Consider the following 254,778-nt stretch of genomic DNA (forward strand, 5'->3'; position numbering starts at 1 on the left):
GGCCAGGGATGAGGGGTTTGGGGTGCAGGAAGGGGCTCCAGGTTTGAGGGGATCAGGGCTGGGGCGTGGGGTTGAGGCACAGGCTTACCTTGGGCAGCTCCTGGTCAGTGGCGCAGCGGGGGTGCTAAGGCAGGCTTCCTGCCTGTCCTGGCACCACGGACCAAGCTGTGCCCTGGAAGTGGCCAGCAGCAGGTCTGGCTCCTACGCGGAGGTGCACAAGCGGCTCTGCCAGTTCGTGACCAATGGGAGTGCGGAGCTGGTGCTCGGGGCGGGGGCAGCATGCAGAGCCCCATGGCCCCCCCGCCTAGGAGCCGGACCTGCCTGCTGGCTGCTTCTGGGACACAGCACGATGTCCGAACAGGTAAGGACTAGTCTGCCTTAGCCAGGCAGCACTACCAATGGAGCTTTTAATGGCCTGGTCAGCGGTGCTGACCAAAGCCGCTGCGACCCAGTACCTTACATTCTGAGACACAGTACTGGGTCGCGACCTGCAGTTTGAAAACCACTGGACTAAGGAATTAAGCAACTTGAGCAAGGATATCAGAATCTGTCCCTGTGTTGAAAACTCATTCAGAAAAGCTAGGAAGTCTTCATTTCAACTGGACTTCACTGGGAACAGCAGTCTGCCTGAATACTGTAAATTGCAGGATTAGAGCCATAACGTTTATGGTGGTACTTTTTTTACTTACTTAAGACTTAAATCTCTTTAACAGAGCCAGCTGGAAATTTCAGTTCACAGCAATACTTCTCCAAATTCTAGTCATCTCTCCTTTTTCCCTTGTCTGACTGGGCCTTAATTGACTGCAGGTGCTCCAATTGACCTGTAGTAACCTTTCCCTAGTCTACAGGGAACCAAGCCTTGATCAACATCGGGCTTATACTAAGCCATTTGGAAAATTTCTCCCTGTGGAACATTTCAGCTCTGTTTTGAAAGCTTAAAAACTAAAATTATTTTGATTTTTAGCCACCAAAAATTGGAAAGAAAATTGGCCAAAACCTAAATATTTTGGGGCGTTGGCTAAACATTTTTGATTTTCTGGTTTTGTGACGACAAATTTTCAAGTACACTTTTCATGTAAATTTTAAGTTAGTGAACAACCCAATTTTCCATTACATTTTTTTTCAATGGAAAATTTTTAACTAGCAGTAGCCCATAAGTACAGAATTCACTTTGTTCTATTTCCCTTTTGTTCTTCATATGGGTGAAATTCACCCATGTGCAGAGGGCCAGCCGCAACTCTCTGCACCACTTCAACCCTCTTCTGAGAGTTCAAGTCAAACATAAATTGTGCCTAGGCCTTATGCTAGTCTTCTGCACAAAGGTAAATTTCACCTCGTGTAGAGGTCAATCATGATCCCTTTAGGTATTGAGAAAATTTGTGTAGGGAGGTGTATTTTTAATTGAGATATTAATTAATTGATTTACTAATCCCATGTTGATTTGAAGAACTGGCACTTATTAAATCTATTTATTAATCCATGTAGTCAGCATTTTTTAAGAAAAAGAAAATGTGTAACTCAATTTTTTTTCTATACACTTGCCTTGATTAAAGCTGTTCCTTGTGCTGTTGCTGTGGTTTCTGTTTTTCCGGTTTGTGGGGACTTCCCAGTAGAAGACACTCCCTTGGGTTATATGGGGCCAAGGGAGAAGCCTCCCAAGAAGGCCTACTAGCAGGGGCAACTAGACCAGTTTGTTCGACCTCAATGGGGGGAATTGGAGAGAAAGTCAATGTAGGTTCCCCCTCTAAGATCTTATCCTCTCCCTCACCTGCTAGATGTAGTTTAATGAGTTCTGTAGGAGAAGTAATTACAGATTAAGGGCTATATCTTGCAAGGATTTAGGCACATGCTTAACTTTATGCATGTGATTAGTTCTATTGATTTCAATAGGACTATTCATACGTGTAAAATTAAGCAAGTGGTTAAATCTTTGTAGGATTGGGCTCTAAAACCACAAACCATGAAAGCACTAAAGCATATGCATAACTTCAAACACATGAGTCAATTAAAGTTACGTACATCTTGGCAGGATACAAATAAACTGCATAACTTGATCAAAGCAATGGATCAAAAAGTCGATGACATTTTACCTTAGATTTAGAAATTACAAGAATTTGTAAAGCAAACAGAGAAGGATTGCTAACTGTCTTTAAAGAGCAATATAAAAATGAAAACTAATGTGCAGATTTATAGGACCCTCTCCAGAACTATAATCCAAAATAACATTGCTATACATTGGAAGGTCTGGTCTAGAAAATAAATCTGGGGCCTCCATCTTTCATATACAAGGTTTAAATGAGGAGCCTGATGGACCTAATCCTCTGTGTACCTTATTAGAAGAGATTTCGATGTGAAATTTGAACCTTCTTTAACAATGGAAAATACTTTTCACTTTCCCTTATTTAAACAAAATGGTTTGTCTGACCTTTTAAAACAAAAATTTGACCTATAAGTAATTGGGATAGAGTTCTGAGAAGGATTAAAACCAAAAATACCTTTTACCATGATCACAAAATTTTAATATTTTCTAGTATAGCCAAAGAAACACAAGCCAGGAAGTCAAGAAAGACTGCAAAAATGTATGCCAGTACAGCAATTTTTTCCCTTGCCCCATTGTAAGTAATGTTAGATGATAAATTATATGGGCCAGAACTTCAACTGGTGTAAAACAGCAGAGCTTCACTGGCTTCAATGAAGCTATTTACACCAGCTCAGAATCTGGTCCTATTTTTTTTATTGATTACAATGAGGCTGGACATTTTTTAGGCTCCGTCTACACTCGAGACTTTACAGTGGAACAGCTGTACTGGTGCAGCTGTGTCCCTGTAAGGTCTCCTGTGTAGCCGCACTATGACAACAGGAGAGAGCTCCTGGGTTTGCTAATTTAAAGTTCGAATAACAAACTGATTTGGTATTAAGTAATCATGCCCAGATCATTCCCTATTCTTCATATAGAGGAGGGTATGTGTATATCCCTCCTCTTGCATAGAGAGAAGGGATTTGACACCTTGTTCCAAAGTCCTCAGCCCCTTCTGGACCTGGAAAAGGGTGCAACAGGATCTATTCTACACAGTGGAAGCAGGTGGAGACTGGAAAGCTGGGAACAGGCCAGGAAGATTAAATGCATATCATCCCCCACCCGCCTAGAGGCAGGCATTGTATTGCCTTTACTGTGGAGCCCTGAGGGCAGCTACAACCAATGGGATTTCTGGTAGCAAAGCTTCAGTGGAGCTACATGGCCAGGAAACTGGCATAGTGGAGCCTGCTGAGGGCCAGAGCAGGGATAGAGACACAGGGCCTCTGTGTGAGTGGCCTCAGCCACTCAAAGGTCCCTGAAGAGCCACTAGGTTTGTGGGCATTCCACAGGGGGCAAACCACCACCCCATGACAGAACAATTTCCACAGTCAGGCCCCCTTTCCACTGGGGCTTCTAAGAGCTATCGTCATACAAAAAAAAGTTAATAATATATTTAACGTATGCTAGAGGCAGCATTTGGAAAGATTGCGGGGAAGAACACTTTTTATACACTACCTGTATGAATTAAGTTTTACAGCCAAGCAAAGGCTACGGTGGCTTCAGAAACCTAAACAATGAATCTATTGTTGGAAGTATGTTTTTAAAATAAAGAGGAAATAGAAGACTAGAGGTTTATGGTGTCTCTATTTCTAATTGACATTCAAATTTTGAATCAATATATCAGGCTCATAAGTCATTTGAGATACTAAGATTTGAATAGCATGTTCTCATTTTCAGACTCATTAGTGGAATCCACTCTTCCCATCTGATGCAAAAACCGTAACTGACACATTCAGTTCCTTTGTACACAAAATACACGAGGTGGTTGACATGTACTGCCAGGTTCAGCCATAGCAGAGATTTGTTGGGGAGGCTGATGGTAGCCAGATCTCCTCAGCCAGAAGTGGGGACAACAAGATCCCAACTCTAAAAAGAACAATACTTGTTTCTCCACAAAGACAGCTAGTTCTGCACATATCCCCTCAATTTACTCTGAGGAGAACTCCATCAACCTTAGGAGACAAAGGGTACGTCTACAAAGAAACCCTGTGGTATCGAGTCTCAAAGCCAGGATCAACTGACTCAGGCTTGCAGGGCTCGTGCTACAGGGTTAAACATAGCAGTGTAGATGTTCCTGCTCAGGCTGGAGCCCAGGTTCTGAAACCCTGCCAGGGGGGTAGGTCTCAGAGCCCAACCAGAGTGGAAACATCTACACTGCTATTTTTAACCATGTAGCGCAAGCCCCCCAAGCCTGAGTCAGTTGATCCAGGCTCTGAGACTTGCTGACATGGATTTTTTTTGCAGTGTATAACCAGTGTGATAGTTTTACCATCAGAAACCAAGGGGAGAGAGAATTTGGCACAGAGTGAGGCACTGTGATCCAGTAGACAGGATCTAGAGCTGGAAGTCAGGATAATTGAATGCTGTGCCCAGCTCTTCCTTGGGCAGTTAATTTTCTCTCTATATAACTCAATTACCTCATCTGTAAAATGGGAATAATGTTATTTACCCACCTTTGTAAACCACATTGAGATATAGTAATAAAAAGCACTAGGCAAGTGCTAAGCATTATTATTAATTGTTATTAGCAAACCTGAGGAGAGCTTTAAGGGCCTAATTTTCAAAAAATAGGCATCTAAGTTGTTTATACAATGGGTACGTGTCTGGGTGCAAACAGATAATTTCACACGCAAAATATGCCGCTTCAATTGCCACTCAGGACATTGTGCAGGCAATTCCCATCTTGTGCATGCAAGTACCTGTTTTCCATGTGCAACTATATATTTTGCACACCTAGTCACCTCTCAGTATTCACACAAGCATATTTTTCAAGTGCAACTTGAGCACTTATATTTGAAATAATGGCCTTAAATATTTACCTCCATAGAACAAGAGACTTTAGAAAACCTAAGGCTGTTCTAGTATCATTTTCTCAGTGATGCAAAAGAAAGAAGTCATCCTTCGAATTTACAATTTTCCCACCAGTCCTGTATTTTAGAAGTTTTTGTTTTCAAAGGGTCTTAGACTTGCAAAGATTGAAAGCACATTCAGTTATCTGATGTGCACTCCAGGCAAGTTCTATGTGAAGGCACATGTAAAATGGAGATATAGATATATTATAGGATAACAACAATTACCATATTCACATGAGCATTTATACCTAATACAATGACAGTTATAGAAGCACAGAAATGCTGGCTCTTTGTCAATAATCTGTTCATCCCAAAGCATCTTTACAGATATAGAGAGCACTACAGCATCGCCTTTCATTCCTGTCCATAGCTTGTTCCTCTATTAAGCCCAGCTTGGTCATGTCCTTGTGTGCAATGTCCTGCCACCTAGCCGGTGGCAACCTGAATGCAGACTTAGACACAAGTGCAGGCCATGATATTTTGGGCAATAATGCATCACCTATCTGTCAACAAGCACTTCTAGCTGATAAGAACACAGCAAGAACTTGGGGCATCGGTGCTGGAACTAGAGGTGCTGGGGGTTCTGCCGCACCCCCCCCCCCAATTTGAAGTGGTTTCCATCATATACAGGGTTTACAGTTTGATTCAATGGCTCTCAGCACCCCCACTATACAAATTGTTCCAGCACCCACGGGGCCAGATTCTGACGTCAGTTACACCAGTCTAATCTCATTAACTTAAACATTGTTTTTTCTGAATTTACTCTGCTATAACTGAGGTCAGAATCTGCTTGTAGTATTTTGGATTAATGCTATATAAACACATACAAACATGGCAAATTTCTTCTCCATATTTTGGAGCCCATTCTTATTTTAAAAATCTGATACAATTGAAAAGATTTGTCACTATGTCTCTGTTGCAAGAAAGGGGTAAACTATAGAACTTTTTTAGTCTCACATTACAGAGCAAAACTGTAAGTGTAACTACTTCGTAAAGTTGAGCAGATGAACAGGAAACTAGTTGCTTAATCAGCTTTAGTCCCACATCACACCCTGAGTTATGATTCACAATTTTACAAACATTTCTTGCAGTTCATTTTCCTTTGAAAATACATGTCAGATCAGAATCATTTGTAAAATGAAACTCTAGGTTTAAAACACCAACACTGAACTTTTACTGTACTGTATTTTTCTAGGAAAAAATGTCAGATATCCTGAAGGTTTAGGGCCTAGTTTTGCAAAATTGCCCTTGTATTTGGCACCCACAGGTACTTTTGTCCGCGAATCAGTTGTACTCACAGTTCAGAGTCGTGTGTAGTATTACTAATTGACAGTCATTCTATTTATGTGAGCTTTATATTGAACTTGTTAAAGATGGTGCTTGGCTCATCTGTGTGAATACTATTTTACAGCACTGCATGGCATGCAATTGAGGTCATTTTGGAAAACATGCCAAAATAGATGGGGCTGCTTTTGAAAAGTTAGTTACCTAGATCCTGATGAGAAGAGGAACTTTCCCCAAAATCAGGAGCTCTGGACTGTACAGAGCAAGAATTTTGATTTAGCTCTTTCTATATCTTAGAAGCTTCTTCCTAATTTATACATTGGGCCAGATCATCAGCTGGGGTAAATTGGCATAACTGCATTGAAAGCAATGTAACTATGATGATGTATACCAGCTGAGGATCTGGCCCATTGTTGGGGAAAGGTAGTTGGGCACAATTGTTAGATATGAATGTACTCTGAAATAAGAAAAATCAAGAATGTATTAGAAGCCTGTATTAACTGTGGTTTATTGATTCTATAACAGCCTTCCAAAATTCTACTAGCAAAATCCTAGAAGGTCACCCTCTCAGGGAAGATTGATGGATGAGTAAAATGTGTTACCATGACTGCAGATACCAGGGCCTAGATCCACAAATGTATTTAGGCTCCTAACTTCCATTGAAATCAGTGGAAGTTAGGAGCCTAAATATCTTTGTGGATCTGGGCCCAGGCATGATTATATTTCACCTCACAAATGATTTAGGAGCATGTCAGCAGGTTGATTTGATAATCAAAGTTAAGAGGGATTCAGGGCAGATCCAGGATTTTTTTTCTGGGTTACTATGACAATTATTTGGTCTGAAATGTGGCAGAGAAGGGTATGGCATGGAGCCACAAAGCCTTCATGATAAGGCCAGGAGGCACATAAATTGGGAGATGTATAAATTCATGTGTGATCCAAAGGAACTCGTAATTACTCATCTGCACATATCTTTTTGGGCACCAGTTATTCAGGATGGATGGGGATAAACCCATCTGACTGGGGAGCAGATGTATTTTTGTCTGATAGTAGGGAAGGAATCTGTAAATATTGGTGAATCTGGTGGACAGTGGGGGAGACAGCCAAGCTAATTGTTGGCACATTGCTGTGACAGGTGTCGAGTACAGGTACAAGTTACGGAAGGTTATCAGACAAAATAGATTGGATGAGGATTTAGAGAAAAGCCTCCCTTAAGGAAGCTGGGGAAAGAGGGTTCAGTTCTCCTAACATCTGGTACAACAGGGAGCCAACCCCCCCTCCTTTTCCAGACCCCTTAAACCTCATACAAGGGGATGGCAGCAAGGTCCCAGCAACGGGCTGGCTGGGACCAGGTTGGGAAGGGGGAGGGCTGAGAGCAGCCATCCCAAATTGGGGGAACCAATTAAGGAAATTATGACCAGCGCTGTATAATTTATTATCAGGTATTTTAAGTGAATAAGGTTGTGGGCTAATTAAACCACATCCATTGCCTCCTGTCTTTCTTCCAGTATGGCTGGGACACTATTCACTTCTCTCTCCACTCCAACACCCCACCCCAATCATCATGGCAAAAGGAAGGTAAGCAAATTTTGTATTTGGGCTGTAACATTTTCATGACAATTTTACAGGCTGTTCCACAGTCACACAGAATCAATTTTATTTGCTTATAATTTTGCATATTTTAAGCAATAGTTTAAACACTTTATTCCAGAATAAATTGCTACTATTTTGGAAAAAACATTATGCAGCACATAGTCATTCTATCTACTGACCTACACAAAATTATAAACTATGATGGCACTGTGCTGCACCTTTGCTCAAAAACAAAACAAAAACCCCTAGTTGAAGCACTTCCCCAAATTCAGCTATTTAATGGAACCTTTCTGCCAGCCTATTGCTGTAATAATTCAGTCCTTCATTATTTATAAAACTGGTTCTTTGTGTTGTACGTGAAGTTTCTATCCTAGGTAAGTGTTCAGATTATTTTTCTCTCTCTTTCTCTGTTTTCAGCTCTGCAAATGGTACAGTCTTTCAGTGGTTACCAATATTTTACCTTGTTAGGCTATGTAAGCCATCAATTACTGTAGCTGTGTAATCAACTTTACCACTTACTAGTCTGGAGTTTTGGTGGGATAAAACAGCTACATTTTAAGAAATGTATGTTAATTGAAATGCCAGGAATGCTGGTTTTAAATATGAACTCCGATGGATTTCAGCAATGCAGAATCAAGCCTTTAAATGAAATTCTAAAGCTCAGAATGCAACAAATACCTGGGCCAAAACCTGTCTTCAGTTACCTCTGAAATCAAAATCAATAGCTTTATACCAAAGAGCAACTTGGTCAGTCCTGTGTCTGTTACATTGAGGAGAAATCCTGATCTCACTGAAGTCAATGGCAAAACAACCATTGACGTTGTTGGGCTGGGATTTCACTCTTTTTGTTTAGACTTTCAGAACCACATATATGGTAACAAACAATTTAGTCAGGAAGGGTTTAAAAGACATTTATAAAATTAGATAGTACCTTGATATATATTTTAAAATATACTGCTACTTGTTTACAGGAGTGTATTTAACATGTCAAATCTTTATGGTCAGTTAGGAACAAAGTATTTGTTTCTTGTTTATATTTAAATACCTCATCCAGATTCTCTTATCGAGCTTAATTCTACTTCCATTGAAGTCAGTGCCAAAACTTCCACTGTTTTCAATGGTGCAGGATCAAACCTTTAATGAGGTAAAATATAGCTTGATTGAATTTTTAAGATAATTTTAATATTACACTTAAAACTGAAAAAAATTACAGGGCATATTTCAGAGAGGTAGCAAAAACTAATTATATAAAACTGCATATATATATATATATATATATATATATATATATATATATATGCCAAAAGAAATGCTAAGGAACCATCTGTACATAATACTGCACATCACATATATTCTGTGTTCGGCTGATTAAAAATTAATCTATCACCACTGTTTATAAAACAACCTAATTTGCTTGAGGGACTGACAATTACTCTGGAGGGCTATGTATATGCATACATATTTATATGATAAATTATGGAGGGGGGGGAACTATTCTTGTTTTCAGTGACGTCTGAAAACCAGAAAGACTTAAATACCTGCAGTTGAGTCAGGGCATAATCTTTGGGAAATTAAGCGGTTAAGGTAATCAAGATTTAATGCCAATAGCAATATATATTCACTTTAAAATTTCTCTAAAATGTTCATATATAGAGGTTCGATATGTGAGGTAATAATGTCAGAACTAATAGTTTTAATGAAAGTAACGTGGTGCTTCCATGAAATCTTAATATTGAGAAATTGTGTGGAATTTTTAATACAAAATCCAAGACAAATCTCTAAAATCAATGTTGTAACTAATTTAATATTAATTATATTAAAAATTTCAATCAAAGTGCACTTTCTAAATATAGATAGGTTTTTATCAATAATGATGTAAATTACATAAATATTTAACCACATTCTGTTCTGAGTTGCACTGTTAATAATCTGGAGTAATTCTACTGAAGTAATTTTAGTGATGTTGAAATACCTGAAAATAATATTGTTTCCTTTTAAACAGGATTGCAACTTTGGTATCGAAATAATGGTAAGTCAGCAGTCCCTTTATTCTTATTTTTCATTTAAGAACAGCTTCCAATTTACAAATAGAAAACACTTAGGAGTTTGCATAGTTTGCAAAATTATTGTTATCCCTACTTTGAATAAAATACCGAACTGCCATACAATGGCAAAAAGTGGTTTTGTAAAATTCCACAGTGTGGTTTCCTATATGCTTCTTTACAATATTGTAGCCTGCAGTTCCTAACTTGTGTGTCACATGTTAAGCCACATCTATGTTATTGTTTCATAACTTTAGTTTTAATAAGTCATATTATATTACATATATAAATCTTCCTATTAAAGACTATAAAACAATCCAACAATTTTGTAAACTTTTGCTGCAAATTAAAGACACTGGAAACATTTGCACTCATGAGTAATTTTATACTCACATTAATAGTCCTATTGATCTCAAAGAAACTTCTCAAAGGACCAGAAACTAGTCATATGTATAAGGGTTACAGGATCAGGCTGTCAGTATCTGCAAAATGTATATTCTTCCAGGATGGTTTATTCTATGCAAAATCTATTATGTTGTTCTATTTATTTGGGATTTTCCAAGTAACTGGAATTTGAAGGATCAAAGCTGTTCTTTGTTGATTTCAAGCAGAAAAGACCTATTGTTCTTACAGAATTATTCTGACCAAGACATATTGGGTCAAGCCTTTGAAGATGCCTTGGAGGTGTTACAGCAACATTCTGATGGTGAGATTCAGTATTCACCAGGTAAAAAGATTTATTTTCCTTTATATTTAATCATTTTTAATTTTTTACACACAAAAAATCTTAAACTGCTTTGTTTGGACAATAGTGTTTAGCTACGGGCTCCAACTTTCCAATTGGCCAGGGGGTGCTCACTGCCCAACCCCTGGCTCTGCCACAGGCCCGCCCCCACTCCACTCCACCCCTTCCCGCCCCCTCCTCTGAGCCTGCCAAGCCCTCGCTCCTCCCCCCTCCATCCCAGAGCCTCCTGCACACCATGAAACAGCTGATAGGGAGGTGTGGGGAAGGAGGGGGAGGCGCTGATCGACAGGGCTGCCGGTGGGCAGGAGGCACTGGAAGCAGGGCAGGGGGAGCTAATGGGGGGCTGCTGACATATTACAGTGGTTATCTGGCAATGACATTGGTAAATTCTGGCTCCTTCTCAGGCTCAGGTTGGCCACCCCGCCTTATGCTATCTTTAAACATCCTGAGAAATTTAGTTATTTCAGTGTAAATTCTTTTTGGCATTGCAGGTGCTCACACCACAGGAATATTTTCCCTGTATTTCATTTAGATTCGTAACATTCTGTAGGTCCCTCATTATGAAGATTTTCAGATCAACAGGATGGAACTGCCTAAAATCATGCTTACAGAATTCTATTTATTATTTCATTCCACTTGCTTGTACTGATGGACATCTGCATAGAAAGTGTACAAAGTATACTTTTCCTTTCTAACAATTCTAATATTTGTTTTAGTTTTCTATGATGTTCCCTGCTTTCATCATTATATTTGGTGAGCATGGGCCTTTTCTATATTATCCAAACTATTTTATATTGATCAATGAGCCTCTTTTCATGAATTCTGTTTTCCATCAAACTAAATAACCCAACAACCTAGTGACATTATTATTAATTATTATTATTAATGTTAGTATATGAGTACTATATGCTTGGTGCTGGATAAGCCACCCATATGAAGAGAGTCCCTGCTCTGGAGAATTTATAACCTAGAAGGCAGACAAAGAAGGACAAGGTAAAATGGTAGACCCGGAAGGAAGATTTAGGTGATTTTAAAAAAAATTATTTCCTTTTCTTCCCTTTTATCACTCATTCTTTTTTCCAAATTTTCAAGTAGATTATAAAAATTGCCTGGCCCTAATCAACCACCATCCTCATCTCCGAGCAAGTCCAAACTACTCTGCAGCACCACCTACAGAGGAACCAGTATACAATTGGAGAAATGTAATAGTAAGTAAATCACATAGTGTAGCAAGCAGCCATAAGAATGAAAGCTGGCTGTTCATATTTCACATTCTGCCAAAAATCCAGCCTCAGAGGCGCCGATTCCATGGGTGCTCCAGCCCTGGAGCACCCACAGGAAAAAAATGGTGGGTGCTTAGCACCCATCGGCATCCCTCCTATTAATGCCTCTCCCTCCCCCGAGCTCCTCCAGTCTGTCGGAGGGCCCCACCAATCAGCACCTCCCCTTCCCTTCCAGCACCTACTGCCTGCCACGGATCAGATGTTTCGCGGTGTCAGGAGGCTCTGGGAGGGCGGGGGGAGGAGTGAGGGCGCAGCACGCTTGGGGGAGGGGATGGAACTGGGCGGGAAGAGGCAAGGCAGGGGCGTGAAGAGGCAGGGAAGAGGCGAGGAGGGGGCGGAGTAGGGGTGGGAAGAAGCAGGGTGAGGATGGGGCATTGGGGAAGGGGTGGAGTGAGGATGGGCCCTGGGCAGAGCTGGGGGAAACCCCCCTGGCAGATTAGAAACTCTGCGCCTGCCTGGTCAGGAGTAATTCAGATTAAGCTGCATGGGAAAATCTTTGCACAGTGTGTTTCACTTTAGCACCAAGATTAACTATTTGACACCATTGGCTAGAGGAGATCAAAGGGTACTGATGGAGATGTAATTCTTAGTCTTTTGCACAGTGGTTCATCGATTAATGTGAATCACTGGAGCTCTGCAAACTAACAGACAAAACTACCAGTAAGGTGGGGACAGGTCACCTTTATAGTATTTGGACAGCAGGCTGAGAAGAACAAACTCCAGTGTCCAGTCTCTCCCCATTTTAGGATGTTTTTAAATGATTCTTGTGACTGACTTATTCTCTTGACTTGACTTGAAAGAAGGAAAGCAAGATTGCCAAGCACTGTGCATGTGGTTGCCTAACCACCAGCCTAATTTTAGAGTGGGGGAAGGTGGCAGAGGGCAGGGTGGGGGCTCTTGGTACAACTCTACCCATTCTCCATTTTTTTAATGAGTGGTCTTCCAAGTACTGATAGAAAACATCTCCCTTACTCCATGGTCTGCTTCTTAGTATGCTGCTAGGCCCTAGGCTGCATTGCCTTCCCCACAAAGTCCCCTCCACAGTGGGAAGCCCTGGTGAGAGTCACGTGTAGCTCATCCTCAAAGGGAACCTGTCCAACACTTTCAAACGATGAGCCTGGGAGCTTAAATTCATAACTTTGCTAGACACTAAGGGCATGGCTACACAAGAGAGTTTACAGCAGCGCAGCTGCATCAATGCAGTAAGAGGTAATTAAATCTCTCTAATGTAGCCACTCTAAGCTCTCCTGTTGGCTTAACTACTCCAGCCCCCGGGACTTAGCGCTGCCCACACCAGTTCCTATGTTGGTGTAATTTATGAGGTGCGGTGGGGAGTGGGAGTGATTTATTCATCCCCCTGAGTGACGTAAGTTACACCGATATAACCTGTAGTGTAGACATAGCCTAAAAATCATGGACTGAACAGAGACACTGGATTTATGGCTTATTACAACAATCTGTAACCCACTAACTACCCTTTTTGTCCTATGACTGCAGAGGGTGTTAACAGATCACTCTAGCTTCAATGTCCCTTAGAATATGTGCTAACTACTTTTGCTATAAAAATATGTTATTTAGACATGACGCTAGGAATATCTTTCCTGGACTTGAAAAATAGCTCTGTGTGGTTTGAAAGCTTGTCTCTCTCACCAACAGAAGTTGGTCCAATAAAATATATTACCTCACTTACCTTGTTTCCCCATGGGATGGTAATCAACCCCTAGTTTGACAGTTCTCTTTATTAACACTATGTACTACACACAGTAGTGGTGGGCGGAAATCTCCTGTGTGTCATGTGATGAATGGTAGGATTCCTTAGGCTATCCAGTGAGCCAGTTCTTTTCAAGTTTTCTTTTTCTCACATGGTGTTTTCTGGTAGTAACGCTTTGTTGTCTTAATTTCTTGAAGAATAGTGCAACAGATTTATATTCTGAAGGAACTGTTTACCACACTCTGTCGAATATTCCAGAAAACCAAGTGATGCATACTACTGCTAGCCAGCAAAAAGGAGGGAAAGGTGTGTAGAAAGAACTCTGCTATCTGTGAACATTGTGTTATCTCCAAATCCTTCTTTTAGAAGTGGTGAATCATGCTTCTTTTATTATTTCCTCAGTTCTTTCCTATACTATTATCAGGAGAAATGTAATTAATCTTTTGATGTAATATTTACTGGAATACAACTCCCAGAGGGCTTAATTCTGATCTGAGGTCTGCAGACAGATAGCAAAAAGACTGGAATAATCTAGCCATCTGAGTGATTTATAGAATGCTCTACATCAAAATGTTACTCCACCAGAATATTGTCATTTTCCAAGAATAGATACATCTTTTGATGTCTCAGTCTCTGATAATATCCCCTCCTTACCTGAAAAAAGGTAAATCATCTGTGGTGAAGACCAGTGCAAAGAAATCATTTAGCTCTCTGCAAATGTCCACTTATCTGCTTTCTTTGCTTCTTTTATTCCCTGTGGTCCAGCAGACTCATCAATTCCCTGGTAAGCTTTTGATATACCTAAATAAAATTTTAATTTATTTTGTGTCTTTGTCTCTTTGCTCTTCAAATTCCCTTTTAGCTTTCCTAAATTCCATTGTGAATTTTACCTACCATAGTTTATGCTCCATTCTATTGACTTTACTAGAGTTGGATTTCCATTTTCTGAAGGATATCTGGTTTGGCTCGAATTACCTCATGCATCTTGCAACTTAACCACTCTGTTTTACTTGCCTTTCTGCTTGTTTTTGTTTCGGGGTAAGCATGCCTTCTGTGACTCTGTTATGGTAGACTTAAGCAGCCTTCATGCTGAGATGAAATGCTCATTTTTTGACTTGAGGGTCTTCTTGAGTAGTTTCCCTTTTCTGTTGTGTTTGAAATCTCCCTTTCTAATATTTAGTCTCAGAGTGCTAGCTTTTGTTATGCTCCCTTGCTGACTGATGTTAAACTTGATTATACGTTGGTCACTATGACCTAGGGGTTCAACTATAGTTACTTCTTGAATAAACTCTTTGGGACTAAGTCAATAATAGCCTCTCCCCTCCTGCGTGCACTAGAGCTCACTATTCCAAGAAGCAAACATTAAAAATATGAAAATATTGCCTCTCTGAAACTTATCCTAATGCAATACTTGACCATTTTACATGTTGTTAGTTGAAGATACATTTAGTTATTATTCTTTTATTAGACTTAGTTGCCTGTTTGATCTCTTTCAACCCTGTGCACTCAATGGCCTGCTGCTGCTCAAGAGTCCAGAACTATACACCCTACTAGTATAGTTGTATTCTTCTGACTTGGGATTTGTAGCCATACAGATTTTCCACTCCAAACTTTTAACTTTATTATATGGAATCTGTTAATTATAGTGCTACTGCTACAACTTCCTGTATCATTTCTAGCCGCGGCCCCTTGACTTTTGTCATTCTACCAAGTTTCAGAAATGCCTATTATGTCCCGGGCCCTCTTCCATTGCCAGGCATTCTAGTTCACTTATTTTTGCTTTTAAACTTTTCATCATAGTAGCAGAGTATTTATTTCTCACTGTGGCCTGGTTTTAGGGAGGTTAATAATATTGTTTAGATAATATGGGTCCTATAGGCTACATAGCTGTATGCCTATTTTTATTTAACTCCTTAGTCTGACATCCTGTTACTTTTCTGGAAAGTACCTCTGAGCTCAAGTGGTTCCTCCTCCAGTTCAGCTGTCCTATTCTTTTTTACCAGATGCAGGGTTACCGTCATCCCTAGCAGATGTCTTGGTCTGGAATAAGTGCTTCTGGGCAATTGTCAGCTTCCCCCCCTCCTAGTTTAAAACAATCCCCCCAAATCATATTAGCTTTAGGTGCCAGCAGTCTGCTTCCACTTTGGTTAAAGTGGAACTTCTGCAAGGACTCTCCCTTCCCCAGATTGTTCCCCTGTGTTCAATAAAATTAAGGCCAGATCTACATTACCACTTTAGTCGATATGTCGCTCAGGGGTGTGAAAAAGACACCCCCCCCCCGAGCGACTCAAGTGACAGCAACCTAAGTGCTGTCCACGCTGGTGCTACATTGGCTGTAGACATTCTCCCAACAACATAGCTCCTGCCTCTCAAGGAGAGCACTCCCCCGTCGGCAGAGAGCATCTTCACCAGACGCGCTACAGCTGAACCAACGTAGCGCTTTTATTGTAGACCTGCCCGAAGTCCCACTTCTTTACACTGGCTTCTCATCCCCTGTCTAGCTGACTCTGAGCATGGAACTAGAAACACTTCAGAGAAAAGCAACTTTAAAGCCCTGGATTTATGCCTGTTTCCTAGTAATCTACCTTAAGTCTCCAGAACTAGAGGTGGCTGGAGGATGACAATTCTGTTTCATGACAACTTTTGAGGCATTAAAATTTGTTTTAGTTCCACCTTGGAATGAAAACAAAAGCTTTCAAACATTTTTGTGAAATGGAATTGTGTCAAATGCCCATTTTGTGATCAAAAAGGTCAGGGTTTTGAATCAGATCTTTCTCTCGAATTGACCAGCAAGTCCACCCTGGACCTCAGAAACTTTCCGAGTTGGTCAGAATCGATTTGTTGAATCCAAATTGTTTTGGCTTTGACAAAACACCATATTTCAGCAACAACAACAACCCCTTTTGCCTAAATATTCTGACCGGTTCCATTCAGAACCTCTTTCCTGCATTGCTCCATGGCATTGGTTCCAATATTACCTTGACTATGGGCTCCCCCAAGCATTCATTAGAAGACTGTCTAAATATCTTGTTAGATTTGCCACTTTTGAGGCCAGCTACCAAAGTGCCAAATGTTTCTTATAGTCACCATATACCCCACTATCAATCTAGTAATGATCAAATCCCTATTGCCACAGTCTGTCTATATCTCACAACCATAGCCCCATTAAATCTGTTGCTGGTCTTCTACTGCTCCAGTTATACTGGCCTTTTAATCTGTGACTGGGTACTACCTTGACCTAGACTTTACCTTTAAGTAACCTTCCAGGGAAAGGGCAGCTGCCCACCTTTCAAAATGGATCTGAGTTATGCTCTGACCATTTGCATTTTATTTTTTGATAGGGAGAAAAAAGCTTCGCCTGTTTGAATATCTTCATGAGTCTCTGTGTGACCCAGATATGGCAAACTGCATCCAGTGGGTGGATAAACCCCATGGTGTCTTCCAGTTTGTTTCCAAAAATAAGGAGAAACTTGCAGAGCTGTGGGGGGAAAGAAAGGGAAACCGCAAGGTCATGACATACCAGAAAATGGCCAGAGCATTGAGGAACTATGGAAGAACAGGGGAAATCATTAAAATCCGAAGGAAGCTGACATATCAGTTCAGTGCAGCTGTTTTACAAAGACTCTCCCCATGTTACTTCCTGGGAAAAGAAACAGTTTATTGTCAGTATCTTCAGTACAATCAAGAATACCAGTGTTCCGATGACTGGATCACTTATAATAATTACATGTATAACAATGACCCTGAGCTGCAGCATGCTAACGGCTAGACATGTATCACATTAATTTGTCTTTTTAATAGTTAGAAATATCTTAAAGCTCACAACTCTTCTCTCAATATATATTTTTCTTTTAAAATGTAATACACACACACATACACACACACACACACACACACCAGGGGTGTGATTATCAGAAAAGCGAGGTTCAGTGCTGGCCTAATTTTGTGCCCATTGTGGTGAATGAGAAACTTTCATTGACCGTACAAGCAGCAGTTGTTAGGTCAGATTCTGATCTCCATTATATCAATTACAGGAGTTACTTCAGATTCACACCTCTGTAACCAAGATCAGAATCTGGCCTGTTGCTTGTTTGACATCACAGGCCATATCCTGGCATTGATCCTCATGTGACTCTCATTGACTTCACTGGCATGTCTGTGCATGGAAAAATGGAAGGGTTTGGCTCTGAGTTTTCAAATCACAGAGTTCATATGTACCTATACTCCACTACTCAGACTTGCTTTCAGATGGATGTACATGAAACACAAGTTGGAGGGTGTTCAACCGCCTGCCGCTAGTGCTAGCTTTATTAACCAATACTTCTCATTAGTGATATTTTATAAGTAAATATCATACTGGATTTGTACGCCCACATGACATGGAAGCTGGGACCTGTGAATGCTAGTGAAGGTACTAATCCTTAAGCATTTAAATTAACTCCTTGATATACAGAGTCAGGATTTTCAGGTACCCATTTCATTGCTGGCAGTGACACTCACTGGGAGAGCTACCATACCAGGAAGGGGTTCATCAGGGATTAAACTTTTTAAAATTTATTTACAGTTCTTTTCCTCATAATTCTAGAAGCTGCATTTTTAAAGGGGCAGCAATTTCATATTCAGTTGTAAATAACAAATGTATTTTTTACGTTCTCTTAAGTAGTTATAATTTACATGTTTAAAATACCACTCTCTGTCTCCACTCAGCAGCCTCACGCTTTATTAGTGCAGAGGAAATTAAATTTAGATACAGAATACGTGCACTCAGTACAAAGTTAATGCAAGTCGCATTGCTTTATCATTTACACCTGTTCACTGACCAACTTACACCATCATTTATGTCACTGCAGGTTTTGTCCCAGACAGATCCATGGGATCTGTACCCAGTCCCACAAGGCCTTGATTTGCCCCTGGTAACTATAAACACAAATATGTATGGAGAAAAAACTGGTTTGTAAAGGGCATTAACAATGTTGACCTGACCTGTCTGACATTAACATGAAATCATGAGGAAGTAGCTCCAGGGTAGAATAATCTAGATGGCTATGAAAGGAACAGGCTTGATTCTGATCTCACACTGATTTTTACCCCAGAGTAAATCAATTGACTTTGATAGTTAATCCTGATTTACACCAATGTAGGTAAGATCAAAATCAGGCCCTATATATTGTTTAGTAATATTGGGGGTGGTAAGGCAATCACTTTTGATAGTGGCTCCAATACTACATTCCCTAGCAAGCAAAACTCTAACTGAAGTTAATTTTTAATGATAGAAAGGTTGTATTACAAGAAACTTGAGTGAAGCCATAACATTATACCAATAATGGGTCCAATTATTGAAGTCAGTGGGAGTTTGCCTGGCTAAGGAGTGCAGGATTCGGTTTATCAGTGTTTTGTTTTTGTTGACATTTCTTGTAACATACAGACTTTAATATAATAGAAAAGACAGCAGACTGTCTCTGGTACTACACATTTGGGTCCAATCCTACCATACCGGGAACATTACCCGAGGTTAGAGTGTGAGATGAAGCTCTTTAATTTGTCATTCCTTCTCTGTGTAAATAAACATGCAAGTACAAAATGTAACTAACTTGAACTTTCTGAATGTGTGCAAACTATTTAGGAAGCTGAGTGAGTTTAGTTATTATGTCTATGTCTCCCCTTCCACGCTTTTTTTTTTTATTCGCTTGAATCTTACAACAGCATGTATCATATTAAATGTCTACTTTGTCTAACATGATTAGTTCAGTCATTGTATGTTCAGATTTGCCTCTTTTGACCTCAGCTGTTTGCCAAGAAAATAAATACTTATTGAGATTGATACAATTATTTTTTTAAAATTTTGATATAAACATTAGGCTTTGGCATGTTGGTTTGATAATCTTCTGAACAAAGCATGGAGAGTTAACAGCAGTGGTGAACATAAGAACAGCCATACTGGGCCAGACCCATGGGCCATCTAGCCCAGTATCCTGTCTTCCAACAGTGACCAGTGCCCCCATGCTTCAGAGGGAAAGAACAGAACAGGGTAATTGATGAGTAACCAATCCCCTGTCATTCAGTCCCAGCTTCTGGCAAACAGAGATTTGGGGACACCCAGAGCATGGGGTTGTGTCCCTGACCATGTGGGCTAATAGCCATTGATGGACCTATCGTCAATGAACTTATGAAATTCTTCTGTGAACCCACTTATACTTTTGACCTTCACAACATCCTGTGGCAATGAGTTGACTGTGCGTTGTATGCAGGAGTACTTCCTTATGTTTGTTATAAACCTGCTGCCTATTAATTTCATTGGGTGACCTCTGGTTCTTGTGTTATGTGAAGGGAGTAAATAACACTTCCTTATGCACTTTTTCCACGCCATTCATGATTTTATAGACCTCAGTCATATTCCGCCCTTCCCTCCCTAGTCACCTCTTTTCTAAAATGAACAGTCCCCATCTTTTTAATCTTGCCTCATATGGAAACTGTTCCATATCCCTAATCATTTTTGTTGCCCTTCTCTGTATCTTTTTTGAGATGGGGCACCCAGAAGTGCACACACTATTCAAAGCGTGGGCATCCAATAGATTTGTAGAGAGGTACTATGGTATTTTCTATCCCTTTCCTAATGGTTCCTAACATTCTGTTGGCTTTTTTGACTGCTGCTGCACACTGAGCAGATGTTATCAGAGAACTATCCATGATGATTACAGGATCTCTTTCTTGAATGGTAACAGCTAAATTAGACCCCATCATTTTGTATGCATAGTTGGGATTATGTTTTCTAACGTGCATTACTTTGCATTTATCAACACTGAATTTCATCTGCCATTTTCTTACCCAGTAACCCAGTTTAGTGAGATCCCTTTGTAACTCTTTGCAGCCAGCTTTGGACTTAACTATCTTGTGTCATTTTGTACCATCTGAAAACTTTGCCACTTCACTGTTTACCCTTTTTTGAGAACATTTATGACTATGTTGAAAGCACTGATCCCAGTACAGATCCTTGAGCAACCCTTTCTCCACTGTGAAAACTGACTATTTATTCATACCCTTTGTTTCCTATCTTTTAATCAGTTACTGATCCATGAGAGGACCTTCCCTCTTACCCCATGACTGCTTACTTTGCTTAAGACCCTTTGGTGATGGACCTTGTCATAGGCTTTCTTAAAGTCCAAGTATACTATAGCCATTGGATTTCCCTTGCCCACAAGCTTGTTGACACCCTCAAAGAATTATAATAGATTGGTGAGGCATGATTTCCCTTTACAAAAGCCATGTTGGCTCTTCCCCAACATATCATATTCACCCATGTGTCTGATAATTCTATTCTTTACTATAGTTTCAACCAATTTGCCTGTTATAATCATATCCTCATTTAATACCAAGCACTCAAGTTCCCCCACCTTATTATTTAGACTTCTAGCATTTGTATATAAACACCTATAAAATCTGTCAATATTTAGTTGTCTGCCTTCATGTGATGTAATTGACAGGGACTCTTTTTCATTTGATTGTTTCTCTTCAGTTCCTACCTGTACTTTATCAACTTGTATTCTCCTCTTTACTAAGATATAGAGTATCCTCTTTAATAAATCCTTCCGAAAGGGGTGTCTCTGTCCAAACCATGTGCTCCTCTGCACCTGTCAGCTTTCCCACAGCCCTTAGTTTAAAAACTCCTCCTCCTTTCTAATTTAATATGCCAGCAGCCTGGTTCTGTTTTGGTTTAGGTGGAGCCTATCCTTCCTGTATAGGCTCCTACTTTTCCAAAAGGTTCCCCAGTTCCTAATAAACCTAAATCCTTCCTCCAAATACCATCATCTCATCCATGCATTGTGACCCTGCAGTTCTGCCTGTCTAACTGGCCCTAGTCTAACTGGTGAGAGTATATATCTGTAGATGGAGAGAAATGGGGATGAAGGAGAATTGTAGGGAACTGCTAGAAAAGCACTTTATGAGGGGTAGAAGAATTGGAGGGAATTCAGACCGAGAAGAAATGAGGGTATAAAGAGAATTTGTAGAGGCAAAGGGGGAAGAGCACATGCTCTTAAGAAGAATTAGTGGGGACTGGGGAGGGAGATCAGGAGAACTAGAAAGAAGGGCAAACAATTAGAAAGTTAAGATCTCATTTTTTTCAGTGGGAGAATATGGGTGGGTGGGGAACGGGGGATATTCATGACTGGAGCAGGCAATGGAGTGAGGCCAGGGTATATTGTGTGTGAATTTAAAAGGATGACTGGATTACAACTACAAATGTACTTACATGGATCAATTAACATTGATAAAGAGGAATAAGAGGTCACTTTAAAAGCTGTTAACACTTCCAAAACAACTAGAGGGAGCTGGATAGATTTTAGGAACAGATACTTTTACTATATTTATGTAGCTACATATTTAGTGTCCCTGAATATGTATGATGACCCTAGGTTGTACATGTATGCTGAAAAGGTTTCTGACTATAGATGTCTTTTACTTTAGCAGAAAAGAAGCATAAAAAGATCCAATGGCTGGAAGATGAAGCTAGACAAATTCAAACTAGAAATAAGGTGCAAATTTTTAAGAATGAGGATCAATTTACCAAAGGATGGTAGATTCTCGAACACTTGAAGTCTTTAAGTTAAAACTGAATAACTCTCTATAATATATGTTGTAGCTCAACCAAAAGTTGTGGCTTGATGCAGAAATTGCTGTGTGTAATTCTACAGCTTGTGTTATACAGAACAAATTAGACTATTGTAATAGTCCCTTCTGGTCTTAACATTTATTAATCTATATGATTGTATCATGGAAGTACATGAGAAGAGCTGCAGGGCTGCGACAAAAGATTTGCACAGAATTTAGTCATATGTAACCAATACAATGCTATGTGTAGCTTCAGTTACTCTCTGATTATATAATATGACCCTCACAACCAGTAGAATCATAGAATCATAGAATATCAGGGTTGGAAGGAACCTCAGGAAGTCATCTAGTCCAACCCCCTGCTCAAAGCAGGACCAATCCCCAATTAAATCATCCCAGCCAGGGCTTTGTCAAGCCTGACCTTAAAAACTTCTAAGGAAGGAGATTCTACCACCTCCCTAGGTAACGCATTCCAGTGTTTCACCACCCTCCTAGTGAAAAGGTTTTTCCTAATATCCAACCTAAACCTCCCCCACTGCAACTTGAGACCATTACTCCTTGTCCTGTCCTCTTCTACCACTGAGAATAGTCTAGAACCATCCTCTCTGGAACCACCTCTCAGGTAGTTGAAAGCAGCTATCAAATCCCCCCTCATTCTTCTCTTCTGCAGACTAAACAATCCCAGTTCCCTCAGCCTCTCCTCATAAGTCATGTGTTCCAGACCCCTAATCATTTTTGTTGCCCTTCGCTGGACTCTCTCCAATTTATCCACATCCTTCTTGTAGTGTGGGGCCCAAAACTGGACACAGTACTCCAGATGAGGCCTCACCAACGTCAAATAGAGGGGGACGATCACGTCCCTCGATCTGCTTGCTATGCCCCTACTTATACATCCCAAAATGCCATTGGCCTTCTTGGCAACAAGGGCACACTGCTGACTCATATCCAGCTTCTCGTCCACTGTCACCCCTAGGTCCTTTTCCGCAGAACTGCTGCCTAGCCATTCGGTCCCTAGTCTGTAGCTGTGCATTGGGTTCTTCCGTCCTAAGTGCAGGACCCTGCACTTATCCTTATTGAACCTCATCAGATTTCTTTTGGCCCAATCCTCCAATTTGTCTAGGTCCCTCTGTATCTTATCCCTGCCCTCCAGCGTATCTACCACTCCTCCCAGTTTAGTATCATCCGCAAATTTGCTGAGAGTGCAAACCACACCATCCTCCAGATCATTTATGAAGATATTGAACAAAACCGGCCCCAGGACCGACCCCTGGGGCACTCCACTTGACACCGGCTGCCAACTAGACATGGAGCCATTGATCACGACCCGTTGAGCCCGACAATCGAGACAGCTTTCTACCCATCTTGTAGTGCATCCATCCAGCCCATACTTCTTTAACTTGCTGACAAGAATACTGTGGGAGACCATGTCAAAAGCTTTGCTAAAGTCAAGAAACAATACATCCACTGCTTTCCCTTCATCCACAGAACCAGTAATCTCATCATAGAAGGCGATTAGATTAGTCAGGCATGACCTTCCCTTGGTGGATCCATGCTGACTGTTCCTGATCACTTTCCTCTCATGTAAGTGCTTCAGGACTGATTCTTTGAGGACCTGCTCCATGATTTTTCCAGGGACTGAGGTGAGGTGACTGGCCTGTAGTTCCCAGGATCCTCCTTCTTCCCTTTTTTAAAGATTGGCACTACATTAGCCTTTTTCCAGTCATCCGGGACTTCCCCCGTTCGCCACGAGTTTTCAAAGATAATGGCCAACGGCTCTGCAATCACAGCCGCCAATTCCTTTAGCACTCTCGGATGCAACTCCTCCGGCCCCATGGACTTGTGCACGTCCAGCTTTTCTAAATAGCGCCTAACCTCCTCTTTCTCCACAGAGGGCTGGCCATCTATTCCCCATGTTGTGATGCCCAGCGCAGCAGTCTGGGAGCTGACCTTGTTCATGAAGACAGAGGCAAAAAAAGTATTGAGTACATTAGCTTTTTCCACATCCTCTGTCACTAAGTTGCCTCCCTCATTCAGTAAGGGGCCCACACTTTCCTTGGCTTTCTTCTTGTTGCCAACATACCTGAAGAAGCCCTTCTTGTTACTCTTGACATCTCTCGCTAGCTGCAGCTCCAGGTGTGATTTGGCCCTCCTGATTTCATTCCTACATGCCCGAGCAATATTTTTATACTCTTCCCTGGTCATATGTCCAACCTTCCACTTCTTGTAAGCTTCTTTTTTATGTTTAAGATCTGCTAGGATTTCACCGTTAAGCCAAGCTGGTCGCCTGCCATATTTACTATTCTTTCGACACATCGGGATGGTTTGTCCCTGTAACCTCAACAGGGATTCCTTGAAATACAGCCAGCTCTCCTGGACTCCTTTCCCCTTCATGTTAGTCCCCCAGGGGATCCTACCCATCCGTTCCCTGAGGGAGTCGAAGTCTGCTTTCCTGAAGTCCAGGGTCCGTATCCTGCTGCTTACCTTTCTTCCCTGTGTCAGGATCCTGAACTCAACCAACTCATGGTCACTGCCTCCCAGATTCCCATCCACTTTTGCTTCCCCTACTAATTCTTCCCGGTTTGTGAGCAGCAGGTCAAGAAAAGCTCTCCCCCTAGTTGGCTCCTCTAGCACTTGCACCAGGAAATTGTCCCTTACGCTTTCCAAAAACTTCCTGGATTGTCTATGCACCGCTGTATTGCTCTCCCAGCAGATATCAGGAAAATTAAAGTATTAGCAATCTAGTAGGAACTACAGAAACCCTGCTGGGTAAGTGTAACAGAGAATGGTCGCAATGTTACTGTCTATACCTCACATTCTCTTTAAAACATATTTTTTATTCAGAATACTGGAGACAAATCTAAGTGTCCCTAGGTGTGTTTTAAATATTTGCTTTTGTCCCAGCTCCCTTCTCTCCTTGTCCCCCCACACCCAATTTATGTGCTCTACAGTATGTTGAAGGGCCTAAAAGCATCAGAAGAGTAAGGAAATGTACCCCAAATAGTGTACTGTGTGTGGAATAAGTTTAAATATCTGAAAAAAGAGGGTAAAATATTCTGATTAATAATGCTGCTGCATCAGAGTTCTTGTGTAGTGAGGCTTGCTTATCGTATGTTACAAGGTCATGTCACTGTGCCCTAGCCAGTGTCTCCACTAGTTAATAAACTGAGCAGTAGCAAGAGGATGATAGCAATAGTGAAAAACATTCTCATCTGAGCCTGTTTCCGCCAAAAATATTATGTCTGTAAATTTAAGGGTGTAATATATTACAGAGAGAATAAACTGGTAGTGATCTGCAAGTGATCTGCAAGTGGTATTTTCCACTGAATGCATCCGATGAAGTGAGCTGTAGCTCACGAAAGCTTATGCTCAAATAAATTGGTTAGTCTCTGAGGTGCCACAAGTCCTCCTTCTTCTTTGAGTTGTGCTATCTCCAGGAACCACTAGATGGCAATCTAACCGTGTATTTCAGTTTGATTGAGCATGGATCTGAATTGTTTTGGAGCGTTGCTTTTTGCACCTCTTCGTTTTTCACTTAATTTCTCCTTCACTCTTAAGACTGCAGCCGCGACTGAACCCACAGCATCTTCTCTTGAAGTTGCTATCAGGGCAGCTTCAACTATGGAACATCCTAAAACTGTTGTAACTTCTGGCTTTGGCATCACTGCTGTGAATTAGAGCAGCTGAGGAATGTCTCCACCCCAGTATAATTATACACAAAAAACCCCTACATTTAGCTGCATAGTGTAGGTTTCACACACTCTCCCTTGCCACCCATAAAATTTGGATCATTTCCTATATATGTCCTGGGTATCAACTGTTTGGGGGTTAATCAGCACTTCATCTGCAGTCTTGGCAACATCTGGACAACCATAGCTAAATAACCAATTGTCACAGGAACACAGAGCCGCGTATCAGTTCAGCACTCTGCCTCAGTGGTACATTCAGTCCTGTATTTATTGGGATCTTCACAGAACTGAAGGCAGCTTGTTTCAAGACAAGGTTTGGTCAGTGCTTGGAATTTCCTCGTATACAAACTTGCTTTTGAAGGGGACAAAAAAGTTCTTGACTCCAATCCTGCAACAGAATCTGCAAGACCCTTCCATCCATACAGAGCCCCACTGAAGGCTCTTGCAGAGTGCAGTGGTCTGCATGCATGGATCCAGTTGCAGGATTGAGGCTTGAGTGGGTAAGTGATACAATGAGTTAATATATTAGCCTTTCATCACTGGAGACTGGAGTTCAAATCTGCCTTAAATTTAGGGTGACCAGATACTCCGTTTTGAAAGGGACAGTCCCATATTTAAGCCCTCCTGCAGGTTTCCCAACTTTTTCTTAAAAATGGGCAAATTGTCCCATATTTTCTGTCTCCTCCCCATCGGTACTAGCGAGTCCTGTTGCTGGCTGGATCCCTGCTTGCCAGGTGGTGAGTGGTGGGGTCCAGTGGCTGACGATGCAGGTGGGTGTGAAAGGCTGGTGGCGGGGCAAAGCTGCAGCACACAGGGACGGCCGCTCCTCCTGCTGGTCCGTCAGCGCAGCCCCCACTGCATCCTGGCTCTTGGCCAGCAGGGCCCCGCCCCCTGTCCGGTTTCCGGGTGGCACTGGCTGTGAGCTGTGGCAGACAGTGAGTGCGGGCAGGTGCCAGGCAGCAGCCAGTTACATGTCACCTCTGCTACCCACCCATCGGCCCTTTACATGTACCCCCTCTCGCTGTTCTCTCCCTGCTTTGCCCCTTCAGCCCCCGAGCCCCACTGCTCCTCCATATCCCCACGGTGGGGTGCGTCCTTCTCCCAGTGCTGTGCGGAGAACCAGCCCCTGGTCGAAGCACTCAGCTCACCTACAGCCTGGCTGTCAGGCTCCTTCCTTTCCCCACCGCCCCTGGCTGGGCCGGCACCCCGGGAAAGCCCAAGACCCTCCAGCCCCGGGGCATTGGCAGGAGGAGCTGAGTCCCGCATGTGCCAAAGCCCCACACACCATGGGCACAGAGAAGCCTCTTGCCCCTCAGCTAAGCTCTTGGGGCGGCAGAGGGAGGGCATTCCAGCCTGGAGTGATTTCCAGCCTGTTCACACCCCAAATCTGGAGGCTCCACAGCAGCCCCTGGGGCAGGAGCTTAGAACCCTCTTCATCCCGGCACCCTTCCCCGCCCTGCAGGGCTGCTCCATCCCCTAGTTATCCTCCCCTGCTGAGCTACCTCTCTGGCTGGGTTCCCTGAAGCCCCTGCAGTCAGGTTCCCTGGGCCTTGGTGCACAATGCATCCTTTCGTCTTAACTCCTTCCTGCCTGTGCTGTAGCCAGGGGGTGGAGGAAGGGACAGGAGGTGGCTGGGTTATGGCCAGCAGCAGCCTGGAGGTGTTAGCTGCCTTTCGACACTGTGTGGGCAGGAAGGAACAAGCTGCTTCCATCCATGGTGGGGGCGCAGGGGGGAAGAAGACGAGATGAGCTCTGCAAAGGCATGGACCAGGTCATCCCTTCCCCCTCTCCTCCTCCCCTGCGGCTGGAAGCAGCTCCTGTCCCTTTCCTTCTGCACAGTGCCAAAAGGCTGCTGCTGGCCACATTCTGGTGTGAACCCTGGCAGAAATCTGGGACGGAGGGAACGTGACCCTGAGCGTTCCCCGCACACGTTGCCTCAGGAAGACATGGTGCCGGGTACCAGGAGAGGCAGGTCTGTCCCGGGGGCCCAGCCAGGCATGGAGGGTGGCGAGCACTGGTCAGGGAGAGTCAGGTCGGTCAGTCACCCCTACTGTGTGAGAGGTGTGTACGGGAGTGTGTGTGTGTCTCACCTCTCCCTGTGGGTGGGTGGGGGTAGGGGTGTGTGTGTCACCCCTCCCTGTGTGAACCCTGAAGCCTTAAAGATAAGAAGGTAAATAAAAAGAATCCAACTACACGGTATTTCTTTTTAACAGGAGCTCAGTCAACTTGATGTTAATTTGAACATTTGTACTGCATAGTTCTGACTGATTGCCATTGAACTCACTTGAGTACGAGTAATTTTACCAGGTGTCCCATATTCGGCATAGGGAAATATGGTCACCCTACTTAAATTAAATGTACAGGAGCTCAGTCTTATCCACAGTTGGACAGTTGTCCATATAGTAAAGACAGCCATATGATTTAGGCCTATTCAACATAGCTCAAATCAAGAAATCCTTATTGAGGAGTTCTCTATCAAACAGAATTGTCTGTATATATGTAAATAACTGGGTAATGCATAAATTGCCAGTAGATGGTGCTCAAGAATATGCAGCATTATTCCTGAGTTTTGTAGGACCAATAAAACTTGTGCACTACAAATAGCTTCTTGTGTCAAACTCTTTACATGCAGCTCATAACAATCTTTCCTCTGGCAAAATTCCCCATTGGCACGTAGCTGAATAAGGACTGGTGAAGATAGTCACTCCCCAGGGCAGAAGGCCTGTGCACCTACAGCCTTAGAGCTGCTTAGGCTTGTGCTGGCTCTCTGTGCAGGGGTGAATTTCATGCTACATGATTCAAGCCCAGGATTGGTAGGTTTATTCAGGACAGGTCGATACCTGTAATAATGGAGTATAGGAGGTCACTAATGAGATGATTTGGCAGAGGTATATAATAATCTTATAAGTCTTATCACTTTTCAGTCGGTAGAGCTTGGAGTGCTTTATAAAGGAGATGTCATTCTCCCCACTATATACCAGGGGAAAACTAGGGCAAAGGGAAGTAAGGTGAGTTGCCCAACATTACCCAGCAAGCCAGCGGTCAACCTGGGAATAGTATAGAGGCTTCCTGAATTCCAGTCCAGTGCTCTATCTGCCAGGCCATACTGCCTTGCATAAGAAACATGCTTGGTCTCTGTTTCTGCTTTAGTGTCTCTGTAGCGAAGCGACGACTCACCGGTGCGGTGTCTCCTGCTGGTTGTCTTGGGAATTAGCTCTTCCCTCCTGGACCCCCGGTAGCTCTCTACATCAGGGTTCTGCCCCCAGCAGTAACCCACAATCTGCATCTCCCCACCCAGGGGAACCCCCAACCCTCTATCCCCAGTGGCTTTTGCCTCAGTAGCTACTGCCAGGCAGCATCTAGCCCCCGCTCACTGGGGCAGACTACAGTCTGTAAACCATTCATCATCAGCAAGAGGGTTGGACCAGCTGCCTCTGCCTATTCCCAGGCTACACCTCTGTAGCCCCAGTACCTTTCCTGGCCTTTAGCAAGGCCTGCAGCCTGGGGATTTTCCAGGGTGGAGCTCCTCTAGCCCTTCCCCAGCCCTGTTCCACTCCAGGTACCCTTCTCTCTCAGGCAGCCAGATCCTTCTCTCTCCACTACCAGAGAGAGACTCCTCCAGCTTCTCGCCCTCAGCCCTCTTATAGGGCCAGCTGTGGCCTGATTGGGGCGTGGCCCCAGCTGTGGCTGCATCCCCCAATCAGCCTAGCTTTTTTTCCCAGCTGCAGCCCTCTCCAGGACTGCTTTAACCCCTTCAGGGCCGGAGCAGGGTAACCACTCCGCTACAGTCTCCCTTCCATGTGCATCACTTTCACAAAATAAATAAACATTCTAGTGCGTTTGTTGAAGGTGCTCAGGAGAATGCAATCCTCCTGTACAAGCAGAGACAATACAAACTTTTTCACTCTGCCTGGCAACATGCCTCAGTGCTGCATTTCGGGAACATATGGGCAGGCTAGAGGGCAGTAGGCACCGTTTCTGAATATTTTTTCCCTCTCTCAAGGTCGAGAAGATATTGCAAAATACCTTGTTGAAACTGTAAGGAGCTCTGAGTCCAGAGAGCTTGGCCCCTAGGGCAGCATTTTAGAAGAGTGTGCTTTCAGGACAGTACACTACATAAAGTATCAGCCATCTTACTACGAGCTTGGACATTGGACAGTCTATGTTGATAAAATGGATTATAAGGTGAATTACTGTGCAACCAGACTATATGAGCAGAATGCCATCCAAGTGCACACAGAGTATAAGCTGACGGATGGAAAAATAAATCCTTTACTTGACATTCCAGAGTCACATAACCTGAGCCACAGGCTCAAGAATAATGATGGAATAAGAGAAAAGACAACTGGCAGCTTGTCATAATGCCTCTTTCCAGTATTACAGGAACCAATTTAATTACAGTAATATTAATGAGCGCTTAACAGCTGAATATAACTAATAAATACTTGTACTGTAATATCTCCAGTCGGAAATCTAACCATGCCAACATTTTTCCCTGCATGTGAAATGAAAACACAACAAACCCTATTGGAATACTAGTAATCTGCACTATACCAGTTAACACCCAATAAGGATTTGGCCAGCAATTCTCCCCTGCGGGATCAGGATTTAATCCCAATTAGCTGACATGAATGTGGCCTAGCAGTACTGCCAGCCCCAAGGATTCAAACATCATGGTGTGACTTGCAGTAAAATCGGGCATATTGGCAACACTAACCATAGTCAACAATGAGTTGCGGTCAGCATCTTGTCAGCTAAATCTGATTCTTCACAGTCATGTTCAAATGGCAACATTTTGTCACTTAGACAAACCTATAAGGGGTACCTGCAAGATGCTAGGTATCCTCAGCCTGACCAGTGAAGCCATCATCTGAAGAAACAAAAGTCCTGACCCTCGGCTAGTGGACTAAATGGAGTTTTTTATTTACACCAGCTGAGGATCAGGCTCAAGAGTCTTAAAAATAATAGCAAGACCTGTTTTAAAAGCCCGGCAGAAAGACTGGAGTGCTGACCAGTCAGCTGCCTGATGCCATCCAATCTTAGGTAAAGAGCTTGCTAGGAACAGAAAATGTGCTGGTTAAAAAGAGTTCAGAGGCAGAATTTATGACTTGCAGTTCTAAAGAATAAATGAAACAATCATTCAGGGCAAGCTGCAGAAAAAAAAAGTTGTCTGACCTTATACTGTATTACTTGAGAAAAAGCATTCGGAGACAGCGGGAAAAACTGGCATGGCCCTTGCATGGCTCCAGGGTGATGGGGCCATCCAAGAAGCCTCCCTAACTTGAATGGCAAAACAAAGACCTCCTACAGTACTAGTAGTAGAGTGCAGAGACCACTTGCTCTCTCCCCCCTCAGACAGTAATTTCCCCAAACATGGAGAGGGAAGATGTTGGACCATAGTGCAAACTCCACTCCCGCACCGCAATGGTAGAAGGATCAAAGCAGGACACTGTATGGGAGCAACCTGCACCAGCCAAATGGTGGTGTAAGGGACCAGGGCACAGCAGTCTTCCCTAGCAGTCATGGCTGGGGCTTGTGCCCATAAGTCAAGGAGAGCCAGGAAGTAGTACTCAGTGAGCAGGGACTGGAGTAATCACTAGAACCAGAATTGATAAGCAAGAGTCAGGATCCAATTTAGGCCAGGGTCAGAGATCAGAGAGAGCTACGAGGCTGGGGTTGGAGACTGAAGATCAGAAATCAAGATGTGTTCGAGTGTCACAGGAGGCCGGAAGTCTATATGGTTGCCCAGACAACTTCCTGGGGCAACCTTCCAGGGTTAAATAGTGTGCATGGCCAATCAGAGGGCTGCAGATTTTGTCACTCTGGACATTTTGGCCAGTACTTCCTGTGGCCTGTACTCTCCACAATCAGAGGTGGATTACAGTTTTGTGGGCCCCTGGGCCACAGCATGTGGGGCCCCTTCCTACCCCTTCCGCCTGCAGTCCCCTCCTCCATGGCCCACCCAGCACTTCTGCCGGGGGGGAGTGGGGTCCGGGTGCAGGAGCGGCTGGCAGAGTGGGACAAGCCCCCATGCCCCAACTCCACTCCCTGGCAGGAGCGCCGGGTGGGTGGAGTGAAACAAGCCCCAGCACCCCAACCCTGCTCCCCAGCAGCAGCGCTGGGCAGGCAAAGCGGGGCAAGCCCCAGCGCTCCGACTCCACTCTCCCAGCAGGAGCGCCGGGCGGGCTGAGTGGGTCGAGGCGCGGGGGCACCCATTTTTCTGGGGCCACCGGGCATGGGCCCCATTGGCCCAAAGCCTAATCCTCCACTGTCCACAGTACTAATAGGCTATAGCTTAGCCTGCCCTCCTGGTGGCAATGTGGGATGTCAGCTGTCTAAGGCTCTGCAGGCTTGGGTTCTGGTCCCCTACAGCCTTATAGATTATCACAAAGCGTAGCTCCCCACCCCTGTGCACACTGACTAAGTCTGCTAGAGACTGTTCCTCCTGCCAGAGGAACAATCTGTCTGGTGTTCTTCTTATGATGAACTCCACACCACTCCTTGCATAAATGTCACAATATAGCCCTGAATCATAATGCATATACATGAGACAGAAGAGTTAAGGTGGCATGTTCAACTATAACTTGGACACGTCTCATCTTACCGCTGTTGCTTTGCATTTAATAGGCATATAACTCCCACTGTGGTTCATGGGCAAATACTGCAGCTCTTACTGAAGCTTTGTCTACCTGGGAAAGTTTATTTCACTATAACATGAGGTGTGAGTTTAAACCAATATAGTTACACCAGTATAACTCCCCATGTGGACACACACTTATTCCAGAATAGAAACACCTTTTTTCAGTTTACCTTATGGCACTTGGGAAGGGGTTTAAACTAAACTTACAGGAATACGAATGGCCGTACATGGGGTTATAACAGTATAACTATAACCTGTACAACTGGTAAAACTTTCCCATTTAGACAAGCTTGAAGGCATATGAGAGTTTTGTATGTGTAAGTGCTTCAGGGTGTGCACTTCTGCGGAAGCAAACATGCACTGAACTACTACAAGTTTTGCAAAACATAGAAACATCAATGGCAGACTTCCTACTGTTAATCTTGGTCATTGAAGGCCTGATCCTGTTTCCATTGAAGTCAATAGCAGAGTTCATATTGACTTCTGCGGGAGCGGGATAGGACACCAAACCATTAATAGCGTTAGCAGATGTTTCTGATTCATAGGAAACCACATCAATCTCCCATTTAGCTGAGATTAAGATTTTGCCACCTAGGGCAGTGCTAGAAATCAAACACCAATGTAACCTGACTCAGAGCATTAAATCTCCAGGTGAAGAAAGAACAATTCAGAGAGTTCACTCTGACTACAAACAACCTCACACATTGCTGGATCCTTTCCAGTTGAGAGAGACAGAGACAATCTGTTTTAAGTATATATGTCTTTGAAAAATAAGGAATGGAGGTATTTCTTGTCACTTTACTAACCAGATCATTCCAATTTGTACATTGATATGTAGCACCTTAGAGTATGCTGGCAGATTGCTCATTCCTGTCTTCTGGCTAGTCCCTATAAATAACGTTGAGCATATGGGATAAATTTTCAGCACAAAGTATGCAGGATTAATTACTATAATTCACAAGGCAACCTGACTAAAACTCAAGAGACAGTATTACATTATACAATTGCTCAGATTTCTACCTGGTGGAAGTTACTCTGTTTCAGGCACTTGACTGTGAAGTATCCTATTCTGCAAGGCAAAATTCACCTCATAAAGAAGCTTACAGAAAGCCAATGCACCACTTCAGCCCTCAAAACAGGGATTAAGGCTATGTCTACACTACGCAGCTTTCAGCAACATGACTGTTCCGCTATCACCGTGGTGCTAAAAGGCGTGCAGTGTAGCCACTGTCTGTCAGCAGGAGAGAGCTCTCCTGCCAACGACAAAATCTTCCACCCCTCCAGGAGTGGCGGTAGTTTTGTTGGCAGCACTGTTCACACCAGTGCTTTTCCTCAACAAAACTTTTATCTTTCGAGGGGTGGAGGTGTGTGTGCTTTTTTAACACCTCTGAATGACAAAAGTTTTGTCGTTCACTTGCCAGTGTAGACAAAGCCTAAGTGGGCCTTAAGTGAAACATAGGTGCACAAGGATCAATTTCACCATCACTGAGAACTACAGTAGTATGGTGTTCCAAATGATGTTCACTTGGAGCTTTGGCTGCAATATTTATATTCAAATACACATCTCTACAATATTGAACCTCCATCCCTGATTCTGCAGATATTCTTAATGGAATATCCATGAATATCAATGGCTCATTGGGATAATAAATAATAATAATAATAATAATGTGTATTGTAGATACAGTCATGGATCAGGACCTCATTGTGCTAGGTGCCATATGAACCCAGGATAAAAAGACAGTCTCTGCCCCAAGATATATGTTGTATATTCATCAGCAGTAATGAATATGCAACATACTAGTTATATCTGTTTAACCCCTTATGTACATGTTCAGTTGTAGGGGTGGATTTTTTTTCTGTTTAGCTTAACCATCTTCCCAAGAAGAGTAAGGTAAACTGAAGAGAAAAAAAAGGCACTCATACGAGAATAAGAGTGTTCACATGGGGAATTATATCAGTATAACTATATCTGTTTTAATTCACACTTTAGCTTACACCAATATAACTTTCCTGTGTAGACAAGCCCTTAGTCTACAATTTATTGAGTGGGTAGACAATAATGATGGTTTTGTATTCAATATTGTATTTATTTTGGGAGTGGAGGAGCAACCCTTCTATTAAAACAAAGTTTGGGTGGAGTGGGGTCTGGTTGCATAGCTTGCACTATGTCCTGTGGCATAGCCCTAGTACAGGCTAAAGGGCAGCACTGGCATTGCAGCTGAGATTAGAGGGACTATAGCTAGAAATCTGCATTTGTCCCCAAGATGGCTGATACGTTACTCTCCACCCACCAAAGCTTCTTATTGCCATTGCAGGTTCAAATATTTTATCATTTTCTTAAACAAAAGGACGCTGAAAATGAAAATTTGTGGAAGTGAAGAGACATCCTTGAAAAAGAATTGTGGAAATGCTTCTGCAGGTAGCCGTGTCCTGCCATCAACAGGGAAAAATATACAGGATGATACATCAATGGTCAACACCTGCATACCTTAGGAAGCCCTGTATGCCCTGATATCAGGAGCAAAAGGTTGTAGCAAGCAGAGTTTGTTACCTGTTCACACTGGGACTAATGATAGCACCTTCCCAGTTGTAGATGTTTCATTGTGCAAGCTAAACTGAATTAATATCCTTTTACTAATGGTCAATGTTACAACTACAGTTGGTTTTCAATGTACCCGTTCACTGAATACTCAGCTGTAATGGATTCTGGTTTTTTGTTTTCCATGCTGTCACTTAGCTACTCAAAGCACAGTTAAACCAGGAAAATAGTTTGGCAACAGACCATTCACTGAGTGTGGCTTTAAGAAATGGAAAGGTTTTCAGTGTGTGTTAAAACAGCATGCAGTTAGTTCCAGGCATCAGTGGCAAGAGCATGAGAAAATTGAAACTAATAATTCAGTATGTGTTGCAGACATGTTCATGGCCAGTTGTCATGTTACCAAAACTGAAAATTTACAGAATGTTGAAATGCTGTATAGTTGTAGCCAGGATATTAGATAGACAAGGTGGGTGAGGTAATATTTAAAGATATCCATCCTCTGTACAAGACAGGCTACTGCTTTTTGGGGACAGGAAACACATAGAAATTACTTTCTTCTGTAAGGATCTAAATGAACTGAATGAATTCTCCCCTGACATCTAGCTAGGAGAGGGAGAGACTTCCGGAGCAAACTGATTTACATGAACACACCAACTCTTCTTAGATATCCAGCAGATAGAGCAGGACTGCTCAAAATAATCAACTTTGGCTGGTGTTGGATTACAAGTCACTTTGGTGCTGAGTGCAGGGGTGGTGGGGTGCTGTTGCCGATGTTGTGGGCTTTGTTGTATGGGTACAGGGAGGCAGGGCTGTGCTTCACCTGTCCCAAATGGGGGGATCACCCTCAGCTGAAAGGACCTTGTTAAGCCAGGGGCTCGAATGCCAGAAGCCTGTGAAAGTAACAGGGGTGGGGACAGGTATCCTAGCCAGTAGGTGTGGCCTCTCCGCCAAGGGTCCTGGACTGGTTTAACCTGTCCCCCCCCCCCCCCCCCCGGTTCAAAGAAAGAGCTAGATGGGCTTCATCAGAAGTCTCTTTGTTATTTTAAATGCTCAATCAGAGCTGAAATCAGTTACGGTAGGACTATATTTCTGCCCTGCCTGCTAAGAGCTAAAAATCGGTAAAAGCTGAAATCACTTGAGATGGGGCAGTGTTTCTGCCCAGCCTGCAAAGAGCTGAAAATTAGCCTACACTGGCAATGTGCTGCCATGGCAGTGCTTTAACATGGCTTATGTAGTCACGGCAGAGTGCTGGGAGACAGCTCTCCCAGCGCTCTAAAAAAGCAACTCCACAAGGGGTGCAGCTCCCAGTGCTGGTGACTGTCTACACTGGCACTTTACAGCGCTGAAACTTGCTGTGCTCAGGGGAGTGTTTTTTCACACCCCTGAGAGAGAAAGTTGCAGCGCTGTAAAATGCCAGTGTATACAAGCCCTATGAGACTGATATGAAGAGGTCAGAGCAGAGAGGTAGGTGGCAGCAGAAGGTGACGGACAGTCAGCTGGCAAATGAGTGGTTGGAGAGGCGCAGTGAGTGGCCAGCAGGGTAGCTGGTGGAGAGGTGCGGCAAGCAGCCAGAAGGGCGGCTGGCGGAAAGGGCCAGAGCAGAGACCTGCAGAGAGTGGTTGCAAGCAAGTGCCAGAGCAGCAGAGTGAGTAAAGTGCCTCTTTACCCCCGCTCCACCCAGGATGGGAGGTGAACTCTGCAGATGCACCGCTGAACTCTGGGTTCAACCCTCCCTTTACAATTGACTAGCAAGCTTATGTGGATGTTATACATCTCACCAGTACCAGAATGAATAAATATATATAATATATATAATATATTATATATATGTAATATAGTATATATTTTGCTGCATAACTCCTAGGAGAAAGCACTGTTGAAGAGTTGAAGAAGACAAGCCAAGTATTTTTCTGTTGTTGATGAAACTAAACATGTATCAAAAAAAGAACAGCTGTGTCTCCTAGTGAACTATCATTGAAAAGTAATCATTCAGGAAAGAGCTCTAGGGTAATTCCACATGGAAAACCTAAATGCTGAATTGTTTTCTAACCTGATCTATTCAAGAGCTATAGCTCTGAAGCTTGATATCAATTACTGTCATTCTCACAGGGTTAATTTTGTTATTGCAGACATGTTTTAGCATCATCCAGTGCCAGGAAGCTCTACATGTTCCTCAACAGTAGTTACAATCACCATAAGCTGTTTCTTAAAGTTCAACAAGTGCTAGGCCTGAAAGTCCTTGAGCTTGGTGGGTAATGTGAAACTCGGTCTTGGCAATATGATTCTATCTAAGAACTTCATGCAAGATATGGCACTGTAGTGGAAACACTGGAAGCTATTTCAGTTCAGCCAGCTGATGGAATATTAGCTAGCACTGAAACGGGCCTGTTGGAGAGACTGAAGAGCTATTTCTTTATGCTGAGGATCTTAGTTTTGGAAAAAAATATTCAAGAATTTGAACAATTCTTCAGAAGAACTGCAAAATGAAAACCTAAATTTATGTAGTGCCCTAGAATTAGCAGCAAGCAATATTGCTGCTCTTCAGCAAATGAGATCATCTGAAAGCAAAATGGAAGGAGCTCTGTGATGAAGCTGAAAATATGACCAAGGAACTTGAGATTGCCATTCCCAGTCAGCCAGTAGTTGACCTCAATAATGCAAAAACAACAAGATCACGAACAGCAAACAAAATTTCCTCCAAGCTGCCACAGTTCTTTGTTTCTGGCACTCTGGGTCAGCCATCCATACATGATGTTCCCAAGACAGGTCAAGAATATATAAAAACCGATTTCTACCATCCTGTGCTGTATAGAATTATTGCTGAGCTTGACAGATGAATCACCTCTAACTCACTTTCTGCACTAAATGCTTATAATCCAAAGAGTGACAATTTTCTTAATTATGTACCACTGACCGACCCCAGGCAGTGGCCAGGACCAAACTTGGGACCTCTGGAACTAAATACATGAACTGCAAGATACATGTTTTTTTACCCAAGGCTTGTGGCAGGCTCAGCTAGCTGGTCTAGCTGCCCCTACAGAGGGACAGAGTGCCACACTAAACAGGCATGGGTTACCATTATAACTAGCTAAAGATAATAGCAGCTCATTAGGTATCAAAAGGCACCCATTTTCACAGTCTTGTAAAGAAATTGAAGCTGCCAAGGTGCACATTGCATCACAAAAATTGCTGCTTTAGCCTCTGAGTGCAAAGCTGCAAAACACCTGCATGCCAACAAGGCCACTGATTATTTTGCTAAGATGAAAGACCAAGATGTTATCCACTCTAATAGCTGATATCTAATGATAGCTGATATCTAATAGCTTTTGCTTCCATGAGCTCCCTCACTTCAAAAAATGTTTCAACTTAGTTGTTTCCTGTGTCAAAATGTTCCAGCCCCAACATCTAAAATAAATACCTCAGCTTCTCAGCTTGTCCATCTTAATCTTATGCCTGTGATAAATGAATTGTTTCAGTCTCCCCCTCCTCAATTTGTAACATGAGTAACTAGCTGTTAAAACTTCCATTTATAAACAATTTAGTGGGACCATATCAGTAGTTCATGTTTTACATTAGAATGAGGAAAACCAGAAAACCAGCTGGAATTATTTTTTTGTATTTGAAACACTAGGGACCACAACAGATGCAGTAAATGTCCTTCAGGCATGATAACGGGGGGCTACATATATGGGTATCAATAGATTTTTTTAAAAGTAAATTATTTGATTTTTCTCTACTAAAAATAGTAGCAATGTATCATACTGTATGACTGCACTGCTACCCTATGTAAAGGATAAAAGACTGATACATCAAAGCTGGGAGATCAATAATATTTTACTGTATTTGTCTCCCATGGGTTCTGAGCTCTGTTTTTTATAAGCTTGAAAATTAGGTGTTATTTGATCCTGGCTCTGCATGTCACAGGTGCAGGTTGCTTAACTTTAGAAGTTGCCTATTTGTCTTGTGTTGGTAATTTTGTTGTAGTAAATGTATATGAATTAATATTAAAAATATAGAAAATAATCACAACAAATGCTCCTGGAATAGATTGACATTTGGAGTTTTTGAAGGATAAGATGTAAGAGAGTCCAGGGGCCACTTAGGACCCTGGGCCCACACTATAAATTACACACACACACACCCTTCCCACAATCTGAAACAGCACTCCTGAGATGCAATTTGGTATCACATTTGGGCTGGGAGTCGGCAGTGGCAGTAGCTCCATTGTCCCCTGGGGACCTCTGCAGAGTCTGGCTGCAAGAAACCAGATGGTATGTCTGTGCATACTCCCTCTCTGCCCCCCTGCTGGCTGAAGGCCAGCGTAGGCCCAGCAAGGAAGGGAAGGAGGCAGCAGCAGCAGCTGGTAGGAAGGTAAAAGGATCAGTGGCATGGGAGGATGGGTCAGAAGGAGGATGCAAGAGGAAGAGTGCTCCCCAAGACTACAGGTCCCAGACTCCTGGAAACCCCCTACCCAAGTTCTTCCCACTGCCTCACACCAACAATCCCTCTTCTAGACACTCCCACACCAACACCTCCCCAACAACCATAGGGGATCGTGGGGGGCCATGCAGGGTCAAGTGCCCCCCAGATTTCTTCTTGGCCTGCTGGGGGAAGAGGGAGAGGGGCTTTGTCCTTCTCCCGCTGCACTTACCTGCAGCACGCCTGTCCCCTGTTCCTGGCAGGCAGGCCCGGGTGGGAAGCGGAGAGGGTGGGCCACTGCCACCACCTCCCCAGCCAGGTTCTCTCAGGAAGTTACCCTGCTGCACAGAGCAGCAACCCTGAGCAGCCACCTTCAGTCACGTGAGAAGTGGGTCTGTCCCACTCCACACCTGGGCCCAGCTGCCAGGGACAGGGGCTGAACGTGCTGGGGGGAGGTGGAGCAGAAGGACAGAGGCTCCCCACACAGGTAAAACTCTGGTGGGGTGGGGAGAACGCAGCAGTCCCAGGCTGGGTGCAGGGTGGGGGTTGCTGTGGAATGCGCCAGGAGCCTGGGCCCAGAGGCATCTGCTCCCCACTCCTGTGGCCCCAGCCCCCCCAGGAGCCAGCAGGACTGGCTGCCCTGGCCCAGGGAGGTGGGGCTGGAAGTGTCTCCCAGTAGAGACATGTGGGGCAATCACGGGTTCTCCATTTTACATTGTGCCCCTCTCCCCACAGTATCAGGAGGCATGAGTCATCTATGCTAACAACCACTGATTTCCCAGCTGCCCCTGGTTCCCTCCTAGTCCTCTCAGATCAGGGAATAGGTCCCCACCTTCCCTACACCAGCTCCTGCAGATTGGGGGATCCTGAGGGGAAATCAGTGACTTTTTCCCTCCATTGACAAATATTGCACATGGAGTTACATAAAGATGATCCGCTCCAGGCGTCACTATGAGGACAGAAGTTGGCTGAGGAATCTCCAGGGGTCACAATGGGGACAGAAGTTGACTGAGGCAGCTCCAGAGGTCGGCATGGGGTCAGAAGTTGGCTGAGGAGGTATGCTGTGACAAACACAAGTGCAGCTTGGCACTTAGTTGGTAGATTTGAGAAGGGTGTGACATTACCTAGGGCACAATCTGGACTGCTAAATAGTTCTCCAACCTGTGATGCTTCTTACACTGCTTTGCTGTAAGAACATCCACTCCTGACCTGATCTTTTACAGAGGAACTAGACACTGTGGTGTCTATATATTAAGCTAGATGACTGAAGACAGCAGAGAGGGATCCACTTTACCACTAAGCTTTGACCCTTGGAACAAGTATGCTAGTACTAGGGTGACCAGATTTCCTGATAAAATCGGGATTGTCCTGATATTTAACACTTTGTCCCATATCCTGACCGACGTACAATCGGGACGCCATTTGTGCCGATATTGTAGGGTTGTCAGGCATCTGGCTGGTGCAGGGCTGGCAGGCTCCCTACCTCATTCAGCGCAACTCCCTGGAAGCAGCGACATCTCCCTCTGGCTCCTAGGCACAGGGACGGCCAGGGGTACTCTGTATGCTGCCTCTGCCACGAGCGCCGGCTCCGCAGCTCCCATTGGCTGGGAACTACTACCGTTTACTAGTATACATGTACTGTCAACTGTCTTGCATGATGTCAGGAATCTTAAAAAACATAATTAGTTATGTTTGTAGCTTCCTTTTATAAGTGCTATATGTATACATGCTGAAACATGAAAACTAGAATACTCGGGAGCTGTGCCATAAATAGGGGAACTCAGTGGCATTACAGTATGTTTTAGTGTACATTATTTATTAATGCCACATAGCCCAGAGTTATTAATACTGGTATGCATTCATTTTTTCCTATGCAGCCTTGCAACAAGCACTTATGATGGAGGTCATAGAAACATAGGAATTGCAACACTGGATTAGACCAGTGGTCCATCTAATCCAGTCTCTTGATTCCAACAGTGACCAAAACCAGCTGCTTCAGAGAAAGGTGTAAGAAATCCTGCAATGGTCAATTATGGGGATAACCTGCCTATAGTGAGAGTTTCTTCCTGGCCCTCATTAGTGAGAGGCTGGGGCCATTCAGTGGATACATTCAGGCCCTTTATGCAGTGCTTTGATCATGTCAAATGCCATATATTTAAGAGCAAAATATCCTTAATTAGTCCCATTGCTGTTACCAGTTTAAGGCATGGGACACAAAATCCAGATCCCCATTTCAAATGTTGAAAGGTTGCTCAAATCTGGTGGTAGAGAAAGGAGCACACTGTGTAATTTGAATCAAACACCATGCTTGAATTCTCAGCTCCCTCCTCCCCAAAGTTTTGGGAGTATTCAGATCTGGAATTTTGTTTTGGGCCTATTTCTGAAAATTCATTTTTCCTGACTTTTGTTGCTGTTTGGTCTTTTTCTCCCTTGCCCTGTACTGCCACATGCTGTAATGATACCAGTACCTCACAAATATATTCACTAGGTAAGAGAGAAACAATGCAGACTCTTGCCAATGTCAGTCATGAGATCAAAGAGCACAGCACTGTATGTATCAGTTCTCAGTGTTGAATGTATACACATTCGTCTCTAGCAATTGCTTATTATGGGTATATAAGAGAATTTCCACATGCCAAAAGTATAAAGTCTGAGTCACAGGGTCTTCGCCAGAAATGTATAAAGCTAAATTCTTCAGCCTGATTGTGGAGACTTTTACTTTTTCCTGAGCCAGGTATTAGCACTAATGTCACCTTCACCACTCTACATACAGATGACTTTAGTTGTTCTTGACCCACAGCCAACACTGATGTGTTACTTTTATGATCCAAACTTCTGCATGCTGAGGATGGGAACAAAAAATGTATGACCTCAGATTACATTTTGGCGAGTTCGCTACGATTAGGTCTCCACACTAAACCCCTTTCAATCCTTTTTGCTGAAGCTTCATTTTTGAAAGGTTAACAAACATCTGAGGATTGGAGCAAGTTGAAATCAATAGCTTTTCTCTGATATATTTTATGTGCAACCTTTAGCAACCATTTTAAAGGATTGTCTTACTAAACCAGATACCAGATTTGTTCTGCTTTTCTGTTTAGGAAAAGAGTTGTAGACACCACCGCCCCCCCCAATCTACACTACAATTACAACTGATTCAGAGGACTCAATTACAATACAGTTTCCCTGTGACCTGAGGAAAAACATGCTTCCAGTTTTTAGGCAGAAAGGACACTAACAGTGCTCTCAAGCCTGGTGAAAGCCTTAGTTTAGAGATTCTAAACCATGCATATGGTAAAGGTCTTGTCATCACTGTAAATTGGTGCTGTGTTGTAACCGGGTCAGAGGACAACTGTGTTATAACTGGGTCTCCTGACTGACTCAGTTATACTTGTACTGTAGATGGAACCACAGACTTCCCGCCCCGCCCCTGTCTTCAGTGTATCAGTAATGTTACACTTGACAGCTCTCCCTCTCTCTGAAACACTCTGATCATCTCCAGTGGTCTGTCCTTTTCCAGTGCTTTCATAGCTCCTTTTCTCCAATGCTTGCCCAACCCCTCTCTAGTATTTCTCCCAGATGGTCTCAGTCTGACTGACTCCCAGTCTTCCATGGTCATAGATTATGCTAGACACTGGACTAGACAAAGATGAGTCATACCACTTGCCCAGGACAAATAATGGTCAGTATAGTAACATTGTCCAGCATAGCAGTGCAGTTCTGTGTTTTGTAGTATAGCATTTTGCTCCTTTTTCCAGTAATTTTACCACATGTTTACATCATCTGTTTCCTTTTGCTAAAGATGAATTTTTTACAGCTTTGTGTTGCAATTTTTAGTAATAAAAATAGAAGCACTGAAGTCAGTGCCTGATAAGTAACTCATATCAAATCACATCCCAATGGTGACTTGCCACAGTTCTTCCATTCTAAAGTATTATGTGAAATGGATGCCCAAAATAACATTTGCTGTTATTAGGCATGCCAAGGTCTCCCTTGTAATAACAATCCCTGCTGAAAATTCCATATGAATAAAACAAATCATGGCTCATACTTAAGAACTATGGAGGTTCTTTTTGCTTTCCTTATGTGTCATGTCTCATTAAGGTTTTTCCAAACTCATCATTACCTATCTGCAATGCCATTATTAACTTTAAAGAAACTAAACCTTTATGAAACCTTTGAGCTAGTTTCTCCCATGAACAAAAACAAAAAAACTGCTTGTTTAAAAAAAGGCATCCCATAAAAAGATTGAGAAAAAGTAAAATCACGTTGAATGTTATTTTTCCTCATATTTCCCCGCATGTTTTCCTTGGCGTTATCATGTTTGCTATTGAAAAGTCAGTAACTACCATCACTGAGATCCTCTAGTGTTTCCTATTCTGAGTACTGTATCAAGAATCAAAAGGGTACCCCAGCTGCCAACAGGGTGGTAGCTGTAGGTAAATGCTGGCTTTTGTAGGGAGGGGAGCAATAGTGGCAAAACAGCCCAAGGGAAGTGAAATGAAAGATCTGAGGATAACATTAGGGGCCAAGTTCTGCTCTCACTGACCTCTGAACAATCTCATTGATATATATAGTTATTTGGGTTGGATATAAGGTCTGGTATATTGTGTGAGTATATAAATAGGACTTTCGGGAGGTTGAATGGGTACAACTGAAGGAACAATTTGGCCCTTGGATCATAGGTTTGTGTGACAAATGTACAGATATTATTGGTGCTGCCTTTAGAGGACACCAAAACCCTGCTTCCCTCACCTGGGTGGGGCCTCTAAGATGAGGCTCTGCTAAATCAGACAAGGGCCTGGTTTTGAGGGGAGGGATTGATTCCCCAGCCAGGATTCAGTGGCATTTTAAGGAGGCACTGTCAGCTGGGAGCTAATTAAGTACTTGTGTGGAGTATTGCTGACCAGAAACCATGACAAAGATCTCAGCAGGGGGAACGACACATACCTGTGTGGTTTGCATTTTTTTAGTCTACTGCTTATAAGAGTGCCTGGAAGGAAAGAAGCCAGAGTCTTTTGCCAGATTGGTGTCAATTTGAATTTACTGCAAACCCCCTGCAATAAAGCCCCTGCCTGGAGAGGATGATTGTGTGTTAACACCAGAGCCTCTAGCGAGAACTTTCCCTCTCATATCATTTCACCCTAGCCCAGTGACAGCCTGTCACACCTGTTGTTCTGCATTAAAGAGCATCATCCCACAAACAATTACGTCAATTACTCCGGCCATCACGCTTATTCCACGCAGAGTCAACTGATGTTAATGAGATTCTGCACAAGGAATAAGTATCCATGCAGAAGGAACTGGAACACAGGGCGCTAAATGTAAAACATTCCCAGATAATTCATTCTGAAACTCAGCCTAAAACTTAATGCAGAAGTGTCAGAAGATATTGGACTTAATCTTGCCGTCCTTAAGGTGCCAAAACTCACACTGCCATCACTGGGAGTTTTGTCCAAGGGCAGCAGGTTTGGACCCATATCTTTTTCCTTTGAAAAATTTATTCTTAATATTTTTTTAACAAAGAGGATTATAATATTGGGCAGTGGAAGAGACTGAAAGGGTTGGCCAATATTTATAAAATTACCTAATTATAAACAAACAAAATCATCAGCAGCAGTTGGATTTTCTTCTAGGATTTTCTAACAGTTCCAGTAACCTTTCCATAGCAGTTATAAGGAAACACAGTTAATGCTGAATATAAGGAATATCTCTTTTATATGCTAGATTTTAGGTGGAGTTCCTGGAACCTTAATAATTCTTCTTAACCTTCAACACCCTACACCACTCCACCCATCTACTTCTCTGACCTAACTTCAACCTACCCTCTAGAACTGGTTGGATGTTTTCCAACAGAAGGTTTTTCAATCGAAAATGTTGATTCCACAAAATCAAAATGTTCCATGGGAATGTGTCAATTTTGATTAAATTGGTTTCCAGTTGACCACTAGCAGGCAAGGGTTGGAGCAGCTGGAAACCTGACTGGTTTCCTGCCTGCTCACCTGCCTGATTCTTTGGCATCTTGGGCTTCCAGGCTCCCAAGTGCTTGGTAGCACAGGCTCCCAGGTTCCAGGGCAGTCCTGCCAGGCAGATTTCCCTGGAGCTGGGGCTCCCAGGACTTTCAGGCTCCCATCTCCTCAGCTGCTTGGAAGCCCTGGGAGCCCCAGACCCCAAGCAATCCAAGCTGCTTAGGTCTCCTCTTGGCAGGCTCTGGGCAGCCTGGAGAGCCTTCGAAATGTTTCATAAACATTTAAATTAAAATGCTGTTTCAACTTTTTCCCCCAAAAAAGTTAAAGTTTCCATTTTGTGGGAAATTTCAAATTTTCCATTTCTTTTCAGAATGAGATTTTTTTTTTAATTTTGGAATTTCCCACAGAATGGTCATTTCAATTTCCTGCTCTGCGACCTTCCCTGCACCTGGCTCCAAATCCTCACCCCAGCCTGGGCCCATAAGTTGCATCCAACTATCACTCTATCCTTCTATCTACCCTAACATTGCCTGAATTCACCGGACAGTCTAATGAACGAATGCTTCTTACCTCACCACTCCTATTATCCTTCCCTCACTTGTCTGTGCTTTCTCCTGCCTGGAATTACCTCCTATACTTTATACAAATCAAATCCTACCTTAAAAACAGCTTGTTTTCATCTCCTCTGCCAGTGAGAACTCATCTAGAATTAGAAGTATTTTTAAAAACGTCATAGCTATATAAACTTCTGCTGATCTCTCTGCATCTGCATTGTTTTGTGCACCAGTTGTTAAGTCATTCCTTAGCAAATAATAATTAAGGCTACACTTGATGAGCGGGAAAGGAATTTTCAGTCCAATGGATGAACTATGATGGCAGCTGGCGATAGAGCCTTCCTGTTTAGATTTAGTTTTCCTGGCATAGTGCACCTTATAACAGTCTCCTCAGAGAATCTGAAGAAAAATCAAAATGGTTTAATATCTTCCAAGGAAAAAGAAGATGGAGAGCTACCATGCCATTCTACTGGATTATAAAGCTTACAGAATCAAACACACGTATCCTCTGATCTAACACAAGAAGGATCATGTCTGGTTCTCATCTTGAATTATAAGCCTATACATAAGGAAAAGGAAACCAAGAACTGTGTCCATGTAAACACTCCCTTCCCACTCACAAAAAAGTTCTAATGCTCAGTTCTGACAAAGAGTCATGTCAAATTTCCCAGCAAATTCCATCCTGTACAGAGTGTAATGACTATGGTCTTATTCTGTCTTGGCTTTGGGTCATTTCTATGAATCTAATTACCTTTTTGGCTTTGCCTCATCAGAAATTTTGATCAATTTATAATTTACATTCTCCCCCAGGTGGTTATCATGCTCCACTGAAGCCAAGGGGAGCCTTACTATTGACTTCAATGAGAGTAGGCTCAAGCCTATAATGAATAATATTTTACTCTAACTCTATCCCTCTGGGAGACCACTTAACATATGCACACACCATTCTTAACTATGGTACAACCTCAACAGTCCAAAATGATTTCACATCCTCTGTTAATCAAAAGTTTGTATGCAGAGAGTTGGCTGGCCACTTTAGCTTCAGGAATGTCTGGGTAAAAATTCAATAATTCCATGTGGCAAAGATCTTATTTAAAATCTAGATGATTTATATCTATTGCACTTCCCTTATCCACCCCTCAGATACAATATTAAAAAAAGTTCTCAGATTACTTTGGCACTGTCTAGGTTTCACAAATCTCTCTTGGCTTTAAGTCAATAGGTTCCTCTGCTCTATGTGTCTAAAAATAGATTCTCTTATTAGGTTTTCTAATATTTTACTTGGAATTGAAGTTAGGCTCCCAGGGCTAGAATTTTCCAGGTTATGCCTTCTGGTTCTTTGTAAAGATCACAACTTCATTATTCTTTCCTTCAGTTCTGGGGTGCCTCATCTATTTTCCGAGAATTAATGTTCACAGAACTCCAAGGTGCATTGGGTCTAGGCCTGTAGATTTAGATGTGTCAAGTGTGCTTAAATAATTATTTATTACAACCTGTTTAATTGGTAGTAGTTTTTTATTTCCCTAATTGTTTATTGACTTAGGTACCATTTTTGCCTTTATTATCCTTATTGTATACCTAGGAGGATTAGTTGTTAAGAAATTCCTAACTCTCTATTATTGTTTCCTTTTTAGCAGCTGTCCTATCTTGTTTTTGCTGTATTGCCCTGGATATAGGCATAAAACTTTTCCTATTTCCCAGCCCTACTTTAAGTTAACATGATTTAATCACTTCTCCTCCCATTTTTCTACTCCAACTGAGATAGACTGTGATTTTGGGGTAGAGCCCTGAGGAAGGAATGGTGCATAAACTGTATTAATTCTGGAGTAATCTTGGAGGGCATTGTGACTCAGAGTCAGAGAGACACCTCTGAGCCACAGTTCCTGCTTGCATCAGTCTTGCTCCCAGAGGATAGTAATTTGTTGTTGGCCCATACCCACAGTAAGTTACTATTTTCCTCCCTCATGCTAGCTCAGCTACTCTGGCCAGCAAATAGTGGCTGGGGAAGGAGGGAGAGCCTCCTTTCCACTCCCTGCCACCTTGCTCTGAGACGGCCCCACTTACTCCTATCTGTCTGGATCCACGGTTCAGACAGCCCACATAGGGATGTAAGGGGTTTCGTACTCTCCCTTGCATGGACATTAGTCTGAGTCAGTCTAGCCAGTGCAAGTAATGATGAATGAATCTCAAAGTGTCCAGTTCAAATAAGTACCCAATGTTTTAAAACTTATTCAAATCTTATCAGAGCCTCTTGAGGCTGCAAAACTGGACTGGAAATCTTGTGAGATCTCTCACAAGATTGCTGATCTATCTTGCTGCTAGCTGGACTGAAAAATAGCAAAGGCCACCCCTTCCCACAATATTCCAACAGTGGTCAGAACTGGGGGGCACAGAGATGTGTGAACAAGAAATACAGTTAAAAAACCCCAAACGTTTACATGAACTTACTAAAACCCTAGAGATATTGTTTGTTTTAGGCAACAGTACAAGTCATTTTATCTGAACTGGCCCATCCACCCTTTACCCTTAAGCATGAACACGATGGTTACTATTTTCGGTGCTGTCCTTACGCAGGATTGTTAGACAGTGAGTAGTCTCCTGTCTTGTGATCCTGGAGCTGGTCTGAGGAATTTCATCATGCAATCACCTTTAGATCAGCAGGAAGAACAAATGCTCATTTTTCTTCATGATGTACTACTTTGACACAACGTAAATGTCAGCTGGCTGGCTGCACATATCCCACAGAAATAAAACAATATTGGTGGAAGGAAACACTTTCAGGTTAAAATTCATATATTAAAAAAATTAAATTTATTTACTGGTGTCACTAATACCACCTTTGGGTATTAGAACTGAAAGAACTGTTAAAATCTAATTTACTTTTAATTATTTATGCTATTTGTTTACCATTGGCATTTCACTGCTAGGACAATGAAAGTAGTCTAGTCAGTCTCCTTTTCTGTTTCCAGTCAGTTTCACTTCCAGGTCTTCATGCATAACACAGTGTTGTAAAATTTGGGTTGTAAACACTGTATGGAACATTTAAGTCTTTGAAAAATAAAAAACCTGTTTCCATTTACAAAATACAAAAAGATAAAAATGATAATTAAATAATTGTAAAATCAATACAAATTCTTGAATTCTGAGACTACATCTAATGAAATTTCAGATGAAAAGTCAAAGCTATAATATAATGTTTACTTAGTAGCAGATATTATACAGGCACAATCCTGCTGTCTTTGGAAAGAATGCCAAAATTCAAATGGCAAGAATTCTAGCTGATTTCAGTTTTAGGTAAGTCATTAAGGTAGGAATAAGGTCATAAGATAGGGTAGGATAAGTTTGTAAGTGGAGCTTGTCAAATATTTTCCATCCAAAATATTTTGACAGAAAATGGAGTTTTTGAAAAAACTGAAATTTTCACTGAAGTGCCTGCTTTCCTTGAAATTTTCAACCAATGCATTTCTTACCTGAAAACTTTTGGTTCTGGTATTTTGACAAAGTCAAAATTTTCCTTTGAAAATTTCAATAAATCGCTTTTTTATTTTTGTCAACATTTTATAGGGAGTGACTTTTCCAACCAGTTCTGTTGTAAGCCATTTTCTATTTTAACCCCCATCTTCACATGCCAATAAATTTCTTAAAACTTCACTTTGGGAATGAAAATTTCCATGCTAGTTCTCTTTCCAGAGGTGGATTGGGAGGTTGTGGGGGTGGAGTTTGACGAAAATAAATCCAGATTTGAGTTATGAAAGAATGATGAAAAAATTCCTATTTTCAAAAAACCAGACCACGATTTTGACTGGGTTATGTAAAAGTGCCTGAAATTAAATTTGAGACTTTGTATATGCTGGTTACTATTCCTCAATGAGGAATAGTGAATTTGATTGTTTTGATTGTTTGGGGAAAAATCTGAGTTGGCTTTGGGAAAAAGCGGGCGTGATCCAGGAATTTATTTTAGTTTGAAAACTGCATGAGCAAGCATAGCAGATAATCTTATTAGTCTGAAGGAGTGCGCTTTGGAAGAGACACAGTGCATGCATGTGCAGCTCTGGGAGTGTCCACTTTTCCAAATGGATTTTCAAGCGGACAAAGCCTTTCTCTGAATGAAGACCCTTCCCTTTGTTTTTTATTCCTGGGTGTGGAGTCAGAAACAAATCCTAGCACCCTTTTGCCAAGTCTTTTCAGAGGCAGTTGTTTAAACCTTGGCCCAGCAAACACATATGTAAGTTGTTCCATTTAAGGCAATGGAACTGTTCATATGAGCAGAATTACTCACATGTGTATGTGTTTGCAGAATGGGACACTTTGTTTTCGTTTCAGAGTAGCAGCCGTGTTAGTCTGTATTCGCAAAAAGAAAAGGAGGACTTGTGGCACCTTAGAGACTGACCAGTTTATTTGAGCATAAGCTTTCGTGAGCTACAGCTCACTTCATCACAGTGATCCATGGATGCTGGAGCTAGGGATGCTGGGGGTACTGCCACACCCCCTGGCTTGAAGCAGTAATAACAACCCAAATACAGGGTTTCTGCCCTCAGCACTCCCACTATAAAAATTGTTCCAGCACCACAGCAGTGATCCCACTATTAAGTGAATGCTAATTAAAGGTGCAGTGAATGGATTATGCACTTCTTCGAGGCACAGGTATGGGGCAAAAGTGACTTAGGAGCCTAATTTTCATTGAAAGACAATTGAACATCGGCACATTTGAACATGTTGCCCATGGTACTTACAAGAAACATACAAGTGCCTCCTAGTGTGCACAGGGGATGATTTTTTTTTGTTTGCGTATTCTCTTTAAAAGAAAGAAATAAGTAAAGGCAAAAATACTATACTCATACAACATTCAGGTCACATAGTTAAAATAATATTAAATCAGGAAATAGCGAAAGCTAAGGTTGTAAACTGGGCTACATTGCACATTTGTACAGTAGTAATTTCTATATCTGTCTTCCTTGTTTAGGCCCTGATCCTGCTAACACAAATGTATTTAACCTTTACCACTGTGAGTAATGCATTGACTACTATGGGACTACTCAGAATAGTAAAGGTTAAGTATGTGCATACCCTTTGCAGGATCAAGGCCTTAATATATCATTAGATAAATTAATTTTGTAGGTATTTTGGTAGGATATAGGATGCACTTTAATTAAAGTAATAGGAATATCTTTATCATAACATTTCAGAGTAGCTCACAAATATACAACAGCTGCAGCTGTTGCAGGCCTTGTAATGAAACGAGGCAATGACTCAGACTCATTTTGTGCCAGAGGATGCTGATAGCACATTATAACCTCTGTGATACCTCCACTGAGGAAGTCAAATGTGAGTGAAGAGGAAGTACCCATAAAGGTTGAGCCCAAATCTGCCCCAGAGCCAGCTTGCAAGAAGGGAGCTAGAGCTCTAGAGAGAAGTTACTAGAGTTAAACCTTTTTATCTGTGGCTATAACCAGCAGGATCTCAGTAGTCTTTCACTGAACAACTCCTATTAATAGGCACAGTGCATATGTTAGGCCCTAACACTATCACCTGTTTCTCGTCAATGATTATTATGGAAACATATATGTTAAGAAAGGTACCTGAATCCCATCCTGGAAAAGTGCCCTGACTCTACACCTTTGTTGTCAGTATCAGCCAAGATTTACATGTGCAGGAAGCCTGGAGCACTTTCTCAACCTCTAGAGGTGTCTTCCAGCATTTTCATCCCAGTATCTATTAGGGCATTACCTTTTTTAAAAAACAATTGTGAATGAACTAAAAAGAGAAACAAATGAAGGTTGTTGAAGTAGTAGGTCAAATACAAGGCTGCATTATGATTAAAATGTGAAGAAACGTTTTAAATGAAGAAAAAAGAGAGGGAAGGAGATGAAGAAAGGAGAAATTATGGGTTCAAACTATAATAAAACTGCATGTAAGGAGCAAAAACTAGAAGTTAAAACATTAGCTAGCTAGAGCTTATTAGAAAATGGTTAGCTTCTGAAAAGTCATTGGCTAGCTATCAACAGTGTAAGCTTTTAGTAACTCATAAATAGCTCTTAACAGCCTACTACATAGATGTGGTAATCTGAGATTATTTATATAACTGTTCCAGAAGCACACATTGTAATATTACCAGAGAGAGAGCCATGAAAATTTGGAAACTAAACTCAAAGAGTAGCACTTCCACCATGCACAATCTGGGTATGGCTACACCGCAGTTAAAACCCTGTGGCTGGCCTGTGCCAGCAGACTCGGGCTCGCGGGGCTCATGCTAAAGGGCTGTTTAACTGCAGTGTAGATGACTGAGCTCAGCCTGCAGCCCAGCCTCTAGGACCCTGAGAGTGGGAAGGTCCCAGACCTCAGACTGCAGCCGGAGCCTGAACATCTCTGCACCACAATTAAACAGCCCCAGAGCCCAAGCCCTTGAGCCTGAGTCAGTTGGCACGGGCCAGCAGTGGGTATCAAAATGTAGTGGACTGTAGACAAACTCTCTGCTTCCCCTCAATTGCTGAGCTACAAGAATTGCAGAACACCGTTAGAGGGCTGACTTTTAGTAGCACTGTTTAATAAAGAGCAACAAAATCACCGAGTATTATTTACAACTGACATTTATAGGTCAGCAAACATACTAGGTGATCCACCAGTCAGCTTTTCCATGCAAAACATAAGCATGAAGAGGAGATACATACTAACATCTGGGGAAGGAATAGAAACACTTTTTAAAGGAACATAGAAACTGCCATAGCAGATCAGCCCAATGGTCTATTTAGTTTGGTACCCTGCTAGTCTGAGATGCTTCAGATGAAGGTGTATAACCCTCATAATGGACAGTTGGAGACAATTTCTTCCTGACCCTAGGAAATAAAAAAAATGTGTACAAACTGCTAAACTGTCTGCATGTTATCTTGCAACAATAAATTCTGTGTTGTATAATTTTTTTAATCAAATGTCAAATTTGTTGCCATTTGATTTCCTGGCCCCTTTCTTTTTGTATTGCAAGGGAGTGCATAGAATTGGCTAACTGATCTACTCTAGCTCATTCATTTTTATAGACATCTATTTTCTCAACTTTTAGATCTTGTCAACACAATAGGCATTTCTCATGCTAGCCTCTTTTTCGTTCCCCTAGCGTACCTGTAGCACAGGTCCACACAAAAAAGGCTCCTAGTGGTGCAGCACGGCACCATTTGGATTCAACTTGCTTCAAGAAAAGCTAATAACCACCACACCAGTCTCACTACTATCGTGTCAATGTGGCTTGAGACTGCTACTGTTATTGCCCCAGTGTTACTAATAGTTTTCTCACTGCTATCCCACAATACACTGATAACTACTTAAGTGATCCTTCCCCTCTGTTTTCTGTCCTCCACTATGCAGATTTTAAGTTTGCCTGAAGCCACTGCACATGCTGTGGAGCGGAGTTCCATGCTATTTGACCCAGGGATCAACTTCCTTATTGACGTCGTTCTATTTCAGCGGCTAGGGTGCCACAGGAAGCGGCTTTCTTTAGGCATAAAGAGACTGCTCAGGCACTAGTGTACATCTCGTAAAGTGGGGAGATCTAGGGCCAGCTGAATTTGTTCCAACACAAACCTTTCTTACTGAGCAAGATTAAGAGCTGGGCATTCATCCTAGTCGCCATTTTGAGAGAATTAGGAAATGGCAATGGTATCTGGGGGCTTAAGGGAGTTTCCCCAGGGAATTATGGGATTTTGTCTTTTCCTCGCACAGTTCCCAATCTCCCACAAGTCCCTTCAAAATTTTCCACAAGCCATTACTTCGGGGAGCTGTGCTGAGAACTATGGGATAGATACCCAAAGGGCAGAGCTACTGTGCAAATAGAGTTGTGAAATCTATGAAAACTACATGAAACAGCATAGCTAATGCAAAGACATTGCATTGCATCAGTGTTACTCAGACCAGAGTTATTCCACTGGGTCAATTATTTATCTCCTCTCCAAACTAAGTATTTTGGTTGCCTGATCCCCACCTCAGTCTGATAGAGCCACCCAAATTCAGTGGCTAACATTATCTTTGACGGTCACTCCTCTCTTTGACCATGTCAATTCATTTCTAATTCCTCCACTGGTTTCTCCTAGCCTACTATATATCAAAGTATACTTCTTATTCATGCCTTCACAGCCATACACAGCTCTGCCCTAATCTACTTATCATATCTTGCTTCTCATGTGTTTTCCATCACTCTGCCAATGATACCACCCACCATTTACTTTTCTGACTCCCAGTTTTGTATCTTCTCCCATTAACTCCCTTCGCCCCAATGCTTAAAATTACCTCCTAATCCCACTGCATCAGACTTTCACCTTCTCATTGAAATTCTTCCTCTAGGTTTCTTGGCCACATGAACTGTGGTAAAAAATGGTAATATTCTACCTCCATACCACACCCCATTGCATGTGGTCTTATACATGTCTCTCTTCAGAGTGCAAGGCCACAAGGACAGAGACTGTCTCTATCTGTGATTTATACAGCTTCAAACACACACAATCTGCACTGAAACAATATTGTTAATCTCTCCACAAATCCTTCTAATCAGGTTTGTTGCCCTTTTAACTGAATAAAGCCATATTGCTCTTCCTGTGTTAATACTTAGTACCTATGCACACTACTTTACAACTTCAAAGTGTTCCTCAAATATTTCAGATAAAACACTCCTCACCTCCTACACAGTCTCTTAATTGGGTGGCGTGTAGGACGTGCTGTAGATGATTGTGGTGGGGTGAAATCCACCCAGCTTCAAGCGGGCTGTGTTTCTGCCATTAAGTGAGCTGTAGCTCACGAAAGCTTATGCTCAAATAAATTGGTTAGTCTCTAAGGTGCCACAAGTACTCCCTCTCTTTTTAAGAACAAAAGAATGGCCATACTGGGTCAGACCAATGGTCCATCTAGCCCAATATCCTGTCTCTTCCAGTGGGCAGTGCCAGAGGGCTTCAGAGGGAATGAACAGACGAGGTCAGGTTTGAGTGATCCATTGCCTGTGATCCAGTCCCAGCTTCTGGCAGTTGGAGATTTAGGAACACCAGGAGCAAAGGGTTGTGTCTCTGATCATCTTAGATAATAGCCAATGATGGACCTATCCTCGATGAATTTATCTAATATTTTTTTGAACGCAGTTATACTTTTGCCCTTCACAACATCCTATGGCAACAAGTTCCACATATTGACTTTGTGTTTTGTGCAGAACTACTTCCCTGTGTTTGTTTTAAACATGCTGCCTATTAATTTAATGGGGTGACTCCTAGTTCTTTTGTTATGTGAAGGGGTAAATTACACTTCAGTATTCCACATATGGGCTGCCATGGAGACCACAGCTACCCACACCCTTCATTCCTTTTGTAAGGAGCAGGATGTGGGTGGTCAGGCCTAAGGGTTGGAGTCAGGAGCCTGGAACTGGAGCTGGGGTCAGAGTCAGGTGCCAAGCCAATGTTTAGAGCTGAAGACAGAGCCAGGTGCCATGCCATGTGTCAGGGCTGAAGCCAGAGTCAGGAGACAAAGCTGGAATCAGGGGCAGGGGCAGGGCAGAGGAGCAGGGACTCAGAGCAAGGCAGGAAAGCAGGAACCAGGAGCAGACAGGAAGGCATGGCTCAGGAGCTAAGTTCCCTATAGGCTGAGTGGCCGCGCAGCTGCCTATTAAGCTCCGTGCAGGGGCTGAGGGCTGCAGCAGGGAGAGGTGCCTCTCCCCGCCGGCCCCAACCCAGCTCCTGCATGGACCTGCCATGGCCCAGGAAGAGGTGCCTCTCCCCCCCTCAGCCCAGGTACTGCTGCAGGAAGAGAGAGCTGGGGGGAGTCCTCTCTCCCTGCCATAGCCGCCAGGCAGCCTGCACCCCAAACCCCTCATTCCCGGCCCCACCCCAGAGCCCGCTCCCCCAGCTGGAGCCCTCAGCCTCCCACACCTCAACCCTCTGCCCCAGCCCTGAGTCTCTCAGCCCCAGTACCCCCCACCCCAGAACCCTCCCCCGCACTCCAATCCTCTGCCCCAGCCCTGAGCCCCGCTCCCACACTCTGAACCCCTCAGTCCCACCCCCACCACATGAATTTTGTTATGGGCACCTGTCACACATCACCTCCATATTGGTGCCCATAACAAAATTCATTCTGCACATGCGTGGGAAAAATTAGAGGGAACATTGCTCAGGAGTCAGGCAAGTAGGCAGAGTCCATAGTAAAGACAGCCAGAAATTCTCCTATTTCAGAGGTTTTCAAACCTTTTAGGCTGCATACCAGCATCTGAGATAGGCAGAGGCAACACATGGGATGGGGTGGGGGGCACATGACCCCATGTGCCCCCCCCGGAATTCTGCCTTCCATTTAGCAACAGTTTTCAAACTCTGGGGTGCACCCCGCCTAGGGGGACACAGAGCAACGTTTGGGGGGGCAAGCGGTGGTGCCAGGCAGCTCAAGCCAGTTACGCACAGCGGGTCTTGGGGAGGGAGCACTATCTCCACCTCCTGACTCACCTAGGGGATCTGATGAAGTAAATCAAGCGTCACCACTCAGCTCCGCAAATATTCCTGGGGGGCGCACCCCACAGTTTGAAAACCTCTGATCTAGTTGCTCAGACAACTTCCTTTGTCTTTGTTTAAGGTGCAGCAGCCTCATCATACAAGGCTATGACCTTGTTGTTTATTCAATTTCCCTGATAGTCTCACTAGTCTCTTTAGGCAAAACCTTTAATTCCAAGATAACTCAATTTTTCATAAAGAAACCTTCATTCCATAGAATATTGCCCACAATTCCACAGAACATGATTAACAATTTCTTTGGTTTTGCACACGTCTTTATTTCTTTTTAATAAGTTTAACATCAGTTAAGGCACAATGACCTGTTAACACTCTAAAAATGACTACTTCACATTTTCCATCATGACTGCAGATTATAGTATTATCTTATATTTTTGAGCATACATCATAAAACCTTCATCGTTTTGTTTCCTTAGTCCATATTTCTTGCTATTCCTTCGCAAGTTCCTATGTGACCACACTTTTGAATTCTTGTCTACTTAAGGGTCTCTTAATATCCACCTCATTTCTTAGAGCATGTTTTGCTGCATTGTCAGCCTTCTCACTTCCAAGTATACTGATATGCACCAGAATCTATGCTATTGTTATACAAATACATGCTATTGTCATACAGATACATGCTTGCATTATTTCTGAATATTATTTCACTCATGTCATTTTTGCTTTCCAAAGTCCCTGTTCTGATTGTCATTATTCCTGACAAGGAGTCAGAAAAAATTACAGCTGCAGCCAGTCCCACACCTCCTATCCAGGTTAGTGCCGACATTATTCCCATTAGTCCAGCCATCACAACAGTCATATAATTCAATAGCCTTTTAGTTATCTGGATTCCAAGAGTAGGAACACAGAAGGCTGTTCCCACTCTACCTGTGCTGTCACCTTTTGAGCTATCTGTATAGCCTTGGCAAAGCTGGCCCTGTTTTTCATAAATAAATTCAGAAATTTCATTGGTTACAAGTTTTTTTTTCTTTCCTTCTTTTTTTTTCATGCAATTCCAAAATCCACAAATGGGGGAAAAACTGTTGAGCTGTGATTTGACTTCCCATGACTAAAAATTGTTAGTTCTCTATATTTTTCTTTTTTACATTTCTTCTTTTACCCATTTTTTAACCCTGATAGTATGTGGAAGTCTGAGGCAATCCATATCATTTTGGTTACTAAGCTCCCAGCAATGCTCATAAATCTGTTGTGTATTTCTATTTTCATGATTCCCTTTTACCTTTACTCAAAAGGTTAGATCTAATAGTTTTATCCTTAGATTTATAGATGCTTCTCAAGTGGCTATTTGCAGCATGCACACTGGTGTTGTTATCATTGTACCACATGCCAATCACACAGCTTGGGAGACAACTTGGTGTTTTTCTTTCTGGCTTAAGTCGTGCGTCCCAGCCAATCGGTGGGGCTGCATGTCTCCCACAGTCAGGAGCTTTGTGGATCGGAGCTTCACTAGCCCTCTTCTCCACAGGTTCCAGTGAAGTGCCAGATGGTGGCTGCAGTCTTCAGAGCAACACCTAGGAACCTGCATAATATAATATTCCCATTTGATAGGTAGGAAGGCTGAAACACAGTGGCTTGCTTAAGCCCCATGTGCTAGTGGAAGCAGTGGGATTGGAATTTGTGACTCTCCGTCTCCTGCTCCCACTGCCTGCCTAAATGTTGGCGCTGAAGTTGTCTTATTTTAAATAAAAGAGCTAAAGTTCTACATTTAGGCAACAATTATGCCTGTTTTCAAAAGTTCTATGCAATCAAGTGTCAGTGGGAGCTATTAGGTGCACTTTTGAAAATGAGGCAGGTGCCTAACTATGGTTTTAGGAGCCTTATTTTAGGTTCCTATTTTTAAAATCTTGGCCAATCTTGTGACATTTGCAAAAATTATTCTTCATACTTTGTAATATTTAAATGTCAAGTTAGTAACGAGGAAAAGTGATAGTGACACACAGAACTTACTGCGTGTTCCTTTGGATATTTTGTGTGTGTGTGTCATTCTATTTCTGTAGTTCTTTGAACTAGTCTTGGCAAAAGCACACACCACACAATAACCTTAGCCTAGGACATTGTCATGGAATGGCTGCTTACTGAGCACCCCTTTGTGGCCAGGGGTTGCTTTGCAGGCACCCTCCCCTCATTAACCCCCTCTTGCGAGCCCCTCAAGAACGCCACACACTCAGTCTTGTGGCTAACAGCACCGGCATCCAGGGCTGGTTTGAAAACAGAAAAGATTCAAACAATTCGCAGAGTCCTTCATAACAAAAAAGGTTCAAACATCCTCAGAGAATCCCCACAATAAAACCTATCCCCCACCCCAGGCTTCAGAATCTGAGCTCCAGCCTGAACCACAACTGCAAAGCGTTGTTTACACAGCTATTTTTAGAGTGCTAGCAAGAGCCTGGCTAGCCAAGTCTGTCAACTGGGAGGCTCGCTGCCCTGGGCTGTGTAGACATACCTGAAGACACTGAAAATTAAGCATGTTTTTTTAAAAATGTAAACTGAAGTAGGCCCTAAATGGTAACCACAGAAATGAGCCTGTTTAGCAATGAAGGGCTATGTCTCGGCTGTTAAGTCAGAGCACATATGGATGTGTGTGGAGGGGCTTGGTAGCAGGGAGAATCCCTGAAGGCGTGGAGGGCTCAATAGTGGCGGGTGTTGCTGGCTGCGGTCTGACTGACTCAGCCAAAATGCTTCCAGGAGTGCTCCACTGACTGGTGTGAAAGGAGGAAACTTTATGACTGGGATTGTGGCTGGTCCCTGCAGGGGAGTGCAAGATGGGAGAAGGCCCCTTGTCTCTTCTCCCCACCTTGTCTACCCACACAGGGCCAGCCACCGTCTGCCCTAACTGTTTTCTGTGAAAGGGTATTTTAGATCACATGAATGATTCTTTCAATCCCAGGAATGCTTGTTTTGTGGGAACAAGCCAGGAAATATTTTTAAAGAACATTTAGTGGATAAATTTCAAAAAAGTCCTACATACTTGTTTAGTTGCCAGCAGATGGCACACAGTCTCTCTGTCCAGCTAATACTCAAAATAATCCTACAGACACAATCCCAAGTGGGCTGTTAAACTTTGTAATAAGAAAGCAGTGACCACATCATGCACAAATGCTGCTCAGCCTCATTTGGGCTTATCATATATTTGTATTGTTATGGTTCCAGACTGCTAATACCTTAAGCCCCAGGCTCTAACTTGAGCAGGAAGGGTTTATTTTTGGAAGAAGAATCTTTCCCATAGTGCTCGTGATTCCAACAAAAGCCTATTTTTTTCTTATTTAAAAACAGATATACTGTTCACTAAAGCTCAGACTAAACTAACAAGACTCAGCATAGCACAGCGCTGTCCTGTTGAGAAAGAAAGCTTTCTGGAATCAAGCCCTTGAAGCCCATGTATTAAGACCTATATACTGGAAATGGTATATCTGGGAGGTGTGGTGATACAAGATTGAAAGACTTCCAGTCAAATATGTTTACAAGCGCATAAAGATAAATCTCTCCGACAAACATAATAGTTCAGAATACATGGATAGGATGGTCTATTTTGTGTTTTGCATCTGAAAGCCAAGGGAAAAAAATCATACTGGGATGGGATTTCTCATCCAGAGTTCATGGAGTCACAGAGAAGTTGAAGTATGGTCTGGTAGTCAAAGAGCAGCACTAGGAGCCAGGTCTCCTGAGTTCTCTTCTTATAGCTGATCTATTATGTGGAACCGGGCAAATCATTTGATCTATCTGTAAAATTATCATAATTGTCTACCTTCACAGAGTTGTTTGTGTGGCTTAGTTAATATCAGTAGGTCATTTTGTATTATAGATTCATAGATTTTAAGATCAGAAAGGACCACAGTGATCGTTTAGTCCAGGGGTCACAAACTCAATTTACCTTAGGGCCAGTGCCAGTCCTCAAATCCTCGCAGCGGGCCAATAATGTCACTGAAGATGGCGTTCAGAAAAGAAAATGCTTATATTGTAATTTTTATTTCTAATTTCTTAGAAATAATAAAACTGTCCTACAACTTTGTACAATTCTTCGCTTGCCAGAGAGTTTTTAGTATTTGCCAGACACCTGACAACGCTTCAGTTCTGCCAGTTTGTTGATGTTTGGCCTCAGTGACTGAGCAGTTGAAACCTTCAGGATTGCAGCAAGGTGGGCATCAGACAGTTGTGTTCGGTATTTTGACTTGTTTATATTCACTGTGGAAAAAAGTGATGTTGCCTCCATGGCTGCCTCTGCCTGGCGACTAGTGATGGTATCTCTGTCCCTCTCCCCCAGCCAATGGGAGCTGTGGGGGGGGCGGTCCCTGCTGCAGACATTGCTGGCAGCGTGGCTGCATGTGTCTCTCCTCCACAAGCTGCCATGGGGAGGTTCTTGGGCCACAGATGGCCCGTGGGCCGGGACTTTGAGACCCCTGGTTTAGTCTGACCTCCTGCATCACACAAGCCATAACTTTTGGTTGAGTAGAGTATATCTTTCAGAAAGCCATCCAATCTTGATTTAAAGGAGTGGTCCCCAAACTTTTCAGGGTTGTGCTCCCCTTACTCCTGTCCACACCTCCCCGCTTCCCTGGAGCTGGGGCCAGGAGCAGGACCGTGGCTTGGGGTGGGGGAGAATGCGGACAGGAATAAGGGGGTCAAAGCTGGGACCACAGCTGGGGGCGGGTCTGGGGGCAGGAGTGGGGCTGGGAGCAGGGCCGTGGCCAGGGGCCAAGGCTGGGGCTGGGGTTGGGGCCAGATGCAGAGCCTCAGCTGGGTCACGGTCAGGGGCTGGAAGCTGGGGGAGAGGAGGCAGGAGCTGGGAACGGAGTGGGGCTGGATGGTGCTCCCTCCCCACTCTCCCCTGGTGCAGGCTGGCCCAGGCCCCACCATGCCCCCCTGTAATCATAAGTAACAACATATTAAATATGTACTTTCCCACATATTTAATATGTTGGTGTGATGTTCCCCTGGTGTTATCCGGACTGGTGATCTTTTAGGTCACTCCAATCCTTGAGTCTGGGAGCCAGCCTTACCCTGCTCTGCTGTGAGAACCCCCACTCCTGGACTGTTCACGCACAGTCTCTAGCATGTAAGCTGCTCCTTGGATTGTGCAACCGAATGACACTAGCCAATATCTCCGGTCCCAGACACAACGCTAGGAACCTCCATCTTGCAGTGTCCAGTTATGCCCGCTGGACTCTGCAAGCTTATATGAGTTCATCAGTTTAACAAGGAAATTGATATGTACCAGGCTTGTTATCCCAAGGGGAGTCTCTGACACACTTCAAACCAAACACACTGCTTCAGGTAGAATAAACAAACAGATTTATTAACTACAAAGATATAAGATTATAAGTGAAAGCACAACAGGAGTTAGTTACCAAAAGAAATAAAATATAAGTACGCAGTCTAAACTCTCAACCCTATTAGACTAGGCAGCAACTAGATTAAGCAGTTTTTCTCACCCCACTAGATACTGCAGTCCTTAATATACAGGCTTGTTCCTTAAACCTGGGCCAATCTCCTCTGTTGGAGCCTTGTCTTCTTGTCAGTGTCTTAGTTGCTCGCAGCGAAGATGGGGACAGGAGAAGGGCCCAGTATGTGTCCATTCTGTCTGTTTTATACCCTCAGTACATGTACTTGGGGAGCACAAGTCCAGGCATGTCTGGAGGGCATTGCTGAGTCTAGCCAAGCAAAGTTGAGCAATTCCCCTGGTGTGGCCTCATGCAGGTGAGTCATTGCATTATAGTTCCCTTGCTGGACAAGGGCTGTTGATGGTTGTTTGACACCCCGCCCGGACGTTGGTTACTTTCCTTGCTGTTGCCTCTGGGGAGTTAATATCTGGCTGATTTCCCAACTTATAGCATGTTTTAGTGACCACAATACAACACAATTCTCATAACTTCATATGCATTAATGATACACATATGTGGATAGAGAAATGACTTTCAACAGATCATAATCTTTCCCCTGATACCTTACAAGGCATGCTTTATATGTTAGATCACGATTATATGAAAATGAGGACTATGGGGATTACTGTACGTTCCCCCAAGGTATAGAATGTCACAGTTGGTACTTATGATTACATAACAAAATAATATAAATATTTTAAAAAATTTTGGAGGGTGTTTGTTTTTAAGTCCATTTGGCCAGTTTTGAATTCACAGTTTACTATAAAAATCAGAAATTTATCTTATTTTTCACAAAGACAATGAAATTTGGAAAGTGACTAATGCAGAAAATTGACTAAAGTGAATGTTTTTAATGTATTCGAGTGATACTAGGAGACATGATTGTTTATGAGAAAACTATGTTGTGATGACAAGATAAAACAGTTGTCTGCAACTTTTCCCATTCAGACAGAGGGCTGATCTTTTAATTCCACCTTATATTATCACAGCCTCTGAAACTCACTCACCGTTTAAGTGTATTGAGTGGGAAGAGTAGCAATTTTACTTAAAGTTCCTTTTTCTCTTAATGCAATGAGATGGTCACATGATGTTTATCTAAAGGATAATGGGAGCGGAGATACTCCATTTAAAAAGCAATAATCTAATGACCATGTGATAAATCTCATGCTCATGTAAAGTGATCGCCTATTAGGATAAGAAAGGAATTTCTTCTGATGTATCATAGTGTTGCACATTTGGCTTAGTGCGTTAAGGGTGGTAGGAGTGTTTTCCTCATCTAAAGCATCTTTGGCCATGCTGGAGTCAGTATACCAGGCTACATGGACCCATAGCATGATCTGATGCAGCAAAGCTGTAAAACTAAATAGCAAATGCTTTATGAGCAAATCAAATTATGGCCAAAGAAACACTTCTTATTTATTGTTATATTTATGTTGCACATTTGAAATTCAACCTTTTATAATGTAATGAAACATGAACTCAATTCTGATTTCTTTTACACTGGTATAACTCAGTTGATTCCAATGGAGTTGCTCCTAATGGACACCGGTGTACCTGACAGCAAAAATCAAACCTGTTATTTTTCTTTCTTCCTCTCCCAGTTGACTATTCCCCTTTCTCTTTTCAACTTTCGTTTAGCTAACTTACATAATAAAAATAAAGAGTGAAATACTGGCTCCACTGAAGTCAATGGCAAAACTTCCATTGACTTCAGTGGGGCCAGGATTTCACTCCAACTCTTCCCTCGGCCTTTCCCTTCTCAGGATCTCTGTTCTCATCTTTTATGGCTAATTTAACAAAACAGTCAAAAAGAAGAGAACTGCACTGTTTATTTCTCCTATTATTTTTTGCCTGGTGCTCTTTGTAGCACGCCTGTCTGTTAACCACTGCTGAACGCTTCACAGCGCAGGAATTTACTGTTGGAAATGCAACACTGTGACTGCTATAACACTCCAGGACATGTGTTGCTTATACAGTAACGTCATTCTATGTGTCACTGTCAGGCAGAAGGTGAAGCTGCTGAGTGGTGTTTATCTATCAGCCAGATGCCTTGAAGTGCCTCCAAGCTTATTTATCTTGGGGGAATAAACAAAACAAAAATCAACCTGGCTTCCGAAGTTTAACCTGGTCTCATCTTGAAGAAAACCCTCTTATCCAATGTCACATCTCATGTACATTACGAACTTCCCCACGTACCCAAATCCAGAATTTCTTTCACACCCTCATACCACTCACATAACCAATGTTACACTGCGTTCTATCCAAATTGGTTGTGATAAAATAAGAATGGACCTGAACCTTTGCCTGGTTTTCAAACCAAGGATCATATCTCCAGCTGGTACAAATGTGACTTAAATGAGGTATGGTGAGTTACGCAAGTTGCTAATCTGGTCCCAGTACTTTTTTGAGGCTTGGAAAAATTCAAGTAACTGTTTTTTCTCATCCGTTATTTTTCATTTTCTTGCACTTCGGTCCTTGCTGGTCTGGCCGGGGCTGGAAGCAAAATGTATGAGAAATACAGTGAGAGATCCTGATTCAGTGGTATTGCAGCACAGTTTTAGACACCGAAAGGATCCAGTTTTGGCTGTTCCTCACAACCGAAACTACACATCTTGGAAAATTTATGCATCACTAATCATTAATATATTTGTGCTTAATACAAACTGCTGAATATATTTAAAATGAAAATGTCCTGGACGCTGCACCATAAGTACTGTTATTACCTATTATTCATTAAGGCCCTGATCCAGCAAAGCACCTAAGTGCGTTGCTGCATCAGGGCCTGTGTTCAATAATGTGCTCAGTATTGTACAAGACAGATGTAACATGTAAAGACAACCTTTGCTCTGAGGAGTTTACAGTTTAAGGTTCTGATCCTGCAATCTGATCTGTGCAGGTAGACTCATGCACCCCACTGACTTCAATAAAACTCAGCACAGGTGTAAGGCATAAAGGTCTGTCTATATCACTGGTGCCCAAACTTTTCCTGCTGCACCCCCCTTGCCAGTGATGGAATCTGTCTAGGCCTCCCCTCCATTACTGCACAGTTGGCTCAGCAGGGGAGCTTGGGCTGAAGGTGGAGCTGAGGGCAGAACTGAGAATGGGGGAGAACCTGGAGATAGAGGCGGAGATGGGCTTGGTGCCAGAGAGGGAATAAGGGTAGAGCTGGGCTGGGGGCAGAGTGGAGCTGCAGCTGGGGCCAGAGCTGGGCTAGGTGGCACTACCTTCCCACCCCCCATGGGGGCTGGACTGGGCCCTGGCGCATGCCCCCCCAAACATTCCTCTGTGCCCCCCTAGGGGGGCATGTCCCACAGTTTAGGGACCACTGGTCTATACAGATCAGATTGCAGGATCAAGACCTAAAGATAGACAAGATCTTGTGATATAGCATTTTCCCATGGTCAGGTGTCGTGATTGCTTTCTTGGAAAAAATAAGAAATATGTGGATTTTCAGTAATGCACTTTAGTCTGTCATTGGCCAATGAGGAGAACTGGGAAATACTTGTATTATTTTTTATAAATAACATATGTTCCTCAGTGCATCTGCATGTTCCTCACCTGAATGCACGGTTAGATCAAAAGGGGTTGTTCAAGGAACCAAGCAGAAAAGGAAAAACTATGGCCTAGTCAGATAAGGCCATCTCCTCAAACAATAGCCACATTTATAGCCATGAAGAGGGATTCCTCAGTCCCAACTCTGGCAACAGAGCTGTTAGCCAAGGCTGAAAATCTGGAGGTCAAAAAACACCGATCTGTTAAAGGTGTCCCTGGCAGAAAGGGACGAGGGAAGTGTCAGCATAGCATGAGACTGACACAGAGAGACAAAGAGAAAGCATGCTGCAGGCTCACTCAGACACTGAGAACCAGGATCTGCAGCAAGCAGGCAGCAACTTGGTCCCCAAGAGAATGGGTGACACCAAGGCTAAGTCACATCTACCTGGGGGCTTCAGGGAATACCAAGTGTAGGTAAAACAATGTGCTTGTAAGACTCTTTGTTACTTTAAATCAGCTTCTCTAAATGCTCTGTACCTTTGGGACACAATATATCATACTGTGTTGTGGAAAAGCTGTTTTTGTGTCACTGCGTACTAGCACTGTCCACAAGCTCTCAAAGGAGAACTCTTGCAGCTGCCAAGTCTATAGGGCACGTTAGGCATCACCTACCAGGAAGGTAAAATCTGGAGACCCAGGCAGGGGGTGGTTGGGCCTCAGGGCCCCATCCCAAAGAGAAGTAAAGGCATAAGTCTGTCACTTGAAAGGGGTACAGTCAGGGAATTCAAAAAGGGGAATCGGAAGGGGCAGCCTATTCAGGGACTACGACAACCAGTATCCTAGACAAGAGATTTATTCTTGTTATTGGTAAGTCTGAAAAAATGCTCATTTCAGAAATTCAACCTTTAGAAGTGTTGATGGTCTTTTTTTTTTTTTTTTTACACAGGGACATTAAGGTGTGTCCACACTTTGAGCTGGGAGTGTAATTTCCTGCTCAAGGAGACATCTCTGTGCTAGCTCTGATTGAGCTAAGGCACTAAAATTAGTAGTTGTGAGTGGTGGGAGGAGCTAGCCGCCCCAAGTACAATCCTGTCTGAGACATGAGACACATAGTCAGGGCAGCTAGCCCCTCCCTCTGCTCGCGTCACTGTGGCTACATTCTATTTTTAGCATGCTAGATCGATCATGGCTCATGCAGAAATGTCTCCTCAAACTGGAAATTATACCTCCAGCTCGAAGTGTAGATGTACACCAAATGGCAAAGGCAGTACTCTCACATGAAGACAGTGATGCTACTGTGGTTCTGCTGCATGGTAGAAGAGGACAGGATTTCATGTCTCTGTGCAGGGCAGTAAGAGAAATGTGCCTTGTTGTGGGTGCGGGGTGGAGACTAGTGCACCAGAGAGTCTAGCTCCGCAGTCTCCCTACCCAGGCATGTTCATTGGTTCTTTCTGGCAGGAGAAGGTGGAAGCAGTGCATCCACCACGTTTTATACTCACCATCTTTTGATTTCCCAAGGGTAGATGTGAGCGAAGGCTACTCAAGGGATGAGGATTCCTTTGTAGGCAACCCCAGAGCTGAGCCTAGTCTCTCTGGCTGGATGATAAGATAAGGATTTCTCTCCAGTAACAAATTTAGACACCAGCTTAATAGAATGGAGCATGAGGTAAACCAGTGAGTGCTGTCCTAGGAACAGCAGTGAATATGACGGACGTGGATTCAGGCATAGCAGCTGCAAGAGCAAATATATATGCATGGGAATTAATTAAAAAGCAAATGAAATCATTATTTAACTATCTAAAGCCCTGGTTAGTCCCCATTTGGAAACATTGTGCTTTATTGCCAAAGGCACCATATACAGTTATAAAAGGATACCCCATGTTTTGGAAAGAGGCCAGAAGAGGGCAATGAGATTAATTGGGTTGGGGATAGATGAGGAAAGACTTAGGGATCTTAACATGTTTAGTCAATGAGGTGGCTAGGAATGGATTTTATGATGGTATAGAGGAACCTAAAGGGGATAGGGGAGAATGTGGGTATGAACCTGTTATAGAAAGGTAAAATACAAGGTCACAAGCTAAATTAGGGAAGGAGGATCAATTTAGATATCAGAAGGGACGGGATGCTGCCAGGCAGGGGTGCACGGTCCTGGCTGTAGCCCCCGGAGAAAGCCGCAGGTTTGGGGCTGCAGGGTCCCAGTTCCAGCGAGTCCCAGTTGCAGGGCAGGGGCACACAGTCCTCCTCCTCTCCTGAAGTCCTAGAAGTCATGGAGATCCAGTAAAGTCACAGAATCCATGACTGCCTTGACCTCTGTGACTAAATCATAGCCTTAATTATCCTCATTCCACCAAGTTTCTGTGACGGCTGTTATATCAATATCCTCATTTAATGCAAGGCACTCTAGTTCATCAATCTTATTATTTAGACTTTTAGCATTTGTATATAAGCCCTTAAAAATTGTCACTTTTTACCTGTCTGCCATTACATGATGTAATTGAATGGGACTCTTTTTTATTTGACTGTTTCTCATCAGATCTTACTTGTATTTTATCATCTTCCATCCTCACCTCCTTACTAGGACATAGAGAATCTCCATTAATAGATCCTCCCCTAAGGGTTGTCTCTGTCCAACCCACGTGCTCCTCCACACGTGTCGGCTTCCCCCAGCCCTTAGTTTAAAAACTGCTCTCTGACCTTTTTAATTTTAAGTGCCAGCAATCCGGTTCCATTTTGGTTTAGGTGGAGCCCATCCTTCCTGTATAGGCTCCCTCTTTCCAAAAAGTTTCCCCAGTTCCTCATAAATCTAAACTCCTCCTCCCTACACCATCATCTCATCCACGGATTGATACCCTGCAGTTCTGCCTGTCTAACTGACCCTGTGCATGGAACTGGAAGAATTTCAGAGAATGCTTCCATAGAGGTCCTGGACTACAATCTCTCACCTCGCAGCCTAAATTTGGTCTCCAGGACCTCTCTCCTATCCTTGCCTATGCCATTGGTACCTACATGTACCACGACCACCAGCTCTTCCCCAGCATTACACATAAGTCTATCTAGTTGTCTCAAGAGATCTGCAACCTTCGCACCAGGCAGGCAAGTCACCATGTAGTTCTCCTGGTCATTGCAAACCCAGCTATCTATGTTTCTAATGATTGAATCCCCCATAACTGGTATGACTGGGGCACACCAGGCTGTTAGCTCAGAAATTTCTCAATTATATCAGTCTGCTCCTTTCTCTTTAACTCAGTTTTTACTTTATGAAGTAATAGGAATCCAGTGAGGTGTATGTACACTATATGGTTCTGCATTGTCTCTTACGGTTATTTGTATGGAATCTACTTTCAAAAGTCCAATATCACCAAATATTCCATTGAGTTCAAATACTGCTTCCAGTCTGTCCATTGTGAAGTTTTGTCAAAGCTGAAGTTCTCTGGGGCACTGAAGAGTGGCATGTTGATGAGTTCCTGCAACCTCTGTTACTGTTTCTTCTATTTGCAATCTTTGTTGCTTTATTCCTTCTGTTTCTGTTCTTTGTTTAATCCTGATACCATGTCATGTTCTTCTGTGTCAGATATGGACTGGTCACAGAGCTTGCTTATACACACCAGCTGTGTTCATCATAAAATTCTTTAATGCTCTGCTAGGTATGGTTGAGGTTCATTTAAATAAGGTATTTTACACACAGTGCCACCTCATGGCTGAACAGTAGAATACAGTTTAGCATTCCATCACACGTTCCACTTTCACAACTCCCCACTGAGCGCTGCCAAGACCACAGCTCCATCACACTTCCCACCTCTCTACCAGCGTTGCTGGTGTCACCTCCCTGCAGGTCCCAGTGTTGGTTCTGCACCAGTTTTTCCTTGTATCTGGACTGTGTGATGGATATGATCCACCTTCCCTTCCAGTACCTAGACCAAGAAAATTATCAGGACCTGGTAGCAAGGGGAAAGATGTCATATTGTGAGGATAGAAAGAATGCATGGTTATGGCAAAGCCAGTTGAGAATAACTCCAGGCAAGAGTTCCTACCTGGCTCCACTTCCCAGCGGCCAGAAATCCTCCCTCCTACTTGGCACAGCATCGCCAGGTGGAAGTCCACGTCATTAGGAAATTTGCAAGTTCCCAGCTGGCAGCCATTGATTAGCTAGATGCCTAAGGGTTAAATATATAAAACCCTTACAGGCCTATAGTTATTCTGCTAATTACTGCAAATTTGTCTTTAAATCTCAGAAAGCCAAGTAGCAAATAAAACAGTGAAGCTAATATAACAGGAGGTACATTTCTGTTATGTTATACTGTATAAGAAAATGGTCCTATTTTATGTAGAAGTTATACAAAAGGGGCAGCCCAGTGGCTTAGTTTAGCGGTAGAACTAAGAATTGTCATTACAAATGATATGCATTGGCTTTCCATTCTTGCTGTCTTGCTTCCTGGGCTGGAAGAAGCTAGGAGTGCTGCAGAAGCCGCACATTCACCTCTGGGAGCAAGGGAAAGCACCACATCTCTCAGCAATGACCTCTCTGATTGACAAAGGAGCAGTGCTGAAAGGAACCCTAAACTGTACACCTATGCTAAAATGATTATGGCTGCAATGAAAGGATCCACACAGGTGTAGCAGATACCAAAAAAGGGAGAGGGGGAATGAAGTTTCATAGCTCCAACAGGAACACAGAAAAATCCTCTTCCCTTAGATAAAAGGAACACAAAGTATTCAACTCACAGTTCTTTTGTCTTGACTTTGAGCAAATTTCCTTACAAAGGAGGAGTTAAAAAAGTTAAAGTTAAAAAGTTAAAGATTACCGTGTGCATATAGTCATGTATCTATTTGTGATCCTCTTATGCCATGGAAAAAAGGTAATTGTATACAAACAGTTCATATCAGTTCTGCATGCTGGAGAGCCCTTTGATAGCCTGGCAATGCCTTTTTATTCCTCTGTGTGTGGGACTGTGTGTGTCAGAGAGAGAGTGTGTGTGTGTGTGTGGTGGTGCTGAATATAGAAAGTTATAGATGTTCTCATCAGCCACATGAAATGCAACAGAGATTCCTTCCAAAAGCCAAGAGAGCAGAGGCTGCAGACAACAGATGTAAGAGGGGCTCCCATAACAGCCAATTTTCAAAGTGTTTGCATTGAAAAGAGAGGAGGTGCTATTTTGATTGATATTTCAATGCAGTATATAAAGCAGAGGAATTCTTCTCCCCCTCTGCTTGTCATACTGATCTGCATATTCTCAACTGGACTTGGGGCTACTAGTTGTTGAATCTGAAGGACTGAAACTCATTGGGAATAAACAGTGTAACAATGCCGGAACCCACCCAGAAAGCTGGTAAGCATAACCCCAGAGCCTTTTTAAAAAAAATAATGTATCTTAACAAATCACAAAAAGATACCCTTTAAACCATCTTGCATTGGAATAATTAATGACATCTGAGAGCAGCCCTAACCAATATACCAGCATTACATTATTGCATAGTTATATCAACTTAAGCAATAGGACTACATTAAAGTAGGACTCCAGTACAAAACTGAATTGACCTACAACTATTTTAAAAAAACAGTTTATCAGAGAGCATTAAGGAGCTACTCAATGGAGCAAGTATTGCATTCTCCTTTAAAAGTATGTAAGATTTTTGAAGTGTAATTTCTGATTTATTTATTTCTGGCAATAAAATTATCTTGAACCTGAAAAACAGGACATGAGGATTCATTTGTGTTTTCAAAATTCAGTATATAGCTATGATTTTTAAGAGTTCATTTCTTGAAAATAAAGCTCAGGTCTATATTAGACTGTTAAAGGATATGATCATAAATCAGTTTAAATAATTTGATACACATGTATTCTGAATGTGTGATGCTTAAGAAAATACATTCTATAAAAATTGAACTAGGATATTATATTTTCCGGGACTGGAGACATTATTATGGTTGGTTTCAGGAGGACAGTTTAGGACAGAAAAACGATGCCATTTTTCCTGCAGTCCCTTCAGAGGCAAAACTCACATTGAAGTCCCTAGTTACATAGCTTGTTAACCAGATACATATTTGTATGTGAGAGAGGTTTTGGAATGGATTAAGAAGTTTAATAACTATTGTCTTATGATTTTGTTAAAAATGCATCTATTACTGTTTTTGGAACTCTTTCAATGAGTAAAACCAAAACTAGTGTATTACATATATCAGATGTACATTGCTTATATAGTGTTTGCTGAATCCTTGCACTTCAACAGTGATGTGAGACTCCATCATCGTCACTTATCTTTCATAATTAAAAAAAAATTATGGATAGAAGAATGGGGGGTTCTTAGGTAACAGTTTTCATTCTTATTCTTATTATTTGCTTAGCATTGACAGTGTACTTAGTGTTGTATGAGACAAAAATAAAGATAGATTGTAAACTCTTTGGGCAGTGATTAAGAAAGATTCTGAAGACAAATTACTACTAATATGTAAGCCACAGAAAGTTTTCAGATTAACTGAATGAAACACAAAACTTTTCTTGCGAAGCCTTACTCATATGAGTCCTTACTCGCATGAGTAAGGGTTTGCAGGATCAGACCCTGAGTTTATCTCACCCAATGTGGGGTGAATAGTTTTTCAATCACTAATAATTTCAGAAGCTGTAATATTCATAATGGAGCCTACCTAATCAAGGGAAGTCTTTATACATGTAGAGTTAGATTCTGATTTCAGTTATATCAGTGTAAACCAAGAGTACCCAGATGAAGTCCTTATTTTACACTGGTTTAACTGAGATCAGAATTTTGTCCCCAATGTACTTCCTTTTCCTAAGGGCCAGAGCCTTCAATTCTCAATGACTTCCAATGAGTTATGGGCACTCAGTGCTTTGTAGGAAGTGCTCAGCACCTTGCAGGACTGGAACTTCATTTTATTTTTCACTTGCTTATAACACCCATCCATATGAACAAAACTGAATTTAGCATCAATCTTTAATAATCTCAGAAAAACCCCATTTATACGTTTGTTTTAACACTGACATATCAGTACAAATTACATTATTTTGATAGCCTTTCTGAATTTTTTTTTCTGGTGTCATTAAGAGCAAGGAGCTGAACAACTTTCTGTGGGATTTAAGGGTTTCAGCACCTCACAGGTGAAGCTATGCACTCTGCAGGATTGACCTCTAAACAAGTAGTGTTGACAGGCTGTGATGATCAGTTTACTTGCTGGCTTTCCTTAGAGCCCATGGACAATAATGGCTGAAGTATCCCACTGAAAATAGCTACACCAAATGCATGCACTGATACGAGAGCCTAATCCTTTATAAGAGCCAAGCCCCTTCTAAAGTATCTTACATGTAATGTGAATGATTTATGTGTGTATTAAGTGTCCTTTTTGACTAGATATAACACAGCTTAATCAAAATGCATTCTGAGACTACTGACAGAAACAGAACTGGAAACATTTATGTAATGTTTAGGCAAAAACATGTGAGTGGAGTATGGTGTCTTTTTTTTTTGTGGAGAGGGTGTTCTTTTTTTAAGACTAAATCAGGTTAAATGAAAAAGCTAGAGCACAGACAATTTAACAGAATTCTGTGGTTATACTGCAAAATAATTTCAGTAGACTTTGAACAAAAAATGTAATGGAGATGGAACAAACAAGGCATTTTGGATGAGCCTATGTTCCGGGATATAAGACAGCAATAATATAGAACTTTTGGATCTTGAAAGAAAGTGGAACTCTAGTTCAGAGTTTATTTAATTCTGGAAAAAATATGCATACATCGTGTACATCATCAGCTCACCCAACTCATCTACCTCAAGGAGCTCATAGTCCTTAAGAGACTTTGGTTGATTCTTCATGCTTCTTGGTAGGTCAAGAGCTTCAGCTGTACTTCTAGATCTCCATGTGTTCAGCAAATGTCTGTTCTCAAAGGAATTTTCAGAGTATGAACGACTGAAATTAATTCGTTAATTATGATTGCCCTTGTTCTAGCAAGACTCACTACACACTGTCAGGCACCTCTGAAAGGACACATTCAGGAAAGGAAACACTCTGCTTTCGGGAACTAATGGGCTGAATACAGTGAAAAAGGAAGAACAAAGAGGCTTCAGGCACAGGACTTTGCATTGCGTTTGGCCAATAGGAGAGCAATCACAGTAGCATCTCAACAATAGGTTTCCCCTGATATTTCCAAAAGAATCAGTCTAGGATGATGCTGATCGTGCACCTCCTTATTCACATGAGTAGTCCCAGTGAAGCCAATGAGAGTACTCACATGTATAAGGATTTGTGGAATCAGAAACTAATTTAACATTTTAATCTATATCTTATTACAAAGATCTGAGCAGTGAATTTTTGATACCATTGATATAAGCAGCTCAAAGGCATCATTTGTAAGTATAGTTAGGTTGTTTTTTTTAAGGCAGTTCTGCAGTGGTTCCCAGATCGTATGTAGAGAAAACTCCCACTAAAATACACCATATTGAGGTCACTAGTTCCCTAAAGTGGGAAGTTTCCTGACTAGATCTTTCTTAGGGCCCAATCCTGCAGTACATACTTCCATAAATAGTCCCACTGATTTATATGACTACTTGATAGAGTAAAGGTTGTAGGAGCATACCCATTTAGTGGAATCTGTCACAGTACAGACAGGCTTCTGGCACAGAGGAGTCATAGTTAACTAATTAATTAAGGCCTTTATCCAGCTCTGATGAAATCAAGAAAAAGAATCTCATAGACTTCAGTGGGAGTTGGATCAGACCCTACAACAACTATAGTTTCACCTGAGTAAGGTCTGCAGGATCAGACCTATTGCTGTTATTTTAATTTAGTTGTTTTGGCCTGTTTAAAATTTCACACCCATTAGATTAACAAGAGAAGAACATCAGTGGGTATCCTGCCAATTTATGTCAAGAGGTGATCTTATTAGGACTGGTAATCCCAAAGAACTTTTTAGTGATACAGTTGATTTTAGGGTCCTTTACACTTTTCCTGGTGTCTAACGGCAAGTCTACACTACAGTGCTGCATCTTCACCAGACGCACTACAGTGGTGCAGCTGCATTGGTGCAGCAACGCCACTGTACCTCATCGGGTGAAGATGCGCTGTGCTGATGCGAGAGCGCTCTCCCACCGGCATAATTACGTCAGCGAGACGTGTGAGCTATGTCGGTGGAAAAGCATCTTACCCCTGAGCGACATAAGTTAGGTCGACTTAACAGGTAGTGTAGACCTGCCCTAACAAAAATAAGTCTAACTCATGTAATAAATCTGAAGAAAATATAACAATCATTCACTCTGCCCCACCTTTGCCTTTCCATCATGACTTCCTTTTACCAGTGTTAGACACGTCTGGCCATTAATTAGCTACCCTCTTAAAAACTGTCATGGACAAATACTTGGCCATGCTTTTGTAAAACTGCCAGCTCTCAGACTATTTCAAACTATCTATGGACACCATTCTATGGGACAGGTGCAACAAGTATGTGGCAAAGAGCTCCATAAACTTGTGTTTGTTTATTCTTCCTAATCTAAGAAATAAGCCATGGTCACGGCATAGATCAGTGTTTCTCAATGACCGGTCCATGGACCAGCACTTGTCCCTGGGATCACCCTGGCACAGGTTAGGAAAGCAGCAAGCAGGTCCCTGGTATCAAAAAGGTTGGGAAACGCTGGTGTAGATGATCATTCGCAGTCCCAATCAAAAGCATTTGTCAGTTGTCTGTCAGCTTTATTTTCTAAGATTCTCCAAAGACCATCAGAGGTCTGGCCATGTAGAATATTTCCATTTCTCCTCCATACTGGCAAGGAATGGAAATACTCTACAGAAGCAGAATGTTTTGCCTTATGTGGCTTTTTACTGACCCCATTTAGCTACTGTAAGCAGCACAGGAATGTACATGTTTGGAGAAAGCAGTATGCAAACCACGGCTGCCAGAAGAGAGAAGGGAAAAAGGAGCTGCACTGCAGGCTTCTTTGGAGAAGTGAAGATCTGGTTCTCAGCCCAGTCCGAACGGAGTGTTCCTCTGTTGTTGGTGTTTCCCCACCTGTGATTTTACTTCTTCACTTGATCATTTTATAGTTAAAAGTAAAATCAAATGAGCTATTTCAAAAGTCTTGACACTAGTTAGAATGGTCAAATTATTTAGTAACACAGATTTAGTTACATCCAGTCTGAGAATTGTTCTGATAACAGATACAGTCAAATAAACCATTTAAAAACTTTCTTTGCAACATTTTAGCCAGATTTAAGAATCCCTTTTGTAAGATTTCTTATTGCACTTTTCAGTAGTATCTTCAACCTTAGTTTCGATATTGGAGATGGTTGAAAGAACACTAAAAATTATGAATATTCTTCAATTCCTAATTTTTCAAACATCAAAACAAAAATAAATGAACATTTTACTCAAATGTTCAGGGTTGCTTGGTTGAAATTCAAGTTTTTGACAAAAATTTATTAGAAAAATCGTAATTTGAAAAATGTTGACCATCTCTACCCAATATAGAGTCCAAGTATCATTTACTACCACTGCTACTTTTCATTTCACTCAGATCTAGTCCTTCGGGAAACTACTGCAGAGTCTTGCCTCTGAAGAATGATGCTTCGCTGTTTCGTCAGTTATACTTTTACTAATCAGCAGACCTCAGTTTCAGTCCCTCTTCAAACCCTAAGGCTGAGCCTGGGCACTCATCCTAATATAGCCCCCAAATGGGAGGTGCAGCTGCTGCTGTTCTTTCTGTGTAGACACATGCTCCAGTAAAGTATGGGGCAAACATGCAAATATTTTGCTGCTGCCATCACCATTTTGCTTCTGCAGTACTTGGCATTAACACTTGTCTCTCCCTCTGCCCCGCACACCTTTTAGTTCTATTTGTTTGAGTACCAGTCCCGATGGCAAGATTCATGTAAAATCTAGTCGCATACAGGTCATTCACAAATACTCAAATAACACTGTAGATACATGAACTTTGCTAGCACATTTTCACTGGCATTAGCATTTTCTGCATCTTTACAGTATGGATGTGGGGAATGAAGGGGGGAACCCTATTTTACTTTCCCTGTCAATTCTTCATAAGTTCTTTTTTCATCACTTCTAAGTACAATTTTGTAAAGGGAAGGCTTCCAAGCAAGGCCTCGAACATGTAACTGGAGCCTCATGGGTGGGCCCCTGCGCCCTTGCTGAGCTCTGTTGAGCAGGGGTCCGCCCGCATAGATTCAGTTGCAGGCTGGGGCGTGAATTACTCTTGAGCTGTCTTTGCCACCTCATAATTTATTTCCAAGTGTTGCTCCCACACTTCCTCGCAAGATACAGTCTGTCTCTTGAATTTATATTTTGACCTTCAGCCTCCATCTCTTTGATGTTTGCTTTTATAATCTTAATCTCCTTAACCTGTTTGAAAAGCAGTTTTCATTGGCAAGAAAACAAAAACACATCAAACTTGATTATGGTGAAAACTGGAGAAGTTGCACAAGCTGTTGCCTCTCCACTGAAAAGCTGAAATTTGTCAATTTTTAATTTTCAGTCAATACTTTTTTTTAAACTCGATTGATACAACAATAAATTGACACAGCAAAATCAGCCTTGGCTGACACTGTTCTTATTTCAGTCCAAAAGTCAACCTGCCTTACTCATAAAACAATGTACAAGACACGTTTACCAGGTGTACACTAAATAAACAAACAAACAAACCCTAAAACTGAAAGGAACATATGAAAGGGAATTCTCTTTTTGGTGCACTAGAGGGTGCTTTGTACTTGGCAGAATTGTCATTTGCAAAATGCTGCCTTTATGCCTCTCCATGCTGCACCTGTTGTGAAGATAAATAAAGGACAGTCCAATTCCTTCCCCTCATAAGTCCTAAATATATCACATAAAGAAAGCTTTTTAAAAACATGCTACACTATCCTTCTCCCTTTCCCTAGCAAACTGGATGAAGTAACTGCCTTTATTTTCAAGCCTCCAGCCTAACAAGAAGGGCAGGGGCTTAGGTCAAACAGCAACAAGATGGCACAGCTATCTGGTAAGTCACTGGTAGCAGTCACCCTGCATAAACTAGTGGTCCACAGAGAACTGTGTATGGTACAATGCAAAGGATTCCGTTGTATGAGAGGCATCCAGAGTACTGTTTGAACTGAAAGAACAAAATAGAGCTTGGAACAGAGAGCTATTCTGAGCATGGAGAAAGTACCCTCAGAATAGGCCAAATCTTGAGGTCCTCACTCAGGCAAAACTTCCACAGATTTCACCAGCCTAGTAGTGATCCCAATGTAAAATGAATGAACAATTTAGTGATGGCAGAAGAGTGTTTCTCAACCATGCTGCGAACAGTAATAGACCTGCCTCTTCACCTGTCGTCAGCGATGCTATGACATTTATGTAGCATTCTTAAGAGGCATTATTTATTATACACCACTAAGCATTTACATTGCACCTATGAACGTTCGATGGAGCGGAGGAGCAAGGGGGAAAGATTATCCACTTTTGCTGTGATCTGAAAGTTTTCCCAGTTTCGGCAGCACCAACTCCTATTATATAACTTCTCCACTTCCTCAGTCTCTTGAAGGTATTGAGTTGAGCTCCTGAGAAACGTGCAGCATTTTCATTGTTCTCCTCCCACCCCAACCCTTACTCCAAGGCACCACTGAAGTATCAACATCTAGAGGTCCGGAAAAGGGGCTTTCTTGGGCAGAGGGGTGGTTACTGCTGTTAGGCAACCACAGATGGTAACAGTCAAGGCTAATTTTCTGTTATTAATAATTATTTCTGCATCATAATAGGAACATGTTGCACTTTAATGTTAAATCCAAGAAGTTCTTATTGGTTTTGCAATAGCTCTCATTTTTTAAGCAACTCTTTCAATTGAAGCGTAGGGGAAGAAAGGATGGGAATTCCCATGTTTGTTCACTATTAATTCTGTCAGGTTAGCAACCACAGGAATATTACAGTGACTGCACTATTAGTTTCTGAGCAAACTGTGGCGGTGTAGTAACTCTGCGAAAGAAGATCATTCATCTTGCAGTCCATGTACCATAACCCTGTCCATCCTGTGTAGCAGCATTATTCTCGGTTTTACTTCCCTACGAGGCACCTCCAGTTTTTTTAATATTGCATAGTTTCAGCTCCATAGTGTGACTGCCTCCTCCCTTCCTCCTCAGCATCTTTTCTGCTGGTTCCCTTCTTTGCTTGAATTTGTGCTCTCTTATTTTTGATCTTCTTAACCAAGCTTTGGGATATCCCTACTTTCCTTCCCATGCCCTTCCATTATGTCCCATCTTACTCGCTTCTTTTCTAATCAATATAAAATCCATTTTCCCCACCCAACTTTTCCATATCAACATTGTTACCCACTTTCTGTACCAGTTCTTTAACAATTAGTCTCTAGTAATGTGGTCTCCAAAATGATGAGTGGTCTTATCAGGCTCAATTCATGCCTGGAGTAATTCTAACTGAGCTGACCAAATAACGTGATTTTCAATGTGGGGGGACCACACCATTAAACAAAAATCTTCAAACTAAAATGAAATATTTTAAAAGATTTTTAATTTTTCATCAAATAAAAAAATTGCCATTTTAAATCAACCGAAACATTTCAAATTAACGCAAAACATGGGGGTTTTTTTCCCCCAGATTTTCAATTTGTTTTGTGTCAAACCAAAACATTTTTAATTGCCTGGAAAAGAATTTTTTTTTTACATTTTTCATTTCTATTTGGTCATTTTGGGTATTTTCACTTTTTTTGTGTTTTGTTTCGTTTTTAATTGACCAAAGTTGAAATTGAAAGGCCCTTTTGAATTGAAAAGTTGAAATAAGGCATTTCTAAACAAAAAAGTTGAAACAAAATGTTTTTACACTTTTGGAAAAAATTCAAAGCAAAACTATTCATCATATTCAACCTGAATTCAGTGAATAGTTTGGGGCCTTTAAAATGCATTTTTCAATTAAAAACCAATTAATCAAAAAATTTTGCTCAGTTCTAAATTTCTGTAAAGTCAGTGGAATTCCACCAGTGATGAATTTGGCCCATTTAACTTTTGGAAGAGTACCATTATGATGCTGTTTGATTAGTTCTATAATGATGTATTCTATTTGCTTACCAGACACTGAGCTGGTGGTTTTAGTTTTCATTCAGTGTCAATCTGCAAATGATCACCCTCTTGCAGCCTGTGAACATTTAACACATATTGGTCCAAATTCATCCCTAGTGTAGCTTCACTTCCTTTCGCCATTTTAAAATCCTTTCCTCATCTCTGGGCACCTGACTGAATAAACTACATCTCTGCCCAGGCCTCCACTGTACCCCAGATTTCTTTTGATCCGTGCTCTCTTCTCTGAGGTTTTCTCTAGCAGAAACCCACATTTAGCAGCATAGCGCCCAAGGAAGCCATTCGAGCAAGCAGTTCTCTCAGGGGCTGCAATGAAACAGACCCCCCCCACACACCTGTCCACTCCCCATGTTGCGGACATGGAAGAGGTGTTACTGTTAATTCCAGTTATAGTAACTTCCAGATGGATTTCTGCTCAGAGGCCTGCCTGGACCCGAGGAGCCCAGCATGCTGCATAGAGTGGCTGCTTCCTGGCTCCTCTCCCTGTCTGCCTCAACTCTGCCTTCTCAGAATTATGGAGCACCTGCAACACCGAGGATCTCCTGCAGTGTCTCGGGGAGTCTGTAAAAGAACCACTGCTCTCTCCTCACTGTGCGTTTGGAGATGTGTCCTGTGCAGTTTGCTACCTTCTGTCTGCACTGTGTAGTAGAGGATAGTCTGTGGTCAATTGAAGCTGCTGTCCCCCTCATGTGTGACACATAATAGTAAAAGTTATGATCACGTGATTGCTACAAAAAGCTGTATTTGTTCTAATGTAATTCATGGAGGTGGAAAGTATCCCTTTAGGAGGTCTGGCCATTCAATAATGTTATGATGCATTCGGAAGAGGTGCTGTTGTAAAAAACACAACCCCTTCAGGACACTGGCAGAATCCAGAAAATGTTCCCCATTTAAACCAGGAGTGACGAGGATTAGATTGTAGCTCAAGCTGTGCACTCTTGCAGGGGCGTAAGGGGAAGAAAGATTCTCCTCTCTCTTCCTCCACACTTATGCCCTTCTGTCAGCTACCTGGAACATGGGTCTGTGGTCACAGACATAAAGGATATTGCACAGGCGCTTACTTACTCTACCTCCTGCTCCTTGACCAGATAGGTGGGGCACAGACAAAGCCTTAGTTTGTGCTGGTGGAAGGGAGTGTTAGTCATTTACTGTTGGCCTACGCCAAAAGAAAGTTCTAAATTATTATGCCCTTGGGCAAGGGGCAGGCTGGGAGAGGCTACAATTCCTTCCCTGGAATACTCTCAGGGCAGCCCCACAGAGCCCCACATTATGAGCTCTGACCTTACAGTCATCTACACCTGTATCAGTATTTAACATTTCCAGGTTAGTTCTCATCATCTCCTTTTCCCAGGAGATTTTTCTATCCCAGAAAGAATGACTATATTACAGCTCCCACTAACAATTCCAACTGTTCCGCACAAGTTTTATCAGTGCTCCCATACCAACATTAGCCATTACAAGCAATTTCTGAGGTGGCTGTGCCAAAGTGGTGAAACTTTTAACCTTTTTCTCACCTGGAACGAATCAGTCCAGATCTTCGCATTTACTGAATAGATACAGCACCATACTTCTGTTTTTCGTTCACGAGTTCCAGTAATGTTTCCACTAGAACCGAAGATTCACTGTTTCTAGTGGAAACTCCAGAATCCAGTTTTGCTCTGCAGATGTGGGAAATGCCTAGAATCAGGAAGATCTAGGGATAGTCACATAAGGAGTGGTCTGTAAATAGAAGGTGTCTGTTGATTGATTGCTTCTGTGTAATTTATATATACACACATACTCACTGTAGCACACCTGGCTTACGGCGTCTTTCCCCTATTTTTCTAAGAACCTAGCATGCAGGGGGAAAAAATGTACAAGACTAGACTCAAATAAGAATCTGAACACTAATGGGGGCTGTGGCGGCTGTTCCTGGACAGGTGCAGACTCCAGGGATGCCTGATGACATTTTTTCCATGGCATTCCCTCCAGTCTTACTAAGCTTCTGTCTAAGCTTTCCTTTGCCCTATTTTAAAAGAGGAAATCTGACCTCTGTCCTTTCTCCTTTGCCCTTGTTTTCCATTTCCATATCTTGCAAAGAGAATTTCACTCATCTGACAAATTAGTTTCAGCTGAACAGCAGGTAAATTTAGCTAATATTGTGATTTGCAAAAGCTTTTCAAATACCTTTCCCTGGCAAGCCTATGTGAGTATCCAGAATATACATTTCTAATGCACATATCACTTTACTCACTCAGTTTTGCCTGCTCTTACAATTTTATCGCAAGTCTCATGATGGGCTTTAAAGAAAAACACAAGTGATTCTTTTAAATTAACTTTACGTTTTTTAAAAGGCTGAGATTCTCATAATTAGCAAGTTTCTAACCCTCCTGACTGCAGAGAAAAAGCTTGAATATGTGACATGAGGAACCCAGAGGACGGAGAACCCAAAATGTATTTTTTTTAAAAAAAAAGTCTCATGATATAAGGCAGTCTCCTGATTTTTGAATATTTGGGGCTGAAGCAAGAATGTCAGTGAGCTGTGCATCAGTTACAACAGTTAGTAGAAGCAACATGGCTGTCCATCTAGGACAATAATCTCTGCAGTTTTCCCAGTAGTAAGTCATGTCTCTGAAATGAATTATAGAACAATTCCTCCTCCTCCAAATTACCTTTGTTCTGAATTTGTTGGAGTGCTGCTACTCGCAAGAGGCCAGATTTTAAGTTTCACAGCTCACCGACATTCTTGCTTCAATCTATAAAGGAGTCGTCTATTGCTGACTGAAACCTGCCTTTTGGTCTTGGGAAGAGACAGAAAAATGAGCTACATTGGAATAGTGGAGAGCATTTGCCCAAATGAACTTTATAAGCTTGATGAAAATCCACAATTAGGACTGGCTGCAATCATCTGGCCACTTTCAGCCATAACAATGAGTAATATTCACCAACTTTGCAGGGTATCAGTTTTATTTAATGGTGCGTAGCGTACTATGGCTGAGCAGATGGGTGCTGTCCTCATCTGGCGCATAGCTGGCTGGCTTTCTACTAGGCCCAGCTTTCAGCTTGTGCTGAGCTGCAGAGCTCAGGCTACTAGAGTGAATTTGTGACGTTCCATATCACACTGCCAGAGCTCCTCTTGTCTGAAAAGACATATGCATACAGTGCAGGTTCAGGGTAGCTGCAAAATCTGCAGCTGCAGGAGGCCCCAAAATCAAAGGGCCCCATGCCACAGGAAGCTGCTGCAGAGCAGGTGCTCTCTCTGCACTCCTTTCCCTGCAGAGGGTGTAGCCTGGTCACTGCAGAGGCAGGAGGCCTGGGGAACTCCCTCTGGTCTCCTCAGAGAAGTTGCCAAGTGTGGGTGGTAGTCAGGTTCAGTGGACAAAACTTAGCTTTTGGCACAGGCGGGTGGTGCAAATACTTCTTTTGGGGAGCAAGGGAGCCTGACCCCCCCTGCAACAGTGGCTCCCTGCTCCAGCTGGTTCGCTCTCCCTGCTCCCAGATTCAGATGAGCCAACTTGAGGAACATGTCCACGTGCAGGTGAGGCTCTCCCCTGCAACACCCCACCTTGTCTTCTTCCAGGCCCTGGTACCACGAGACATAGGGCCTCAGGATTCCCCCCCTCCCCTTTCCCTGGACAATCCTTCCCCCCCAATCCTTTCTGGAGTCCCCTGGTCCTCTCACCCTGTCCCAGCGAGCCTCATCCAGATCCCCAGTGCAGGCTCTCTACTCTCTAGTCCATGCCATCCGCATCTCCTCCTCCTCTTAGGAACCCCCCCCCCCCAAATCCATACTTGGATACACCTCTGCCGCTCACCTGCTGGGTGCCACAGCTCCTCTTCCCCAGTTGTGGTTCTCAAGCCTTCCTGCCTGGCAGAGCCTCTTACAACCAGCCTTTTTCTAACTTCAGCCTTCACAGAAGGTGCTGCTCAGAGCCAGGTGCCAGCACCCCATGCTGAAACTGAGGAATCTAGCTCCCTCTGCCAGGAAACCCACACACAAGCTTGGCCCTCCCCACATGATGCCCCACTCCCTTCCTGGCATGGCTGCTGAGCTATACTATTTGAAGTACTGGTACAGACAGGTCTAGGCCTGCCCAAAACTAAAGGCCCTTCCCCTCAGCTAAGGGGGAGAGCCTGCAGGGACCCTGTGACATTTTCCCTCTTGAGCCTGCACCCTGTGTTTAGGCTGGTATAGTAAAGACTCTCCCACACCTTCTTTTGCTGGATCACCCAAGTGTCTTTATTTACAGTGTTCATGTAGTTCCCAGATCTCCCAACAGCTAGTGCCCCACAGACCCTCCCCAGGGTCTCCCAGCTTTCAAGGCTTCCTTCTTTGGTAAAGAGACAGCAATACCACCTTCCTGTCTCCTCCCAGGCTAGCCTCCCAACTGAGGTTTGCCCAGGCCTTTTATCGCCCTCTCATGCCTCTGCCCAGCTGTCAGCACTTAGCTCAGCATGTTCCTCTGAGCCAACCCTCATTAGGACTTGCAGCTGGGCTCCCTGCTGAATACCTGTGTCTCTATCCTTTGCCAGAGAGCAGGCTGCAGCCAGCATTTTGGCAGGGCCTTAAAGGGGTTTACCCCTGCCCTGCCACAGGGAGGAACCACTAAGTCCAGGCTTCAGTTGATTTCTTGAGGCAACAAATGAAAAAAACAGAAGCGGGGATGAGGTCAGAGGTGAAGAATCAGGGATCCATTGGGAGACACCAAGCAGAGAACCCCTAGCAGTGGCAAGAAGCAGATAGAGCACAGCTGAACTGCATTCAGATTTGACTTTAACTTGTCTTTTAAGTTGGAAGTTCCTGCTAGTTCATATCCAGATCATTGTTGAACTTCCAACTTAAAAGACAAGTTAAAGTCAAATCTGAATGCAGTTCAGCTGTGCTCTATCTGCTTCTTGCCATTATAGTAACACAAAAGATAGCATAATAATGGTTGCTTCACAGTGTTCTTCTTTGATGCATTGTCTAAAAATCAGATATTTTAATAGGATGCTATAAGTGAACATTTTAGGCATTTATTTTACTATAGAGTCCAGAAATACTTATGTTAAGCGTAAAATAAATGTGCAGGAAAAGGAGACATTTGCATGTAGCACTTCAAACATCAGTTTTTAAAGAAGGTGATGCATGGATCAGTAAAGTCTGGGAACCACTACACTAGGGCATACCCATGTAGCATTGATATACCAGTGTGATAGTTTGGATAAGTCCTTTCACTGGTTAGAGTTTTCTGAAATAAATAACTGTTCAACTTTTATTGCAATTCTTTTATCTTATAATCAGTACTAAAGATGTTTTAAGGGAAAATATATGGTTAAATATGAGAAAGGGGAAGAAATTTCTGTAGCTCCCGAACATCAGTACTTTACTTGCTAATGATTTCTTTCCAACAGCTTTTGGACAAGTTTACTTATTTTGTATTTCATAAGGAAGTTATATAGCAATATACATGACAAGTACAACATGCTGTCTTCTGCTATCACTCAGCTCCAATGAATTTCTCAATAAATAGCTATTAATTCTGAAAAGAAACTATTTACTTGGAGAGAAATTATTTCTCTAACAGACTAGCTAATAGTATGGAAAGGTAGCAAACTGAGATCAAAATACATTACATGCCGACCATTTGACAGTGGGTCACATTTTTGTCATGGGTACCTCCATTAATATCAGTAGATGAACACCAGAGACGAATTAGGTCCATTTTATTTTAAAATAGTATTTGATTGGGCTAGACTAGAAACCAGCTAACAGTGGTCCTGGCATCCTGCTTCCTTGGCTAGAATAGCTGAAGAAAAAACACATTTGTCCAGAACTTAAAAAACTTGACTTCCTTTTGGTATCTGCAGATTGAGGGTGAAAGTTACTGTTTGAGCAGGATTTTACCTGAAATTATTTGTAGGTGCAATTCATGTTACAATAAGATTCTTATGCATCCAAGTTATATTAAGTTTGTACCTGCTCAGAAAAGGGAATCAGGTTGAGGTAGGTTTAATTTGTGTGAAGGAGCAGGGTAGGACCAATGCTGTGTGAATTTCAGCAGTTTTGCTTCCTGGGGTTCATGCAAACCTTTAAATGTGGTTCACAATCCCTTTGGATTGCAGGTTTGAACTCAAACTCAAAAGTATAAGTCGGCCAAACCATTGATATTTTATATAGTTCTACTTGAAAACATAAATTGAACCAGGTTCACTCAAAACATGCTCTGGATCTCATCCTTTTAGCAAAAAAAAATTCTGTCTGAGGTTTGTACCTAAACATGTTGAACAGATTGTAAATTTCATTAAGAAAGTATAGCAGAGCTTTAAGTGGGAATTCTCCCTGTAGCTGGTTAAAAGCAATTGACTAGCTCTGAAGAAAGTAGTCATCATAAAGCATAGACATGATTGACTTCATTAATTTCACTACTTTAGTGCACAGGAGAAAAAAAAGACTAGAATGGAGTAGGGAAAAGAATTGATACAGTCCTGTGATAATCCTTAAAAAATAAACCTGCATATGGGTAACTCCCTACAGAAAGTTCGTGGATTTTGTTTTGATAGCTTTGCCCCGTGAAAACAGCAAGAGAGATCCATGTGTATCTGACACAGGACCACAGAACCTACATGAAGGTTCTGTCTTTAGACTTTTGCACTTGGAAGATCATGTACAGTATCATCTATTTTACAGCTCCAGGGAGTGCATCAGCTAGAATTCCATCCATTTCACTTACATGCCATGCAGCTGTGTCACTGATCGCATACCTGTGCTGTTATATAGCAGGTGATTTTTATGGAGCAACCACCACAAATAGATTAGGCATCTTGAGGATTCTTTTTTCATACAGTGTCAGACAAAGTCTATATTAGGAATTATGTCCTTTAAGAAGGAAAATAAAGTGTGGTTTGTGGTGCGTTGGTAAGGGTTTAGAAATTCAGATTAAAATTAAGGGACACCTTCTATTTTTACAATATAGAAACAGAGCACCTAGTTGAACATGTACACTCTTATGGCCTGGAAGATGAGCAAAAGGCTAGATCATTGGATTTACCTAACCATGACCCATCTCTTCTCCCAATCACATGTTTTGTTTTAACAGTAGCCAAAAGCTCTTAGCGTTTCGTTAGAACCACTCAGAGCACAGGGAGATGGGAATGGGTAGGTGGGGAACACAAGAATTTACACTGTAGTTTATAGTTACAATTAAATGCGAGAACAGGTCATAAGTATATGGACAGTGAAGAGGGACTCATAATACAGAAATGTTTGAAAGCCTCAGTCTTAGAGCAATATTCCCTGTACTACTGTTCCCAGTCAGCTGAAGCTAGAGCAGGTGGAAAACCCATATTTTTCCCTACAGAACATTTTGTAGGAAAAATACCCTTTTGAACTTTTTCCATTGAAATCTCAAATTTTGCACAGGAAATTTTAAACAGTTGTTTTGTAATGATGTTTGAAAACGGAAGTTTTTTGTTTCAAAGTCTCAAAACAATTTTTTAATTTTTACTTTGTGTTTGGTTTTGGAAACCAAAAAATATTCATTTTCCCACTCGGGGTTTTCCACCCCTCTCTCTCCTATTTTTGTCCCAGCTGGAGCCAGTTTGGAAGGAGAAAGTATAAAAGACCCCCCAGTGGGAAGATTTCAGTGGAAAAATTTCAACCAGCTGTAGACTTCAGATAGAACTCTACTTCCACTCTAATCTGCTAGGTTCAAAAGTGAACATAACTTTTTCTCCTGGTAGTACTGATGCCCACAAGCTGATCTCTCTTTATGGACTAATTTAAAAAAAGAAAAAAAGTGGGTGGGGGAAGGGAAGGAAAGAGGAATTTAGTTAACTCATTCTGGTACTTTGTGGGCTGAGTAGGTTATCTTTGATGATCAAAGTAAATATGTTGATTATTAACTCCCAGAAGGAAGCCCAATACTTATGAGAAAAGAGGAAACTGCTGGGGACCCCATGGAAACCTGCAGTTAATTGATACATTGCTCACAGCTGAGACAACAGGTTGCTGGAAGTAAGACTAATGAACAGGAGGCACTGTGGGAATCCTCTATGGAATAGAGTAATTGAGACTGGAGAAGAAAACAAGCGAGTGTCCCAGGATAATGAAGTAAACTTAGTGGAAATGGAAATGTATGTCTGGTTTCTTTGGTCCATACTGCACAGAAGTCACTAATTGTGGAGTTTTGGCCAAGATCATTTGCAGTATTGGTTTAATATCTGATGCTTCTGAAGTCAGGGGACCATATATATGTGGTATACCTGGTGATTTGATCTCATATTTTTTAATCTCTAATTCCTATGCACCTACATAAAAAAATAAATTGGGGTAATTATGTGGCTGGTTGTTGGAGCAAGAGTGTATTGCTGACATTACATACAAGAGCTGTACTTTCATTTAAAAAAAAAAAAAAAACTTCTCTCCACAGCTGTGAGATGAGAATCATCAGGAAGGAAACCCTGAATGCTTTGGCAGTTTACTCAAGTTAAATCTGAGACATGGAAGCAGAATTCCGCAAAACACTTAAACACGTTTAACTTGTATATTAAGTCCCATTGAAGGTAATGATTGTGTTTCTATTGACTGCAAAGGACTCTGGATCAAGCCCTGTCTCTGAGTTCATTTAATTTAAAACCAGTTGTGACTTCTGTCCAGTATACTCTGGTAACCTTTATGGTTCTGTTAAGCAAACTATGGTTGATGGCTTGCGAAGGGCTGGACTGCATTGTCTGTTATGGCCCTGCACTGTCCCAAGGGAAACACTGGAGGCATTTAGAATGCTTCCTGGGTGCTTGGGAGCAAGGGGAAGTATGCAACACCTCTTTAAAGAGGTCACGCAGCATACTCCTTTCCTCTGAAGCTGGCCAGTGGAAGGGGCTTGTGGAGCCCTGGCTCCTCCTTTTTTCCTTCTCCGTTGAGCTACTCCCAAGAGTAGGCCTTGCACATCCTTGAGGGAAGAGGCTGCAATTCTGACCTCTTGTATGAGCAATGTATTCTTTCTGGGGGTGGGTGGAGGATTCTTACACAGCACAGCCACATAAGGGTTGAGGAGCCACAGTCTCTCCCTGAATTAATTATTTATTTTCATCTCACTAATGGAGCTAACATTTTAGGAATGCCTATGTGATAGTTATATTTGTCTGACCTATAGAGGCTATAAACACAAGCTTAATTCATTCTTTCAAGGTTGAGGCAGCTTGGCAGGACTGAATAATGGAAGCGTATAGGGTCATTATCCTCTCCCTTCTTCTTTAACATGTGTAATTAATTCACTTTAATATGTTGCTACATCCCAAACATCCCTTACCTGATTCCGTGCTGATGCAGCCACTGCCTTGGTTTCCCTTTTGGATAAAGGTGGCTTAATGCTCTCAACAAATTGAGTTCATCTCCTTTTGGAGTAACAAGTCCAAAACATGGCTCAATTCTTGACCAGCTGGTCCAGCAAACTCCCACCTAATGGCAGTGAGAAATGAGTGTAAGGGATTTTCCTCCTCCTCCTTCTACTCAATATTGCAACTCTAGATCCCTGAAAGCATGAAAATGCCTTTGTGTAAGTTCTGTTTCAATGTACAAGGTCACTTCCTTCATCAATGGGGGGGGGACACTTTGTAAACAAAACCATACTTTTAAAGACACCTGTAGTCTCCTTTTAGGGGGTTTTGGCCAGGAGAGACCTACCCTGAAGTACTAATCTCTCTATGGAATCAGCAAGAGAAAAATTAATCATGGCAAGTCCTCTTTCCCCTCATGCCTTGTGGTGGCCAACAACTCCCAAGCATCCATTTAAACTGCAAGTCTCAGGATGCTTTGCTGCCAAGATCAGGGTAGTTCAGGACCAGAGGCCTGTTTTAAAAGGGCTAGTACATCTCATTACATTTACTGTACACTCCTGTGGAGTCTGGTAAGGGATATGAAATATAGGATAAAGTATATGAGACTGTTGTGGGGGCCTTCTATACCTGCCTCTGGTGTTGATATCAGTGGAAGCTGTATGTATGTATGTCAGACCTTTTGAAAATCAGGCCACTTATGTAGTACTTTTGTATGTACTTAGGAGCCAAATTGTAGGCATCCGTTGTTTAAAATCCTGGTCACCATATTTAAGCCTCTGGCCACAACAGTGCTTAAAGTGGTTGTAAATAATGCACTTCTGATCCCAGTGCAGACAGGACCTAAGGTGAAATTGAAATTTTAAATTATGAAGGCCTGGATTTAGCAAGGTTATTAAGCACATCCCTAACTTTAGCATGAGCAGTATCATAGGATTTATTTCAACTTATCACATGCAGAGCAAGGGATTTAAAATCCCACTTTAACTGAAAAATTATGGCTAGCTGATTGAAAAATCATTGGTGATTAATCAAATGGCAATGCCTGCTGTTTTTACAAGGCTGGGGGTGTGTGTATAATTATAAATCAGAAAATCAAAATGTCTTGGCTCTCAGTACTTAGCCTTTGTACCAAACTGGATCCGTAATCCTCCTCATGACATGACTGAGACATGAAAAGCATTTGCGGAGATGATATCTAAGGGTACGTCTACAGTACGAAATTATTTCAAAATTATTCTATTCGAATTTTCGGAAGCGATTTTTTACATTCGGTCTTCTGTGTCCCCACTAATGCGCGTGAATTCAGCAGAGTGCGTCCACAGTACCGAGGTTAGCATTGAATGTAGAGTGGTGCACTGTGGGTAGCTATCCCACAGTTCCCGCAGTCCCCGCCACCCATTGGAATTCTGGGTTAAGCTCCCAGTGCATGATGGGGCAAAAACATTCTCACAGGTGTTTCTGGGCGTGTGTCGTCAATTGCTCCTCCCTTCGTGAAAGCTACGGCAGACAATACTGCTTTCAGCAGACGGTGCACCGCTGCTCTCCTGCTACTATGAATCCACCTCGCATTTCCTCTCGTCTTCCTATGTAATCTCTAGTATCTATTGTTTCTCGTCCTCATCGAATGCTTCCACTGCCAACTCTGCTCGGCCATCGTGAACCGAGCAGCACAGCTTCCACAGCCAACTCTGCTCTCCCGCTCTTGCCACGCTACCGAGCTTCTCCATGTTGTCTGTCCTGGGCTCCCACCCCTGTGAAAGCTACAGAAGACAACCATTTCCCACCTTTTTTCAGCTATCGTGAACCAAAGAGCACCTCTTCTGCTGCCACTCTGCTCTCCTACGTTTCGCGCCCTTTTTCCAGGACTACCCGTGCAGGCGCCATAGCCATGGAGCCCGCTCAGATCTCCGCTGCAGTTTTGACCATTGTAAATACCTCGCGCATTATCCAGCAGTATGTGCAGTACCTGCAAAACCAGCCGAGGAAGTGATGACAGCACGATTAGTATACTGATGAGGACATGGACACAGACGTTCCTAGAAGCACAGCATGTGGCGATTGGGAGATCATGGTGGTGTTGGGCCAGGTTCATGCTGTGGAACGCCGATTCTGGGCCTGGGAAACAAGCACAGACTGGTGGGACCGCATAGTGTTGCAGGTCTGGGATGATTCCCAGTGGCTGCGAAACTTTCGTATGCGTAGGTCCACTTTAATGGAACTTTGTGACTTGCTGTCCCCTGCCCTGAAGTGCAAAGACACCAAAATGAGAGCAGCCCTCACAGTTGAGAAGTGAGTGGCCATAGCCCTGTGGAAGCTTGCAATGCCCGACAGCTACCGGTCAGTCGGGAATCAATTTGGAGTGGGCAAACCTACTGTGGGGGCTGCTGTGCTGCAAGTAGCCAACGCAATCGTTGACCAGCTGCTATCAAGGGTAATGACTTTGGGAAATGTGCAGACCATTGTGGATGTCTTTAATGCACTGGGGTTCCCTAACTGCGGCGGGGTGATAGACAGAACACATATCCCTATCTTGGCCCTGGAACACCGGGGCGGCCAGTACATAAACTGCAAGGGATACTTTTCCATGGTGCTGCAAGCACTGGTGGATCACAAGGAACATTTCACTGACATCACGTGGGATGGCCAGGAAAGGTGCATGATACTCGCACCTTCAGGAACTCTGATCTGTTTGAATAGCTGCAGGAAGGGACTTATTTCCCAGACCAGAAAATTACTGTTGGGGATGTTGAAATGCATTTAGTTATCCTCGGGGACCCAGCCTACCCCTTAATGGCATGGCTCATGAAGCTGTACACAGGCACCCTGGACAGAAGTAAGGAGCAGTTCAACTACAGGCTGAGCAAATGCAGAATGGTGGTAGAATGTACTTTTGGACGTTTGAAAGCATGCTGGTGCAGTTTACTGACTTGATTAGATCTCAGAACAAGCAATATTCCAATTGTAATTGCTGCTTGTTGTGTGCTCCACAATATCTGTGAGAGTAAGTGTGAAGACGTTTATGGCAGGGTGGGAGGTTGAGGCAACTCGCCTTGCAGCCAGTTTCATATAGCCAGACAACAGGGCGATTAGAAGAGCACAGCAGGGGGCGCTACACATCAGAGAATCTTTGAAAGCCAGTTTCATGACTGGCCAGGGTACAGTGTGATGGTTGTGTTTGTTTCTCTTAAAGTTACCCACCCCCTAGAGATATATATAGATATAGATATAGATTAGATATATATATGAAAGGAAATAAAGTCACAATTGTTTAAAAACTGTTCTTTATTATTTGTTGCACAAAACAATGAGAGAAATCAGAAGCTAGATGGGGGGGAGGGGGGTGGGTATTGAGTTAGAGGGGTGGAGGAGGAGGGAAGGACAAGTCCAGAAACCAAATCAAAATTTCAGATATGCCAGCTTTCTGCAGCTTGTACAATCCTCTGGGGTTGACTGTGTGGGTCCCCATAGCCTCTCCCCCCATGTTCTTGAGCGTCTGGGTGAGGAGGCTATGGAACTTGGGGAGGAGGGAGGGCGGTTATACAGGGACTGCAGCGGCAGTCTGTGGTCTTGCTGCCTTTCCCGCATTAGATCCACCATACAGTGGAGCATGTCAGTTTGCTCCCCCATGAGCTTGACCATAGCATCCTGCCTGCTCTCATTGCATGCGTCCCTCCTCTCTTCGTATTCATGTAACGCTTTATGCGACTCCACAATTGTTTGCCTCCACGCATTCAGCTGGGCCATATCAGTGCGGGAGGAGCTCGGCAAACATGTCGTCCCGAGTTCGTTTTTTCCACCTTCTAATCTGGACCAGCCTCTGGGACAGAGTAGATAGGGGCCGCGTTGAAACATTTGCACCTGCGGGAGGAGAAAAAGGGAGGGTAGTATTTTAAAAGATACATTTTAGAGAACAAAGAGGACACTCTTTCTCAGTGAAACAGGCAATTCATAGTACATAGCACATGTTCTTTCTGTACAAGGTCGCATTTTGCCTCTTATAGATTCATAGATACTAAGGTCAGAAGGGACCATTATGATCATCTAGTCTGACCTCCTGCACAATGCAGGCCACTGAATCTCACCCACCCACTCCTGCGAGAAACCTGTCACCTATGTCTGAGCTATTGAAGTCCTCAAATCGTGGTTTAAAGACTTCAAGGAACAGAGAATCCTCCAGCAAGTGACCCGTGCCCCATGCTACAGAGGAAGGCGAAAAACCTCCAGGGCCTCTTCCAATCTGCCATGGAGGAAAATTCCTTCCTGACCCCAAATATGGCGATCAGCTAAATCCTGAGCTTATGGGCAAGATTCACCAGCCAGATACCCAGGAAAGAATTCTCTGTAGTAACTCAGATCCCACCCCATCTAACATTCCATCACAGGCCATTGGGCCTATTTACCATGAATACTTAAAGATCAATTAATTACCAAAATCATGTTATCCCATCATACTATCTCCTCCATAAACTTATCGAGTTTAATCTTAAAGCCAGATAGGTCTTTTGCCCCCACTGCTTCCCTTGGAAGGCTATTCCAGAACTTCACTCCTCTGATGGTTAGAAACCTTCATCTAATTTCAAGTCTAAACTTCCCAATGACCAGTTTATATTCATTTGTTCTTGTGTCCACATTGGTACTGAGCTTTAAATAATTCCTCTCCCTCTCCGGTATCTATCCCTCTGATATATTTTTGTAGAGAGCAATCATATCTCCCCTCAACCTTCTTTTAGTTAGGCTAAACAACTTGAGTCTCCTTTCATAAGACAGGTTTTCCATTTCTTGGATCATCCTAGTAGCCCTTCTCTATACCTGTTCCAGTTTGAATTCATCCTTCTTAAACATGGGAGACCATAACTACACACAGTATTCCAGGTGAGGTCTCACCAGTGCCTTGTATAACGGTACTAACACCTCCTTATCTCTACAGGAAATGCCTCGCCTGATGCACCCCAAGACCGCATTAGCTTTTTTCACAGCCATAGTCATCCTATGATCAACCAATACTCCAAGGTCCTTCTCCTCCTCCGTTACTTCTAATTGATGCATCCCCATCTTATAACTAAAATTCTTGTTATTAATCCCTAAATGCACTTACACTTCTTACTATTAAATTTCATCCTATTACTATTACTCCAGTTTACAAGGTCATCCAAATCTTCCTGTATGATTTCCCGGTCCTTCTCTAAATTGGCAATACCTCCCAGCTTTTTATCATCCGCACACTCCCACATTTTGTGCCGAGGTCAGTAATAAAAAGATTAAATAAGATTGGTCCTAAAACTGATCCCTGAGGAACTCCACTGGTAACCTCCCTCCAGCCTGACAATTCACCTTTCAGTAGGACCCGCTGTAGTCTCTCTGTTAACCAATTCTTTATTCACCTTTCAATTTTCATACTGATTCCCATCTTTTCCAATTTAACTAATAATTCCCTATGTGGCACAGTATCAAACGCCTTACTGAAATCTAGGTAAATTAGATCCACTGCATTTCCTTTGTCTAAAAAATCTGTTACTTTCTCAAAGAAGGAGATCAGGTTGGTTTGACACGATCTACCTTTTGTAAAACCATGTTGTATTTTGTCCCATTTACCACTGACCTCAATGTCCTTAACTACTTTCTCCTTCAAAATTTTTTCCAAGTCCTTGCATACTACAGATGTCAAACTAACAGGCCTGTAGTTACCCGGATCACCTTTTTTCCCTTTCTTAAAAATAGGAACTATGTTAGCAATTCTCCAATCATACGGTACAACCCCTGAGTTTACAGATTCACTAAAAATTCTTGCTAATGGGCTTGCAATTTCATGTGCCAATTTCTTTAATATTCTTGGATGAAGATTATTTGGGCCCCCCGATTTAGTCCCATTAAGCTGTTCGAGTTTCGCTTCTACCTCAGATATGGTAATATCTACTTCCGTATCCTCATTCCCATTTGTCATGCTACCATTATCCCTAAGATCCTCTTTAGCATTATTAAAGACTGAGGTAAAGTATTTGTTTAGATATTGGGCCATGCCTAGATTATCCTTGACCTCCACTCCATCCTCAGTGTTTAGTGGTCCCACTTCTTCTTTCTTTGTTTTCTTCTTATTTATATGGCTATCGAACCTTTTTACTATTGGTTTTAATTCCCTTTGCAAGGTCCAACTCTACTTGACTTTTAGCCTGTCTCACTTTGTCCCTACATGTTCTGACCTCAATAAGGTAGCTTTCCTTGCTGATCCCTCCCATCTTCCACTCCCTGTATGCTTTCAGCTTTTTCTTAATCACCTCTCTGAGATGCTTGCTCATCCAGCTTGGTCTACAACTCCTGCCTATGAATTTTTCCCCCTTTCTTGGGATGCAGGTTTCCAATAGCTTCTGCAGCTTTGATTTAAAGTAATCCCAGGCCTCCTCTGCCTTTAGATCCATAAATTCTTCAGTCCAATCCACTTCCCTAACTAATTTCCTTAATTTTTGAAAGTCAGCCCTTTTGAAATCAAAAACCCTAGTCGCAGATTTATTTTTGTTAATCCTTCCATTCAGTTTGAACTGAATTAGCTCATGATCACTTGAACCAAGATTGTCCCCTACAACCATTTATTCTATGAGATCCTCACTACTCACCAAAACCAAATCTAAAATGGCATCCCCTCTAGTTGGTTCAGCAACTACTTGATGAAGGAATCCATCAGCTATCGCATCTAGGAAAATCTGAGCCCTATTATTATTACTAGCACTCGTCCTCCAGTGTATATCTGGGAAGTTAAAGTCTCCCATGATCACGCAATTTCCATTAGTATTTACTTCATTAAAAACATTAAAGAGGGCTCTATCCATATCCAAATTAGATCCTGGTGGTCTATAGCACACCGCAAGCACTATCCCAGGGGAGGCTCTCGTAGTTTTCTTCCCCAATGTAATTTTTACCCAGACAGACTCTGTCTTATCCATTCCATCGCTTCTTATTTCTTTACATTCTACCTCGTCATTGATATACAATGCTACTCCACCACCTTTATCTTTATTTCTGTCTTTCCTAAACAGCACATACCCTTCAATACCTGTAGTCCAGTCATGACTACTATTCCACCATGTTTCTGTTATCACTATAATATCTGGTTTCACTTCCTGCACCAGTAGCTCTAGTTCCTCCATTTTGTTACCTAGGCTCCTTGCATTGGTGTACAAACATCTTAATTTTTGCTGTTTGGCCTCGCTCACATTCTGTACCCTATTAGGCATGGTCATTCTACAGCCAGTATGACCTATTAGACTGGTATCCACACTGCCCTTCCTCCTTATGTCCATTCTCCTACTCACGGCTGTATCCTTTCTTACTTCATTTTCTTCCCTCTCAGTGCTAAAATCCGGCATGGAGATTACCTGGACATCTCCCAACCATCTCCCCCAAATTCCTAGTTTAAAGCTCTCTTAATCAGTTGTGCCAGCCTCTATCCTAGAAGTCTATTTCCTTCCCTACTCAGATGAAGTCCATCCCGAGAGAACTGTCCTCTGTCCATGAATGCCTCCCAGTGGCCATACATCCCAAAGCCCTCCTTATAGCACCACTGCCTAAGCCATCTGTTGACAGTCATAATCTTATCACAAATACCTTATACTGAAGTGCCTGCTGTTTTGGTGTGAGTAAGCCATCAGCGGCCGGGCAACAGCATTCAGCTTGCAGGCAGCCATGGTAAGCCTCAGGGGCACGCGGGGTTCTGCTTCTTCTGCATTCATTTCAATGCCGGGCCCCCTTTCCTATAGCAAGCAATGCCTGGTGGGTTTGCCATATAAAAGGAGGGCCTGCGGCCTCTCTGGGATGATCACTTCGCACAACACCCTCCCCCCCCAACACGTGGCTCTGATGAGGCTCTGAGCAGGGATGAGCCCTTTAAACTAAACATGAACAGCCCAGCGCAGCTGGGTTTTCCCCCCACACCTCACCGCATGACTCTGATCAAGCTCTCACTCACCAGAAGTGCCTTCTCCAGGGTCATGGTCCGGGAGCATGCCTTGGGAGTGCGGGGAGGCTATTGGCTCTAGCGTTAAGAATAGTTCCTGGCTCGGGGGAAAACGGATTCCTCACTTTCTGCCTGTGCACAGTCCTCCTCCTCCTCCTCCTTCTCCTCTTCGTCCTCCAAAAACTCATCCTCCTCGCTCCGTGCTTGTCGAGGTTCCTTCCCCACTCTGAACTCTAGGGTACAGAGGTGGGGACCTGCATGAAAGACCCCCTAAGCTTATTCTTACCAGCTTAGGTTAAAACTTCCCCAAGGTACAAACTTTTACCTTTTGTCCTTGAACCTTTATGCTGCCACCACCAAAGTGTCTAACAAAAATAACAGAGGAAGTGCCCACTTGGAAACGTCCCCCCCCCCAAATATCCCCCCCAAGCACTACACCCCCTTTCCTGGGGAAGGCTTGATAAAAATCCTCACCAATTTGCATAGCTGAACACAGACCCAAACCCTTGGATCTTAAGAACAATGAAAAAGCAATTAGGTTCTTAAAAGAAGAATTTTAATTAAAGAAAAAGTAAAAGAATCACCTCTGTAAAATCAGGATGGTAAATACCTTACAGGGTATTCAGATTCAAAACATAGAGAATCCCTCTAGGCAAAACCTTAAGTTACAAAAAGACACAAAAACAGGAATATACATTCCATTCAGCACAGCTTATTTTGTCAGCCATTTAAACAAAACCGAATCTAACGCATATCTAACTCGATTGCTTATTAACCCTTTACAGGAGTTCTGACCTGCATTCCTGCTCTGGTTCTGGCAAAAGCATCACACAGACAGAGAGGATCCTTTGTTTCTCCCCTCCCCCCCTCCAGCTTTGAAAGTATCTTGTCTCCTCATTGGTCATTTGGGTCAGGTGTCAGCGAGGTTATCTTAGCTTCTTAACCCTTTACAGGTGAAAGGGTTTTTCCTCTGGCCAGGAGGGATTTAAAGGTGTTTACCCTTCCCTTTATATTTATGACAGTGCTACTACCCCCTTGCAGGTGTCCACGGACAGTGGTGGGGTAGTCGTGGCATCACCCCCCATAATTTCATGGAGCTCACGGTAGAAGCGGCATGTGTGGGGCTGTGACCCAGAGTGCCCGTTTGCCTCCCTGGATTTTTGGTACGCTTGCCTGAGCTCCTTGATTTTTGTACAACACTGCTCTGTGTCCCTGGAGTAGCCTCTTTCCATCATGGCCCTGGAGACTTTAGCATATGTATTTGCATTTCTTTTTTTGGAACGTAGTTCTGCCATAACAGATTTGTCTCCCCAACATGCAATGAGATCCAGTACTTTCCATTCAGACCATGCTGGAGCTCATCTGCGAATCCGGGACTGCATGGTCTCTTGTGATGGTGGACTCTGCATGGTCGCCTGTGATGGTGGACTGTGCTGATGGTCACCTGTGCTGATGGTGACCAAACAGGAAATTCAAAAGTTCCCGGGGCTTTTACTGCCTACCTGGCTAGTGCATCGGAGTTGAGAGTGTTGTCCAGAGCGGTCACAAGGGAGCATTCTGGGATAGCTCCCGGAGGCCAAAAACGTTGAATTGCATCCACAGGACCTGTAACCCAGAACTGCAATCTCAATTTTAGCGCTATTCCACTTGCCAAGGTGGAGTACAGAAATCTGATTAAAGAGCCCTTTAAATCGAAAAAACTGGTTTGGTCGTGTGGACAGAATCAGTTTTAGAAGTAACTCGGCTAATTCCAAAATAACCACGTACTGTAGACCAGGCCTAAGTGACAGTTGTGCTTTCACTGTATTTGCTAATTATACTTCTTGACATACTATCCTTTCCTTGTAGCCTTATGTAAGCCAATGCTAGGTTAATTCCATTTCTTCCTGTATAGTTATTTACAATCAGCTGTCTTAGAAGTTTCACTAGAGAGACAAGTTTGGTGAGGTAATATCTTTTATTGGACCAACTTCTCTTGGTGTTTCACATCTGATAAATTAGGCTCTTTATGGAGCACAAAATTAACAAATGAAACGCATCAACCATGTACTGTGCTGCTACAGATGCGTAAGAATTGCTTTGCTGAAATAGCTTCAGAAAAGGGGATTCAATTCTCGGTTTCAGTGCATTAGTTTTGCCCCATATACTCCAGCAAGGCAAAACTCACTTTAGCTGCCCTAGCAGGAGACAGATTGTCAAATCTATTGTAGCCATCGTACAACTCCATTGCAATTTATTGGCATTATATTAAGTAGTTACAGGACAGACCTTTCTATTATTTTATTTACTATTAAGTATTTTTCTACTAAAATCTTAGCATAGCCATCCAGCTGGAATTAGCTTTCTTCACTCCTGCTCAGCTGAAGCTTCACCAGTCTTCTGTGCTCTGCAGCCCAGGAGGTTCATGATGATTCAATGGAAAATGTCTTCTCTCCAGTAGCTGTAGAATGCCTCATTGGGCATTTTGGTACCAACACTTTCTCCATAGTAAAGTCTCTGACAACACCTGCCTAGAGGGATGTATAAGTCAATTGGGCTCTTAAGAATGGCATTTGGGGACTCCAGTGAACATGAAGAAAAGAACACAATGGTAGCTGTTGGCTGAATTTGCTGTGCTCTTTCCTAGCTAACAAGTCCGTTTCTGAGATCGGCCGGGAAAGAGAAGTGGAAGCTACTGAGTCCTCCTGTTAATGGTTTTTTTCCTGGCTGGCCTCAGGAATGAAGCTGTCAGTCAAGTATGATCATTAAAGGGGCCACACATGGAGTCGCAGATCCAGGTAGATGCCCATTTCAGGCCACCCACCAGACTGCTGTGAGGGGAATCCAAGCCTTTAGGTCCCTGGACCCACAGAGGGTTTTAAGCTTCTATAGCCTGAACAGAGTTCATCACTGCCCCAGTCTTGGGGTCCCTAGGCCCATGCAGGAGACACAGACACTTTGAGTATCCCATCCTGACAATTGGAACCATCAGTCCAGTTGCCTAGCTCTCCTGAGAACAGTGCTGACCCTTCAGACTCTTCTGTACTTAAACACGCCCTATCCCAAAATCCCACCGAAAGACACTGAGCCTTCTCATTAACGGTTGAACTCTCTCAGGAGGCATGTGGTAATTGTGAAGCAGATACTACACAGAGACACTTTGCATAGAAGTCTAACACATTTGCTCATTTACTTAATCCTATAAAGCACAAGAGAGTACAGAAGATATAAAACATAACAAATATCCTAACCGCAATTGCCTTTATGAGCTCACCCTTCCCGTGGGAGTCCTTGGAGGGCCATCTGGGTTTAGGTAGGGAGGCAGGGCAGGGCCCCTCCCTGCTGGGATGCTTCTTTCTCCTTCTGAGTTGGAGACAAAATGGGTAAAGACCCCAGATAGATCAGCTCCTCCCTTTTTGTAACTTTTCACCCCCTTCGTCAGGTGACATCCCACTTGGCCTCCCCTAGGTGACCAGAAACCTCTGCCACGTGACTTCGTTGCCAAGGCGACCTCTCCCCTGCTAAATCAGTTCTCCTGCGTGGGAGCCAATCTGTTGTTTAGAGCTCCTACCTTTTCATGGAAGAGCACTTATCATCAACAACTCATTTTTGTTACTCTTTTTTCACCAGTCTTTGGAATTTTAGCCCAATATGGAAGCAAAACAATAATAGAGACTGTATGGCCATACATTCAAAATGGAGCTTGCAGCTTTATAAAAATATATACAGAGAGGCATTCATGATACAGCAGTTTTCATAGTAACATTTCATAAAAACTTCATAATATCACCAGAATTAATACAGATAGGTTCCCAAGTTGTCACACATCGCCAAAATATTTTCTTAAAATCGCATCTTCTTTGCCACCACTTATGCCTGGAGCTTCCTTTCTCCCTATTCCTTCCTCTCTATATATTTAATCCCTCCTCCAAGCTCACTTCTTCTGTGAACAGTTCTGTGAACTTCTCTCAGCAACAACCTTTGGAGCCTTGAACAAGTATTTAAGAAAAAAAAAACCAAAACTGACTGAATAGAGATTCAGGCGTCAACCAGCGTCTCTTGTATATTTGAATGTAGGAGATTTTGTTTGGACTGACAATGTCTTATTTATAATATAAGCTTCTTGAGGCAGGGACTATGTCTGCTTCTGAGCTCTGCACAGCATCAGGCAGACTGCTGGCATTTAAGAAACCATTAATACTAATCAAAACTGTTTCCCATATGAATATAGGCCATTGGCCCATTACCCTTGAGTGACAGTTATACAGGAGACAAGAGTTGTACTTCAGTCAAGAGCCTTCTTTAAGGGGTGGGGGAAAATTTTTGCCAGAAGCTGGGAATGGGTGACGGGATGGATCACTTGATGATTTCCTGTTCTGTTCATTCCCTCTGGGGCACCTGGCATTAGCCACTGTCAGAAGACAGGATTCTGGGCTAGATGGATCTTTGGTCTGAACCAGTCTGGCCGTTCTTATGTAAAATTCAACCATAGTGAGATAATGCATATAAACTTTCTCTGGTGGATTTGCAACTTATTTTTCAGTGTAATGGCCTTCTACATCAGGCCTTTTCTGATGACACAGTACCATTTCTGCACTAACAAGGACCTGAGATATTCCAGGGTTTGTACTGAAAGAGGCCATGGTTAAAAAAGTTATTTGCTAATAATTAGTAATAGCACAAATATGAAGTATTTTACATTAACATTCAAGAAGTGAAACAATGGGAGTAAAAATCAGTTAACCAATACAGTCCAATATGAGGTGCACCTAATCGGTAGAGCCATTCAGAACTTTCCAAACAAAATCCAAAACACAAACCCCAGAGCTCATTGAAAGGTGAGCCTTTCAGCTGAGCCTGGACTGAGTTTAGAAAGATTAGCCTAGACATACAAATTGTGGTCCATAGCTTATCAGTGTTTGGTTCTTGGTAAAGACCCATGGAGAGCTGACTGGTCACATAGAGCTGGCACTCTTCCTTGTTTCCAGTTGCTAAATCATATTTTAAACTGTTAAACATACATTTAATAATTTCCTAATGCTACTTTTCTGGGTAAGGAATTGCTGTGGTTGTAATTGTCACCGAGATGTTATTTGATTGTCAGTGATAGGGGAGAGAATCTGCATGAATGGGAAGGGAGATGTTCCAGGAGATAATTTCTCTATTAAGATGTGATCCACATTATGAAAATATTTGAGAAACCCTGACCCAGGCAAGTTTACAGCTTTAGGTAAAAACCATCCGACACTGTGTGGTTTTGAACCCAAATGCAGGAAAATTTGGAAGCTTTGCTTTCAGCTGAGGGATATTTTTAAAGCCAAAACTCAAATCAAAGCCAAGTAGTGAGACCCAAGTCCAGATAAAAAGGTTGATATGAACCCATGCATCATGGTAATCATACTGCATATGTACTGACATGTTAGATGGTAGAGGTCTGTGACTTGGGAGCTTATGATCCTGGACTCTGTCCCTATAACTAGTGGCCATAATATCTGTATGTATTCATTACACTGATTCACTGTAGTGTGTAGCTTAATATCTGACTTCAAACCACTTCTGTGATTGAAAATTCCTGAATCATCCCAAATCTTCTGTGTACTAAAAGTATTTTTCTCTTTTAAACATTAAATGAATTTATTAAGAATGGTAAGTATGAATCTAGTTATATTTATATCTAAGGGCAGGGGAGTAGTCTTACTAGCGTTCCTATGTGTCAGAAACTGAAACTTTATTTCCTGGATACCACCAGGGTCATGGTTCCAAAGGTTAATAGGTTAATACCCTGTCACATGACAGGGGTCAATATCCATTGACTTCAGTGTCTACTATTACAGTTAGAAGAGTTCAGCCTTTTAAATTTACTCTTGTTAAAAAGATTCAAACTAGAATTTGATACAATAGGTACAATAAGTATTTTTGCTTTTTGATCCAGTGTACAATCCTAATACCATTATAGCCTGGAAACAAGTTATCTTATTCTGCTTTAATAATAAGCTCTTTAAAGGTTTTCTAATGACAAGGGAACAAATAAAAAGTACCCCAAACCTGAAGTTCTTTCATCATAATACGTTCAGGTTGGACAATATATGATCCCCAAAATAGGTCTTAATTGAGTTAGAAAATTTGATGCTATGTCATAAATATGGTAAGGGCAAAATTTATTCTGTAGATTTAACATTAAATAACATGGAGAAAAGGTAGAAATGATCTCTCAGTTTTTAAACCGAAAGAGTTGTAGTGGGAGAGACACTATGGAAAAGAACCAGGATAGCATCACCTGTGTGCTCAACATGAGCTATTTTATAGGTAGGCGTAGAAGGATTAGATTTGTGTTTTTACACACAAACGAACAAAAAATATTTCCATTGACAATAGAAATGTACAGACAAGCAAAGTTAAAAAGAGAAAAAGAAAAGATGCCTGGAAGCTTATTAGCCTTTTATTTAAGGATGTTCCCCTTTGTATATTTTGCATGTGAGGTTTGTATAATTTGTCTTTTAATAGTTATAAAGCTTTAACTTTTTGAATCTCAACATCTACTGTCATTAAATAATTATTGTCTGACCTCTGCTGTTGTCTGACCCCCTCCCTTAATTTCCCACAATGGTGAAAGTTTAAATCGATAAATTTAAAAAATGCTTTAAAATGAACATCTATATTATCTGTCAAAATTATTTTTTTAAATGTCAAATTCTGTCAAGCCTAGTTAGCAGTCTTACATTACATCCAACAGTGTAACAAAGTGGGCACATGGCACAGAAAGGTGTTGGGAAATAGGTGTGTTTTCAGCATATGTGACAGGGATACTTTAAGATAAAATTATTTTAGGCAATGCAGGAAAGGAATAAGGGCAAATTTCTCCCCTAAGATCCAGATGGTGAATCTTTATTCTGATATTTTGTGCGTTCTACTTGCACAGAACTTCCACAAGCACTAATGGAAAATCTGATCGTGTTGGGAGAACGGCATAACAGAATCAAGATCCACTACATGGCTCTGAGAGAAGAATTTCACACTAAAACAATAACACTAACTGTGGCACTAGTGCTGCCAGGAGTGTTCCTCCACTAAGTCAGTTTAAAGTGCTTCTGGTATTTCAGCTAGTATACTGATCGCAGCTCACTATCAAAGCTCATACTCCGTATTCCTCCAGTTGAAGGAAATTTTGCTGGAACATGAGATATCTTTGCTATATTAAAAAAGGGGGGAAGCACCTGACAAAAGCATCATGATGAAGGTGGTGGTTTAGGCCCTGATTCAGGAAAGCATCCATATTCAGGACCGTGTGTGCTTAAGTCCCATTGACTTGAAGAACTCACACCAAACCTCAGAATGCATTTTTACTTCAGTGGGACATCTAGGGGGCATGCTTAATTGCTGTTCTGAAATGGCTTGCTTTCCTGAATAAGGCCCTTCTATTGCAGTACTGCCCAAATTCCTCAGTCAGGGTACCACTGGACAAGGTGTTATACAAACACACAAGTAGATATGATCCCTGTCCCAAAGCAGTTAAAATCTAGTTTGAAAAAAAAAATGGGTTATAAATATTAGTATAGCACGTGGTAGCCATTTATTTACCATGCTGAGTTATGCAGATAGGAAGTCGAACCACAAAAACTAGTGTACTTTGATCCAGAATTTAAAAAAGCGGTAGGTCAAATCTATTTATTTAAGGCTAGTAAAGGACAGAATTATCAGACACATAGATTGACATGATTTGTGGAGGAAGAGTCAATATGGTTTTTGTAAAGGGAAATCATGCCTCACCAATCTACTAGAATTCTTTAAGGGGGTCAACAAGCATGTAGATGAGGGTGATCCAGTGGATATAGTGTGTCTGGACTTTCAGAAAGCCTTTGAAGAGGTCCCTCACTAAAGGTTCTTAAGCAAAGTAAGCTGTCATGGGATAAGAGGGAAAGTCCTCTCATGGATCAGTAGCTGGTTAAAAGACAGGAAACAAAGAATAAATGGTCAGTTTTCAGAATGAAGAGAAGTAAATAGTGGTATCCCCCAGGGATCTGTAGTGGGACCAATGCCATTCGACATATTCATAAATGATCTGGAAAAAGGGGTAAACAGTGAGGTGGCAGACGATACAAAATTATTCAAGATTGTTAAGTCCAAAGCAGCCTGTGAAGAGTTACAAAGGGATCTCACTAAACTAGATGACTGAGCAAAAAAATGGCAGATGAAATTCAATGCTGATAAATGCAAAGTAATGCACATTGGAAAACATAATCCCAGCTATATATACAAAATTATGGGATCTAAATTAGCTGTTACCACTCAAGAAAGAGATCTTGGAGTCATTGTGGCTTGTTCTTTGAAAATATCCACTCTATGTGCAGAGGCAGTCAAAAAAGCTAACAGAATGTTAGGTACCATTAGGAAAGGGATAGTTAATCAGTAAGGCTATGATTTAGTCATGAGTATTTTTGGTAAAAGTCACAGACAGGTCATGGGCAATAACCAAAAAATCATGGCCAGTGACTTGTCTGTGACTTTTACTAAAAATAAATACCCCTAACTAAATCTTAAGTACTGGGAAGGGGGAAGCCCGGGGCCCCGCCGCCTCCACTCCAGGCAGGGGCAGTCTGGGGTGCCGCTGCTGCTCCCGGACCACTGCTGACCCCAAGGCCATCCCAGCTTCTTGGGCAGCCCTGGGGTCAGCCGCACCAGTTGCTGCAGCTGCAGAAGTCACGGAGGTCCCAGAAAGTCACAGAATCCGTGACTTCCATGACCTCCATGAAAGACTCGCAGCCTTAATAATAAGACAGAAAGTTTCATAATGCCACTATGGTATGCCCACACCTTGATTACTGGGTGCAGTTCTGGTCACCACATCTCAAAAAAGATATATTGGAATTGGAAAGGTACAGAGAAGGGCAACAAAAATGATTAGGGGTATGGAACAGCTTCTGTATAAGGAGAGATTAAAAAGACAAGGAGTTTCCAGCTTGGAAAAGAGGCAACTATGGGAGGATATGATAGAGGTCTATTAAAATTACGAATGGTGTAGAGAAAGTGAATAAAGAAATGTTATTTACTCCTTCACATAGCACAAGAGCCAGGGGTCACCCAATGAAATTAATAGGCAGCAGGTGTAAAACAAAGGGAAGTATTTCACACAACTCACAGTCAATCTGTGGAACTCTTTGCCAGGCAATGTTCTGAAGGCCAAAACTATCAGAATTAGGTAAGTTCATGAAGGATAGGTCCATCAATGGCTTTTAGCTAAAATGGTCAGGTATGTAACCCCATGCTCTGAGTGTTCCTAGCCTCTGACTGCCAGAAGCTGGAAGTGGATGACAGGCAATGGATCACTCCGTGATTGCCTGTTCTGTTCATTCGGTCTGAAGCACCTGACGTTGGCCATTGTCACAAGACAGGATACAGCGCTAGATGGACCATTGGTTTGACCCAGCATGATCATTCTTATGTTCTTAAGGCTGCTGGTGGTATTAGTTGTAGAAAAAGTGTATAGAACTGCTAATGAGATTCTGTGTAGTAGCAAATGGGCCCTGTTATAATTTCTGTCCTTTTTTGTACAAAATAAAACCCATTTAAATATAAGTCTCTCTAGAATAACTGGTGTCATTATGAAGACACAGTATAGAGAAATTATGAATGACATAGGGAATAGGAAAGATGTTTTGCTCTATGTATCAAAATATAAGCTGATTTTTGAGGTTTGGTTTGAAGCCTTAAACTAACCCTGAATGTTTCTGGTTTCAATAATTGTACAATTAAATGTATGAAAAATAAGGTGTTTTTTTTACTTCAAATTCATCTTTTTTCTTTCTTTATTTTCAGAGAATGAAACTGAAGCAGAAATTTTGCCACCTGCAGGAACCACGCCCCCTGCAGGTTAGTAAAGGAATTGCCTTCGTTTCCTGATTTGGTCTGTAGCATGAACAGAATTGCATGAGTCTGGACTGTGCTACAATACTGTGGTGTCTATTTTTATTGTCTGACTGTAAATAAACAGCTGCTGAACAACAGGAAGTGAGCTTGATTTAGTAAGGTGCTGTCTTCACTTACCATTCATATAGGTTTGCCTAAGAATTGCTAATTTCTCAAGCTTGGTGTTGTTTAGAAGAGAGCTGGTAAATATGACACTGAAAATATCTTTCTGGACACAGTCATAGTAAAATTGGAGACTTGATTATGTTGCCCACATTCACATTGTTTCTAAACAAACCGTCCCATTCATTTTCCATTGAAGGTACTACTCAGTGTGGATAAGGGTGTCAGAATCAAACCCTTAGTGAATAAGGCTTCAGGTAAATATGAAGCTTTGAACATAGCTGGCCCCTTTTCTCTTGTGAGAAAGTGAAACGTAGAAGCCCAAGCCCTTATAGTTTGATCTGCATGCTCACCTGAACTAGATTAACACTCATACAGTGGTATAACTATATACCCCATATATTTGTTTGGTTTATTATTGGATCAATTCTAGTTTCTAGTCCCATCTTGGACTGCACTTCAGCTAGTTAACTCTCATCCAACCACCATACCCTGTTGGGCACTACGTAAATCATTCAACCACAGTGAGGAGGTCAGATCTGATGGGAAATAGAGTTGTGTCCTCTGTCTATTGAAGACACTACAATCCATACATCCTTGCAACACCTCCAAATGGCTCTATAAACAAATTGAGCAAGATAGTTAACAAAATAGAATCCAGTAAAACCCTGGAATAGAGAACCCTTTTGGCAATTAAGAATTTACAAAAACTAACCTCTGGGTTGTCTCAGACAGAAAAGATGAGTCACTCAGGAGTGACCCTATCTATGCCTGCTATGATCTACAATAGAACCTCATTGCCAACAGTAATGAAAGCAGATAGCCATACTGATTCTTTTAGGCTATTGGATCTTAAACCCTCCCCAGGAAGAGATGTCAGACCATATCTCCAGCACAATCTGTCTGTACTGTACACAGACCTAAAAACAAATTGACTGGAGCCCAGGAGATCTGAGGCATTTAAGTACTATCAGAATATGACAGGATCAAATGTCTGATCCAAAGCCCATTGACATCAATTGGAGTCTTTCAATTGGCTACAATGGGCTTCAGAACAGTTCCCAAGAGAACAAGGGTCTAACAATTGTTGCTTTCAAAGAAGGTGTCACTTTGCTTCCTGTGAGGGAAGCCGCAACAATCCTCTTCAATTGTACATAATCCGGTAACATATCAAACACAAAATGCATGTATATTATTCTAATATGTAACATTTGGTGTGGTGAATTATAGCTACACATTATACAATTACCAATAAGAAATAGCCTTTTTGCGGGGGTGGAGTGGGGTTTACATATTTACATGACCTAAAGCTTTGTTATATTCTTTATAATGCTGTGTAAGTTTTTCTTTTTACTTTAAGATTCTCTCAAAAATGCACTTTTACTTCCTACACAGAACAAAAGAAACCAAAAGAGGATGGAACCGAACAGGCTAAAGGTGAGTGGACAGTCATATCCCAGAAGCTGGAAGGAGGCAGAGCATCCATGAATGTTGTACTGATGCTAGATTGTTTGAGCTTTTTTCAGAATTTTGGTGCATTATATTACAGTAATGTGGTTTAAAGCTTCCTGGATTTTTTTTTTTTTTTTTTTGCATGACTCATTGAGCAGAAGGAAATTATGCTGTTTGTGTTTCCTTCAAAAGTTCCTTAAAACAAGTATGAAGCTCACTAGCCTTTGTTGAGCTATACTGTGTAGTAACCATGATTAGCTAGATAAAATGGTCCATCTTCCTGGATCAGATTTCAAATTATTTGCATGAGCAAAAAGCCTTCTTCAAATGAGCATGAATGGTAACATTGAGAGAATTCAACGAAACTCAGATCAGTGCACGCCACTTACATGACCAAATGTCCCAATTTTATAGGGACAGTCCAGATATTTGGGGCTTTGTCTTAAATAGCCTCCTATTAACCCCCCCCCCACTCCCTGTCCCAATTTTTCACAGTTGCTGTCTGGTCACCCTAATACCAGTAGCTCTTGCATGAGGTGGGCAATCTCATTTTATCATCCAAGGCTGTTTCTATTCTACCTCAGAAGCTTGGTATTTCACATTTTACATTTTCAGCAGACATCTGATCAACCAAGACATCTAACTTCCACATGTTCTTCTGTAAAGGAATCTTCTCACTTCATTAATTTTTCTTCATTTTGGGCCCAATGGTAAACCTCAATACATGTTCTGTGTTACTGCCTTACTGGAAAAATCATCTGCTGTGAACACACACAAACATACACATATTATATATGCATCCAACAAACAGCTACATTTTCAAGATACATAGCTATTCCTGCTACTTAGCTGAAATTAGAATCTGGCCCTCAATTGGCAATTCTTCCATTTAGGAGCACACATTTGGTGGGATTGGGTCAAATTCTACCCTTTTGTATGAAAAGAAAGATCAAATATGGCACATACTGCGCATTATTCTGTACTCTCTACCTGAGTAGAATTAGAACAGCTCATGAGTTCACTTTGAATAGTTTATTGATTCAAGTATGAGGTTTCTGATTCTGATAAAAAAAGAATCACAATCAGACTAAGACCTGTTTATAGTTAATCCAACATTTTTTCATTATTTGGAATAGGCCTTGAATATCTACTCTGACTTTGATCTCACCTAGCTGGGAGTTTATAGATTTGCCTTTTTTAAAGAATAGATATGATGTGGCATCTAAGACTTGTTTACAGTTTAATTTGAAAAAGATATGGAGCAGTGCGTGGCCATTTGTGTCAAGAAAATCAGAATGCCAATATTGAGAATGAATGAACCAAACTTCACTGGCAGAATAAACATGCTGAACGTAGTGTCAGTGCATGCTGCTAACTGTCTTCCAATAGTGCTTCTATTTTGTCACAAAAATATTTTGGGAAGGACTTAAATCTGTCATTCTTGGCAACAGTTCTATTCAGGAGCATTTTGCACTCCAAATAGGTAGAAACAGAAGTGAAGATTTTTGCCTCATAATAGTCTAGCAGTTGTTTGTTATGACTGCTTGAATTTTGATCTGGGAAAAACATTTTGCTCCTGAATTGAACATCTATAATATCTTTCCCTCTAACTCTACAAGTTGACATTTTGCTGAATTAAAAAGACACCTTGGTAAGTATCTCATCAAACACTACTGTTCTTTTTTTTTATACAATCTGTCTTGTGGTTTTTGAAGCTTCACACTAGCAAAGAATAAAGAGATTTGCTGGAGGATAGGAGTTTTCCATGGGGCTGAGCCATTTACTTCTAGTGCTTGGAATGGTTTTTAAATTTTAAAAAACTGTTTGAGATCCTACTACACAAAGTAAAAGTTGAATTGTTTCCATTTTTAATAATATTTCAACTGGCAATGACTGCTGAAGTAAGAGTTCCAATAAGAAACTGAATAGTGAAATGTCAGAAGGATTGTGGTACTGATAAGTAGAAAAGATTCTCTTTTCATTCATCATGGTCTAGTGGATCTGTTCCTTTACATAGCAGCACAGACATCATTGTCAGTAAGACTCTGAGCATGCGGAATGAGTTAGCTGATATTATTAATTAAATTTATTATTATTTACATTGCAGTCTGAACCCCAGCTCCTGTGAACCCCAGTCCAGGGCTAGGAGTCCATTGTGCATAAGGGAAGGGAGTCTTTAAGACTCTCATGCTCATCTGTTACGAAGAATTTTGCATATGGTATTCTTTATAATAACGAGCATAGTTCCTGAATATCAGAAGAAAAGGCCTCTCTCTTCCCCATTTGCTGAAAGTCATGTTATATTAGAAAAAATATATTTTAAAGGGTTGTTTACCAACAAGGACAGATCCAGCCAACAACTGGCTTTTGTACTACTTAGTTCAGTATGGAGCTAAAAACTGCATCCATAACTTTGCAGGTGCCAGTTTTTGGGTCTTCTCTGAATTATGTGGGATGATGAAGGGTTTCACATCTAGATAGCATAATGAATGGGTGCTTGACAGATCAAACAAATTCTAAGATATCCATGATAGTTCATATGAGCCACCCACCTGGGTACATAGGAAGTTGTCTGTCTGCTGAGAGGTCAGGTTATGCATGAATCCTACAGCCATGCAAGAAAACCTAGGCCATGTTCTTCACAAATTCCAGATGATTTTTGTGGCACAGAGCCAGCAGTTAGGCAGAAGACGTATACCCAGCTGTGTGTCTGCTCTACTATTCTGTTACTTGTTAGTAGTTACTGTCTGTCCATGGTAAAACATTTGTCTACCTATTATGTTATTAGTAGGCCTAGTAGAGTTGAGAAAATGGGTCACAGCATGTGAAAAATTCTTTGTTCTCTTTCTAGGTTTTTCACTGGAAATGATTAGTTCAGGGCAGTGAAAAGAAAATTTGCCTGCTCCTGTGTAATTTTGCCACTTTCATAGACATCTGAGTTGTGTAACTGGAAAATTCAGAACTCAGATATAGCTACTAAGTATTCATTTTATTTGCAGAACAAGAAGTGAATCAGCAGAAGTTCCACCAAATTTATAGCCATGTCATCTTATACTGATCCCATTTTCCATTTTTTTTCTTTTTAAATTTAGCATCATCTTGTATACAAAGTATTGTTATCACGGTTTTCTCAATCTAAAAACAGTTTGCTTATTCCTTTCTTTAGGTACCACCTTTCTTTAGGTACCCATCCAGCCATTCAGGTGTCTACTAATAAACTTCTGCGTATTTCACTGATGTGCTTTCTCTAGGCTCTATCCAGCCATCTACTAAAATGTCTGCATGTTTCATCTCTGTATTTTCTTTAGGTTTCACTAAGCCTTTCATCTGTCTACTAAAACTTCAGTTCTTTCATTTAGGTACTCACGGTGCTGAGCAGCCAACAGTTCCTGTACAGTTTAATGGGAGCTGCTGAGTTCTCAGCACTTTGAAAAGCTAAACAATCTATTTAATAAGCTTAATTTTAGGTACAGAATTTTGAAAACCTTGGTCATTGTTAGGACTAAATTGTGCTTTCAGTTATAGCAGTGTAAATCTAGATTGATTCAGTGAGTTTAATTGGAGTTACTCTAGGTTTATCCTGGTCAAAGTGAGAAGAGAATTTAGCCCAGTTTCATTGTGACTTTATAGTAAATTTATGTTAATTTATGTACATTAATTTGGATACCTAAAATTGTAAGGATAGCCTCAACTCCCTCATAATCTCTAATTTATGAATAGATCTATAATTTATTTTATCCCCACTAAATGTTACAGATAATCAGTACATACAATATATATATATATATATATATAATTGACCAAATGCTTTATGATTTTCATGTATTGTGTTAGTATAAGAATGCACATTCTCATCTATTTCATCTCGCTTTACTCCCTCCCTTTTTGTAAAAGCTAGCATCTTTAAATATAGTTCTGTTCATATTATTATTCTTAAATCATGGTAAGGTCAAAAAGTTTCTTCCATATCACAGACTGGGTAAAATATAGCTCTCCATTAACCTAAGCAAAAGTACCTGAGGTTGCATGGGTATGACTGAGAGGAAAATTAGGCCTGCTGTGTGTATGGGTCTTTAGCTTTCTCAAATTCCAATTCCTATTCTTTGCTTGCTTAATCTGTAGCAGCAAATATCCAAATCATTTGCTTACATTACCAAACTTCCTGCACAACTCAGAAGTCAAATGTTTCCATGCCCACAATTAACAAAAGTATCATGTGTTTTAACTGTGCTGTTTTGCATCTGCTCTCTATTCAATTAACCTTTTCTGCTGTTTTACAAAAGTGACAATAGTGACTCCAGATTTAAAATAGCGTTCAGTTTTCAGTTAAAGTAGAGCGTACATTTGTTTGTTAGACATGAGACTATATTGAACAGAACTAAAATCACTATATGTGTAGGTTGAATTTTGGAGGAAGTCTGATATGAATTCCTTCAGTAGTTAGGAGACTGAATGACTTTTAAAAAATCAGTTTAGAGTTGTTTTTGTGAAGCATTCTTGTTTAGAAATTATTAAATTGTAACAGTTCAAACTTTCTAGAGATGTAGATCGAAACAAAATCTCAAATCGGCTAATAGCTATCTTTATCTCTAAATAATATAGGTCTACTTTATGAGATATATACTTATTTGTCATGAAAATTAATATAGAAAAGATTAGATGTCAAGAGCTAATGTACAAATTTTACACAAGAAAACACTCCTAGTTTCAGATAGGCACAGGTGAAAATAGGTTGTTAGAGAGGATGTGGCTCCCTAGTAGAGGTCCAGGTGCCGCAGAAGCAGGGTAGGTGCTCCAATATAGCTCAGTGGATACACCTTCTCCAGAAGCACACCTCCTAAGGTGTACAGAATGGGAGTTCTGAGATCTGTAATGAGACTCCCCTCCTGTACATCTTGGGAGCTGCACAGCTTTTCTGCTATCCCATCGGCATACTGTGGAAGCCATGTGGAACCCAGCATCATAGAAAATGTAATACATATGGCACATAAAATTATCTGTGCCTATCCAATTCTAAAACTTTCAGGGCTCCCTATGTGGTATTTCTTCTTTTAAAAAAGAAGAAAATACCAACACAGAAACTTTTATTAACTTAACATTAAGGTTGCTAAAGTAATAATTATAATTTTTCAGTAAAATACAGAACTGCAATGTTACCATTTTAAAAAAAACCTTAAGAATTAAGGGGCAGATTGTGGAAGACCCTCTCTTGTGTGCACAGGATGTAAGGGGGAAAGAGTAAGACCACACCCACCCACCTCTGAGCAACCTCCATGCATCTTGTAACAAATTATTTACCCCAGAACCAATTCTAAGCCCTCTGGGGCTCCTCCAGGAGCTGCACAGCTACAGACCACCTCATTACACAGGACTCTGCCTAAAGGTACAGTCTAGCTGTAGAAGATCAAGGATTATATATTTAAATAGGCATTGCTAATGTATGTGTACCATTGAAAGAGTATGTATGCATGAATATGACTTGTAGGCCAAAGTTAAGGTGGTCACATTTTCACATGTGAATACTGTCAGAAACTGAATCTGAAGGCAATATTTATTACCTTTCATGTTCATTCCCCCACTTTGTAATGTTTGAAGTTGTTCTGCTGTTGATCCTGTATTATCTGTTTTGTGGAAGAATTATATTAATGACTTCAGCAACCTTTCATCCAAGTTATTAGTGTTTTATTGGGAAATATATTGCATCCTTTGCTTTCTGTAGCTCTGTTAGCTTAGTGAATTTCTTTATAAAATCAAATGAGACCGTTTCAATATTTCCCGATAACAGAGAAGTCACATCTATCTACCTTCATTAAAGTGCCATGCTATGTAGTTAAATGAGCTGTTAGTCACCATAAAACCATTTATAATAGTTCCTGAAGAGGAGGAAACAGGTTGTTATGTTGGGCCAATTTAGAAAAAGATGCAAATTGTATTTAACTTTATAAAGTTAAATAAAATTTTATAAAGTTAAAGATGCACATTTTATTTAACATGTATAGGGTACAGTAGAACCTCAGTTATAAACCCTTCGGGAATGGAGGTTGTTTGTAACTCTCAAATGTTCGTTAACTCTGAACAAAACATTATAGTGGTTCTTTCAAAAGTTTACAAATGAATATTGACTTAATACAGCTTTGAAACTTTACTGTACAGATGAAAAATGCTGCTTTCTTTTTTTTAGTAGTTTATTTAAAATAGTACTGTACTGTATTTGTCTTTTTTTTTGGTCTCTCCTGCTGCCTGATTGTGTACTTACAGTTCCAAATGAGGTGTGTGGTTGACTGGTCAGTTCGTAACTCTGGTGCTTATAACTCTGAGGGTCTACTGTATGTCTGTATATCTTGAAGCCATAATTATATCTAGTTTGTTATAGCCTCTCAACAAGTACACAGGTAAAAATTATATTTTTCTACTAAAACCCATTTAAAACACCAATACGTATGGTCTATTTTCACCAGAGACTGAGCTCTGTGTGTCTTCTATTCAACAACTAAAATTCAAATACAGTTATTAGCTAACGAAAAATACTGTACTGTTGTAGAAAGTGCCTTTTATCTTGCCACTAGGGTCTCCTCACAATCATGAATATTGTCACTAGCCCTTAATATCAATATTTTAATGGCACTTTCATACTTTTCCAGGTTTTATTATTATTATTTATTTATTCGTGGCATAGTATATAAATTAACATTTTAAAATAACAGTGCAATTGCTAAAATAGATTATAATTCTTAGGAAATGAAGTATTAATACCACAGAGTGGGGCCGTTATTTAGGGTTTATCAAATGAAAACCAAGTGAACTGATAATGATTCAGTACTTGAAGTGTTACCTGTATATGGAAAAAACCTGAGTTGCTTAATCCCTTCATTTTGGATTAATCTTCTAATGCAGGAGTGTGTGTGTAGTGGTGGTTTATTAAACTGTGGTATGTCTTGCGTGTCTGAAATGGTTTAGTTATGTTGAATGTATATGTGGTACGCATTTTACTTGCAGACATGAACGTCAGCGAATCGACATCCTCTTCAGAAGGTCAGATATGTGGTTGACCTTGATTTCATTTTTTGTTCTTTTGTATTCACTGTGGATTACATCTCTAACAAACAGAACCACTTAAAAAACTCTCATATAAATCCATATTTTAATAATAGATCACAGTTCACATCCCATTATTTTATTTATTTATTTATTTTACTTGCCTGGAGCATTAAGGTTTACCATTTCAGCTACTGAATTACTCAACGCTTTATTCATCAGTTTGAAGTTTCCATTACGAGTGTTTCCAACTATCATGATTTCCCTCTCCCCTCCCCCCCTTTTTTTTTGCAGGTTTCACATTTTCGTTTGTTTGTACTAAAAAGGATAATCTACAGTGCACTCTTTTTCCTTGTATGTTTTTTTTATTCATATTTCTTTTTACAGATGAAGATGACACCGCTTCAGTTAATACTTCACAAGCAGGTTAGGATTATTACAGTGCTTTTCCCCTTCCTTCTTAGAAAAAGCTAGACTAGAAAAAAATAGGTCCTGATTCTGCAGTTTGCACTTAAGCATAATTTCCATCAACACAGAAACTTCTTTAGATACTTTAGGTAAAATTCACCTCCCCATGCAGTGGGCCAGTAGAAGGCTTTTACAGCACTGAAATCCCACTTGTATCTTCTTTTAAGGACTTAAGTGAGATGTCACTATTTCAGAGCAGGTGAAATGCTCAGCTGCTCTGAAAGTCAGGCTCTGTATGCATTCATCTGGATGAATACAGACTGCATTTTTAAGGTTAAAGCTGAACCCAAATTTCAGAATTATAATTAAACTAAATCCTTATGATTTAAAACTAATTATCTCCACCTGGTTGGATGTCACCTTACTTGGGCTGTTTACTGATGCCACTGCTCTACCAGTCAGTCAGAAGTTAGGTGGCTTGAATTTTTCAGTGCTGACCACCAGTCAGCTGACAAATAAAAGGCCTTCAAACCACAACCACTGAATGAAAAGCAGCAGTAACAGATGCTGCATAAGGTCCTAGTGCCACCAACTTTGGGGTGTTGCTGAAACCTCATCCTGCCCACACACATGCTTTCCAACCATGTTTTATGTTAATTTGTTTTAACAGGCGTGCAAACCCTTAATGAAACACAATAATGGAATGCCTAATGATGCACGTCAACTTGTTAAAGTAAGAAATGCTGTGAATTATTTTAATTCCCTTAAGAAATTATCAACTCTTACACAAACCCCCTGAAAATGAAATATTATGGGGGCCAGATCCTCAGCTGAAATCAGTGGCGTTACACTGATTTGTACCAGCTGAGGATCTGGCCCTTAATTCTAAAAAGAAAACTATTATTTTAACCACTTCTAAAAAGAACCCTCAAAATTTCTTTTCCATTGTTTCTCTGGATTTTTTTTTCAATCTGAGTCATTATATTGTTAAACTTGGAGATACGGTCCTTTGGGATGAATAATGGACTGAAATGTCTTCTGTTATCTTGAACTACCCCGAATTTTGAGGGAAGTATTGGCCTTGTGGCGTCCTGCTAAAACGTGAGCCTTTGGAAAGGAAGCCTTGCACAGAGATGCGTCTTCCTGTGTTAAACACAGAAACAGAAGAAAGACAATTGAGGTTTAGACTCAGTTATACACTCTTCATATTCCTGTATTGAGATATCTCCACATGATTATGCTCCTAACTTTCTGTTCTACCTCTTCTACTTGTGTACAGTCAATTTTTTTAAAGAACCAGTAAACTCTAAGGTCAATTACCCTGTGATCTCTAAACCGGGATCATCCAGGTTACTCTTTCCTTTCAGATGGGAGTACTCGGTCAGTGGAGAGAAAAGATTCAGGTGAGACCTCCTGAAAAAAAAATAGAAACATTCCAACTCTAACATAGTGCAATTATTATTAATTAATTATTTCTTGGCTCTAATTTACCTTTATTTTATATTACAGTCATTCATATGCCATTAAATCTTAACTTTTCAGTTGGTTTTAAATGTCAAAGAAAAGGGGTTACTTGGGAAAATCTACTTGGAAATTTAGAAATAGACATCTCTCTTAAATGAAATGTGCAGATGGGACTTCAACCCCAGTTAGTTACCTGGAATAGCCGAAATCTGTGAATCTTTTTAATAAAAACCAAACACATGATGACTTTATGTGATCTTCTTGCATAAAGAAATTTTTTATAACTTTTTTTCAGGATCACGTTGTGGTTTATTAGGATTGTAGCTGGTTTCACACTAAAAATTCCAGTACCAGACACTGCCATTTGAAGAATTTTCACTAGTGACCCTTTCCCACTTGTATTTATGTTGTGTTTTTGTATGTGTACCAGTATACTATATATACAGCATATTGATAGATACATCTCTCCCTATACATTTGTGTGGCTATGTGCATGTGTATATGTGTGTTTACATGTGAGCAATAACACAATTACATGTGCAGTAGAACTGGATACTGCATACATGGAGTGCATTAAGAGACAAGGCTAAAAGCCTAGTTCTTTTAACCATCCTAGAAGTGGAGTTATTTAGTATTTCTGTACCTCCTGAAATGTGTTATAGCCTTTAATAAAACAAAAACATTTGGTTACCTTTTTCCACAGTTGGCTAATGAGCGGTGGCCAATGTAGTTAATATTACATATCTGTGCAATGTTAACTTTCACCAGCCAGCATGATTCCTTCTGTAATAATCCTTTATACAGTGTAAAAACCCTGCTGACATCTGGTGTGATCTTTTACAACAGTTCCAAAAGGGTCTATGTCTCTATTAAGTTAATGAGATAGGAAGCAGAAACCCCTAACTTAAATCATATTATTTGAAAAGTCTTCATTCTGTAATAAACCTGTTACTGAATAATAAAACAGGTACTGTACATGAAAAGAACCTTTTTATATTAGCAACGAGGCATAACAAGATATCAATTGTATTGCAATTTGTTTTGCCTGTTTGTTAATCGTAAGATCAGAGACCGACAGCCTTTGAACACACTGATCCAAATCACAGTGTCATGGTTTTTTTCCATTCAAGAACAATAAGGAGGCATTTCTGACCCAAAGAGAGCAAAGAAATGGCCTTTTGTGGGGATAGACCAGTATTCATGTTCTTCTGAACAGATTGTACTTTCTGACATATATTGCTGGGTGGCCCTAGTTTACTAGCTACATTCATTTCCCCCACTCTGTGCTAGTCCATACTCCTCAGTCTAAAGAAAAGTATATATCATTTTTACTGCACACATTCTAACTCAGAATATGGGACACGTTGTACCGTGTCTGTAGGAGGAGAGGCTGTGGCCCACAAATGTTTTCTTTATTGCTCTCCATGGGGTTTTCCACTGGGAGTCAACTTTGATTCCTGCCAGGGCTCTGAAGGAGTTGTCAGAGAGCAGATAGTCTGGAGACTCAGTACATACATCCTTTCTCACCATTGCGGCCCACTTTTGGCTCAGAATGCCCATTGACTTCAACAGGAGAAGTATCTGTACCTGAGTGTGTGACTTAATCATTTGTGTCTGGCTAGTTATTCACCTATAAATATCAATCTATGCACAGGGCTGGCCTGGGGATTTGCTGGATCCAAACTCTCAAGAGGGTACATGTAGGGAGAGGCTGGTGGCAGTGGTGGCGGGGGTTGGAAATCAGGCTGCAAGTTGCTATCTCACTGGCTCTATCATGGAAGGGAGAGATTGGGATTGAACAGTGAACCTCTTCCCATCATTGTCTCACTGGCAAAGGGGAAAGATTAGTTTGCATAAGTTGCTGAGCGAGTGCAGGATTGAGGTAGATCCACAAAAATCATGCACCAAGCGGTCACACTTATCTTGCTTGTGCCTAAGACTGGCTGTGCCTTTGGACCTTTGATCTGTGGTTTCTGTTTCTACAAAGCACTTTCATGGACTATACCTATAAAGCACTCATGGCTGAACATTATTGCAGTCCAAGTTACAAAAGACACTTATACCGTCCATCTGCCCAAATTCCTTTCCTGAGTAGTTCCGTTTTCCATCATCACAAAGATGATATTTCAATAGGAACTGGAGAGCATGTGACAGCCCCATCCCTGACAGTGGGTGTCACTGGGAGTAAGGGAACAGAAGACTTGCATACCACTGAGGATGCCTAAAGGGTTAGCGAGATTAACGAACTCAGGTAAGTGAACTTTGGTGGGAGTGAACCATGCTCAGACAAATGATATTTCTCCCTCTCTCTGCATATTAGTATGGTCTCTTGGAGATGGAGCGCCAGAAGAACCAGAGAAGCTTGACAATTCCCAGCGATCCACTTTATTTATTGAAAAACCACAGGGTGGTTCAGTGAATGTTGGTAAGTGGCTAGAAACACATTAAGTATGTGGGGTCATACGATACAGATCACGTCTGACAAGAGGTGCATTTCACATAAGATTTAAATTCTGCCCTCAGGCACATGCAACTCCCATTAACTTCAATGGGAATCACACACTCCTCTTTGAAGAACGAATGTGGCCTGTCTGTGAAGAGACTATTCAACTGGTTAATATCAAGACCAAATTTAGATCTAATAATTTAGTCAGGGTGAAAGCTGGAAGTTGTGCTCACTTGGATAGGACAGGTGATTGCCTGTACTGCTGTTAGCCGTACAACAGCTGACACAGTGGGAGAGTTTCAGAGATTGTTGTTCGTATGCTCTTACACTTTCTCAGTATTTAACTAGAAGAAAGGATTTTGTGGGAGTCTGTAGAGCATAAACAAAACTAGGGACTGGAGAAATAGGAACTAGACATGTCCCTCTCTGAAGCCCTTTCAGACTGCTCTTTCAGACAGCCATTTGGGGTTGCTATACAACCTCCCTGTCAAGTCTCCTTCTAACGGCATAGCTACACTGCATTGTAAACCTCGGTTCAGACTCAGATTTGAGTCCAAACCCCTCTACCATCCACACAAATCTTTCTATAAAAGAAACTTGTATAAATGTGACAGGCAACCACATTTTCAGTAATGACTGAATTTTTTTTCTTTTTTAAAGGAGAAAATATTACATTTATAGCCAAAGTAGAAGCCAAAGATCTTCTTCGAAAGCCAACTGTAAAGTGGTTCAAAGGTAAATGGATGGACCTGGCCAGTAAAGCAGGCAAACACCTTCAGCTGAAGGAGACATTTGAGCGTCATAGCAAGGTACACTTATATTTTTCTTTTTTAAAGAGACAAAACTTGAAGCCTTAAAAACCATTCTTAACCAGTCATTCATCTAAGGATGGAGGGCATTGTGGTTCAGGCATTGGATAGAGACTCAGGAGAACTGGGTTCAATTTCTGGCTGCACCACACATTTCCCTAGGATGTTGTGTCTGGTAAGGATCTGATGCATCATTTCCACTGGCATAAAACAGGAGCTCCTATGAGTAATAACTTTGAAAGGGGGTCTCCGAGTCACAGTTCCTGTCCAGAGTTTCTCCTGGGCAGCACAGCTCTGCATCACTCCTGACACAGGCGGAGAGAGTAAACTCTCCATCTAGGCCATAGCTTTTAACTTCCTCTTTGTACAAATGTATCCTAAATTAAAATTATTATACTTTGCATTTGAATTTCAGGTTTATACATTTGAGATGCAAATCATTAAAGCTAAGGAAAACTACGGAGGGAACTACCGCTGTGAAGTAACATATAAGGATAAGTTCGATAGCTGTTCTTTCGATCTTGAAGTCCATGGTAAGATTTGCCTTTTATAGATTTATAAATTTATAAATAAAGTCCATTTATAGATTTCCCCCCCTTTACAACAAATATGGTATAACTGTATTCTCAAGGCCACAGTGAAGGAAGTTTTAATGTTAACTTTTTGAACACAATGCCTCCTGAGCAACTGTGATTTCTTTTTGGAATGAAATATATGATAGAGGGGGGTGGCTGGCAGGCATGGGTTTGAGCCAGAGCCCACGGAGGTCAATAGAAAGACTTCTATTGAATTTAGATCAGGCCTCTCCTAAACAAAAAGAATGCCTGTCATAAATCTGTCAAGAGATACCACATGAGAGAGATTATGTATGCAGTTACATCCAAGAGAGGTTCTGATATGGAATGGTTCTGAATCCCTACCTGTGCAGAGAGAGTGTAAAATGGTACCCAGTCAGTGATAGCATTATACATCTACTTTGCCCAGGTATAAATGACTGCATAATGTAGTGGAGACTCAGGGCCAAATTATTTGTCAACTTATGCATGATAAAGACCCTCTTACACACATGCTTAACTTTACTCATGGGACTTCTCACATGAACAAAGTTTAGCACATGCATATTTGCAGAGCTAAAGAGAGATAGGAAGCAATGAGCAAACAAGAGCGAACAATCTTGTCTGCCGCATAAAGGCTACTGTTCAAATCTTAAAACCTGCAAACGTTCACCTGATTCTGTAATTTCAGCTGGTAGGCAGATCCAGTCTAGCTTCCCAAATACCCAGAGGGCAGCAACATTCCAAGCAGCCTAGTCGAGTATTTGTTCATCCTAGCAAAACAAGCCTACCAAATTACCAAGGTCATCAGCTTGGTCATCAGCCAGGGATTGCTAATTGACAGAGACAGGCCTAGGAATCTGTGTGTATTCATTAGGCTGCTAGGTGAAGGACTCATCTATCCGCATCTATAAACTTTCTATAGGACAGAGTTGTTTCATCTATTCAGATGTCTAATTCATGCAGGGGGAAATTCATCCTTGTGCCAAGGCCCAGTACAGAGGTCTATCCATCAGTTATATCGCACATAAACTCTCCAAATAGGGTTTATGTGGTGCAGAGATCCTGTGCTGGCCCTTGATACAGGGATGAATTTCCCCCAGAATCTTCCACTCTCCATCAGACCAAGCTCTTGTATCTTTCTTGCTGACCACACAGCGGGAGAAAGACAAAGTCTATTCTGGGTGGCAAAAAACAACTGATGATGATTTGGGCCCCCAATAAGATTATGCAGGACTTCTTTTTTCCTGTAAAGTGTTGGGCAGGAGGGAATTTACTTTGAAAACTGGAAGATGTCCGTGAGAGAGAAAAAAAGTGAGAGAGATGCAGGATGTGTGGGGTCAGGAGGGAATGTGAGAGAAACATCACACAGTTTAATCTTGTATACAGAAATGTATAATGTAGTTTAGAGAAATGTACTAAGAAAGATTACCTCTGCACTGATGAGACTTGCACTTGGCAGATCTTGATGCCAGAAGGGCATATACATGGTGGTCACTTAGCAATGAAACTGAAGTAGTTTAAAGCACCAAGGTAAAAATATTTCTTTAACTTTTTTTTCTTTCATAGAATCTTCTCAGGCTGCTCCATCTATTGACATCCGATCTGCTTTCAAAAGAAGGTAACTTTGACTGGTGATCCTGTGAAGTTACGCAATAATGGACACATATAGCATACAATCACCTCATACCATCTCTCCTAGCCAAGCATATCAAGTGTTATAAAAAGGTGGTGTTGCAAATAAGGATGAAAAAAGTAGGATGTAAGATAATTGAAAGTGGGTGGGATGAAGTAGCCTTACATCAGAAACTGCATATACAGTATAATAGACTTTAAAATGAGAGTTGAGTGTAATTGCTATAACGGGAAGTGTTGATGGAGTCAGATAATCATACAGCAAGCACAGCAAAGGCTAAATAAAGTTATAGGATTGCATTTATGAAATTCCATTTTTAAGAGATAAAAGCTTATATATCATTTCCTTTAAGTAACTCCAGAGTAGAGCTGGGAAAATAATTGATTTTGGTTCACTGGCAGATTAAAAACAAAAAGAAAAAAAAATTTTGGTCCGGGTCAAACTAAATCAAAACATTCCCCCAAATTTAGGTGAGTTAAAGAAGTCTGTTTTGGTTCAAACAAAATATGCCATTCAACCTGAAATGTTTTGTTTCTAGGCATTTCAAAAGAGCTAGAGTCACATAATAACCAGATGAAGGAGGAGGAGATGGAGGTGCCCCTTTTACTAATTAGCCCAGTGATTTACAGGTACTTGGGATGTGGGAGACATGGATTCAGTTTCCTCCTCTGTCAGATGTAGAGCAGGGTTTTGAACTTGTGTCTCCCACATCCCAGGTGAGTACCACCATCATCTTCTCTACCCTCAGCCATTTTGTGAATCTAGCCAAAAAATTTTCTGGCTGAAACTATTCAGTGAATTCATGTCACATTCACAAATTGTTTCAGGTTGACCAGAACGGTATTTTTAGGTGAATAAACTATTCATCTGAAAATTTCACCTAGCTCTACTCTAGAGTTAAATAACCACACCAATTACTAACATTTATGTAGCAATTAGTTTGTGAAGATTCCAAAGACTCTGTCTTTTTGCAAGCAGTGCCTTTAAACATCATATACTAACACTACACAGTAGTTCAGGGCAGAAAATGAAAAATGTGTATTACCCACCCACCTTGTTTCTCTCATTCATTTAAAAATAGACAGGAACTTTAGATAGGCAGAAAATAATTACACAAGTGGGATTTAGCCAGCACATTGCAAAAGAAGGTTTTAGCAGACGGCGGATAGATAACATCAGAGACAGAAAACATCCCAACATTTAAAAATTGATATTGACACTTAAGATCATTACTTCATAAGACAGAATTTGTGTTTTAAACTCTTTTATGTGTGTTTCCCAATACATTTTCCATCTTATTTGTAAGATGCCATTAAATATTATCTATTTCTTTACAATAATTTTTAAAAGTTTATTTTGTGATTCATTAAAATATCCTACTATATGCTCCCTGATAGTAATCATCTATGATGTGAAAGTTACTGTGGCCCCAGTCCTGCACTCATTGAAATCAATGGCAAAATTCCAGTTGACTTCAATGTGATAGGATTATTTTCTGATAAAAAGAAAAATGCATGCCAAATTTATCTTGATAATAACATTGAAATATATGCATTCCAGAAGTCTTACTATACAGCATTATATCCTAAACCTTCTCTCAGATTATTGGAATTTTGAGATAAACTAGCCATTAAAACCACTGTTATGATATAGTCTTTACACTTTCTAAATCTGCACACATTTTTCTTAGCAGAACAGAAATAAAAATATTGGGAACACAGTCTGTGGACAGAAAACCAGTGTCATTTGTTAACTTAAAGAAATAAGCAAACAACCTTTATAATTGTGCTTAAGTAGTAACTTTTATTAAATGATGCGCTATTGAGATAAATTCACTCTCAGAAGGATATTAATTTCAAGGTTAATTCTTTCCTAGGGGTGCATTTTTGCACATTGTACTATGACTCAACAGCAACCACAATGCGAACAGAAAAAAAAATACTTCTGAAAACTTTTAAGGGAAAACTGTATGCAAATTCTAAGGTGAAATCCAAGTGCCATTGAATTAACTGCCATTGACTTCAATAGTGCCAGGATTTCGCCCCTAATGTTTACTGTCATCACCCCAACAATAGAGCATTTTCTTCTATGTACTGTATATTGTAATAAAATTTTCTTGTGTTAAGAAGACCTTCTAGAAGGGACTACATCTTTAAAAAGGCTACAATCACATTTTAAAAGTGTACAAAGTATTTTTTCTTTTTTTCTGTCTGACTTCTCCCTTTGCTGACACACAGAGGTTAAACTTAAGTGTAATGCTTTGCTAGCTGGTATCTGACACAGCTATGCATTGTTAAATGCAGCACACTCAACAATGCAAATCTTTGTTTTATATTTATAACAGAGATCAGCACAAGCCCTTTGTTTTTTACACATACATATTACTCAAACCCAAAAACAAAGCCCTTTGTGTTGATTGGCTTAAGTGAATTTGTGTTCTAAAATATAACACAAATCTTAGCAAATTAATGTATGCAATCTACAAAAATTTGCCTTAAAAGTATAACAGCAAGCAATACAAACCTTTGTGTTTATTTTTCACAAGTGCTTGTTATGGAACCATAACTTGTGTGGAAACGAATACAAGTTTGTGTTGATTTTATACCATTATTTGTGTGCCTAGACAGTATTGCATATACAGGACATCTAGAGTGTTTGCAATGTGTGTTGTCCAAGTCCCTCTGTATTAAACAAAGATTTGATCTTTTTTTTATTAACAACAGCGGTGAAGGACAAGAGGATGCAGGAGAACTTGACTTTAGTGGTCTCCTGAAACGTAGGTGAGAACCAAGTGATGAAGTGAGCAGGTGTGGATTGGAAACCATTAGGTTCATACACAGAAAGAGTCAGGTTTAGCATTAATCATTTCTCAAGAATTTTATTATCTTACTTTCTTCTGATATTCCTAACCTTTTATTATTTGAGTCTGAAATGCAAAAGTTCAACTAATCATATCATGTAAACATAGTAGGCAGGAAAGAAGCCTCAGATTTGAGTGGTGTCAAAGATTTTAGGTTGTGGTGCACTTTCTTAATGGAACAAATCAATAGTATTAAGTCTACATGCTATTTATTTTGTGTTTGCATGGAGTTTTTTTCCTATGCAGGGATGAGCAGGTTGGAAAATTGAGTCTGGTGGGAAAGTAAGAAACTATAGGGGTTAAGCTGGCCCTTTTGGGCACACTTTAAATTAACTTTAGCAAATATCCTCAGACTGGAAATTACATACAATACTTTCAAAATGTAGGCATTTCTGTTATTTCCAAGGGGTTTTCTAGTTCAAGATGTGCAAATCAGGGAAGAAGGATTTTTTTTTAGATGATCACTGACTCTTCTGCTCTTTCCTTCTCCATGCCCCAGCTAGAGAATGCAGTAAACTTATTATTTATTCAGAATTATGTGCTCTTTCATCATCTGACCAAAGAGCAACAAGCAGGTTGTTCAAAGAACAGGCAGGTATATTATTGAGACAGTGAGGTCCTAAGGAAAACTTGATAGCCTCTTACAAAAATGAGGGAAAATTAGCTTTCAGATGATATGCAGCATGACTTTGCAGTTCTAATACCCAAAAAGGAGCTAACATCAAACTGTTCGTACATGCACACCAAACCTTTAGGTATATGAACAACAAGTGTTCAATGTTAATTTGATTTTCCTTCACGAGATGGCAGCTAAAAATATTAGGCATCTGCTCCTCAAGACCCCATTTAAAGTTTGGATGCTAATAGGACAGTCCCATCCCTCCAGGTTTCTAGACCTTGGACCCAGTTTTGCCCTTGGATATAGTATAGTGCAACTTCCATTGATGTCAATGAGAGATGTCAATGAGAGGTGAGCATAGAATCATAGGACTGGAAGGGACCTCAAGAGGTCATCTAGTCCAGTCCCTTGCACTCATGGCAGGACTAAGTATTATCTAGACCGTCCCTGACAGGTGTTTGTCTAACCTGCTCTTAAAATCTCCAATGATGGAGATTCCGCAACCTCTCTAGGCAATTTATTCCAGTGCTTAACCACCCTGACAGATAGGAAGTTTTTCCTAATTTCCAACCTAAAACTGCCTTGCTGCAATTTAAGCCCATTGCTTCTTGTCCTATCCTCAGAGGTTAAGAAGAACAATTTATCTCCTTCCTCCTTGTAACATTTACGTACTTGAAAACTGTCATCATGTCCCTCTTAGTCTTCTCTTCTCCAGACTAAACAAAACCAATTTTTTCAATCTTCGCTCTTAGGTCATGTTTTCTAGACCTTTAATAATCTTTTGTTGCTCTTCTGTGGACTTTCTCCAATTTGTCCACATCTTTTCTGAAATGTGGTGCCCAGAACTGGACACCTCCAGTTGAGGTGTAATCAGCACATAATAGAGTGGAAGAATTACTTCTTGTGTCTTGCTTACAACACTCCTGCTAATACATCCCAGAGTTATGTTTGCTTTTATTTTTTTGCAACAGCATTACACTGTTGACTCGTATTTAGCTTGTGATCCACTATGACCCCAGATCCCTTCCCACAGTACTCCTTTCTCATTTTGTACGTGTGCAACTGATTGTTCCTTCCTAAATGGAGTACTTTGCATTTGTCCTTATTGAATTTCATCCTATTTATCTCGGACCATTTCTCCAGTTTGTCCAGATCATTTTGAATTTTAATCCTATCCTCCAAAGCACTTGCAACCCCTCCCAACTTGGTATCATCCGCAAACTTTATAAGTGTACTCTCTACGCCATTATCTAAATAATTGATGAAGATATTGAACAGAACCGGACCCAGAACTGATCCCTGCGGGACCCCATTCATTATGCCCTTCCAGCATGTCTGTAAACCACTGATAACTACTCTTTGGGAACAGTTTTCCAACCAGTTATGCACCCACCTTATAGTAGCTCCATGTAGGTTGCATTTCCCTAGTTTGTTTATGAGAAGGTCATGCAAGACAGTATCAAAAGCTTTACTGAAGACCAGATATACCACGTCTACCACTTCCTCACAAGACTTGTTACCCTGTCCAAGAAAGCTATCAGATTGGTTTGACATGATTTGTTCTTGACAAATCCATGCTGACTGTTACTTATCACCTTATTATCTTCTAGATCTTTGCAAATTGATTGCTTTATTATTTGCTCCATTATTTTTACCAGTACAGAAGTTAAGCTGACTGATCTGTAATTCCCTGGGTTGTCCTTATTTTCTTCTTTATAGATTGGCACTATATTTGCCCTTTTCCAGTCTTCTGGAATCTCTCCCGTCTTCCATGACTTTTCAAAGACAATCACTAATGGCTCAGATATCTCCTCAGTCAGCTCCTTGAGTCTTATAGAATGCATTTCATCCTATGATGACTTAAAGACATCTAATTTGTCTAAGTCATTTTAAACTTGTTCTTTTCCTATTTCAGTCTCTGATCCTACCTCATTTTCACTGACATTCACTCTATTAGATGTCCAGTCACAACCAACCTTCTTGGTGAAAACTGAAACAAAGAAGTCATTAAGCACCTCTGCCATTTCCACATTTTCTGTTATTATTCCCACCTCCACATTGAGTAATGGGCCTACCCTGTCCTTGGTCTTCCTCTTGCATCTAATGTATTTGTAGAATGTTTTCTTGTTACCCTTTATTTCCCTAGCTAGTTAGATCTTGTTTTGTGCCTTGGCCTTTCTAATTTTGTCCCTACATACTTGTGTTATTTGTTTGTATTCATCCTTTGTAATTTGACGTAATTTCCACTTTTTGTAGGACTCTTTTTTGATTTTTAGATCATTGAAGATATCCTGGTTAAGCCATACTTCCTATCTTTCCTACACTGTGGGATGCATAATTTCCTACACATGCATAATTGAAGGGAGAATTTTCTTTAATCTCTGCTAGCACTCACCTCTGACTGAGAAAAAAACACATGCCATTAAATACATTAAAGATTGTGACGGTCTTAGATAGTATGATAACAGGGGCCATATAAATAACTTAGATATCTGAATAGCTAAACTTTCTCCTACAAGAAAAATAAAAATACACAATAAAACCAAGAGCAGTTTCCAGCTTAACCAGTGGCAGAGCTTCCATGGGACCAACTTTCAGTGTATAGTAGAAGCAGGATGTGGAAGAATTGTTTGAATTGATTCATATCCACCAGGTCTCCATTTTTTATCCTCTCTTCATTCCTAACTAGGAACTTCAATTTGATGTGTGTTCATTTAACTATCCTACTGAAACAACAAGTAACATGACCATTCTGATTGACTGTCTTGGGGTACTAATATATGGATTGCATATGGGGAGGCTTCATTGTTTTTGTGGTAATGTGAAATTGTGACTATCACGTCACTAACATAAATAATTCATTGTTTTATATGATAAAAATATATATTAATAGAAACAGTATAACTCTTGTGTGGTTAATGGGGAAACCAAACCAACCTGTTTTTAAACAGAATAAATTTTATATTGATAAGACCAGTATTTTGCCTCCACATTTAAGCTTCTGAAATTCAATATATATTTTAACAAAAGTCTAAATGCATAGAGTCTTAATGCTGCTTTTTAAAAATTATTTTGTGACACTCTCATAGGAAGTCAAACCAGTAAGCCATCTTAATGACATACTGTGTGAGGTGGTATGTCTCATCATAGCAATGGGTCAATAATGCCACGAAATTCCAAAAGGCGCCAGATCTCAAAGAGATTCAAACATTTATACTTTTTTTATAATACATTTTTCAACAAAATGCACATCTCTCGGGTGGGGGAAATTGGATGAGATTGTGGTCTAGATAATTTACAATGGATCTGCCTGGAAAGTAATAAATGTTGTTTGCCCACTATCCACAGGTACAAATATTATAGTCTCAGAACAGAGTGTGGTTGTTCAAAGTGTCAAAATTTGTTCTTAGTTATGCAAGGTGAATAGAGAGGCTGGAATAATTGTTTAATTATTTGAAAATCTGGACATGCTCATCCTAATTGTCAACCACTGCCTGATTTTAACGGAGCACATTATCATCTCAGTTCATGTGGATGTGTGTGTGTAACTCTCATTAGCATTGATAGGAGTTGCACAGCTAATGGCCAGCGCAATGAGATGAGAATTCTATCCCTTAGCGTGTGTCAGCTTTTACATATGTTTGCAAGCTGGGTTTGACCTGACCTCATGCAGGAGGAATCTCATTGAAACACGACTGTTTTCAGTAAGTAGTCAGCCTCCATAAATCATAAGCACAAAACTAAAATTTAAGATATAAAATACCGTGCAATGCCAGTCTTTATATTATCTTATGAGGAATACTACCCACCATGAACATTTTGAACCATCTTTAGTTATTTCTTAAAAATACCACGGAACTACTATAAAAGCTTTAGAAACTAACAAATTTATTTGACCATAAGCTTTCGTGAACTAAAGCTCACTTCATTGGATGCATCTGATGAAGTGAGCTGTAGCTCACGAAAGCTTATGCTCAAATAAATTTGTTAGTCTCTAAGGTGCCACAAGTACTCCTTTTCTTTTTGCGAATACAGACTAACACGGCTGCTACTCTGAAACCTATAAAAGCTTGTAAACTTTCTGGATTATATAACGGTATAGTACTGTTCCCTAGTCACTGGCCCAACCCTGCTAGACTTCTCAGAGATCCCATGATTTCTCTATACCATAAGGCAATAAAGGCTGAAGTTTCTTTTATTTTTCCATACATTTGTGTTCTTGCTCTGTTGCCAAAGTGCTGATTCCACCAGAACCTGTCAAATTTTATCAGCCAGGCTTGGTCTCAGCCAGGATGTGCTTCTGGAAAAGAAGGGTCAAGACCTTTGCTCTCTCTCTCCTATGCCCCTAAATTATACTAACAGCTTTCTTTTTCTGAGATAATCAGTGGATCTCATCAAAATTATAATCTTATCCAGACTGCCCCATTATTCCTGCATTTAATGCTTGCCAGTTTCAAAATGGTTAACTAGTTTTTTTATCAGCTGACTCTGTTGACTCAAATACAGACTTTGAAGCTAACTACAATAAATATGATACTCTAGCTTGTTTAATATGAAATCTGATAAGCTTGAACAAACAGAACTAACTCTAGAGATCTAAGAAAATGCTTCCCATTACTAAAAATCACGGTAGGTACAGAGGTCAACATATTTGTGTCATGAGTACAGATGTCAGTGGACGCATAATACCAGCCTTATACCAAATTTAACCCCAGTCCTGCAATCTGAGAAATACAGATGTCAGCGATGGGGACATGGGTGGTCATGCCTACTGGCTGGAGCAGGAGTCAACCTAGTGGTTAGAACAGGAGTCGGTAGCCAGGAATAGGAGCCCAGGATCAGAGCTGGACTCAGAGACCAGAAAACCAGAGTCAAGGGTCAGAGCCAAAGTCAGGAATCGGAGTAGAGGGTCAGAGCCAGGTGACCTGGAGTGAGGCATTGCAGGGGCAAGGCTGGGGCCAAGGCAGGAGCAGGGCTGAAAACAAGCAGGTACAGGAGCTAATGCAGCTGTGGGCAAATACTTTGAGCAGCCATTGGACAAATGCTGCTGCTGTGCTTAAGAGCATACCTGTTGGTTCCTTCAGCTAACTGTGATTCATTTACAAATCCTCTGTTGCTCAGTAGGGAGGTGTAGCTCGCTGGTCCCAGGTTCAGCTGCGAACCCTAATTCCTGACAGCTCGCCTGGGACCAGTGAAAAGTTCCTAGTATATCTACCATATGGATATTCTATTCTAGTTCCCAGGATGGGTCTTCCAGACCATAACCTTCCCAATAACCAAGTATTAGACTTTCCCTCAAACTCACCTGGAGTCAGGGATTTTTTGAACTACATACTCATCTTGCCCCTTGATGGATATGGGTGTGGGCAGGGGATTGGACAGGCAGGGAACAGGTTCTCTGTGCGTGGCTTGAGAAGGGAGGTATGGAACATGGATTAATTTCCAGTGACTTGGTAAGCTGTAGCTTGAAAGAGACCAAGTTGTTCTGTTCTATGATCATGAAGAGCCCTATGCATCAGTGATCCAGTTTAGCTGAGGGGTGGATGGATTTAAGGTTCTGGAATGGACACCCAGATCTTGTCTCCTATTGCAAGGTTGGGAACGTCTGGATGGCCCTCGTTGGCATGGCATTTATAGGCTTCCTTAGAGGTGCTTAGGTGCTCTTGGAGCTCTTGTTGTATCTGATGCAGATGGGTGACCAGGTCCACTGCTGTGGATACCAGGGAGACTGTGGGCATGGAAGCGAGGATGGAATCTGTAACTAGCATAAAACAGGTTTTGCTGAGTGGAGGCATGGGTGGAAATGTTATAAACGAACTCTGTGTATGGTAACAAGGGAAGACAATCGTAGTGTTGGTAATTTAAGCATCAGTGGAATCATTTTTCCAAGATCTGGTTAACATGTTCTGTCTGCCCATTGGGGTGAGGGTGATATAAGGGACTCCACACCAAGGATCTTGAAGAAAACCAGGAAAAAATTGTGGAGCTTGGACTTACACGACACCAGAGGGCAAACCATGAAATCGGAAAACAGTTTCCAAGAAGAAGCTAGGGCGAGAAGGAATGAAATGCTCCATCTTGGTTAGAAGATCAACCACAACCAATATCACCTTGCAGCCATAGTAATTCTAGTATAAAGTTCAGTGATACAGTGGACCAGGGTTGTGGCAGAATGGGCAAGAGCTGGAAGAGTTTGAGTGGCTTGGAGCATGGCTTCTTGGTCCAGGAGTAAAGAGTGCAGGAGTTTATGTAATTCTGGACATCAATGCATAGGCCTGGCCACAAGAAGCTTCATGAAATAAGGTTCAGGGTTTTAGCTTGGTCAAAGTGGCTGGTGAGTGGTGTATCGTGACATAATTTTAGAATTAAGAGGATAAAGTGTCCTTCTGGAACATAGACCTGTTCCTTGTAACCGACTGTCCCGTCCCTCAGTTGAAATTCTGAGTTGGTGGGGAAACAGTGGTATTTAAGATCTGACAGAGGTGGGTGCCAAACAGGTCATGAGACAAGAGAGATTGGATGGAGGACATCAGGCTACTGTCCACAATACCACTAATAAAATTAGATGATTTAAGGACCATGGAAGGGGGTTCTGAGTCCGTTACGAGGTATTCATCTTCACAGGATAGGGCATACACCTTCCCATTTCTTACCCTTGAGCAGTAGAACACCACGAAGTTGAACCTGGAAAAGAATAGGAATCAGCAAATCTAGTGTTGGTTAAGGCACCTGGCCATGGCAGAGGAATTCCAAGTTCTTGTGGTCTGTAAGAACCTACACCAGAAACTCAGCTCCTTACAGGAGATGGTGCCATTCCTTAAAGTCTGTCTTGATTGCTAGTAGTTCTCTATCCCAGATATTGTGGTTCTTTTCTTCTGGGGTTAGTTTACAGGAGTAGAAAACATGAGGATGAAGTTGATTATACATGCCCCTTTGCTCAGATAGTTTGTTTCCAATGGCAAAGTTGGATGCGCTGGTTTCTACTATAAATGGACCAGGTAGAGTTGGAGTGGACCAGGATGGGTGCTGATGTAAAAGCCCTCTTCAAGTGGTCAAAGATGAGTTGAGCCTTTGGGGACCAGAAGGACTGAGCTCCTTTCCGGAAGAGTGCCATCAGCGGAGCTATCAGAAAAGTTTCAAATGTACTTCTAGTAAAGGCTGGCAAAGCCTCAGAACTGCTGCACCCCACCATGTGTCCCTTGGTCTGTCCAGTTAGAGATAGTGGATACCTTGCAGGGCCATGGTTAGTTCCCCATGGGAAATAATATTACCTAGGAACTCGATCATATTCTGATCAAATTCACGCTTTTCTAATTTTTCATAGAGATGATTCAGATGAAGCCTCTCCATGACGTGGCACGCATGTTGATCATGAAGAGTCTGGTCTTCAGAAAACATGAGGCTATCATTGAGTTATACAACAAGAAACTGATACAGCACCTCTATATTTATATCATTGATAAAATGTAGGAAGGTCACTGGGGCGTTGCACAGTATGAAGGGCATCACCAGATATTCCAGTGTCCATACTGGGTGTGAAAGGCAGCATTCCACTCATCCCCTTCCAAAACCAGAACCAGGTTTTAGTCTCCATGGAGGTCTAGTTTGGTAAAAACCCTGGCAGAGCGAAGTTGCTCAAAGTATTTGTTGATAAGCAACAGGGAGTACTGATTCTGGATGGTTATTTTATTCAACTCCCAGTTGTCCACACAGTACCACAGAGAGTCATCTTTCTTGGCCACAAAAGAAGATGGGACATAGAAGGACAGATGATCCCCTTTTCCAGGTTCCCTCAGAGATAGACTCTGAGTGCCTGTCGTGCTGGTTCAGCGAGAGAGTAGATACACCCAAAGGGAGCCTCGGCTCTGGGCTGAAGGTTTATAGGACAATCATAGCACCAACGAGAAGGCAGGACATCAGCCTTCTTGCTGTTGGGGCCAGCAGGGACACCTTCAAGCTGGGTCCCCCTGTTCCAAAGTCTTTAGGGTGGGGCTGGACTCACTCAGAGGGAGAAACTCTAATCTACAACTGGGCTCAGGACTGCTGGAAGTACAGGGAATTAAAATGCACCATGCTTGATCCCCAAATGATGTGGGGATTGTGTGTCACAAGCCATGTGATGCTAAGAATGATTGGAAAGTGTGGGAAATGTACCAAACCAAACTGAAAGGACTTATGATGACCCTGATGGGTGGTGACCTCCAAGGGTGACCTCCTGTGTGACTGGGCCTAAACGTAGGGGAGAACTGTTGATGGTCTCCATGCAGTCATGGCCTTATGCAGTGTCAGAATCTTGTGTTTTAGGGAAAATCCTAGGTCCATAAAATTCCTGGAGGCACCAGTGATTCCAGGCTGAGCTCTGTCATTGGGGATGTCATAGACAGAGCAGGAGCTGAAGGTGTGTTGAGCATTGATTAGATGCCATCAAGGTGCCTGAGGACCACTGTAGGAGCCATGAATGGGAGCAAAGGGGAAGTGCTAGCCTCACCCAGATCCCTCTACTGGTGCTGGAACCTGGCATTTTCTCTACCATCCCTTTGCCATACAACTCAAGGCAAAGTGTCTTGGTCCTCTGCAGTAGAGGCATAGCCCTGATGTCTCATGTTGATCTTTCTCTGCATCAGAGAGATGGAGTCAGGCTGTGTCCAGTTGCATGGACTCAGGCTGTGGGTGGGTATGGAAGGTTTTCTGACCGATGCCAAGGAGCCACTTCTTTTCTTGTTGGCATGCCCACAGGCAGTTGTCTATCTTAATGCGAAAAAGGCATCCAAGTTGGTCGGAGCTTCCGCGCCCACAAGCTTGCCTTTGATCTTGTTGTTCAGATGGAGCCAGAAATGGTAGCACTGTGCAGCTTTGTACCACTTGGTGTCCGTCACCAGGTGCTGAAACTCCGTAGCTGATTGGTTGGCATCCCAGTCTCAGGGTCTGGAGCATAGCTTGTGCCATGAATGTTCAATTTGAGTCATCAAAATTATTTCCATGACGTAGACAGAATTCTTGAATTGGCCCAAAAAAGGGCTGTATTTTTCCCATAGTGGAGAGGCTCAGACCTGCACCTCCCTGGTCAGCAAACTGATGATGAGCCCCACTCTGGTATTTACCCAATCCATGGGGTAAATTCGCAGGCATAATAGAAACAGGAGCCGACAATGGTTCAGGAAGTCACAGAACTTTCCATGGTGTCCATCAAACTTGCCTGGTAAATGAATCTTCAGTTTTTTAAGGTCCTTGTGCCAGGCTTGACTATGTAAAGGCAGTGTCTGCTCCTGCATAGTGCTAATCTGGGTTTGTAAATTCTGCAAGGCAGCGACCAACACCAACAAAGGGATGTTAGTTTCTGTGGCATCCATCCTGGAAGAGGAAGCTACCCCAATTTTGGTTTTGGGCTGCGCAAACTGTCAGAGACCAGAATGTGGGTGGTCATACCTAGTAATTAGAGCAGGAGTCCAGCCTAGTGAAGGACCTGGAGTCAGTAGTCTGGAATAGGAACCTAGAGTCAAAAGTCAGGAATTGGAGCTGAGGGCCAGAGCTGGGTTACCTGAATTGAGGCAAGGCAGGAGCAGGGCTGGGGCCAAGCCAGGAGCAGGAACTAATGCAGCTGTGGGCGAATGCGTTGAGCAGCCATTGGCCTAATGCTGCTCCTATGTTTAAGAGCACACCGTTGGTTCCTTCAGGCAGTCTGGCCAATCAGGTAATTCTCTTGCAAGCCAAGTGTGATTCAGCTACAAGTCCTCTGTTGCTCACTAGGGAGGTGAAACTAGTCTGACCCAGGCTCAGCTGCAAGCACTAATTCCTGACAACAGGTGTGCCCTTATGCCGATGACTTCAGTGAGGTTCTGTGTGTGTCCCTGCTACCAGAAACAATTGCAGAATTGTGGTCTACATTCAAAGAATAAAGGCCTCTTTTATAACTATAGAATTTATACACTACACTGTGATCTCAGTTATGTAGGTGTAAATCACAAGTGACTTCACTGAAGTCAATGAAGTTACAGCAGTATGAGAAACTGGTTTATGTGAGATCAGAATCAAGCCTTATTATACTACTGTATTTTCAAATATTTTTTTCCTTAGGATGTAAAATTTCCCACAGATTGATGATATTGGACATCCCAAAAAAGAACCTTGGATTCAAACTTCTCCAAAATACAGGAGAAGGTTGGATCAGGATCTGAATTTCATAGTTAGCCATCCGTCTATAAGAGACAAAACCAGAACCCTTGATTTAGTTACCTCATGTTCTGTGAAAAAGTTTGAATCCAGAACTAACCTCAGGTTAGGTTTGAATCCAGAACCCAGTTCCGGTCCATCCTTAAGTGAATCAAAAGTTTGATTTAAATCTTCAAATCTTAACCAAAACTTTTCTAATCTCACCATAGATTTAATACCCACTTGTCCCTTTCTTTTCTAGTGCACTGAAGTCTCATTAACTATACTACATAAAAAAATTATTTTTTTACTACTGTTAGGGAGATTAAACAAGAGGAAGAGCCAGATATAGATGTGTGGGAGCTCCTGAAGAATGCTAATCCCAATGAATATGAGAAGATTGCATTTCAGTATGGTATCACTGATCTGAGAGGCATGTTAAAACGTCTGAAACGCATGCGCAGAGAAGAGAAGAAGAGTGCAGGTATGACTTCTTGCGAGAGAGGGTGAGGCAAAGTCTGTGAAATATATGGGGACAAGCTCTAACCTGATTTACACACAGTGAAACCCCCACTCAAGTTGTACAGGGAGTAAACCAGAGGCAGGTTTTGGTTCACAGTGCTTAACATAAAAGCCACATACCATTCGGTATTTATCACTAATGTCCTGTGTGCCAAATTGCGGTTCTTAATTGAGCACAACTCCCATTGACTTGCAAGGGAGTTTTGCTTGGTTAAGGACTGCGAAATTTAGACTCTATGTTAGGAGTAACACTTTAGTATTCCTCAACTTTAATAATCTAAACATCTTATTTGCTCTTCGTCATTTATTTTTGTACTTAATTTTGAAACTTCGCTCAGCTTCACTGAGATCCTGGCTAGTGCGCAAACATTCCTTTGGGTGCAGGGGTAGGCTGATTCAGGACTGTCCTTCCCCACCCAAGATGCTTAGTAATGCAAATGGTGCAACTTATGTACATGCACACAATTCTGTCCAAGGTAACTGTCTGGCAGGTGCTTGTATACCGGGGCACTTCTCAGGTTAATTCCAGATACTTGTGTTGCTCCATTGGTTCCTCAGAGAATTCCCCTTGTGTCAAAGATGTCTCTCTCCCAGAACACAGGTCAGGAAGCATTCCCAGAGAAAAGGGAGCATGGCCAAGGCCTTATTGTATCCCAGTGATCCCTATCTATTGGATCAGTCCACTGGGGCCACTGGCAGATGGATGTAAGTTAGAGCAGTCTTTAAAGTGCTCTAACTTATGCCAGAGACTGGAGAAACCCCTGGCCAGTAACAGTATTGCGGGACCATAAAGATGATATAAGGGCCATCTTTGCTCAGTCTCTCTGGTTCTGCATTGAGCACAGTTTGGCCACACCAGATATTCTAGGCCAATAAATCCAGAAATAATGTACATTTATTTAACTATGTCGAGTACTACCAGAAGTAAAATAAATGGTTCTGCTGCTTCAGTCTTGCTTGGAAATTTAAAATTATCTACTGTCATTTACACAATCAGAGATCCATTTTTTTTCCTTGGCTGTTAAAAGCAATTGGATTTAAACTGTCCCTTCGTACTATAATATGGTTCAACTCTTCTAACATACAAACTCATAATGAATGTTATAGAAAAGGTCATTCTCTCACTCCTATTTACCTTTTCATAAAACATAAACAAGGGGACAGTCCATGTAAATGAAGAGCAACATATTTACAATTAATAAATAGAAATACTTATGGTATTTTTTTAAAGATAGCATTTAATTAATTCGTAGAATTTATTGCCAAAAGATATTATTGAAGTGATGAACTTAGTGTGATTCAAAAAGGGATTAAGCATATGTCTGAATAAACTTGCTCTAAACTGGCACAAAAATTTACATACAACATCAAATCTCTGCTTCTGGATAGAAGTCAGCCACCAAATTCCTGAGGTCAGGGAGAAGTTACCCATCTCCATCACCATAGCCATGTTATTGCACAATTGACTTTTATGGGTACTGTTTCTCATCTGATGAAGCATCTGGCACTGGCCAGTGTTGAAGGAGAGAGTATTGGACTAAATGGGCCTTTGATCTGTACCACTATGGCAGTTCCTCTGTTCGGTGGAACTCTATCAAAGGGGGAGAGGCAGGTGGAGCCATGCAGGGAGAATCTTCAGCTCCCCTCCCAGTCCTGGTGCAGGAGCAGTGCTGGGAATCAAAACAGGAACTGCAGAGTTGGCAGGAACAGCTTCACCCCAGCTACACATAAGGACATTTGAATCTTTTAGCAGGAAGAATGGGAAAGGAATACAAACTGCTCCAAGGGGTGAAGGACTAGGATGTCCCTCAGCACCTGCAGCAACTCTGATTAGCTGCCTTTTCTATTCTCCCACTCTCTGGGGAGAGGCTGCCTAACCAATGAGGTTTTTTCTGCTGCTGGGGTTTTCCTTGCAGACCTGTAGGAGAGTCTGAAAACCTATAGACCTTGGGGAAAATCTTTAGCTTTGGCAGATCTGTAGAGACCTTTCTTCTCACCCCCCACTAATTGCACTATAAACTGAGTGTCAGTTTCAGGGTAACTGCACCTGTATCCCCACCTCCATGGTCCACTCCAGGAGATCCCAGTCAAGTTTCAGGTGTTCAGCTGCCACCTGTCTCTGGGAAGGAACCCTGCTGCCACTCCCTTCTAAGAGGGGGTTTTAAGGCTGCACAACTTCCTGCCTTACTCTGTGATATTCCCAGCAAGCCAGTTTGCCTTACAGTCAGTGCCTGTGCATTGTTTTTTCTCTCTGTGGGCTATGAACAATGTATAGAAAACAGTTACAAGTTACCACACAGCTCTTGCTAAGCAAGCACATTTATTCTTAAGGTAAAAGCATTACAGAGAAAACATAAAAAACAATGGAAGTTCCTATGCGTATGCTAAAAGCTTATCAGAGGTTACCCGTCAGTTTTATGAGGCCCTAGTAAGCCAAAGTCTCTCCAATCCTTTTGCAAGGGAGAAGCCCCCTTTTCCCCCTTAAAAAGAAGGTCCTGAGTCAGCTTAAACACACCGCTTTTAAGCCAAAATGTTTGTTTTCTTTGTTTTCATAATCTCTAGAGACTCAGTTTGAACTGGAATATGTAAACCTCCCCAAGGGAAGATACCTTTCTGGAGGTGTTTACAACATGAGTGATTTACCTTACTCACCCCCTCCCACATACACACACAGTTCTAGTTCCTGAAGGAGCTGTGGTAACCCTCCCTCCTGGAGTAGAAACACAATCATACATATAATCCCTGACCCACAGTGATACATAAATTTAATACAATCTGCTCCCCCCAAAGATACTGCATGAGGTTGCAATTGCTGTCACACCGAGACTGACTACACTGAAATTAGTTATGAACAATTTATCTGTGGGAACATTTTCTTCACTTTCAATCCACTGGGGACATGTTCCTCTGAGTCTCACTTCTGCGCCTGAATATAAATAAAAACCCAAAGTGAAATTCTCTTGAAACCTCTAGGCTTTACCTAGCCTTATGTTTAAATGAAGTGAAACCATACATTTTATATGATTTTTATACAAAGCCACAAATTGGCCCAAAATTATAACTCAGACCAGGTTTTGCTTAAGCAGATTTGCAAACCTGAATGAATCCTTTGGCAAACCTCATTAGAGTTTTGAGCTTGTAGTGAAATTTGAAACTGGACTACTTTTGCCTGGTTTCAGGTATTTTTATAATGCTTTGCACAGTTCCACTATAAAAGGAACTGCAGTTTGCATATTCCAATCCGTTGAAACAATTTGGGACTTTCATTCACTCTTAGGCAAACCACAAAGTGCTCACTCTGACAACATGAAATTCAGTGGGAATTTTACCTAAGTAAGGACTTCAGGGTTGGCCTAAGTAGCAATAACAACAACAACAGAGAGTTCCATCGTAGTTAAGTTCATTATAAATGGTTCCATGTTATGTACTGTATCAGTCCCAGTTGGGTTTTGCATTATGCAATGTCCTTATAACATGCAAATTTTCATTTGTTTCTCCTCTTCTTTTCATACACCCTGCAACAGCTTTTTCCAAAATTCTGGATCCTGCATATCAGGTGGATAAAGGAGGTAAAGTAAGGTTTGTGGTGGAGTTGGCAGATCCAACGGTAGAGCTCAAGTGGTATAAAAATGGCCAAGAAATACGACCAAGTACAAAGTAAGTGATTTTTACTAAACACGTCAAATAAATTCCACACACTTTCTTGCTGAACTAACACATTGCATCTTCCCTTAACGCTGGATTTGTTTTGTGTAGATTTACCCATCTTGGTGACCAAGCTCACACCAACTTCTTTTGCAGACTGTTTATCATAATCAAACTACATATAAGTTATATGCACGCTGTAAAGGTGCCAGTGAACTACAGTTCAAAGAACAATCCACAGTATGCTTCAGTATTAATATAGAGTGTTCTCTGCATCCCCAGGAATAGAGAGGAATGTAAAATATATTCCCACAACAAAACATACTGAACTATACTCTGCCCTCTAATCTGTAAGGGATTGGGAAATGGTATGGTCAGAATTACTCTATAGCGGTTCTGCAGCGTGACTTGAAGGAGAGATGGCTGGCTTTATATACCAGACCATGCGTCATGTCACCGGGAGGGTGGAGAGGAGTCTATAAATTAGGGGAGTGGTGGTTGGGAAGATAGGGGAGGGAGCAGGTATGGCCAATGCTCCTTGAATCAATTATCGCTTATGCTAAGGTCAGCACCACTTATTATCTATCAAGGGATAAGGTCAAGGTGACCCTGCTCCCAGGAACAGCAAAATGTACTCAACTCAAAATCCCAGTACACTGCTTGTATTAGCCTGCCAAGAACATCCTTACCAGCAAGGCCCCTGTACAGAGGACTCAGTGAGTAGCTTTCCCTTCTCAGTATTAGCCGGTGCAGGATTTGGCCCAGTATTAAATGACCGCCATCATGCAGAAAGTCTAGGCGTTTTTTCTTTAATCCCTTAATCTGCCTTGACCAATTCAGGGTTCCACCACAGGCTGATTTGTGGACACCCATCCTGCAGATGCTGAACTGAAACCACCAACTCATTTCACACAGGCTGCAGAACCTCTGTCAAATGCTAATAAGTTTTGGTCATTACTGAGGTGAAGCAAATCTGAACCAGTGACATAAAGGTGAAATGCTCCATATCCTGTTACAACTCCCCTGAGCCATCTGGCCTACCAATAATGGTAACTTCTTCACCTCAGCTGTTATTGTACCTCAAAAACCTGTTAAGAGTGTCAGAATGAAGCCTAGGCTCCTGTTACTGGTTATTTTTACTTTTACTGGTCTAGGACTTCAGATACCCACTTTGTTCTGCTATCTTCAAGAGCCAGTTTACAATTATTTTTCCAAATAATTGTGGCTGGGATTTTCAAATGAGCCAAAGGAGTTAGGTGCCAAACAAGCCTATAGCTTTTCTTGCTACTGGATATTTACTACCACATCTCCATCCTTGTTAAGGCTGGAGAAGACCTGTCAGGCCACCCACTCCAAAGCCATGCACAAAACAGGCTTTCCCCCCACAATAATCCCTTGAACGTTTTGTAGCTAAAAGGAGAACAAAAGAGACCAAGTTTTTCTAACTCTGGGTTGCTCTGTGCAAATTCAAACAGGTACATTTTTGAGCACAAAGGTAACCAGCGAATTTTGTTCATCAATAACTGCACAATGGCAGATGACGCCCGCTATCATGTGACGACTGGTGATGAGAAATGCTCCACAGAACTGTTTGTAAGAGGTAGCGTACATCATCTTGCTTTTTAGTTTTAATACAGCAGGCCAGATCCTTAACTGTTGTAAATCAGCATGGCTCAATCTATTGGAACAATGGTGATTTACATCAGGTGAGGCTCTGGCCCAGGGTGTGTCGGTATATCCTATCCTCCCCATCCCCTACGATCTCTCTCTATCTCTTTGACAACCTTACTGATTCTTCTTTCCTCCACCTCTTAGTGTTTTAGTGGTAACTTCAGCGCATAGAAGTTTTGTGAAGCTGTGATCCTCTGTAGATTGCAACCTACTTTGGGGATCCACTGACTACAGTGTTAGCCTTCCTAGCAGCACAGAGATTTGATGATACTCAATAGACTCAAGCCAACTGAACTTTTGAAAATCATCACAAACCAATCTTTCCAGCTGTAGATTTAGGCCACTGACCTTAAGAGAAAACTCTACTTTCTCTCAAGAGCATGGATTGGTGGCTGGCTCTCCAAGTCTCCCTGCATTTGTGCTGTTAACATTCTTATTGGAATCACTGATGGTGCTAATGGTGCACAAGCAGGGAACTGAATAAAAGGCAAGCCTTTTGGTTAAAGCTGCATTAGAAAATTGAAGGGAAACTCCTGTTTGTAGGAAGAAAAATTACAGGAAAAGAAAAGCCATTTCATATATATCAAAAAGTTATTTAAAACAATAGTGACTAAAAACCCTATCAAATAGTTGTCTGTGTCCTTTTAAATTAATGTAGTACAAGGGTTGTATTCTTTCTTGCTTATTAAGTTGACTTGAGTTTTAACAAGCAGGGATGCATCTAGCCTATGAAGATTCAATACTATGCCATTTCCATCGCAGCGTATGATGAGAACATTGTACTCTGGGGGATGGAGGGCTTCTAGGAAAGTAGGAATGTGGATCTGCACTTAATCCATTTAGGTTAACACACTGTTTGTAAAATGGATTAAGAGGTAGGTTTTTCTTTTAACTGACTCCAGATCTTGCAATAACTATACCTGCTATTTGTACATGGGCCATCTTCTTACTGATTTCAAGTAGAAAAAAGCCGAAGTCTTAGCCAATATCTTAAGAAGATGATTGACATTAGAATTTTTAAAATATAATTATTTTCTGTACTATTACAATACATTTTTTCTATTTTGTTTAGTTCTGTTTCTGAAACATAAAACCATATTTTTTTCTCATCATAGAGCCCCCAGTGGTGGTGACCAAGGCCCTGGAAGACCTGAATACCTATGTTGGTGAAAGAGTAGAATTATCCTGTGAAGTATCTGAAGAGGATGCAAATGTGAAATGGTAAACCACTTTCATCCACCTCAGAGTAGATGCTGTTTTCTCCAAGAATGGAAAGTGCAGTGTCTTAAGGACCATTTAATCTTCTGTGTATATAATGTGAAATGTGACTAGAAAAGATCAGAAAATATTGTTTTTAAAAATACTGTGACAGCAATAGTATGTTTTTAGTTTAATGAATTCCTTAATGAATTAAACTAATAATAATAATTAAACTCCCTGAAAAAGCACAAGAGCAAATCCACACAGACACACCCCTAGAACCCCAAACAGGGGTATTCTATCTGCTACCCAAGATCCATAAACCTGGAAATCCTGGACGCCCCATCATCTCAGGCATTGGCACCCTGACAGCAGGATTGTCTGGCTATGTAGACTCCCTCCTCAGGCCCTACGCTACCAGCACTCCCCGCTATCTTTGAGACACCACTGACTTCCTGAGGAAACTACAGTCCATCGGTGATCTTCCTGAAAACACCATCCTAGCCACTATGGATATAGAAGCCCTCTACACTAACGTTCCACACAAAGATGGACTACAAGCCGTCAGGAACAGTATCCCCGATAATGTCACTGCAAACCCGGTGGCTGAACTTTGTGACTTTTTCCTCACCCATAACTATTTCACATTTGGGGACAATGTATACCTTCAAATCAGCGGCACTGCTATGGGTACCCGCGTGGCCCCACAGTATGCCAACATTTTTATGACTGACTTAGAACAACGCTTCCTCAGCTCTCGTCCCCTAATGCCCCTACTCTAGTTGCGCTACACTGATGACATCTTCATTATCTGGACCCATGGAAAAGAAGCCATTGAGGAATTCCACCATGATTTCAACAACTTCCCTCCCTCCATCAACCTCAGCCTGGACCAGTCCACACAAGAGATCCACTTCCTGGACACTATGGTGCTAATAAGTGATGGTCACATAAACACCACCCTATACCAGAAACCTACTGACCGCTATTCCTACCTACATGCCTCCAGCTTTCATCCAGACCACACCACATGATCCATTGTCTACAGCCAAGCTCTATGATACAACCGCATTTGCTCCAACCCCTCAGACAGAGACAAACACCTACAAGATCTCTATCAAGCATTCTTACAACTACAATACTCACCTGCTGAAGTGAAGAAACAGATTGACAGAGCCAGAAGAGTACCCAGAAGTCACCTACTACAGGACAGGCCCAACAAAGACACGTTCTTATCAACTGCTGGAAATGGCCCATCTTGATTATCACTACAAAAGGTTTTTTGGTTTTTTTCCCCCCTCTCTCCTGCTGGTAATAGCTCACCTTAACTGATTACTCTCATTATAGCATGTATGCTAACACCCATTGTTTCATAGAATCATAGAATATCAGAGTTGGAAGGGACCTCTGGAGGTCATCTAGTCCAACCCCCTGCCCAGAGCAGGACCAGTCCCCAACTAAATCATCCCAGCCAGGGCTTTGTCAAGCCTGACCTTAAAAACTTCTAAGGAAGGGGATTCCACCACCTCCCTAGGTAACACATTCCAGTGTTTCACCACCCTCCTAGTGAAAAAGTTTTTCCTAATATCCAACCTAAATCTCCCCCACTGCAACTTGAGACCATTACTCCTTGTCCTGTCATCTGCTATCACTGAGAATAGTCTAGATCCATCCTCTTTGGATCCACCTTTCAGGTAGTTAAAAGCAGCTATCAAATCCCCCCTCATTCTTCTCTTCTGTAGAACAAACAATCCCAGTTCCCTCAGCCTCTCCTCATAAGTCATGTGTTCCAGACCCCTAATTATTTTTGTTGCCCTTCGCTGGACTCTCTCCAATTTTTCCACATCCTTCTTGTAGTGTGGGGCTCAAAACTGGACACAGTACTCCAGATGAGGCCTCACCAATGTCGAATAGAGGGGAATGATCACGTCCCTCGATCTGCTGTTTCATGTTCTCTGTGTATATAAAATCATCCTAGTGTATTTTCCATTGCATGCATCCGATGAAGTGGGCGGTAACCCACGAAAGCTTATGCTCAAATAAATTTGTTAGTCTCTAAGGTGCACAAGTACTCCTTTTCTTTTTAATGAATTAGTTCATTTAAATCTTTTCTCTTGCCCTATGTTCTACAAAAGCTTCTCTTAATCTCTTCAGGATACTTATTCATGTAGCACTTGCTTGATATAGTATTAGCAATGGTAAATTTCATTAAGGAAGTAATATTTATTATCCTCTATCAGGTTTAAGAATGGTGTGGAGCTGACCAATGAACCTAGATCTCGATACCGACTTAAGGTTGATGGTAAAAAACACATTCTGATCATAGATGAAGCTACAAAAGCAGACAATGCAACCTATTCAGTGATGACAACGGGAGGGCAGTCAGCTGCTAAGCTTGCAGTTGATTGTAAGTACTGTACATCTTCCTATTTGTGCTTGAAATTTTACTCCTGTAACAGAACTAGTACACTATTGCTATTTGCCTATTTCTACGAGTCTACTGGGAAACCTGACCAACATATTTATTTATTTATTATTTGTATTACCGTAGTGCGTAGGAGTCCTAGTCATTGACCAAGACCCCATTGTGCTGTGTGTTTTAGAAACACCGAACAAAAAGACAGTCCTTGTCCCAAGGTGCTTACAATCTAATTATAAGACACCGGACAACAGTTGAAAACAGGCACAAGGAGGAGCATAACGATACAATGAGTATTGCTTATCATGATAGACAGTGATTCCAACTGATTTTTCTCATAGTGATTTTTCTAGTGCTAATCTCCAGGATCAGTGCATTGCATTCTTTTCCTTTGGCTATTATGGGGGTTAACAGACAATTAAGTAGGGCTGGTTGAAAAATTTCAGTCAAAATTGGGTTTTTGACAAACTTAAATTTTTCACAGAAAGTGTCTGCTTTTCTCAACATTTTTAACTTTTTCATTAGAAAACCAAAAGGCAATTTTTTTCACCCAAATCCAGAAAAAAAAAACAGCGTTTTTTTATGAAGGGTCAACATTTTCCATGGGGAGAATAAACCTTTTCCAACCAGCTCTGTAAGTATGAGTAGTGCTACTAGGAACTAGTTCCCTAATCCCCAACCCTTAGACTTGTCATCAGAAAAAAGAATAGAAACAATATTGAAAATACGACGTAGAAATACATGCAATTAACCTCCCACACTGGAGTTTTGGCAATATATCTTTAAAAGTGGCTAGAATATACGTTTTCTAGCCAAGCATATGCACATTTGCAGTTTACTGCTTTTTTACTTTAGGGCAAGTGTTGGAAATTATTGTAACATACTTTTAATCATTTTGTAAGTGTGTGTGTGTTTATGACAGAATATAATTTAGCAGAGTTCATTCTCTTTCTTCTAGACCTATTAAGTCCTGCAATGTTTGCGAACATGTCCCATTTTTGGTTAATCTATTTCAATAGGTCAAGATAATAGTTATCAGGAGTATGGCTGGCTGTGAAAATTATTAATATACACAAATTTTCATCTCTGGTTCACCAGTCTGAATCTGGTCCATGTTGCAAGTGAGAGAAAGCCACTACCATCTTATAAGTGATCACTGGTATATATAAATTTAAATTTGTGGTCTCACTACAATTACTAGTGGAAGAGATGTACCATCTGTCCTATGAAGGTGGTCCCTCATTGACATGTTGTTAAGGAAAGCATGCACAGTGTTTGCCCATTCCTTGCCTGTTTTGTGGACCAGAGAAGGAATTATGTCTCTTGTACCGTCACCCAGTCAATATGGCACTTTTCAAGAATACACACAATTAAAGAACTTCAGTCACTGTTACATGAAACAATCAAAAGCTAAATGTTTCACAGCTTAAGTAAAGAATGCATATCGGATTTGTATATATTACTAGTATTTAGCCATGAGAGGGTTTTTTGGTTAATAATCATAGGGGCGCTTATCTGATTTTCAGATTATGGCTGCTAGTAGCAGCTCCCAAATAAAATCATGAATGGTTATACAATATCAGCACTAATTTCCATGGTTCTCTTTTCTGAAGTGAGACCACTGAAGATAATGCAGCCACTAGCAGACCAGACGGTGAGGCTTGGGAAAGAAATCACCCTGAAGTGTGAGATATCTGAGAACATAGAAGGGAAGTGGTACAAAAATGGGCAACTTCTTTCAGCTAGTGACCATGTAAAGTTATATCACAAAGGAAGGTAGGCATTCTGAAACATGAATTGTAATAGTGACTGACCTCAGGCGATGCCAGAGTGTGAATTGCCCCATTGATATTTTTCCACCCCTCCCATTCAACCCCCTGAGAGATATTTGACCTCACAATAAGAGCAATATTTGTCAGCTACCATCTTCACTGCTGCTTCTCTATTTCAGTCAGTTTACTCAGACTGTTGATTAGCCATAATGGAATATTTCATGATGTACCTACATTCAAGGGATGCATTTTGCCTGAAGTTTCTGTATTGCACTCCTTGTGGGACATTAAGTAGCAAGATTAAAACAATTATTAAAACAATTATTAGAAATGATAGAGAAATTCCATTTTAAGATTTCTGTTTTACTGTCTGTTTCTATTCCATTTCCATGTATTGCGCACAGAATTCACATCTCTGCCAATACAAGTTATGTGCATTTATCAGGTCCCTTTGCATTTAAAATCTCTGGAGAATTAGTCAAATGTTCAGAATGGAATTCATTTACTATTTTCTCCATTTTAAAAAAAACTAAGAGCCAGATCCTCGACCACAATACTTTTCCTTTGCCCTGCACCAACACACTAAACCGGGTATCTGGGAATTCCACATGTGTAGGAGAATTCTTGGGTGGTATAATGCTACCATGTTGGCTCTACTCACTCTTCCACCACCCCAATGTAAGGAGCACCTTGGGACAAATCCCAGCTGCATAATAGACCCTTTTGTTGGCATACAGTAGAATAGCCTTGCCGTTGCTCTAACCTGTGGCCCCTGGCACCCTGGGCTCGGGTACGGGAGCCATAAAGGTGGTATAAAGCCACTTTTCCTGCACCTCTCAAGTTGGGTCCTGCCCTGAGCATAGCTTAGCCGAACCAGAAGACAGGAGCCCAAAAATATCTGTGTATTTCTGGAGAGTTCACCCAGGCATAGGATAGAGAGCAGCGTGCCTTGCTTACTCCCCTGCCACTCTGTTCCAGGGACAGAAACAGTAGAGTCACAAGGAAGGACCAACAAAAATAAGGCCTAGTTCCTGGGAAAGGGGCATCAAATTTTCTCATAGAGATCTAATTGCAACCTATAGGCAGTGGCTCAACACACCTGAGTAAAACAGATTACACTCCCTGTAGTTTTCCATTTCCATGATCAAACGGAAAACATTAAGAGCCCTAACTATTCCTACTTTCCTTGATGCCCTTCTCAAGAAAATCAAATTCTAATCACCAACAGTTTAATCAGCTAAAACACTATTTAGCATACAGTAGCAAAGATTTTTTTAGAGTCAGCAATCTGACACAAATGAGCAGACCTGGTGAACTTATAACTTGAGATGTAACAATAATTCTTCCTTTTATCTGCATAAAGTCTACAAAATATAACTTAAATGGGTTTCTTTTTTAATTTTTCACAGAATCCACAGGTTGGTTATAGGAAGCTCCATTGTTGATGATGAAGGTGATTACATGTTTGTACCAGATGCCTATAAAATTAACATACCATGCAGAGTACATGTCATAGGTAAGTGCATGACACATCTACAGTTTATAAAGTTTTCTTTGACCTGTGGAAAGTGAGTGCTGTGTGAGAGATCCAAGATTTTGGTCAGAAATTCTTCAGAACACAAATGCAATCTCCCATTAGCAAACCTGAGTTTTTACTTAGGCAAAATACAAGGGAAATAGTTAGAAATCATGATCTGGTTATGATTTGAGGGCCTGATCCAAAGACCATTGAAGCCACAAGAAAGATTCCCCTGCTGAATTTCTAAGTTTAAAAATAAGCAAGTTTTAAGAGTTTTCTTCAAACACTAGCTGCTGGGCCTCTAGGTAGCGTGCGTTACAACAGCAGAATGCAGCGTTATGTTCTTCAAAGTTTTGACTTTCAATCCCATTTGAATTCTGACACGTTTTGTCAACTGATTTGATACAGGAATAGTGGTACAGGTGCACTTTGCCCCACATACCAAGTGCATTAAGCAATCTATCGTTAATTTTATTCACCAAGATATGTTAAATCAGTTAAATACGTGGTTTGTTAATGAACCCAATTTTTCAAAGAAAAGTAAAACATCACAGTGACTGTCCCCTCAATAATGCCCTGTTAGCTGGGTTATGAATCCTAATATTAATAGTAACCATTGAATATTAGGGGTGGCTTTGTCAAACTGTACATCTTTAATATAATGTTATGTTACAAGAGCCATATATAACAAAATACAGGTATCAGAGAGAGAGGAGACAGGCTAAGAACAACAGAGAATGGCAGTGACCTATCAATGGCTTTGCTGTGGGCCTTTGGAGAATGTTTGGAGGTGGGTGGTGTAAGAAAGGTAATAGGATTGGTTGTCTTCCCCCCCACCACCCCCCCCCCAAAAAAAAAGATGGTTCAACTATATTAAAAATATCAGGGAAGCACCCAACTTAGAGTGTTTTGGACCACGTTTCTCTGCATTATATTGCACAATTATGCCCAGGTCATTGTACTTACCCAAATGTGCTTCTGAATGTGGCAGGACTATAATGAATTTGGCAATGTCTGAATTTTCAGATCCTCCTAGGCTCCACCTGGAAGGTCTTGGTGACGATAACACGGTGACAGTAGTAGCAGGAAACAAACTACGACTGGAGATCCCAATCTCTGGAGAGCCGACTCCAAAAGTTATGTGGAGTAAAGGGGATAAGGTATAACAGCTGGTGCTACTATATGGGTATTTCTGTAGTCTGGGGAAGGGCCTTTTTCACCAAAAATAGTTTTCAGCATAGTGAGTCAATCTGTTTTAATAGTTGTATGGCCCTTACCCTGGCAAAATAATGAGGAGACACTTGCTCAACTACATTGTATATCCATAATTCTGATTCCAAGGAGAAGAGTAAGCTTTATATATATTTATGGATTGTTGTTGTTTTCCATTTGGTGTTATTTTGAAACAAGGATTGGATAGCTAAAATCATGCAGCTGGATGAAATGGTCTTGCTGTACATACAATATAAAGGGCAGGGATGAATCGGACACAGCGTAGAGTAGCCTGCGCAATCCTCTCCTCTGCTGAAGTGCATGTTTCTGTTGGACAGAAAAACCCAATCTCCATGCTCCTTTGGAGAACTGAGCCAAACATATCAGATGTGCTATTATTGGAATGTAGACTGCTCTTCTCATAGATTCCTGGAAAAGGCTAAAAGGAACCATTATGATTGTCTAGTTTGCATAACACAGGCCTATAAATTCCTGCAGTTGAGGAAATTGTTCTTCCTGTAAACTAGCTGAACTGCAGCTACTCAGTACATTTTAAATAGCACTTGAATTGCATTTCTAAAGTGAGTTGCCTTATTAACCTACTCTTCTGATGCTTTCAGTTTCTATTTTGATGGGTTTTGGTTCACAGATTCAAGCCATCTGCTTCACAGGGGTTCACGCAGTCGGAAAATTTAAACATAACAGTCCAAACCACTAATGCTATACCTGGTTTTTGCATAATTTATGTAAAACTGCAAGGTTTTGACAAAAAGCCATAACTTAGCCCATGTTTGCAAATGTTAATGACCCTCTTGACAACTATTGGAGTTTCAAGTTTGTAGTGAAACAACGAGCCAGGCAAACTCCTTATGGTGATGCAATGCAAAACTTCACATAGATCTGTCTCTGGCCACATAGTTCCAAGAAGCCAAATTTATCATATTTTCCATATTTTCAATGCAGCATGCAGAGATAGGGACATATGGTTCTCATTGACTTCTGTAAGAACCACATGGTCAAATCCTTATGTATTCCTTAGTAAATTTTAATGGTACTGTCAAAGCTAAGAGTCTCTGAAAGGATCCAGTCATGATTGACCCATCCCTTATTTGTGTTGTCATTTTATTTATAGTAAGTGGTTGAAACTTTGAGCTTTACATTTAAAACTCAAGATGGTTCCTGTAGTTGTTTTGCAGATTTCTTTCCTTTAAATGTACTGTAGTGTACTTTAGTTTTGATTTTTGTTCATTCTGGTTTTCAAGTCAGAAAATGCTACGTTTCCCCTCCCCTTATTTTGATTCCTAGTGGATCACGGAGACTGGTGGCAGAATACGGGCAGAAACTTATCCGGATAGCAGCTGTTTGGTAATTGATATAGCTGAGAGGGATGACTCAGGTGTCTACAAAATAATGCTAAAGAATGAGGCTGGAGAAGACACAGCTAATATCAACATCAAGGTGGTTGGTAAGTCATTCTCATGCACTAGGCCACAACACCAAACTGGCAGATTTTATCATATCTACTTCACTTTCAATAAATACTTGTTAAAGAAATCCCCCCCTAGAATCAGTTTCTTTTTCCCATATGAGTCTTTCATATCTCTTATGGTGCCCTAGGGCTCCTCTGTTTTGTGACCCACTCCAGTGTTTGGCATTCCAGATCCCATCCTTCTAGAGGGACCCTTTTTGGAGCCTTATAGATAGACTTATCAGCTGTAGGGTGAAAGAAACATCTGAAGTACCTTATGTCCAGTGGCTGTCTACCCTCATGATCTGTTTAAGGTACTTATGTGGCTCCCATTTCCATAGCGTTTTGGCACACACCTCACTACCTTTGCTGTATTTATCTTCACAACTCCCCTGTGAGGTTTTATCACCATTTTACAGAGAGGGAACTGAGGCACAGAGAAATAAGTGACTCACCCAAGTTCACACACAAAGCCTGTGGCAGAGGAGGGAACTGAACTGGAGTCTCAGAAGCCACAGCATAGTACCCTAGCCACCAGATCATCCTTCCTCTCTATGAAGAGGTTTGCTCCAAATTAGTCAAAAGGGTTCACGAAGTGGGAGCTCTTTTTGACCGCCTGAGCTAAACATTGAAGCCCACATTCCTATAGTGCTCAGGACAGGATTTCATTTCCAGCATATTCTGACGTTTTCTTCCTGCCATGTATCTAGTCACAGTAACTACACCTTCTTGACCTCCAGACTTGGTTATTGTGACATATGTATTCTGTCTTTGAAAGCTGCTCTTAGTCTCGCTCTCATGGAAAAGCCTGATTCCACTTTAAGAATTTTTATTTTTATTTTGTTTATTTTACAGTATTCTGTGTCCTCCTTTACTTCATTTTAGAATAACTTTTTAAGATTCATTTTCTTCTAATTAAGATATGTTTATTGTGTTTGCAACAGATGTTCCTGACCCTCCTCTTGCACCAAACGTGACTGAGGTGGGTGAAGACTGGTGTTTTATGAACTGGGAACCTCCAGCCTCTGATGGCGGGTCTCCTCTTTTAGGTAAGTGCCTTTCTTTTGTTTGGTGATATCAGAGTATGGTCAAGGGAAGTGAACTCCAAAGAAATGGACCCTGAATTGAAATGGCTCAGCCTCTGGTCCTGGAAAGTTCAATTCTTGGAAATCCACAGGAAAAGCATCATATGGCTGTTAATCTCTATAAGAGGTGTTCTCTTGGATATCTGGGTTACAGATCCTTGGAGACATGAAGACTATCCTCACCATCTTGTAATGTTATTAAATTACCACTATTTTGACAGGGCTGAGTTGGGTGAGTAATTTGCGTATTATCATAAACCACCAAACTCTGAAACTTTGTTCTTTTTGTGAGTTAGCAGACTTAGGGAACAGATCCATGTCTAGCTGAGCAGCTTCCAATATACAACAATAAATGGACATCAGGGGTGCTCAGAAGCTGGTAGACCTGGGCTCTTAATCACCGTGGGCTAAATACTGTGATGTTATAATATTACGTTTAAAAATGGTTGCAATTGGAGGAGAAAGCCTAACTTGCAACTGTTAGCAAAACCCCAAGGATCAGAAAGGAATGTAGAGTGGTAGCCAGAAAAGGGTACTGGCCAGCCAAAAAGATGGCATTCATTTTGGCTTTGTATCTGATTGTACAAATGCTGGTCCTTTATTTAAGTTTACATAATTATGTTTATTCAATAGGATATTTCATTGAAAGGAAAAAGAAACAAAGTTCCAGGTGGATGAGACTGAATTTTGACCTGTGTAAAGAAACAACATTTGAACCAAAGAAGATGATTGAAGGTGTTGCTTATGAGGTCCGTGTATTTGCTGTTAATGCAGTAGGAATTTCCAAACCAAGTATGCCCTCAAAGGCTTTTGTTCCCTTGGGTGAGTAAACCAGAATATAGAAGTATCTGCACATTTAAAACATTGGCTTGTGTATAAAATTTTAAAGAGCCACATCCAACAGTCCTAACTTTCTGCTTGTAATGTCTTCTTTTTGTGAAGCAAGGGGATGTTTTACGCAGAAGAGCACACGAGTGGCATACAGTGGACAGAATTCATGAGAGAATAGGATCAGTGACAGTCTTGGTCCCTCTGTGTATTCCTTATAAGAATCTCCCATTCTGGAAGCAACCAAGCCCTGGAAATTAATCTTTAAAATTGGCCAAAAATCAAACGTCAATATTTTCACGTTGAGTGGCTCAGTGTCATGTGCTATGAACTCCATATGGAGATCTGAGTTTCTTTCACACTTATTCCTTTAGTAATAATGCTTAGCACTTGCGTAGTGCTTTGCCATTTCCAAAGCCTGTGCAAACAGTAAATTATCCTCTCGACCTATTGTAAGTTGACTGGTATCAACTCCATTATACAGATGGCAAAATTGGGGAAAAGTAGTTAAGTTGGCCAAAATCATCCAGTAAGTTAGGTAGCAGAGCTAGGATTCAGACTTAAGGGGGTCCTGGGTTCCAGCCCTGTGCTCCATTGACCATACCATGTTAGTGAAATCACATTTCTTTTCCCCAGAACGGCTAACGTGGTTTCAACACCTTTTCTTAGCCAGGGTAAACTAACCACATTGTAAATAGTTTTGCATACCCGACTATGTATTATCTGTAATGTCGTAGCACCTAAAAGCCCTATTCATGGACCAGGACCCTAGTAAGCCCCAACCTGGTTAAACCTGATGGACAGTGTCCCAGAAAGCCATGCTGGCACCTTTGTGGAAACACACATGTTTTTAAATGATTCTGATAAACACAGTTTCCCTGTAGTACACACAGTACCTTATTCTCTAGGTCAGTAGGCAGTGGTGGGCCCCTCAGGGCCCATTCCCAGGGGCTCCAGCCAATTTGAGGGCCCTTGCAGGAATGCTGGAACCTCTGTAGAAATGGGGGGGCCAGTGGCACTGGAACTGTGGCTCCTCCCTGCTCCCTCACTTCCCCCCAAGGGCCCACCCCCTGGCCAGGCCAGAAGCCAGAGCTGGGCCGTGGTAAGAACTGCCCAGGGAGCCAGGACACTGTGGGTAGCCTCAGACCCTCCACCTGCCCTGGGTAGGGGCCAGCGTGGCAAGAGCAGACCCTGTCCATGTCCCTGTCCCTGCCCAGGGGGAAGAGGAGGCCCTGTGGAGAGGGGGGGGCTAAGGCCCACCTCAGCCTTGCACTGGGAAGAGTCTGGCTCCACTAGCAGGGTCTGCGCATCATAGCAGGAGCACTTATCAACTTATCAGCTCCCCTGCCGTGAAGCACAGCCCCTTCCAGCACTGCTTCGTGCCTGCCCAATGCTACTATGCCCATGTTAAAAGGTGGGCAGGCATAGCCCTCCCACTTTTAAAAGTGGAAGGCCTTGACCCCCTCCCCCAGTTCCAGCACCCCTAAGCCCCCAGGGTGTGGGGGGCCCAAATGTTCTTTGTGCCCAGGATCCCAATAAATCTTAATCCGCCTCAGTCAGTAGGGTTTTGCTGCCTTTTACAGAGGACACTCATAGTCCTAGGGAGCATAGGGAAAGAGTGACCTCTCCTCTTCTGAGAGTAACAATACTGTGGTCTGAGGATCTTCTCATCTATCCAAATGTACATCAGTGCTGAAGAGCCTGGTAAATGGAAGTTCTGGGAGCAGTTACTGGAGGGCCAGTATTTTATTTACTGAGCAGGTGTTTCTTAATTTCTAATGGGACAGAATAAAACACACACCTTTCATAAAGGTGAGAAATAAAGCCTTAAATTCTCCAGTATCTATGCCCTAGAATCTGTTTTGCCACTTTGGGCAGCAATTAGAAGATTCCCGCTTGCTGTATATCATAAGTGCACACTTTAATGCTAATACAAATGTTTTCTTTATTTTTAGCTGTCACCAGTCCACCAACTCTCCTGGCAGTTGATGGAGTAACTGATAGCACTGTTACAATGAAATGGCGGCCACCAGATCACATTGGAGCAGCAGGTTTAGACGGATATGTTATAGAGTACTGCTTTGAAGGAAGTAAGTGACAACAACTATAGCATGCTCCTAGTGCTTAAACTAGGTGAGACTTGCCCCTCGTTTTCTCCATGAGAGCTGACTGTTGCTTTGAGGTAAAAGTTAGCCAGCCAGAATTCTCAAGCTATGGGGTTTCATCCAGGCTCCTTTCTAGCTACTGCACACCTATCCGTTCCTACATTTGATCTGGCATTGCAAAACAACATCCGGTTAGTCTAGTGACTTGGGGGGCAGTGCACTGTGCTGATGTGCAAGAGTTCATTGTTCAGGGGCTTCCACAGCTTGCTCCCTGAGGACATGAAATCTGGCTATATCAGAGAGATTAAATATTTGGATGGATGGGGGAAAAGGAAAAGCAGGACAAATGAACTTCCTAATTGGCAGTTGGAGAAAACTGGAGAACCACGTTTCGACGTGTTTTGGATTAAAGTCCAGTCACATAGGAGCTTGGAGAGTCTATATCTGGTATCTTAAATCTGTTCAAAATACTAACAAAAGGCTTTCTCTGTGTTTGGAATCAATAGTGGCTTCCTCGAGTACCAGTTTCACATACAGAGGACAGACAGCCCTGTGGCTGTGGTATGATATCAAATAGAAGTGGTCCAAGCCACAAAATTCAGATTTGGATTTGAATGCCCCTTGCATTTGGGAGAGTTCACGTACAGGATTTTTCATTCCAATTTAGAGGCATATAGGAGGATAGGAGGAGTGTAAAGGTGGAAAAGGGGGAGAGAAAATTAAATGAGCGGAGGAAAATAAAGGGAGACAGAGAAGTGCAAACAATATATATCATACAACCGGCAGTTTCACTGTGTAAAGTGATCAAATAGCAAAACCTCAGTGTTTCCCAGTTACATACTTAGCAGAAGCTTTCTTCTGAGTGGACATAGAAATGGAGTCTGGGGGCAGAAAGCAACGAAGGCTGGTGACATCTGGAATGGGTAAGCAAAACTTGACACAGTGGAATAAGCAAACTCCAGTCATTGTGGGCGTCCAAGATGACTATTTCTGGGGCATCCAGGGGAATGAGTCTGCCAGAGAAATGCAAATTTTGATGAACAGTGGTGCAGTTTAGTTCATTTTAACCACTTGCGATGTTATCTATGCTGTAAATCTAAGGACTAGTATAACCATATTACACAATTCTCTACAAATGAACGCCAGTTTGTGCATTTAAATCAACAGGAGTTTTTCATGGGGAAAGTCTGTAGGATTCAGCCTGAAGGCAAGAGCTGTACAGGATAGAACATATGACCCACAACAGGAAAGCTTTTTGGGATTTAAACACCCCAGTGGAAAAAATAGAGCAGAAAATCAGCCAGATCCTGCATGGTACTGAGTGCCTTTAAATCTCAGTCAAGTCAATGGGAGCAAAGGGTTGTCAGCATCTCTGAGGAAGCCCTCAGCACCTTGTAGGAGTGGGCTGAAAATCCTTAAGGAGCAGGAAAGAAAATTGAAGAAGCTCAGAGGTACTGAGCAGTTGACATAAAGGTAAACACAACTGGAACGGTAGGAAGGGTTTTCCTTCATGTATGGAGGGAGGGAGATGGGAGAAGGTCTGGAAAGAGGAAACATGCAGTACTAGATCCAAATGAAGCACATACATGATACATTCATATTTTCATATGATATTTCAAATGCACAGGCATGGATGTTATTAATAAACCCTGTAGAAAACACTGTACTAAGAAGGCAACTGACGACTTAATGAATCTAAGAGCTGCCGTACATTATGCCCTTGTTCTGCACACATAGTTCCCACTGAAGTCAATAGAAGTGTTGGGCAAAAAGAGAAAAATCAGGGATATAATATGGCCATAAGGTCTCAGTACTATGTAGCTCATTGCAGAACAGCACGAGGAATTTTCTCTAATCAGATAAGAGGCTAAATACACTATTTATGATAATACCAGGGATAGTATTGAGAGGGATTTTCCAAATATACATTTAAAGTGGTAGGAGACCAAAGATCCTTGTATACCTGTCGAACAGAGCAAATTCTTTACTTTTTTTCTTTCAGATAGGTTTAAAACATAAGAAGATACAACAAAATGACCGTTGAATCTGTCATTTTGGTGTTACCCACCTCAGATAAAATACAATGATTACAATGTATTTTACATAGATTTTTGTGTGTGTTTGTATATATCTATATATGCCTCACATATATACATATACATTTATATATACACAATCAAAATTATGTATGTATATATTTTATCATAACATTTAGGAAGCAAGCTTTATAGAAAATACAAATAAATAGATATTTAACTTACTGTGTATCCCTTTTTCTTTCTTACACTGTTCTCTTCAGTCTTTTCCAGCGTCTGTTGTCCCTCGGACTAATTTTTCTATAATGTTTAATAATTCTTTTGAATCTCAGGGTCCTTTATGACTGTATCTTTCATCTGTCTGATTCTGCCTTTCTAGCCCGCTTCTTTATCCCTTCAATAGTATGTTGTCTCTTTCTTGCCCTTGAATGTGTGATTATTAGAGTATTTTTAATCATCAAATTTTTTACAAAAAATCATAGGGTGGTAATAGGGAGAAGGGGGAAAATCATAGAAATATATAGATTACAAGTGTCAGGTGTCACAGGCATTGGTTTGTACCCTAGAAACCTTTATTTCCAAAGTGTAGGGCCTGATCCTGCAATTGGATCCACACAGATGGATCTCTGTAGCCATTCAGAGACTCACTGGCTTCAGTGGGTCCCATGTAGCTGTAAGGTTGCATCCACATGTATCTATTGCAGAATTGGAGCATTGGGATGAATATCTAGAACTGGGCTTGCACTGTGATAACAGGGAATACGTTTCAATGCAGGAGATCCTACCCCAGAGCCAGCCTTTAATATCCAACTTGATTCTTCTTTAAAAAGGGGGTGGAAGGTCTTTTTTCCCCCTTTACTCCTTGGTGGGGAGGAATTCCTGGAGGAATTAAACCTCAGTAATATAGGGACTGACCTAGTTCTTTGTGTCATCTCAGGGTTAGTTAATGAGCTTTTGCTGACTACAGGTAAAATTCATCCCTGTGCAAAGGGCCTGCACAGGACCTGTACAACCACTTAGACCTGGGTCTATTTTGAAAGCTAGCAATTTGGCAGCTTACAAGGTTTTCAGTTGAATTGGCTCAGATTCTTGCCATCACATCCACCCACCAGCATGCACCAGAACCAAAATAACGGATTTTTTAAAATTGTGGAAATTACAGAGCCCATGATTCTATGGCCATGACAGCTGTAACCTTAGGGGTTACCTTAAATTAACTTTTATTCCTGCACTCTGCTATTCTTCTTTCTTTCCTTCCCATTAGTTAAATTTGTCCTCTCTCAAACGTCTTTTTCATTCCTTCCCTTTTTCTTTGTCCTCCCTCTCTCAATACTCTTTCTTGCCATTCCCTCCTTTTGTACTATATTTCCTTCTCTCTTTTTTCTCCATTTCTCTCCTCAAACTCTCCTTTTTTCTCTTTCCTTTCCCCTTTTCATGACTGATCAATCCAAAAAAAAAATTTCTTCTGTCTCACCTGCCACCTTTTCCCTGAGCACCATGAATTGTTCAGAAGAGCATCTCTTCTTCCCCATTAGCCATCTCCAGGGCCATAATCACCCTGAATAGTAGCTCCCACGCACCTTCAAAGTTAAAACTGGCCCAAAGAAGAGGTCCCATTGTGCCACATGTAGTTTGAGGGACAAGTGGTTTATCCAGATACGATTAGGCCTCATTTCTGTTCCCACCTGAGCACAAACTGGGACCAAAACGCGTTCTGGAGCCACTAGAGGTTTTACTGTAGGGATGCTCAAATGGAGTGAGGCAAATGCCCTGATGCTCATGGGTTTAAATACCTGGATGCACTTCCCAGTTCATTGAGAGATTCAGGCACAAAGCACCCAGGCCAGGGGATAGGGCTGAAGACAGCAAAGCAGTGGTATGAAGAAGAATGGGGACCTGATGCAGAGAGAAGATAGTACAACGAAAACTTCCTTGAGTTATCCTATTTGGGTCAGGTGTGGTTCGTTCTTCTTCAACCTCACATTATGGATTGAGCCTTGGCCTTAGTAAACCATGGACAAAACCAGTTAAACTACTCTGCTTACCTGGAAGAGTACTACTTATACAAGCTTTATTCTGGTGACTGTCCCTCACCCCAGATGCACTTTGCCTGCAAACTCCCTGATCACCCTACAGGTTCCTCCTCTGAATCTTCAGGGAGCAGTACAGCTCTATGCATAACTACTAACAGGGAATGCTAACCACTGACAATACTCCTGTGTGAAAGTGGGTGTCTGATTAATTTTAATGATGGACTCTCACAAGGTATATCGGCAGATCTGTGTGATGAATTGGTGGAGGCAACTCATGACCTGGAAGGTACAGTATTCAATGAAGGTTATAAAACTTTCTTACGCATACCAAGACAGATTTCTGAGAGCCTAACTGACTTTGGGGGCCATGAACCTCCAGAACCTGCAGCTTTACTTACCAACAGAAAGATCTAGGAGCATTCAGATGATGGGGAAAGGATCAGGAAACTGAATCCCTAACTCCAACCCTCTTGTGTTTAGTTGGAAGAAATTCTTTTAAACAGAACTGTGTTTAATCTCTTCCTAAGAGCGGGTCCCATCCTTATAAAAATGTATCCAATATTCTTCAGTTATTCTCCAGTGCACTAAAGCTTATAATAGTGCACTTACTTGTCTTGACGGCCAATACCACAGTGGTGTGTTTTTTTCTTTATAAGCAAAGTTAAACTCCTGACTTGTTGCTATAGCAATCTGACTCTGAATGTCAAAAAGCTAGGGATCTTAAAGTGATCCAAATTTGGAGAGCAGGAGGGGAGGGATGAGGGAAACTGTGTCATATGTAACCTGGGCTTTTCTAAAAATATGTAATTTTGCAATGGATCCACGAATTATATGTGACCATATTACAGCAAGATGAAAAAACTGAGAACACTGGAATCATTTGAAGAACTCTGATCAGTCTTGTCCTTATTTCGTAAAGTGATAAGCAGAGAGTCTGTTTTTCATGGCAGCCCTATTTGTTAAAATTCTAAAGCAGCTAAATAACAAATACTTCATTAATTAGCATTAGAGCGAACAATAGAATGCAGTTAGATCATATAAAACATTTCTGTCCATACTTAGACCTCAGAACACTCTACAATTGTAAGTAAATATCACTAACTTCATCTTACAAATGGGACGACTGAGGTACAGAGAGCTTTGGTGTCCTAGCTGTGGCCAGTCAGTGGCAGAGCTGGGGGATAGAACTCAGATTGCTAATCCTAGGCCCTGTCCATGAACCATGCTGTCTCCCAAATGAAGCAATAGCCATAGGAAAACTGACATTTCATAAATAGCTAATTATGTGCTACTATCCTCTATACACGACCGGTGTGATTTTAAAAAGTGCTCAGTGCTGGTCTAACTGTGCTCCCACTGAAGTCAATGGTAAATTCTTCATTGACTTCAACAGAAGCAGAGTTAGGCCAATGCTGAGTGCTTTTGAAAACCACACTCTATAGGCCCTCGTTTTTTATCAACAGACTTTTAATGGATTTCTTTAATTACATCCTGTAATTACTGTTCACATGTATTTACTTTTTAAAAAAGATAATGCTGAGTATCCTTAGAAACATTTCCCTCCTTATTATCTCTGTATTAATCCAAATCAATGTCATATAATAGCATTATTAGAGAATAAAATCGTTACTCAGCAACAGTCTCTGTGCAGTTTTTGGCTATATTATAAGTTTTCTTGATGGAGAAGTGATTATGTGTATAATTCTGTAATTTTGCCCCCTCTTTTTTCTTTTTCCTAACCCAGCGGAAGAATGGCTAGTGGCTAACCCCGAACTGACAGACAAAACAAGGTACACCATCACTGACCTGCCAGCTGGTTCCAGAATTTTCGTGAGAGTAAAAGCTGTGAATGCTGCTGGTCCCAGTGAACCTAGATTGCACCCACAACCTATTCTAGTCAAGGAAGTGATAGGTGAGCTACACCACTGTTTCTCTCTTCTCTCCCCAATACACACACACTTTCAGCGTTCATGCTTCCTCTTTCTTGTGACTAGCACCTGCAGTTGGAAACTGCAGAAACACTGCCATACAGTCACATGCTGAAACCATGCCAATGCAGTACTGCAAACTCCAAGCATTCAAAAATCATGAGATTGCCTTAGAAATAATACATTTTGGGTTGTTTTTCTTTGCCTTCTGGTTTGTTTGCGTTTTTTTGAAGCTTTAGGCCTCATGTTTTTAAGCTTCTTTCTACAGCCAAGAAGGCTAGAAGTTTGCTTTTTTCTTTTAATGAAAGTTGAGATTCTCAGGACTCCAGAGCTGGGGCTTAAAAAATAATAAATAGCACACCAAATCTGATGAGACTCTTGATAAAATTGCAAGAATTGGCAACACTGATGCTGGATAGAACAAGCTGCAGGCTCAGTAGTGAAAGTAGGCCACATCTATCACTTCAATTTGCTTTTTCATCACCTCAAAAAGTGGAAAGAACAGTAATGCAGAAAGACATGGTTACACTTACATTCAGTCTCATTCCCTTCTTGTGCTGCTGACCAGTGATCACATGGGCAAGATTTGAAATTTGAGAGCTAGTAATAAAGCTGAATTTGAGCGTCCGTTCATACACACTTTGTTGTCCACTATTGGATCTGTACAACTGCCCTGGCACCATGTGAAGTGATTTACCCCCCAATATCTTTGTAGCCGGCTGGGACCAAAGGTAGTTAGTTGTACATTGCCTTTGCAAGTGTCCAATCCAGGGGGCTGCCAGAGGCTGGTTTGTCTTAGCATAAATCAGAGCAGTTTAGCATGGGGCCAATATATCAAGCAGGGATCATGAAAGTGTAGCAGCACTCTGAACATTTGACACACTCCCACGGCCCTTTCCTGTGGTGGGAGACTCCTCAGCTGGCCAGATAGTGCAGTTTTAAAGACCTTCTGAACCACTGGAATAGCACAGAAGGGCTTTAGCAGGAGCTGTGTCTGGCCCTTCGTCTTTTTGTGTAGTTTGATCATTTTTAACGGTGTCCATCACTACCGACCCATTAGCCTATCAGTGCGCTCAGCACTTTCTAAAAAATAGGGCCCCTTTAAGGTGTCTTAAGTTGGGAACCCAAAAGTGGAGGCATCCAGTTCACATCTCACTTCGGAGGAATGTAGGCCATAGGTTTTAATGTTACTAATGTTGGTGCTCACCAACATCGTTAAATTCAATATCACAGTTAAAAACAAAAACACGCTTTTTTTTTTAGAACCTCCAAAGATTCGTCTACCAAGACACTTAAAACAAACCTACATTCGAAGGGTTGGAGAAGCTGTGAATCTTGTTGTTCCTTTCCAGGTAAGAAACAAAGACACAGTTATTAATGCTTATTTTTCTTATATTGTGATTGTTAGAACTGCATGTTATACGACTGTGGTGGGGCATGAAGCTAATTTAAGCAGAATTAAATCCTGGACAGCCAGGACACCTGCCAGATGGCTCTTTCTGTGCCTTCTGAAATCAGATTGTGCTCAGCTGAAAACTGAATTTTGTAACTAGCAAACAGTGCTGATCTGTTGTCTGTTGTCCACAGAATACCCATAATCTCCAATGTAGACCTGCCATTACACACAAGATAATCACTAGCACAGCACAGAGCAGTTGCAATAGGCGGACAATGATAAGATATGGTGCCTAGAGCTGAAATGTGACATTTATTCTCTGTCTTGCTTTGGGGGTGATGTGAAGTTTCACCAACCCAGCAGAATCTTTGTGCAACAATGCCTCATAGAGCCCCTAGGAAGCACAGTTGTTGAACCAGAACTTTCAAGGATGCAACATGCACTTTCTACTCCAGCTGGTTAGCTCTGCTGGCTGGAGGCAGGGCCATAGCCTGACCTTATCTGACACCCTCTGCAGAGGCTAGCTGTTCCAGTAACACTTGTCTGCAGAGTCTTTGCTCTGCTGAGTGCAAGGACCCCTACTGTGTCCAGACCTTATGCTTTCTCCTTCCTTTGTGCACATAGACAGATGCCGGGCACAATATATGCTATAGGAAATGCTACTCCTGGTAAATAAAAGTACTACTGTGTGGTGTATACAGTCAGCCAAAATACTCTGAAAGGACTGAAGTTAACATATTTGGACAGCACTCCTGAAATTCTTGTTTCTAGAAGAGCAAACTCCCAGTAGTGACATTGCATGATCAACAAGTTAGTGTCTATTGATATCACACTGTGATTCTCTTAGGGCATCTGCTTCTGAGAACCACTGAAAACAAAATAATATTGCCCATTAAGTTCAGAAAAAAACAAGTATATGAACATGTGACTGCCTCTGAATTGCCTTGTGTTTAGAGTTATCTGCTTTTTCTTTAAAGAGTTTCCACCATTCTGGTTCAAGAAGACTTTTATTTTGTCTTTGCGACAGCCTAACACCTCTTTCTCCTCCCAGAAGCATACTTCAGTTGTTCCATGGCTTTTTACAGGGAAGACCAAGGCCAAAGGTATCTTGGAAGAAAAATGGCGCTTCCGTAGACAAGAATCAAATTAACATCCGCAACAGTGAAAATGATACTATCATCTTTATCCGAAAGGCAGAGAGGAGCCACTCTGGAAAATACGACCTGAAAGTGAAAGTAGAAAACCTGGTGGACAAAGCTACAATAGATATTCAAGTAGTTGGTATGTTTAAAAAAATAAGAAAATGTATTTTGGCAAAGCAGACTCCAAAAACTTGTTACCAGTGTGCTGGAAAACATGAGATTTCCAGTTACAGCCTCCTCTGTACCATGGTACATCTCTACGTCAGCTCACTTGGCCAGAGATTCTGAGTGAGGTCCTCAGATAGTGTAATTGGGGACCTCTGTACAAAACGTCCGTACCAGCCTGAACATTCCAGTCCCACCCTAGAATCCTACACTACTTCACTGTTTGTAATGGATTTTTATGTTCCATATTTGTCAGAAAAACTGAAGCTTTTTACTGTTAAGATGGCACTCAGTCAGATCTGATACAGCTCTGTTGTAGCAAGAGTTAGTTTCTCACAAACATGACTTGGAAGAGACCATCAGTGTTAGAATCATAGAATATCAGGGTTGGAAGGGACCTCAGGAGGTCATCTAGTCCAACCTCCTGCTCAAAGCAGGACCGATGCCCAATTTTTGCCCCAGATCCCTAAATGGCCCCCTCAAGGATTGAACTCACAACCCTGGGTTTAGCAGGCCAATGCTCAAACCACTGAGCTATCTCTCCCCGCAAAAAAGCCTTATGATGGAAAAAAGAGAGACACCTGGGAAATCTCATACACTGTCTATCTATATCTTATAGGTGAAGCTGGTAACACAGTCTATACTTAAGCTTGCCTGAGACTTCCCATTATAAGATCAAGTTTTCATTTGCTTATATCTTTGCAAAAATAGTAGGTGATTGTGTAACTGAAAACTGTATCATAACACATGTGCACAGTGGAGTCAAATTAAAGGTTGCACAGGCAACTTAAATTCTGGCATTTCCTAAATTTTGGGTGCTTGACTTTGCAGTCTTCTTTTAGCATTGTTTTGTATGTGTAAGATATATATCTACAGCTATTTAGATATAGATAGAGATAGAGATATATCATATCTGAGAGAGAGAGAAACAGAGAGCAGGCATAATGGAAAGATGACCGTGCCATATCATCATTACAGATCGCCCTGGCCCACCACATGTTGTAAAGATTGAGGATGTTTGGGGAGAGAATGTTGCTTTAGTCTGGCAGCCACCAAAAGATGATGGTAACGCTGCCATTACTGGGTACACGATTCAAAAAGCGGACAAGAAGAGCATGGTAAGTTATAAAATATGTTTGACTCAGTTTAAATCCAACAGTCACCACGTTCTTTCTTCTAAATATAGAAAGCCCTATTTACATGGACAAATGTCAATGATTGAGGCATTGGATCATTACAGAACCACACCACTACTCAGAAAATCTCAAAAGTTCATCAGAAAATCCCAGTGTCCACAGTACTCGAAGTTTATAAATGAAAACATGTGTATTTACAAATCTGTGTTCAGATTAGAGATAAGAAAAGGAGGACTTGTGGCACCTTAGGCACTAACAAATTTATTTGAGCATAAGCTTCTGTGAGCTACAGCAGCTTATGCTCCAATAAATTGGTTAGTCTCTAAGGTGCCCCAAGTCCTCCTTTTCTTTTTGCGAATACAGACTAACACGGCTGCTACTCTGACACCTGTCATTATGCAAAGCACAGATTAGAGATGGTGCACGTGAGGGGGACGGGTGGGAGTAGCTCGGAATCTCATTTGTCTAAACCCCTCAGAGTTTGCGGGGAGCTCAGAGAAATAATAATTCTGTTTTGTTCCCTCTGGAAATAGAGAATCAAAATCCCAAATGCTCATTTTGGAGGCAGTGTGGCCCTGCAGGTAGTCCACTAGATGGTTAGGAGATCTGAGTTCTATTCCCAGCTGTCACTGGCCTGCTTGGTGACCTGGGGCAAATCCCTTCACTTCTCTGTACTACACTTCACAAATTAGGTTAGTATCATTAACCCTATTTTACAGATTGGGATACTGATACTTACCCAATATGTAAAGTGCTTTAAGATTTACAGATGAAAAGTGCTATATGAGAGCTAATTATTGTAATTATATCACAACCAAGCCCCTGTTTTATAGCTCTGTAAGAGACAGTGGTTGGATTTCTACATTTAATAGATACTGCAAGTTTGGACATTGTGAATCTAAGAGATATGAACCAGTTTGCATTAGAAGAATACTAATATCCTGACCTGCTGTGTGACCTTTTACCAGTCAGTTCACCTCCCTGTGACTTTATTCCCCCTCCCACCCTTCATCTTTCTTTAGATCATAAGCTGTTCAGGCCAGGACCTGTCTCTGATTATATCCATACACAGTGCCCAGCACAGTGGGGGCCCATCTTAGTTCAGACTTCTAGGTGCTACTGTAATAAAAAATAAAATAATAACTAGTGTCCAAAGTGTACTCTTTGCTCATAGGGCAGTGATTCCATGTTATCTCCACGCTGTCTGTGACAAGAATTTTCCTGTAATAGTACCAAGTGGGATTTTAGATAATGATTGTTTCCAAAGGGATATTTTCTGAAAACAGTTGCCTCTGAAGAAAGGGAGTCCCAAGTTCTTTCAAGTGGATGATCCTTTCTGAGCGCTATGAGCTATATTACTGGGAAGTCTAAAATAATGTGGCTCTGCAGGTTTAATACATATCAGTACAAACTCTGGCACAAGATACTTACACAAATATATACTGTGAGAAAGGAAGACATCTGGAAGGGGTGGCATAAATAAAAGAGAGAGCATTTTCATGGTCAGATTCTGCTTTACGTGAATAATATTTTTAGCATTAGACTTGCTGATCTCACTAGGTGGATATTGTGTACCAAGATCAAATTTAAATTTGGTATTTAAAGAGATGCCTTTCATCTAAACATGGGTCTCTTGAGAGCTATGCAGATAGATGCCTGAAGCAGTATGCACTGGAGTATATAATACTGCCCAAGAGATGAGTGTTGTGCCAGAAATCACAGGAATTCAGAGCTGATGAAATCACATCCACAGGACTTTGTTACAGAAAAAACAACAACCCACATGCCATACATTGAATGCTTATTTCTGTCCTGTAACTTTGTCCCAGGAACTGCCTCAAAAACTAATTTAACAAACAGGGTTTTTTAGCTGTTTGTTGCACTGTGTCAGTGTCCCTTATTTACACATGATTTCTCAAAATTAAATCAAGAATGAATTGGAAGTCATATTTTTATCAAATAAATTACCTCGTGGCTACTGCCATGGGAGACCTGGCCTCTTCCAGTCTGGCTGGGTGAGCTTTACACACTGCTCTCCTTAGACTGTACTGTTGCTACTGCTAAAGAAAAGAGCCTCTAAGATCCAGTCACCATGCCGATCGAGTGTCTGTAGTTTGGGCAGTATGCACTGCTCCTCCTACCCTATCAACTCTTCTCAAATCACGAGAAATCACCGGAATGGAATCATACTTCCCATAATCATATTGTTCATTTAGCCTAGTGCCAGAGGAGGCAGATTCGTACTGGGACGTACTGGGCTCTTGGAGGTTGACACATTAGAACTTCTAGTTGTTAGTTTTGTTGTTGTTTTGCAGTCACTTGCTTTCTTATCTGCAGCAGTACTTTCTCTGTCAGCAATATGAAATCTGAGTGGCAGAGCCTGCCTTTCTTCTCTTGCACAATAGGACCTTTGTAATATTGCACTTCCTATAATTATCCCACCTGACTAACCATCGGTATGTGACAATTTAATAGGGTTCACTTTCCATTCACCCTTCATAGCACAGTGGTGAATTGCTTGTGACTCTTCCATCATCACCCAGTTATTCTGTAGTGATTAGCTTAGAATTCATTGCCATTAACTCAGTTATTGTGTTATGCCTTACTGGTTATATAAATTCCTTAAAATTTGTTCTCATGCTTTCATATGCACCGTGGCTATTCTAAACCCTAGCTGTTGATAAATGAAGTGTGTTGCAGGCAAACTCAGTCTGTGTTTGTGTCTTGCAGGAATGGTTCACTGTAATTGAGCACTACCACCGAACCAGTGCCACCATTACTGAACTCATCATAGGAAATGAGTATTACTTCCGGATCTTCGCTGAAAACATGTGTGGCCTCAGTGAGGACGCGACAATGACCAAGGAGAGTGCTGTGATCGCAAAGGATGGTTAGCTGTCCATTATGTTCTGAAGGGGGAAGGGTGGGTTTCAGAGTGGGGAAGAGAGTAAGAGACAAAAAGATTTGAGTCTCCACTGTTTGTACCTGGTGTAGCCACTTACACCAGTGCAAAGTGAGTGTAAATTGCTGCCATTCCAGTTTGGTAGTGTATGGCATTCACTGCGCACAACTACAAATTATGGGACAAGCAACAAACCAGGGGAGGATGACGCTTGATTTTAAAGGGTAACATCAGTTCCCCTCTCAATTCTGAATTATGTATCTGAGCTTTCAAACAGTTTAAAGTAGAAACGAAGGTGTTGTTGTAACCTGTACATTAACTGTTGTAAAGTAGAATGGCAGTGAGCATGACCTGAGTTCAGGAATGCTCAGTCTCTTCCATACAGTACGTACAGTGAAGGCAGTTGGCTTAAGTTTAGAGAGATGAGTGACAACAGTCGCTTGCTGTATGAGCCAGTGCTAATGGCATTCCTGCTGGCAACACAGAACTTTGTTCTCTCACTCGAAAGAAAAGCGTCTCCATTCTGCCCATCAAAAATGGGGACTGCCTAAGAAAACTAAAAACAGTGAGTTCACAAAGCTGGCATTTTCCGTGAGATCGCTCAGAGCTGAAATAGTTTTCTATTTAAAAGTGGGGTGGTGGTGGTCAGAAGAGGGGGCTGTAGAAATTGTTTCTTGTCACTGAAAATTCACCCCTGTGCCAAGGGCCAGCACAAGGCCGATGCACCTGTGAACACCTATTGGAGAGCCTAAGTAAGGTGTAAGTGGTGCGTAGCCTTTGGTGCTGGCCCTTGGTACTGGGTGAATTTCACCCCATATGTCCATTCTATGCATCAGCGTAATTAACAGAGAAAAATAATTTATTTACTACTGTCAGCACCACAAGGGCAGATACATTATCAGTGAGAAAGCCAGCTCGACTAGATTTTGTTTGATACAGAATCAACACATTTTCTGCTGTCTTTATTGATGGTGCTTGTGCAGTATAAAGCAGAATTACGTCTGGCTTTTCAGAGACTGGGCCAGCCCAAGTTTACTGTACTGGCAGTTAGGAAATACTAGTTGTAGATGGAACAAATTAGGAAAAGAAATCAATGACAAGAATAAATGTGGAACATTAAGTGACATTTTACAGTCACTGCTTTGATCATTCTTACCAGCCCGCTAATCAGTATTCATATCGTTGTACAAAGTGTGTGTGTGTAATTGCAGGCGTGCACACAGAGTATATACATTATACTTAACATACCATGTATTTATACAACAAGGGAAGATTTTAAATCCTCTGTACAGTATGATCAGAGACTACAGCAGAGATGGGTAAACTACGGCCCGTGGGCCACATCCAGCCTGCGGGACCGTTCTGCCTGGCCTTTAAGCTCCTGGCCGGGGAGGCTAGCCCCCAGCCCCTCCCCTGTTGTCCCCCCTCTCCCGCAGCCTCAGTGTGCCGTTCCACCAGCGCTCTAGCCCACCGCTCCTGCCGGGCTGCACGGGCAGCGTGGCTGGCTGCGGCAGGGCCGCGAGCTCCTGTTGCTCTAGGCAGCATGGTAAGGGGGCAGGGAGTGGGGGGGGGGTGGATAAGGGGCAGGAGGGTCCTGGGGGGCAGTCAGGGGACAGGGAGCAGGGGGCGGTTGGATGGGGCAGAGGTTCTGGGGCAGGGCAGTCAGGGGTCAGGGAGCAGGGGGTAGTTGGATAGGCATGGGAATTCCGGGGGGGCTGTCAGGGGGCTGGGATGTGGATGGGGTCGGGACAGTCAGGGGACAGGGAGCAGGGGGCGTTGGATAGGGGGTGGGGTCCCGGGGGGGGTGGTTAGGGGCGGGGGGATCCCAGGAGGGGACGGTCAGGGGACAAGGAGCAGGGGGCATTGGATGGGTCGGGAGTTCTGAAGGAGGTTGTCAGGGGGCGGGAAGTGGGAGTGGGCAGATGGGGGTGGGGGCCAGGCTGTTTGGGGAGGCACAGCCTTTCCTACCCGGCCCTCCATACAGTTTCGCAACCCCGATGTGGCCCTCGGGCCAAAAAGTTTGCCCACCCCTGGACTACAGTAACTTTCCAGGCTCAAATCTGCTCACTGCTGCTAGTGAGAATGAATGCAATAAATGGAGTTACATTGGTATATAAAACAGTGCGAACTAGAGCAGACTCACTCTTTACAGTTGAATACTGTTGAAAACAGTATGAAATGCTTAACTTTGTTCTAACAGCTCCGAACGTCTTGTATTTATTTCACAGGTAAAATCTACAAAAATCCAATTTATGAAGACTTTAATTTCACCGAAGCACCAATGTTTACTCAACCTTTAATTAACACATATGCTGTAGCTGGTTACAATGCTACTTTGAACTGCAGTGTTCGAGGAAATCCAAAGGTATGGCATACCACTTAATAACATCAGTGAAGGGAAAGGAGAGTTTAATCAGACACTGATATTTTCTAGTACTCTTCCTGTTCTTATAATTCACACACATGCTCTAAGGAGAATCAGTGGGCTAAAGAATAGAGCAAGAGTCAGGATTCCTAAGGACTCTTCTCCGTTCTGCCATTGATTTGTTGTACTGCAATGGACAAATCACATCTCCTTCTGTCTCAGTTTACCCCTCTACAACGTGAGTATTATGAGATTTACTAAATCCACAGATTATCCTAATGAAAATGTGGATTTTTCCAAACTGATAAGGCAAATGTAGGGTTGCTACTTCAGTAACTCACAAGAGCTGCATGGTCAATACATCAATAAGGATTTTGGTTTAAAACAAAATACTCTTTATAATTATAAATATTCATATTTATATTATAGTACCACCCAAAGGCCCAGTCAGGATCTGGGTCACATTGTGCTAGGCACTGTACAAACACATGGTCCTTGCCCAACTGAGTTTATCTCTCTCTTTGACGAATTTTTCCAGAGTAGAAAATTGAACTGACCCAGTAAAATCAGAATTCAGAATTTTTATTTAAAAGCATTCTCTGATCCACCATTCACTTCCAAGGTTTTTGATTAAGGTCTACGCATTGGTTACTAGTAAAAAAAAAACAGCTTTATTGACCAACCTAGAATATTTAGATCTTGAAAATTATTAGTCGTTTAATATTATATGGTACACCCTTTGTAATGTAACTGATCTACATTTTTGCCCACCCAAAAATATTACCTTGATTGAATTCAGCTAAATTATAAGGGCCACAGGGAGCTGTGCTTAAAAAAACAATGGCATGATATAGCCCAAACTTATTTTTATGGATGGACTACAACTTCCCTTTTGTCAATATTTTTTTCATTGCATACCACTAATCTATCATTCAACTTTAATACAAGGCCACAGAAAGAGATTAACATGTAATTCCCTATATTTGTGTGCACTTTTTACCACAGCCCAAAATAAGCTGGATGAAAAACAAAGTGACTATATTAAATGACCCAAGATACAGGATGTTTGGTAACCAAGGTGTCTGTACCTTGGAGATCCGCAAACCCAGCCCTTATGACGGAGGTACTTACACCTGCAAAGCAGTCAATGAGCTTGGCGAGGCAGCGGTTGAATGCAAACTGGAAGTGAAAGGTAAGGTTTCGAAGATCAGAGCTAATCCACTCTTTGTTTAGATACAGTATATATTAGAGTCAAGAGTGCAGTAAGCAAATGCCAGGGGGTATATCCTACCACCATTTTTATTCAAATATCCATTGACTTCACTGGTTGTTTCGTGAGTGGACATGACCCTTAGGGACCAGGTGTACTGCTCATGTGACAAACTTTAGCGCGACTCTCCGATGTACAGCACATGTCACAAGCATTAGGCAAGGAACAGTTTGGGATGGGAGGAGAATCTGTAAAGGATGCCAAAAGGAGTCAAACTAAACACGGCAATAAAGTTTGTCAGCCTTAAACAAAAGAAAATAAAAGGAGGTGGAAGAGGAGGTTGGAGCAGAACTGGGTAGAACTGGGGGGCTGGATCAGAGCTGTTGAAGGTGGGGGGAAGGGGCTTGGGGTGGAGCTCAGAGGGTGTGGATCACAGATGGGAGAATGGGGGTTACAGGGGGTTGGAGCAGAGCTGGGGGAGGGCTTGTACAGGCCTGAAATGGGGCTGGAGTGGGATCAGGAAAATAGGAGGCAGGAAGGGAACTAAAAGAGCCTGCGGGGCTGACTGCATAGGGACTGGGGGAGCTGGGGGCTGAACTGAAGGACTCTGGAGGATGGTTGAGGAAGAGCTGGGCTGGGGCCAGATCAGAAATGGAGCAGGGTGCGCAGGCGGGGGGGGGAACTGTGGCAGGTACTCAGGACATGTAGCGGGCCTCGAGGGAGCTGGAGGGAATCTTTCAGGAGCTGGGGAGTGGGATGGCTCGACTGGGGCTGTGAGGGAGCTAGTGGTCTGGAGGGACAGGAGGGCTGGAAAGGAGGTAGGGGATGGGGGCTGGATTGGGTCTGTGGGGGACCTGGAGAAGGGCAGATTTCAAAATCAGAAAAGGGCTCCCTAACCTATTCTTGCCCCAGGGTACTTTGAAGCTTTGTTACACCACTGATCTAGATAGTTCTTCCACTGTCCAGTGCAGGGTTATTCCCTACAGTATATTTTCCTAGTGTTTTGCCCAATGTACTTTTAAATGCCTCACGTAATGGCACGTCCACTAGTTTCCTAAGGAGAATCTTTCACTGGCTTATAGATCTTATTATTATATTTGTTTTTAGGAAAAATACATATAGAGAATCATACTGATTTTGCAAACAGATATGAAGGGGAAAAAGTTGGTCAGATTTCTGCAACCTTGAGAATATCCCTTTAAATCCATTAAATGAATATATTTTATGAATTCAAGATGTTTTAGTATTGACTACAGGTATTGTGAATGGTCCTAAGGCACAATCCAACACCTGAAGTCAATGGGATTTGGATCAGACATGCAGTAAATGGTCTAAAAAGCATATTTTCATAGGATTACCAGTTCATAAAAGACTTACTCTGTAGCCATTATTTTGTATGCAGTGAAAGCCAATATATTTAGCTTTTCTATATTGTTTGCTTTCTGTTTCTTTTGGATTATGATTAACATTGTCTCTCATTTCTGATATATCTTGTCACACAGCTCCAATATGGTAGCGAGGAAGTAATGACATAACTGGTCTGTTCATAAAGTGGTGTGTTCATCTAATGAGAGTGGTAGTAAAGCCACATTTCTTGACTGTCCTGCTACCTTTTTACTATATTCTGGCAGGTGAAAGTGATGTCCTCCATTCTAGATGTATACAGTCTGTTTCTTAATACCAAGCAAGGCTCCCTGTTTCACAGCACAGCAGAAGATTATACGGCCTAACAAAGACAGCCATTGATCACTAAAATCTAGAGGCCAAGTTAGACTAATCTTTCATTATAACTCATAAGCCCCCAAGCCCTAAATACCTTACCAGTAGTTACCTTCAACTTTTGAATCTTTAATGTTCTGCTCATAATAAAATGGTCAAAATAACACAATTCTATGATCACAGTAAGATCTCTTTTCAGAGTAACAGCCGTGTTAGTCTGTATTCGCAAAAAGAAAAGGAGGACTTGTGGCACCTTAGAGACTAATCAATTTATTTGAGCATAAACTTTCGTGAGCTACAGCTCACTTCATCGAATCTCTCTGTAAGATCTCTTTGTCTCTCTGTGTGTCCAATGACTTAACAGGGCACTTTTTCCCTATAGAATAGCTTTTAATTAAATTAAAATAGATCATATCAAACATGTTCAAACAGAAGAAACAATGTTGGTTAATATTTGTCAAATTTAGGAGTCTTAAGCATCCATAGATGTTACTGTTGCCGAAGACTGTGTAGCATTCTTCAGTAAACCCAACAACAGTGTTGATAATAACTGTACAAGGGAAAAGATCCAGTATGGTGCTTTTGTTGAGTGTGAAACCCTATACTCTGGAATTCTTTGCTACTGGACATCAGGATGAATTATAGTCTTGCCACTTTTAGTATATGATGCAAGACCCACCTCTTTATTCAGGCTTTCCCTGGTATCTAAGCCACAGGTTACTTTGCAACATTGACCTGAAAATCGTTGATGAAGAATTGGTCCTGCCCTGAACAGTGGTTTATTGAGGAATGAATGAGAGATTTTGCCATTCTGATCAATATTGATGTGAATCTCGTTTCTTTACATTTGGCATTTACAAATTGATGTTTGAAGTGTAAAAAGGCTTAGATCATTTTTCAATGGGTCTGTTATGCTCAGTAATGTAGTTAGGTAGAAGTTTAATGTCTATGATGCAAAAAGTAATTACCAGATACATTTGAGATGACCTCTTTGAGCCTTTCCCTGACGGGAATTTGATCTGACACCACCCACCTCTTACTACTTTTTTAAAAAATGAATTTATAAGACTCTAGTCCGGTGCGCTGGACATTGCACAAAAAATTGCAAACAATCCAAAATACTGCCACTGACCTACCCCCATCCATGACTGTCTACTTCAACAGCTTGTTATATCAAAGGGAAAAATTCTTCACAACTCAGCTCCTAACATTGCCCATGCCCCAGCCCCTCAGTTAGATCTCTTCATCCCCCAATCATCCATCCCAAGGAGAATCCTCAGTAAACAAGCAGGTCTTGCAGCATGTCCTGAAGGTCACACTATCAAGTTTTCAGCAGACCAACTCAGGAAGCAAGTTCCAAAGCCAAAGAATCATTCAGCAAGAATGTCAAACTAGCAGCCCTGTCCTATTCATACTGCCAGGGGACAGCTAGCTCAAGTGCCTCAAATGACCTCAGTTGCTATGGTATCACATCCTAGATTAGCAAACAATCATGCATGTGCTGTGATGGGAAGAAGGGTGTGAAACTCACTCCCCATGGTGGTGCCTCAGTCCATCCTTCCCCACTTTTAAACAAAACCTTCCCCCCCCACCCCTGCCTTTGTCCTCAAGAGCTTTAAAGCATGATCATTGTTGGATCCTTATTTATAGCTTCCATGCCTCCTTTTTTTCTTAAAGAACTCAATATTTACTTTAAAAAAGTAAAGTGAATGATCTTGACAGACCCTAGAGACTATGCAAAAGCTGAAAGTCTTAATGTTCAAAGCACGTATCCATTTTCTGCATCAGATCTGGAAAGAGTCCTAGAAATAGTGTGTTTTGTCATTGTCCCATCCTGGGCTGTAGGTTCTCACTCTCTTTTTGTTATTCCACGTCACACCTCTCTTGTTGATTGACTGGTTTTTAAATGGTTTTAAATGGTTATGGTTTTTAAATCCAAACTCATATTAACCGTTGGGCAGTCCAGCGCACCCCCCTTCCCCAACTCATGAGGCATGCAAATCCTTTTCCCCTTCCTAATCCCCAATTAGGGACCACGAATCATCTCTCTTGTTTATATTCATTCCTTTCAAGTAGCATATTTTGCCACTAATTTCATCACCTTTCAAAAGAAGCATGTTGTTAGACTCAAATACAGTACATCTGTTGTGAGGTTTCAGTCTGCTGCTATTAAAGTCAGGGAGAGTTTAACCACGGCATTCAACAGGAGTAGGATCAAGCCCATAATCAGCAATTGTACTGAACATAAGAACGGCCAGACTGGGTCAGACCAGTGGCCCATCTAGTCCAGTATCCTCTCTTCCAACCATGGCCAGGGCTGGATACTTCAGAGGGAATGAACAGGACAGTGCAATATTTTCAATGATCCATCATCCCCTGTTGTCCAGTCCCAGCTTCTGGCATCTGTGCGTTAATAAACAGTCCGGGTTTGCTATGTGAAAGAGAGACAAACGCAGTGGGTATCACACATAGCCAGACTGTAAAAATGTAACTTTACCAGTGTTCCCCCATCCATCCGCTTATATGATGGTTGTGCGCTCTGTTAACCTTCCCAGCCCATCTGCTACCTCAGCAAGAGCCATCAGATGCTTGAGCAGCACAACCACACAAAGAAAAGTGATCTCTGGAGGAAAGGCGTTCTAAGTCAATGGAAACAGATCTTTGTGTGTATATTTTTTTAAAATGTAACTTCTGCTTTACTCCAGGAAGTAAAACATTAGGGCCTGAGTCTACAGTCATTTTTCAGGCAAAACATTATTGATTTCAAAGTGAATTTTTCCTGGGCAAGGACTGCCAGGTCAGAGTTATAATTTAAGGGATGTTACATGGTTGGTGAGTGTAACAGCTACAGTAGTGTCTCTACTTTTCTTTCTGGGTAGCACATCAGGTGAGACAGATATACACTATACAAGGCTATAGGTTGCACTAACTCTCGGCTTTCTAAATAGTCCAGAATTTCTTTCATCTGTTTCTGAGCTGTTAGTAACCTCTGTTTTAACACGTAGACCTATTCCTAGGAATGTCACAAAAATATCATGGATACAGTGTACTACTCATATTTTATATGTATCTAAATAAATGAAAAGTTATGGTAATAGCACGGTATACCGGTAGTGCATTACAATTTTATTCTTTTATCACTTTGCATATATCACCTTAGGCTTCAAATCTAGACTATCAGGAGTTACAAATTTTACCTCATTTCTTTAAACATTTTATTGACTATAATAGACAAATAGAATAACAAGTATTTCATTTTACCATCAGTGAAATGTTTTCTGTTCATAAATGTTATTTATTTCTGATAAACCACAGCATTTGCTTAATCTTTTTCAAGTCTATTAGATGTACTTAAAATGGCAAACAGTTGAGCTATTTACTACAATAGCATGACAAGTTTATTTGTCTACAAGGGTGCTGAAAAAGTTCAAGCTGCACTTTGTAAAAGATCTTAGTTAAGAAAAAAAGTTCTATCTGAACTATGTTTTGGAAGATGACAAACTATATAAACACAGAATGCCATTAAAACTATTATTGTATTTTTCACACACCCACTCCCCCAAAGAAAAATTTTAAAATATTTTTTACAGTTCCTTGGGCTAGATTCCTAATCGTGGCTGGTTTGTCATAAGAATTCGTAAACATTGTCTTGTTTTGTTTTCAGTAGATAGAACCTGTTCCAAAACCCATTGAAATCAATAGAAAGACTCCCTTTGACTTCAGTTGACTTTGGATCAGGCCCTAAGAGAATTCATCATGAATAGGGCCCTACCAAATTCACGGTCCATTTTGTTCAATTTCACAGTCATAGGATTTTTAAAAATGTAAATTTCATTATTTCAGCTATTTAGATCTGAAATGTCACGGTGTTGTAATTTTAGGGTTCCTGCCCCATAAAGGAGTTGTGAGGGGGGTTGGTAACTAGTGGGAGGGACAAAAAGGAGGCACCAGCTAAAGGGAGGCACGTGACACCACCCCCAACGTGACCCCCTCACATGACTCCTCCCTGCCCTGCTCCCCACATGACCCCCCCATGTGACTCGTCCCCGCCTCCAGCCTAGGGACCCTGCGCTCTCCCCGTCCCCTCCCCATCCCACGTTATCTGGCCGGAGGTAAGGGCTCTGCTCCAGTCCCCCTGGCATGTGTGGAGCCACTAATGCACTGTCCCAGGCAGCCTCTGGCCACGCTGCCTGCTGGAGCCTGCTTGAGAGAGCTGCGAGCTGCACCAGGCAGCGTGGCCAGAAGAGGAGGCCGGAAGAGGAGAGGCTCTGGCCCTGCCTTTTCCCTTCCGGCTCTGGCCCTGCCCCTTCATCTCCCCACCTGCTGGTCTTGCCCCCCTTAGTGGTTTGGGGAGGGTCATGTGACCCTTCACCCTCTCCCCCACAGGTCACCTGCTGGCAACAGCCTGCCTTCAGAGCTGAGCAGCTGGAGATTGGGGGCTGCTGGCCGGGAGCCCAGCTCTGAAGGCAGAGAGAGCCACCGCCAGCAGCAGCACAGAAGTAAGGATAGCCTGGTGTGGTATTGCCACCCTTACTTTTGTGCTCCTGCCTGCAGAGCTGGGCCCAGTCAGCAGCTGCCCAGCTCTGAAGGCAGCAGCGCAGCAGTAAGGGTGGCAATACTGTGACCCCCCCCTAAAATAACCTTGTGACCCCCCCTGCAACTCCCTTTTGGGTCAGGACTCCCAATTTAACAAGTGCTGGTCTCCCCTGTGAAATCTATATAGTATAATGTAAAAGCACACAAAAGGCCAGATTTCACAGAGGGAGACCAGATTTCATGGTCCACAACACGTTTTTATAATCATAATCCTGTTGTCATGAAATAATTGACTACTTTGGAGAGAGGGATCAGCCTTAAGAGTGAAGCCAAGGTTACTTATCACTTCAATAACACAATGATAGTAATGCATTCTGAGAAAAGTTGCAATTGGTATTAATCATATTAAAAAAAATAAGTTGTTAAATAAATTAATTGGGAACAATTTCAAACGAGAATAAATACCAGTACGAATATTCCAATTCTGCAGTGTTGTATCATGGAATAATTACCCCAGGAGAACCATTCTTCTTGGCGGGGAAGAAACAGGTTTATAAAAAGCATATTCCACTGGACATTACCTTCCACTCCATTCCTCTCTTTTTACATTAAAATGTATTTGCGTGTAAAGTGTGTATTCCTTAGTTGCTTTTAGATTGTACTAGCTAGTGTCTCATGACATACATTGGCTATGTCACATGAGCAAAGAAGGCCAAATTAATCAAGAATGTAGGAGCTAACATCAGAGTTATGCAAAGTCGAGGCAAGAATTAAAACTTTCTCATTAGACATAAAACCATGCATATATGTGTAAAATAAATAAATAAATAAAACCTTAAATGTATGCAACTCCCTTTGTCAAGGTGACTCAATTCCTCTCAAGAGGTGATCTGCATCTCAGAGGATCAGGTTTAGGTTAGTTTGATATAACCTGGAGACTTATTGAAAGAACAGAGGTATCACTGTGTTATCCATTTTATTTTAAAATGTATACCTTATTGTAAACTAGATTTCTATTCTGAATTGGTACTTAGAACTTCAATACAGGCTGACACTTGGCATGCAAAGTCTAAGGGGGAAATACTAACTCTGTTGAAGTCAATGGGACCTTTCCATTGATGTCAGTGGGTATGTCTACATGCAATTAAACACCTACAGCTGGCCCATGCAGTTGACTCGGGCTTGCAGGGCTTGGGCTAAGGGACTGTTTAATTGCCATGTAGACTCCCAGGCTCAAGCTGCAGTTCGAGGTCTGGGACCCTTCTACCGCACAGGGTCCTACAGCCCAGACTCCAGTCCAAGTCCGAATGTCTACACCGCAATTGAACAGTCCTGCAAGCCCAAGTCAGCTGGCACAGGCCAGCTGCAGTTGTTTAATTTCAGTGTAGACATACCCACGCAGTGGGGCCAGGATTTCACCCTTAGAACCAAATAAATTATCTATGAGCATAACCCTGTTGACTTTAAATTCAGCTTCAGCTGAGTTACACCAGCAGAGAATTTACCCCTTTAAATAGAAATGACGTTTTTAACATTACCAAAATTCAAAAATATAAAGGTGGCCATTTTTAAATTGCAGAAATGCCCAAACACTGATATTTCCAGTACTGGAGGCTTTCAGATGCGCAATTTAAAAACTTACTCTTGTGATGCAATTAAGCTAGAATGTACTGCAACCATTTTAGATATTTTTGAATATTTATTTTTTTAAATGGCTGCTACAGTTTAATGCCCAGACTTAGCACTACATACGTAAAATACTTTATTAAAACTAATGGTTCCTATAGAGTAAATGGCATGCCTTAGCTAATGTCAATAGGTATTTGTGTAAAGGCACTGGTGCGTAATAATACATAATAAAACATAATAAGGCACTGGTGCGTAACTAGTCTATACTTGATAATTTTGCCTTTTAGAGTTTCAACATATGTATATATATATAATGCTATGTGGGTGGGTTTTTCCCTGTGTTGAAAAACACAAATATATATATATATATATGTTTTAGCTTCTTCTGAAGCTAAGTTTGGAAACTTTTATTCTAAAAGTCAATTGCACAATTTGACTAGCTCCACTATGTACCCTAGACTAATGACAGAAGCCAGTCATATTTGTTTGTGCATATTAACATCACACATTAATTATAATTTTGAAGTGGTACTGGATCCCTGCCATTTACTTTCCATGTGCTTCTATTTCTTACATATTTTACATGACTAAGGATTAAAACATCATCTTGTCATCATTATGAACATAATTTCACCCAACAAGTTCTTTACTTTGGTGTTAGCAATTAAGTGCTTACTTCTCTTTCTCTCTCTCCCTTAGTTGCACAGTAAGGATTTTTGAATGTATATTGCCATCTAAGGTAAGCTTTCATATGATTCTTGCATATGAAGCTTATGTCTGTTTTCACGTCATACAAAGCCTGCCAAGTATGGCATGATTTTCATTATGTCATTTAATGAAAATGTTTTAAAATCAATAATTTAATCATTTGAATTTATATTACACTATCCTTAAACTAACAATTAACTCTTAATCTTTCCAGTAATTGCTTGTTATAGTAACTCCCTTTAGTGGTACATCCACTTACTTTCTGCTAGTGAAAATGCTTCAACTGAATTTAACAGAGCATGAGTTAGGTTAATTACTTACCATAGAGAAAATACAAGTAACATAAGAGCATTTTTCATCTCCAGTCAATTATTTGCACCTAAGGATAGACTTCTAAATAAATGAGACCATTTTCACATCAGTTAATTTTATTTAAAAATGAATGATTCTTATGAAAATTTGCATTACACAAGTTTTAAAGAATGCTATAAAGCATGCCATTTTTTGTCTGTATTAAACATTTACCTAAGACTGGGAAAGCACAACTCCGAAAGAGTGAAAAGGTTAAATGATGTAGCTCACTTACTTAGAGTTACAATTAAATAATGTCTCTTTAGTAGGAGAATGTTGTTAATGGATATATTGGCTTGTTCTAAATTGTGTAAGTAGAATAAAATTATATCCATATTGGATCAGTCCGTTTAATCTAGCTGAAATATACAGTTTGCTCGGGTAAAGAGAATGATGTGTTCATCTTGAAAATGTACTTTTGCTTTAAAACTTTTGGTGTGCTACAGAAATGCCTCAGAAGGTAAGTGTTATTGGGGTTGGTTGTGTTTGCATCTTGCAGAAGTGAAGATCCATGCAGACTTATAAAAGGTACAGTAGTAATGCAGTTTCCTTATCACACATACCAACCTTCCCTATCGAGGAGGGGTGAGCTTTAATATTTTTAGCAAAATATTTGCCATTTTCCCACTGTCCCTCTCTGCCGGTTCATGGGGTACCCAAGACTGAGATACACCTTTTTACCCCCTGCCTCTAATGAGAGGTAGCCTTGTCTCTGGTGGTTCAGTGTTAGCTCTCTAACATCACCAGCCTGTTAGCCACTCAGGCACTCTCCTCTGGGCTAATCCAGTGCTGTCATCATCTTGTAGGTTATCATTAGGTGCACCCTCGTCCCCAAGTCCCTTTGAATCATTCTCCTGTGATATCCAGCTCCTGACACTGCTCTTAGAGGAGCAGCGTACCCCAGTTGACTAGTTTTACCTTAAACCACTGCTCCTGTAAAATCACGCAGTATGTGTGAGCACTTACAACAAAACAAGATTTGGTTTATTTAAAAAAGGAGAATTAACTAAAAACGAGAGAGTAGTGGTACAATACAAAACAAAATCATAAAATGCAAAGCTGGGTCTAAAACAGACCTGGTATTGTCCTGCACACAGTGAAAAAAGCAAAATTTTCTCATGTTTCTAAATATATTAAAATCTATTTTAAAGGTCTCAGGCCGACCTGTGCCCTCCATCACACCAGGCTAAATTCTGAATAACTCCATTGTCTTCATGATAGCCCCAGGTTTACATTGTGCCAGTGTAACTAAAAACAGGTTTGGCCCTATCTCTTTACCCATATGGTGTCAGATCCAAAGCAATATGCTTTCCAAACCCTGGAAGCCCTGAGAGGCTGTGGCTGTTGACTGTGCTGTAGGATGCTTATTTAGTAGACACCACGGCCTGTCAAAGTTCCAAAGCAAGCCCAACTCCCCAGAGACAAGAAACAGAGCTTTCCAGAGGATTGGAAGGGACAAAGCAACACACAGCATGGTGAGACCCCCCCCAGCTCTTATTGGGACCTGTCATCTTTGTCCAGCTTGTCCTCGTCCATCCCTCCATGAATGCAAGTCAATGCCACACCATTCTATTTTGTTGCAAGCACGTTCTTTCCATTTCTGGCCAAAGAGTTTTGTCATGGGATCGGCCCAACGCGTTTTCAGTCTGCCAGTGGTCGCTTGTGGTCTCTGGTGATCCAGTCACTGATGAGGATTGTCCACCTATTGTCTTGTCTGCAGACTACATGACCCACCCATCTTTGCTTTGCATCATACATCGCTTGCATTACATCGGTCACCTCTGTATGCCTTCTGATTTTCTCATTCGGTATGTGATCACGGAATGATATCTTACACTTTCGCCTTTCCATTGCTCTCTGGGTGACAGCGAATTTTTCTTCCTCTGCTTTCGTCATTGACCAGCTTTCCACTCCATATATCATTGCTGGCAGAACAGTGGAGTTAAACAGTTCTTTCCTTTTCTTCATGGGCAGTTCATCATCCATTAGACATGTCTTTATTTTGTTGAAACTTGCCCACCCTGCCTTTTGCCTCCTACTGCATTCCCCTTTGAATGAGTTGTCTCTGCTCAGCTGCTGACCCAGGTAAATATATTTGTCAACCTCCTCGATTTCTTTCCCATTTACAGTGACGATTTCTTCTGCACAATGCTCGTTCCATATCCACTTCATCTTCGACATGTTCACTTCCAATGCGATATCATGCGAAAGCGTTTGCAGTTTCTGCAATTTGTTCTCCAGTTTTGCCATGTCCTTTGCCAGTATTACACAGTCATCAGCGAAGAGAAGATGCGTTAACTGTTCTCCATCAATTCTGATTCCTTCTTCCCCGTTCAATTTCTTGAACAGCGACTCCGGTATTGCTGCAAACAGCTTCAGTGAGATTGTGTCACCTTGTCTGAATCCTCTGCATATAGTAATAATGCAGGGGACATTGAATAATGTTATCTCTGTTGAGCAATTGCGGTTAATTTCTTCCAGCAGGTCGATGTATTTCCGGTCAATTCCAAGTGTGTTGAGTACAGCATTGACCTCTACCGAGTCGAATGCCTTTTTGTCATGGACAAATGCAAGACACAATGGTACTTTGTATTCCTTGCATTTTTCGATGAGCTGCCGAACTGAGTGAATGTGATCAATTGTCAAATACCCTAAGCAGAAACCAGCTTGTTCTTTGTTTTTGTGCATTTCAAGATCCTTCTTAATCTGATTGAGTATGACGCAGATGAAGACTTTATACACTTGTGAGAGGAGTGTGATCAGACAGTAGTTGCTCAGTTCTTCTGGATCACGTTTTTTCATCAATAGTATTGTTTTTGATTTTTTCCATGCATCTGGAACACGCTTGCTATTGATGTAGATGGTGAACTGCTGCGCTAACACTTTGAAGAGGGTATCTTCTCCTACTTTGAGATATTCCCGGCCAAACATCATCCACTCCCGGACTTCTCCCTTTCTTTATGTTACAAACTGCATATTCAATTTCTTCCCACATAACGTCAGGAACAACTTCTGCAAGAAAGCAAAATGTATCACCTTAAAAAAACAACCCATAACTACCGAGATATGTCTTGACAATTCTGTTTTTCCTCAGAATCAAGGAAGTGAGGAAATGGGGGAAGCACATCCTCAGGCTTCACAGCTCTCAAAGATGAGCTCTGACAGCAGTATTTGACAGTACTCATTGTGTGGCGTGCCTATTGCCAGTTTGGAAGGAGCATATGCAGTGTACCCATGGCTCCCCTCCAAATATTGGCCCTGCAGTCTTTCCACGCACATTAACTCCCCTCCACACAATGCAGAAGAGGAGCATCTGGCCTTAGTGATTTCCTTAAGGTCACGGTATCAGAAAAAGATGTCTCTTTCAGGACTTGCTGGCCCCCACTCCTGTGCTCAAACTATAATAAGGGCCAGTGCCATTTGAAGGTGCTGAAACTAAAATGAAAGCTCACTGCTGAATCTTAGGAGAGGAGATTTTTTACTATAGAAACAGGAATAATACTCATGCCAATTCTACTTCATTTATTTGAGAATTTATGGTCAAATTTTCAAAGAACTTTTTGAAAATCAGGCTACTTATCAAGCCTAAATATGGGCTTCAGAGCCTAAATTCAGGCATCTATTTTTGAGAATCCTGGTCTTTTTGTGCAATTCTTTCATACACATAAATAAGTTACACATACTTCAGTCAAATTCCAAGAGGTATAGTAAATATTTTGCTAAATGTTTATTATAAAATCCAGCACTAATAATGTGAATCTGTACTTCTTGTCTTTTTTCTGCCTGTCAAGTGTTCTCTGCACTGGACTTTCTTAGTCAAATTCTACTCTTAGATACACTTCGTGCAACTCCATTGAAATGAACAGGGTTGTTTGGGATGAAGCTATGCATTGTATATCGGTGGGGTTGCACTGGGTGCAACTGATGACCGACTCTGGCCCATTACAGGTGAAATACACCCCTTTGCAAGGGGCCAGCACAAGTTCTATGCACCACTTAAAATGCCAACATAGGACTTAAATTATGAGTAACCTTTGTGCTGGCCCGTTGCACAGGGGTAAATTTCACTGTGTGTCAAGAGAAAATATAACATAGGGACTGACTAGATCTCTGTCACTTAACTGGGTCAATATTTTTCACAGAGAGCCAGAAAAATATTTTTAAAAATCTGTTTCTCTTGGTAATTTTAACCATTCGATTGTCTTGTTTCTTGTCCATAGGTGGACTTTCATTCTTCAGACTCTTAATGCAAGGGGTGCCTCCGCATATCATTCATTCATATATGCAAGAAATGCAAGCAGGCAACCCTGAGGGAAAGTGAGAGCTCATCCACAGTGCTTTCCCGCCACTGCACTGGAAACTGATAGCCAGCGTTTTAATTCTTGCAATAGCATCACAACAGTGTGCCTCCCTGCTTTTTTCCCCCCTTCCTGCTGCTGAAAATAAAAGTTACGCATGGATTGTTTTGGGGTTGAAATTTAAGCCAAGACACATTTTGTAACGTTCAGCATTGTTTTCTGTTTGATAATGTGTTTTGTTTGTTTTTTAATGAGAAAGAAGAAGAAGCTGTGTAATAAGCATGAGAAGACAATCTTCTTCTTTGTACTTTGTAGGGTTAGGCATATTTTTGTCAGAGTGAAAGTAGACTGATCAACCAGTTGCAATCCAGTAGGGCCTTGACATACATACCTCTTTTGATAATGGATCTTATTAATCTAACAGCAGTTCAAAAGAATACTGTTTTGCTATAAACTGACTATTTAATACACGTGCATTTAATGGTCATTTCAGTTGAATATTTCTTCATCTAGAAGATTTATATTTCTTACGACTCACCCACAAATCAAGTTTCTTTCAACTGAAATTAAAGTGTTTTATTTAATGTACAATAAACATGAAGTGTTTAAGACCTACCAAAATACTGTTTGATTGTTATTTTACATTATCTCACCATGTGATTATTTAAGAACATAAGAACGGCCATACTGGGTCAGACCAAAGGTCCACCTTACCCAGTATCCTATCTTCTGACAGTGGCCAATGCCAGGTGCCCCAGAGGGAATGAACAGAACAGGTAATCATCAAGTCACCCATTCTCAGCTTCTGGAAAACAGAGGCTAGGGACACCATCCCTGCCCATCCTGGCCAACAGCCATTGATGGATCTATCCTCCATGAACTTATCTAGTTCATTTTTGAACCCTGTTATAGTCTTGGCCTTCACAGCATCCTCTGGCAAAGAATTCCACAGGTTGACTGTGTGCTGTGTGAAAAAATACTTCCTTTTGTTTGTTTTAAACCTGCCGCCTATTAATTTCATTTGGTAACCCCTAGTTCTTATAAAGAAAAGGAGGACTTGTGGCACCTTAGAGACTAACAAATTTATTTGAGCATAAGCTTTTGTGAGCTACAGCTCACTTCATCGGATGCATTCGATGAAGTGAGCTGTAGCTCACGAAAGCTTATGCTCAAATAAATTTGTTAGTCTCTAAGGTGCCACAAGTCCTCCTTTTCTTTTTGCGAATACAGACTAACACGGTTGCTACTCTGAAACCTAGTTCTTATGTTATGAGAAGGAGTAAATAACACTTCCTTATTTACTTTCTCCACACCAGTCATGATTTTATACACCTCTATCATATCCCCCCCCTTAGTCATCTCTTTTCCAAGTTGAAAAGTCCCAGTCTTATTAATCTCTCCTCATATGGAAGCTGTTCCATACCCCTAATAATTTTTGTTGCCCTTTTCTGAACCTTTTCCAATTCCAATATATCTTTTTTGAGATGGGGCGACCACATCTGCACACAGTATTCAAGATGTGGGCATACCTTGGATTTATATAGAGGCAACATGATATTATCTATCCCTTTCTTAATGATTCCCAACATTCTGTTAGCTTTTTTGACTCCCGCTGTACATTGAGTGGATGTTTTCAGAGAACTATCCACAATGACTCCAAGATCTCTTTCTTGCGTGATAACAGCTAATTTAGACCCATCATTTTATATGTATATTGGGATTATGTTTTCCAATGTGCATTACTTTGCATTTATCAACATTAAATTTAATTTGCCATTTTGTTGCTCAGTCACCCAGTTTTGGGAGATCCTTTTGTAGCTCTTCACAGTCTGCTTGGGACTTAACTATCTTGCGTAGTTTTGTATCATCTGCAAATTTTGCCACCTCGCTATTTACCCCTTTTTCCAGATCATTTATGAATATGTTGAATAGGACTGGTCCCAGTACAGACCCCTGGGGGACACCACTACTTACTTTTCTCCATTCTGAAAACTGAGCATTTATTCCTAGCTTTTGTTTCTTATCTTTTAACCAGTTACCAAACCATGAGAGGACCTTCCCTCTTACCCCATGACTGCTTATTTTGCTTCAGAGCCTTTGGTGAGGGACCTTGTCAAAGGCTTTCTGGAAATCTAAGTAAACTATATCCACTGGATCCCCCTTGTCCACATGCTTGTTTACCCCCTCAAAGAATTCTAATAGATTGGTGAGGCATGATTTCCATTTACAAAAAAACATGTTGACTCTTCCCCAACAAATTATGTTCATCTATGTGTCTGACAATTTTGTACTTTACTATAGTTTCAACCAGTTTGCCCAGTACTGAAGTCAGGTTTACCGGCCTGTAATTATCGGGGTCACCTCTGGAGCCCTTTTTAAAAATTGGCATCACATTATCTATCCTCCAATCATTTGGTACAGGAGCGGATTTAAATGATAGGTCACAAACTACAGTTAGTAGTTCTGCAATTTCACATTTGAGTTCCTTCAGAATTCTTGGGTGAATACCATCTGGTCCTGGTGACTTATTACTGTTTAATTTATCCATTTGTTCCAAAACCTCCTCTAATGACACCTCAATCTGGGACAGTTCCTCAGATTTGTCACCTAAAACAAATGGCTTAGGTTTGGGAATCTCCCTCACATCCTCAGCCGTGAAGCCTAATGCAAAGAATTAATTTAGTTTCTCTTCAATGGCCTTATCGTCCTTGAGTGCGTCCTTTAGCAGCTTGATCATCCAATGGTCCCACTGGTTGTTTAGCAGGTTTCCTGCTTCTGATGTACTTAAAAAAATGTTTGCTATTACTTTTTGAGTCTTTCGCTAGGCTGTTCTTCAAATTCTTTTTTTGGCCTTCCTAATTATATTTTTACACTTCATTTGCCAGGGTTTATGCTTCTTTCTATTTTCCTCACTAAGATTTAACTTCCACTTTTTAAAGGATGCCTTTTGTCTCTCACTGCTTCTTTTGCTTTCTTTTAGCATTTAATTTCCACATTGCAGACATACCAGTGGTAACCAGGATGCCATTGTGCTAGGTGTTGCACAAGTACATATGAAAACATGATCTTTGACCCAAAGAGCTTACAGTCTAGGACAAGGGGCATACAAAAGTGGGGGAACATGTATACTATTTTATATTTGCAGTGTTTTTAATTATAATAGGAATAGTGACAACTCTCCTTATCTTTTCACCAACCTGTCCCTAATTCACTGATCTGTTATACACACCACAGCTGATGTGTAATTCTTAACCGTACTGCTATTGAGTTTCTTTCCTCATCATGAAAGATGAAAATTAAGGATAAGACTTATATAGAAATTTTTAGATTAGGTAAAACAGTTACACTAATTTCTTAGTACTAAGAACATTAACCTCCAAGAGAAGCAGGTGGTAGCATTTAATGAATGTGGTATTTTTCTTTAGCTCTCCATTGAACTCTGTGAAACACACAAAACATGGGGTAACAAATAATTTGGCTGGGTTCTCAGTTATGTTCTGTCCTGTCATTTATTTACCAATTGTTACTCCAACGCCATATATAGGCTAGGTTATGAAGTGCAGTCTTGTTCAAAGGTTTATCATGTAGTTGGAATAACTGGTTGATGCAATAATAGAGAAAACATACAGAAATTGCAACACAGCAGCTGTCTGATGTTGAAAGAAGCATTAACATGAAAATAACCATTAGATAAAAATTATGAAACTAAATGGGCTATTATAATTAAGACATTCTTTGCCGCAGGCATTTTTATTGTCACTGGCAAGTCACTGCTGAGCTAGTGTTTCTGCACTACTTTATAAGCATCTAGTTACCACTTCCTCCTTCACTGTGGCAACTTGAATATCCTCATGCCCTTTGCTCTGCTAAGCTTCCCAGTCTTGATACCCTTTTCATTTCCTTCTCCTCCCACCCCCCGTTTTCATGCTTTCTGTGCATGACAGGCACTCCCACTACTAGTGCTCCAGGCACCAACCTTGCATTTCAGATCTCACTAAAAGACCCACCTCTGCTTGGAGCTCAACAAATAAAACCATGTAAAATATCAAATTCAAATGAGGGGGAAATGGAATAAAACACTAAAGATAGCTCGTTCCTCTGCATTCCCCCAATTAATCTTGTCTTTCTATATCTTCTAGACTAAGGCCTTTGAGGCAGGGGCTTTCTTGATCTTTGTGTCTAATGCAGCACCAAGCACTTTGTCTTCATTTATATAATACACAACACTAGATTGGTTATTAGGACCAGACTCTGAGCTGTGGCTAGAAGTGTTCAGTGCTCTTCGGTGGCGGGGAGAATTTGTGTGCATAGCCTCCTATGCGATGTGCATGTGTTTATGCGCACAGCTTTATGCCCACTTTATGCTTTCTCTAGGACCATGCATTTGTCAATCTACTGACTAGCATAAATTTGAGGTGCCTTAGGCCCTCTGCTCCTGAAGCCTGCTCTTGTTTATGCCAAGTGTCAACAAAGAGTCATTCCAGCAGCTGGAAATTGCTGGGGTGTAAAGAAATCCCAGTTATGCTCTTTGCATTGGTAACTGCGTGGAGATAGCATCGGAGCTACTACATCAGCTCTACATCACACAATGTGTACCAGGTACCAGCTCTACATCACCAATGTGTACCATCACACAATGTGTACCAGGTACCAGCTCTACATCACCAATGTGTACCATCACACAATGTGTACGGTACCAGGATCCTCTGGTGACTAGATCCACTTGCTTGAGGGCAGTTTTGCAGATCCAAAGAGGCACAGAGCTGCTTCTTCATGTTTCAGGAATCTGAGCTTCAGCCCCACAGACTCTTACCACAGTTGTTCCTTCTGATAAATGCAAATGCACCTTTTACTTTCTTTGAAGCCCCGAATTAGGCCCAGCCAACTTGAGTATGTTAAATATAAAGCTCAAATTGAACCAGTTAAACAGATAATTTATAGTGTGCCACTGGTGTACATGACACTTTACAGACAAGTGAGACCTTGGCCTGGGGAACTTACAACCCAAGGCCCTAGTCCAGCAATTGACAACTTGTGGACGGAATAATGTACCCACCAAGGAGCCCCACTAGGAAGACCCCTTTTGTTGGATGGAAAAAAGGGAAAACCACATGAAAAATAAGGGACAGTACTGTATTTTAAGGGACATTTTAGGGAAACACCATGTTCCTTAGCACATCGTGTATTTTTCTCTCAAGTGTACATTTCTCCTGCCCTTAAGTATACAATGCAATTAGCATAAGCTTCAATTTAATGTCTAGAATGGCCAAGGGACAATCCTTAAAATAAGGGATGGGTGATCACCCCAAGCCCCATTGACTTCAGTGGGACTCCACGTGGGCATAGCAATCTGCCCATGCATTATAAATCGCAGGGTTGGGGCCTAAATAAAGTGGAGAACATAACAATGACAGACCAAGATGTGCAAAAGAGAAGGGAGGAAATAAGAATGGAAAATAAGGGGTAAATTGGGTAATCTTGACATTTGTATCAATGAGGTACAGTCATAAATGGTCCTCTTTGAAGCCATTGGGCTCCATGTGGGCAGAGGCGTCCACCCACATGGCACTCATTGCAGGAGTTCAGAGCTCCAGTATGAAACTGCAGAAAAAGCTGAGTGTCTCTGGATTAAGTTTTGAAGTGTGAGCAACAAGAGTGATGTAGTGGTGGGAGTCTGCTGTAGACCACCGGACCAGGGGGATGAGGTGGATGAGGCTTTCTACCGGCCACTCGCAGAAGCTACTAGATCGCACGCCCTGGTTCTCATGGGCGACTTTAATCTTCCTGATATCTGCTGGGAGAGCACTACAGCGGTGCATAGACAATCCAGGAAGTTTTTGGATAATGTAGGGGACAATTTCCTGGTGCAAGTGCTAGAGGAACCAACTAGGGGGGGAGCTTTTCTTGGCCTGCTGCTCACAAACCGGGAAGAATTAGTGGGGGAAGCAAAAGTGGATGGGAATTTGGGAGGCAGTGACCATGAGTTGGTTGAGTTCAGGATCCTGACAAAGGGAAGAAAGGTAAGCAGCAGGATACGGACCCTGGACTTCAGGAAAGCAGACTTCAACTCCCTCAGGGAACTGATGGGTAGGATCCCCTGGGGGATTAACATGAAGGGGAAAGGAGTCCAGGAGAGCTGGTTGTATTTCAAGGAATCCCTATTGAGGTTACAGGGACGAACCATCCCGATGTGTCGAAAGAATAGTAAATATGGCAGGCGACCAGCTTGGCTTAACGGTGAAATCCTTGCGGATCTTAAACATAAAAAAGAAGCTTACAAGAAGTGGAAGATAGGACAACTGACCAGGGAAGAGTATAATATTATTGCTCGGGCATGTAGGAATGAAATCAGGAAGGCCAAATCACACCTGGAGTTGCAGATAGCAAGAGATATTAAGAGTAACAAGAAGGGTTTCTTCAGGTATGTTGGCAACAAGAAGAAAGCCAAGGAAAGTGTGGGCCCCTTACTGAATGAGGGAGGCAACCTAGTGACAGAGGATGTGGAAAAAGCTGATGTACTCAATGCTTTTTTTGCCTCTGTCTTCACGAACAAGGTCAGCTCCCAGACTGCTGCGCTGGGCATCACAGCATGGGGAGTAGGTGGCCAGCCCTCTGTGGAGAAAGAGGTGGTTAGGGACTATTTAGAAAAGCTGGACGTGCACAAGTCCATGGGGCCGGACGCGTTGCATCCGAGAGTGCTAAAGGAATTGGCGGCTGTGATTGCAGAGCCATTGGCCATTATCTTTGAAAACTCGTGGCGAACAGGAGAAGTCCTGGATGACTGGAAAAAGGCTAATGTAGTGCCAGTCTTTAAAAAAGGGAAGAAGGAGGATCCTGGGAACTACAGGCCAGTCAGCCTCACCTCAGTCCCTGGAAAAATCATGGAGCAGGTCCTCAAGGAATCAATCCTGAAGCACTTACACGAGAGGAAAGTGATCAGGAACAGTCAGCATGGATTCACCAAGGGAAGGTCATGCCTGACTAATCTAATCGCCTTCTATGATGAGATTACTGGTTCTGTGGATGAAGGGAAAGCAGTGGATGTATTGTTTCTTGACTTTAGCAAAGCTTTTGACACGGTCTCCCACAGTATTCTTGTCAGCAAGTTAAAGAAGTATGGGCTGGATGAATGCACTATAAGGTGGGTTGAAAGTTGGCTAGATTGTCGGGCTCAACGGGTAGTGATCAATGGCTCCATGTCTAGTTGGCAGCCGGTATCAAGTGGAGTGCCCCAAGGGTCGGTCCTGGGGCCGGTTTTGTTCAATATTTTCATAAATGATCTGGAGGATGGTATGGATTGCACTCTCAGCAAATTTGTGGATGATACTAAACTAGGAGGAGTGGTAGATATGCTGGAGGGCAGGGATAGGATACAGAGGGACCTAGACAAATTGGAGGATTGGGCCAAAAGAAATCTGATGAGGTTCAACAAGGATAAGTGCAGGGTCCTGCACTTAGGACGGAAGAACCCAATGCACCGTTACAGACTAGGAACCGAATGGCTAGGCAGCAGTTCTGCGGAAAAGGACCTAGGGGTGACAGTGGACGAGAAGCTGGATATGAGTCAGCAGTGTGCCCTTGTTGCCAAGAAAGCCAATGGCATTTTGGGTTGTATAAGTAGGGGCATAGCCAGCAGATCGAGGGATGTGATCGTTCCTCTCTATTCGACATTGGTGAGGCCTCATCTGGAGTACTGTGTCCAGTTTTGGGCCCCACACTACAAAAAGGATGTGGATAAATTGGAGAGAGTCCAGCGAAGGGCAACAAAAATTATTAGCGGTCTGGAACACATGACTTATGAGGAGGGGCTGAGGGAACTGGGATTGTTTAGTCTGCAGAAGAGAAGAATGAGGGGGGATTTGATAGCTGCTTTCAACTACCTGAGAGGTGGTTCCAAAGAGGATGGTTCTAGACTATTCTCAGTGGTAGAAGAGGACAGGACAAGGAGTAATGGTCTCAAGTTGCAGTGGGGGAGATTTAGGTTGGATATTAGGAAAAACTTTTTCACTAGGAGGGTGGTAAAACACTGGAATGCGTTACCTAGAGAGGTGGTAGTATCTCCTTCCCTAGAAGTTTTTAAGGTCAGGCTTGACAAAGCCCTGGCTGGGATGATTTAATTGGGGACTGGTCCTGCTTTGAGCAGGGGGTTGGACTAGATGACCTCCTGAGGTCCCTTCCAACCCTGACGTTCTATGATTCTATGATTCTATGACTGGGGGTCATATTAGCACCTAGTTTAATTTGTATGACTTAGCCATACCTATGCTGCTTCAAAGTTATTGTTAGTTTCTTTTAAAAAATCTGTTACTCCAAACCACATTTCTGTTTAACTAAACCTATTTCTCCAACTCACACAAGTCTCCCTGCTGATTAACATTTTCTCAAATAAAGTTAAAAATACAAGATGCCTCTTCTTACATTAAGGAATCTTGCTAAGAGAAATTTCACCCAGTGTCCATGGAGACAGTGACTCCTACTCTCCCTATAAAGGAACTCCATACTCCGTACAGCTAATAGTCATTTGATTCCATCTACAGAAATTAGCATGGCACTCAAGACAACACAGAGAAGCGTCTCAAGTATTTTAGAGTGCACCACTGAAGATTAACAGTCATAAAAACATGACTATACTCAAAGCACATCTAATAAACATCATGGTACCAAAAAAAAACTGAAGGCCTCAGGTGCCTTGTTTACCAGGAGTAGAGCCAACATGATGTTAGGACCAGTACACATTTTTAACTCCCAATAACCCAAGTGTAGACAATACCAAATAGGCAGCCCTTCATGGATTGATCAGGCAATACAAGCCCTGATCCTGCAAAGACTTAAGCATGTACTTAACTATACACACAATAGACCCCATTGAAGTGAATGCGAATACTGGTGTGCATAAAGTTCAAAAGGGAAAAGTAGAATATTGGAACAGCAATAGTGAAAAAAAGCTTAGATTTACTGCTTTATATTTAATTGTACTTACCTATGCAGATATGCAATAGAATAGCGAATGAATACAGGGGCCTCATATTTTAGTCTCAAAATTAATTGAAATTGACTTGAAGAGGAATTATAAGATTGAACTAGATAGGAAAGGAATTTCAAGTGGATTAAAAACTGGCTGGAGGACCACAAACAAAGGGTAATGAAAGATAAACACCACCATTTTAATTTAGGAGCAGTTATCTGGTCAGATGCTGCAAGGACCAGTGTTCAGCTCAGCCTAATTTAACAGCCTTAATTAATGATTTTATAACAGGGAGTAAACAGAATGCTAATGATATTTGTAATTAATACTAGCTGCAATTACTAATGATGACAAAGAAATTATACAAAGAAACTTGGAAAGTAGAATCAGGAGGAGATCCAACTTGGAAAAAAATGCAATCTAATACATCTAGCATGGAAATATTCCAGAACAGATATTCAAACGGAAAGACTGGAAAAGCAGTACAGTTGAAAGAGACCTAGACATGACAGTGGACAGCAAATCAGAACCAAGTGAGTAATGCAATACAGCAGGGGGGAAAAAAGCCAATGCAATTGTAAACCGCACCACAGGGACATTGCACTATGAAGCATAGAGGCAACTGTATCTATCTCTATGGATATGGCAGATTTGCCAACCCTAGGTAACCGTAAGCCAGGCCTCAAACAAATACAACTGACTTTAAGGTAATAGGATTTTAAAAAATAATAATAAATGTAGGGTTCTATTTATTTACCTTCTGCTTTTTTAACCTTCAGGATTCATGTTTTCAAGCTTTCTTCACAACCATAAAGGCTAGAAATTTACTTTAAAAAACAGGGAGGCAGGGAGGGATAGCTCAGTGGTTTGAGCATTGGCCTGCTAAACCCAGGGTTGTGAGTTCAATCCTTGAGGGGGCCATTTAGGGATCGGGGGCAAAAATTGGGGATTGATCCTGCTTTGAGCAGGGGGTTGGACTATATGACCTCCTGAGGTCCCTTCCAACCCTGATATTCTATAAATTCTAAAAGAAAACCTAGAAAGTTGAGATTCTCACAGAATCGTATTACTCCAAGAGCTCGGGCTTCACAAAAAAACACCTAAAACCACAAGAGTTGGCAAAACTGATTTAATGCATACCTGAATGAAGTATTACATTAAATTGTGGGCACTTGGTGGAATGCACATTCTGAGAAGAACATGCAACAAATCTGAAATGCCCAGTATCCCACTGAACTCCAAAAAGTAAATGTTTTGTTTCCTTCCAAACGTGAGAGCGAACAAACCCCACACATGATTCATTACTTTGTCCCAGTAATAACCCACTCTCCTATTCTTTCTCTGCTTTCTTTCTTTAATCAGGTTTCAGAGTAGCAGCCGTGTTAGTCTGTATTCGCAAAAAGGAGGACTTGTGGCACCTTAGAGACTAACAAATTTATTTGAGCATAAGCTTTCGTGAGCTACAGTTCACTTCATCCGTGAGCTGTAGCTCACGAACGCTTATGCTCAAATAAATTTGTTAGTCTCTAAGGTGCCACAAGTCCTCCTTTTCTTTCTTTAATCAAAAACTCAACAGCTTCTGAGTGCCCTCTGCAATGGTAGCGATGTCTGAAAGAAATCCAAAATGGTGACCCGGACATTCATAGAATGAGTTCCTCCTCATTCTATGAGGGAAGAGATTGTTAATTAAGAGGTGGAACTAGGCCCATATGAATACAGCTCAGGATATGAGAGCAATGATTCTAGATTAGTTTTGAAGAAACAGAAGAGTTTCTCGCTGCTTCTCATAGGTTGGTGAAAGTGAGAATAGGAGTTTGCATGGCACTGTTGTAGCTGGCTTCGCAAGACATTTACGTGCCAGATGTGCTAAAGATTCATATGTCTCTTCATGCTTCAACCACCATTCCAGAGGACATGTGTCCATGCTGATGACGGGTTCTGCTCGATAATGATCCAAAGCAGAATGGGCTGAACCATGTTCATTTTCAATATCTGAGTCAGATACCACGAGCAGAAGGTTGATTTTCTTTTTTGGTGGTTCGGATTCTGTAGTTTCCACATCTAAGTGTTGCTCTTTTAAGACTTCTGAAACCAAGCTCCACACCTCGTCCCTCTCAGATTTTGGACGGCACTTCAGATTCTTAAACCTTGGGTCCAGTGCTGTAGCTATTTTTAAAACTCTCACATTAGAACCTTCTTTGCGTTTTGTCAAATCTGCTGTGAAAGTGTTCTTAAAATGAACAACATGTGTTGGGTCATCATTCAAGACTGCTATAATATGAAATATATGGCAGAATGCGGGTAAAACAGAACAGGAGACATACAGTTCTCCCCCAAGGAGTTCAGTCTCAATTTTAATTAATGCATTATTTTTTTAACGATCATCATCAGCATGGAACCATGTCCTTTGGAATGGTGGCCAAAGCATGGAGGGGCACATGAATGTTTTGCATACCTGGGACGTAAATACCTTGCAGTGCCGGCTACAAAAGTGCCATGCGAACACCTGTTCTCACTTTCAGGTGACATTGTAAATAAGAAGCAGGCAGCAGTATCTCCCATAAATGTAAACAAATGTATATGTCTTAGCGATTGGCTGAACAAGAAGTAGGAAAAAAAGCCTTTTAAAAAGGAGGCTTGAATCTGAGGTTTTCATTCAGAACTTGAGGGACAGTCTCAAAGGCAGGAGCTGTCTGTGAACGTTAGATCCCCCATGGCCTGTGATACACTGGGAAATTCTTCAAAGGTAATGAGTAACTTATATTAGAAAAGAGATCTTATCTACTATAGAAGTGTAAAGCCTGAAACTATGTCTTCATCTTTATTTCCTGTGTAACTTGTATATGTTTGCTTTCCCTTTCTATGTCATCTTTGAATCTGTGTGGTTTTACTAGTAAATAAGTATTTTGTTTATTTTTACCCTAAATAGGTCTCTGTTGTGCAAACTGCATTCAGTGTGTGCGCCAAAGTGGGCTGATAACTAAAGGCTGGTTTCACATCATTGGGGGATGATGAACCAGAGGGGAAATGTTTGAATGTCTGGTAGTTAAAAATTCAGGAAGGATGGATTTGGGGTTACTTGGGATCGGAGTGGCTGTTGGCGTTACCCTGAAAGGAGTAACTAGGTTGGTGGAAGACAGGGCGAGACTTTGTGTTTGTGGGCAGAGATCTGAGCCAGAGCAGCACAACTTTAAAGCACTCCCTGGGTATGGGGCAGGTGGGGACAGGACCCCATACTGGTCTGGGTGATCCCCAAAATATCACACTGTGGAAATATGGTCTTGTGGTCAGAGTGCCATACTGATGGGTTGTATCCCAACACTGCCATTCTGTGATCTTAGTCAAATTACTTCATTTAAAAGAAAACTGTGAACTTGACAATCACATTTTTGTCTGAAAATGTACCTACAGTAGTTACAACTAACACCAAAGATTACTAATATAACGAAGAAGTTAGTGGAAAAATATTTTCTCTTTATTTTTCAGTAAAGACAACACATTTCAAAGCTCAGATTCTAAATGTTTAGAGAGCTAAAAGATATTAATAATTAGTAGGGCTGTTGATTAATTGCAGTTAACTCACACGATTAACTCAAAAAAATTAATTGCAATTAATTGCACTGTTAAACAATAGAATACCCATTGAAATTTATTAAATATTTCTGGATGTTTTTCTACATTTTCAAATATATTGATTTCTATTACAACACAGAATACAAAGTGTACAGTGCTCACTTTATATTATTATTGATTATAAATATTTGCACTGTAAAAATGATAAACAAAAGAAATAGTATTTTTCAATTCACCTCATACAAGTCCTGAAGTGCAATCTCTTTATCGTAACTTACAAATGTAGATTTTTTGTGACATAACTGCACTCAGAAACAAAACCAATGTAAAACTTTAGCATCTACAAGTCCACTCAGTCCTAGTTCTTGTTCAGTCAACCATTGAGACAAACAAGTGTGTATACATTTATGGGAGATACTGCTGCCTGCTTCTTACTTACAATGTCACCTGAAAGTGAGAATGGGTGTTCGCATGGCACTTTTGTAGCCGGCGTTGCTAGGTATTTACTTGCCAGATATACTAAATATTCGTATGCCCCTTCTTGCTTCGGCCACCATTCCAGAGAACATGCTTCCATACTGATGATGCTTGTTAAAAAAAAATGTGTTAATTAAATTTGTGACTGAACTCCTTGGGGAAGAATTGTATGTCTCCTGTTCTGTTTGACCCGCATTCTGCCATATATTTCATGTCATAGCAGTCTTGAATGATGACCCAACACATGTTGGTCGTTTTAAGAACACTTTCCCTGCAGATCTGAGAAAACGCAAAGAAGGTACCAATGTGAGATTTCTAAAAATAGCTACAGCACTGGACCCAAGGTTTAAGAATCTGAAGTGCCGTCCAAAATCTGAGAGGGACGAGGTGTGGAGCTTGCTTTCAGAAGTCTTAAAAGAGTAGCACTCAGATGCGGAAATTATAGAACCTGAACCACCAAAAAAGAAAATCAACCTTCTGCTGGTGGCATCTGACTCAGATGATGAAAATGAACATGTGTCAGCCCGCACTACTTTGGATTGTTATTGAGCAGAACCTGTCACCAGCATGGACACACGTCCTCTGGAATGGTAGTTGAAGCATGAAGGGACATATGAATCTTTAGCACATCTGGCATAAATATCTTGCAATGCTGGCTATAACAGTGCCATGTGAATGCCTGTTCTCACTTTCAGGTGACACTGTAAACAAGAAGCGGGCAACATTATCTCCTGCAAATTGTAACCAAACTTGTTTGTCTGAGTGATTGGCTGTAGTAGGACTAAGCGGACTTGTAGGCTTTAAAGTTTTACATTGTTTTATTTTTGAATGCAGGGGGTTTTTTGTATATAATTCTACATTTGTCAGTTCAATATTCATGATAAAAAGATTGCACTACATTACTTGTATTAGGTGAATTGAAAAATACTATTTCTTTTGTTTTTTTACAGTGCAAATATTTGTAATCAAAAGTGAGCACTGTACACTTTGTATTCTGTGTTGGAATTGAATCAATATATTTGAAAATGTAGAAAGCAGCCAAAAATATTTAAATAAATGATATTCTATTATTGTTTAACAGTGCGATCAATCAAGTGATTAATTGCAATTAATTTTTTTAATCCCTTGACAGCCCTAATAATTAAAATTTTGAAGTATTACAGGACACACCATGCAAGTTCCATTCTGAGTAAGAAAATATGTCCAGATACTCTGAAAAATATTCTTATTTACCAACTGCACTGAGGATCTGATGATGCCATAATCTTGGCTATTTTCCAATAGAAACACCCATTACTTAACTACTATTTCCTCCAGACACTTCATAGTCAGCATCACCTGTATGCGTACTGTGTGATTTCATATTTGCTCAAAGTTTGACACGGCATAGTAAGCAGTGACTTAGCCAATCACCTGGGCTTCAGCTATGGCTCTCAAAGGGATTATACAGAAAGAAATGTACACAAGGAAAATCATATTAAGATAAAATAAAGTTTGTGAGAAAATGACCAGGATAATTTACAGCAGGGATTCAACCTACATTACCTACAGTAATGTGACTCAAGCACAGCCTACATAGTTTTGCAACACGGGGCCCATGGTTACTTTCAATATCATAGAATCATAGGGTTAAAAAGAAAAGGAGTACTTGTGGCACCTTAGAGACTAACCAATTTATTTGAGCATGAGCTTTCGTGAGCTACAGCTCACTTCATCAGATGTATACCGTGGAAACTGCAGCAGACTTTATATATACACAGAGAATATGAAACAATACCTCCTCCCACCCCACTGTCCTGCTGGTAATAGCTTATCTAAAGTAATCGTCAGGTTAGGCCATTTCCAGCACAAATCCAGGTTTTCTCACCCTCCACCCCCCCACACAAATTCACTCTCCTGCTGGTGATAGCCCATCCAAAGTGACAACTCTTTACACAATGTGCATGATAATGAAGTTAGGCCATTTCCTGCACAAATCCAGGTTCTCTCACTCCCTCACCCCCCTCCAAAAACCACCCCCATACACACACAGACTCACTCTCCTGCTGGTAATAGCTCGTCCAAACTGACCACTCTCCAAGTTTAAATCCAAGTTAAACCAGAACATCTGGGGGGAGGGGGGGGTAGGAAAAAACAAGAGGAAATAGGCTACCTTGCATAATGACTTAGCCACTCCCAGTCTCTATTTAAGCCTAAATTAATAGTATCCAATTTGCAAATGAATTCCAATTCAGCAGTTTCTCGCTGGAGTCTGGATTTGAAGTTTTTTTGTTTTAAGATAGCGACCTTCATGTCTGTGATTGCGTGACCAGAGAGATTGAAGTGTTCTCCGACTGGTTTATGAATGTTATAATTCTTGACATCTGATTTGTGTCCATTTATTCTTTTACGTAGAGACTGTCCAGTTTGACCAATGTACATGGCAGAGGGGCATTGCTGGCACATGATGGCATAAATCACATTGGTGGATGTGCAGGTGAACGAGCCTCTGATAGTGTGGCTGATGTTATTAGGCCCTGTGATGGTGTCCCCTGAATAGATATGTGGGCACAATTGGCAACGGGCTTTGTTGCAAGGATAAGTTCCTGGGTTAGTGGTTCTGTTGTGTGGTATGTGGTTGTTGGTGAGTATTTGCTTCAGGTTGCGGGGCTGTCTGTAGGCAAGGACTGGCCTGTCTCCCAAGATTTGTGAGAGTGTTGGGTCATCCTTTAGGATAGGTTGTAGATCCTTAATAATGCGTTGGAGGGGTTTTAGTTGGGGGCTGAAGGTGACGGCTAGTGGCGTTCTGTTATTTTCTTTGTTAGGCCTGTCCTGTAGTAGGTAACTTCTGGGAACTCTTCTGGCCCTATCAATCTGTTTCTTTACTTCCGCAGGTGGGTATTGTAGTTGTAAGAAAGCTTGACAGAGGTCTTGTAGGTGTTTGTCTCTGTCTGAGGGGTTGGAGCAAATGCGGTTGTATCGCAGAGCTTGGCTGTAGACGATGGATCGTGTGGTGTGGTCAGGGTGAAAGCTGGAGGCATGCAGGTAGGAATAGCGGTCAGTAGGTTTCCGGTATAGGGTGGTGTTTATGTGACCATTGTTTATTAGCACTGTAGTGTCCATGAAGTGGATCTCTTGTGTGGACTGGACCAGGCTGAGGTTGATGGTGGGATGGAAATTGTTGAAATCATGGTGGAATTCCTCAAGGGCTTCTTTTCCATGGGTCCAGATGATGAAGATGTCATCAATATAGCGCAAGTAGAGTAGGGGCTTTAGGGGATGAGAGCTGAGGAAGCGTTGTTCTAAATCAGCCATAAAAATGTTGGCATATTGTGGGGCCATGCGGGTACCCATAGCAGTGCCGCTGATCTGAAGGTATACATTGTCCCCAAATGTGAAATAGTTATGGGTAAGGACAAAGTCACAAAGTTCAGCCACCAGGTTAGCCGTGACATTATCGGGGATAGTGTTCCTGACGGCTTGTAGTCCATCTTTGTGTGGAATGTTGGTGTAGAGGGCTTCTACATCCATAGTGGCCAGGATGGTGTTATCAGGAAGATCACCGATGGATTGAAGTTTCCTCAGGAAGTCAGTGGTGTCTCGAAGGTAGCTGGGAGTGCTGGTAGCGTAGGGCCTGAGGAGGGAGTCTACATAGCCAGACAATCCTGCTGTCAGGGTGCCAATGCCTGAAATGATGGGGCGCCCAGGAGTTCCAGGTTTATGGATCTTGCGGAAGTAAAGAAACAGATTGATAGGGCCAGAAGAGTTCCCAGAAGTTACCTACTACAGGACAGGCCTAACAAAGAAAATAACAGAACGCCACTAGCCGTCACCTTCAGCCCCCAACTAAAACCCCTCCAACGCATTATTAAGGATCTACAACCTATCCTAAAGGATGACCCAACACTCTCACAAATCTTGGGAGACAGGCCAGTCCTTGCCTACAGACAGCCCCGCAACCTGAAGCAAATACTCACCAACAACCACATACCACACAACAGAACCACTAACCCAGGAACTTATCCTTGCAACAAAGCCCGTTGCCAATTGTGCCCACATATCTATTCAGGGGACACCATCACAGGGCCTAATAACATCAGCCACACTATCAGAGGCTCATTCACCTGCACATCCACCAATGTGATTTATGCCATCATGTGCCAGCAATGCCCCTCTGCCATGTACATTGGTCAAACTGGACAGTCTCTACGTAAAAGAATAAATGGACACAAATCAGATGTCAAGAATTATAACATTCATAAACCAGTCGGAGAACACTTCAATCTCTCTGGTCACGCAATCACAGACATGAAGGTCGCTATCTTAAAACAAAAAAACTTCAAATCCAGACTCCAGCGAGAAACTGCTGAATTGGAATTCATTTGCAAATTGGATACTATTAATTTAGGCTTAAATAGAGACTGGGAGTGGCTAAGTCATTATGCAAGGTAGCCTATTTCCTCTTGTTTTTTCCTACCCCCCCCCTCCCCCCAGATGTTCTGGTTTAACTTGGATTTAAACTTGGAGAGTGGTCAGTTTGGATGAGCTATTACCAGCAGGAGAGTGAGTCTGTGTGTGTATGGGGGTGGTTTTTGGAGGGGGGTGAGGGAGTGAGAGAACCTGGATTTGTGCAGGAAATGGCCTAACTTCATTATCATGCACATTGTGTAAAGAGTTGTCACTTTGGATGGGCTATCACCAGCAGGAGAGTGAATTTGTGTGGGGGGGTGGAGGGTGAGAAAACCTGGATTTGTGCTGGAAATGGCCTAACCTGACGATTACTTTAGATAAGCTATTACCAGCAGGACAGTGGGGTGGGAGGAGGTATTGTTTCATATTCTCTGTGTATATATAAAGTCTGCTGCAGTTTCCACGGTATACATCTGATGAAGTGAGCTGTAGCTCACGAAAGCTCATGCTCAAATAAATTGGTTAGTCTCTAAGGTGCCACAAGTACTCCTTTTCTTTTTGCGAATACAGACTAACACGGCTGTTACTCTGAAACCTGTCATAGGGTTAAAAGAAACTCAGAAACTAGTCTAACCCCCTGCCAAGATGCAAGATTTGTTGTGTCTAAAACCACCCAAGACAGATGGCTATCCAGCCTCCTTTTGAAAACCTCCAGTGAAGAAGCTTCCACAACCTCCCAAGGCAATCTGTTCCATTGTCCTACTGTTCTTACAGTTAGGAAGTTTTTCCTGAGATTTTATCTAAATCTGCTATCTATGCTGTAATTTGAACCCATTGTTTCTTGTCCTGGCCTCTGTGGCAAAAGAGAACAACTTTTCTCAATCTTATTTTATGGCAGCCTTTCAAGTATCTGAAAATCACTATCATAATCTCCTCTTTTCCAAACTAAACATACCCAGTTCCTTCAGCCTTTGCTCATATGGCTTGCATTCCATTCCTTTGATCATCTTCGTTGCTCACCTCTGGATTCTTTCCAGTTTCTCTACATCCTTTCTATACATTGGTGACCAAACAATATTATTATTCATACAACAATGTCCCTCTGAATGGCACTGTGAATTCAAATAAAAAAGGTAGACCTTTGCCCTGAGGAACTTACAATATAGGGAGCCTCAAACTTTTTCACAGTGTACCACAGTTTAATACAGCGGTTATCTTGTGACACTCCTCCCCTCTTATTCATGACAATGCGAATCCCCTCCCATTTGCAATTAAACAGACAACTTCCTCCTATTTGCAATTGTATAACAGCCCTCTGGCAAGCAAGGCAATTGTTTACATGAAAAAATATTAGGAAGATACTGAATGTATTTGTATCCGTCTCTTAATGCAATTTAGTTACTGGAAATAAGGAAATGTTCACCTATACTTTGTGAACAGCTAGCTCTCAGCAGACAACAAGCAACTGCTTCATGGACCATCAATTGTTCAGATACCATAGTCTGAGAACCTCCAAGTCAGATAAAACATGACAAGACACAAAAATCTCACACAGCACAGAATCATACCTTTATACCACAGTATGATCCTTTTCACTGTTAGTTGATCAACTGTTTCTTTCATGCAGTCGGGCACTTGACTTGGAGTCAAGAGACCTGGTTCTGTTCCTGGTTCTGCCACTTAACTGCTGCATGACTATTGATAAGACCCTTCACCTCTTTGTGCCTCAGTCCCCATCTGTAAAATGGGGATAATGATACCTACATTCCTTTGTAAAGTGCTTTCAGATCTGTGCTTAGGTAGCATAAGGGCTAAGAAGTGGTAGTGCCTGAACATATATATAGGTTGCAGGATATTAAGCACGGAAGAGAGGGATGTCACTTAAAACACAGGGCAAGTTGTCACCCTAGTGGAAAGTGTGATCTGTGGAGACCAGGCCTTAGCAAGGGATGATGTGACAGGTGTAGCACCTGATCTGATTATCACAGGTGACCTGTCTCCATCTAGTTTAGGGTGACCAGACAAAAAGAAAAGGAGGACTTGTGGCACCTTAGAGACTAACCAATTTATTTGAGCATAAGCTTTCGTGAGCTACAGCTCACTTCATCGGATGCAACCAGACAGAAAGTGTGAAAAATCGGGACAGGGGGTGGGAGGTAGGGTAATAGGAGCCCATATTAAAAAAACCCCAAAATATTGGGACTGTCCCTGTAAAATCGGGACATCTGGTCACCCTAATTTAGTTATCGCTGAGGGGGTGGGCACCCCATTGCCTTAGAGGCATCACAGTGCCTAAGAGACCACTAGCTCGCAGTCATTACATACAGAGTACAGAAGGGTCCATGGGGCGTGTGTGGGCTTGCTGGGCTCAGCCTGTGGGGCAAAGGTGTGGTAGGGTGGGATGGGGGTTGCCACTGCCAGATCCCCTATGGGGGAAGGGAGGAGGAGCTGCTTGGCTCCCTGGGGGGCAGGGGGGAGTGAGCACAGGGAGGTGGGGGGAGGAGCTGCCCGGCCCCCTGGGGGGGGAGGCGGGGGGAAAAGTTGCCCGGCCCCCGAGGGGACTGGCGGGGATTGGGGCTGCCTGGCTCCCCGTAGCCCAGCGGGGAGTGCTGGGGGCGGGCGCACTTCAGGGCCTGGGGGCGGTGGGTTAAATATCGGCTCCGGGCAGCGGCTGCGCTCCGGCCTCCGTCCCTCCCTCCTTGCGCCGCGCCCGCCCCCGCCCCCGCCGAGCCCCGGGAGCAGCCAGGCCCAGGCCCGGGCCCAGGCCCAGGCGCCGAGCGAGCCCCCGCGAGGAGCTGCCATGGCCGGGCTGTGGGCGCCGCCCGAGCCCCTGAGCGCGGCGCAGCTGAGGCGGCTGGAGCAGCATCGCTACAGCGCGTCCGGGCGCTCGCTGCTGGAGCCGCCGCTGCAGCTCTACTGGGCCTGGCTGGTGGAGCAGATCCCGGCCTGGCTGGCCCCCAACACCATCACCCTGAGCGGCCTCCTGCTCAACCTGCTCACCACGCTGCTGCTCATCGCCTACTGCCCCAGCGCCACCGAGCAGGTACCGCCGGCCAGAGGGTCCCTCAGCGGCCCCCTCAGCCTCCCAGAGACCCAAGTAGCTTCTGCTTCCCCCAGTCTCCCGGCCCAGACTAACCCAGGCCGTGTCCCTGCTCCCCTCACCCCGCAGTAGCCTGTCCCCTTTGCCTGCAGTAACCTCTGCCTCTTTCCCCAGCCACCCCTCTCAAATCACCCCCCCTTGCCCCATACTGCCCCACCCCCAAGCTAATCTTCCCTCTACCCGAGAGCGACCAGACAGCGAGTGTGAAAAATTGGGATGGGAATAGGGGGTAATAGGCACTTATATACGATAAAGTCCCAAATAATGGGACTGTCCCTACAAAATTGGTCACCCTACTCTACCCCAACCACCCACTGTCATCCCCCCAAACTACCCCACCCTTTCCCCCACAGTAACCACCCTCCCATGCCCAGCACGCTCCATAGTAATCCCAGTTATAACCCTCTCTAGCCAGCTCTCACTCCCTGCATCGTGTCCCTGTCCCCCACTCAAACATCTTCTCCTCCTCCCTGCATATATGCTCCACTGTAAACAACTTCTCTCTCTCCTGCATTGTAATCACTAAATCCACCTATGTTGTAACTGACCTTCTGCCCCCACGGTCCCTGCTCTGACTGAAACTTCCCCCAGCAACTCTAGCGTTCAACCCTCATTTTTCCCTGTAACACCTTTTGTGCACATTGTATATACTCATTGTGTGAGGGCTTATAACCTTCTCTCTAGTGTAAATAACAGCCACACAAACACAGTAATCTCCAGGTGTTAACACACAGCACTCACTGCAAAACAAATTCCTACAGAAACTGAGAACCTGCTCCCATTTTAATCCCTTCCTACTGTAAACCCCAGGATGCTGTAAAAAACACACAACTGTAGCACTATATCTTCAGATAGTGTTTCGAGTCTATGCACATAGTAAATCCTACTGTGTTGCATCAATAGTGCCCCACCTGTGTTATAACTATGTTTGGCCTTCTCTTTCTAGAAGGGACTAAACCATGTCTACGAAGGAAAGACCAAACTGTTATAATGCCAACCAACAGGGTCTGTACTATGCAGCATAGTTCTAGCGGTATAGGTCCCAGGATATTAGAGACCAGGTGAGTGAGGTAATATCTTTTATTGGACCAACTTCTGTTGGCGAGACAGACAAGCTTTCAAGCCACCAGAGCTCTTCTTCAGGTCTGGGAAAAGTACTCCCAGCATCACAACAAGGTGGAACAGATTGTTTAGCATAAATAATGAGCACATATTGTAAGGGGTCATGCAAGGTAGAGTGGCCCGATAATGCTTCTGCAGTCGTAGGACAAAAAGAGGGGTTAGTGGGTTATATGCTGTTGTAGTAAACCATAAATCCAGTGTTTCTGTCCAGTCATGACTTTAATATCTAGCAGAGTAATGAATTTGAGCCCCCTGGGCTCGTATTTTGAAAGTGCTGTGGAGGTTTCCTTTGAGGTTGATGACTGATAGGTTAGATATAGAGTGATGGCTTTGTGAAGTGTTCACCCGCAAGTGATAGGGTGTTTTTGTCTTTTATCATTTTTCTGTGTGAGTTCATTCAATATTGTAGTGATTGGTTTCACCCACATAGTTTTTATTGGGGCATCTAGTGCATTGGATGAGATAGATCACATGTTGTGATAGGAATGTGTAGAACCCATGGATCTTGAAAGGTGTGTTGTGGGGGGTGGGTGTTGATCATTGACGCAGTAGAGATGTGTCTACAGGTTTTGCATCGGTTGTTCTGGAATGGTCTGGTGCCACTTTGAGTTGGTGCGGCCTGGTCTGTGGGGAGGTTGCTTCTGATGCTAAATAGTTTCTAATACTTTGACTTACTCCAAACCTCCATCGTTGGATGGGAAAGGAAACTGCCTTTGGGGGGATGAATTTCAAGCCTGTTTTTGACATTTCTAGAGGGAAGATTTGTCTTGTGTATTGCCAGCACTCATGATTTTATCATGAGAGACACAATATTGGTGTCCTTAAGTCCAAGCTCCTGGAGTCATGACATTACATGAAAATCTGGGCTTTCTGCAATACTAAATGGTTCTTTTTCCTCACAATATCCAACCAATCCCATCTACAGTTCGGCTCCAAAGATGGGAGCACTAGTGTAGACTGAAGTTGCTGGCATTTAAAGTGCCTAATGCTACTCTGTTAACTTAAGCCAGAGGTTCTCAAACTGTGATCCATGGACCACCAGTGGTCCGCAAGCTCCATTCAGGTGGTCCGCAGATAGTTCCCTCTAAGGTGCGCGCCTGGACGGCCGCACACAAGAAAATGAAGGGCCACCCACCTAATTAGTGGAGCCACGCTGGCATGGTTCCACTAATTAAGTGCTTGGACCCTGGAGAAGATGCACATGTATGGTGAGGTGGTAGCCTTGGGGGAATAGAGGTAGGTGAGAGGGGGGAGTGGGGGGAATTTGGGATGTGTAGGTTTGCAGTAGCCAGAGAAAGAGGCGACTTTCCCCAGCTCCAGGGCTGCGGCTGCCAGGGAGAGATGGCCCTCCTTCCCAGCCTCAGTTCTGTGGCTGCTGTGGGTGGGGGAGAGACCCCCCCACCCCCCACAACCCTTCCCAGCCCCAGCGGGGGAGAGAGGGCATGTCCATCACATTAGAAAGGTAAGACTACTGTTACTAAAATGAGTTGTGTGCTTTTATTTATAGAACAAAAAAAAGTTAATAATTTTTTTTTCTATAGCGCTTTTATCTAAAGCACTTTACAATAGTTAGCTAACTGTACAAACAAGGTTTGGAAAAATCATTAAGTAGTCTGCTGAGACCCTCAGCAATTTTCAAGTGGTCTGCAAAAAAAAAAAAGTTTGAGAACCACAGACTTAGGCTATATAGCGTCTGTACTGGAGCTGGGGCTGTAATTTCCAGCTTGGGTAGACATACCTGTACTAGCTCTGACTCAGCTAGCATGCTAAAAATAAAATTGTAGTCATGGTAGTGCAAGCGCAGGAAGGGGGTAACCGCTCCAAGTACATAGTTGGGGTCTTGAATAGGATCATAGTTGGGGTGACTAGGCCCTCATGCTGCCATGACTGCACTTCTGTTTTTTAGTGTATAGCACTATAGTGCACTAGCCCAATGAGATATTTTCCACTTTTTTCTGTGGTGTTAATTTTATAAAAGATGAGTTTTGTAAAACCTAAATGCTGGGTCAGATTTTACCTGGCAGTCTAAATTAAAAATCTCTTTCAACCATCACAACATCCATTGTAAACATGTAATATGAAGCAGGAACCTCCTTTTATTCTGTGTTCTTGTTCTTGTTTTAATTTAGGGAGTCGTTTTATGCCTCCCATCACAACATTCTCTCTCACCAATGTATGCATCTCCTTACAACACAAACTCACCCTGTTATCCAACTCCTGTTTGTCCAAACAAATTCTGTCATCTTTTCATTCCAAGAAAGAGAGCATGAGCAGTGTGGGAGCCCTCTTGCAGTTCTGAACTACCGCACATGTGGCAGGGGTGAAGAGGGCCTAGACTTTTCTATCACAAGGTGGAAACGATGGCCTTAGCCCTGCAAGTGCACTCACACAGTCAGACTCTTGCAGCACCTCATTGATGTAAATGGGGCTTTGCAAAGGCCCATCTACACAGATCCACTTGCATGATCTGGATCTGACTTCTGCTGTGCTTTTGGGATGTGGAGAAACCTGTGTTAGGAGCTAAAATTAAACCTCCAAACTTGTTTTCACTTGTGAACCAAAATGTAGGAGAACTCCTGCCTTCACAGGTTAAAGACTAATGGGTTAACCTGCTGTTTTAAATATCACCCTCAGATATTTTCACTTCAGGAAAAATACATGTGGATCATACAGAAAAGAATTTACATTATTGGGATTGTAATAATGCAGTGAGATGGAATTACAAACTTGTAGTTAGTTGCAGCTTGGTATGTGGTAACAGACAAAAATTCCTCAGGGTTTATGGGAGTGCAGTTGTTCAGAGATCTGGCTTGTTCATAACTTTACCCATACCAAGGTTGAAACTGTGCTAGCCACAACAAATTGGAACATAGCTGTTAGGATTAGTGTATTACAGATCTTTTGATATTGTAACACTTGAGCATCTTGGCTTGTCTACGTGTTGTTTTTTTTTTTTAATTACCCTAAACTTTTGCATTCTAGCTGTAGATTAAAGGCCTGCAAACTTATGTTTCTTTAATTAAAAAAAAAAAAAAGTTTTAGTTGGGCAAACTGGGAGAAGCATGCAGATTTGCTTTTTAATTCTTAATACCCAAATTGTGTTTATGCAGTGTAGTTGTACCGTGTCAGTCCCAAGATACTAGAGAGACAAGGTGGATGTGGTAATGAAACACTTCATGAATTATTAAATCATTGGCCAACCTGACAGCACAGTAGTATACTTCAACTTCTCAACTCTACATAATTGGCCACAAGAAGCAACCTTTCCCATTATAATAGAGTGAGAGTCTTGACTATTTAATTGTGAGGAGTAGTACAACACTGCATTTCCCTCTATAAAATTGTGACTATTAAAGAGACAAAAGATTCTATATAATTAAAGTCCCCTGCTAGTAGTACCTTAAATTACTGAAACTGAATTTTAACACTTTTTTTAAAAAGCGTAGGTAAGTGTAAGTACACATTTCATAATATATTTTAAAAGTGTTGGTAATTTAGTGCCTGTGAAAGTCCTGGATTGAGAGCCCTCAAGCCTTGATATGAGTTTTAAAGGCACAGGGGAAAGATGCACCAAGACTGTGACTCCGTGACAGGTCACAACTCTCCATTCTTACTCCCAATCTCTCACCAAGAGTACTGTAGCATTTTGAGGTGTTTTCTTCCCAGCAGAACAAAGTTAATTGTTCACTGCCAAATGGGGATGGTGTGGAGGAAATACGCCTGCCTAATCCTGGAGCTTTACAAAGACACTGTGAGATAGTAAATGTGTGAATACTATGCACACACTAAAGGAAGTGATGCAACCCCTGGTTCCTTCTGATGGGTAGGACATGACAGTGATGTAACCTCAGTATCTTGATAAACATCTTCAGAACAGCTGCTACAACAGTCATCTGTTGTAACACATTGACTGATGTTTGCCTTTTAATTGATTTTGACAGTTTGATAGAAATTTCACCCCAGGTCAGATTGGCAGAGACTCTTAGGGTTTTTCACCTTCTTCTGCAGCATGGGGCGCAGGTCACCTGCAGGTTTAAACTAGAGCAAATGGTGGATTCTCTATAACTTGAAGCCTTAAATCATGATTTCAGGACTTCAGTAACTCAGACAGAGGTTATGGCTCTATTACAGGAGTGGGTGGGTGAGGTTCTGTAGCCTGCAACGTGCAGGAATTCAGACTAGATGATCATGATGGTCCCTTCTGGCCTTAGTGTGAGTCTCTTACCTCCTGGTTACCTGCCTTAAGAACATAATTTCCAGTAGAGACACACAACTCTGTGAATATTATCCATCCATACTTTCATAGTGATTACAATGACCAGTGGGCTACCAGGTCTCGGTAGAAATCTCTCATGCCACGGTCTAGTGAATTATAATGCATATGTCTGACCCAGGGGAGCTCTGAAAAACCTGTGCACCTCCTGTGCCCTCTGCCTGGTGGCATCACGAGATTCCTAGGTCATGGGGACACAGTGATGAAATCTATCATAAGTATAAACATAGTTTTTGATGTTCAGGAGACTATTGTCAGACTCCAGAGGGTATAAGCAGTATGGGAGGAAATGGGAAGAAAAGCAGATAATGAAATTTTGTTTGTAGGTGTATCTCCAAAAATCAACTCAAAATAGGCTCTTTTTTTGTAACTGGGCATGTGGGGAGGGAAATGTGATAGTACAGGATGACTTGAAGGTAAGAATATGTTGTGCAGTGGCCACAAAAAGGCTAACAAGTGTCACTTAGTTGTACGTCAAGAGAGCTCTTAAACCACCTTAAAAAATATTGTGCCTAATATTTGGCACAGAGTTAACAAGTATATAGTCAAACTCTTGAAAGAGTGCTTGGGAAGCCTATAAGGTTTATCAAGGAATTGGCTCTATCCTGTGAGGAAAAAAATCTCAGAGCTTTGTGTTCAGCCTATAAAGAAAAGTAATATAGGACTTAAATGTACATCTATAAAAGGGTCTTTTTAAGAGTGGGGGAATGGGACGTGTTCATGTTACAGGGAGATGGCAAAATGAGAGATGGCGATCATCTGTGAATCGATGAGAAAGTAGATGTGATTTAGCTGCACTCTCCTGAATAATAATCTAATTATTAAGAATAATTGCGAACTTAATTACTGGGTCCAACACTTCTACTCTTTCGCTATTCTGTCACTATCTCTTTCTTTCACCATATCTTGATTCTTTTTACCATTTAGCGTGCAGTAATTTTACCAGAGTCCTTTATTTACTCTCTCTGAACTTCCAAAATATCCCTCAGTTTGTAAACATTTTACTGGTGTTTATAAATAATTCCTTAAGGTTTCATTAAAAAACAAAGCTACTTCAGGCTTGCCAATTTAAAGCTGCTCAATGGGACAGAAAGACAGTAACATTAAATTTTAATTTTAAAATTTTTAATTATTTTAGGTTAATTTTCCAGGCCACTGGAACCTCTGTGTTCATGACATTACATAGCTTTAATTTCAGAATTTGAATGTTGGATTGATGCAAAGAGCAGAATTATTTGTCTTCAGAGTGGGTCAAGAATCTGGTCTCCTGAGCTATTTTGGCTTCCAGAAGCCTGCATCCCAAGAAAAGGTAAAAAATTCACAGGCAGGAGTTGTAGACCAAGCTGGATGAGCAAGCATCTCAGAGAGGTGATTAAGAAAAAGCAGAAAGCATACAGGGAGTGGGAGATGGGAGGGATCAGCAAGGAAAGCTACCTTATTGAGGCCAGAATATGTAGGGATAAAGTGAGAGAGGCTAAAAGTCACGTAGAGTTGGACCTTGCAAAGGGAATTAAAACCAATAGTAAAAGGTTTGATAGCCATATAAATAAGAAGAAAACAAAGAAAGAAGTGGGACCGCTAAACACTGAGGATGGAGTGGAGGTCAAGGATAATCTAGGCACGGCCCAATATCTAAACAAATACTTTGCCTCAGTCTTTAATAAGGCTAATGAGGATCTTGGGGATAATGGTAGCATGACAAATGGGAATGAGGATATGGAGGCAGATATTACCATATCTGAGGTAGAAGCGAAACTTGAACTGCTTAATGGGACTAAATCGGGGGGCCCAAATAATCTTCATCCAAGAATATTAAAGGAAATGGCACATGAAATTGCAATCCTATTAGCAAGAATTTTTAATGAATCTGTAAACTCAGAGGTTGTACCCTATGACTGGAGAGTTCCTAACATAGTTCCTATTTTTAAGAAAGGGGGGGAAAAGGTGATCCGGGTAGCTACAGGCCTGTTAGTTTGACATCTGTAGTATGCAAGGTCTTGAAAAAAATTTTGAAGGAGAAAGTAGTTAAGGACATTGAGGTCAATGGTAAATGGGACACAATACAACATGGTTTTACAAAAGGTAGATCGTGCCAAACCAACCTGAACTCCTTCTTTGAGAAAGTAACAGATTTTTTTAGACAAAGGAAACGCAGTGGATCTAATTTACCTAGAATTCAGTATGGCATTTGATACGGTGCCACATGGGGAATTATTAAATTGGAAAAGATGGGGATCAATATGAAAATTGAAAGGTGGATAAGGAATTGGTTAAAAGGGAGATTACAGCGGTCATACTGAAAGGTGAACTGTCAGACTGGAGGGAGGTTACCAGTGGAGTCCCTGAGGGATTGGTTTTCGGACCAATCTTATTTAATCTTTTTATTACTGACCTCGGCACAAAAAGTGGGAGTGTGCTAATAAAGTTTGCGGATGATAAAAAGCTGGGAGGTATTACCACTTTAGAGAAGGACCGGGATATCATACCGGATCTGGATGACCTTGTAAACTGGAGTAATAGTAATAGGATGAAATTTAATAGTGAGAAGTGTAAGGTCATGCATTTAGGGATTAATAACAAGAATTTTAGTTATAAGCTGAGGACGCATCAGTTAGAAGTAACGGAGGAAGAGGAGGACCTTGGAGTATTGGTTGACCACAGGATGACTATGAGCCGCCAATGTGATATGGCCGTGAAAAAAGCTAATGCGGTCTTGGGATGCATCAGGCGAGGTATTTCCAGTAGAGATAAGGAGGTGTTAGTACCATTATACAAGGCACTGGTGAGACCTCATCTGGAATACTGTGTGCAGTTCTGGTCTCCCATGTTTAAGAAGGAAGAATTCAAACTTGAACAGGTACAGAGACGGGCTACTAGGATGATCCGAGGAATGGAAAACCTGTCTTATGAAAAGAGACTCAAGGAACTTGGCTTGTTAACCTAACCAAAAGAAGGTTGAGGGGAGATATGGTTTGCTCTCTGTAAATATATCGGAGAGATAAATACTGGAGAGGGAGAGGAATTATTTAAGCTCAATACCAATGTGGACACAAGAACAAATGGATATAAACTGGCCATTGGGAAGTTTAGACTTGAAATTAGACGAAGGTTTCTAACCATCAGAGGCGTGACGTTCTGGAATAGCCTTCCAAGGGAAGCAGTGTGGGCAAAAAACCTATCAGGCTTCAAGATTAAACTCGATAAGTTTATGGAGGAGATGGTATGATGGGATAACATGATTTTGGCAATTTATTGATCTTTAATAATTCATGGTAAATAGGCCCAACAGCCTGTGGTGGGATGTTAGATGGGGTGGGATCTGAGTTACTACAGAGAATTCTTTCCTGGGTATCTGGCTGGTGAATCTTGCCTACATGCTCAGGGTTCAGCTGATCGCCATATTTGAGGTTGGGAAGGAATTTTTCTCCAGGGCAGGTTGGCAGAGGCCCTGGGGGTTTTCGCCTTCCTCTGTAGCATGGGGCACGGGTTGCTGGCAGGAGGATTCTCTGCACCTTGAAGTCTTTAAACCATGATTTGAGGACTTCAGCACCTCAGACATAGGTGAGAGGTTTATTGCAGGAGTGGGTGGATGAGTTTCTGTGGCCTGCATTGTGCAGGAGGTCAGACTAGATGATCATAATGGTCCCTTCTGACCTTAATGTCTATAAAATAGATATAGCTTTAGCAGACTTGAGACTGTCAACTAGGCCTAAGTATGGTGGGGGGTTTTGTGATTTGGACACCAGTTTACTACCAGTTAAATTGAGATCACCAACTCATTTCATGTCAGCTGCCCAACAACATGCAGGTCACTACCATCCTGGGTTAGCTTTGAAGTGGTGACCTTGAGGTGAAAGGCTCCATATCCCATTTCCAACTCCCCCAAGCCATTGATGCCGACACCTGTTGCTACATTTTCAGTGCAATCTGCTTCCCCTCTCAGCAGGTGTTCTGTAGCGTTAACTGATATGGAGGAGCTAGTTATGGGGAAGATGAGAATGAAAACCCTTTGTTCCTTACTCTCCATGGATCCTGTCATGGTAGGAATTTATAAGGAAATGGAAAGCCCATACTGAGAAGGCGGGGGAAATTTTTAACTTGAATTCTAACATGTGTGTACACGTTCTAATCGGGGGAGAAAGATATTTATTTTATCAAACATCGGTTTGAAGTTGAGTGTAGCAGAACTGTTTTCCATTAAATAAACTCTCTTCTGACAATATGATCTCAAGTTATGACTGCAAACATTAGCATGTTCTCTTTAATTCAAGAATCCTTGTTTCAAAGTTTGATTTACGAAATCAGACTGTTTCATTGTCATGTTTATTCTACTGAATAATGGTGGGGTTGTTGAAGCTGTCATTAGCTAACAATGAATACAGTAACAATGTGCAAGCTTTTTTTAATCTGTACAAATTGAGGAATTGTGATATGAAGCTTGTTACCTTTTCATATAAAGAAGCTCTAAAGTAAGATCCTTGATACAGGTTGCAAATCCAGCAATGCTTTGAAAAAAGGCAACCTTAAAAAAAGAGTGGGGGGCGGGAAAGGCTTGACTGATTGATTATCCCAAATTTGGAAATACTAAAAATGTCTATGTACAGGGAGAAAGTCACAGCATTGTCTTTCGTGACAAAGTACAGTTGTCTTTACTTACTGTATCAAGCCATTGTTCTGGCTTTCTCCATCGTATTTTATGAAATAATTATTTAAAAGATTAAACAAGATAAATAGTAAACATACCACATAGAATGAACTAGAATTAAATAGCATTGCGACTGTTGAAGAATGTGACATGATAGCGTTTTCTTCATGATTGACCATTGAATATGGAGATTATGTATTCAGAAACAAATAAAATGCCAACTGCGAGTGAGATGTTTTTAAACAATAGTAATCTGTTTAGCAGTTTCATATATCCAGTGGCTTTAGAAGAAGGGAGGAGTGTGGGAAAATAGAGTGGTTGAGAGGATCTTATTAACAGAATTAGCACAGCCTATCGTTTTAATTCTGTGTATGATATGCATAATTGCTTTTTTGGGTAATCTGGACTATAAAACTATATTTTACATTGTAGGCAAATGGCTGAAAAGGGGAATTTATTGCAACTCAAGCAGCAGAGGGCTGGGCAACACAGCCAAGAATCTGTCCTAAGTCCTTCCCAAAATTGAGGGGCCTAGGGTCGTGGATTTCATAGACCTCAAAGGCTAGCCTTGGGCATCTGAGGGAGGGTATGTGTGTGGGGAGGGCTGTGGGGAGAACATTGACTAATACTTGATCTTTATGAAAAACTATTGACACATAATCCTAATGATTATTTTACATTTTATCTTTGCAAGGATAAGGGCTAGAACAGAGATTTTGTTTAAATGGGAATTTAGATTAATTTAGGGGATTTAAAAGTGCTAGGGTTAATCCAGAGTTGAGGGCACTCCTGGATTCTGAGGCTACTTGTCAAAAGGCCCTGTTCTTTCTACATGGTCACTTGCCTGTCTTCCTGATGGATGATGAGCTTGGATTTTCCCCGGTTCCTAGCTTACACATGTTTTGAAAGTCTTTGTCCCTTTACGTGTTTTGCCTATAAAGATGATAAAACCATTTTGCCTCCTATTTAATAACTAGATTAATGGGAGAAAAAAACATTAAACTTAATTATTTAAAAATTTAATGTTAAACCTGTATTGGAGCAGGATGGAAACTAGTTTATAATCTTCCATTGGGTTACCATAATGCTATTTTGTTTTCTGCCTGCCACCAAAATGCTCATGTCAGTTGGAATTTAAATCTTTTTCATATCTAATTTAAAGATAATGCTGAAAGTCTTAAGATGCTAGACTTTTAATTTTCTCCTCACTTAATGCTATTTGGGAGGAGGGGAGGAACTGTTGGAGCCTCTTGCTTCATAAATCATTAGGTTTAGGCCTTTGTAAAAATGTGAGTCTAGATTTTTGACCTAAAGATTGGTGGGTATTCAGAGTCCCTAATACTGTGTAAACTACAGTGAAAGTCCAAAAGTCACTGGCTTCATACCTAGTCCAAGAGAGACACTACTCTTTGAATAAGGGAATATATATATTTGACCGAATTGTTACAAATAATCAGTAGCAACAATCATGAACGTATATTTAAATATATCGCAGAGACTGCAAGTGTAATCTTGTCTAAGGAGTGAGAAGAGTTAAGATAACCCAGCTGGAATAGGAGAGCACTTACCAATAGGAAAAAAACATTTGACTAGAATTAGAATGGTAGTCTTATTTTAAATTGAAGTAATACCAACGTTAAAGAGCATAACAGATTTTATATTATGACTACATAAGTAGGTACTCCCACATTGGAGAAGTTTAAACCCAAAGACAGTGGACGTGTTTAAAAATCTTGAAAGCCCATATTTTCTAAGAAAGCTTCTAAAATTGTGCCAACTGTTTGCAGGTACAAGTAGAAATTAGACACCTACAGTAACTACCAACACTAGTCCTACAATCAATGAGTATCTAACTAAACTCTGTACTTGCAGAATTGCAAGTGCAATTTAGGGGTCAGGTTGAGATCCGTTTACAAACTTAGCTAGAATATAATGAATTCTCAGGGCTCCTTAAGGTTTATTTTAGGTCCTGTTTTTATTTCTTATTTGATTCCTTTATGTGACATACTCTGGAAATTAATCTGATTCTGTACTCATGACATTCAGATCCTTTATTTTCCCTCGAGTTTTCATTACTTTATATTTCTTTCGTCATGATGCTAGACAAATTTTAAAATAGATTTAGCAATGGTCCGGATAAGGATTACTCAGCCTGCTCTTAACTAGGATGATGCTACTATTACCTCCAAGTCAGAAGTATACTAGATTCTCTTTAGAAGTTTGTATCAGGGTTAATTATATTAGGAAGGGTCCCAAGTAGAGAGATACTGACAATCTTTTCTTTCTGAAAGTTATCTAAGTTTTGTTTTTTAAGTTTAAAAATTCATGGCTTTAAGTATTGTTCTTTTCTGGCTTTATGAGCAAGGCTTTTAAGCTCAAAATGGAATCTTCCTTAAATATGGTCTTCGTTGGAAGGTCTTGTCTTGTGGGTTCCTGGGATGGGTCTAAATCTGATGCGTGATTTGTTCTAAACAAACTGGTTCACAAGTGCTATGATGCGATATAATGAAGAGGGTTTAAGAGCAACTATCTCACCATACTTTCATTTTTTCCCCCTTCTACATTCCCTTCCATGAAAACCTCCTGTCCTAACTTAGTTAAAAAAAGGTTTATTATTTTCAGTTGTCAAAGTTCTTCTCTTTTCTGGTTTGACTGAGACCGCTGGTTGGTTTATGTAGATGCGTACCTGTTGTGTGAGGATTTATTTAAAGTGGGTTATTTCCTGGCTTTCAGCCCCACATCTACTCATTAATATTCAGTATATCCATACAATGTATAATTTGTTATCCAGATACACTCACTCACCTTTAATAAACAGACTTTGAAAAGAAATATTATCTATCTTGATTACGATGTATGTGGTACAGCCAAATTCTGCCCTGTTACACCAGTAGCTCCCAGTGAGGAGGGATTGTAGAAGAGTAACTGAGGGCAGGATGTAACAGAGTTCCTATGTAGGGGTAGAAGAGAATTAATTTTCATGATTTCCGATGGTTTTTTATCTATTTGATATAAACATCTTGCATGTAACCTTTGACTTTGTTTCTTCCCGAATAATTTTTTGTGTAAAGTGTGATTGGTAACAACTAGGGGGCAAAAATGTGACCTAGACTGAAACTAGATTTGGGGGTATATGAGAAAAAGTAATCAGTAAGTACTAATTAGTTTCAAAATCGTACTGATTTCTGAAAGCTAAATCTCCCCTCCGAGATGGGACCACTACCATGGCAAGTCCTGCTAAACTAAAACCCAGTAATGAATGATCAAAAACAACCCACAATCAATTTAAAACAAGAACGAAATAAATGATCAAAGTCTACATTCAATAGACAGTTGCTCTTCATTCTTAAGAGAGAACCATTTATTTACTTGGGAGAGATTCTGCAAGGCACAAATGGAAGTTAGGTGTCTGCCCTTTGAGCCTTGAAAATCTCCAACTTTGTCTATTTAAAAACTAAAACTTCTGTTAACAAAATTACGTAATGCATTTTCTACTTTTAATTGCATATTAACTGAAATTTGATATACAAATATAACCAGTTCTCTAAATACCAAGGAAGAAAATAAAATTCAAAGTTAATCATCTAATTGACTTCAGAGAATTTGAATGAAATGCTGAACTCTTTTTTTTTTTTTTTTTTTTTTTTTTTAAGAAGCTCTTTTTGGGTTGGGTTCTGTGTCCATAAACCTGGATAGAACCACTCCTACTAATTATGTGCACCTGTCTCAATTTTCAGGTGAGAAAACTGAAGTTTATTAATCTTGATGCCACTTTAGATAGCTGTATCTACCTAAACTTTGTTTTGTAAATGAAAGCACAAGTGTGAGGCTGCATAGATTCTGTTTCAGTGATGTAAACTGAGTAATTCATTTCAGATTTACTGCAATTTACACTGCTAAAACTGAAAGAAGACTTTGGCCTGTCCATGGTAGTCTCTTAGCACGTTACTGCTCTGAAAGATTTTCATGCAGAGAAAATCTGTAGTATAATAGATTTTGGCTAATAGTAAGTAATCTGGAACTGACAGTATTGATATTTATGCATCTGTTTCAGGCACCGTTTTGGGTATTCCTCTTGTGTGCATTAGGACTCTTTGTTTACCAGTCCCTGGATGCTATTGATGGGAAACAAGCCAGAAGAACAAATAGTAGTTCCCCCTTAGGGGAACTTTTTGACCATGGCTGTGACAGTATTTCCACAGGTAACTATTTCTTCATTTTTAAAACTGGGGGGGGGGCACGGTAACTGGAAAAAACTAAATCCGAGTAAGGTACAGTCTGGCCTAATGGATAAAACTAGATTGGGACTCTGGAGTCCTGGATTCTCTTCCTGGCCTGCTGGGTGACTATGAACAAGTCACTTTGCCTGTGGGTGCCTCTGTTTTCCATCTGTAAAATGGGAATAAGACTACTGACCTCATTTGTAAAGCTCTTTGAGAACTGGTGATGAAAAGCTCTGTATGAGAGCTAGCTGGTTATTACTTACTAACCTAGGGAGTGGGAAAATATTTTAGAAGTGGCCTTGAGACATGTATAATGCATGTTACCTAGTTCTTGCAGGCGTACATTGAGAGTATGAAGTGAGTGCGTTCCTCTATTGAATCTTACCAATTTTTCTAAGCAATGCAGTACATTCAAAGATTTCCTTGGAGAGAAGTGCAGTATCGCCAGGCAGTAGGCACACCATCCTGCAGACTTTTTTTAACATTAGCGTCTACAGTATATATTTCCGCTAGATCCGAGATGACTAATACAAGTAACAATAAGGAATTAAATCTCTCCTGACCTGGTACTGTAGTTCTAACAATTTTTAAGTGTGTTCACTTTTCCTCATTTCACTTTCATAGTTCCTGATTATGTTGATGTGACTCAATCTTTCTAATTAGAAAAGGTTTCATTTCCTTTTAAGGAAGAAATCAAAATGATGGGCTAGATTGCTTCCATCAAAAAAACAAAACAAACTAAAATATGCAAGTTCTTGTGTTTCTTTCTCGTGAAGTGATGCTTTTCTGAATTGCTGTCCAAGTCACAATTTTTAATTGGCTACTGCTTAATATCTGAAATTAATAGCCCACTTTTGTTGTTGTTTGTACTATAAACCTTAACTTATCTTGGCAATTTAGCATCAAATTAAAATTGAACTGCAGGTATTTATACTGTATCTAGCATCTTAGATACTTATACAGCCCTCATCACTGTGTTCGAGCCACATAAGTAGTGAGGCCAGCCTTCAGTTTTTCTGTCGAGTAAGTTATGACAGATGTTTGATTAACCCAGTAAATAGGCTTTGGTATGTGTGATGGCCCCAAGTCTAGGGACTGGGTCCTGTTCCTGAGGGGATAGGGTGTTGAGGGGATGGGGCTTTGCAGAACCTCCCCTGCAGTGACAGCTCCTGCAGCTCTGGTTACATGGGGCTGGCTCAGCTCAGCTCCCTACTCTGGGCATTGTCACCTCCAGGATCACACCACCACTCAGGTTTGGCTCCTCCCCCTCTGGGGGAACCAGCTGGGCCAGATTTGTGTGAGTAGCATGACCTAGCACACAGGCATCACAGTGCCCCTCACTCATATTTGAGCTGGCTACCTTCGCATCATCGTGACGGAGGAGTAGCTGAGCCAAACCTGAGTGGCACTGTGACCCCATGCACCAGGCCACAACAGTCTTGCGGGACTGGAACTGTCATGTGATCCTTTGAAACATTCCAGTTACCCAGTTTTAGGTCACAACCCACAGGTTGAGAAACCCTGACCTAAACCTAATGAAACAAGGAACACTACAGTGAGTGCTTAGCTGTGTGTGATGTAGTTAAGGTTACCCAAGAGTTCATTTTCTTGCCATTTTCACAATATTCCAATTCTCTAAAGATTTTGTGATGAGATTCCCTATATTTGATCTGCACTTGATGATGGTGCAATGTGTTTTTGTTTTTAAACAGATTTCAGAAAAAAAAGTTTATTCTAAAATGTAAAACCTCTTTTTACAGTAATCTGTAACTCACTATCACTACCCTATAACCGTGTTACACAACATGTGGGTATGTCTCCCTGGTTGTGAGGTGGGAGGGCTGAAAAGGTTAAGATGGCTGAGCCTCTAACAACACATTATGGGGCTGTAAAGGGCACCATATGTTTCATTTTCCTGAAGGGGGCTCAGCTTCAAGTTTGGGAAATGCTGTCCAACAAGTCACTATACTGTTGATGCTATTGCAATCAAACTTTGTCTAGTGTTTGTCTTTAAAATTGCAGGTAGTATAATTATTTATGACTAACCATGCTTATCTCTGCCTTTCAGTTTTTGTTTCCATTGGAGCCTGCATAGCTGTTCGACTGGGAACGAACCCTGACTGGCTGTTTTTCTGTTCTTTTGTGGGAATGTTCATGTTTTATTGTGCTCACTGGCAGACATATGTATCGGGCATGTTAAAGTTTGGAAAGTAAGTAGAACTCTTTTCAGAATTGTACATATTTGATCTTTGCACTTGACCCATCAAATTTTGACACCTCATTTTACTTTCCACCCATCCTTCCCTCTTAGCCCAGCCCAAAAAAAAAAAAAATCTCAATCTCTTGTTTTATCTGAAATTCATATCTGGTCCGGGACCTGAAATCCATATCAAAACTGACATTCCTTTTTACAGATGTCCCTGAGACCTCTGTAAAATTGCTATTGATTTGCAATACATTAAACTCTATTTACAGTAATGGCTTCGTAAAGTCACTGTTAGTCATTGGGGTGCACAGTACTTCCCAGAGCTCCAAGAGCACAGTGGACACTTCACCTCACTTCTCCACTGTTTGAGGAGGGTGCAGCATTTATGCTTCGTTGAGCCTATCCAGGGGTACGTGGCCTGTGCTCTTCTACTTTGGGGAGGCTAGTCCTGGAAGTGATGTTAACCTTGTATATTCCTTACAGTCGAGAGTACAAGGACCATGCTATGTCCACTCAGTCCTCCTCCTTGTTCAGCTCAGACAAAGAAGTTTGTTTAGGTTTGCAGATGATAATGCTGCCTGCTTCTTGTTTCCAATGTCACTTGAAAGTGAGAACAGACGTTTGCATGGCACTGTTGTAGCTAGTGTCCCAAGATATTTACATGCAAGATACACTAAAGATCCATATGTCCCTTCATGCTTCAACCACCATTCCAGGGGATATGCATCCATGTGTCATTTTCATCATCTGAGTCAGATCCCACCAGCAGAAGGTTGATTTTCTTCTTTGGTGGTTTGGATTCTGTAGTTTCCGCATTGCAGTGTTGCTCTTTTCAGATTTCTGAAAGGATGCTCCACACCTCGTCCCTCTCGGATTTTGGAAGGCACTTCAGATTCTTAAACTTTGGGTCGAGTGCTGTAGCTATCTTTAGAAATTCCATATTGGTATCTTTTTTGCTTTTTGTCAAATTTGTGGTGAAAGTATTCTTAAAACGAACAACATGTGCTGGGTTATCATCTGAGACTACTATAATATGAAAAATATGACAGAATGCAGGTAAAAGAGCAGGAGACATACAATTCTCCCCCAAGGAGTTTAGTTACAAATTTAATTAACACGTTATTTTTTTAACAAGCATCATCACCATGGATGCATGTCCCCTGGAATGGTGGTTGAAGCATGAAGAAGCATACGAATCTTTAGCGCATCTGGCACATAAATATCTTGTTACGCTGGCTACAACAGTGGCATGGGAATGCCTGTTCTCACTTTCAGGTGACATTATAATTAAGAAGTGGGCAGCATTACCTCCTGTAAATGTTCTTTTTAACCTCTCACTAGAAAAAGGAAAAATAGTCCAAAACTAGAGGAATGGTTTTGTTTTTTAAAAAAAGGGAGGTTATGGAAAAATCAATGCATCAATTTCATATCTAGCAAAATGCGCGTGACAAACAAATGTTCGATATTTGGCTGCCATTTATTCAACACTCAAAGTACATTTGCCTGCAAAAATACTGACCACACCTGTCTAATTTTAGTGAATATTGATGTTTGATAATCACATTGTTTGATAAATGGTCAGTTTCACTCAAGTTAATAAAACAGGCCCTGGATGGTATAAAGACTCACTCTACAAAACGAATAGAACCTTGTTAAATAGAGAGATCTGATGATGATACTACTGTTTGTTTTTTGTTAAAAGCTCACTGTTGTAATTATCGTTTTGCTTAATATTTATATAACAGTGATTTGTAAGCTTGTTAAAATTTCCAAAATAGCTATACAGTATTTAAAAAAAAAAAAAAAAAACAAACCTCCCAAGTTTTCTGTGCATAACTATAAATGATAAACAGGTATTTAGCAAAGTATGTTTTTGCTTTAGTTGGTATGTAGAATTCTGTGGTCACAGAAATCAGGTATTTTATATACATGGCATGTCCTGAATGTATACATTTTAATTACCTAATCATTTATTCCCATTCCCTCCCCCCAACAAACAGATGTATGAACTAAGCCTGCTGCCTCTTTTCTTTCTAGGGTTGATGTAACTGAAGTTCAGATAGCCATAATAATCCTCTTCTTGATGTCTGCATTTGGTGGAACTACTATGTGGGACTATAAGGTAAGTGTATCAAGCATTCAGACTTTCACAGTTGTATCTGAAGCTGTCATGTGCAGGTGTATTGATGTTTAGTAATTGCTTTTCAAATCTTCTGTATTCAGCTTATGTTATATTTGTTAAATCTTATTTTTTTATTTAATTTTAATACCTACAAATGTTGCTTTATATATTTACTATAGGGTGCCTGTTTCCATGTAGTTCAGTACTGTATCTCTTGGATGTGATTGTGTGGTTTCCTATGCATGAATTTAGAGCTACACAGAGGAAAAAGACCCCATCTGCCATATATAAACTTTAGGCCTGGAAAATACATTTTGATTATAGTTCAAAGGAATCTTACCCACAGTCTATTTTTCAGATGTAAGTTTCTGTTACATCCAATTTTTATATTTAATTATTCCTGTACCATAAATTTCTGCTCAAAATTATAATTTTTAAAGTAGACTGTCTCAATTGTAAAACAAACTGTCCATTAAAATCTACAAATCCACTGGGCTAAATTTTGCTTTATGCTGATGTAAATATGGAGTAACTGTTAAAGTTAATGGAGCTGCACTGGATTTACACTGGCGTAAGAGCTGATCTGGCCCTGTAACTTTAAAATGTCTACCCAGCAGTCCTCTGGCATCAGTATATTAAAAAATATTTCCAGCCTATTTGAGGGAAGGGGGAACAGCTCATATGTTTCATGTAGAATAGGACCATATAGGATTGAATTTAAATATTTTTAAAAATTGAAAACAATTTGAAGCCTGCTGTATATTGGACTGTAGTTCCTGTTCCTGGTGTTGGTTTCATCTGTATAATACACCGTACTAGTTGATTGGAATAGATATCAATACCATCAAGTTAATTTTGCAGTCTAAATTATTTTGGTAATGTTTTATTGTATCTGACTCATTCATCAATCTGGCAATTATGAAATGGCAAATTATTTTTAGAGGAAAATGTTCTCTTAAACAGTTCGGTTTTCTTCTCCCCAAATCGTTTTTGTTCTGTTTCTGAAACTATTAAGATTGAAATGCAAACCATAAGTGGGATCTTCAAACTTCACAAACTTGGCTAATTGACTATATATTCTTTTTGTGTTAATTGGTGGATTGTTTTGAGATGCAGAGATCTCTGCCTTACATTTTAATGTTAAAGAAAAAACAAGTCTGTCTCCAAAAATATGTAGTCCGTGGTTTCAGAAAATTTATTGCTCCTCTTTTTTAACCCTTTGCTGCCTTGGAAGTTTTCTTGAAACTGCATTTGACTCTAAAAGGTAAATATTTTGTTAAATCTATATCTGGATAATATACATAATGCAAAGATGCATCATATAGCATAGTATGTAATGTGATCACAAAGCAGGCAGATGGAGTTTGCATTTCCTGTGGTGCTCCATTGTGCTGACCAATGAATTTAGAAAGAACTATCCTTTTTCCTCTGACACAGATTTCTGTTCAATCAAATCTGAAATACTTAGCAAAGTATAAAAAGAGCTTAAGGGTGTTGCAAATTCTAAAGCACCATAAAATACAGCTGAATTTCAAGGGCAGAATTTAACCACCTACTTCTCCAGGATTTAAACATTTCTCCCACTCCCCTACCCCCCCCCCCCCGGCCTCCCACCCACCAGAAAAAGGTATCCTATCATCTTAAGGACAGGACTGTACTCTGAAATTGTTGATTTGAGTATAAGTTTCAAGGAAAAGGGATAGTTAAAATAAAGCAATACAAATTGTTTTTGGAGATTTCAGCAGCAGTTTAACTTTTTCCAAGGAATGATGTCCTTTAATTTTTTAAAAAAACATTTTTCTTGCAAGATCCCTTTGATAGACCTAAAATTGAAGACTTTTCCTGTTCTTGGAATAGTGGGTGGAGCATTATTTTCCTGTTCCAACTATTTCCATGTCATCTTTGGTGGTGGAGTTGGCAAAAATGGATCTACAATCGCAGTAAGCTATTTTAGAATTTAAACTGTATTCTAATACTGGGGGGGGAAGAAGCGGTTTACTGTGTTTGGCTTGTATGTTAAATTCTTACATTACAAAAAATTTAGTTCTTCTGATCATCTTACTGACTATTTAAGCAATCTAATACATTGATTCTACTGTTTGATATACCTTAATGCTGTCTGTAAAGCCATTAAATATATATGAATGAGACAGCTAATAACTCAACTGCAGTGGTAATCCAAGTCACATTTTCTGTATACCCTTGATTAGGGGTCTTGTATTGTCAGAGAAACTGCCATGAGGTTTGAGTTTATAAAATAGAATGGGAAAGAAAAGTCAATGCGAGTGCCCCTGCTGCACAGCAACTCAGGACCTGAATTTTTTTTTCTTCCAGACATGTTGAGTACATGTGACTTCATTTGGCTTTTAGTGGAAGTTGTAGTTGGTCAGCAGTCCTGAAAATTGGGTCCAAAAATTTATGGTATGATTCAAGTTATGATGAGAAATGTTTTCTGCTTTGTGTGTTTCAGGGCACTAGTGTTCTTTCACCAGGCCTCCATATAGGGCTAATTATCACTTTGGCAATAATGATCTATAAAAAATCTACAACTCAGCTGTTTGAAAAGCATCCTTGCCTCTATGTCTTAACATTTGGATTTGTGAGTGCTAAGATCACACAAAAATTGGTGGTAAGGAATCTTGTTTGTTTTTATTTATTGGATGTGTGTATTTGGTACTTTTGAGAGTAGTGCTGTAGGTGGGCATTGTGTAAGCTCTCCTACTCAACTCTGCTAATATACCCTGTTGGCTATTGCAGAACCTCTATTACTACAACAACTAACCTGGGCCTGTCAGAGACTGGCTGGAATTCACCAAGGGGACCTAACTGCCACTTGAGGTGGCCACGGTCAAAATTTAATCCTCAAAATCCTAGGTGCCTAAACTCCCTAGGCTCCTGATCTTCTACTGCGGGGAAATGGAGACTACCAGCAGCATGCAGCTTAGCAACTAACTTTCACCTGTGCTTCAGTGCGGTTCACAAACTAGATATTTACCCACTATCTCTGCTGTGGGATCCAATCCAATAGATGTGCTCAGAGCCCTCCTTAGAGCATAGCAGCTGGATTGGGGTCTGCACAAAACAGCCTGAGGAGCAGGTCATGATGACTCTGCCTGATTCAAAACTTGGTTCTCCCGTGTCCCAGATGAGTGCCTTAATTACTGGGCTATGGGGGTGTCTGTCTTGCCTGTTGAAACTTTCACTTTTATAAAATAATTATTCATTGGGCCAAAGAGGGGGAGTGCAACTTCATAACCCACTGGTTAGGGCACTAACCTGTTATGCAGGAGACTCAAATTCAAGGCCAATAGTCAAATATTTTGTACAAAGTGGAACAGCTTCAACAGGAGACATCAAGATCCATCCAAGAATACCCTATAGCCAAGCGGTTACGGCATTCCTGCCTTAACTTTTTAATCTTTAGACTAAGGCATACACAGAGTTCTTCTAGACAACTGAAAGTACAATGTTATGTTTATCTACATTATTTTTCTTTTTCATTCGTAAGAGGGCAGGACTCACCAGACTGAGATCTGCCTTACCCGACAGGAAACCACAAAATCAACAAGCTCGTTAGCATTATTCTGGATATAAATATTGGAGGACCTTTTTCTTGTGACTCTTTGTTTTGTATGGGTACATGCTTTGACTATTCCAAGTGTCTAACAAACCTTCACTGTAAAGCTAAATAGAAAAGGATTAGGTTTGAGTTGAGAAGCAACTACTTGGCTTACAGCAAGAATGGCACAGACTCGCTGCTTAGACTTCACAAGCGCATACAGAGCAGAGTAACAAGGAAGGACTCGATCCAGAAGGCTCAGTAAGACTGTTTGAAGGCGTACAAGAACCTGTAAACACAGCTAGTTACCAGTCAGAAGGAGAGAAGGCCTTTGGGAAGGAAGAGCTCTTTGTGCAGTTGTTACAGAGCTCTATGTGCAGTTGTTACATACCTTTTGGATCCAAAGGTAGCTTGTTTTACTTAATGGAAGTCTTCGTTATAGCTAACATGTTGACAGCACTAACACATTTGACCAGTGTCACTGTTTTGTTGTCTAGTAGTCACATGAGCTTCATGGTGATGTCACTTTCTTTGTTATGGGTGGTGAGGTGAGAAACTTGCATACTTATACTGCTTTAATGTAAAGGGGTTCTAGGAGTAACAGCAGCAGCAATGCTGAAACTAACTGAGCAGCAAGCAGGCATGTATTAGAGAGGCAGAGGAGATAGGGTGAGCCAAAAGCATTCTTGTGGTGGTGCTCTTGGGCTCACCCAAAAGACCTTCCTAAATAGTAGCAGAGCTTAAAGTAACTTTAAATAGAAGATGTCCTTATAAAAAAACCTGGGGGTTTTAGTCAATTGAACAGGTTTACTGTCCCTTTTTAAAAGCATTATTTATTTGTACTGTTCCTTAATTTAAATATTTGTTACCATAATAGTTCATATTCTCAAAGTAAATTTTTCATTGATGCCAAATGTCAAGCTTTGTAGCTTTATCAAATCTTGTTTTATGTAGGTGGCCCACATGACAAAAAGCGAGATCTATCTTCAAGATACTGCATTTATTGGGCCAGGTCTTCTATTTTTGGACCAGTACTTCAACAGTTTTATTGATGAATATATTGTTCTATGGATAGCATTGGTAAGCATTTATTTTAAACTTTAATTTACAAATCCACTGAAACAGTGTTAAACACTTATTTTCATACGGAGGTGTATATAAGGGGCAGGTTGAAAACTCAGTCCCTCTTATCCCATGCCATCAGTTAAACTAGTTGTTTCTCCTTTCTTGGCACCCAATACAGTGGTAGCTATTCTCTACAATTCATGGTTTGGGGCTGAAGTTTAGGACAAAAGAAAATCCTGGAGACTCATGCCATGAATTCAGGTTTTTGCTCTGATGTTAACCTTAATTTAGCAGAGTAAGTTAATCATTCATTCAGATCGAAAGCTTTGTTAGCAGTGGAAATACAAATACATGGTTAATTTGCAATAATGGTTTTAAAAAGTCAAATTGAAGTTAAAAACTTGTAAATTAACATGGTGGAGTATAAATTAATCACTTAAATACCTTTTTAAAACTACTGACCCAACAATCGATGGGATTAACAAAGATATTCTTAAAATAAATGAATATGAGGGCTGAGCTATAGGGTAGACCTTTTGGTTTCAAAGCTTTTTTTTGGTAACATTAATTTGTTTGTTTATTTTTAGGTTATATCCTTGTTTGATTTGCTGAGATACTCCACTGGTGTATGCATGCAGATTGCTGCTCACCTTCGCATACATGTCTTCAGAATTTCATCACTTCAAGCTCCTGAACAGGTTCAAAACCATACTGACTGACTAGTAGTTCAAGCAGAAGAGGAGAAGCAGTTAGGGGAATAATGAATGAAGTAGATCCCCTTTTCAGGAATACAGACAAAGCTTTTCAAGAAAAGACAGTGAAAAGCTCAGTAATTTGCTCAGATAACCAATACGATTACTTAAATATGAAGTTGTGCAGAGTCTATTGTGATTTATGCTTGTATCATGAAGCATAAAATTCCTCCATTGTATTCTAGACATTGCAATCATTACTTTTGATCATGGATTCATCAGTCTGAAACTGATTTTCTGCCATGCACTAGATTCTCCTTGATTGAGAAAAGATAACTTTTAATTCTGGTACATAGACTGACTACAAATCTAAAGTACTCAATACTAGAATTCTAGAGCTGTTTCGTTTCACACAAACTTTTCTAAAATCTCAAACTGCTGAGAATTGCTATGAAATTAATCAGGTTTCCAGTCTGCGCCTAAAATAAATTTCAAATCAAGACTGATTAAAAATTAACCATCCAGCAACTCACTGCTGCTGTTACTATAATACATGGTGTTTGACACTGTGAAGAGAAGTCAATGGAGCTCAGTGCCTGACAAATCCAAGCTTTTTTGTTTAAAAAAACAAAACTACTGGATTTTCTCTTCCTGCTTCATCTTTTATACCAAACTCTGCCTACCAATTTCAAATATCATTATCTCTGAGTACAGGTTCAGGGGTGAAGCCTCCATTTCAGCAGTTACTGAAAATATATATTGCTTGAGTTTCCTTCTAAGGCCTGGCTTCTAGTTTTGCACCCATTATAATTTGTAAGTAATACTGAATTTCCATCAAGTATCTAATTTACAAGCAACATCAGATGGATCTAAATGGCATAAATTTTAGCCCTAGTTATTTGCACCAGTAAAACTGAAAGTGCAAATCTGCAGGACTAAATATTTGGCCTATATATTTAGAGATCTGATCAGCAAGGATCCTTTGAACACAACTGTGCAACCCATCAGAGTAACTGCCATCAAAATGTGTTCTCTGTAGTTTTACTTTGTTATGGTAATAACAAGCTGTATGTAAGACTTTTTTTTAAACACAGACTCTAAGGAATTAAGTATAACTTGTTAACTCATAGGAAAGCCTGGTATTTAAGTATGAAAATCTGTCTAGAATAAGATCTCAAAAGATTAAGTACAAAACAGTGTATCAGACACTTCACTGTATTTCATCATGGATTATTATAAAGCAATATCCCATGTGAATACATGGGTAATACATTTGTCTATTTGAAAATACTGGCCAAAAATAATGGTAATCTAAAACCCAGTGTTTAAATAAATGAGAATCAGCAGAAGAGATCTGACTTACTTTAGCTAAGGGCTAGTGACATTTCCACCAAATCGAATTTTTAGGTAGCAAACATAACATAGATGTCAACCCTAACTTTTCACCCCTCCAAGCTGTTTCAATAGACTAGTTACAAAAGCCCTTCAATGTGAAAGTACCCCTTATCAATTTCTGGCTTGCAGTTTAAGCAATGAAGAATGCAGTTCACAACATTCACAAAGCTTGGAATATACTAAAGACTTTCACTTTTGTGAAGAAACCCACCAACATTATTACTGCAATAATATCCTGTTAGATTTCAAGTGGGTGAAAGCTCTCACCTTCATGCACCTGTGATATCTGCACTCCTGTGGTGGTGTTTCTTACTGCTTCTAATAAACTTGAAAAACATTGTTTACCAAACATTCTGAATAAAGGTTATACTTTCTGGGTATGAGGTTCTCTACCTCTTATTTATTATTAGAGAATCCTACTGGAAACTAGGATCATTGATCACTGAGATTATATTACTGCTTGCCATCAGTGGTGCTGCACTTATGTGAATCACATGACTCCCCCGACCATCTAGATAAGGCTTAAGAGTTCATCCTCCTCACCCTGTTCAATAAACTGGGAGAAAAGCATCATGCACAAATGAACTTTTAACATTCATTTTCATGTATGTTGTTCATAAGATACAGAGTGAAAAGTAGCAATGACAACTTTAACAGTTCTCAGTGAGATGCATCAGTTGCTCAAAAATACTGTAAAAGAGAACTGCTTAATGAAAGAATTTTCAGTGACTCGGCAGTTTCTCATCCACAACAAGCTCAGCCTTATTTTCAGTAACCAGCAAGCCTAAGAAGCTTGTGTTGTACTCTCAAAACAAGTTGCAATGTAGGGTAGAGTTGTGCCTGTGGGTATTAATGTTGTAGGTAATACTTTCTATTGGACTGAAAAACATTTGTTTGACTATATCACACCAGAAAAGATCTTACACCATTATCTGATTATATTTAAATGACAACTTAGAGCTAATATAAGTGGAGTTCCATGACTTGGTAGCCACCAAAGATTCACACACTTTAACATGTCTTCCCAACATGTGCTAATTAGCACTGAATGAGTGTTTATCTGCTCTGAGTCCTAATAACTGTTGCGGAAGAGCATAGCTGCATGGTGGTTACTAACGCAACATTTCAATCTCAGAGAAGTAGGCCATCACAAATTCCCCCTCTAGGACACTGTTCCCCTCCTCTATCCCAGTTTTAAACAGGGACTGAAAAACTGCCCTGGCACCATGAACAGCTGGCCCAGACTTCCCTATACAGAAAATAGTGCAACAATAACTCCCTAAAAAATGACACAGGCTCCAGAATTTGGGAAGCAGTCAGAAAATTGGGGGGACCCAATTCCAAAATGTAAATATTAAGTAATGGACAAGTATTTTATACAGAATCTCTACAGTCTGGTTTTGGAACCCTTTGGAAAACTACATTTTAGGGCAATTCTAGAAAAGACTGGGAAAAAAATCTCTCCTCTTCTTATGGGCATTTTACTATACATTCTTTTATAGAATAAAAGCGAAAACTGTCATTACAATTGAGTGTAAGTTCCTCCAAGTTATATTTGTTAGTGATGTCAAGCAGCTAATGACCAAATTTTTTTTTTTTTTTTTGGTATTAAATCCAAATGTTGAAAATAGTTCAGGGCTTTCCTAAGTTGTAAGGAATGAATGTGTATACAGTGGTTTTCTGTAAAACAAATGCATGAAAACTCCAACCTGGCTGTTAAGTAAATCAGAATTCACTGTACTGTGATATACAAAATATAAACAATTTACTTTAAAAACTTAATCTTCACTAAACTGCTAATTCTTTCAAAAAGCAGCAAGAACTACCCTTCTAACTACAGCTCTGGAGATGGGCATCTGCTTTAGTATCTCTTCCAAAATGGTCCACAGGAACTGATAGTATATAGATGTGTAGTGTTATCAATAATCACTGCAGACTGTGTTGTAAATTGTTGTTTAATGTGGCTCATTTAAACCAATTAGGCACGCTATGCTGTAAAGCCAAAATATCTGGTTTAACATGACTAACAAGTCTTGGCAAACATATGTTCTTGTTAGTGCAGTAAAGTACAATGTACAGCTTATAATAAGGCTACTAATGATACTTTAAAAAAACCCTCAACCATTACAGTGCCTAGAACAGAAAAAGAGTAAACAACAAGATGTAGTCTAATAACCTAAAGTACCACAGAAATGTAATTCGTGTGTACCATACTTTTAATTCCTAAACTTTCCAGAATGTTATCCTGCTAAATATGCAAGATGTACACACACAACCTAGGATTATTTTGGTGGTTTCTTTAGTTCACAATTATAAAGTTGCAAAGGTACATTTTTGCATAACAGCATCAAGTTTTTAATGTGTCCTTTTAATCCTGTGATGTTCATTATTGGTGGAATTTTGTGATCCATTTTGCATTACTGCTGCCTATCATACACAGATTCATATTCACCTGTTTCAAGAGGTAAACCTCTATTAACCTCCATACTGCTATAGTCTTGCATTTTATAACACTGCCTTAGAGTTAGAAAAGCAACTCTCACTGCAAAGAGATTAAGGAGGATTCGAGCAGACATTTTAAAGACATATTAATAGTTTCTGAGGAAAGAATCCAGTTTGCAATCTCTTCCATTAAGAACATGAAAAAATATGACTATCAATTTCACTAGTAACATTATTGAAATAATATATGTAACAGTTTGATTAATAGGAACTCTTAAATTGGAATTTTAAAGGAACAGACTTATTTTTCCATGGCTAATGGCTATAATTGTATCATGTTACTTAGGTGCAAGTTGTTTCTTCACTGAGCCATCAGAATAACATGGACTGAAGAGATTTGCGAACAGTTGCCATCTCTTGCTGTTGCTGTTACAAGAAAGGAGATAACACTGAACAAATGCAACATTTAGGAAAAAAATACCACATCAGTCTGATATATTGAAAGAATTAAAAGTGAATGTTAAATGGTTTTTCTACTTAATGTTCTGTCTTTACATTTTTAACTGTTTTTCCCCATAAATCAATGCTAATACTTACAGTGTCCATCATGATTTTCTTTTGCAACATAGCCATTTCTTTGCGAAGTTCATTTTGTGCACCTGCTAGAAGGTTTTCATGATTTTTCTCTAGTTCTTCCATACTCTAAATGATAGAAATTATACTAAAACTGACAAATATTAGCAGTTTTATACTAAGCCCCACCACCACCTAGATTTCCAAACAAATCCTGTTCACAAACCAGAAGTAAACAAAACTCACTGAGCACCATACACCACAGTCACTACAGAGTTCCAAACTGACCCATCAGCCACACACCTCATTTAGAGCCCAAAGTATGCAATCAGGCAGCAGACACACACAAAAAGGCAAATACAGTACCGTACTGTGTTAAATGTAAACTACTAAAAAAATAAAGGGAAAGTTTAAAATATTTTTGACAAGGTAAGGAAACTGCTTCTGTGCTTGTTTCACTTAAATTAAGATGGTTAAAAGCAGTATTTTCTTCTACATAGTAAACTTTCAAAGCTGTATTAAGTCAATGTTCAGTTATAAACTTTTGAAAGAACAGCCATAACGTTTTGTTTTTACGAACATTTCAGAGTTACAATCTCCATTCCTGACGTGTTTGTAACTCTGAGGTTCTACTGTATCGTAATTAGCAAGTTAGAAAAGGGATCTTAATTTCATGTTCCAGAGTTATCCCACAACTGGAAAACATGCAGCAATACTGGAAATACTTTTCCAGTTTACAACAACATACTGAATATTGATTAGACTGCCAACACCATGCAAAGTATCTTACCTGTCTGGTAGTGGGTTACAAGGGTATTGCATAAAGTTGACTTGCTGAGAGTAGAGCATAAAACTGAGTAACAGCTGAAAAGGGTATCTTGTAGCAGTAGTGTTTTAAGAAAACAACTACATGCTGAACACTAAGAATTCTAACAGAAGCCAATGAGAGCTACAGGTGTAAAGTGCCTCTGATAATCAGGCCTGAGATATATTCTTCTTTTCCCCCTCCTGTATTCATAATTTAAATGCCCTGCACTGCACCCCTTTCACATACAATTTGGGACCTGTAATTCTGCAAATGCTTAAGATTGTCCATAACTTTAAATATCACTTGTCCCATCAAGATAAGTGGGGCCACTCAAAAGCATGAAGTTAAGCTTGCGTGTAAATGTGTGCAGGATTTGAGTTTTGATTTTATTTGGAAGTTCAAGCACTAAAGTCATCTTTTATTCCATTCGCTTTGCATCTTAAGTAGTAGCTGTAATTTGTCTTTCTAATTTTAATATTGCTTTTATATGACACATTAACTGAAAGTTTGAAAGTACTAAGATATGGTTAAATAGGCTTTTATTTCAGATGTGTTTGTCTAATATTAAGATGATAGATAACTAGGTTTTAGTTTTGGTTTCTGTTTTAGCAATAGGGTATGAGAGCACCTGTTTTGTTTTCATACTAACTGAGATTTGAAACCTACTCTAAACTAGACTTGGTTGAAACTGACAGAAAAGTTTTCCTGCCAAAAAATGAGGTTTTGTGGGAAAAATGTCATTTAACAAAACAAATTTCCACTTCAGTTTAGTTTTTAAAAAAACATTTCTGGATTTTCCCCTCACTCCCTTTTCTACTCTAACACTTAAGTCAAAGGGGATGGGGGGTGAGAATTCTGGACATCATTCATTTTACTGCACTCAGAGGGGGAAAACATTATGAAATTTGTTTTTCTACAAACAAACAAAAAATGAAACAAACCCCCCACAAAAAAAACACACCTTTCAAATTTAAAAAGTTTAATTAAACTTGGTTTATTTCTTTGAGTAGGTCTACTCCAAATTAAATTTCATTTTTTCTCTCTCTTTTTTGGTAGCTATGTCCAATTTTTTCAGAATGGTTATTAACTTTTACACTAATTTCAAACTAATACATTATATAGTAACTTTTTAACATAACCAGATTCTTCAGGTCCAGCTAACTATGAAACTAACCTATTGCTGACCACAGAAAATGCAAGAACAAAGACTCAAGTACTGCTGAAAACTGTTTTTGTAATTCTGTCTATGGTAGCAGTTAAACTGTTTTCTGTACCAGAGCTCAGGGAAATGTAGAACAGTAGTATCTTGGAAATAGATGGGCCTATTTTGGGGTCTTAAACCAGCTTTGATTAAAAAACCACATACTTGGTTTAAACTAGAGAGATACTATTTATATTATTCATCTCACCTATATTCATGTAGCTTCTGAGATGGGGGAGAAGGTAAAGATACAAAATAGACTCTTCTTCATTCAAAAGTTAGCAGATCTATCTTATTTTAAAATAAGTAGTGACCACTTTACAGTAAGAGTACATCTATAAATTGTATATGAAGGGTTAACAAGTGATGTTTTAATAACTTAGATAAACTATTGTTAAGAGTCCATAATCTATTATACATATTACTTATGTCTGTAATGTATTTAACTTCTGTTAATCATTTATTAACCATTTATGTTAAGGGTATGTTTATAAAATGTGTACCTCACTTTCAATATAATACCAAAATACATAGTGAACCAACAAAACCCCAGAAAGTCAGTTAAACTGAAGTGAATATTAACTGCCCCAGTTGGGCCCACTTTCACAGAAGACCCCTATTTTGGACTGACTTTTGTTGCTGGCATCAGAGTGCATATTCAGTTTTAATATTGGTTTATTAAACGTAATACCTATTGTCCTGTGTTTGGAAAACTCGCCCAATGAAGCATAACTTCTTGTCATAAAAACTATTTAAATTATATTTTAATTTACTTAATATGCGCATTTATCTTTCTACAAATAGCTATTTGTAAAAAGATTACTGACAATGGGTCACTATTCTATGGTAGCCATTCACTTTTAGTGAGACTGCTACATATAACACAAGCATAACAAATGCTAAATTTTGGCTTATGCTTTATTTTCAGATAGTGTGAAATATTTCACTATTGTATTTCAAAGAAGTAGTTTTCATAACATTAATCTAAGGCCTAGTCTTCACACAGACACATTGTGAACTAAAGTTCTGGTTACTCTTAATTTGATTTCAGTCTGATTAGTTTACCCTGGTAAATGTACAAATGCAAGGTAAACAGATATAAACAGTTTTAATCAGATGTGTGTGTGCCCCCACAGGAGTTTGACTGGCTTAATTACGTCACTTTTTAAAACAGATTTTAGTTATGGGAGTACAACTTGGGTGTTTAGACAAGACCTTCATGGAAAATGGAACTGTCCTTGCAGGCTCCAAAATACCACTACACAAACATTCTTGGTTAATTAAACGAACCATGTGTAAGGCTCTCTTACCAGTATCATCCTTAAATGGATTTTAATTCAATAATTATTGTAAAATATAGGGAATTTTAATCCTATTTTAACTGTAAATTTCAATGCAGCCTTACCTATGGAGTCATTAAGAATCCCTCTAACAGAATCATGGTCTAGCTTTAAAAAAGGTATATATACTGAACCTTTAAGAACTGCTCATACAGCTGTTTAATTGTTTTCAGTCTCTGACTCTGAACTATTCTTGCTTGTTGAAAAACCTTCTGTTGCTGGCGAAACATATTCTAAAACACAAAGAAGAATCATGTTAATTGACAAGCAGTAGTTAGACAGGTCGATGCTGTCAAAATTCAAAAGTATAAGTTCCCCCTTCACTGGTAATCCACGTTCTAGAATCTATAACATGGATCTTTGATAGATAGTGGGGATGGCAAGGAAAGGGGAAATGCTGTCCAAATCTATTCTCTAGACCTATGTTGCTGTCAGGGGACAGCACAAGTTGCAAACTGAAGAGGAACACAATTTCTTCCAAGTAATCTAAACTGGTGCAATGTGCTCCCAGAGTAATTGTACCCCTCTGCCATTATATAGCTTCCTTCCCCCATTATTAGGGTGACTGCTCTTGCTCTCTGTTCCCAGCGAACAGGATCATGTGTAAATGCTATAATTCCCCAATGTCATCCTACCATACACAGACTTGGCATCGCTTCTCTACTTCCATCCCAAGTATAATGTCCCAGTCTCTCTTACCCTACCCCACAGTCTCTAGTGATTTGGGTGGAAACTTGCCCATATATAGCAGGACATTTACGATCTGCTCTGATCTTCCATGGGAACCTTGCATCTCTGCAGTAGGTCAGCATATGGCTCCTGCACATGAGGAGCATTTACCTCTATATTGATAAGCCAAGGGAGAGACACTACAACATCAGATATTCTTTATCACCTCTTCAGTTTGCAATACAGCTGATAATTTATAAACATTTTACACTTGGGAAGTCCTAAAAAACGAAAGAAAACTTTTAAGACACTGTCAGTCCCGCACACCACGTTTTGTCTGAAATTCACCTAAAAAGTGTGTTTATGCCTGTGGGAGGTTGGTGTCTAACAAGAATAATTAGCACTTGTGAATGTATTATAAAACAAATGTATCAAACAGTTGCCAGGCTAGAAACAAACCGCTAGTTTTTCTTCCTGTTCCTCTGCTTTCTGCATGTCCATATCCCATTGTTGAAATAAAGTCAAGAACTGCTGGGAATACTCCTGGTTGAGCTTCTGCCTATAAATACATCACAATAACTTCTAGTGTTAACTGATCACTTACGAAAAGTGCTATATATTATCATCCCCATTTTACAGGTGGCAAAACATGTCTCAGTTGGCATGGCCATTATAACTGTAGAGCCACTAATGCCAGAAGAAATACTTTAAAACATTCTGTTTATAAATAATAGTGTTTACATAGGATTAAAAGACGAATTGACCAAATATCAGTTTCTCTGGGTGGAGGGTTTGGAATGGGAAGAGGAAGTTCTATTTTCTTGAAGACCTGGGGCTTGCAGAATTTTTCTACCAATATGTAGGGAATGGCACAAAATAAAGACCTAAGCTACTTTTGCTCATTAAAATGGTGAAATATAACCCTAAAAGGATTCTATGCATCAATTTGAAAAATTGAGAACATAGACATTTGTTTATGGGTAAACTAATGTCATTTAAAATTATATATTGGGCAGAGAGCATTTAATTACAACTACCAGGCCAATATCCAAATCAGAGCAAACACTATCAGAAATATCCAACTTGTTCTGAGTTTTTTAGGGATGTTTATGAAAAAAATTAGGGAGGTTGCTTGGACCAGCGACAAGTACCAGAGGTGCAAAGCCAAATACAGGTAAGGGGGCTGGCGTAGAGCCTTGAATACTTGCCATGCATTTTAGATGCACTTCTGTGCATGTTACAATTACCAAGATCCTTCTGTCTCCCTCCCCGCCCCCACAGAAACTGGGATCTCTCTCTCTCTCTCCATCTCCCCACAAAAGCCAGGACCTCTCCTTTCCGTCCTGTCTATTGTTAAGGGGGTAGGAGTATTGGGTCCGCAGGAACCACCCCCACACATGGAGAAGGGGAGGATGGGCACTAGGAAAGCTGCCCTGCTATTCCACATAGGGTCTTAATTACATTGGCCACTCCCACAGTGGAATCTTTGGCATAAAAACAAGAAGGTAGGTTTATACTGATTCACAGGAATTTAAATAAATTAGAAATTAATACATTGTGTGCGCATGTAAAATATTTGATCAATGCAGGTTTAAAATGCTTACATTACTCAGGGATGATAAACCAGGGCCAAGTCTACACTACCACATTACTTCGGCGCAACTGCATCGATGCAGCTGTACCTCTGTGGCACGTCTGGTGAAGATGCGCTATGCTGACAGGAGAGTGCTTTCCTATCGGCATAATTTCTCCACTTCAAAAAGAGGTGGAAGCTATGTCAGGGGGGGAGAGTGTCTCCTGCCAACATCGCGCACGGTGTGTACAGCACTTAAGTCGATGTAACTTACATCTTTTTCACACCCCTGAGCGACATAAGTTACATTGACTTAAATAGTAGTGTAGACCAGTCCCAGGAGTGAGTTATACTAGTCCTTCCAAATGAGTACCAATAAAACCTTCGTATCATATTGTTAAATATTTTGAATATGGTACATATTTTATAGGTGTCTGAATTTTAAATATTTTACTAGTACCGTTTTTCACCTCCCTTTGCCTTTAATGCCTGTCTCTGTGAGTAATTAAACATGCCTCAGAGAGAAAGAAAAATAATGAATTAATAGTTTAAAAAATCCAAAAGTTACCTAAGATTAGTTTTCAGTACATAATAAAACTTATGAGTAATACTTTTTAGTTTTTAAAAAGCATTTGACTTTTTTATAAACCAAACCATAAAATCTTACTGAAAACTTCTACTGAAAATTTTTCAGTTTTAAAGTGGAACAACATTTTGACCAAAAATAAAAATTTTGTGTTTGCTCAGAAACTTTCATGTCAAATTTCTCTTTCATAAAATGAATGAGATGTGTTACTCTATTACGCTTATTTAAACAAAGCAGATGCACATAACCAGATGTTTGGGCAGAATGTCCCTTGTTGCCTGAGTAGATATGACACAATTCCTGATGCTATGACAACAGATTCTGTCATCCAGAAAAACAAATTTGAACACATTTTTTCCAGCAATAACTGTAACTCTTACCTCTGTTCTTGCTGTGTTTTCCAAACATGTTCAATTTTCTGGTTACTGGTTTTAAGAGAAGCCTTAGTATACATTTCTAATCTTTTCCTCTTAGCCAAGAGAGCCTTGTTAATGTCAGCTGTATTTAGACAAATAATAATCAGGAATTGTATTATGTATTACAACAGACCTACTATGCATTTTATTCGGAATTTCAAAATATTTTACTATTACCATTTTTATATAACTTGTGCGTTAGTGAAGCACACACAAAGTTTTATCATTGAAAAATTACTCATATGACTTGGGCTGCTGATACTTAAAATGTTATTTATTCAAAAAGCACTGACTAAAATTGTTTTGGAAAAATATTTATTAAAGTTACTTGGATTTAAGTAGCAAAATTGTGGGCCTACCAATGCTGTCAAAATCTTTTAAATGAATATAAGTGGTAAATAATTTCTCATTCTTCAAGCACATTAAGTAGCTCTAAAAAAGGATGGTTTGAGTAAACATCGCTGTTTTATTATTACATATATAAATTTGTTTGGAAGGGTATTAAGCAAATTACAGGTATACCCAATTTCATGCCTGTAACAACCACTTTGATCCTTCTGTTATATATTACTTCAAGACTATATCAACTGATCTCTTATTGTCCCTCTATTTTGTCTCAGCTGATGTCTCATTGCTAGCTCCATTCTTAACTATTATTTCTGTGCAGATGGCATTATCTCTTTCTCTCAACACATTTTCTGATTACTCCATATCTCATCCTTTTACCTATCTTTGGCCTACATTAGGCTGCATTAACTTCCTATTATTTAATTATTCAAAAACTGAAGTAATCTTCCTGTCAGATTGCTCTGACTAGCAGAACATTCTTATATTTACCTCCAAAGCAAGAAATCTTTGGCATTTTTAAATTGTTAATTAATGCACAAGGGAGGTCCATAAGATCCACTCCTACTTTGAGGCCCACATACAAAATATATTTATTCTGTAAGACATCTGTTTATATATGAGATAAAAATAAAATTATTACTCAACCAACTGTTGAGTAGATGAGTCATCTTATTTTCATGACCTGTCTTTCCTGTCCTCTTCCTTCCCACTTCTTTTTGCCCCTTTGTTACATAATATGTTAATTTATAGAATACATTTATGTCCCTGTTTTCTCACACCCCTCCTACATTCCTGATCTTCAGTTTGCTCCTTCACAGTGACAAAAAGGGGAAGGTGAGAGGGATAGCTTTTTTCACTAATACTGCCCTGCCACTCTGGAAGACTCTAACCCAAATAACTACATAAGTTCTTGTCATACTTCATCTTTAAAATTTTCCTTTCTGCTTTAGACTGTGATTGGTATTAAATTCTACTCATGTATCCTTCCATTCTCTCTTATTTGATAATTAGCCTATAAGAATACTTGCATCTTCACTATGTTTGCATTTTAGCACTTATCTTATATTGTTCCATTTATGCATGTCTATTGACACTTTCTGCTGGAAAATGGCTGTATCCAATGCTATAAAGAGTGATCATTTTACTCTGCGTCTCACATTACCTTTGATACTTTAATTAAAGTTGTTATTATAAAAAAGAGTTAGACTATATACTTCCAGTGTTGTTACTTAAACATTAATATTTCTTAATTCAATACTATATGAATAATATCTTAAAATATACGTACCTCCAAATCGTTCCAACATAGTCTGTACTTCACCCCTACAAAATATTGTGTTTCAAAAACTTGATATGACTATTTTTGTATAAATGACAATAGAATTAGAACCATTGTATATACCTCAAAGTTTAACTGCCTAGTTTTAACATCTATCTATTGTATTATTATTTGTAACTGCTGATAAAATTGTCACTGTTATACAAGACAGAAAATGACAGCAGTACATGTCCTGAGGAATTTACAAGCTAAGAGAAATATGCGCACATGATAGGATGCAGCAGGAAGTCCAGAGAGAGACTTGCATGATTTTTCAGTTATAGTTTTCTATTAACTAACTTCTTGGGGACAACAAGGGAGAATTCAGTCTGTAAGGGGAATCTGTTTGAGGAAAAGAGAGTGAACTGGTAAACCAAAATTGGGAGGAGAATTCTATATATAAGGATGATGAGGGACATGGGAAGAGATAAATGTGCCATCATGGTTGGCATCACTGGAAGAGCAGAGGATGATGATACAAGACAAGGTGCAAGATGTAGACTAGGATGGATTTGCACAGCACTTTTAAGGAAAAACCAAGAAGATTAACCGGATATGTGTGGCAGTGGGGAAATTGCAGAGAGATTAAATAAGGGCAAGACATTCTGGGCAACAGGAAAGGAAGATCTCTCGTTTACATGCATTTTTTTGTAGGGTACAATTTTCTTTGTACCATATAAGAACTGGTCTCTATCTCAATCACCCCAGTCTTCACAGACTGGAATCTACTATCACTAACACTTATTCCAACTCTGTATATTTTCAAACATAAGCCTCAAAAAGCTGACTTTACTTATAAAAATAATTGGATCTTTTCAGGTAATAATGGACACATTTAATTTTTGAAGCATTACTGTCATTCTCAAGAAAAGTAAGAATTGGGGAAGAGGTTCAGCAAAATAATAAAACTGTCTAGGGTGGAACTCAAACTACCTTTGGGAGAAAGCAAGAATTTTGAGAAGCCAGAAAACAAATATTAATAATTTTTTTAGCTGATAGTTACAGCTATTCAAAAGTTGGCATTGCTATATAAAACATATAAGTTTTCCCTTTTTTAAACATAACTGTAGTCTACTTTACTAATATATTACTAATAGATTTTACTGTCTTTAAAAAAATCTGACTAGAATCTACTAGGAGAAAAATAGGCATATTAAATTTCAGTAATTAATACCTATGTGGAAATTTTTTCTTAATAAAAATAAGTTTTTTAAGCAAATTACCCCACATCTTCTTCAACTACAGCATGAGGAGTCACTGAAGGTCTTTTTTTTCCATGTTTATCAATTACTGGAGTGTCACCTTTATATATTAAAAACAACAAAAACAGACACCACTTACAAAATATTTTGCTGAAAATTATTTTATTTAAAGGGATAATTACTTACGCATAATCCTACTTTCTTACAAGATCTCATCATATAGGATTTCCAGTCTTGGGTCTTAGCTCTCTAACATGAAACAAGTTGGAACTCCTCTAGCTCTTAGAACTTTGGCTATCTTATGCACTGGAATCTTGGACACAAATCCTTCCCCAGTGTTGAACTGGCACTGCTTTAGCTCCCCCATAACCTCCTCAGTCAGTTCCTGAATGCTCAGGCAACAATGGCTCACAAACCTGAACATTTTCCAAAACTCATGACAATCATCTCAAAAATGGAAATAATCTAAACCTTAAAAATAACAAATCACCTTAAATTGGAAACCTAAATTTGGAGGGGAAAAGAGGTGAGTGAATGGTAATACTTAAACTATCAAATTTCACAGTAACTATCCCTTCTTTAAAAAGATTCCAAACACACAGGATTTCCACTACTGGATAGCAAGAAACCTGAGGGCTATCTCACACTGGAACCAGAAATATATATTGCCAAAAATGTATTTATGAATGTTTTCACATTTCTTAAAAAACAACATGAGCCAAAGTCCAAAGCGTCACTACACATTCCAAAAAACAACAAACTCTAGGGAGTGGGAGAGCTTGAGCATCCCTCTCAGAAATATTGTTAACATAGACTCACAAAACACAAAAAGGAGACTCTTCTCTTGATGCCAAAACCAAGCACTAGCTGCAGCACCTCAAGTACATATATGCAGAAGAACTCTGATTGTTTGAGAAGTGTAACAACAAAGCGTCACTTCTTTAAAAGCATGATCTGTGCTGTATTCAAAATAAACCAGATGTGATCATGCCTTCTTTAGGTTTAGTCCACCATGGAGTGATGTGAGAAAGTCTTCCGAGTTATCAGCCAAACAAAGCCTTCATAGACAACCCAACATCCTGAGTATGAGACAGCAGCCTTAGATTTTACTATCTCAGGCAAATACTTTAAAAGATTTAATTGACACAATGGAAGAGGGAAAAACCAATAAAGGACAGAATGTGCCTGTCGAAAGACTGCATCCAAAATAGGTGACAAAATCAGCTTAGAGTTCCTGGAGAGAAAATCTTTGTTGACCGTATTCAGAAAGTAACTGAATGATACTGGAGGGAACTGAGGCATGGTGAGGGAATGAAACATTGGGGAGGGACTCATGCCTAAGTGCCAGTGACGCTCAGGGCAAAAAAAATAAAAATAAAATAAAAAAATCTTGGGCAATGGTTTTCAACCTGTGGTTCACAGATTCCTTGGGGGACCCTATACTATGTCTAAGGGGTCCACGAAAGGTGATTACGAAAATTAAGTTTCTGATCCCAGAAAAGGCATTCTGTTTTTCTGATAAATCAAAAGTATGTGAATACCCCCACCTCAGGTGAAAATCTGGAAGCACTGTCATTACCATAGAAGCCCACTGTTTAGCACCCTTCCTCCTACTGTGTCAAATGCTATGCCAAGCACGCACAACATTTACAGTTGAATTCTTTAAGTCAGCTGTCAGTCTAAGACTTCTATGATAGGGGTCCGTGGACCGCAGGTTGAATTTCCAAAGGGGTCCACAGCTCCATTCCAAATATTTTACGGGTTTGCAAATTAAAAAAGGTTGAAAATCACTGAACGATGGAGCTTCAAGCTCTCCCACAGTAGGAACCTGAGAGCAAAGTATGGGAATCCTGGTGTGATACCTTTAAAGATTACTCTGCTGTTAGCTCTTTTGGACATCAACTAACCTGCTCACAAAACTAGCTGAACGAGAGTAAGTACTTCTTACAATATAGTTATCGTCAATTCATTTTCTGACATGACATTACACAGAAGTAGAACCACAACTGTGTAAGAGGAGCATTTCCAGTATCTGTACAAAACTTCTCTTTTGAAATCAGTTTTGTTGGCATCTGATGAAAATTCTGTAAAAATATATTTACACAAAATAATTGTTTTGATATATAAATGTGCGAGGGACCATAGCTAAATGGTAATTATGCATATAAACCATGAGACGATTGCAGCATTTGTGGCATGCCACCCAGTGACTAGAGAACTACATCATCTGCTGTTTGTGCAAATTAATTCTGTGCAAAAGCCTTTCATTTCACTCTGAAGGGCTGCCATCATTTGGTTCATCAATTCTAAATTAAGTCCCACCACTGTATTTTTCTAACAAAGTATGTCCCTCATGACAAACTACACTTTCCCAAGACAGAAGCAAGAACTCCTTTACTGGCTGGCTGATCTCTCCTTCCTTCTCTTTCCCCTTTCCTCCCTTGTTACCTATCTTCTCTTCAGGCTCCCCTCTTGCCCTCTCACCCTTCTTCCTCAAGACTTCTGCCCATTTTTCTTACTGTTTTTCACTCTCTGCCCCTCCCTTCTTCCCACTGCCAGCACCACAATCCAAATCCCACCCTTTGACATCAGAACACTTTCCTTGCACAGCTAGGTACATCAATCAGCACCTGGTAAACAGGTAGCTGATCTGTGCATCATTCCTTACACCTCTTTGTCCATGTGGCTCAGACAGAGCAGATGGAGAACAATGTCATGCTTAACCAGAGGACAAGAGCATGCTGCTCTTGCCTGAGCAGTGCTTCCATGTCATCAATGGCCTATTGTGAACCACAAAACAAGAGCACCATCTTGGAGACTGAAGGACAAGAGAGAGTTTAAAAAAATCTTACTCTATTACAGGCACCAATAAACCTCAGACATATAATTGCATACTACATGGAGTTGTTCCATTGTTTTAAAAAGTTCTCTCCAGGTGATGGTCAGTCAATCTTTAACTCAGAAGTCAAGCTATCAGTAGCAAAATTATGAAACCTTATTAAATAGGTAATCACTCTGACATAGAAACTACCTTGTTTTTATTCACCATCATAAATGTCAACAAGAAACAGCATTATACTGTATCACTAACCTTTCAGTAATTTTAAATATATATCTCAATATATCTATAGATATACATGCACACACTTCATAAAACTTGATGAAAATGATTTCAGGGAACATACTGCACCTTCCCTAATATCTTCCTCTGATCCACTCAAGTTTTTCTTTTCCTCTTCCTGAAAGTCATAGGCACATAAGGCTTGATCTTCCTGTATTGGTTTACCAGCTTTCCCTGCATGCTTTCTTCCAGATGGTGCCATAATCAGAGGCTTTCTCTCTACTGTAACAAATATACTATATTTGTTAACCACCTCTTCCCATGATTTTTTTAAAGAGTAAAATTCCAGTGATTCCTACTGGAAATATGAAACAAACAAAACAAAACAAAAACCTCTCAAGCCCATACATATTCATTTTCTGAATTACTTTAATTTTTAGCTACACTTTGTAGACTTGGTTTATAGTGTAGTTTGCATAAAGTAATACAATTATATATTTAAAATATTGACAGTGCCCCTGTAAATATATGACATGCATTTAGTTACTCAAAGCATTAGAGTTCTTATGTGCGCCTTTGTACAATAGTTAAAATGAATGTTTAAAATTACTTATTTTGAAGAAAAGTTATTAAATATCGTTAAAAGTATGTGTATGCTAAAATGACACTAAAAATCTTTCTTAATGCTTTCTGTTCAAGAAAATAACATACACATATAGTAAAATGTGTTAGAGTGCATGGCTGTACTAAATTACATGAGCAGCATCTGGCTGTGGAGGTATTTTAGCCCACAAGAAATTATTTTCAAGCCACCATTTGGGGTTCTTCTATGCATAAATGTGCTACGGTGATCTATACTTTTAAAAATTCCTTCAAAAAAAAAAATCAAGCTGACTTCAAACGCCCACTGACTTCAAAAGAGGTTTGTTTGAGCTTCAAGTGCATATCCCATAAGATCAACACTTACAGGTTCTGCAAGAAACAGAAGTGTAATACTAATAAAATGCATATATTAAATCCCTTGAAAATTACCTTTTTTAAATAAAGGGAAATTAAATTCAAAAACATATGTTCATGCACATTAAGGTTGAGGATTCAAAAGTTAAGGTTGCCACAGCAATATCTCACACATGTAGAACTTCCTACTTCTGTTTTGGCTGTTAATTTTATATCTTCTGTTATACTTCCTGTTGAAAATATGTTTTACAATAAAACAAATAGACACTATGTGCAACATGGCCAAATTATACTGCTATAGGAATCTTAAAAGTTTGAAGATCAAACTTTCTGTGCTATGACTCAATTTCTATATTGTAAAATGTTTTATGGGTTTTTTTAAAAAGTATATTGTGTATGAATTTTTTTTTAAAACTTCCCATGATAGGGTTGCCAGTTTTGGTTGAATGTGACATAATCTTTAATGCCTGGAGACTCCAGGACAATCCTGGTGGGTTGGCAGCCCTATCCCATGATAAGAGACCCCAAGAAATCATCTTAAAACATGAGAGAAAACTTTGGGACAAATCTGAAATTCTCAACTTGTCTTTTGGCTTTCAGGTGCCCAAGTTGACACGGGTAAGAAAAATCAGACAGATCAAGTAATGAGGCTTCTCGATGTGTGGGTCTGGTGCCAAAAACCTGGTCAGCTCATAGACTGCAACTGTGGATGTTGTGGGGGTTCCTAAATCAGGATTTATATTTACTAGGGCTGTCGATTAATTGCAGTTAACTCATGCAATTAATTCAAAAAAATTAACTGCGATTAAAAAAATTAATCTTAATTACACTGTTAAATGATAGAATACCAATTGAAATTTATTAAATATTTTGGATGTTTTTCTACATTTTCAAATATATTGATTTCTATTACAACACAGAATACTAAGTGTACAGTGCTCACTTTACATTATTATTTTTATTACAAATATTTGCACTGTAAAAATGATAGATAAATAGTATTTTTCAATTCACCTCATACAAGTACTGTAGTGCAATCTCTTGTGAAAGTGTAACTCACAAATGCAGATTTTTGTTTTGTTACATAACTGCACTCAAAAACAAAACAATGTAAAACTTTAGAGTCTACAAGTCCACTCAGTCTACTTCTTGTTCAGCCAATTGCTAAGACAAACAAGTTTGGTTACATTTACAGGAGATACTGCTGACTACTTCTTATTTACAAAGTTACCTGTAAGTGAGATCAGGCATTCGTGTGGCACTTTTGTAGCCGGCTGTCAAGATTCCTTCCCCACTCTGAACTCTAGGGTACAGATGTGGGGACCTGCATGAAAACCTCCTAAGCTTACTTTTATCAGCTTAGGTTTAAACTTCCCCAAGGTACAAACTATTTTACCTTTTGCCCTTGGACTTTATTGCTACCACTACTAAATGTCTAACAGGTACATAATTGGGAAAGAGCCCGTTTGGAAACGTCTTTCCCCCCAAAATCCTCCCAAACCTTACACCCCCTTTCCTGGGGAAGGTTTGATAAAAATCCTCACCAATTTGCATAGGTGAACATGGACCCAAACCCTTGGAGCTTAAGAACAATGAAAAAGCATTCAGATTCTTAAAAGAAGAATTTTAATAGAAGAAAAAGTAAAAACAATCACCTCTGTAAAATCAGGATGGTAAATACCTTACAGGGTAATCAGATTCACAACATAGAGAATCCCTCTAGGCAAAACCTTAAGTTACAAAAAGACACAAAAACAGGAATCTACATCCCATTCAGCACAGCTTATTTTCTCAGCCATTTAAAGGAATCATAATCTAACGCATATCTAGCTAGATTACTTACTATGTTCTAAGACTCCATTCCTGTTCTGTCCCCAACAAAAGCATCTCACAGAGAGAGCCTTTGTTTTCCCCCCCTCCAGCTTTTGAAAGTATCTTGTCTCCTCATTGGTCCTTTTGGTCAGGTGCCAGCGAGGTTATCCTAGCTTCTTAACCTTTTACAGTTGAAAGGGTTTTTCCTCTGGCCAGGAGAGATTTTAAAGGTGTTTACCCTTCTCTTTATATTTATGATACCGGCATTGCAAGGTATTTAGGTGCCAAATATGCTAAACATTCATACGTCCCTTCATGCATCGGCCACCATTCCAGAGGACATGCTTCCATGCTGATGACATTCATTAAAAAAAATAATGCATTAATTAAATTTATGACTGAACTCCTTGGGGGAGAACTGTCTGTCTCCTGTTCTGTTTTATCCACATTCTGCTATATATTTCATGTTATAGCAGTCTCAGATGATGACCCAGCACATGTTCGTTTTAAGAACACTTTCACAGCAGATTTGACAAAACACAAAAAAGGTACTAATGTGAGATTTCTAAGGATAGATACAGCACTTGACCCAAGGTTTAAAAATCTGAAGTGCCCTCCAAAATCTGAGAGGGACAAGGTGTGAAGAATACTTTCAAGTGTCTTAAAAGATCAACACTCCGATGCGGAAACTACAGAACCCAAATCACCAAAAAAGAAAATCAACCTTCTGCTGGTGGAACCGGCTCAGATGATGAAAATGAACATGCGTCAGTCCACTCTGCTTTGGACTGTTATCAAGCAGAACCCGTCATCAGCATGGACGCATGTCCTCTGGAATGGTAGTTGAAGCATGAAGGGACATATGAATCTTTAGCACATCTGGTACAAATATCTTGCAACGCTGGCCACAACAGTACCCTGCGAATGCCTGTTCTCACTTTCAGTTGACACTGTAAACAAGAAGCGGGCAACATTATCTCCTGCAAATTGTAACCAAACTTGTTTGTCTGAGTGATTGGCTGAAGTAGGACTGACTGGACTTGTAGGTTCTAAAGTTTTACATGGTTTTATTTTTGAATGCAGTTACATTTTGTACATAATTCTACATTTGTATGTTCAACTGTCATTATAAATGGATTGCACTACAGTACTTTCTATAAGTGAATTGAAATATACTGTTTCTTTTGTTTTTTACAGTGCAAATATTTTGTATTCAAAAATAAATATAAAGTGAGCACTGTACACTTTGTATTCCGTGTTGTATTTGAAACTAATATATTTGAAAATGTAGCAAACATCCAAAATATTTAATTAAATGGTATTCTATTATTGTTTAACAGTGTGATTAATTCTTTTAACCATGCCATTAATCACCATACATTTTTTTAACTGCTTCATACCCCTGATATGTAATGCTTTGTGCTCAAGGCCCCTCTGTAGGGCAGGAACGTCTCACTCCCTCCAGCTAAAGCAGTGGTAGTTCACAGCCAGACAGCAGGCCTAATACACACCACCATATGCTTTTGAACAGACCTCAAAATCTTTTTGTCTACTTATTATCATTATTTTATTTTCTCAGGCGTGCAGATCTTGACTTTGCCTTGATGAGAAGTCTGGACCTTGACAAAAAATAATCGACTATCCCTGAGCTAAAGCGACCCCGCTCCCCTTATACAGCCCTCCCGCCTCCCCTGTCACACAGTCACTGATCCAGGCACCTCAGTCTCGCGTTCCCCCCAAAAGGTGTGTGTGTGGGGGGGAAAGTTGGGTCTTTATTTCTTGCGAATATTTCTCTCCCCGCCCAGATCAGACTTGCAAGCCCGCGTGTGAGATCCCCGCCCCCCGAGGGAGTCGCCCACTTCCACCTCAGCGCCGCACCCAGCGCCTGGCGGGGCCCCGCCCGCAGCAGCCCCAGCCAGGGGCGGTCGGCGGGTGGGGGAGGCGGCTCCTGAGGGGCAAAGGAGGAAGCCGGAAGAAAGAAATGGTTCCGGTGGGGGCATCTGCTCCTCGCCAGCCCGCTCAGCGGCTTCGCCCGGGGGGTCTCCGCCTCGGAGACCGCGTCTCCCCGGTGCCCCTCACCGCACGGACCCAAAGCAGCCGCCGCCGTCGCCTCCCGTCCCAACGCGCCCGGGCTGCACAGAGCCAGCCCGAGGCCCCGCGCGGCTGCGCCCGAGCGAGCCCCGCCCCCCGCCGGCGCCAGGGGGAGGAGCCCCTGCGAGAAAAGCCCCCCGCCAGAGCCCGTCACAGCCCAGCCTCTCCACCCACATCCACCCTGCTCCTCCCACAGCCCAGCCTCTCCACACACCCCCCCCACATCCACCCTGTTCAACCCCCCGATTCCTCCACCCACATCCACCCCGATGCCATCACAGCCCAGTCTCATCCATCTGCCCCACGCTCAGATCCCCCACAGCCCAGCCTCTCCACCCTCCCTCCACATCCACCCTGATCCACTCAGAGCCGAGCCTGTCCATCCCCCATGATCCCCACAGCCCAGTCTCTCCATCGCCCCCACATCCACCTTAAGCCCCTCAGAGCCCAACCTCTCCATCCCCATCCACCGACCCCTTCAGAGCCCAGCCTGTCCATCCCCCCACATCCACCCTGATCCCCCACAGTCCAGTTTCTCAATCCCCACCACACACCCAGGTCCCCTCAAAACCCAGCTTCTCCTCTCCCCCCACCACCACCCAGATAAGCAGTACTGAACCCCTCCCTCTTTTACCACACATCTCTACAGTCCTCAGCTCTAAACCAATTGGAGCAGGACAAAAACAACAGTAAGTGCCTTCCCTGCCCTAGCACAGAAACCTGGTCTCCCTTAGCCCCCACTGGGCCACACTCACTTTAGTGCTTAGGGGAACTTTCACAATATAGTTTTGTCTCCCGTAGCCAATCACTCCTCCCTCTTCCCCCAAAAGGCAAATCCTGGTGCTTCTCCCCCCACCTGTGCCCTGTGTGCTCCAGCACATTGACTCACTCAAAGAACCTGGGTAAAGGGACTGAATAGCCCCCAAATCCTGTCTGATTCATGTACACCAGCTCCTGGTCAATACGTGTGTCTCCCCAGGGGTATCTACATCCACCCACCCCAACACCACAGACCCTTTCACTCACCACAAGCTCTCATCTCCAGGCACCTATTCATCCACTTCTCCTCTCATACATATTCACCCACCCTCTCATGTATCCACATACATTTCACACACGGGGACCAAACCCACTTTCATTATCCTCCATGGCATGTTTCTGCTTTCTGTGTTCAACAAAGTTCTGACCAATACTTGCCTTCTGCCACTGCTGTACATTGTGCTGGGCAATGGATGTTTGCCACCATCAATCTAAGAGGTGCCTGAATTTCAGAAGTGGTAAATATGTAAACGGTAAATGTAAATTAATAGAAAAGATAGACTCCTTTCCTTGAAGGTCTAGAAAAGACACACCAAGCAAATACAGAACAAGACGATACACTAGTAGACACTAATCAACATCCAGAAATGTTTTATTGTACAATGCAACCATGCATAATTGATTTTGTAATAGCTTGAATTAGAAATGAATAAAAATAAGTATGTGATGTAAGTAGTTGAAGATCAACCAAGTGCAAAAATGGGATTTTAGTTATTCAGACAACTGAGAAGTTGGAAATCACAGTAAAAATAACGAAGGATGATGTAATTTTTACAAAGGGAACTGTCAAAAACAGACATTTGTGGAGGACGCTGCATGGCACAAGTTTCTCTAAGTCCAAAAACGCTGCTCACATTTTTTTCTTTTACAGATGCATATTCTTTGGAAGATTAAGACCTTGTCTACACTGGGAGTTATTTTGGAATAGCTACTGCAGAGTATTCTGTGCAATAGCTATGCCCATCAAGTTCACAGTGTATAAAATCCTGAAGATTCAGTCCTTTCAGCAGTCCATGCATTCTTCAAGACAGGTTCACATCCTCTAACACGCTCTGCAATTTACTAAATCGGGTGGCCAACCTGTGGCTCCAAAACCACATGCGGCTCCTTGTATAGGCACCAACTCCAGGGCTAGAGCTACAAGCACCAACTTTCCAATGTGCTGGGGGGTGCTCACTGCTCAACCCCTGGCTCTGCCACAGGCCCTGCCCCCACTCCACCCCTTCCCACCCCCTCCCCTGAGCCTGCCATGCCCTCACCCCCTCACCCCAGCCTCCTGCATGCCACAAAACAGCTGATCAGGAGGTGTGGGGAGGCGCTGATCAGGGGGCCTGCCGGTGGGCAGGAGGCACTGGGAGCTGGGGGCGGGGGGATGATGGGAGGCTGCTGACGTATTACTGTGGCTCTCTGGCAATGTACATTGGTAAATTCTGGCTCCTTCTCCGGCTCAGGTTGGCCACCCCCTGTACTAAATAATAAGAATTTTCCTGGTTCCAGTGTCACTCTTTTTACTGGTGACATCAAATAAGAGAGTGCTCCTGAACAAATTTAGTTCCTTTTAGGGTCCTACTAGGTGTTACAGCTAATAAGGACATTATATTTTAGAAAGCCTGACAGGATCTTCAAGTTAACGGTTCTAAAACAATGACTATGTTAAATATCTAAAAACCCATGAAAGAAGAAAATGAGATTATCTTGTTTCTAGAGCTCAAGTGTCAGCAGCATTCTTTGCAAAAAACACATTTTTGGATTAACACTTAGGAAAAAAGATATCTGTAAAGCGGTATTTCTATAGTTTTCAAACTGATTCAAAACCAGAATAATCAATTTAACAATGATTTTACAAAGGTATTTGAAAATCTACCTGAACCTATTTAATATTTCTTCCTTATTTAATACTTTATTTAACATCTCACTTCCTTAAATGTGGTTTCTAATGGAAACACACAGGACCCAATTTAGGAAGGTACTTAAACACCTGCCTACCATATGAGCCCTCGCTTTGACTTCAATATGATTATTCCTGTGCTCAAATGTCTTGCTGAATCAGGGCCTTAGAGCCTGATCCAAAGCTCACAAGACAATTCAAAGACTTCCAGTAACTTACTGGGCTTTGAAACAGGCCCTAAAAAAAGGCCCCTTGAGACACTAGGTAATAAAATGTTAAATGTATTAATACTTTGCTACGGGTGAATAAGGAAAAAAGCTGACATCAAAATATTTTAAATGTAAACAATATTTTTAAAATGTGATTTATTTATAGATAATTTTTCAATTTTACTAATAATTTACTTGCTCTGTTCCAAAGGCACTCACAAAGACGGTCTATCTCAGTATATTGAAATAGTATCTATCCTAGGTCTGTGAGGACATTTGTACAGATGCAAGGGTTCACCCACACAGAGCTCCTTGCTGGACTGAGGCCTTAATAGCCTATTATACAGTCATTTTTTAGCTTTATACTAGCAAATGTTACATTAATATTCATGGTTAAATTGTTTGACGTCTCATATCTGAAGATTTATTTTTTGCCTCAAGTGACTCCTTGCTGACAAAGTTATGGACGACAGCCAAAAAACCCCTCAGCTAGAAGGTTATGACATGCATTTTACTACTTA

The 254,778-nt window shown here is 41.1% G+C and overlaps 3 protein-coding genes across 5 annotated transcripts; 2 read left to right on the top strand and 1 right to left on the bottom strand.

Moving 5' to 3' along the window:
• Positions 1-349: 349 nt before the first annotated feature.
• Positions 350-185,161, top strand: MYBPC1 (myosin binding protein C1). The gene is made up of 32 exons (XM_077832526.1): positions 350-361; positions 9,809-9,835; positions 10,482-10,575; positions 106,494-106,547; positions 108,102-108,143; positions 115,581-115,619; positions 116,969-117,004; positions 119,386-119,490; positions 120,172-120,320; positions 120,736-120,853; positions 122,444-122,495; positions 125,234-125,290; positions 136,459-136,622; positions 140,185-140,317; positions 141,781-141,905; positions 143,092-143,197; positions 145,417-145,583; positions 147,209-147,371; positions 148,777-148,883; positions 149,913-150,046; positions 151,404-151,563; positions 152,511-152,615; positions 153,285-153,473; positions 155,435-155,569; positions 161,398-161,565; positions 162,845-162,933; positions 164,063-164,258; positions 165,263-165,402; positions 168,151-168,310; positions 170,551-170,687; positions 171,693-171,879; positions 185,061-185,161. Exons 1-32 carry the CDS (start codon positions 350-352, stop codon positions 185,159-185,161), a joined length of 3,651 nt encoding a protein of 1,216 aa, XP_077688652.1.
• A 20,097-nt stretch (positions 185,162-205,258) lies between these two features.
• On the top strand, positions 205,259-233,989 carry CHPT1 (choline phosphotransferase 1). 3 transcript variants are annotated; one of them, XM_077828312.1, is made up of 9 exons: positions 205,259-205,585; positions 219,737-219,884; positions 221,974-222,115; positions 224,149-224,233; positions 226,042-226,173; positions 226,704-226,862; positions 228,747-228,872; positions 229,445-229,555; positions 233,733-233,989. In XM_077828312.1, the coding sequence occupies exons 1-9, from the start codon at positions 205,343-205,345 to the stop codon at positions 233,775-233,777; spliced, it is 1,191 nt and encodes a 396-aa protein (XP_077684438.1). In that variant the 5' UTR covers positions 205,259-205,342; the 3' UTR covers positions 233,778-233,989. The 3 variants fall into 3 exon arrangements, 2 of the variants coding, with proteins under 2 accessions (XP_077684438.1, XP_077684449.1); XM_077828323.1 differs by lacking the exon at positions 205,259-205,585 and adding an exon at positions 219,326-219,419; XR_013347318.1 differs by lacking the exons at positions 229,445-229,555; positions 233,733-233,989 and adding an exon at positions 227,742-228,198 and having other exon boundaries at positions 228,747-228,874.
• Positions 233,521-250,093, bottom strand: SYCP3 (synaptonemal complex protein 3). Its single transcript, XM_077828336.1, has 9 exons — positions 249,975-250,093; positions 246,611-246,763; positions 243,442-243,520; positions 242,189-242,223; positions 240,517-240,634; positions 238,437-238,536; positions 237,443-237,541; positions 233,984-234,088; positions 233,521-233,812 (listed from the first exon to the last, which is right to left on the bottom strand). The coding sequence occupies exons 2-9, from the start codon at positions 246,741-246,743 to the stop codon at positions 233,759-233,761; spliced, it is 723 nt and encodes a 240-aa protein (XP_077684462.1). The 5' UTR covers positions 246,744-246,763; positions 249,975-250,093; the 3' UTR covers positions 233,521-233,758.
• Positions 250,094-254,778: the final 4,685 nt, after the last annotated feature.

This window comes from Eretmochelys imbricata, chromosome 1 (assembly GCF_965152235.1).
Source record: "Eretmochelys imbricata isolate rEreImb1 chromosome 1, rEreImb1.hap1, whole genome shotgun sequence".
In the NCBI taxonomy this organism is placed as follows: Eukaryota; Metazoa; Chordata; order Testudines; family Cheloniidae; genus Eretmochelys; species Eretmochelys imbricata.

What these genes read in the sequence shown, in the direction of transcription:
- MYBPC1 (XM_077832526.1), top strand. An exon ending in ACTTTGGTATCGAAATAATG is followed by an intron (nt 9,836 to 10,481) that starts GTAAGTCAGCAG and finishes TTGTTCTTACAG; the next exon opens with AATTATTCTGACCAAGACAT. An exon ending in AAAGGCTTTTGTTCCCTTGG is followed by an intron (nt 153,474 to 155,434) that starts GTGAGTAAACCA and finishes CTTTATTTTTAG; the next exon opens with CTGTCACCAGTCCACCAACT.
- SYCP3 (XM_077828336.1), bottom strand. Translation starts at nt 246,743, where the DNA reads ATGGCACCATCTGGAAGAAAGCATGCAGGGAAAGCTGGTAAACCAATA. An exon ending in GTAGTTGAAGAAGATGTGGG is followed by an intron (nt 242,224 to 243,441) that starts GTAATTTGCTTA and finishes AATATTTTGTAG; the next exon opens with GGGTGAAGTACAGACTATGT. An exon ending in AGAAAATCATGATGGACACT is followed by an intron (nt 233,813 to 233,983) that starts GTAAGTATTAGC and finishes TTCTTGTAACAG; the next exon opens with CAACAGCAAGAGATGGCAAC.
- CHPT1 (XM_077828312.1), top strand. Translation starts at nt 205,343, where the DNA reads ATGGCCGGGCTGTGGGCGCCGCCCGAGCCCCTGAGCGCGGCGCAGCTG. An exon ending in TTGTTCTATGGATAGCATTG is followed by an intron (nt 228,873 to 229,444) that starts GTAAGCATTTAT and finishes GTTTATTTTTAG; the next exon opens with GTTATATCCTTGTTTGATTT. An exon ending in CACTTCAAGCTCCTGAACAG is followed by an intron (nt 229,556 to 233,732) that starts GTTCAAAACCAT and finishes CATGTTACTTAG; the next exon opens with GTGCAAGTTGTTTCTTCACT.